The 288,358-nt window shown below is 39.6% G+C and overlaps 2 protein-coding genes across 3 annotated transcripts; both read right to left on the bottom strand.

Moving 5' to 3' along the window:
* Window positions 1-135,714: 135,714 nt before the first annotated feature.
* Window positions 135,715-244,547, bottom strand: COL12A1 (collagen type XII alpha 1 chain). Of its 2 annotated transcripts, none has more exons than XM_058566765.1 (66): window positions 244,180-244,547; window positions 241,129-241,236; window positions 233,809-233,925; window positions 231,799-231,942; window positions 231,312-231,371; window positions 228,860-229,123; window positions 228,510-228,674; window positions 227,679-227,852; window positions 225,344-225,634; window positions 224,537-225,139; window positions 223,141-223,413; window positions 220,093-220,365; window positions 218,195-218,467; window positions 209,577-209,849; window positions 204,236-204,502; window positions 203,586-203,778; window positions 202,368-202,489; window positions 200,453-200,602; window positions 200,252-200,371; window positions 199,990-200,154; window positions 199,265-199,411; window positions 196,850-196,989; window positions 196,213-196,342; window positions 194,772-194,914; window positions 194,326-194,455; window positions 192,285-192,421; window positions 191,026-191,155; window positions 188,469-188,608; window positions 188,083-188,215; window positions 187,953-187,979; window positions 187,466-187,608; window positions 184,843-184,972; window positions 184,274-184,413; window positions 183,731-183,860; window positions 182,138-182,280; window positions 180,913-181,042; window positions 180,100-180,242; window positions 178,020-178,149; window positions 175,697-175,816; window positions 174,450-174,596; window positions 173,607-173,723; window positions 173,325-173,471; window positions 172,720-172,794; window positions 170,928-171,067; window positions 168,827-168,950; window positions 168,511-168,654; window positions 166,840-167,004; window positions 165,759-165,797; window positions 165,523-165,661; window positions 163,307-163,449; window positions 162,907-163,016; window positions 159,002-159,151; window positions 157,504-157,581; window positions 156,087-156,173; window positions 154,596-154,649; window positions 153,186-153,281; window positions 151,934-151,987; window positions 151,577-151,630; window positions 147,815-147,868; window positions 146,322-146,393; window positions 143,091-143,126; window positions 142,917-142,983; window positions 141,667-141,855; window positions 140,644-140,712; window positions 138,971-139,141; window positions 135,715-136,751 (listed from the first exon to the last, which is right to left on the bottom strand). In XM_058566765.1, exons 2-66 carry the CDS (start codon window positions 241,199-241,201, stop codon window positions 136,576-136,578), a joined length of 9,363 nt encoding a protein of 3,120 aa, XP_058422748.1. In that variant the 5' UTR covers window positions 241,202-241,236; window positions 244,180-244,547; the 3' UTR covers window positions 135,715-136,575. The 2 variants fall into 2 exon arrangements, with proteins under 2 accessions (XP_058422748.1, XP_058422747.1); XM_058566764.1 differs by having other exon boundaries at window positions 135,715-137,940; window positions 244,180-244,546.
* A 33,452-nt stretch (window positions 244,548-277,999) lies between these two features.
* LOC131420590 (cytochrome c oxidase subunit 7A2, mitochondrial) lies at window positions 278,000-283,257 on the bottom strand. Its single transcript, XM_058566763.1, has 4 exons — window positions 283,151-283,257; window positions 281,926-282,015; window positions 279,619-279,703; window positions 278,000-278,205 (listed from the first exon to the last, which is right to left on the bottom strand). Exons 1-4 carry the CDS (start codon window positions 283,166-283,168, stop codon window positions 278,147-278,149), a joined length of 252 nt encoding a protein of 83 aa, XP_058422746.1. The 5' UTR covers window positions 283,169-283,257; the 3' UTR covers window positions 278,000-278,146.
* Between the last annotated feature and the right edge of the window lie 5,101 nt (window positions 283,258-288,358).

The raw sequence follows: 288,358 nt of genomic DNA, 5'->3' as shown, positions 1-288,358 counted from the left end.
TACTCTCTTCAGCAATATTACCTTTTAAAATAATTAAAGTATAAAAGCGTATCAGGAATGTAAGTGTGAGCCAAACACACTTTCTACAATAAGAAATTGTAATAACTATGCCTGCAAAAAACAAGCTGAAATTATTTGAGATTACACATAGTAAGCTTGTAATATGTCAGATAGTCACATTTCTGAAAATTGAGTTGTCTTCAGCAATAAAACGGTAGCAATAGTAGAAACCAGTCAAGTCAACAGTTATGTAGAAACATTGTGTATAACTCGGGAAATATGTGTTTAATCTGTAGAATATTCCAAGTTGATATTTTAACTCACAAATTGTAATATAATCATGCTACAAGGAGTGGTCTGATGGAGAAAATGAAGAACACACTCCAGTGAATACCACTGCTCTATACCCTTCCCCCACCACACACATTCCATCACACAGTCACCACACAGCTCCAAGACCCAAACATGAACAGGTCAACCTGGGAGCATCTGAGGGATCCCACTGCTTATAGTATTAACTACAGCATCCTTAGCATGATACAGCATCCCTCACCATCAGACATCAATTTACTTTCCAGCCTCCTCTCTCTTCCTCATATTGTACCACATGGCAGTGTTCCCGCCTCTCTGTGTCATTCTTATGCTATTCCCTGTATCTGCATCATTCCTGCCATATGCTCAGCCAGTTCTTACCCAGTATTCAAGGCCCAGGTAGCTGATGTTATCTTGTTTGCACATCTTGCTAACTCAGCCCTACTTCACCTTTCGCTTGCACTGTGGGTGCCCTATGAAGTCTGCCCGTGACTTCTATTTAGTTCCTGCCTAAACAAGTCTGCCTTTCTCCAGTCCTTGTAAAAAGTCCATTTGCCCCATTATGATAAGCCCCTCTGGCAAGTTCACCAGTCAACTCTTAAGTAGATTCCACTTCCCCCAGAGAGTATTTAGAATTTCTGGGTCTCTTCTATGATACCAGAGTCCAAGGTCAGCTTGAGAACTCCCAGTCAGGCTTGTTTATCCAGACATCTTCTTCTGCTCCTGCTGCTCTAATGTGCACCACTACTGTCCCTCTGCCATGTTGTTTTAAGACCACACTCAGAGGCAGTCTCTTTCTAGAGTTCTAAAAGGGGAGTGAGCTACTATTGCTTTGCTTTAGGTTTTTCTCTTAAACTAAACAACACAATTTGTTCCCTAAGATTTGAGCCGAGAGGGAGAAGTCTTATCATTTATTTGATCTCTATCTTCCCCTTCCCACAACCCCCTGGGAGGAACAGTTGGCTTCCTATTTCCTCTCCCCTTCTGGATGGAGTTTTGTCTGCATCTTACCGTACTTCATCCAGAGAGAAGACCGCTTGTTTCATTCTTAATAGCGAAAAGTTATCCTTTCTTCACAATGGGAAAAATTTGTGATCTGAATCAGCCAACTAAAGATCTTCATAAAGAAATTGTTACATTACTTGGAACCAGGAATTATAAAAGACAAAAATTTATTATCTCATTATCTTAAAAATGTCATCCCTACTTTTTCCAGTTTTACAAGTCAAGAAACAAATCACACTCTTATTTGGCACCTAACGTGTTCATAGAAGAAAGCTTCCTATAGCCAGGACAAAATTATTTGTGAGAAATACAGTGAACATATAAATTATTTACAAGTACCATAAAAGCTTAGGATTCAGAAGTAATACATAGTCCAAATATTATTCAGTTGCTTAATATGACACCACAGAACTAGAAATTTGCCCATCTTTTATTCCAATTAGCCTGCATAAATACCTTCAGTTCTGTTCTAGATAAGCTGTAGTAGCTAATAAAAAAAAATGAAGGAAGTTCAAAATCTGTGTTATTATGTATGCCAATTTTAACATTTGGATAGAGAAATATACGTACAGCAATAAACTATCACATTTTGTAACTATTTACAAAATAAATCGTTAGCAGCTCAGGGAAGAGTAATGAATTGTACTACTACTGAGAAATAATTTAAACTAACAAGATTCTTAACTTCTTTCAACACTGAAAAGATCAACCCAATAAGGGAAATTAATTAACTCTCAAGAACTGATTACACCTTTTGTCCAGCTTGGGAACTATTGATTCCACTTTTACATTTCTAAGTAAAAATTTTTCATGTTTCTCTTTCTGCTTTATTTTATTATATATATTACACTAAAATATATAATGTATATACAAGATGGTTTCCAATAAATATAGACTTTTATTGTCATAGACAGTCTTTCTTTGGGATGCTAAAATGTCAATCTTCACCATTCCATCAAATAATGTCTATTTCACATCCACTCTGTGTAAAGTGCAGTGCTACAGGCTGGAGACATAAAGATGATTAAGACACATTGGGTATTATTATGTAGCTATGGAAATAGGAGATGCAGTTTTAAAATATTTTTAATATAAAAGAGCTAAAGATAAGTGACATACTATGAAATCCCTCACTGATGAATGCTCTAGTAAACACCAGGTCAGTGTCCCAAGGCAGAGCAGAGAGCACTGAATTGTGGAGGAGAGAACCTAGTCCTTGAGGTGCAACAGGTCTGCATTCCTCCCTGTTCTGCGATGTGCTAGATGGAAGAACTTGGGCAGGTCACTTAACGCCTCTGGGTGTATTTGCTTGTCTACAAAATTGAATTAGAATATTCATCAGGATCCATATAAGGGCTAAATGAGATGTCAATGTTAAAGGCTTATCAGAGTGACTGGCAGAAATACATCATTTCTCTCTCCAAAGACCCCATATAGATTATGTTATTTATGTTTTCTTCCCTCTGAGCTGTATTCAGTCCTCTGAATTTTCTTTCTCTTTGAGAGCGCTGTGTGGCTCATTTGCTCAAGAATATATTTCTTGTTGTATAGAAATTGAGAAGAAGGATCAGAAAGAACAGGACAGAATGGGCTATGGAGAATCAGTTGGTTTATGATTGAGAACCTCTGTTCCAGAATCACACACAACACATTATAATGTTTTCCTATGATACACAATAATGCAGTAACCACATACATGATTTTTTACTTTATCTCACTTTGTGGTGCCTCTATGGGTTAAAAACTTTAATCTGTTAAACTATTTCAGATGAACAATTTATTTTGTCCTTTCCTTTGTGTGTTTTATATGGAATCTGTTATTTCTGTTTTTCCCATCTGAAGACTTGGTGAATTCAGCAAGTAAATTTAGTTTCTTGAATCTGCTTGTTCACATTTGGTTTAATCATATAAAAATGTCAGAAAAAAATAGATCACTACACAAAAAACCTAGAATGTTTAACAATAGTCAATCAAATAAGAAATTAAGAAATTACTCCATTGATTGGTATTTATAATTTTTCTCCAGGCCCCAAAATGATCCACTTTGGGGGGACAATTACAGACAAATAACATTTCAATACACTGAACAGCATCCACCCTAATAATAACCAAATCCAATTGAAAGCAAAGATTCAGAATCTGGAGCCCAGAATAACAGCAGCTCCTGCCATTTGAGAATGCCACTCTTTTTTCCTCAAAGTGGTGGTTTTACCACCCACTCTCTGACCTTCTACATACAACTCTAACAAGCTCCCTTAAAATTAAAAAAAAAAAAAAAAAGGAGGGGGGGATAAATACATGTTCCATTGAATTCTATGATTTTTGAGAATTCTGGCACTTTTTTTATTATGATAGAAATCAGTTTCTAAAAAGTGTGTGTATGTGTGTGTGTGTGAGAGCCAGAAACAGAGAGACAGAGATAGAGAGATTAAATACACCTAGAAAAAAGGTCTAGAAAGATGCCCCATTAGCTTCTAACAGTGCTCAACAGTGAGGAGTGAGATTACAAAGGAATATTTCTTTTGTATACTCCTACATTCTTTGCATTTTCTCACAAATATTACACTTATAATTTTTTAAGTAAAAGAAAAGTATTTCATGGTGCATATATCATAACAAAACAGAGCAACTTACATTCAAGAGTTAGGGTAACTCTTCCTTCAAGTTTTCCCGCCTCAGAGAATAGAACCATCATTAGCCCTTTATTTAGATGCAAAACATAGGATTCATATTTGCTTCTCTTTCCTTTACACAGTACTTCCAGTCCATCAGCGAGACCTTTGGCTCTACTCTCAGCACACACTCTGAATCCGACCAGTTCTCACCTTCTCCACCACCAGCAGGCGGGTCCAAGCCACGGCTCCACTCGCCTGGCTGCTATGTGTGCTTGTTAACCCATCTCCTGCTCTGCTCTAGCTCTCCAAAGTCCATTTGTCATGCTGCAGTCAGAGTGCCCTCTTTACCTGTGAACCACTCATGTCAATCCCCTGCTCAAACGCTCATTCACATTTACTAAGAACAAAATCCAGCCTCCGTATCACCGCACGATGTGGCCTGTCTTCCTTCCCGATCCTGCTTCCTACCACTCTCCTGCTCTTCATGCTGTCGTTCATCAAACACACCAGGCTCTTGCCAGCTGACATACTTGTATAAGTTTGCTTGGGCTGCCATAACAAAACACCATAGTCTGCCCGGCTTAAACAAGACAAATTTATTTTCTTGCAGTTCTGGAGGCTAGAAGCCCAGGATCAAGGTGTCAGCAGGTTTGGGTTCTTCTGAGGCCTCTCTCCTTGGCTTCCAGATGCAACCTTTCACTACATCCATCTGTCTGTGTCTGTGTCCAAATACTCTCTTCTTATAAAGATACCAGTAATTGGATTACAGACCACCCATATGACCTCATTTTACCTTAATTACCTCTTTAAAGGCTTTATTCCCAAATACAGTCACATTCTGAGGTACTGGGGGTTAAGACCTCAACATATGAATTGGGAAAGGAAACAATTCAGTCCATAACAGTGCTCTTTCCTCTGCCTAAAGTGTTTTTTCCCAAGAACTTTCAGGATTCATTCTCTCATGTCATTCAGTGCTCTGCTCAAACGTGGTCTCCTCAGACTGCCGTCCTCGCCAGTTGACGTAGTGCACAGGCCCTCTCCATTCCACGCCTCACCCTGCTTGACCTTTCTTCACAACACTTCAATGACTTCCCAACACCCTGTGACTCTTTTTAAATTTTCATGTTTCTTCCTCCTCACTTCCAGCACACACACACTTGCACTCATATGCATGCACATACACACTGACACACACACATTAATATATGTTTTATGAAGGCAGGAATTTTATTTATTTTTTTTGTTTTTGGTGAGGAAGATTAGCCCTGAGCTAACATCTGTTGCCAATCCTCCTCTTTTTGCTGAGGAAGACTGGCCCTGGGCTAACATTCATGCCCATCTTCCTCCACGTTATATGTGGGACGCCTGCCACAGCATGGCTTGATAAGCAGTGTGTAGGTCCATGCCCGGGATCCAAACCTGCAAACCCCGGGCCACAGAAGTGGAGCACGTGAACTTAACTACTACACCACAGGGCCAGCCCCAGGAATTTTTATCTGTCTTATTTATTCCTGCGATTCCAGTATGTATAATTCTACCCAGAACATATTCTCAGCTCAGCAAATATTTACTTAATGAATTAATGCTGTTTCAAAGATTTTGCAAAGAAATTATCTAGGAGGTCTTTCTAACAGCATAAAGACACTGGGTGCAAAAAATAATCCCTTATATAGACCACGCACAAAAATGAACATGGAACATGTTATTGATGGTTATGCTCCCTACAATTAATGTTTGCTGTTGGGCATTTAACAACAAACGTCACAGAACATGTTTTACCATGATTGATGTAGCTTGTTAATTATGTACTGAGTTAGACCAGTTGGTCTCGACCAAGGTCAATTTTATTCTGCTAGAGGACACTTGGCAGCATGTGATATATTTTTAGTTGTCACAACTGGGGCGGGGGTGCTACTGGCATCTAGTAGGTAAAGGCCAGGCATGTTGTTAAACATTATGCAATTCAACAGACAGCTTCCCACAACAAAGAATTATTTGGCCCAAAACGTCAATAGTGCCAAGGTTGAAAAACCCTGCTCTAAATAAATTCGAATTAGAATAAAAAAGAATCTTTGACTAATTCACCCCTAGTTTACCCCTATGGCATTTTTTTGCATAAGTGATGGGTTCTATATAATAAAATATATATGGGTTCAATATATCTTTAAAAAGTGCCCTATTCCTAGCCAGCTCTACAAAACATTGCAAATTAATAGACTTTGTCTTAGGAAGCTGTTTATTTTTTCTCTTCTGCCTCACCCCTCTTTTGCTAACTCTTTATCCCTATCTGCATGGTCCCTTAAAGGCTAGGATGTCCTCTTACCCAAGCTCATTTCCTAGGGGGTCAGAGTTTTCCCTAGAGACATACTGGGGTCTGTCCTCATCACCTGGGCCAGCCCTCGATTGCCCACCAACCTTTTTCACTTGTCTATGTCAGCTCAAAATGCTAGAGCACTGGAAACAAACCATGGAAAACTTTAGCAGGGAAAAATACAGAGCTCTGCATTAAGTTTCATTGACTAAATTTCCCCAAGAAAGGATCAGGGAGATGACTTTAACTAAGGTTCATGGTGAAAAGATCTGGGATATTTTCTGGACCTCCAAGCTCAACATGAGCCAAGGCTGTGCTGGAAGCGTAATGCCCTGACCCAAGAACATGGCACGCCAAGCAGGCTTGAGCTGCTAAGCATTGCCCAGAATAAACAAGAAAGGGTTGGCAATCTGCAATCATGTGAGCATCAATTTCTTGGGGGACATTGACAAATCAGTATATTCAGAGGAACTACTAAAATGGTTGGGAATCTCAAAGCCATTCTTTGTATGGAACAACTAAAGAAACTTGAAATGCTGGCGCAACAGAGAAAAAACACTTGGAATGGATAGAATACCAATCTCTAAATGTTTGTGCAATGACTACCAAAAAAAAGAGCAAACTTTTTTTTCCCTTGCTTTAGAAGGAAGAACTAATATTACTGAGTAGAAGTTATAAGGATGGAGTAGCTGACTTATGCCCAATATGGAAGAATTTTGTGACATCTTGGTAAAAAGTGCTACTTCGTAAATAGTGTGTTTCTTATTACTGGAAATATGCAAGCAGAAACCACAGGACTGCTTCTCAGAGACACTGCAGAAGGGATTCCTATTTTGGGTAGGAAGTTAGACTAGAAATGTCTACATGCCCTTGCAATTCTGAGATTCCATGAGTATAACCATTCTTTTATTAAAAGCAGAATATTTAACTATTCTCTCCCAAAAGAAAATATATTTGAAATAAGGTTTTCTCCTTACTCTCAATAGCTATAAGAAAATCTTGAAAGAAATATATCATCTACCATCTTTCAAACACTAGCAGATTGCATCATTAAATAAGTACCCTAATTTGAAGTTATAATAAAAATTATAATTTTCTGACATATACTTATAGTTTACTTTAGGCATTAGAATAAGAATGCGTATAATTTTTAGTAGCACAATTCTGCCCTATTTATCTCTCTTGATTTTTATTTAAATGCTTTCTTAGATATATTTTTTCAGGTAGGTATAAAAATTTTCTGTAAATTACACTATTTATTTGAGTCTTAGGGAATAATGAAAAAAACTATTGATTAAATATCAAGAGATAAGTTTCTGGTCCAGGTGTGTTCCCAGTGTCCTAGAATTTTGAGCTGACTTACAGCATTCTGGCCACTGATTACTGTGTCCTCTATCCAATTAAAAAGTCTCTGGGTATCATTTTTCTCATCCTTAAAATTAGAGTTTGTACTAGATTATCACTGAGATATCCTTCATTTCTCGTTTTTTATTATTCCATTATTTGATATCATAGATGAAATTACAACCAAAGCTACAGTGTTAGTCTAGAAGACGTCAAAGAGTTATAAAAAGGAATAAGCCAAATGCCAACCTCTTCCGTATCCTAGTGTTTCATGTATTATTACTGACACATAAAGGTTTAAATAGTATTGTGGTGCTATCAATCAACTAATCTTAGAAATCACAGCTTTTTGAGGATTAATCATTCATGTAGTCCTGTTTGGTATGATGGAATCAAAAAGGAAGATGGAATGCACATGAAAATAAGAACAAGAGAGAGAAACTTATATCATATTTGTTCTTTTTCTTTCATTCAGTTCTGCCCAAAGACCCACTACCCTGCAGCAGTTGAGAAAAGTTGAATTTCTTTGGCAAGGGTGAAGAAGCCGGTTCTGAAATGTTTATAGCAGCCTGCCATGTCAAGCCACCGTGCTGATTAACATTGGTTAGAGCACTGATTCGTGCTTCACACTTGGATTTCTTCAGTGGCACCTCAGTGTGACTGTAAAATCACATGGCAGCCAAAGCCAATACTATGAGTTGATTAGTGAAATAGAAGTCACCATAAAAGCTACTGTCTTCCCCTCTTCACCAGACGGGCACAATTTTTCTCTGACCGAAATAAAGTTCCAACTTAGTTCCCCTCAGTAGCATATGTGTCACTTAACTATTGATTCAGCATGGGTTATTAATATTCTTTAAAAATTGTTTAGGGCCTGCCCAGTGGCACAAGCAGTTAAGTGCACATGCTCTGCTGTGGCAGCCCGGGGTTTGCCAGATCTGATCCCAGGCGCGCATTGATGCACTGCTTGGCAAGCCATGCTGTGGCAGCGTCCCATATAAAGTGGAGGAAGATGGGCACCGATGTTAGCCCAGGGCCAGTCTTCCTCAGCGAAAAAAGAGGAGGATTGACAGATGGTAGCTCAGGGCTGACCTTCCTCACACACACACAAAAAAAATTGTTTAATAGTTTCTTAAAATCCTTTAACTGAAATCTCTATATTATTTCAAAACTTTAAGCAAGTTATACTCTTGACAACAACAAATTGTAATTGTACTTTAACAACTTTCTCCCTTTGTTGATGAAACAAAATCGTTGTTCAATTATTTATTTTCCCTACAAGGAAAACCCATGAACATTATGATTTAAATTAATAGTTTATTGGCTATTATCTACAATGTATGTATCAGACTTTTAAGTGACAATCTACCATTTCCCAGTATAAAATATAGAAGAGGTATTACTTGAGATTGAGAACTCACACTCCGAATCTGATAATGTGCTGGATACCACAGTTTGCCCCCCAGATAAGCTCTCCACCCTTCTCCACCCTGCTCTGTGCCCCAGGAGGCTGATCCATATGGACTATATCAGTGAATTTCAGGGCCCTCTGGCTTCCAGTTGAGTTCACCAATGGGGAATTCCAGCAGGAGCTAGAAAGGAGAGAGTAGAGTGAAAGTGGGGTGTATATTCCCCTGCCTCCTTCCCACAGGGTCATTTCAGGCTGGCTTTGACTCTCTGCTGAAAGCCACAGAAGGTGGCTTCTCTGCACAACTCTGTCCTTCCAAGTTCTGGTTATAGCTTCCTCTCCTTGTCCGTTCCGGAGCAAGAGGGGGTAACTACTCTGCTGTCACTACCTGAAGATACTGTGCTACTCTTTTTGTTTTTCCTACCCCATGCCCCTGTCTTAGCGAGCAGTATGTTGTTCAAACCGTCCTGGAATTATCCTAGTTTGAGTGAACCATCTTTTTTTTTTTTTTTTTTTTTTTTTTTTGCTGGAGCCTGATCTTGTCAGATACTTAGATGAAGCTTAATGGAAATATGTAATTTTCTTTCAAAGAACCTGCTTTTGGACTTATTTATCCTTTTAATAATTTTTGTTTTCCATTTCATTAAGTTCAGGTCTTATATCAGTTAATTCCCTCTTCCTAATATCTTTTGGTTTATTTTGTTGTTCATTTTCAAATTCATTAAGGTAGGTACCTAGTTATTTTATTTCATTTTTACCCTTTAATGATGGTGATATAGAATATTATACATTTTTTTTCTGAGATGTGCTGGTTGCTAGGTTTCATTGAATTTGAATGAAGTATTCTTCTTCCCAGTGATTTCTAGAAAATTTTTTCCTTTTAATTTCCTTTTTGGTCCAAATGTTATGTAGTACTATTTCTTAATTTTTAAATATTTTAAGTTTTTGATAGGCTCCCTATTTTATTATTTACTTCTAATTTTAACAGTGTATATGTTCTATGAAGTCTCTTCTTTTTTTAATTTAGTAAGGATTTCTTTGTGGCCAAGTACATGATGAATTGTTTTGTACTCAGGTACTTGAAAAAATTATATTCTCTATTTGAAGAATGTAAGACTATACATCAAACACATCAAGTTTGATAAAAAAGACTTATTTTTCTGTCTAGTAAATTGGTCTATTTCTGAGAGAGATATAGTCAAAAATCATTCACTATCATTGTACTTGTATGAGGTTCTCTTTGCATTTCCGATAATTTTTGCCTTGTATATTTTGTCCCTTTTGTTTGACATATGATATTTTATGACAAATCTTCAACTTAGATTTATATCATTACACAATAGGCCTGTTTATTCTAAGTGCATTTAGCCTTAAATTTCACCTTGTGTGATGTTAATATTGTCATTCTAGTTTTCTTTTGGTTTGCATTTCCTTGGGTTGCCCAAGCCTTTTATAGGAAGGAAAGAGGGAAGGAGGGAAGAAGGGAAGGAGGGAGGCAAGGGAGGGAGGGGAGGAAGGGAGGGAGGGAAGGAGGGAGGGAGGGAAGGAGGGAGGGAGGCGGGGAGGGAGGGAGGGAGGCGGGGAGGTAGAGAAGGAGGCAGGGAGGTAGGGAAGGAGGGAGGAAGGGAGGCAGGGAGGTAGGGAAGGAGGTAGGGAGGGAAGGAGGGAGGGAGGCAGGGAGGGAGGGAAGGAGGGAGGTAGGGAAGGAGGGAAGGAGGGAGGGAGGGAAGGAGGGAGGGAGGGAAGGAGGGAAGGTGGGAGGCAAGGAGGGAGGGAAGGAGGGAGGGAGGGAAGGAGGGAAGGAGGGAGGGAGGGAGGGAAGGAGGGAAGGAGGGAGGGAGGGAAGGAGGGAAGGAGGGAGGGAGGGAAGGAGGCGAGGAGGGAAGAATGGAAGGAGGGAAGGAGGGAGGGAGGTGGGGAGGGAAGGAGGGAGGCAGGGAAGGAGGGAAAGAGGGAGGGAGGGAAGGACGGAAGGAGGGAAGGATGGAAGGAGGGAAGGAGGGAGGGATGCAGGGGAGGGAGGGAAGGAGGGAGGGAGGCAGGGAGGGAGGGAAGGAGGGAGGGAGGCAGGGAGGGAGGGAAGGAGGGAGGGAGGCGGGGAGGGAGGGAAGGAAGAGAGAAAGAGAGAAAGAAAGTTATTTTTGACTCAGTATGCACTTCTTGGTAAACTCACATATCTGAATTTTGTTTCTCAACCCAAAGTAGCAGCTTCAGACTTTTAGTCGGTGAATTCAGTCCATTCACGTTTGGCAGAAGGTCTAAGGTTGTTGATTTTGTTTCTTCACCTTGCTCCATAGTTTACTACTTATTTACACTGTTGTTTCCCTATTTTTCTTCCCCTGGTTTTGTTAGTTTGATTGAATTGCTGCTCATCCTATTTCCCCGTATTAATTTAAGGTTCTGGTGCATTTCTCCATGCCCTTCGTGGTCACCGTCTCTTTCCCTGCTCTCTTCATCAGATATGTATGTCGCTGCAATTGCTTTAAAAACAAGACACTAACTACAGACCTGTTTCCCCACCATGATGTTCTAATCCTACCTGCTTCCCCACCTCTCCAATATAAAAAGAGCTTTAAAATAACTTTATGTTCCCCACATTTTTCCCTCCAACACGATGCCCCATCTTTTGGGGTACTTGTATCTCCCCTTTCTTGTCCCACACACTCATAGTTTGCTGAGAAAGTTTAGTGCTTACTGTATCAAAATTTCCCTTATAGAAGGTCTCTTCTATTTCAAGAGTCCTTATTCAGCTCTTATATTATGTGTTCTTAGACAGTGTTTTCTTAAACTGATATATAGGAAAATAATGAGATAACATTTACTGAGCATGTATTATGTGCCAGATTATCTTCTAAATGTTTTACATTTATTAACTCACTTATTCTTTGTAACCATACTGTGGGAATAGCTCTACCATTATTCCCACTTTTTATTTTACAAATCAAGAAACTGAGGCAATGAGAGGGTAAATAGTTGCCTGATGTCCAATAGCAAATGAGTGACATAATCGAGAATTGAATCCAGGTGAGCTACTCAGAACTCATGTGTGCAACTCCTGGGCCACACTGACTCACCACATTTTGGTCCAGGTTGTGTCTCTTCATTTTGGTCCAGGTTGATGTCCCTGCTTCAGTTAATTTGTTGTTTAGTTATGGTCTTTTCTCATGCATTTTCTTAATATGGGGAACTTGGCATTCAAGCTGGGTGCTTGTCTACCCTGAGAGCATGTCTTTCACCTGACATGTGAATGAAACTTGGCTGTGGATAGGCTTTGGGGACTGGGGGTCTTCTCTCTCTACGGTCTGTCTTCTTGTTTCCAAGGCTGTAAATGAGAAGTCTTTTTTACCTTCACTCAGCTAAGAAACTATGGGAAGACAGAGAGCAAAGAGACTTCTTGCAGGATCCCCAGAAGGGGGCGAATATCCTGCTCATAGCCCATAGGCTTTTGGATCAGATCATTACGGGAGGAGTCTCACCAATATTTCAACAGCTGAGCTGAGCTCCAATGTACTGGCGGGGAAAAATAATTGCCCATCCATGGAGCTGCACAGCCTAAAAGAAAAGGATCAGACTAACAATTTGAACACACACTGTGAGATAGAACTGCTGCATAAGACAGATAGATGGTCACCATCATGAATGCTTAAGGAGATTCAAATACAATACCAACAAAACAAACAAAAAAAAGATTTTCTAGAGATTAAAATCATTATTTTCAAACTAAGACAAATCAGTAGATAATAAGTAAAGGAGAGTTTGACCACTGGATGACCAGATCAGTAGCCAGAAATATCTTAAAGCACAGGAGTGGAAGAAGTAGAAATCCTGTGGGAAGAGGTGAAAGAGTCATAGAAGATCTAGCAAGCAAGTACTGGGAGAAAAAATGTAAGAGATACACGAAACAATAATATCCCTGGGCTGAAAGAAGATCCAAATCTGCATCCTGAGACCCAATCAGCCTTCGTGAACAAGACACACATCTAGGCATATACCCTGATGGTTAAGAAAACTATCGCAAATGCTTCTAGATAGGACGAACAAGTTACTGTCGATGGATATTTCACTCTCAACCTGTGAACAGAAAGTTAAAGTGTTGTCAATGCTGAGAGCAAACTGAGTCCCATCTGAGACTAATCCTTAAAGTCGTTTCTCCTGTGGTTGTTAGACAATATATTCAAGAGAAGGAGACCCACTCTGCAGGACAACCCGCCTATTTCTTTGACAAGTCGGCGTTGTGATAAAAAGGGGCTGTGCTGGATGAAGATGCTTAAAGGAGCATAATTGCCAGATGCAGACTGTGGCTGTGAATCGGGTGCTGTTTTGTACAAACCAGCAGCAAAGGTCATTCTGAAATCAACTAGAGAAATTTAAATAAAGTTTGGGTATCATACAAGATGAAAATTTACTGAAATAGTAAAATGGAGATGGCCAGCTGGAAAAAGCAGGTTATAAAACAACAAGTCACACAAATGTACACACACACATACATGTGTTTATATGTGTATGTATACACACAACACACAAAATAGGTATACATACATGTAAAATATATATATATGAAAAACCATATGTGTATAATATATATGTAATCTGAAAGAACCTGCATTAGCATTTAAAATGGTGATCTATGGTTGGTGGCAATATGATGTTTTTCATTTTATTTTCTAATTTTCAACAATTCAAAATACCGCTACCATAAAATTTATATACATACATTTGTGCGTGTGTATATATATATAAATTTCCTTTTCCTTCTTCTCCTTCTATCTATATAGAAAAAAGAGAGGAAGGAGAGGAGGAAGATGAGAAGCAATAGGAGGGGTGAGGACGGGAGGAGGAGAGGCGGGGAGAAAGAGGAGGAGTGAGAAGGGAAATCCTGAAAGGAAGCCCAGGGCCCTCCAGCCAGAAGGAGGGCGGAGGTTCGAGGACAAAGGACGGCCGCGCCACACCATCGCTGGTGTCCGTGTCTGGTACACAGCACAGGTTCACATGCAGAAATGTGGAGAGTCCTGCCTATTGTGAGTTACCACCAACTGCCACAGGAGGAAAAGGAAACCGTAACCGTTTGTGTTTAGCTTTCCACACATCAAAATATGCATAATAGGTTTCAGAAAGAACTAGATTCAATTTTGAAAAAGAATACCAAAACCTAGATTAATTATGGATGGTTCCACATTATAGTGCCTGTTTATTCACATGCTAGTGAAATAACAAGTTTTATGATATCTAGGTCTCTTACAAAAATGTCTAAAATTGTAAAACCTGGACTTTGTTTTGTGATATCCATATTCTCAATAGTTTTGAATACTATTAATTTAGACTTCACAACTTTGAACTATGTAAAAGTTTAATCTGGCACAAGGCAATATTTACAGAAAATTGTTCATGGAAAAGGGACTTCTGGGCAAAGTCATCTTGTAAATAAAACTGCATGAAGCACGTTTACTTTCCATAAATTACATACTGTTTTACTAAAGAACTTGTAGTATTCTGTACAAATTGAAGATGCTGAATTCAATTAAACTTTAGTTTACTTCATCAGCACCTGACCACCTTCCTGACTGTTACTGACTGGGCCAACTTGACCAAATGGGCTGAGTTCCATAACTAGTCCTCCCTGTGATTAGTGAGGATCAGGGAACCTACACACATCTAGAATGAATGTAAGTTTCGTTGTTCTTTGTTTCGAGCAGCGCTGCACTCAGCGTGTCGACACTGCTGTGCTGCACACATCCAGGGCTGGGTCTCACGCGCTTGTGATCAGCTCCCTTTGTCGGCCTGTTGCTAGGACTGGATACAAGGATCAGCCATACGGTTTGATGGATTTCTTTCCACCAATTGATTGATTCTAAATAAACTTTTTTCCCCTTTTTGGTTCTGTAACACTTCATTTTTTAGGGTTACCAGGAACTAATGCACAGCCACAAAATCAACTTAAGAATACAAATTGTTGGTATTATCAAACAATGAACATGATGTATATGCAATGGTCTTGCTGAGGCCAAACCACTTACTGCTGGTGTTTGGCCCTGTGGCAACCGGAGGAATCAGATTTCATGCTATCTGTGAGTTTTCCTCTTGAGCCTTTAAATTCTGTCTATGCGGCACCATATAAACCAAACATTCAGTCAATCATGTTTGCAGTACAGTTATTTTTAGTTGGTTATATAGGTAAATACTGAGTCAACAAATAATGTTACCGTCAGAGAACTTTGGTTCTTTCAAGTTAATTATTATTTATCAAAATATATCAACATATTAAGATTTAATTCAGAGTCCACTCTTTTGCATACGAAATTCTTCTGAAGGTGTTCAACTAAATAAATATGGTTCTAATGAAATGCTCCAGTATTGTCACAAAGTAGCACAGCCTTCCAGGCAGTCTGAGATTTTGTTTTCCAGGAAGCATGAAAGGTAAACAGTCGGAATGTGTCTTAGGATGAGGATATCAGTGGCATGCTTATACAAACAGAGGACATAACATTTCCAGTTTGCCGATACACCCCATCCACGAGAGCATGTGGACACGGCTGGCATCATCTCATATTACCTTATTCCTGTGTGCTGAATTGAATGTGATGCGCTCTACCCTAAATTGTCAACTCTTTCCCCTTCATGGTTAGCCTGAATACTTTCACCTAGCCACAGAGCCACAGCTGCCAAAAATGCACGCAGGCACACCCTCATGTTCTTAAAATGGATGTACCTACAAATTTCAGGAGCTCCCTTCCTTAATGTCTCAAGATTTTCTGCTGTCAGCCTATTTGTTCAACTTTGAAATAAGCTTGTTCATGTAATTATTCAGGATTTAAAAATGTCCATGTGCCTAAAATCTAGGTCATAGTTTGCAAGCAACCTCAGTAATTCATTTTTGCATTAAACTAGTTGGCATTTGTTCCAGTTAGGGCCTTGTTTCAGTTTGGATGAAGGCAGAAGTCTCCTGAAAGGAAGGAAAAGCTTATGGAGAGAGAGAACATTTACCCCCCAGGTTTCACAACCCGATCTTTTCTTTCTCCACAGTCGCTCTTTACTACCCACTGGCTTTGGCTGGTTAACGCTTTTACATAAGGCAGGTATTGTGGTCTTTTCTACCAAAGGTGATGAAACCAACCTCAGTGATGGGATCTCTTCACTCTTAGAACAGGACCACAATGGTGGCTGATGAGCAGGGTCCAGTGTTAAAGCCAGGCTTCCTGTGACAAACAGAGGCCCCCTCAATCCTCTTCAGCTGAGGAGACTTGTGGTCAGACTGGAAGTGCCACACCCCGGAGGCCCACCAGCACCTCTTTCTGCGTGTCTGCTCAGCTGTCCTCTCACTCTCAACGTCCTCTTCTTGTTCTATAACCTAATTAATGAGCTGCTCCCCCTACTGGGACAGTGCTTCATGCCAAGCCACCTCATAAGCCACTAGCCAAGCTACAACTGGCCCTGTTGGGTCAAAAGCCCAAGTCTGACGCCATGCAGGTCCACCTCGGAACCTGGAGCTGAGAGGATAGTAATTTCAGCAGGATGGAGAACAGCCTGTGACAAGCACCCTGACTGGCAGACATAGTGCAGGCCGCCAGTCTCCAAAGCCTTACAGAAAGTTTTATAATATCGCATGCCCTACCTGACAGTGTTTTTAACTCAAGTTTTGAGCCATATCTCATTGGTTACTCTTGGGTTTTGTCCAGCTGATTTCTGGCAAAACTCCAAATACTGGTTGGGTTGATAAAGTCTCAATTTTGCTTTCCTATTTTGACAACTTGCATTTTCTATAGCCAGTCTACTGACTTCCTCTAAATAACTCTAGGACTTATATAAGCCGGTTCTTCTGGTGCATAAGAAGAATCCTAGATTTTGGGGTGGGGGAAGGAGCTGAAACTACACAAATGCAATACTGCATTTTTTAGCTAGACCCCAAAATATCCAGATGCCCCCCCCCAAAAAAGAATATTATACTAAGATAGAAATTCATAAGATAACACAATAAGAAGGGAGGTCAAGGGTCTTCAGTTAAGATTACCAAAGTTATGCCCTCACTACACCTGGGCACTTGCCTGGAGTAACTGCCCTTCCTCAGTTCTCTCAGATAATTTAGAAGCAAGAATGCAAGGGCAGCCTGATGTTTTACTAAGCTGGCTTTCAGGACTGTTGCCTTCCCTTGAGAGGTGTGTACACGTGGAGAAGTTGGGACCACATTTACTGCTGAAGAGAGCATTACATACATGGGGTAAATACATTCATTACACAAACGTCACAGATTTTGGATAGAATTACAAAAGAGTTAGAGAACTTCAGGCCCCTAAAGAAAGCAGATTGTTTTGTCTTTATCATTCAAAATGTGATCCTCAGACATCAGATATTTTAGGATTAGCCACAAAAGAAACAGATTCAGAGTAAAACAGGAAGACAAAAGCAATGAGATAAAACAAGTGATGCCAGCTGAAGAAAAGTAGGAACAAGCCAATTCTATAGCTTGGATCAGTAGTCAGATGTTGACAAATCAGAAAAGACAATTCTCTTGGATTTCGGAAAGTCACGGTCATTTATGTTCCAGCAGTTCTATTTCCACCTCATATTAGAGCACAGCATATGGCTGCACAGGTTGTTCACTGCACAAATCTAGGGAGTGCTAATCATATGGACAATATTCATAGGAATTATATTATAGCCTGTGAGCCCCTTGGAGAGGTACAGTGCAGCAGCTCTGCCTTCTAGTCTGAGTAGCATAAGAACAAGAGCATTAAAGAACACTTGCCTGTTTACAGGTTTCTCTCTCTTCTAGTGTCTCATTTGATACAGCATTTCTTTATAGCTCATGGGAAATTAAGACTTCCTAGCTTGCACAACAAATAAAAAAAAAATAGAAGTTAAGTCAGTTCCTTACCCAAAGTCACACCTCTTCCAAGGTGGCCTACGTCCAGTGACTAAGTGATATGGGGGTATAAAGGCTTGGTCCTCACCCCTATTTCAAGACAGCTCGGAAAGGCCATTCCATCATGAGCACTTCCCTCAGTGGCAGCTGAGGTATCCATCAAGGCTGCTTCCTAAGTCAATTACTTCCTCCCACCTCCTTTCTTTCCTTCCCTTCCATGACTGGTGATCTCAAGAGCACTCCCCAATAAACCTCCTACACACGGATCTCTATCTCAAAGCCTGTTTCCAGGAGAACCCAAGTTGAAGTATCCTTGAATTCCAAATCTTATGCTCTTTTCAGCAAATCACACTCAAGTCCTCGTGAAGTTTGTCCATGGTAGATTCACAACAACTCAATCATGCACAAAACATACAATTAGGCCCTTTTCCGTTATTTCAATTTTTCTCACCCTCAAACATCCCTTTCTTATCATTGATTTTTGAAATCTCTTTAACAATGCAAAATTTTCCATTCTATAATTAGAGTGTATTTTAGTGAAAATACCCACAAAAAGTAACATGATAAAAAATGACTACAGTTCATGATATGCAGTCCAAGAGGCAGATCCAGCTACTGGAAGGGTATGGGAATATGTTGAATAATAATACAGTCCACCTGATAAATTGATATGTAGCTCGGTCATCACCAGTTCTGCATTGCTTCTACTTATGAGCAGATGTGTTTGTGTGTAAGGGTCAGTGTTTCATAGACTTATTCCCTCTGCCCTCTCTCATGCCTAAGCTCCCTGGACAAAAGTTTTAATGTCTCTTTTATTCATGATGATTCAGTCATGCCTATTGTTTAGCATTTACATATAACATGAAGTCATAAGCTAGACAGATCTACCAAGGCAATCAGATTCAATTTCTTCCTAATTATCAAAGAAAAATAAAATATTGTTCTTCTTGTCCTCCTCACCCAACAAGAAATGGATGGAACCAGCTCCAAATTTGACCGTGCTTTCTTGCGCATTCACCGCTCTAAACAGAAAAGATTAATTATAGAGAAAAATGAGAACACGTGGCATGAGGAGAGGAAAAAGTTTCACCATCCAGTGTCTGTACAGAAGCACATATCCATGCACAAGATCATGCACGCACACACACGCACTCCTGCTGATCCCTTACCAGCCTCTGCGGATTTTTGTTGTTGTTGCTGTTGTTTAGCCAATTGTAACTTTGTAGCAGTCAATTCAGACCAAATTATTCTGTGACAATAAAACACTTTAATGGCTTACAGCACAAAGCTAATGTTCTCTCATACTAGGGGTCCATCACAGGTTCACTCCACAATATCTTCGTCCTGGGGCCCAGGCGGAAGAAGCAGCTCAGCTCAGTTTTCTTCTAGGTATTTGGTCATGTATTGACATCGTGTGAAATAGAAAAGGAAAGCTTTTAATTTTTATAATATGTACCTGGCATAGAAAGCAAATAGATTATTTTTTATTTAGAAAAAAACTAGAAAATTGAGTTATAAAAGGCTTTCCCAGCCATAATTTATCCCACAGCATATGAAAAAATGGATTTCTCTTTTCTAGGTTGAGATTTGTGTTTTTGAATTTCCTTAAGAACATAGTCTAGGAAGACATGCCGTCCACTCTAAAGTAAATAGAAGGCAAATCTGGACTCCTTTGTCCTATCGCTCAAAACCAAGGTAAAGGTGAGTGCTCAAGTCAGTATCAGGTTGTAACTTACAAAGCTTATCATCCACCATCTTTGTTCCTGACTCTTTTGTCCAGTTTGACTCCCAAACCGGTTACAAACCTCCTGTGACCTCATACCAGCTGAGGAAGGTGCCTCAGCCTGAGGGTCTTGGCCCTACTCAGTGACCCCTCTAAAAAACAAACATATAAACAAAAAATTACAAAAAAAAAAAACAAACCTTGAGAATACTAGTTTAATAACAGTTCCTACTATTATCCTGGTGTTCTGGCTTTTACTGAAATTCTTCCCTAAGATTGAGGTTATCTTAATTTTGGATTTGGACTTTTTTCCCCCGAAAAAATCTGTCTCCTATTTCTATTTCTGGGCTATGTATTTTACTTGCTCTTATCTCAAATAGTTTGCTGATTTAGGCTCCTATTTTCAAGCCCTTATTCAGGACACAGAACTGGAGGAGGCTTCTGTCCCATACTTCAGTTTCTCAGTAAGTAGCCTGAGGAGTCACACAGGCATGTGAGCTATTGCAGAGTCACAGGAAAGAGAGACTGACAAGAAAAAGTGAAAGAAAGGAGGGAGGGAGAGAAAAAGGAAGAAAGGAAGGAAGGAAGAGAGGGAGGGAGGAAGGGAGGCCAAATAGAAAAGCAGTCAAGAAAAGAGTGAGAAGACTAAATGGCTTGAATGGGTATTTTGTGAAAAGTCTTCAATGATAAGGAGTTTGTTTTGCAGGAGAAATTGAAACGCAAAGCAAATATTCATTCTCAAGAGGAAGTTTACTGTCTTAGACATGGAAAGACCACACCTGGGACTTTAGCGGTAAAAGTGACATATAAGTAAGCCCTTTACTCCCGTTATTTGGATGGCCTCATGCATAAAGTTAGAGAAACCAGCCACATCTTGATCCAAGTATTGCAAGTTACCAAGAATATTGCCCCTACCCTTGATATACCAACTGCTAAAGTGCCTGAAATTAGTCACTTTGGAATAACATATTTAAGGCCACTGGTCAAGCGTTAATGTGAATATATTGTTTTTTTAAAAAGAAACAAACAATGTTTGGTTTTTTTCTACCATTTATCAAGGCCTTAAGACAAAAGAAAGGAAAACAAGAAAGAAATATTTAGGCTCGGTAGCAGCACAAAGTGGTCCCCTGGGAGGACTTGAACCCCACTGCCCATAATCTCCTTCAGCCTCTCCCAAAGCCACCTCAAATACATGCTCAATCTAAAGAAAATGGTTTGTCTGTTCACAAATAGCTTCATGGTAAATCTCCAGACCTTCTCTTCTAATCAGATTACCATCCTAATTTCCTTTCGCAAACTGCAGTAGCCAGACCACAGGCCCCTCCCCACCATGAGCAGAACCAAATACAGGCCCACATATGGAAAGTCTGGAGAGCAGCAATGTGGCATTTGGTGTCTCAGAAGTTGACTTGGGAAAGTTAAAGAAACATGAAGAGGGAAAGACAATCTGTCAGTTCATGGCAGTGTCAAAACGTTTAAGTGTGGTTCACGGAAGCCATGGTAACAAAAATTCCAAAGTAGCTGGTGGAACACAGCAGCAGTCGATTGTCACAGGCTAGCAACCTTGTTAGTGGCATCTTGGTTATGGGAGGTGGAGGCACTCACGACAGGGCCCCAACCAGGACTAGAGGTTCAAAGAACAGGATCAAACTCCCTGGGAAAAGGATAATAAGCATTAACTAAGGCACCAGGGCCGTAGTTGAGGACGCCTGGCTCAGCTAGTGCCATTCCCAGCACAATCTACTCAATTCTTGCCAAAAAGATGTGAATGCCAGGTCAGTCTCAGCTTAGAAACTGAACTATGTTTACACATAAGTAGGCCCAACAATGGCTCTACCGTGGGAACTCAAGAAGAGGTAGGGAAATGAGCTGGACACTTTTTAAATAATCTATATTTTATGATACATGTTCTAAGAAAGTTTACATGTAATGAAACTTACATAGTTGTAAAAATTAAAAATAGTTGGCTAATGTATTTTGATTTTGCTGTTTTTACAAAGAAAATACAAATGGTAGCGTGTTTTTTGCAAGAACTTTCATCTTAGAACAAATGGCTACTTTATTTCCTGCCCACTTTGAGAACATTATACAGTAATCTGATAATAGATTAACAATCAAATTTGACCCAGTGATTACATTCACAAGAAACAAATATTTTCGCTTGTTTGGTGTTATTCACTTTAGGTTTAAAATTTAACATGTTGTCCCACATTCACATCAGCTACCTATATGCCTCCCTATAAATATTTAAATCAAACCATACTTGAACATCTCAAGAAGCTGTCCCCTAGGATTCTGATTTTGTGTACAGTAGCTCTAAACAAACATTATCCATCCACTCAACTGTGAATAAAACAAAGGACTTTCTTAAGAACAGAAAACAAAGCTGGCAATGGGAGAGGGGAAGGGGAGCTAAGGAAATGTTGATGAGGAGACTGGGTAAAACATATCTCTGTTTTTCCCTTTAAGAGCCACATTTGATGAAGCTAACTATCATGTGCAAAGATGTGAAGTCTTTCAGATGGGATTGTGCCCCTCTTATGGCTTCAAAGTATTAAAGATAGAGGAAATGACTTGTGCTTCAAGTTCCATCTTGGCTTGTGTGGAATTTTATGGGCCCTCAAAAAAACACTGATGAAACATACTATGTATCCATTGGATTTACAGAGATGTTCATAGATTTAAGCCTTCTTCTGTGTTGATCACTCTACTGTGTCAGCAAAATTCCTTGGAGACACTTGGCTTGCAGTCACCAGAGTAAGGGATAGTTAAAGCATGAGGGATTCTAGCATCCAAGGGGCTTCAGTGCCTATGAGCAGACCCCCTAGATGTCACTGTGTGTGTGAGTCCATCTGAGTGAGATTGGCACCCACTGAAGGAAGAGAAACATCTATAGGAGAGAACGCCAGAGGCAGAGATTGGCATATGCTCCTACGACCCAAGGAACACCTAGGATTGCCAACAACACCACAAACTAAGAGAAAGGTGTGGAGCAAACCCTCTCCTAGAACCTTCAGAGAGAGCCTGGCCCTGCTGACACCTTGATTTTGTACTTCTACCCTCCAGAACCACAAAAGAATAAATTACCATTGCTTTAAGCCCCTCAGTTTGTGGTACTTTGTTATGGTAACCCTAGGAAACCAATACAACCCAGCCATTCTAGACCAGGTTACCTGACCAGCAATGCCCCAAGTCTGGTCATTTCTGGCCACACTCTGCCTATTCAGCAATGTCTAAACTTCCTTGCTATTTGGATTACTGATAAATGCTCTTTTCAAGAGCTACTACTAATTTTTCCCAAGAAGTTCCAGTTACTTTTTCCACTTCTGGCTCACTCCAAAGAGTTCCAGAGGTTTATGGAATGTTTGGAAAACCAAAGGTTTCTTTTTTCAAAAGGAAAAAGAACTGTCTCGTCTTAAACCTTTCTCTCAGAATGACCTTAAAAGGCCCTAAATTATAGGTTTTGTGGGTAGCTAAAAAGCGTATATTTGAAGTTTTGTTTGGGGAATTTCTCTTCTGGGGATAGCATCAGAGAAAGGAGACATTCCTGCTGTAGGCTGGCTCTCGACTGTCATCTTCTAGCTCTACCTCAGTAAATACTCCAAACAGTATTAGATAAGCAAGAAACATTTTCTCAAGTTAAAGCCACTGGCCTAGCAGTTGACTCAGAGTGTAAACTAGAGTTCTCTTCCCATATACTTGTGGTCTGAGTCAAGTCCTTTATCCTCTCTGAATAAATTTCATGATTAATCATGGTGTCGAAATGGCTCTTCATAAGCTCCCTTGCACCAGTAAAATCTGATCGACCCACACATCGCTTGGTCAAGTTGTTTACCCTCATGTCTCCTAACCTCATTAGAGCAATAACACATCCTTTCCCCAGTACTGGTTCATACATTTTATTCAACACTTGGTTGGCTCTTCAGGCTTCTGTTATTTCTCTGACTTTTATCAGAAGAGACTTCAGCTTTTACACTTTATGATCTCCCAGCCATTGTCAGCAGGATTGGAAATCATATTTGTCTAGCCCTTCAGTCTACAGAAACTACATAAAGGATGTGGATATGGTTGTAATCCTGGCCACCCCTTCCTTTACCCAAATGACTAACTCAAGGGAGACGTTACTTGAGAGAGGTGCTGAGTGGAATGGAACCAAGAAGAATGAGGAGCTCACGTCAAAGTTGCTCTCCTTCATGCAGAATTTGGGGTGGATGTCTTGGAAAAACCAGAGAATTTGGAAGGGAGATGTCCTTGTAGTAACATCAGCAATCATGGTGGTAAAGTACTTGAGTCAACATACATACCACTTCTCTTCACAAACTGGGCTTAAAATTTGATCTAAATTAGCTGGTTAGTCTAGAAAAATCTGAGAGCCCAAACCCAATTTCTAGGATATGGCAATCTACTGACAAAATTCCAGTCACAAAAAAACCCAGAGATGGTTCCCTGGGAGCTAGAATTCTCTTTCCTTTTTTTTGTGTATATAGAGGAGCACTTGCAAACATTATAGCCACTAGTCACGTGTGACCTTTTAAACTTTAATTTTAACTAATTAACAATAAATGAAATTAAAAATTCATCTTTTTAGTCTTGGTAGCCAACTTGGAGCGCTCAGTAGCCCCCTGCCTGTGTGTGGTGGCTACCATATTGGACAGCACAGATATGGGCTCTATCCAGAAGAGGCAGAAGCTCCAACAAAGGATCCACAAGGGGCCTCAGCCTTGCATCATCATGTGAGCATTCTTTTATTCTTTTAGAAGAATTTTAACCTAAAATACATAATAGTATAGTAATGTATGTATCACATTTTCTTCCTAACTAGAAAAGTATAAAACAATTTTGTTTATCAGATTTGTCAACTTAAACATATTTTTCTCTAATATTTTTCTATGCCCTTAGAAACTAAATATCCAAGATCGTTGTAAAAACAGCTGGTCTTGGCATTTCACCACATAATGAACTTGAGTCTGCTCTCTTCGTGTTGGAATATATACATAATTTGGTTTTTAAATGTAATTCTGAAAATATAATGAAGTGCCATGAAATTAATCAATTTTCAAGAAAATCTTTCCCCCAGATGTTTATCATTTCAAACCTGTTTGAATTTAAAAGAGAAGAGATTTTAAAACAACATAGATGTATGTGACAGTGAAGAGCTATGAAAAATTTTACAGCTATCAAAAGATAAAACAATGCTTACATTTATATACTTGATGTCATACTATGTACCGTCCCAATGTGCATTGCCTATACACTCTGCTTTATACATCACCATGTTTTGAACTTTATAAGAGAGTCATACTAGGGGCCAGCCCGATGGCGCAAGCAGTTAAGTGCGCGCACTCTGCTGTGGCGGCCCGGGGTTCGCAGGTTCGGATCCCGGGCTCGCACCACTTGGCAAGCCATGCTGTGGCAGAGTCCCATATAAAGTGGAGGAAAATGGGCATGGATGTTAGCCCAGGGCCAGTCTTCCTCAGCAAAAAAAGAGGAGGATTGGCAGATGTTAGCACAGGGCTGATCTTCTGCACAAAAAAAAAAGAGTCATACTAACAATATTCTGATGACAAAGACGTTCCCAAGTCAGTTACAGTTCTAAGAAGCAGTAACAATTCTATTTCTAGGTTGTTGGTTGTATTAGCTAAAATCTTATTTTAAATAAACCAATTCTCCATATAGATCTGACTTAGCTAGACAGAGAGATCGTGCTTGTCAAAAGTAAGACATTAATACCAGTGATTTGTGGTTGCACTTATTTAAGCTCTGAGATTCCAAATAAGTAAAACTATACCCAGACACCCCTTCTCCTAGTATATGTTCCATTGGAGAGTGCGGATGACTCAAAGAAACTGATTGTCTTTCCGGTAAAAAACATATGTTCTCTGGACACTGAGTCAGCAGCTTCTTCTTCCTACGTGAAGTAACACATTTCATCTGAGTCACTTAGAAGTTGATGAGCATCAAAATAGACTAAAAATAGACTAAAGATTCATATAAATATGTTGACCCGTTCATGTTTTCTCCTCAAAGAAACAAACTGTGTAAAAACAACATGATCTTCAATGAGTGTTTAGTGAGTGTCCACAGAAAGCTGGATCACTCTTTCACATTTAAGGATGGTGTGAACCACACACATTGTGTGTCTATTTAGGTGTGACTGAAAGGCTGATGTGGGACCAAGAGCGTAAAGCAGAGTCCACGAGTGAAACAATTCTATCTCAATTTCACAAATATCAAATGAGCAACCACCGCATGCGGAACGTGCGCCACATGAAAGGGTGGGCACTGGAAGTGGGGGAAGAGGAGGTAAAGATTGAGAAGACAGAAGACAGTGTGAGTTTTTATCACAGGTACCTAAGTCAGCTTGATGTTTTTAAAAATGTAAACTGCTCTGCCCACTGCACGTGGAAAAATGGCTACTATCTAGTCAATAAATGTCATTGATCTGAATTAGGTTTAGTTTTTCTCTATAACCTTTCATTAAAAAGTTAAAGAGGGGCCCTCCCAGTGGCATAGTGGTTAAGTTTGCACACACTGCTTCAGTGTCCCGGGGTTCACGGGTTCGGATCCCGGGCACAATATATGCACCTCTTATCAAGCCATGCTGTGGCAGTGTCCCACATATAAAGTAGAGGAAGATGGGCACAGATGTTAGCCCAGGGCCAATCTTCCTCAGCAAAAAGAGGAGGATTGACGATAGATGTTAACTCAGGGCTAATCTTCCTCACCAAAAAAAAAAGGTTAAAGAGAGGTAGCTAAGACGTAGTCTGCAAAGAAACCACAGATATATCAAAAAAGACAGTGCTAATGTGGTTTTCCTACCAGTTGCCACCTGTGGAAGGCATGCTTAGCATGTTTGCTGAGCTAATGTTCATAGTGGTTATCTACTTGGGTAATTTTTTATTAAAGTGCACTGTTTAAAGTATTACATATGTGGCAGAAATTTTAAAAAACAGGAGAGGCTATTTACAGATAGAAATATATAATAGAATGTTTTCATTTTCATCTAAAATGATATTGTCAAAATATAAAACACCAAATTACCTTATTTAAAAAGCGAGCATCAAGAATACAGAAGACAAAATTTTTAAATTTCACTGCCAACTAAATTGTATTGAGTAAATTAAATGTGTGTCAGCAAGTTCTTCGCATGCTCTGAAGCTGTGCTTCTGAAACTTTAATATGCATCTGAATCACTCAAGGATGCTGTTACCATGCAGATCCTGATTCAGGAGGTCCAGGGTGGAGCCTGAGATGGTGCGCATCTAACAATTTTCCAGGTAAAGGAAGTGCCACTCTTCTTCCTCACTTTGAATAGCACAAGTTTAAAGAGGATTTTTATGAGCAATGATTACAAGCAAGATCATCACCCTGTAGACTTTATGACAAGATAACTGAAAATTTAGAATTTCACAGTAAATTTCAAAATTAAAATCTCAGATTATCTGTGTGGATGGACAAGAGAGTGGAGATGGACCATTTTTGTGATTTAGGGGCCATTAAAAGTGCATATACAGGGGCCGGCCCGGTGGCGAAAGTGGTTGGGTGCATGCACTCCGCTGCGGCAGTCCAGGGTTCACCGGGTCGGATCCCAGGCGCACACTGATGCACCGCTTGGCAAGCGATGCTGTGGCGGCATCCCATATAAAGTGGAGGAAGATGGGCACGGATGTTAGCCCAGGGCCAGTCTTCTGCAGCAAAAAAAAGAGGAGGATTGGCAGATGTTAGCACAGGGCTGATCTCCTCACAAAAAAGAAAGTGCATATACAAACTCCCCCAAGAAAGAAGAAAAGCTGTCAATTACTGAGATTTTTGGCTTAAAGTAGTTTTTCCAGACTTGCCTGAAAATAGTAACTCTGGAGGTAGTTATTAAAAATATAGATTCCCAGAGCCCATCCCAGACCAATGAACCTGAATCTCCAAAGATGGGATCTGGAGATGTAACAGTCTTCGGGGTTTCTTGCTATGAGGCAGATTTTGGGAAACAAAAGATTACGTCTTCAAGTGTTTTATTTAAAATGCAAGTGCCCCTGGGAAAAGGCTCTTAGTAAACTTGTGTCAGTCAAATTTATCCAACTGCATTTCTTGAGACAACTAAGATTAGAGCTGATGGGAAAGAAATTTGGATAAGGAGATGAATAGGGTCTTTTTGAAGTGCTGTCGAGGGAAAGCTAGACGGAGTAAGGTGGAGTGGGAGAGGATTGCTGAGCCATCAGACCTTAAGAAGTGGAGAAAGAGAAAATGGCAACAATAGCTCTCATTCATCCAGAGCTTACCATGTGCCCAGCACCATTCCCAGCGTACCACTCCCCTGACCCTCACAACCTCGATAGGAGGGAGGGTCTACTTTTAGCCCCATTGCACCGATGAGGAAACTGAGGCAAACCAGCTAGAAAATGGCAGAGTCAGTTTTCAAACCCAGGCAGTCTAGCTCCATAGTCTATGCTTTTATTCATCTGATAACTTTACAAATCTGCTCCAGGCCCGCTATGCTTATCCAGGTCAGTATCTGAGAAAGGAGATATCTTGGAGTCAGTTACAATACTATAAAATTGACTTTTTTAGGTCAATCAAATATTGGCCGCTTCGTATGGCCCAGTCTACATTAGATGTTTCAGTCAACATCTAAGTGTTCCTTGAGCACTCACTTTCTGCCTAGTCCTGGACTAGCTACAGTGACTTTCTAAGGTATATAAAGCCCACGTCTGCCCACAAAGGCTGACACTCTAGGTGTGGATATAGATGGCATGGGGATTAGCGACAGGGTCAAATGGCTCCTTAGAGCTTGTGTGATTGAGACCCATATGGCTTCTGAGCATTTAACCCATTGCTATTCTCTCTCCTGAATAGCTTCACTCTCCTTCCAGGAGTCAAAAGCACAGAGATATATAACCCTTTTCTTCCTAAAGGTTTTGTCTGGTAGAAGAAGGGCAGAAACTTTCAAGTAATAAAGACTTCTCAGCATGGCACACCATATCAGAGTTTGCAATCTGTTGACCCACAGGCCAATTACTACTAAAAATACATTTTATTTGGACACAGTATTTTATTTTTTTTAACAAACTTGAATTAAATGCCAATATTTTAAATGTGAGAGGTATTTTTATACGAACAAGTGGATTTCTGGCTCCTCTTGAAATACTGGAAGACTAGGCATGCCCATCTCCTTATGACAACAGACGCCAGAAGCTAACTAGCAGGGTACCTGTGGGTCCTCTCTCCCAGCTCCTGCTCACCACCAGTCTCAGGTGTCTCACGGACCTGGGCATCTCTGAGCCATTGGAGTCTGAATATCCCTATTATACCTCAGGTTCCCTAATGTCTTCTTTCTCCCAGAAGAGCCTGGAGCAGTTCCATTGTGCTACCCTCCCAACAACACCTCCAGAGGACTTTCACAGGAAGATGAAAGATGTAAGCGCACAGACTTTGGAGCTAGGTTAACCAGCGTTCAAAGATGGGCCTGATGCTTTAGAAAGACTTCAGGAAATGGCTCATGAGATAGTCGTTCCACTCCCAATGAGTCACAGACAAGCTGGTTCACAATTCTCTTCATAGATCTTTTCATAATTCTGTCTTGTTCTCCTCTAATTTCTCCAGTTTATGCAGATCTTTGTTGAACCTGGAAAGTGCCTTATTGTTTCATCTTTCATCTCGTTTTCCTGCCAAGACAGAATGTTTTCCCCACTGTGCCCTTTGCCTGAGGTGGGAGTTACTACCTCCCAGCATGACCAATGGTACCTTTAGCTTAATAAAGCTCATTCAGAATCAGTGTATCTTTTCTCAACCGCCAGCAAGACTTGACATGTATCTGTAAAGTAGAAAAGTTATTCTTTGATTTTTTTTTTTTTTGTCTGTTGATTCCACCAGGGCTTCGCTTTCACTTAACCTACAATTAGACTACAGTCTGGTTAGTATTGTATTTAATGTTTCTACCTATGGAAGGAATTTGTTATTTCCTACATTGTTTTAGAATCATTTTCTATACATAGTTTCTCCGTTCATATTTAAAGATTCCTATGGGCAGAGATGATTCTTCTATGTCTTTCGTGCATCACTGGGCACTTAAAACAGTATCAGGCACATCACAGGGCCTCAAATAAATACTTCTTGGTCACTGACTCAGTTTTGATCATTCTACATCATTTGCTTGGAATTTAATGTGTGTGCTTTGATTTGAGATTATATTTCATTTATTTATTTAAAATATAACCAATAAACAAAACATTATGAAATCGCATCAGGAATTTCACAGGTCTTCTGTGTCTTTTGTGTGGGATTTTAGTCTGGAACAAAACTTTGGCATTCTATTCATATTAAAAATAAAGCTATTAGACGTTGAAGATTCAAAAACTGTAGAAGACAAGCCTTTCTCTGTTAAAGAGACTGACGCCATACCTACCTTGAGAAACATCTATCAAAAAAGCTATTTTGGCGAGAACTGGATCTACATGTTTCCAAATGTGGTCCAAAAGATGAATTCATTGCATATATTTAAAATTTTTTGAAATGTTGCTTCAAAAGGAAACTCAGGATCAGAAAATCAGAAGAGTGGAGTCAGGTAACTATCAAAAGTGGAGAAAAGCAGGGGCCAGCCCAGTGGTACAGTGGTTAAGTTCTCTTGCTCTGCTTTGACAGCCCCGGGTTCACAGGTTTGGATCCCGGGTGTGGATCTAGACACCACTCATCAAGCCACGCTGTGGTGGTGTCCCACATACAAAATGGAGGAGGACTGGCACAGATGTTAGCTCAGGGCCAATCTTCCTCACCTAAAAAAAAAAAAAAGGTGGAGAAAAGCAAACACAGAGAAACAAGCAGAAGTCACATGCTGGGAGGGATAGAGGGATGAGGGAGTGGTGGATGGAGTTGGCAAGATTCAGGATTAACTCTGCAACCCACCATGTTTACCAGGATACTCTGCATTGCGAACCCTGAAGTTCATGGCTGTGTGCAGCCATGGGGCTCTGCATAGACCAACTCCAGGGGGCACCATGCACACAAACTCTGATGGGCATGATGCCTGCGTTGTATAACACAGAGACCTTGAACAGTCATAAAGAGACCAAACCCACCCACACCAGCAAGCCCAGTATCTGCATTACCAAAATAAGGGAGCTACTATAAAGATAGTTTGTAATATACCGACATACTATGTTATGATTGTGTGCCTCATATTTTTTTCCCATTCCAAACAAGCAGCAAGACCTTTAGTATTTCCTTGGGCTTAGATAAAAAGACTCCTCCTAACTTTCATGGACGTCTGTACTAATTAAAAATTGTCCCACATATCCCAAAAGCAGAGTGGGAGAAAAAAAATGATCTTGAGCGTAAGAAGAGAAAAGAGAGATTCCCAGAGGCTAGGAAAGAGGGGGGGTCTATGGGATCCCAAGAATAATGGGTAGCCACTCCCCATAAAGTGCCAGAACTCCAGGGAAGTATTTCAGAGTGTAAGACTGTGCAGGAGAAAGAGGGCCCCAGACACCCGGGATCTAGCCTAGGCCAAGACTTCAGCCTTCCTATTGGGCCCGGAGCAGCAGCACCACAGCCTACAAGAGCCCAGACCAGCCTCGTTAATGAGACAACAGCAGCCGCTGAGGAGGCCGAGAGTGAGGGCTCTCTGGCGGCCCCTTGAAGCCTTCTGGATTCTGATGTGACCTCGGAAAAAGAGAAGTTTCAAAAAAAACTGAAATTGACTATGTTGCACATTTAGAGAGTGGAGACTCCTAGACAGATCTTAGTTGAGACCACTTATGTGAGAGTCTTTTCTTGCTCACCCATTTGTAGTCACAAATTCATATCTTTCTTCACTTAGAAATAGCGTCTCCAGTACTGGCATTAAGGGCTAGACTTAGAGAAACAGTCACGAGTGCGTCCCCACCAATACTGCTCCATCTCAGTGAAGCATATTCTGATGTTTCAACTGCTAAAGGTCCACTCTGTGGCCCCTCAGTAATTATCACATGCTCCTGTTCTAGCAGCTAACAACTATTACTTCACTCCTATCCCTAATCAGATTTATTTATTTCATCTAAGACAACAAAGTTAGCTTTATTGCACCAAGAAAAAAAAGTTCTATTATCTGACTTGCTCATTTTAAAGTTAGTGGAAGGAATCTGATCAACCTTATGTACAAATAAAATGTTGCCTGGATCCACAGCCATTGAAAATAAGTGGAATTCCTTCAAAGAATGGCTCAAAGACCACACCAGGTACCCTTTCTACAAATAAACAAATTGTATTACAGATTTTAATCAGTATCATACGTTCATTATCAACAAGTCAGGTAGATTTTCCTCTCTTCTTTATGTTTTTGATGCAATATAAATTGATATTGCAATATATTGATGCAATATAGTCAAAATAAGAAAATTACCTAATAAATTTCAGAGTAGTTTAGTGCTGGGATAAGTGAAAGCAGACTGTTACCTTTTATATTTTATTTTATTATTTTATTTGTGTGCCTCTGATATTTAACTTCTTAGCCTCACTAGGTGGAGTATTTACATTTGTTCCTTAGTGGGGCTCTGTCATCTTGTTTGAAATCAAGAATGCTATTGGCTTGAACACTGTTTAGCCTATGATTTGCCTGTTTCCCCTCCTCTCCACCTGCCCCCCAGGAAAGGACACTGGTATAAGAGAAGCAAACGACCAGTGGGTGGTAGACGCTGCCTGGCCTGGTGGCACAATACCTTCCGCACACAACTGGAACACTATTACGTGAAGAGCAGGGTCAGTAAGAAAATAATCTCAGCATTCATCACACCAAAAAGGAAAACATAACAAAAATAGGTAATGTGTGCCCTTGTCTTGTGGTCCAAATCATAACAAATGCCATAAAAATATAGATTTGGTTTTTACCAACTGATAAATAAAAGATATAATTTAGCAATATGGCCCTTGGAATTTCTCAGCCAAACACAAGGTAAGAGTCTTCTACTGATTTTAACATAAGAAGCTTTGCCTGGACTTAGAAACATCTTCCCAAAGGGTTTGTAAGAAAGAATGAGAGGGAGAAGAAAGGAGAGAAGGGGAGGGGAGAGGAGAGACAAGTAGATGTGGGAGGGAGGGAGGAAAGAAGGAAGAAAGGAAATGACTATCTTGAGTATTTTTAAGTATACACCATGTATATTTTTCTTTTAAAAATTATTTAACCTGGGTTCATCTCTGAACTTCCTAACGTGATGAAACAAAAGCATTCATCTTTCACATGCTCTCTGGCAGTGACCTCTCACCTAATTTCCCCACATCCAACCTCTTGCTTCTCAAACCTATCCTTAATTTGGGTGCCAGTTATCCTCCCAAAACACATATTGGATCATGTCACTCCCGCTCTCCAACATCTTTTATACGAATCCCGTTACCCCAACAATTAGGCCCAAACTTCACCAGGGAGGTTAGTTTCTTTCTTCTACATTATTGCTCCCCAACACAATCTCCCACTGCATTTATCCACTCTTCATTCCCGCAAGTCCCGTCCACTGGACCACTCAGTCACAGAGAGGGCCTCCTGCATGTCACAACCAGGCTTGTGTTTCTGTTCATGCACTTTCCTTAGAGTCCCTCTCCATCCCCTTCAAAGTTTCTGTCCCACTATACTGCCTACTTCTCTTCACTATACTGTGCGCCTCACGAGACCTGGGACCCGCTTCTGTTTTCTTCTCGCCATCCTATTCCCAGACGCTGGGCACTCTGAAGGGCAGGGACTTTGTCTTATTTATCTTTGTATTCCAGGAGCCTAGCCCCACATGTGGTAAATGCCCCCCAAAGATTGGTTGAATTGAAGAAATTTAAATTACTCATTTTGAAATCCTGCTGTTTTTTATGACTCACCTCAGATGCAGCCTCATTGTGAAACCTTGTCAGATCTCGACAGTCCTATCCACTCCCTCCTTCGTGTTTCTCCTGGCACATCTGAATAAGTCCTGTTGGAGCACTTGGTTCCTCCTGGGTTGAAGCATAATAGTGGTTTATGTATCTTTACCTTATAGTTTGAGCTGAACCTGGGTCAGAAGTAGATAGAGTTTATTGAGCACCGCCCCTCACCACTGTGGTGGCTCTACTCCCTCACGAATATTTTCAGCCGTCAACTCTTCCCTACGTCTTGGCATTTCACACGGCAGTTCTAGACCTCTCACTACCCTGGAGTTGTGACTGTTAAATAAGGAGAGTTATGGATTTCAATCTGTAGTTCCACGTCTCCAGTATCACTCTGTCTGTTAAGGGAACAGTTTGCCGAATGAATTGTCTGTTGAATGAATACATTAATTATGGATTAATACTGGAAAAATCTTGACCAAAAGGGTATTATAAAAAGATTTTTCAGGGGCTGGCCCCGTGGCTTAGCTGTTAAGTGCACGTGCTCCGCTTCTGGCGGCCGAGGTTGGGATCCTGGGCGCACACCGACGCACTGCTTCTCCGGCCATGCTGAGGCCGCGTCCCACATACAGCACCTAAAAGGATGTGCAGCTATGACATACAACTATCTGCTGGGGCTTTGGGGGGAAAAAAAGGAGAAAGACTCGCAATAGATGTTAGCTCAAAGCTGGTCTTCCTCAGCAAAAAGAGGTGGATTAGCATGGATGTTAGCTCAGGGCTGATCTTCCTCACAAAAAAAAAAAAAAACTTTAAAAAAAGAAAAAGATTTTTCAAATGCTTTTCTAAAATAGATACAGATGATAATAATCAAATTCCAGTGGTTCTCAAAGTATGGTTCCTGGTCTGGCAGCAGCAGCAGCACCTGGGAACTAGTTAGAAATGCAGATCACCTGGCCCCACGCCAGACCTACTGACTCAGAAACTCTGGAGGTTGGGCCCAGAGAGCGGATTTTCACAGGCCTGATGCACACTAAAGTTCCGGAACTGCTGTCCTAGTTTATCAAACTGATCCTTCTGATGCTGTTCCTTTGATTTAGTGTTCTCAGCAGGTCTTTCCTCATAATGAAGAGCAGCAGACTTTACTTCCAATTCATTCCACATATGAACAGTGTGGTCTTTAGCAAATTATTTAGACTGTTAGACTCATTCTGTCCTTGACTGTCAAATCGTCTCGTCTGCACCATCACAACAACCTTGCAGCATTGTAAGAAGGATTCAGTGCCGTACATACATAAAGCCACTAGCCAAACTTATGGTACTTAACACTTGTTCTTATCCCTGTTCCTCCTCCTTCCATTTTATTTTCATATCTATTGAATCACTTATTTCTTGATACTTCTTACTGATCCAGCCTGATTTTGACACAGGGGCATTTCCAAATACTTCCCCTTTATAATTCTCAGGTAGCTAAATTTCCATTTGGCCATGAAGTTTATGCATTCTCTATCCAGTGTTTCTATATTTTTATCTGGGAAATCATGTTTAAAGAGTACTTGGACGGGAAGTGGATGGGTATCCTGGCCAGGCTTTCCATCTAGAGCTCCCTTTCAAAGGTCCAAGTCGTTAGCAGCACCTTGCATGAGGCTCGCCATAACTGCAGGCAGCAAGTCTTTCCTGAGGCCCCCAGTGGGCTGAGTAGTAGGCACTGGGTCCTGGGGCCCCACGGGGAGCACGGTACAGTCCACAACTCCAAGGAGCCTCCAGCTGATGAATTTACCTTATTTATCCAGCTGACTTCTCCTTCTACACCAGAATTTATTTTTCTGAAGAAAAAGCTATACTGTTCAGTGACTGAAGAAGGGAAATGTGATGCAAACACAAGTGTAACAATGTGTAAGAAAGAAAAGAACAGCCAGCATGTCTCAGAATATAAAATCCTGATCTTTGAAACCTGCCCTTCATTAGCCTATACTCGCCAGAAGGATTTACAGTTGGACCAAATGCTAGCCCTACCAGGAACTTATGGGAATAAAAACTTTCTTTTAATCACTACTGAAAGTGGAAAAATTCTGCTTAGAAAGAGTTTGATTAATTTCAGTGTTCTAATCATGATTTTAGTCAAATGCATTATTATTACTTGATATTCAAAAGTTTTTGGTGAAAAGTCCAGTGGTGTCTTTGTGAGCTTGACTTGCTCCCAGTGTGCATATCATGCACTTCTTGAGGAAAAGGAGAGAAGGCAGATTTGCTTTGCCCACAAATGGAGCACAGTGTGTGGCCCACAGCAAGACCTCACAAGGGATAGTTTATAAATGTTTATGCTTTATCATGGTTTTTCAGCCGAAAAGCAATCTACAGTGGACCTGCTGTTTCCAAAGATATTCTCATTGAAAATTTTAGTCAATATAGATACCCTACCCCCAAGAAAGGTGACACGAATTTACATTTTTCACTGACAGGGAAAAAGTGTACATTTTCTCAAACTTTAACCAATGCTGAGTGTTGTTAGTCTTTCTCTTCTTTACCAGTCTAATCAATAAAACATTATAATTCAATGTCCTTATTTACATGGCATAGATGTGAGGTTGAACATAAATTTCTGTCTATATTGGTCATAATTTCATGTCTATATTGTTTTTCTTTCTCTGAATTGCCTGTGTACTACATCCCTAATGATATGTTTACCTTTTTGCTTACTGATTTCATTGTAGTTTTTGCAAATATTTTTGTCAATTTAGTGGGTATGTCTTTATTTTGACTTTTTACCCCAGTGTTCACTAACAGAGAATTTGGTTAAATAGAAGATAATACGTGTGTATAATGGAATATTACACAGCCATTAAAAATGATGTAGCTCTCCATCTTCATGAATATGGGCACATGTTCATTACACATTGCTGAGTTTGCATGAAAACAGACTGGCTTAAGTTTTGTTATCTCAGTTGTATAAAGTGTATTCATGTGTGAGTAAGTGTTCAAAAAACAGTATTTTCCAGATTTTTTGGTTTTGTTTTAGAAAAAGGAATTCCAGGGTTTTAAGTTTGGGAAATACTGCATACTAACCCTTTTTACTGGTTGTCACAGCATAATCAGATATCAAAGGTTCTGAGTAGGTCGACAACAGAGAAACATGCTTAACATTGCTTATCCTAGCATTTCTCAGACTTAATTTATCACTAAACTCTTCTCATTAAAAAATAATATATACTCTGAACCAGGGTTCTGTGGAGCACAATTTGAGGACTCTAGTATTTAAAAACCTTTTGGAAGGACATTCACCAAGATGGTAGAAGTGGTTATCTCTGGATACTGGAATTTTACTTTGTTTTAATATTTTTCTCTAATGTCAGGATTTTTCACACATATTATTTTACAGATAGAATAAATAATATAGCCTTTTTCACTTTGAAAATAAGAGGAAAAGCTTAAAAAAAACCAACTTTAGGGATCTTAAAAAAAATCACCATCAGTTTAACTGCCTTGTCGTGACAATGTTAATGACATTTGCTTTGTAAACAAGGATGTTGTCAGCATCATCTGGAGTTGTGTTTCCTGTCGCTGGGGTGGATCTGGGCTGATTCTGTCCTGCTCGCTTCTCAGGAACTAGAGAGTATGCATCTGTGTCCTGATGCAGTCAGCCAGAGGTTTCCCAGCAAGGAGCAGCTGTTCCACCAGCAAAGGGATCGGAGGAGACACAGAATGAGGAAGGTGTGGGTTGAGAGACACCTGGGCAGGTTAGGATTATTATAGGCCAGGGTCCCACTCCCCTGCTCGACGGTCAGCATCTGCCCAATTCCTTGACGACTGTGTTTGTGTGACCTCATCGTAGTAGTGGTGGTGTTTCAAGACAGGAGGAAAGTAGGGGTATTACTCAAGGAAAATGTGTCTTTTTTGACTTTTTTATTAAAATGAAAATGTCTCACTATCTGTGTTTACATGAAACTTTTTCCCTGTATTTGCTGAAAGTAACTTTTAAAGTTTTTTTAAAACAAGCTTCAACTTTGGTCAAAATGCAGCCGAGCTTGAGTAACCTGAGTTCTTAGGGAGCACGTCTCTTCATCAGCGTCCGTGAGCAAAGCCAAGTCAAGTTTTGCAAGAGATTTGCTCATATGGTGGCACTTACGGGCATTGCCTTCTTGGGCAAGCAGCAACTTGGAAGAAGCAACGCTGATTCCAGCAAAAGGTTTTATTAGAAGTGTAGGCAAACCACAAATGGAATTCACATCAGAAGGGGCACTGCCAGAGGCCTTCGGGGCCAGAGAAGCAGCACAAGGTGGCACCACAGTCTCGTGACTCAAGCTTAGTCAAAGTGTTCTGTCAGAGTCTTTCAAGGTTACTTAAAAAAAACAAACATCTGTGGGGAACAATTGGATCTGGACAAAGACAATATTAGAGCTAAAATTGAAAACAAAAATAATCTTCCACTTAAGGAAAGTCCAATAAATCAGGAGCCCATTATTCCAAGGCAGGACTGTTGGCAGTAATCCCAGCAAATCCCTCCACATCCCTGGACAATCAGAGGAGTTTTCAGTGGGTACAGTAACTAACTGTCATCAAGATGGCTGAAAACACCAACTCGGCCACCAGACACGACTGGCACAGAGCTGAGAAGATCATGTTAGCTAACACTTACTGACTTCTAACCCAGGTTAGGAAATGGAATCCAGGAAGAATTCATGTTCATGGTGTGCTATTTAAGACAATTTATATGTTCTTTTTTTTTTTTTATTTTGCTGAGGAAGATTTGCCCTGAGCTAACATCTGTTGCCAATCTTCGTCTTTTTTGTTCAAGGAGGATTTGCCCTGAGCTAACATCTGTGTCAGTCTTCCTCTATTTTGTATACGGGTCGCCGCCACAGCATGACCACGGATGAGTGGTGTAGGTCTGCACCTGGGAACCGAAACTTGGCCACTGAAGCAGAGTGCACCAAACTTAACCACTAGGCAATGGGGCCAGCCTCCAATTTATATATTCTTAAAGCCCAATGCTGCGTCTGTCTGATTTTTTCCATGGGAATGGAAGGTAATTTGTGATTATAAAAGCAACTCAAACCTCCCGTAAGAAGCCTTCTCAGATTCCCCTGTGGGTTATCGACCCCTGTCTTGATTCTAACACTTCCCTGGTATTTCTGTTTGGATTTGAGAGCACAGATATAACTTTTCATATCTCTATCCTTCTCTATACTTTTTTACAGTGAAAATAAAGGGAAACAATGAACATCATAAATGAAAAGACAATGTTACTTAGTCATCCTTCCCAGCTCTAGGCAGGAAGTCACCTAGTCCATTCAGAGCTACGCCTGGTACGTAACGAACGCTCAGGAAATATGCCTTAAGTACAACTAAATAGACTCTCCTCATTTGCAGGCATATTTGCTCTTGTTCTAAGATTGTAGCCAATACTTCTAATACATTTGTATAGCACTGAATTATAAATATACAATTTCTTTAGCTTGAAGAGACTTTAGCAGATATCAATTATAACAAGAACCACTGCTTACATTGTATTAACAGCTTAGTAGTTATTACTCATTTAATCCTCACAAAAATCAGACAAGCAGGATACCTTTATTATCTTCGTTTTACAACAGACACTGAGGCACAAAGAGTTAAGTAATATGCTCATAGTCATGTAATTAGTAAGTGACAGAATCAAGATCAGCACTTAGGCAGTCTGGCCACACAGGCTGTACCCCTAGAGCATCTTCCTGCATTTTGACTCAACTGCTCCTTTTACAAATAGACTCAGTGGGGTTCAGGGACTTCCTAAAGTCAGAGAGCAGGGTCTGCATTCCTGAGCCCAAGGTCAATGCTCTCGTTTTCTAAATTTGGGCACAACCCAACCAGCTACCTGCAAATAGATTCCCAGAAATGGACCATGGTATTTGTCTACAAGCCTCCCGAAGAAGAGTTGAATCGTTCACAGGAATGCAAGATAGCCCTCACCAGCGAACTCTTGTTTTCACCCCGTCTGGTCACTGCTTCTCCACTGCCTTCACTGCGCACCAAGGACAGCCACCCTCTTGAGAGCAGCCCTCATGGAGAGCCTCGTGGGAGCAGAGGAAGCAGACCTGAACCCAGCATCAGTGTATCTGAGTTTCAGTCCTGGATCTTCACTCACCAGCTTTGTGAACTTACAGAAAATATTTAATTTCTTGTGGTATAATTCCTCACCTGAAAAATGAAGGAGCCAGATAGATTGCTTTTAAAAAAAAAAAAAAAACCTTTAGCTTTAAATAATTTGTATGACAGTCCTTAGCACAGAGTATAGGTGTTGGACAAATGCTTGTTACACTAAATAAACTTTTGGCAAGACATTCAGTGGTTTACTATTCTTTTTTTGCACATTCTTGAATGTATCCTCTTTCAACTATGGATTATGTGGGCTTGGTTTTCAAGCTGGGACATGCCTCTGCAGGCAGGAGAGAAGGACATGAAGTGCTAGTGGGAAGCACTCAACCTTCCCAGTGGCATCGGTGACATCGATGAAGTAACCACCCCTTATCTCGGAAATAGAACTGTGGATAATGCTACCAAGAATACTTGCATCCAGATTTCTAACATGGTGATTGTTAATTAATTTTCTAGAAGCTTTGAAGAGTACAATGATATCCCTGAGATTATCTGAACTCTAGCTGTCCCCACCTCTTATGACATACTCTGCAGTCCTGGGGTTAAGTGTCCACTTGGCAGAGTGTGGATCACACGCCTGCACACTGGGTGTACCCCGGCAAAGAGAAGAATCCGGCCCTCTTTGGCTGCTGTAGTAAGTATGAGAGAGAACTGGGAACCACTTCACATTGAGGCCACTTACAATAGTAATTCACCACAAGGAATTCCAGGTTCTACTCAAAAGGAGAGGAATATTGGGGAACCAAAGAACAAACAAATGTGCACCAAGAATGTTAACGCACAGATCCTCTCAGCTTGTCTTGAACAGAGTCACAAAGGGACTAGCCATTTGCTGTGTCTGATGTAGTGAGATCTGGCAGATTGTAGCCACATTCACTAGATTACACTCTTCCTGCTGCACCTGAGGATGAAAGGTTTGGATGGCATGGAAATATTCTTTACACAGAACACAGCACGGCCCGTTAGTTCACTGTTTCCAGACTCTGCTTATAAAATAGTCCTGTTTGGAATTTCACAGTCACGTTAGTGTATTAAAATCTGTGTATAATTCTGTAAAAAAGAAACTTGCTTCACCTTGTTTAATCCAAATTTATTTAACCATGGAACAATTATTTTGTTTTTATTTTGCTATACTTTTTCACAAAACAATTATCATTGTAAAGGAGTATTTAACAGGGTATGCAAGTCAGAATCGTTTGTGGAAATTTTTTAAAAAATATACATGTAGAGCTTCCAAGTCCAGTTGGTGGGGCTAGAAGAAGGAGGTAAAGGGTATTTGTATGTTTAAATCTCCAGAAGTGCCCTCACTTGTAGGTGGAAACCAACAACCTAGAAGAAGACAGGAGTTCTGTAGAACCGAGCGTGACCCAGGCTCCCTCGATGGATACAGGGGAAATGTCAGCCATTTTGCTCTTTATTATTCAAAACACAGATTCTTGCCCTTATAGATTGGAAGGTCTACCTAACTAATAATCTGAATATTCTAGTGGTTTGTATTAGAGAGTATACCAAAATAATAGCTATTTTTAGATAATATAGTCACACAGGAAAGAAATCTGTGGTGAAACATAACACAGTAAAATTTCTGTGTTGTTATTTCTCATTTAAAAGGTCATCACTTAAAAATATAAGGTGGCCTACTCTGCTTCCTTCTTTCCAGATTGAGGAATATTTGAGAGAATTCTCAGGACTGTGGACTCATCAGTATGGCTCCTGGGGAGTGTGCGGTTTAGGAGGCTGGCCATTCCAGAATCACGTTTCTTCCCTTAGCTGTCACTCTTTGAAGCCCAGTTTTATCCCTCTTTGGTTTTGATTGCTGCTGTGGATTTTTTGCCTAGTTTTTCCTTTCCTGTTGTTGTTTATTTCAACATGAATTGGAGCAGAGAGATTCTACAAGGCAGCTTCATTTCGCTATCTTATCCAGAAGATTTCTCTTAAATTTTGTAACTATGCTTATGAAATTATTTATATTTAACTTTATATTAATTGGTTCTTTCTAACTTAATTACTTTGCTGAAATCTAATTGCAGAACTTCTTACACTCATCTGAACTGGAGGCTGTAGATCTCCCATTTGAGAGAGAAAACACATGAAACCAGAAATGTGTTTCCTTTCTAAAAGAGGGTCAGCTTTAACTAAAAGAAAAAAATTATGAATTCCATTCACCTATTTCTGAGGGATTTTTTTTATTCCAGCACTATGCTGTACTAATTTTCTCTCTGCTGGTGAGAGAAGCTAGAGGACACAGAAGACTTATGGCCCGGGAGGTAAACTGAGGACTATCTTCTAACTATGCTCTAATGTAACTGAAATTATTTTCTGTTGTGTTTTCCCACTACTCAATGTAAAGAAAGGATTATATTGCTACTAAATTCTTTTCATGTAAAGGCCTATTTTTAGACATCTGCTCTGTAAACTTTTAAATGTTTTCATGAATGTAAAGAATCATGAAATATGTTTTTTATGTAATTCACAAACTGGTGACAAACAATGTAATTTTTAATTTTCAATTTTCCTCCCCAAAGCTATATCCTCTTTCCACCAGTAGCATAAACAGCACTGTGTTGTTCCAGCATTCGAAACAGCTGCACTCTATCTCTGCTTTGACATGTTTAAAACAAAAATTGCTTCTAAAGTCACAAGTCTTGTAACACAACTCAAAACTTTGTTTATTCTTCAACAAGGTCAACCTGCAGAAAAAATTTGTTATTAGACTATCAATTTTAATTATTTTCTTCTCCCCTCCTCTTTATCTTATCTTCTCGTCTCATTATTTATGCTCTTTCCCTTTCATCTGAGTGTCTTAATACCTATGATTTTCTGCTCCTTTTCCATAATGGCCAGGTCATTGTGCACCCTACCAAGGACGCCAAATAGCATATAAAACCTTTCTCTGACTTCCAGGGTAAATCATTTTGAGCAGTATGATATAAATTATGTTCTTTTCCCCCTCTCCTATTGTATTTCTATTGGCTCTATGTAAGTTTTATTCTGTGTACTTGTCCTCAAATAAGGAGATTCCTGTAAAGATCTGGTGTTTCCAAAAGACTAGAGAAATAGCAAGTCTTTGGCCCTGCTTATTCTTCAGTTGGGTGCCAGTCAAAACTCCATCTGAGACCTACTGCAGAGGAGCAGGTCAACGTGTGCATCTCTAATCCAATTCCCAGTGTCTTCGAGGCCTTCGTGTACACCACAGCTGAACGTAGGTGAGACCATCTTCAAATCCCACTCCCTAGATGTCTCATATTCCTAACAGACTGTGTACATTTACAATCCACAGCATCCACTGAAACCAGGACCCTTCCTATTTCCACCCCACCCACCTCAGTTTTAAATGTCCCAGAATGCAATGACCACCCACCAATGTCTCCCTGTTTCCCAGCCTGTGAGAGCTGAGACCCCTTGTGTCCACAGAGCTTAACTATCAGAATGCAGAAATCAGGTCACCTGAGTGAACATGACTTAACTGTTTATTCCAGAACATTATTAAAGGAAGATAGGAACGTAAATCAATAAATAATTCCACTGACTGCTTCAGTAAACTTCTGCAAATGAATTTATTAAAAAAGGAAAAAGAAAAATCTAAGCAAACAGTTTGCTTATTAAGACTCACTCAAGACCCTCACTCCATTCCGTTCACTAGTCCTAAACTATTTCGTCATGAACTTTGCTCAATCCTAATATGTTCTCCACCTTGAAAGACCAGATTTAAGCCACTTGAGCCTGGACACTAACACCCTCTAAATATCCTTCCCTGACTTCTCTCTTCTGAGACACCTGTGAGACAATCAGTGTGGTGTTCTCCTTATTGCGCTAAATCTGATAAACACTTTTGGTTGATCAGCAGGTTTTCTGATAGTCTTCAGAAGAGCTGACATCTGGAGATACTTGTCATCTTAATTAGCTTGTATTTTTTTTTTTAGTATGGAGAAAAAATGAGAGTAGAAGAACAGTATCATGCTCCTCCAAAAGCATGAGTAGAAGAATCGCTTGCCTGGTTTTCTAGCTGATTCACCACCTGGGGCTAAATACCAGCTAGAAGGGAGAGGAGATGTCTTTCCATTATAGGAAGTATGTGAGTTCTGTTTGGTTACATTAGGAAAAATGCACCTGGGCTAGAGTTTTAGTTGTAATATTATCAATCTGGATATTGACACTCTTATTGTCTTAGGATTTCTCCAAGCTTCTGCAATAGGTTGTCTCTAAGAGTTACGTTTGGGCTATGGTTTGATTTTTACTACATTTTTTCTTACATGATAATTATATTTATTTATTTTTTTGGCCTCAAAGTTTTTATTCATTTATTTATTTTTATTGACGTATAGTTGACATACCATATTGTATTAGTTTTAGGTATACAGCATAGTGACAGGACATTTATTTATGTTTCACAGTGGTCACTCTGATAAGACTAGTAACCACCTGTCATCAAACAAAGTCGTTACAATATTGTTAAATATATTCCCTGTGCTGTTCATTGCATCCCTGTGACTTATTTGCTTTATGACTGGAAGTTTGCACCTCTTACTCTCCCTCACCCCCCCCACCGGCAATTACCAATTTGTCCTCTGCATCTGAGTCTGTTTCCGTTTTGATTTTTACCACATTTTTATTTTTTTAACTATTTTAGAAGAAGTTGGAAGATATTTCATAAAAGGCTTTTAGGCAGGTCTCATTTTAAACCATAGGTTGTGCTCCTTTTCACAGCAAAATATCTGTGTCTATTATTCAAATTGGCCACTCATTTGTTTTTTCTTCTCTCCATTAAACCAATATTTACAGAGTATCTAGCCTGGGCCAAGCACTGTGAAAGGCATTGAAAATTTGCCTTCCCCACTCTCCAGGATAATATATTAGAGCAGCCCTATAGCAGATAACTTTGATATACTTACCATGTATGTGAACATACACTTTCTCCTTGAGAATAAAAAGGGATTGTGTCATGAAAAGTGGGGTTGAATGTTACAGAGGAACAGAGGTATTAAAAAAATCCCAACTATTTAAACTAGGAAAAGGGTTCTCATCTCAAAATTAGTTTGGAAAAGTCCACATTTCCAACAGACTTATTTTATTATGTTTCCTCTAGAATAGTCTTGTAAATGGTCACTTACATAAACACTTGAGAAAAGGTGAATTTGTTCCAGGCTGGAAGTGAATACCGACCTCTCTCTTCCTCCTTCCCAAGCACCTCTGGGTCAGAAGACAGCCTATAAAAAAATTACAGAGAGCTGGTGTTTCTTTATATTTGTTGGATATGATCTTCAAATAAATCCAGTAATCATATCCTGAAGTCCACTTACACAAGGCCTATGTTACGAGTATTACTGAAGCAAAAATGACTTCTAAGAATTTTTAATAACGTGTTAGCTTTCCCATCAATGTAACTGCCGTTTGACCAGTTTCCAGACTTGATGTTAGTAGTCTAAATCCACTGTTAACTAACAGCCAATATAAAAAAAAAAAAAAGGAGAAGGTCACGTTAGGTAGGATTTAGACTCAGAATTAATACAGTAAAAGCAGAATTAATGACGATATGATGAATGACCTCGCCATTGCGTGATGATCTTTTGCCTTGATTTTTCCAGAACAACCTCTATTTCAAATAGTTAGCTCTGTCATCACATAAGAACTATTCAAATGAGTTAATTTCAGGTCAGAAATTGTGGTCCAAGTTCCTATATTGTATAATTTCTATGGAGCAGAGTCCACAGCATAGAACTCTATCTCCCATACTACTGAGTGATTTGTGTGTGTGTGTGTGTGTGTGTGTGTGAGGAAGACCAGCCCTGAGCTAACATCCAATGCCAATCCTCCTCTTTTTTGCTGGGGAAGACTGGCCCAGGGCTAACATCTGTGCCTATCTTCCTCTACTTTATATGGGACACCACCACAGCATGGCTTAACAAGCAGTGTGTCAGTGCACGCCCAGGATCTGAACCGGCAAACCCTGGGCCACCGAAGCAGAGCGCACGCACTTAACTGCTTGCGCTACCAGGCTGGCCCCACTACTGATTGATTGAACTTCCACAAAAAGTTTCACAACTGATTTTACTCAGCGATCCGTTGCGTGAACAGTTCTGGTAGTGCTAACGTAGTGTGAATGCATTTTTCGTCTCTTCCTGAGTGCAAGCTTTTAAAAGGGCAAGGAGGGAGAACATATAAGAGCTCTGGGTACATGTCAAGTATTGGAGTTAGCATCAGAGAATACTAATAAAGATAGGATAGGGCACAGACGTGGGGATTAAAAAAATATGAACGTATTTCGTCTCCTCAGAATTTGCCTAAATTTGGCCCTGTGTGTAGTGGCTTTTCTGCTCATGAACAATAAGAATCAAATCAGTTATTTTCTCAATTTAATTCCACCCACTATGCATACCAATAACTCTTAAAAGGAGGATGTTATCTACAGACATACAGAGGGGGAAAAAAAGATTTTGATGGTAATCTTCAGTATTCAAAGTGATTTTGAGGAAAGAAAGGTATTTTTCCACCCCCAGAAATTACTCAGATTCTATCCCAGCTTTAGGGATATTTACTGAGGCCAAATTCCACAAACTAAATCCCAGTCTTTGCATCCAGGATAAAAACCTCTGTAGGCTGGCCAGTTCTAAGGCCATCTTGGTATTAAGATTCGGAATAGAGTTTGCTCAAAGTAGACCTGACAAGTTCTTAACAACCCAACCTCTGAAATTTGGCCTGGAGCTGCATCTGGAATTCCCAGTCCATTTCAGTGTCACACCATCCTCTGAAATGCAAAGACAAAAGAATTTGACACCTTGTCAGCTCATATTATCTACATGTGTGTTTAAACAGAAGGCAGAATTTCTTAAGAGGTATCATTAAGATACTGGAGAGGTTATAGAATTCCCATTGGCAAAGAATCTATGTGGAATGAAGTAGGTGACAGTCTGCCTTGAGGTCGAGGATGGCCCTCAAAAAGGCCCCTCCAACCCAAGACATTTTATGACCTAGTAGTGAACTTCCATCGGACGCAACTTGTACTGAGATAATCTGCTGCTCACGGTCAGAAACACTTCTGTTGAGAATCTTGTCTTGTGTCTGTGCTTTTATTTGATGGAAATGTAAACACCGTAATGGTCAAAGGAGAACCTCGTTAATAGAATCCCCTCCCACTACCCCGAAGAGTGGTAATGACAGAGGACAAAGAAAGGAAGGAAGCAGGAAACAAAGGAAGTAACTGGTCAGGAAACGAACAATGGCCAAACAGAGGAGCAGAGACTTGTAACAACCTTCAAAATGAATGCCCCAAAGCTGACGTGGTAAGCAAATCCTACAAATTTCTGTACTTCACGGAAATGTAGCTGTCGGCTGACCAAGAGCGGGGAGGAACCAGTCTGAGAGGAAGGCACAGATCTACCGTGGAAGTAGAAAGAGAGGATATTGGCGTCGGCCTCTAGAATCTTCAAAGCCGCAGAATCAAGCTTTCAGTGTGCAGATGCAGGTTGAGCCAGTTTGAGACCTCTCAAAGTAAGAAATTCCTGGAAGCAAAAGGAGGAGGTTGGTAATGAAAGAGGTGAAGGAATTTTATTAGCCAAAGAAAAGGCTTTCTGCAACTTGGAACTCCCTTCAGTTTAAGCATGCACGCCAAGAACCTGTGCATGCCAAGGGCTTTTCAAAGAAGTCCTGTCATGACTGTGGGTGAACCTTCTGGACAATTTGGCAAAAAGAGAACCCTTTGCTCTGTGGTGGAGAGTGCAGCTAGTTACACGCTGTGATTACGAAGTAATCTGTTGTGTAGAAGGCAGGATTTATATGTACCCTCCTTCCAAAGACTGAGAACTGGCCTAGAACCTGAATTATCCTATCCAGTTCTGTAGCCTGGAGCCTTTCTCTATCTTTAACAGCATGACAATGGGGTTTTCTATTCGCATGACCTACTGGGAAGGCTAACCACAACAAACTGTGCAGCCTCGGCTCCTGACCATGCCTCACCACCTCCACCGCCTGTGCCTTCCACAGAGTGGACCTCCCACTCCCAGAGGGTGGTCTCAGCCGTGAAGCCTACGCAGCATCCCGGTGATGTCTGCATAAGTGACTACCAGGCTCTCCCTGGGCAAACTCCAAAACGCAAAATTAACCTCTTTCTACCATTTCCCTACCAGTAACAGCTGCCTCAGTCACTCAGAGCCAGAGCGATATGGCCGAAGAGACCTGGCAGCTTCCATTATTCCAGGCCTTTGCACCTCCTTTCCCTAAAATCACCATAAAATTCACATCGACCGGCTGCAAGTCCATCAGTAAGTTATTCAGTTTGCCTGGCTTTGGATATCCTCGTTTTTAAAAATGCTTATTAGTTTTATACATTCCATATTGTAGGTAGGCTTTCATTTGATGAAAGGGTTCTACAGTTCTATAAGTTAGTGTTCTTAATTGTTAGCAACAGAAACCTACTAAGAAAACAAAATTTTAAGGAATTTATTAAAAAGACCTAGGGGCCGGCCGGGTGGTGTAGCGGTTAAGTGCGAGCTTGGCTTTGGCGGCCGGGGGATCGAGGTTCAGATCCCGGGCGTGCACTGACGCACCGCTTTTCAAGCCATGCTGTGGCAGCGTCCCATATGATGTAGAGGAAGATGGACACAGATGTTAGCCTAGGGCCAGTCTTCCTCGGCAAAAAAGAGGAGGATTGGCGTCGGATGTTAGCTCAGGGCTGATCTTCCTCACAAAAACAAAAAAAAAAAGACATAGGTCACAGGATCTTGAAGATGGCTGCAAAACCAAGAGTGGAAACTACCCAACCAGGAACAGCACCTAATATCACAGCACAGAACTGCTCTTGTGAAGATGCCACAGCCAACACTGGACCCAAGCTCACCCCAGTGACATGACCAAAATTGTCTATCAGTGCACAGTAGACTGGATGGAGGTCTCAGTATGCCCACCAGCCTTTGCCAGAATGGAGTCCACATGACCCTTACTCTTCTTCTCACTAGACTTTTAAGCAGTCATAAACTATATTTTTATTATCCTAATTTTACTTATATAGGATTATTATAAATAAAACTAAATTTCTTTTCAAATAATCTACAATTCAGACTTTCTTATGAGTCAGATGGGCTTTTTTACTCTATAATTTATACCAAATTAATTACTTTTTCTTATAATCAAATACATTGTTACCATCAAAAAAAAAATCAGACAATTTATCATGAATAAAGTCCATGGCATCTATAAAATGTCAGAGAAGGCAGAAAGATAGAAAAAGTTTGAATTTTTAAAAATCAGTGCTTGAACCATTATTATCTCAATTCAAAATTTTGACAGTTTGAGAGAAAACATGAACTAGTTGACCAAAAAAATTGGTTTAAATATATCCATATGCATCCATGTAAAATATTTTGAAAAATATTCAATGATATGACAAAATGCTCATATTTATTATTAAATGAAAAAAGAAGGTGACAGTGTAACTACTGAATCTGAATCTAGAGTATGTGATTGTGCATACATTCACACATAAAGACTGGGGGAACACATTCCAAAATTCTTAATATTTTTATTTTTAAAAACTTACAGTAATTTTAACCCACAATATGTCATCTTTCATCCTAAAGTAGTCTACTATTAGGTGCTAAGAGGACTTCATCCTCTTGAGATTAGTTTGGCAAACAAATGCTTTTGATAATCAAACACTTCTTGAGTTACTAAATCACGTATGGAAAAACCAAAAACTATCCACTACCCATTTTAGCACTCTTTCCTTTTGTACTCAATTTTAAATAAAAATGTACACAGCTATAACCCTAATAAAGTTCTAGACCTGTGGGGCTCAGATGTGGAGCAATATGGCTATTCAAAAAAATTAAAGAATTCCAATCTTGACTTTTGTCTCATAACATTAAAAAGGAATGCGGTTCATAACATCAGCAACATTTCATAGACCCCCTCCCACGGCCGCACACCTGGACTCTGCAGACTTCTATTCCATGGTCCCCATGGCCCCCATTTTTCCTTCACTGCCATTAATTTTACCTCTCTCTTTTTTCTGATATCTCTCTCTTTTTTTACAGCAGGACTTGATGCTATTCAGGAGGTAAAGACTGACAGACAGAAGATTATTGCTTGAGTAATTTGGTAGACTCTGATGACATTTACTGAAATAGAATACAGAAGAAAATGGAGAAAATAGCTAATATTAATTGAGTACTTATGATTCTTGAAACCTTGCCCAAAGTACATTAATGAATTCTCTCACTTGATATTTACCACAACCCAGTGAAAAGAATACTCTTATAATCCTCATTTTATAAATAAATAAACTACAGCTTCCAGAAGCTAGATTACATGTGCAAGGTCACAAAATTAACACGGTGGAATTGTCATTTGAAAGCCAACAGAGCACATGATCTTAAACACTTAGCTACTTTGAGGAAGAATATATAATGACTTCAATTTTAGACCCTAGGAGAGAAAGGTGCTCATGGATCATCCAAATAAACATTTCTGGTTGGAATTTGGATAAACAGATCTGACTCTCAGGGAAGAGCTCAAGAGGTGAGTACTGGGTAACTAGAGTGAAATCTTTGAAGAATATCATAAACCACTTAGGAATTTTAAACCAATACCTGGACTCTATTTCTATCTCTACCATTAATAAGCTGTGAGATTCAAAGGTAAAAGGAGAGTGTGAAACATACATACAGTTTTCAAGCACCTTCTCTTTGACAATTTATACTTGTAACACACACACAAAAAAAATGTTGCATTTCAAAAATGCAAGAGATTTAGTTTTCTATAAAGAAAAATCAGAGAAAAACATATTCAAACTGCAAGAATTCTTAAAATTTCCCAGTGAGTCACCAATCTTGGGATTTACACAAGGGAAGGAAGCGAGAAAATCAACAGGAAGCATAAACCTTCTCTATCCCAAATAGCAAGTTCTGCTCCAGCCTTCAAAAGCTAATTCTTGTGATTTCAAATATCCTGTAGGTTGTACTGGACAGGAGATTAAAACAAATCTATTTAGTCATTTGGAGAGGTAACTACATAGTATCATGTTTCAATGTGTCTACAAGTACCTATGATTCATTCTGTCTCCCAGACAGGTTAAGTAAAATCACCATGTGTAAAAGCTTGTCAATGAAGTAGGAGGGACTACTAGAAATAACTAGAAATAGTAAGAGGGAAAAAACTGGGAGAATCTGAAACAAAATAAGAGTTGGATAGATGATCTCTTTTAGCCGTAAAATAATGATTCTATGATTTTTAATGGTACATAAAGCTTTATTGAGCAAAATTTACATACTATAAAATTCATTCATTTTAAGTGTACAGGTCATGATATTTTTTAGTGGATTTACAGAGTTTTGGAACATTTTCATCACCCTAAAAAGTTCCTTCAGCCTGTTTCAGTAAATCCCTTCTCCCTGCCAGCCCCAGGCACCCACTGCTTTGATGTCTGCCTTTTCTAGAGATTTTATATAAGTGGAACCATACAATACATAGTCTTTGTGTCTGGCTTCTTTCTCTTAACATAATTTTTTGAGGTTCATGCATGCTACAGCATGTATCAAACAGTTTGTTTCTATTTATTGCCGAACAACATTCCATTGTATGGATATATCACATTTTGCTTATTCATTCACTAGCTGATGGACATCTGGATTTTTCGCTAGTTTTTGGCTATTGTGAGTAATGCTGCTATGAACATTCATGTTCCAAGCCTTTGTATAGACATTTATTTTCATTTATCTTCAGTAGATACCTTGGAGTGGAACTGCTATATCATATGATTCTGTGATTCTAACAGCAAAATTTAAATTGACAAGCAATTAAAGCAAAGATATTGTGGAAACATAGAATCAAAGAATAAAAATTGGTCCCATTCCTTTCCCGAACTGTGATCCTCATTTTGGGCAAGCCCATTGTTTGTCTTCACATTTTCAGCTCTATCTCTGATGGTCAGCCCAGCAAAACTACTGCACATCACAGGGCAGATCCTTCTGTTGATCCTTTGGGAACGGCCTTTTCTTGGCCACTTAGAAAACAGGAGAAAGCGAGAAAGCCAGACTCGCTAACCCTAGCTCTTCTTCCCCAGATAGCTCCCCACTAAAAAATCCATGGAATTTAAACTTCTTTTAAGGAACAAGAGACTAGTCAGCTCCTTATGAACTTGGAGGGACTTAATGGAAATGCACTCAAACTTCTCCGGCAGTTTTTTCTCTGACTCCTTTGCTGCTTTCTCTACTTGTCCTCATCCTTTAAATATGCATATTTTCTGCGGAATCTATTGCCTGTCTTCTCTTCTTGCGCTGTATCTCCTCCAAGATGGTCTCATCTGCCATTCTTCACATGCCCAGGACTCCCAAATCTCTATTCCCTGCCCTCTCATCCTCCCTCAAGACTTATATTTACAGCTTCCTTTTCAATCATCTACTCAGTAACCTACTATAACTCACCATTTCAACAACTGAATTCCTCATCTTCATCCACAGACCTGCTTCCTGTGCCCTATTCCTCAGTTTAGAGACTGGGATCACCTTCCACCCAAGCCTGTAGGATAAAAATTATCCCTGACTCCTGCTCCTCCCTTTAGTCTTTCCCCGTATATAATCAAATACCACTCTGTGGGTTCTACCTCCTAAAGCTCATGTCTGAACCTCCCTCCATTCCAGATGCAGATACCGTGGTTGTGGCACTCTCATCTCTCACCTGGACTACCCACTCGCCCTGTCTACAGCCTATTTGCTCCATCCTCTGTATTGCTTCCAGGGTGGCCTTTATAAAATGAAAGCCTGGTCACGTCTCTATTCATTTTTTTTTTCAATTTTTTGGGGGGAGGAAGATTGGCCCTGAGCTAACATCTGTGTCCATCTTCCTCTATTTTGTATATGGGATGCCACCACAGCATGGCTTGATGAGCAGTGTGTACTGCTCGCCCAGGATCTGAACCTGTGAACCCCAGGCCACTGAAGTGGAGCCTGCGAACTTAACCACTATGCCGCCGGGCCAGCCCCTATTCATTTTAAAATCCATCAATGGCATCCCATTACTTTCAGAAAAACAGCCAGTGTTTTAAGCACAGTTTCCAAGTTTTGTATTATCTGGCCACTGCCTGTCTCTCATTTCATATCCTGCCAGTCTGGAGCATTCCCCACAGAGAGAGAAACCAAATGACATGCAATTCCTCAAAAATACAGTGCTTGCTTCTCACATCCTGTGCATATCTTTGCACGTGCAGTTCTGCTTGCCTGATGTGCTTGTCTCTGCCTTTGTGTCATCTTCACATTGCAAACTCAACTCCAAGAGGTTTCCCCTGCCCTGAGAATGGCTCAGGTGCTCTTCCGTTGAGCTTCCAGGATCTTTCCTGTATCTTGCAATGACAATCCCATTCTGTGTTGTAGTTTTTCCCAGTTTTCTGACTCCCCCACTCAAGTATGATTGTTTAAAGGCATGGACAGTATTACAGCAGAGTGATAAGGGCATAGATTGCTTGAGTTTGAATCTTGGCTCTGCCTCTTACTAACTGCATGACATGGGCAAGTTATTTAAACTCTCTATGCCTCAATTTCCTCACTGGCAAAATGGAGGGAATAATAGTATCTACTGCATAGGATTATTGGGGAAATGAAATCAGTTAATTCATCTAAGACACTTTGAAGGTTTATATTCTTCATTATCATCATTGTCTTCATCATCATCACCACCTCTCTTTATTCAGCTCCCAGCTAAGCACACAGCCTGTGGGATGTGCTGTTTGTAGAAGAAATTCGTAAACTAACAATCTTTATGGAATAGCTAAAATAGGAGAAAGTAATAGTGCCCTCCCTCATCCCAAAGACTACAAAGACAGAAGAACATAGAGCCAATGAAATCCTCAAGAGTACCTGTGATTAACAGGAGCGACAGAGTTTCACAGGGGCAAGGGAAAGGACTTTCAAAGTAAAGGGGATTGGTGATTGGTTTCGCGTGTTTTGGAGAGGTCAAGGAGACGGGCACCTGAAGCGAGGCCATCTGGATCTGGGCAGCGATATGTTTGAGAGCATGCCCCTGGGGCGTGGGCACGGGAAGATCACAGTGCTGGATGGGGAGAGGCTGAGCGCACCGCGAGGAAGTCAGGACGCAGGTGCAGAGCAGCTCAAGAGCTCCTAATCACACCGGTTTATTTGTTTTTCCTTTTGAGGGGATAAATGTTGCCCTTACCAGAGGAAAGAATTGCTTCTCACCTGTGGCCGACTGCTCTTTGCTAATCATCAGAGTTTTGCCAAGAATAAAAAAGGTGACAAAGTCTATGGGGAATGTCTCGTTGGTGTTTTTTGCACTGCTCCACTGACTTGAAGAAATCTATTGCTCACTCCTCTTGCCACATTTTAAAGGTAAAGAGATAGATGTGGAGAGAAAGGAGCCAGGACGTCACCTGCTTGCTGAAACTCATACGGACTGTGCAAAACGTTTGAGTCAGAGATCAATCAAGACGTCAGTCAGTTTTACGTAGCTCATGTGAGACATCACAAGGCCTGGGACTTCAAAAAGTCCAAGTAAACTGATCTCAGTACTAAAGTAAATACTGAATATTTTAATTTTAAAATGGTATTTTTCTCTTAATTAAAAAATCAAATCAAGGGGCCGGCTCGGTGGCATAGCGGTTAAGTGTGCGAGCTCCGCTGCTGCGGCCCGGGGTTCACAGGTTCGGTCGGGAGCATGGACTGGCCCACTGCTTGTCAAGCCATGCTGTGGCAGCATCCCACATAAAGTAGAGGAAGATGGGCACGGATGTTAGCTCAAGACCAATCTTCCTCGGCAAAAAAAAAAAAAAAAGGAGGAGGAATGGCTACAGATGTTAGCTCAGGGCTAATCTTCCTCACACACACAAAAAAAAATCAAATATCATGTGGAAAGTATAAAAATTATAAAGCATAAAAAACAAAAACTAGGGGCCGGCCCGGTGGCGCAAGCGGTTAAGTGTGCGCGCTCTGCTGCGGCGGCCCGGGGTTCGCTGGTTCGGATCCCGGGCGCGCACCGACGCACTGCTTGGTAAGCCATGCTGTGGCGGCGTCCCATATAAAGTGGAGGAAGATAGGCACAGATGTTAGCCCAGGGCCGTCTTCCTCAGCAAAAAAAAAAAAAGAGGAGGATTGGCGGATGTTAGCTCAGGGCTGATCTCCTCACCAAAAAAAAAAAAAACAAAAACTAAAATCTCCTATAATCCTACAACCTAGGAAAAAATTAGTACTGACGCTTTAATATCTATCCAACTAGTTTTTCTTCCTATTCACACACCCTATACACACACACGCACACACACACATGCACACACACACATGCAAATTATTACAAAATTTACAGCATACTCTATATAAACTTTCTATCTTGCCATGTCTCACCCAATATCGTACCATAGATACATTTTCAAGTCCTTGAAAATTCTTTGAAAACATAATTTATAATAACTATATAATAATTTCATTTATTTTACTCGATAATCTTATTTTTGTTGGACATTTATGGGGAGCTTTCTTCAGTTAATTTGCCTCTATAAATAATGCTGCAAAAATCTCCTTTTTGCAGCATTTGACTCTAAGTCTGATAATTTCTTAAAAATGGATTCCTAGAATGATTCCAGCATTTAAGTGCTCCTCACCAGAAACACACATCACTATAGTATTTTCTGGGAGTTAATAACAATTGACGCTCCTACTACTGACACGGGATGGGGCCAAGCTCCTTGTGCCTACCTTTGCCAGCATTCCTAGTATCATTTTCCATATGATTTGTGAGATATGAATCCAATTTTTAATTGCATTTTCACTTAGTAATGAATTTGAATCCATTATAGTTCATTTACATTTCTTGTTTTTATACTGTTTAACCATTATTTTATCGAAGCCTTGTTATTTTTCTTAATGATTTTAATAATTTTCCTTGAAAGAAAGATACTAACCCTTCTGCTGCATTTATTTGTTTTTTAATTTTGATGGTATTTTACATTCTTACATAGCTAAAATTTTGTGTGGTTAAACTTTGTACATCAGAATGCTAATGTGATTTAAATATTGGGCATTTTTTACGGTATTTATTCCCAGAAAAACTTCCCCTTATCTAAGTCAGATAAATTTTCCCTATATTTTTCTTTTAAAATGTGGTTTTATATTTTATATTCAACTCTTTAATCCATCTGGAGTTGACTTTAATGTATACAGTGAGGTAAAGTGTTACCTTTGTATTTCCCAAATATTACCAATCATCACAGCACAATTTTATTAACTTATAACCCAACACTGCTTTCTACCACTGATTTGTGGGACCACTTTTATGGATAATGCATGAATCCCTCTATCTACTAAAGCCTACTTCTGTATTTTCTATTCTGTCTATTGGTCTGTCCGTTGACTCCTGCGCTAGTACAGTACGTTTTGATGACCAGCTTTCCAGCGTGCTTCCTGTCTCACGGGCATACCGGCATTTCATTGTTTTACGTCTGGAGCTTCCTGTGCTTTACTTTCCCAGGACAGACTCTGCTCCCATACTGAATTCCCAAAACATATGGAGGAAGTGCAAGTCTTTGATCCCAGATGGTGCCATCTAACTTTTCAAAGTGACCTCTTGTTTCCTAGTAGACGTTCTTTCTCTGACGATGGAGTCATAGAGTCATGGTGATCCCGAGATCTTCCTAACAGGAGCGGTGGATGAGCAAATCACCCTGAACCAGGAAAGTACCACGAGCACACTGCTTCCCAACCTATACACTGAGAAGATGTGAATGACTAATTTTCAAAAGGTGGATCTCTAAGTTTTCAATAAAATTAAAGCAAACAGATTTCTCCTTAGTTTTTCAGCCCTTCAGTCGTAAACCTTAACTGAATAAGAAAACTATTTCTTTCTCCTCATCAAAGTGTCTAACAAAGTAAATTCAGTTTGTTAATTGGTCCCGAGAAAACAAGAAGCTGGACTGTGTTTATGCTATTATTTCTAACTTGACTAATTAAGTTTCCTCTTTTAGTACAAAGAGCACAAAATAGTGATTCCTACTCATTTTTCAAGTTGATACACACAATGAAATCTTCCTTTGCTGGGGAAAATTGTATTTAAGAGACAGTTCCTTCTTGGAAAGAAGTAAGAGCACAATAGCTATTTACCGAAATTATATCGCTCCCTCAGGTTGGTGACAATCAAAGGAGAGGCCTCAAGCAATTTCTCAAAGAGAAAAAAAAAATTTACATTCATAGCCATTTTGTCAAGGATGCATTTCTTTAATCATGAGATAGCACTAGAGAACGCTCTTCTGGTTATCAGAAAGCTGCGTGCTTAGACCTTGTCGGGTCACTTCTTCAATTTCATTGGCTAGTGCACAGCCCTTAAAATTTCTCTTCTCCTAAATGAATGTAGTCTAAACATATCAGTGACTTACAAGGCAAGTGAAATCTAAATGTCAGCATTCTCCACCAACTTGATGAAATACTTTCTTGTAGGGAACACTTAGGAATTCATGCTCCAAAGAGATGGTTTTCATCTAAAAATATTAACACTGATTAAGCCTGAAAATAACCCTGTGTTTGACAAGAGGAAGCAAAGATTTTAGCTTTTTTGAGAGGTTTCTGGCCTTTCTGTTTGAAGACGCTGTGATAAACAATCCTGAGACTTGTAAATTAAAAAATAAAAACATAGGGGCCGGCCCCGCGACATAGCAGTCAAGTGCGCGCGCTCTGCTGCTGGCGACCCGGGTTCAGATCCTGGGTGCGCAACGATGCACAGTGTGTCAGGCGGTGTCCCACATAAGGTGGAGGAAGATGGGCACAGATGGTAGCCCAGGCCCAGTCTTCCTCAGCAAAAAAAAGAGGAGGATTGGCATGAATGTTAGCTCAGGGCTGATCTTCCTCACAAAAAAATAAATAAATAAAAAATAAAACATAGTAGTATTTAACTGAATTCAATAAGCTTCCTTTCATATTATTTGCAAAAGAACTAGAGGAAAATTAGTTCTATTTATTGTAAAAAATTAAGCTTACAGAAAATAAAATTCCTTCTAAGATCCAATTTGCAATTCTTATAACGTGAGAGACTTTGAAGCTATGTTTAACGTTTCTTTGTCTCCGTGTTTAATGCCTTCTGTTAATCAGTCCACAATTTCAAAGCTAATGTCACTGATCCAAAACTTCTGGGAAATTAGTAGTGACTTGGAAATTTGTTTGGATTGACTTTGCTTAATGATAAACTGTCCTAGAGTTTCTTCTTAAATAGCCTTCAGGCTGAAAGTTTGCATAAGAACTTATAAGAGATTTATGGTGACCTGAAAAATGTAAGTATTGTATGGGAGACAACAGCTATAATGTTGAATAATCAAATATTACAATGAGTTGAACTACCAGTAGGATAGAGACGTTAGATAAAGGGATGTCCTGTGCCCAGAGCCCAAAGTAACAAGGAAACAGGCAACAGTGGACTTGGATGTGTATGTATGTTAGAGGGGATGGGGAAGGGAAGAGTATGCTAACCAATAGATATTCACAAACATATAATAAAAGTGAAATTTTATAGGGCATTCAGTGCTTGTTTGGTGCCATAATTAGTCCTTAAAACAAACCTGGAAGTTAGACACTATTATCCTCAAAGCAAGCACCTCTGATGTTCAATTTAATGACCAAGCATTATTTGGCATCTACTCTATAAGAAGCTGTCTGCTCAGTACCACCTCTCTGAGGGACAATGAATGAAACACTTCAATATTCCAGCATTAAGCACCCATGGTTTAAAATGAGCAAAACCACATTTTCTATTGGTCCTTCCTAATCAAACATTGTGTTGACTTTTATACAGCCACAGATATTAAAGTAATATCTTTAAAGATTCATTTCATAGAATGTATCTTAAAATTCAAAATGTACTGTCTTTGAAATAAAGATGTTCTAGTTCCTAAATGCATTGTTATACTTAATGACCCAAATTCAAGAGACCACACTCTTAGATTGCCTTGAGGAGATCTGCCCCCACTCTACTACCTGTCAGAAGATAGAGTAAGTCTTCTCATGATTATAGATAGTATTACCCAAAACTTCTATGATATTTATAGTGTCTGGCATTCAATCAAAAATTACCAGTGCTCTCAAGAAATAGGATCAAGAGAATAAATAGTGTAAAAAAAATTCACAGGTGATCCAGATTTCAGAGTTATCAGACATGGACTTTAAAATAACTATGATTAATATCTTTAAGAAAATAGATATCGATGGAGACTTTAGCCATAAAAAGTTGAAATTTATAAGAAAAAAATAAAATAGAAATTCTAGAACTTAAAAATAACTAAATTAGGAACATAGTAAATGAGTTTAGCCTATAGAATGGCCATAGCTGGAGAAAGAAGCAAGGAACTAGAAGACAGATCAGTAGAAAATTTCCAAACTTAAACATAAAGAGAAAAAAACAGAAAATTCAGAATAGAATGTGAAACATATGGACCATAGTATTTCGACATACATGTCATTGAGCCCCTGAAGGGTAAGAGAGAGAAAATGAGGCAGAAATAATATTTAAAGAATAATGATCTTTACCTAGACTGAGCAAGGGAAAAAAGAAAAAGAGAGAAGATTCAAATTACTGAAATTATGAATAAAAGAAGGACATTACTACAGACATTCATAAAAAAAATCATAAGAAAATATTATAAACAACTGTATGGCAACAAATTAGATAATGTAGATGAAATAGAAGAATTTGTAGAAATACATAATTACCAAAAGTTACTAAAGAAGACATACAAAATCTGAATAGATCTATCACAATGTTAGATAAAGGGATGCCCTGTGCAGAATCCTGGATCCTAATAACTTCCCTGGTAAATTCTACCAAACGCTTAAAGAAGAAATAATACCAGTTCTTCACAAACACTTCCATAAAATAAAAGAGAAAGGAACAATTCCTAACTCATTGTATAATGACAGTGTATTACCCTGATGCCCAAACCAGACAAAGATATAAAAAGAAAAAAAAGTCTATAGACCAATAGCTATTATGAATATATATGGAAAAATACTGGCAAATTGAATCCAGCAAACCATAAAAAGCATTAAACATCATAATCAAGTGGGATTTATTCCAGGTTAGTTTAACATTCAAAATTCAATTAATGTAATAAACCATGTTAGTAGAATAAAACACAAAAACCATATGATCCAATAGGCAAAACAAATAGGAAAAAGTATTTGACAAAATCCAACACCCTTTTGTGACAAAGGGACCCAACAAACTAGGAAGAGAAGGAAACTTCCTAAATCTGATAAAGGGCATCTACAAAAACCTAGACTAACCTAGTACTTAATAGTGAAAAACTGAATGTTTCTCCATAAGTTAAGGAACAAATTAAAGTATTCGCTCTCACCATTCCTATGCAACATTGTGCTGGAGTTCTTTTTTTTTTTTTTTTTTTAAAGATTTATTTATTTACTTTCCCCCCAAAGCCCCAGTAGATAGTTGTATGTCATAGTTGCACAGCCTTCTAGTTGCCGTATGTGGGACGCGGAGGCTGGAGAAGCGGTGTGTCGGTGCGCACCCGGGATCTGAACCGGGGCTGCCAGCATCAGAGAGCGCGCACTTAACCACTAAGCCACGGGGCCGGCCCTGTGCTGGAGTTCTAACCAGAGCAATTAGGCAAGAAAAAGAAATGAAATGTATCCAAATTGGAACAGAACAAATAAAACTATATTCCAAGAATGTAGTGTTATATAAAGAAAACTCCAAGTAATTCACTAAGAGATAATGAGTGAGAATTTCCCAAAACTAATGACAAACGCAAGCCATAGATTCAAAAAGTGCAAGAAATCCAAAAGATAAATACAAAGAAAACTACACCTAGGCACAGTTTTTCAGCATAAAACAAACGAAAACCAAAGACAAAGAAAAAACTTACAATAAACCTTACAAAAGAAGACATTATATTTAAAGGAGCAACATTAAGACTGACATCCCACCTTTGAACAGAAAAGATGGAAACCGTAAGGAAATGCAATCACAACTTTAAAATACTGACAGAAAATTTGTCTAGAATTCTATACCTAGGAAAGATAGCTTTTAAAATGAAGGTGAAATAAAGATGTTTTCAGACAAACAAAAACTGAAAGAACTATATGCTAGAAGGCCTAAGGAAAAAAATTATAAATGGAGTTCTTCAGGCAAAAGAAAACTGATCCTAGATGGAACCATGAAAATGCAGGAAGGAATGAAGGGCAATGGAACATGTAAACATGACTTACTCTTTGGTCACATTTACTGCAGCTGAACATATGCATATCCTATGCACTAGTAATTCCACCCCTAGGTATAATGCCTTTCAGAAATGCATATATTTATGTGCACCAAAAATCATGCATGGAAATGCAAAGAGGAGCACTATAAAAAATAGGCGAATACTGGGAAAAAGTCAAATGTCCATCAACAGGAGAACAGATAAATAAATTGTAAGATATTCATACAATGTATTCATATAATACATTACTATTCAGTAAGGAGAAAAACAAACTGCAACACACAATAATATGAATGAATCTTTAAAACATAAAAACATACATACTGTATGTCTCCATTTGTATAAACTCTAAAACAAGTAAAACTAATCAATAGTGTTACATATCAATGGGCAAAAAGGGGTAGCAATAGTTAACATCTTGACACGGGTAGTGGTTATATGAATAGGCATACTTTAGGAAAATTCTTCCAGCTATACTAGAAAGAATTGTGCACTTTTATTTATGTATGTTATACTTCAATCAAAAGTTTATTTTAAAAATGCCAGCATGGTGGTTATTTGCGATGAAACATTATTCATTTCACAATTTTACAAATAGAAGGTTTCCAATGGTCCTTGCAAATCCTTAAGTGGTGCCTCTGTGTTAGTCCCTTGGTATCAAGCTTGCAAGTGGACCTTGAATGGTCTGAGACTGTCAGATCTTGACCTCTACTTCAAATGCCTGTTTGAGAGAAAAATGCCTGGTAACATCTCTACATCTTCTTCAGGAATCAGATTCAGCTCTGCTCAAGGTATTCATATTTCAAAAATACCTCGTGTGATTTTCCTTAAAGATTTAATGTAAAATCTATTAATCTTGATTATACCCCATTGCAGGGATCAAGAAATAATAATCTTTCTGATTAAAATTGTGAAATAGGGCTACGTATTTATGTATATTGTCTTCAGAAGTAAGTAGGGTGTCAGTGAGTATCACTAACATTCATTGCACATGGCTGTGTCTGATATTCATGCCAAAATAAGTTATTGCTCATTCTCTGCAGGATTTGTGTTCTGTCTGCAATAGACAGGGTGGTTCCCTGCACCCTGGGGCCTTGCATGTAAGTGCAGGCCCCTGCAATCTCTCATCACACAGACCCACTATTTGGGTCGTCCATTTGAAATTACTTTACACACACCCAAATTCATACTGGGAAAAAAAAGGAGAGAGAGATAGAAGGAGAGGTCCATGGCTTGCAGGACTATCTTTGTAGTTAGTCAGGTGTGTTGTACAGGCAGGAACCAGGGGCCATGCCAAAGCCACTGGTTTTGCCCCAGATAATCACCTCCTTTTGCGGTTGAGTATGATATGTATCATCATCTTCAAGCTTGTTTGTTTTGGCTGCAGGAAACAAGTTCACACTCTTGCAGGAGAGTAAGTAAGTGAAAGGAAGAAAAGCTGCCTTCTCCAGTGTCAGGAGACAGCCAAGCTGTCTTACTTGACGCTTTCTGGCTGGAGCTCTTTCTTCTGCCTAAGTCATGTAGGCAGAATCAGAGGCTGAGGAGCTGCCACACCAACGGGCCCCCACACCCTGAGCGTCTTCTGGTCCTCTAGGCCAACCCCAGGCCCGCCTCCATTCCGGAAATCTGGCGAAAATAATAACATCAACCACAAGGGTTTCCTGTAAGACATCACTGACAGATGACTAAACACAAAAATGAAAACCTTCAGCTTGAAAAACTCTGAGAATCAATCATTCAACATTATTTAACCAAACTGCTGTGCTGAAAATTGGAATTGCAAAGTGGTTTAAATTGAATAAGCATTGATCTGCTTATTACAGATATTGCAGCTGAAGCCAGAACTTCCTTTTAAACTTCAGGTCACATCACTCTGCTCAAAACCCTCCCTGGCCTCCTCCTCACTCAGAGTGAAAGTGGGCTCCTTACTTTGGCCACATGCCAATGAGATCTGCCCCAGCCGTCCTCACTCCCTAACCTACAGCCTTTACTCTGGACACTCCCACCTTAGCATATTTGCACCAGCCGTTCTCTGTGCCTGATGACATACTCTCTCCAGATAGCCACAAGGCCATAATGTCCTCTCCACGCCTTTGCTTAATTGTCACCTTCTCTATGAGGCCTTATTCAAAGGGCCAACACCCATCCCACCCCACACTCCTGATTCCCCTTCATTCTCTAGGCTTTTGTCTTTTCTTACAGAAATTGTTACCTCCAAAAACTATCTAATTTACTTATTTATGTCCATTGTTTGTTGTTGTTCCCCCCCTCTCAAAATGTGAGCCTTGTGAGAGCACGGATTGTTTTATTTATCCATTTATCCTAAGCACCAGAACAGGGCCTGGGCCATAGCAGCTGTACAATAAATCTTTTTAAGAGAATAAATTACTAAAATAAGAGCATGTCCTCTGAATTCAGAAACTTGACAGCTGCTGAAATAATGGAACCAGGTTCCAGAAACATCCTCCCCACTTCCCAGTGGAGTGACCCCCATGGACACTGTGGCAAGCAGAGTCAGCTTGGCAGACCCCTGGCCTCAAGCTTCAGTCAAGGCATGGAAATTTCAAGAAAACAATAGGAACTAGTCTTTGTTTAGTACCTTATCATTTACAAAACAGTTTCATAAACATTTTCTCATTAGAAACTCACAGGAACCCTTTGAAAAAGACATTATTATCCCTATTTTTTTTTTTAAAGACAAAGATAGCTTTATTAAGCAGTTAAGCAAGACTTAGGTAAGGGAAAAGGACAGGCCACAGAGAGCCTGGGCTGTCTCAGAAAGCAGAGATAGCAGAATATTATCCCTATTTTTTAAATGAAGAAATATATTCTAATTTAGTTTTCCAAAGTCTCTTTGCGAGTAAGTGACAGAGTCAGCACTTGAAAATGGGTTTTCATCCAGATCTTGGTTTTTCTATCATCCCCAGGCTCTCCTGTAACAACAAAACACATCACGGGAACAGACCAGAGATTCATACATTTAATAAAGATGTGAAAAAATCACACACAGAGTTTGGTAAGAGACAGACAAGCACTTCCAAAAAATTATATTGTGAAGGATGTTAACAAACTGAGCCTGGTGATATAACCATGTGACACAACTCTGGTCACCTTTCTTGCACATCAGTGAAAGACAATGATGATACATTTATCAGACACATAAGGCTCTTATGGCAAATCTGGCTGGTATCTGTAATCGGTTTTTTTAAAAAAAAAAAAGAAGCAGGTTAATTTCTAACAACTATGACAGTTCTAGAAAATGCCCAGTATTTAGTTGCTATAGATGATTTAATATAGGAAAAAATTATTTTATACTCATAATAAATATAATAGCTTTCATTATTCCAGCATTTACAAAAGGAGAAATTCTGGTGCTGATAATCCTATTTACTTGAGATTATTGTTCAAACAAAAAAGTCATTTTCTGAAGTAACAGGCTAAGGCTTCTTGTCTTAAATTCCAAGTGTCTTTTACATTAATTCAATTCAACATGTATTAATTGGGCACTTCATAGATGACAACCACTTATAGAAAAGAGAGAAAACAAAGACAAGTATTACCATAGTCTCGATTCTCAAGGAGCTTGAAATCTACTGGGGAGAATACAACAATTGCATGCATAATTATAGTATAGAGAGGCATACAGCCATGTCGTAGAGATACAAGGCACTGCGAGAGTTCCAAAATCAAAGAGGACTTATCTCGTCGAGATATTTAGAAAAACATAAAAGGGACTGGATTTACTTTGCTGCCTAAAACTAACAAAATATTTGAAACAGTTTTCAAGACAGTGTCCATCCGGCAACAAAGGGCCCAGTGATCTGTGAAAGACTGGAAATACACAAGGTGAGTCAGCTCTGAACTGACTTCCCTGGGAGCGTTTCCAGGCAGCAGTACCTGCAGGGGGAGCCCAAATGGAGCCCAGCAGAGTTCCTGAGTTGAAGAGATGGACCTGAAAGTCCAGTAGACCAAAGTGGCTAGAGTTTGCAAGAGAGTGCTCACAATGGGAGAGCTGCACAGAAGGAGAGCTGCAGAGAGCGACAGAGGGGTGCCCCTGGAGTATTTACAGACTGCTGGTCAGCATATGCATGTGAAGAAACTGCCCAGGGCCAGGGAAAGAACCATCTAAGAGCATCATAGGAAAACATGGCCAGGGCTCACACAGGACTGGGAATAATGCCTGGTCCTACCAGGCTGGTGGAAAAACCACATAATTCACAGGACAGTGGGTAGAGTAACTTGGGGCCTTGGATAGAGGAATCAGAAGGGTCTTGCCTGAGGGGTGGGGAATCATTAGGTCTAGACTGGTCTCATCTAACAAATATTAAAAGCAAGGCATAAAAGAAACAAACTGTTTCTAAGTATTTTAACCCCATCCCAGAACAAAGTTCAAGATTATTTACAGGCATACAAAAATATCCAATACCCAGGAAGTACAATTTCAAAATACTCTGAATTTAAAAAAAAGCCAGACAAAAAAGAGTATATATTGTATGATTCCGTGTATATAAAACTCTAGAAGAAGCAAACCAATCTGCAGTGACGGAAAGCAGGTCAGTGGCTGCTTAGAAAACCAGATGAGAAGGAGCAAGAGGGAGGGACTGTAAGATGGCACAGGAAACTTTTGGGAATGATGGATATGTTCATTATTTTGATTGTAGTGATGGTTTCTCAGTGTAAACATATGTCAAAACTTTCAAATTGTACACTTTAAGTGTCTACAGTTTATTGTATAAAAATTAGAGCTCAATAATGATGTTTAAACAAAGTGTATAGACCTGGTTCACTAAAAATCCTTCCCTGCTGGAGTCCCAGAGTGACATGCATTTGCAAGAGAAGAGCGTGTAATTTTGTTTAACGGAATACAGAGTATATTTGGAAAAATAGCAGAGGACAAGTGGAAAGGAACGCTATGTGGATGTCCTTAAATGGCATCTTAACTGGGTAGAAAATGAGCAGCCTATACAGAGTTTTGCTTTCTGGGTTTTTTCCTGAAAGATTATATGCTCAGAGTTACACTTGAAGAAGCTGACTTTGCCAAATTTGGCAGCAGTGTTTCAAGATGTATAAAGAAGAAAACTCTAAAAATGTGAAGACTATTTCAGAAGCTATTATATTAGCCTGATTAATGAAATAAAAGTTGAACCAGAATGGTGGCTGTGTGATTTGCAAAGAGAAGATAAAAGTAAGTGCCTTTGCAGAAATAGAGGAGGTGAGAGAGGAGGAGGGTCTTGAGCCTCTATGATCAACATGGCGGTGCTTTTGACAGAAAATATCCCAAGGCGTTGATCTGGGAACAGCTGGTATTAATTGGTTTAGATTCATAGAAACACTCTTGTTCATTTATTAGTGATTTGGAGGAACACCAGTATGGTTCATCTTAGAGTAGCTTAGATGGGAATCACTGGTAGATCTATGAAGGAAAGGCTGTTTCTTACTTCTCAGAAAGATGATTTACTCCCTAGCCATTGTCTCACGTGAAATGTTCTGTACATGCATTATTTTAGAGTCAGTCAAGAGTTCTGTTACTCTTAGTCCTTGTTGTTTGCTATCCACTCCACTTTTTAAAATTAAAGCTGCCACATGTGCATAAGCGTCCATTGAGAAGTTTATAGCATCTTTGGGAGATTTAAAGGACTAGAGTACTTTCTGGACAGAGAGATCTCCTATCCTGCCAGAAAGGATCATATTCAAATCAACAACTATCATGGTGAAATGAATTTTTTTAACAATTTTCCAAACTTTGTAACTGATTTGGCAGACAAGGATGAAAATTGAGGGAAAACTATGGTGAGAGAGGCCATTGGATTGAGGTATATCCCCAGAAAATTCTGGGGGAAAAAATACTGTTCTAAATTAGAGTCCATTTAGTTTTACAAATGGAACTACAATCAGTCTTTGAATGAATTAAGTGCATATATGAAGATCACCTCTTTCAAAAAATTCACTCCAGAACATAGTAACACACAGTGAGTAGTTACACAGTATAGCAACGTTCAGATTTCAATTCTGAGTCCTTAATAATGGACCAAAAATGTTAGTGAGAGACAGTTAATCTTAGTCAATGGCACCCTAACCCGTCCGAGAGTGAGAGGCTCCCTGTTTGCCTGGAATTCCAGCAATTAGAGAGTTGATTAGCTCTTGTTTTTATATATGATTTATGTAATTAACCCTATATTTGCATCATGCAAATAAATGCTGTCCTTCAAATAGTCACTTGGTCTTTAAGATTTAAGATCCTTTTGAAGATCTTCCCAAAACAAAAAGAAAAACAAACTTCCATTTTCAATTAAGCAAGGTAATCACCACAATACATAAAGAATAAAAGAAGATGCAGGACTGGCAAATGCCTTAGCAGAGGAAAGGGGATTCTAAACTCAGTAGCTGGAGAGGGAGACACCAATTGGAAATAAGCTGCGGAACTCTAAACAGTTCTACCTTTGGAGACATCAGTTATGGCGCAAGGAAAGGGTGAAATCAGGCCGAGACCATGGGTATAGTTTTAAAGTCCACATAAGGAGCAGGTAGATGCCCATGTTCCCATCTCCACCCTAACCTCTACCTGGCAACCACTGCTTCTCCGTCACTATAGGAGAGGAAAGCGTATTCTCTAGATGAACTGAACCTGAGCTCTGAGATGCTCTGGACTCAGGAACAGAGGCAGAAAGGAGGACAAGTGTACTAAGTGAAAACGTGCACACTGAATGGCGGGACGAAACCTGCCCTCAGGAGCCTTCACCTGCCCAGATCCAGAATGCCGCCTCCCCACCTTATACTGTCTGAACCTCTGCCGGACTGGGGGATCTACCCTTCTCCACAGAATTGTAATGTACGCAGAAAAAAATACCTGATACAGAGGTTGCAACCCCAAATATGGATGGCTGCCCATTTGCTTTATAGTCAGTCCTCCCTGACAACGAAATACACTGTGTACAAAGGGTTTATAACTGATCCTTCAAGTTCTCGCTTTAAATGTGAGTGAACAGCCGGGGATGACCAACAGATACTTGAGCAAAGTCTCTTACATGAAAAAGAGAAATTGTGTAAAGGAATCGAAGAAACAGAGACCGTGCAAGGAGTAGGAGAAAATAAAACAACAGAAAGAAAAGAAAAAAAAAACATATCATCCACCCTCAGGGGTAACAGAGTGTGTTACACACATGAAATAAGAACAGCTGTTATTTGTAAGAGACATTTAGAAACCAAGAAAGAGCTCTTAGAAATTAAAAATATGATAGCAAAAGTAAAAATTATCAACATCAGTGGGAAGAAAAAATAAATGAATTTTCTAAAAGTAAAACACAGACATAGACAAAGAAGAAGAAAATCTATTAGAATTTTCAGAACAGATGGAAAAATAATACAAGAAATTTTTGCAGAACTGAAAAGCATAGGGTTCCCAATTGAAAACATTCAAGACAATAAAGATAGATAGATAAATATAAATACATATATAAAGATAATATATAAATATAAACATATATAAATATAATATATATACACAAATATATATTATATATAAGATAATATATATAAATATATATATATATAACGATAAATATATACATATCCATTCTAAGATACTTCACCATGGATTTTTCGGGGAAAAGAGAAGATCTTAACAGCTTCCAGAAAAAAAACATAGATCACAAGCAAAGAACTGAGAATTACAGTGTCACTGGACTTCTCAACAGCAACGTTAGAAACAAGAAAAAAATGGAGTAACATCTTCAAAATTCTTAGAAAAATTATTTTCTAATTAGAAGTATATGTCTCACCAAGCTACGGATATAGAATGAGGATAGCATGGAGACAATTTCAGACATTCATGGTCTCTAACTATTTATTTCCTCTACACCCCTTCTTAGGAAGCTATTGGAGAATGTGCTTCACCAAAATGAGGGGAAAAAACAAGAAAAGACATAGAACAGGAAATGAGGATCCCATACAGGAACAAAGTACAGAGAATTCCTGGAACTTCTGCACAGGAGAGCCCCAGGATGACAGCTATCATCCAGTATAGCAAGTCTAGGTTGGAGCAGGAGTATAAAAGTTACGGCAAGGGAAGTCTCCAGGAAGAAAAGAATAGAAATTACACATTACCTGACCAATTTGACCATATAGGAAATTGTAAAGAAAGGAATTCTACAGAGTAACTGGAAAATGTGGTGAGACTCAGTCTTAGGTTCAAAGAAACTAAGCAAAGGAAAAGAATTTAGACAATGTTAACTCCAGGAAATGCAAACAGCAATAAAAGAAAGAGAACATAATCATGTACACTAACTGGCTGAGCAGTGAACAATGGTTACTATCATAATAATGAAAATATTTAATCAAAAATTGTGATATCACTATACTGAAAAAAAATATGGAAAAAGTGAGACACAACAGAGCTAAAATATTTCTGTACCACATTAAGAAGTCAACAGACAATGTCTAAAAATGCTTAATCAAGATAAAGCATTATACATGTTCAGTATTTAGAATTTTGGAGGTAATTTCTTGAAGAAACAGCTGAAAGAATTAAAAGTGGCAGTTCCTTGGAAGTATAATAGGATGAAAAAATAATTGAGTAGGGGTCTACCTTTTTTTGTTACAAGCTTTCTAAGCACTATTTAAATGTTTAAATTATCATCCAGTATTTGATGCCTTCATTGTTTCCGTACTCTTCTGCAAATAGAAGCACGGCCAGTAGTTCTCCCTTCGAACTGTATAACCATATTTATTAGTAATTAATTTCTTAATTTCCTTTCCAACTTTTGCCAAATAAACACTTAAGTCTTGGCTTTCTCACCGGTCACAGAAGTCTAGTTTATAAATTCAGATTTTTTTCCTAAATGTTTTTTAAAGTTTCTGTCCAAACATATTTTCTGAACTTTTATCAATTTCTCATTGAAATACTTAAGTTTTGCTAAGTGACAAATATCATATTTGAAGTTATCCAGAAAGCTCCATTGAAGAAGTTATATGATTACATTGATCACTAATGCATCAATAGCAACATTTATTTAAGGTATAGGCAAATTTCAGTAGTTATGGAAATTGTACTACATTTAGGGGCTGGCTTTTTTTTTTTTTTTTAGTTCTAATAAATTCAAATTTCTTGAGTCCGCTCAGCTTGGGGTCATTTTGTCATTATAATCACTAAGTCACAGAACATCAGAAAACTGAAATTTATTATTTCTTACTAAAAATTTTTAAATATAAAGTTGCCTTTTTAAAAAAATCACCTAGGTGTGTCCTGAAATTTTTTTTACAATTCTTTGATTTTTCATATATTGCCTAAACCCATATTAACCCGTCCTGTTCCCTAGTAGTATTTTTACAACTAAAGACATAACACAATTTATATTCAACTCTAACAAAGTGCTAAAATGGAAGTTTCAACTGAGGCACCAAGGTCAATAGTCACCAGATACCAAAATGAGTCATGAAACTACCTTGGAAGAATTCACAGTAGGTGTTTGAAAATCAGTTAGATAAATCAGATATATCTAGGGTTGTTACGAGTTGAATTGTGCCCTGCTAAAAAAGATATGTGGAAATCCTAACTCCCAGTACTCAGAATATGACCTTAGCTGAGAATAAGGCTATTACAGATATAATTCATTAAGTTGAAGTCATACTGGAGTAGGGGGGCCACTAATTCAATGTGACTGGTGTCCTTATAGGAAGATGGCTATGTAAAGACAGACACACAGGGAGAATGTCACGTGAAGACAAAGGATTGGAATGATGCTTCTACAAGCCAAAAATACCAAGAATACCAAAGATTGCTGGCAGACCACAAGAAGCTAGAGAGAGGCATGGAAGGATTCCCGTACAGGTTTCAGAGGGAGCATGGCCCTACCAACACCTTGATTTCAGACTGCTAGCCTCTAGAACTATGAAACAATAAATTTCTATTGTTTTAAGCCACTCAGTTTATTGTACTTTGTTACAGCAACCGTAGGAAACTAACACAGGTGTGAAAAAGGTTAAGAGATGGAGTTTAAGGGAGTTAGTTTTGTTTCATTTTTGAGGCAGAGTTTCTTGTAATGAGAGCTGCTAGTGTATCACTAGTCAGCCAGAGGTCTGAGGTGTGCTTTCCCCCAAAATAGAGGGGCTTCAAAGAGACTAAACAGAAGACTTAGCATGTGTTTCCTGGGGTATGGAGGGATCACAATGGATTGCTATATGTTACATGGCTATGACTATCAGCCCAAGGCAGTAGGGCAGAAAGACCACAATATGTTAAAAACTAGTTGCATTTTCATTGGCATCAGAAGCTAGGATTCCGAATGTCTCTCATGAACAAGATGTGGGATACTAGGGAGAAAGAGCTAATCTGAAGCCACTTTGATTCCTACCAAAGATGGATACCTGGAAAGACAATGGAATCCAATCAGAAAGAAATCAGAGGATGAGAGTAGAGTAATCAACTGAAAGAAAATGCCCTGGCTAAGACACAGAAGGGCAGATAAACTTTTAGACGGAGTCCTCAGAAGAAACGACCTCACGTGAGAGAAAATAAGTTTAAATGCCTGCTAAACCCGGAGAGAATAAAACCGTCTTATTACACTAACAATCAAGTAAGAACTTACATATACACTTTGCCTCCTCTCCCCCCATCTTTTTGATGGTGGTTAGCAAAGTGGGGGAAGAGAAGCAGAAGCTGGGGAGGAGAAGGACCAGGAGGTGCTTCCACAGCCGATGGCAGTGTCAGCTAGGTTGATGGGTGGAAGGGGGGCTGCCGAGGGAAGAGTGAGCTGAAAATCAATTTCAGAGAGGACTTCTGTCTATGATAATCTAGCTTGTAGCAGGCTAACCACTTCACACCAAAACAATGGGAGACGCTTAATACATATGGAATGTATGCATGTTTGGAGGCATTGCAGAGCTACCCAGGCAGCCAGGACTTGAGGGCTCAAGATCCTAGAGAAATTGGCGGTACATTGAGGTGACTCCAAAATTCTAACCTATGTTTTTTCCCCCTATTTTCCGTTAAATAAAATGACCAAAAAAAACTGAGAAGAAAAACAGAACTTTCCATACTGTCAAGATACTGAGGAGACAGAAATTGGAGACCGAGTCTACTAAGGCAGGAGAATTTTAAGTCAAAAATTCCAAAAAGATGGGAATAGCAATGTCTGACATTTTGCACCTCTTTTTCCCCAGCAGCATATGCTAGTTCCTAAGTTGTGTGTAGCAACCCGGTGAACTCTCAGGATTTCTGTTGAGACTTGGGAAGGACGACATCCTAAGAATAAAAGCAAACTGTAAATAGATGAAGCCTTATAAAGACTGAAGCCCAGAACTTGAATTGGCTCCATCTTGTACAAAGACAATCTTCCATTATTCTGTCTTCAGGAGCTGTAATTAATCCTCTTGGGAATAAGATAATAATCTCTAGAGCTTCTATAATTTTTTCACAAAAAAAATCAGGTATTAAAAGTTATCAGGAATACCTAAAAATGGGACCAAGAAAGAAAATAAACAATAGAAATAGAGCTAAAAACGAATTATATATTAGATTATCAGACATACACTTTAAATAACTCTGATTAATTTGTTAGAAAGCAAATGACAAAATAGAGAATTTTGCTATAAAATTAGAACTATAAAAAATAATCTAATAGAAATTCTCAAACTCAATGACAAATACATAACAAAAATTAACTCAATTGATTGGTTTAAAAACACTGAACTGAGGAGAAATGGGCAATAGATCAATTCAGTAGAAACTATGCAAACTGGCACATGAAGAGGAAAAGAAGATAGAAAATACATGTATATAGATATATATATACACACACACATACATATAAATGGTACATGGTGAAAAAGCTTAACATCTGTGTAACTGGGATTTTAGAAGGAGAGGAAAGAATGGGTAGGGCAAGAGCAATGTTTGAAGAGATAACAGCTAATTTCCCAAAATGGATGAAAGTCATTAAGCAATAGCATGAAAACTCAAAGAAGAATACAAAGATAACAATGTCCAAGAATATCATAGTAAAACTGCTAGAAAAGGATAATCTTAAAAGCAGCCATAGACTTTGTAAAATACACACACACAAACAAAACCGTTGCCTTCAATGCAACAGTAGGACAAACCGACTCCTAGACAGAAATGATGGCAGCCAGAAAAGAATGGAATCATTACTTTCAAGTGCTGAAAGAAAATAGTCGCTAACTTTAAATTCTGCACATTTTAGAATATATTCTTCAAAAATTAAGACAAAACAAAACTAAACTAAACAAAAAAAAAACAAATGAGAGTTCTTAAGGCAAAGGGAAAATAATTTCCAGCAGAAATATGGCAATTAAGAAAGAAATAAATCTAAATCAATATGACAGTATAAAACAATAATAATAATGTTATATGGGGTTTAAACTGTGTGTAGAATTAAAATAGACAAAAGCAGACAACAACAGTAACATAAAAGGTGGCGAATGGTAAATGGAGTTCTAAGATCCTAACATTATACGTAAACTGGTCAAAGTACTCAGTTACATTAGACTCTAGTAATGAAAGGAAACAGGTTTTAACTCTAGGTTAACAACTAAAAGAATATATAATTAAAAAGGTAATAAAGAAGAAATATAAAATTTAAAATAAACCTTTATTCAATAAGCAACACACTTCTAAATAAAACATAGGTCAAAGAAGAAATCATAGTAGAAATTACAAAAGACTTAGAACTAAATGATAATGGAAATGCACAATATCAAAACTTGTGAGATAAGCTAAAGTCTTGTTTAGAAGGAAATTTATAGCCTCAAATGCATATATTAAAAAATAGGAAAGACAAAAAAACAATTATCCACGACTCATCTCAAAAAGTTAAAAGAAAGAACAGAAAATAAACCCAAAGAAAGTAGAAGAATATAAAAAGATAAGAGCTAAAATTAATAAGAAGGATAACAAAATATAATAGAGAAAAATCAACAAAAACAAAGATTGATTCTTCTGTTGACTACTAAAATTGATAAACCACAACAAGACTGTCCAAACAAAAACACACAATGAAAAGGGGGACATCACTGCATATCTTACAGAAATTGAAAAGATAAGAGGCATTATGAATGACTTCACACCAATAAATTTGATCATTTAGTTGCAATAGAGAAATAGATGAAAAAACAGTTACCAAAATTTATACAGGAAGAAATAGAAAATGTGAATATTCATGTATTTATCAAAGAAACAATCTGTAATTAAAAACTTTCCCATGAAGAAAACTCTCTTCTTCCACAAAGCACCCAGTGACAGCCTGAGAGGGTGACTCAGGCAGTGACTCTCCAAATAGCCTAGAAAGGGGCAGAAAATAAATCTGATAGCAATAATATGAAATAATATGGAGGTAAAAAGAAAAACATAGCCAAAAAACATCTTTCTGAATATGTCCTATTATCAATATACCTGCGAAACAAAATTTTTTTCCTTTAGATTAAGTACAGAGAAAAATTACTTTTAAAATCTTTTCTACTTCTCATCTAGCACACAAATGACTTTTTTTTCTTTTTTGAGATCTGAGTTACAGCTGGCAAACATATCATGATGGCTGAATTTTTTAAAAATATATTTTCAATTGTGAGGGTTTTTAAAAATACAATAGGACATCAGTGGCAGAAGAGGAAAGGTTGACGGCGGGGAGAGCAGCAGGGAGCCTGGGTAAAAGTTTATATTTCCAAGGAAGCGGGAGAACAAAAATGCTCATGTGAAAGTCAGTAGGTTCTATTTCACAATCTCCAGATGGATCTGCAGTAAGTAGTTCATTTTTACCCACAGGCTTCCAGCTGCCATTTTGTGAAAAGGTCATATAAATACATGGGTTAGTTAAGTCTCAGATTTAGCCAGTTATGGGGCTGAATTGAAGGAGTTCACACACTTTCCCAATTCTTTCATCCTGCCTGGCTCCATTCTCAACAGTGGGCATGAGTTTACATTGGCAATCACACTCACCCCGTCAGAAGTGCTGGAAACCTTACTCACATTCAAGACAGGAACTTTGGATTAAATAGAAGCCACTAACTCTGACATGCTGAGAGTTAGTGTCTGGATAAATCAGATTCCCCTGTCCTTTAATTCTTGAGATTTTGAATATACACAATCTTTTTGGCTAAAATACTGTTCGCTACATTTCTATAACTGCAGTTCTTTAATAAATCCTTCCATTAGGGTTGATATGCTTAAGTCTTTTGTGAATTGCATATCAATAAAACTGCAACTGAGCAATAATTTCTATTACCTTTATTTTAGATAATGTGAAATTAATTTACATTTCATTGACAGCCTCACTTAAAAATTGTTTTGATTTTTTCTAAAAGTTATAGGATTATACACTATCATGAGAAGTCTCTTGGATTCTCTTTAAGGGGGATATGCACCAACCATTCAATACAACTGATGGATAAAAATCTAGATTGACAACAAATCCAAATGGAGACTGGAACCCACATCACAAAAGTAACCAAACTATGGTATGCTATGTGTCTCCATCAGCCATCATAATTAAATAGCCAAAGAAAAGCATTCACTTATCAGATCTGAACTGTGACAAATTTTATAACATGTATTGTGACGACGGAGGCGGGTAACAAAAGATATCCTAAAATTATATATATCCTCTGCCCTGAGAATCAAGAGTATTCCAAATAAAAAAATTACAAAAATAAATGAAAAACATTTACATGGTATTATGTTATCAGCAAAATATTTTAATTACTTATATAAAAAACTGTTTAAACAGTAACACAATCTTCATATCTTAAAATTTATTGTAAAAAAAAAGGCAGTTGTTACATAGAGGTTTACTTAACAGCACTGTGTGGAACTTCCCGTCAAATGATCTGAGTTTAGCATGACACTGAGCATGTAGTCTAGTCAGCATCCAACAAACACTTGAATTATCAAGGACGTAGAAATCTCTCTCTCTCTTCCCGTTCCAGGCCTTGCACTAATTTATAGGCGACACAGTAAATACTATTGAAAACAGAAAACGACAAATCATAAAACACAAAAATAGGACCTAAACTACATTTGCAACTTCATCTTCTGATCAATACTCCCAGCCTCTACCCACCCGTCTACACCTTGCTTTTTCCTCAAGCTCACACTTTGCATGTTCTATGCCCTAGGAAGTGCTGTTTCTTCTTCACAAGATGCCTACCCGTCTCCACTTGCTCTTCTCCACCTCTAAAGCGAACTCCTTTCCATAATGCTTTCTGACCCTTCCTCCACAGCCCCAATAGCACCTGGAGTGCACTATTCCTGCACTCATCGCATTGCCATCTTCACGTGCTTCACGTCTCTCCGCCGACTGCCCGGAGGCTCCGCAGGCAGCAGCCACAGTCTGTCTCTACATCTCCAGCATCTGGCACTGGGAGCATAAACAGAAACACTGCACACATCACAGTCAGACTCAGAGCAATGTGAAAAATTGGTTTGGGCTGCAACTGAGTTAAATATTGTGATGCCCTTGTCTGCAGATGGAAGTTGGAGCTGAGCAGGCCATGTGTACATGGAAGTACAGAGGTCACCTTGCTGGAGGATGAGAGGAGAGGCACACACAGCCTTCTGCTCCAAGGACAAACATATGCTTCTCAAAACCGATGAGGGTTTTGCCTTGGGAGTATATTAAAGAGTCTGGTCACGGCAAATGTAATCTGAAGAGTGAGTTTTCATGGTAAACCCTGTTTTCAAGAATTCAGAGCAACTCACTAATTTGGTTTCTCTATTTGTCCCAGTTCCACTAGTTTGTAGAAGGATTTTTAGTAAAGAGTTCTACTGTCAGTGTTTTAGAATAGTTTTAATTGCTTTACACTTTTGATTTTACAGTAATTTTCTATTAATTCTATGGCATATTTTAGATCTTTTTAATAAAACTTCCGCTACCATACACTCACGTTTCTTGGACAATGTCCAAATAATAGCAAAGAGATATTCTGAGATGGAATTAAGGGGTAGAGAAAGACTTGAGTATTTTTTAGTCTACAAAAGATTACACCTGTTTGGGCCATATCTGATTCTACAAAAACATAAATTCTAATCTCTTTGTGGTTTATAGTGGCATATTTCTAAGTGAAAGAGAAGAGAACTAGATGACCCTTCAAGGACATTTCAAGCCCCATAATTCAATTTTAAATAGTATTAATTTGTCACCAGATCTTCTCAATCCACCTGAGAAGTAAGTCCCCCTAGTAATCAAACTAGGAAGCAAATTAAATATGACTTTAATAAGTATATTCTGTCATTCTGTTCTCTATGAGTATATTGAATGCTATTTACAGTCAGTTTAAAGATAATATGCTTAATCATTTGCTATAATTTACAACTATAAAAATGTTATTTTTAGCTGAACTACTGAATGATTCACTTGCATGAAAGAGTGAAGGTGATCATTTCCAATTCATATGTTATCATTAGGCCTGTAGATGGAATTCATTTTTTCCTGTTAGTAACTTGGGACTCATACCAAGTAAACTTGAAATAGCACCAAAAGGTAAGTAAGAAAAATTCTAATCAACATATATTTGTTATACTCTTAGAATTTCCAGCATAAAATGGTTCCCATTTTCAAAGATCTACATGCTAGTTAAGACGACAAGATTCACGTAAATGACATATGCAGAGTTCAGTTGGACATCATCTGTCCAATAATGAAGTGTGAATTCAATGAAACAGATGCTAAGTGTCTAGGAATTCAGAGACAGTGAGACCCTGGCTGAAACTATAAGGAAGACTACATGGAAAAGGACATGTGGTTTGACCAGGGTCTTAGATAAGATGTGAAATTGAAGAAGGAAAAAGAGAATGAGTGGCATAGTGGAAGGAAAGGAACACATGTGTGAACAACGTGGTGTGTAAAATCGTTATGAGTACACCAGCCTGAACAAAATAATGTTCAAAATTAGCATTTTCTAAAGTATCTTCCAGGAATGCTAGATCCCAGGAAGAGAATAGATAACAAAACAGTTAAGCATGTGATCACCAGAGACTGAACGAGTGGTTCTGAATCCTACCCTCCACCTCTGGATTGTGTAACTTTGAACAAGTTGCTTAATCTCCCTTGTAAAATGGGCTACCAAAGGTACCTTGTTATTAAACAAGCTAACTATTCTATTAGTACCTGACACACAATAAGCAGGTAATGTATGTTAATTCTCAATAGCTATTAGGTTTTTCTAAAGAATATTGTGTGATCAAATAGATTTAGGAAGAAGTGTGCTAAATAAAAATTTACGGTTTTATTTATACGTGATTTACCAGAGACCTTACGATGATAATGTGTTTGTGAATCTCAAAACATGCAGAGTTTCCCAAATTTATTAGGCTATGAGACCCTTTTTGTGTGAACCACAGTAATTTTCTGTACAAGATTTTGGCAAATACTGTCATGTGTAGTATAAGGTAAATGTACTTTAATGTACACATACCCCACACCCTTAGAGTTTGCAGTGACATGGTTGACATGAAATAATTTATTATTAACAGTAAGAACTAATATATACTGAGCACCATACTTTTAATCCTTCTAGTAGCAAGCCTATGAAGTAGACACTGTGATGTTCACCCCTTTTGTTATTCAAGGAAACAGTCTTAGAGAAGTGACGTTTTCAGTTTCGCAGACCCAGTAAGTGGCAGAGCTCTGGTCAATATTCAGAGTTCACTGACTTGACTGATGATTACTCTACACTACCCAGAACAGTCTGTCCTCCTTTGATTTCTTATGGTCTCACCTTCAACTCCAAGCTGGCTTATTAAGAACTTTCTTCTGAAAAATACAGAAAGTAGTTCAGATTACTGCAATTTTATCCATCTCCTTACAGGAATATGGCACTTGACCAATGACATTCCAAAGCATGTAGTGTAGTTTTGGGTGAGTTTACAATTGGCTTTAGTTCAGCCTCCACACACCCCGGGAGCCTGTGGTCATGCAGCCTGTCTTGGTGCTTTGAGCTGTGTGTACAGAGCCAAGAATACTGTTTCTTTCTTTTCTTTTTCATTAATTTTGCTCTATTGATAATGGTCTGCTGCACACCATGGAGAATCTCTTTTCTGGGAAACTGAAAAGACTGATGGGCAGTAATTGCAAGAACAGCCCCCCTCAAAGTGTGGTCCACCACCGTCCAGTGCTGGTCTCTGAGCTCTTTGCTGCTATCTGTGATAGGATTATGTACAGAACTTGAGATGGGCAGTTACAAATTTTTACAGCAACTTGACAGAATAATTTTATGTTTGTTAAATCTAATACTAAATTTAGGGGCTTACAATTTATATGTATTTGTTTTTCTTTTCTGTTGTTAATTTTCATTGAATTTTACAAAGATATTGTCTCCAGAGATGGGGAAAAGCCAATCCTCTACCACAAATAGTTTGAGAAGCACCAACCTAAGAGGTAGGAATGACTTTAGAAAGCAAATTCTTGCCCACCCCAGATAGCCCACCACAATATAATATTCCCCAAAAATGCCAATTTCAGATTTCCTGTTCGAAATTAACTATATAAAAATATTTATTCACTTTAACTCTAGAATTCTGAACTGAAAATGAGATATGAAAAGAAATTAAATTCCTTTCCCTTTTGTCCTTTTTCTCTTTGCAGTTGATGTAGTTTACCTATACAGTTTACATAAAGCCATGGATACTATAGTTATAGTAAGTCATGTTAGAAACCAAGATAATTTAGCAAACTTTGTTTTGGAGGTTAAATTTCTCATCTCTTCATGTTGGTGTCATGAAAGGATCCACGACTTTCCTCAAAATGCCCTTTGATGCTGCTGTCAGAAATAGGATTATGAGTTGACTGAATGACAGAACTGCCAGAATAACAGCATGACACTTGCTAAGACTTTCTCATCTTACACTGATGCAGAAGGAAGGCCTGGAACAAGAGTGTGAATGTCACACATTGAAGGAGGGTGTGGGTTCTGAGAGAAGAGATGACTTGCTGCGTTCCACAGAGTTGATACCCCACAGCATGGGGAAGAGAACCAAAAGCCCGAGTAAGCAGATGAAACCCGTCTGGAGAAAGGAAAGCCAGAAGCAGTCATCACAAAAATTACATTACCTTTCCAAGAAAAAAGTGCAATAAAATGTTCAAGGAAATCCTTTCAGAATTGCCTATTAAAACTATTGTTCGTTATTCTATTTAGTTGTGAATTCAGTGTCTCTCGAGAATGAAAAGATTGAGGGCCAAAATGATTCCTCCTGTATTGTTACAGAAAGAGATGCAGAAAACTGAATTTTCAGAAAGTCATTAGCTGCATTTCAGTATAAAAAATGAAACCTGTTTTTTGTCATTGTTTGGTTTTTAAATTTGCTCAACGTTTATCTGCCTTTGAGTGACTTTACTTCATTGGCATAGAAAGAATTTGTGTGTGTGTGACTGCACATGTAATACATATCTTTACGAACAAATTCTGTGTATTATCTGCACTGCAACTTTCTCCCATTAGCTTATATGATGATCATATAGTATATTTTCTTGTCTCACTCCACGTTCTAAAAATAGTATTTTAGTTTTCCTCACAGTCTAAAACAAAGGCCACAACAGATATGCAATGAAAGACCCATCTAAACAATCCAAATTATGAAGGAATTATAGCAGCGTTCATAGGCCAAAAGCATATCAAAAGTGTGACCTACATTCCAGTGTTGCCTTGCTTAGTAGCTGTGCCTTACATTCCTCATCTCAGAAGACAGCTGTCCTTCAAGCCCCCCGTTCTCCGACAGCTGTGTATATACAGAGGACGGCCTTGCCAAATTATGTGTTGCCTTTTGCTGTTTAAACTTGCTTTCTTCTTACATCTCATGCTCCGAATTAATCTTATTCCTTCCTTTACTTCTACTTATAGCCTCTCTTTCCCTCACATCTCTGCTTTTTTCTTTTTTGCCATTCCGGTGGGATTTCAAGCATTTTAAAGCAAACAAAGAAAAACTATAGTTTAACTCTATGTTACTGTATTTTTTCTTTTAGCAAATCGTGTTTGCTAACTGCAAGGAAACATGGATGGAGACATTTAAAACCGTCTTTATCCCTGTTTATTACAGCAGCATCTTCGCTGCATTCAAACTACCTGCAGCCTCCTGCCAAAATGCCCATCTTTTTAAGCGTTCCTTTCTGTGATGTCACCTTTCTGTGGGGAAATCTATACTAGCCGACTATCCCCTCCTATTTCAGGTCCCAATTCTCTCCCCTGTCACTATCGTCTCTCCTCCTGCCAGTCCAGCGCTGTTTCTCCCCACTGGCCAGCACGTGTTTTCCACTTAACGCACATCGTGCCGCTCAGCAAACTCGGCAGCAGCGTCCCCACCTCTGGGAGGTTGTTTGTGTTGTTCTCCTCCTCTGGAATGTTCTTTGACTTCTTTATAGTTCAAGAGCTGTCTTCCCCTTGAGAATCTCTCTTACTGCCTTAACACTTAACGTTTCTCTTGTTTACATATTCTCTTAATCACAGGTCATATCTAGTATTTGTCATATCTCCTAATTAAATTGTAACCCATCAACTTAGAAAAAGCAAAAAAAGAAAAATTACATCATACTGGAGAGGATCCTGGTAAGTGGGCAATCTGATTTTTGCTGGTAGAAATGTAAATTGCTACAATATCAAAGGAAAGTAACTTGGTGATAACTATTAAATTTTAAAATCACTTATCCTTTGACACAACAATCCTATTTCTGGAAATCAACTCAAAAGAATAAAGTTATAATATGGAAAGACGTATATACAAGAATGTTTATTGTTTTGTTTGCTGTGACAAAAGTTCATAAACATCCTCAATGTCTACCAGTAGGAGACTGACTAAATAAATTGTAGTACATTTATGTATATTGTGTATAATTAGTTAGATCAAAATATTTTACCTTAGAGGATACTCACACTATATTGCTAATTAAGAAAAGCAAGTTGCAGAGCAATATATATATATTTATATATTTATTAATATATACGTTTATATTTATGCATATATACAAAGAAGATGGCTGCACTTTTATAAGAATATAAAGAGTAGAAAGACACTCACTAGATTAACACTGATACTTGGTTTGGAAGGTAAGAAATTGAAAGGAGAGAGGAGAAAGAAAACTAAAGCGAAACGGAAAACTACGTGTGATGGTCACTCATTCTGCTCCCTGATGCTTAGCTCTCCTCAGCTTTTGTGCAAGCGGAACACAAAGTCTCTGGTGTTCCCGTGGCTGGGTGGGGCCACGTGACTAGCTCTGACCAATAAGTTGTGACAAGAAGTAGTGCGGGGCACTTCTGGGCCAGAGCACTTTCTTGCCATTAAAACCTCCAGAGTTTCCTTTCCACTGCTGCAATGATTCTGAAAGTGCAGTTGACACAATGCCCCCATCCCAGGATTCCTAAGTGACTGCAGAAATACAGAAATCAGAGACTTCTTCTGACTCGTGTTAGACATGAGGCCTATACATAACTTTTCTTGCATTAAGCTACTGAAATTTTGGAGTTGTTTGTGACTGCAGCATAGCTTAACCTATTCTGATGGATATAATAAAAAGACATTAAATGTTTTTTTAATTTCTTTATTTCATGCAGGTATATATTATAAAAAATTCTAATAGCCCTAAAAAGCTATAAAAAAGAAAAAAAATTTGGCCTCATCCTTATGGAAACCAGTTCCATTCCCCAGAAGCAACTAATTTCACTCTTTTAGCAAATTTTATGGTAGTCAACTCTATAACACTACAGAGTATGCTTCTAATGCTATTCCTTGATTTATAATTTTAAATACTATTTCCTATTATGGTAGGTCAGGATTCTACTGTCTTATACTGCAACCATCAGTCCCAACACCACCAACAGTAATGAACTTACTTTATCTATCTGTGTTCTCCTAATATGCTTATCAAAATTTTAGTTAAAATATTAATCAATGTTTACATTATTATGATTATATAGATAATTGTTCACAGGAATAACTGCCATCCCTGTACTTCCCTTGGTCACCATTCTGAGAATCCATTATCTCATGTTTTCTGTTCTTACATCTTGCAGTGGTTCTTTAAGAAAGGACACAGGACAGATGATTTTTCAAGATCTTGAACAATCTAGTATTATCATTTCTAGGGAAGATATAATTTTCCCTCATAATTTTGCAAGTATTCTCCACTGTTTTCTAGGTCTCAGTTTCTTTTAGTAATCCATGCCATTCTTAGCCCTAGACTGAATATATGGCATTTTATCAACTTGGATGTTTTCAGAATCTTCTGTTTCCTAATAAATCTTGGTGTGGTCCTTTTGTATTCTGGATGTCTGACAGGTCCTTTAGTCTGGAAATTTATGCCTTTGTGTTGATTATTTGAAATGTCCTCCAATTTTCTGGTTCTCTGTAATTTCTCTTAAGTGAATGTTACCCTTCAAGGATCCCTTAGAACCTGGATTAAGCCTCAATTTTTCATATCTTTTTGTCTTGTCTGCACTATCTTTCTATGTGTCATTCTGCTTTCTTAGACATTCTTCAATATTGCCTTCTATTTAATTTTAATTTGGGGTATTATATTTTTAATACTCATGCATTTTTTCTGCTTCCCAATATTACTCTTTACAGTATCTTATTCTAATACTATACATGCAGGGATTTTTATCTCTCTGAGGATACTACTCTAGAGGTTTTTTAAAGTTTTTTTCATTCCCTTCATTATATTTATTTCCTTTTTTCTGTTTATTTATTATAGTTTCTATCCAATGAAGGAGGCTTTTATTGAGTATTTCTTGGTGATCCTTCTGTATTAGTTCGTGTTTAAGAATGAGGCTGAACAAGGATGATTGGATGTTTTCCATGCAGGGGGAAGTGAAGAGGAGGGACCATGAGGGGTACAGGGAGGAAGGGAGTTGTCAGTTAGAAGACTTCACCAGTGTAACTAGGCAACAAGACAGATTTCTTATTGAGGTTCCTCCAAATATCAGAATGCTGAGGTCCTTTCATTTCCCCAGAGAAAGATTCTCTTGTCTCCTGCCTGGTAAGTGTGTGCCTGAGAACAGCATTCTGGGAGGCAGACAGCTGGGGGCGGTGGGCTCACCATCCAGGATCAAGACTTCACTTGACTCCCTTTTTCAGCCCAGTAGCTCATTCCTGCTCCTCTATCTCCCTAAAGCAAGAATTAATTTGGTATAATGCCTCCAAAAAAATTAATCTCCATGCTTCTGCACTGGTCGAGGCGGAGTACTCACCTGTGCTCCAGAGGTAACAGAGACCCAGCAGTTTGCTTCCCACACAAATTGTCAATTAACCCTCCTGTTTTCAGTCCCATGACTTTTGCAGCACATGGTGCCTCCATCCTCTGAGCCTTGGCTAGGGTCTGCAGGGAACACGCAGCTTGCTCTCCTGTGGTATCCCTCCTGGAGATGCTCAGCTGTATCTTTCTTTGAAATTAGTGCCAAACCTTCTATCTAATTTCTAGCTTCTGAAGACTTTTTGCCTCTCTCACCCACTGTTGTCTCCTCCCTCTGTCTCTTCATCCCTCTGGGTTTCTACCTGTTTTAATCCCTTATCATTATTTTAGTATGGTTCAGAGGGGAGCACATACCAAGACTTGTGTTACTTCTGCTATGTTTATCCAGAAGACAAATATAAAATTTTAAATAAAATAATTAAAAAGAAAATTGCAAGCTCCTTGAGGACAGGCCTCACAGCTCTGTTGGCCCACAGCACCCACTGGAGCAAGGGGAAGATAGGAGTTACTCAAGAAGAACTTCGTTCTTATTGAGAGGAGCTGACAGGTTAAACATTCACTGAAAGTGTACTGATATTTCAAAAACTAAAACAAAGAATTTCTCACTTACTGTGATAGGGCCTTTTTCCAGAGGCATTTACAGTAAATTTGACCAGATCCTTCTCCCACTCGTTCTGCTATTTGTTTTCACTTAGGATAAAAAAAGAACACTTTGTTTAGTCTTATCCTTCTGCAGACATGTGTACGGGTGGGAAATGGAAAAGGGGTTCGGTTACCATCACTCACGTGGGTTTAAATGGCCTAGGAACCCATGTGCATGTCCTGCCAGACCGCAGCCCACGACCCACAGAGCACAAGCTGACTTTTCCACGTATCCAACACCAGATAAGTGTGTGATATGTTAAAGACGCTCAAGCTACACTGTTCTAAAGGGCAGCTGGGGGAGGAAGGGCACATTTGTCAATGATCTCTTGTTTGCCCTTTTCCCCACAACTGTGGCTTCTTCAGAGCCTGACACCAAGGCCTCAACAGATGGAAGAATGTGGTTTTAAACGTGCCCACTGAACTGTACTTCCCTCTACTCACGGCCCTCAGATGTGGATGTCAGAGACACCTGAATCCTCCATCTGAACAAACAGAACTAGTCGTTGCTGGAGGAGCACATCTGAGGGACGTCTGTCCAAGAAGTAGACCCTCCTCCATAGGCCAGTTTCACCACCAAGTTCCCATATATATGATTTTCTTCTCGGACTAATTTTCACTAGGGGTTTAGCTTATTACAAGATGTGGAATCTGTATTATATAATCCCTCCTTTAAGAGTCAGTAAACAAAGATCTTTTCAAGGAAATTTATAACAAAAATTAATCAAAGGAGAATTCTTGGACTTACAATTAAAATTCCAAAAAGAACCACAAATTCAGCTGCTTCTGCCTCGGCCTCAATCCCACCCCATCCTATTACAAAAATGTCACCATTCAGCAGGGGCAAGCAAAGGCAAAGAAAAGGAAAGGAGAGGAAAAAATTGGTAATTTTCTATACTCACGGGTAACTAATTTCTTTTTTCTTTTCCAATAATCTTAAAGGATATGGAGAATGAGTAAGCCATCTACTATTAAATATTTTAACTAGGTTTTATGAAGATCATATTTGTAGGGAAAAAGATTTTTTAAAAAAAATCTTTTAACTCCAATGCATTAGGGGGAGGGGAAGCATCTGGCATTTGTTTACATTGTGCCAAGTACTTTGCTGTTCTTTTATATGGATTATCTTGTTTAATTTTCACAGCAACCCAGTAGAATAGGTATTATTGTGTCCATTTTATAGATGACAAAACCGAGGACTGGTTTCCAGGGTTACCCAGTTAATATGGGATCTAGGCAGGATTTGAACCCAAGTCTTTTTGAGTTTGAGGTATGTGGGAGATGGCATGGTATAGTGGTAAAAAGCACCAATTCTAGATCAAGACTGCCCGTGTTTCAGTCCTGACTGTGCCCTTTCTAAATGACCTTAGGTAAGTTGTTTCAATGTTCTGTGCTTTAGTTTTCTCATCAATAAAATGAAGAAGATCAAATTAATAATCTTACAGGATCATTGTAGAAATTAATGAAGACCTGCGAAGTCCTTAAGAACAGTGCTTTGCAAATAGTAAGCTTTCACTATATATTAACTATTATTATTACTGCATTACCTTAACTTCCATGAAAATATTTTTATTATTTCTAATATACAAAAAATTAAGAAATTTCATAAATAATAGGACTGCTAACAGAACATTTTCATCTCCCAAAATTTCACTTCATACATAACAGGAATTGAATTTGCCTAGGCATTCAAACAAATTGGAAGTTACAAATAAACTTAGTCATCTTGTTCATTTATACATGCCAAAGGACTGCCAAAATCTCTTTCCCAAAATTTCAAGTATTTTCATTGGATCTTGACACACACATTTGATATTTTAATATTTGAGGCATAAGAGCTAGTTAGAAAGTAGACTTGGCTGACATTATGGATAGAAAGCACTTTTAGTTATCCATAATAAGAAGGAAAAAAAGGTCAAAGTCTCAAGTATTGAATCTTAGGCTTAAGGACCATGGTAGAGAAAATAGTATAGTGAAGTTAAGCTTACGTTCTTAAACACTTCGTTGCTTAATGCTTGACAGATTCAAAATGTTTTCACACACATATTTCAAGAGATCTTTACATTCCTGACACACTCTCTGTTCTCTGCTTGACTATTTCTAGTGATAGAAATATTTCAAGCTCATTGCTTTGGGGAGGGAAGGATTGGGGAAATTAATATTTGAAACTTGCCGTATCACGTCAAAGTCTATTGGAGATTTTACAGAAAATAAACTTTATGAATTCTGCCCTCTCTGTGGATACGGGATTTCTTGGAATTGATAAAAATGAATAAGCATGTTTAGTTTTCAGGCTATTTTTCCAACCCATAGAATGAAACCATTCGCAAAGTTCTCAGTGTCCGTAAACATTCAGAATATGCTGTTTTAGTGCAGTCTCCAGGTTCGTTAGTATGCAGTCAAGGGGACAATGTTATAAGTGGCATGAAAACTGGGAGAAATAAAAGAAAGAAAACAAAAGCAGTAGTTTTTAAAAGATTTCCTATCAACAAAAATGTGCTTACATTTACATGTATTTCTCTCATAAGATTAAAGTAAATAAGATGTACTGTTACAAAACATCAGATCAGGTGTGTTCTGTCTGTTAAGTGGTTTATGTCTAAGGAAAACAAGACAAAACAAAATACTTCTCAGTTGCCTTTTTATTTTCATAAATATCTTTTTTGAAGTTTAAAAGAAATATAAGTGATTTACATGGTATATATGCTTACTTAGATATACTGTGTGTATGTGTGTGTGTCCAGAAATTGATGTTCCAGCTGGATGAAGATAAATGTGGCCCCATGGGGGGGAGTTGTTTTGATGAAAGGAGTTGTTGAGGAAGAGGAAGGAGTTTAGACTTACTTGCTTAAATACTTTCGGGCCCAAAGATATACTGTTATTCCTTATATGTGTCCCCTTTTTACCAACAGGCTTTAAGTAGCGCAAGATCAGGGGACACAAGGAAGATGTAACATCTGTCTATCTCCTCATAGTGACATAGTGAAGTGAAATCAGTTATTTAGCACACACAATTCCTCACTCTCTGCATTTTATTTATGTTAACAACAGTCTTCACAACTGGGCAGGGAGGTAGGTTTGTCTTCTTTTGAAGATAAAGCAACTGTGCTTCAATGACTTTTCCTTTCCACCTAGTTAAAGTGGTTAAAGTGTGTCCCTTACCATGTGTCATTATTTTGGAGCGTTTTTTGGGGGCGTTTAGCTACCAATTTTGCTCTACAGGGCGCTGAATTTCAAATGTGGTGTGTTTTCCAAGGAGCTCAACCAAATGACCTTGGATTAAATTCAAGAGTAAAAATGAAGAACAGCAGCATAATTCTAGAACAGGTCCTTATTTTTGTATAGTGAAATATCTCTACATTTTATTTTATTTTGTTTTATATTTTCTCAACTAGTTTTGGTTGAGAAGGTCTCTCCTGCCTCCAGATAAGGCATCTAGTCTCCCAAATTTCCTTGTAAATTTTTATTTTATTTTTCATTTTTCGGTTGCTAACCTATCAGGAATTTATATTTGTGTGTGTAGTAAGATAAGGGTTTGATTTTATTTTGTTCTGTATGACTACAATTATGAAATGGCATCATTAATAACTGAGTACTCATTTCCCACTGAATGGGAATACCAACTTGATGACATATTTTCTTATACATGATGGGAAATATTTCTGCTGTATCTACTTTATTCCTTCTACTTATTTTCCATTCTTATATTAATATTTTGTTGATTTTATCACAGAGATTTTTAGCATGTTCATTATATCTAAGGAAAATACGTAAATATTTAAATTTAAATAAACATTTTTTTTCTATATTTTCTCTCCATGTCAGGTATAAATATTGGTTGATTTGGTTTAATGTATGTATTCTTCAGTGATTAAAACTCAGGTATTCCACAAATGGAAAAGTCAATAACTAAATTGATATTTTACAAACAAATGCCAATCACGAGATTAGTTTCAAATAAAGAGAACACCGAAGCCTGGTGTATCCGGCAATACCTTAGATGCAAAGGGCTTGGTACGTGTTGCTGTGCTTACAACCCTGGTCTCTGTCCTGTGATCCTATTCCAGATTATATTGTGAATTCTATTCTACTCTTTGATTCCTAAAAACTGAGATTCTAACATAGCATAATTACTGATGCTCTGACAAGAATTCTCACTCAGGAAAACAATCTTTGCAATCATCATGGTGTCACAAACTGAGTGCACACAGGAAAGACAGTCAGGAGAAAACCCACTCAGAAGGAAGCCTGAGTCGGAGAGACACCTGAGAAGTATCATTGGGCCAAATCCATAAAGTGAGTCCATATTAAACTGAAACTGAAATACTGTTTGCCCAGACATTATGTCTCCTAAAACAGTAGCCATGAAGAAACCTGGGCTTGAGAAAGATCCCCATGCTCTCCTGTAGCAATATATTCTGGATGTAAATGAGCAGCAAGTTGTAGAATCATGGTTTGCCTGGGGGAGCTGGAAAGACCACAGGTGGGTCTGTTGGGTCAAGTTTCCTCATTTATGTAGGTAGGAAATTGCAATTCGTCATTGAAGCAATTAAATGCTAATTAGTTTAATCTAAAGTACAATGTGTTTCAAACACTTTGTTATAAATACACATAAACAAATTTTATTGATTCAATCTTTCATAAATTAGGCATGCAATGTTTCTAAGGGGGAAATTTTCCAGCCTGATGACCAAATTGAATTCTTCTCCATCACAAAACTCTTCTATCCAATTGGTCAGGACAGTCTGAGGTACATCATGTACAAAAGAGACAGAATTCTAGTGTCCACTCCCTTCTTTCTTGGTCATATATACTTTAAAAAACAGTAATAATGATATTAATGTGTGTGTGCATATACACACATATATGTAGATATATATTTGTGTGTTAGTATTCCACCTTGTTCTGAAACAGAGTAACAGCATTATACAAAGTTATATAAAATAAAACAAGATAGCATAAATTGGAAATAAATGAGAAAGAAAAAATAGACTCAGGAACAAAGCAAATATAAAACGTCATGTCACAAATTCCTATGTACCTGGTACCAATGGACAACGAGGCGGATCTAAGATTTCCAGCAAACAGTACAGTAGCCTCATAGCTGTAGCACTTTTCTGTAGATTATCTCAGGGTTAGCACTGTGCCTGCCATGCAGGTGAGTAATCCACTGCTCAGATGGATATTCTAACATGAGGACATACTGGATATAAAGCATTAAGCCTCACAAAATATAATGCACGCCGTGAACAACTCTCAGACTTCTCTTAAAGAGTGTTATAGAAGCATTATGCTTTAGGAACCAAAAGGCATATACGCAAAAACATAGTGACTTGTTGAATACCTGCTATAGTCTAGGCACTTTTTATCTAAATAATTTATTACTGATGAGGCTCTAAGTTGGTTATCAACTGGCTTAATTGGACTATGGAGAAAATTAAAAGGCCAGAGAAATGAAAGAACTTATACAAGATTGCACAGCAGGAAGAGTTAACACGAGGGCATACATCCCAGCCTTTGGGCCAGCGGCAGTGTTCTTTCCACTGCTGTGTCAGGCCCTAAATGGTCAATTTCGTGACTTGTGTTCGACTTGGGGTCACCATGAAGTACCAACAATCCAAAATCTAAGTTCAAAAAGGGTTATAAATTAAATATAAACTCCCTTGTAGTTGTTTTATTATTTGGATTACAATAGATTGTCTATTCTAAGCTTATTTTATACTTAGATTTAATTTTCTAATCTAATTATTTTAGCAGGTTTAGTAAACATTTAGCTTAAAATGGCATGAGATAAATGTCTATAATAATAATGATAATAACTATAGTTTAGAGTCCCTTCCAACTCTGGTATTCTATAATTATATGTTCTGAATATTATATATCAGTTTACATGAATCTCAGCATGACTCTAAGGTATGTTTTGTATATTTCATACAAATTGCCAATTTTCAGATCAAAAAATAATTAATGTGAGGTTCTTCTCTAATGCATTCAGTCTCCTGATGTTCATTTGCCTGACAACGAAGGAGAATAAGAATTTCCAAAGTAAAGTTTTAGTAATTGACATCAAAATAACTCTAAAATTAAAACAGATACTTTCACTACCTCAGTAACCAAAGCCATCCAACATATAAACAGGCAACCATTTAACAGATATTATTATTGGCAAAATAACTAAAAATAACTTCAGGAAGGTTTAGGTTTTGTTGATGGGTTTTTAAAAATCCATGAGTGAAAAAGTAAATGAAAGTAATCAAATGAGTCAAAAATGTAAATGAATATATTGAGGCAGATTAAAGTAAATATCATGCCAAAAACATAGTACAGAATGTTTTAAGGGAAAAGAAGAATTACTATGCAAGCTAGAAAGGCAAAACTCTTGGGGTAAAAATAAGAAAAGGATACATTATCAAAGAATCTGTATTTCATAATGAAAAGAGGTTGTGGGATCAATTAATTCTGTCCTCCAATAACTGTAAAATAAATAATATTCTGCTGAAAATTAAACTGGAACTTTTTGGTCCTGGGTTTGATCTAGCTTTTCTCACATTCTAAACAGTCCTCAAATCTTACTCCCCATTGAGGAATCATAAAGATTAGTATAAAACATTTCCCATTGACAAATCTATGTAAATACTCATCCTTCACCAAACAAGCAAAACTACATTTGAAAATTAAGTATAACACATAGAACTCTTAGTCATGGAACCTTCCATAAAACTCCACTTCCTAGTGGATGGGGCTACATTAAACAGGGTCTCCCATCAACACCCACTCTCAGTGTGAGGCAGGCCATCAGAGAAATCACCAACCAAAGGCCAGCAGTAAAAGGAATTAGAGGTTATCTTCGTCCAAACCTCTCATGATAGAGTTGAAGAAACTGGAGTCAGAGGGTTTGAGTGACTCATTCCAGGCCACGTACTTACCAAGTGCATAGCCTGAACTTGAACACATATATCTCAACTTAAGACCTGGTCTTCTTTTCACTCTGACCTTCTGAGTTCTGGTTCAGTGGAAAGAGCTCCAGACTACAAACCACAAATGGTTACTTTGATCATCAGGAATGAAGACTGTAATTCTAAAGAAGAGGTAGGCGCAGCAGTACTCATAGTCATGTATACCATATTGGTTTCTATTGCTGCTGTAAAAAATTACCACAAACTTAGTGGCTTACAATACAAATTTATTATCTTACAGTTCTGCAGGTTAGAATTCCAACACAAGTCTCACTGAGCTAAAATCAAAGTGTGCACAGGGCTGGATTCCTTTCTGGATGTTCTAGGGAAGAATCTGTTTCCTTGCCTTTTCCTGCCCTGGAGATTGCCTCCATTTCTTAGCTCGTGATCCCCTTCTCCATTTTCAATGCCCACAACATTGCATCTCTCTGACCATTCTTCCACAGTCACATCTCCCTCTTATTCTGACTACAGCATGGAAAGATTCTCTGCTTTTGGGGATTCTTGTGATTAGATTGGGCCCACCTGGATAATCCAGGATAATCTCCCCTGGAGAGGGAAACGCTTGCTACTACTCCATCTCCAGGGAGAATTTTAATTTTAAATTAGAAGTCTTGAGAGTCTAGTGTCTAGAGGCCAGTGCTTACCATCACTGATGCAATTTCAGGTATAAAATCTGAGCAGGAGGGGCAGCAAGAGAACCCTTCAGTGTCCCTGTAAGTATTCTTAAATCTCAGTCTATCTTCATAAGGCCATTCTAGTCGTAGATGATGGGATAAGGTCTCCACTCCCCTTCCAGCTTCTAAGAATTTACTGTCTATTACCGTCAGAGAACAGAAGATACCCTGAGTGGAAATTTCCAGATCCCAGAGAAGGTGCTCACACGCTGGGTAATTGAAACATATAGGAACTTCCATTTCCTATTCCAGTGTGTCTCTCCTCTGAGCTGGAACTAGTACAGAGGGTAAAGGGAAACTCTTTAGATCTGTCAGATGACCGTGTCTTTAAGACGCCATATTCAAAATTGACTGAAGGTCTTTAGATCTTCATTCCAGAGCCTCTATTCCTGGGCCTTTGATTCCTTGAGGTTTACCTTCCACTCTGTACTCTCTAGAACTTACAGAAACCAAATAATTATAACCAGTTGAAATTCAACAAAATCGGTAGGTTCTAAGAACATTAAAACTTGAGGAGAATTCACAGATGGTACAATTCAATCTTCTTTCCCCTCCTTCATTTTGCAGATACATAAACTGTAACCCAGAAGTTTAAAGTTCTTTCTAGAGGCCACTCTGCTGGTGAGAGTCCCAGACCTTGAACCCAGGTATGAGATCAGGGTTATTTCTATAGCGTAATGCTTTTATCAGTCTGCCCTCTAAATCTTTTGGATTTTATAACAATGTCTTTATCTTTGTTTCAGTTGAGACTCTTGGTTGCCAGAAACAGAAATGGCTCAAACTAAGTCAGGTTAAAAAGATGAGGGGCTTTCACAGACCTGGGGGATAGCAGGCACTTTGAAGCATCATGGGGACTTGGGAGCAAGGACCTGAAAGCCCTCATGTGCCCTTGTGGGGCTAATGGTCCCTCCCTCTGACCCCCTCTAATGCATCGCCACATCTGCTTCCTTCACGTACTCACACTGTGTCAAGCACGTGGTGCAGCAAGCTCACCAGCTCCAACGCTCCTCCTCTGGTCTCCTCAGCCCCAGCAGTCTGCTTCCCTTTATGGCCCTTATTTCTCAGTTTTACAAAATGAAATCTAATCAGATAAGATCAGCTATGTGTGGGCACAGCTCTTTGCTCTAGGAACACAGGAATCAGGTGTTCACTTTTGGTTCAATCAGAGCCCATATCTGAATAAAATCTTTCCCTGCTTGGTGAGTGGTGGGTTGAGCTACAGGTGGTCTAGTGGTTAAGATTCGACACTTTCACTGCCATGGCCTGGGTTCGTTTCCCAGTCAGGGAACTACACCACCTGTCTGTCGGTTGTCAAACTGTGGCAACTGCCTGTGTCTGTGGTGCTGAAAGCTCTGCCATGGGTATTTCAAATGCCATCAAGGTCACCCAGGTGGACAGGTTTCAGTGGAGCTTCCAGACTAAGACAGACTAGGAAGAAGGACCTGGCCACCCACTTCTGAAAAAAATTGGCCATGAGAACCCTATGAATAGTAGCGGAGCATTGTCTGATATAGCTCCGGAAGGTGAGAGGATGGGGCAGAATGACGGGGTAGGGTTCGGCTATGCTATACAAATGGCCACTAGGAGTTGGAATTGACTTGACAGCACTAACAACAAAAATGGATATGACAGGAATATTGACTTATGTGCCTGAAACAATTTTTACTTGACGCATTTTTCCCTTTTAGATATGAAGACCAAGTCTTCTTTAAAGATTAGTTTTTGCGTTTGCCCAAATTTGCATTTGTATGCTGAAAGACTGAGTAGGGTCGATTCACTATAGCCTAGTAAAACCAGCCCCCAGGTCAGAGACTAGGAACCAGTGGGTTATCTGGTCCTCAGGGCCAGACGGAGACATGAGGGTACCCTGAGAAGGCTACACATTTAGCACTCCTTCAAACCACGAACATATAAATCTCTTTTGAACCTTTGTTTAGTAAGATAAAGAGAATTGGATTTTTCTACTAATAAAAATTGTATGTTCTCTGCTCATGTTCAAAACAAGGGATTTGTTATATGCATTTACTTCACGTGCTTCTGAGCACATGGGAGGCATATGAAAGGCTTTAACTTTAGGTAATAAAACAAGCCAATCATCTTGGGAAATAGCCTTATGTCGTATATCATTTGGTTTCACAATAGCAGCTGACTGTGCCTGACAGCTTCAGAAAAGGGAAACTCTCTTGTCTCTTGGTGAAGTTACTTGGAATTGTTCCATGGAGTTTGCACAAATTCCTAACAGAGGTGGATAGGCATTGGTGAAAAGTATCTAAATTTCTACTAGGAGCGCAGTCTTTATCTGCTGAATCAGGACAACTGATATTTCTTTCGTCAATTATGTAAGTCACGGTGGAAACATGAGTTAACTGGTACCATGTTTCCAGCTTATTTTAGGGACTTTTTTTTTTAATTTTTTGTTTATTGCAGTAACATTGGTTTATAACATTGTATAAATTTCAGGTGTACATCATTATACTTCTATTTCTGCATAGATTACATCATGTTCACCACCAAAATACTAATTACAACCCATCACTACACACATGTACCGAATTATCCCTTTCACCCACCTCCCTCCTCCCTTCCCCTCTGGTAACCACCAATCCAATCTCTGTCTCTATGTGTTTGTTTATTGTTGTTATTATCTACTACTTAATGAAGGAAATCATACGGTATTTGACCTTCTCCCTCTGACATATTTCACTTTGCATTATACCCTCAATGTCCATCCATGTTGTCACAAATGCCTGGATTTCATCGTTTCTTATGGCTGAGTAGTATTCCATTGTGTATATATACCACATCTTCTTTATCCATTCGTCCCTTGATGGGCACTTAGGTTGCTTCCAAGTCTTGGCTATTGTGAATAACGCTGCAATGAACACAGGGGTGTGTGTATCTTTACGCATTGGTGTTTTCAAGTTCTTTGGATAAATACCCAACAGTGGAATAGCTGGATCATATGGTAGTTCTATCCTTGATTTTTTGAGGAATCTCCATACTGTTTTCCATGGTGGCTGCACCAGTTTGCACTCCCACCAGCAGTGTATGAGAGTTCCCTTCTCTCCACATCCTCTCCAACACTTGTTGTTTCCTGTCTTGTTAATTATAGCCATTCTGACGGGCATGAGGTGATATCTCATTGTAGTTTTGATTTGCATTTCCCTGATAGTTAGTGATTTTGAACATCTTTTCATGTGTCTGTTGGCCATCTGTATATCTTCTTTGGAGAAATGTCTGTTCAGGTCTTTTGCCCATTTTTTAATTGGGTTGGTAGTTTTTTTGTTGTTGAGATACATGAGTTCTTCATATATTTTGGAGATTAAGCCCTTATCAGATGTATGGTTTGCAAATATCTTCTCCCAATTGTTAGGTTGTCTTTTCGTTTTGTTGATGATTTCCTCTGCTGTGCAGAAACTTTTTAGTTTGATGTAGTCCCATTTGTTTATTTTTTCTATTGTTTCTCTTGCCCGGTCAGACGTGGTGTTTGAAAAGATGTTGCTAAGACCGATGTCGAAGAGCGTACTGCCTATGTTTTCTTCTAGAAGTTTCACAGTTTCAGGTCTTACATTCAAGTCTTTAATCCATTTGGAATTAATTTTTGTGTATAGTGTAAGGTAAGGGTCTACTTTCATTTTTTTGCATATGGCTATCCAGTTTTCCCAACACCATTTGTTGAAGAGACTTTCTTTTCCCCATTGTATGTTCTTGGCTCCTTTGTCAAAGATTAGCTGTCCATAGATGTGTGGGTTTATTTCTGGGCTTTCGATTCTATTCCATTGATCTGTGTGTCTGTTTTTGTGCCAGTACCATGCTGTTTTGGTTACTATAGCTTTGTAGTATATTTTGAAATCAGGGAGTGTGATACCTCCAGCTTTGTTCTTTTTTCTCAGGATTCCTTTAGCTATTCAGGGTCTTTTGTTGTTCCCTATAAATTTTAGGCTTCTTTGTTCTATTTCTGTGAAAAATGTTGTTGGAACTTTGATAGGGATTGCATTGAATCTATAGATGGCTTTAGGAAGTATGGACATCTTAACTATGTTAATTCTTCCAATCCAAGAGCACGGAATATCTTTCCATTTCTTTGTGTCTTCTTCAATTTCTTTCAGAAATGTTTTATAGTTTTTGGTGTACAGATCTTTCACCTCTTTGGGTAAGTTTATTCCTAGGTATTTTATTCTTTTTGTTGCAATTGTAAACGGGATGGTATTCTTAATTTCTCTTTCTGCTACTTCGTTGTTAGTGTACAGAAATGCAACTGATTTTTGTATGTTGATTTTGTATCCTGCAACTTTACCATATTCGTTTATTACTTATAAAAGTTTTCTGGTGGATTCTTTAGGGTTTTCTATATATAAAATCATGTCATCTGCAAATAGTGACAGTTTCACTTCTTCCTTTCCAATTTGGATCCCTTTTATTTCTTTCTCTTGCCTGATTGCTCTGGCTAGGACTTCCAGTACTATGTTAAATAGGAGTGGTGAGAGTGGGCATCCTTGTCTGGATCCTGTTCTTAGAGGGATAGCTTTCAGTTTTTCACCATTGAGGATGATATTAGCTGTGGGTTTCTCATATATGGTCTTTATTATGTTGAGGTACTTCTGAGAAAACCAATTTTTAATGTAGAAGCCATCAAAACCTGGGGATGTGGGGAAGAAAATATATGGGAGAAACACAAAAGAAGAGATTGGTAGACCAATTCTCTAACTTCTGATAAATATCATTAAGATATTATTCTCTCTTCATATTTATCATAGATTATAAAGAACTTCTAGTGATTCTTTATCTCCATAAAACACTAGAATAAATAGCTCTATTAAATTGTAGATTATAAATAATTTCTGGTTATTCTGGTGCTGGAGCTGTCTTTATAAAAATGATATGTAATAGTCATGAGAGTTGATTTTAAATGAACTTTTTGAATACCCAAGTACCTCAGAATTTTAAGTGATAGTTTCCAAAGACCTTTTAAATGATGAGCTTTAATTATAATTTTCAAATGGCTTTTTACTTAAAAAATTTGGTGACATCCATCGACACTAAGTCACATTTAAGCTGACGTGCACAAAGGTAGACAGCAATAGTGGCTCAAACATCATACATAGTATAGTCCAGTACACAGTTAAGCTGACAGTCAAATTGCACCCATCATATACATGATGTTGAGTCTTTCCCTTGCTGTTTCATTGGTGATAGTCTTGTTTCCATTAGAATTCTAATGATTTATCAATTCAAAGTAGATTATTGAAGACAGATTTTATGTTTCCCCAAAAAAGACCAAAAGTAAAACTTTAGACTGAAACTGAGGCTCATTTTGTAGGTGGCAAGATGTACCAATGAGCACCACCTTTGGGATTTTACTATTTTCTCAGATAAGATCATTGCAACATAAGTAAGCGATGTTCGTTTCCCTAAGGAAAGGCATTACTGGCAGATGGAGCCACCTGTAAAAAGGGGTGAGGGCACATGGAGTGAGGGGAGGGGAGACTGGGCAGGCCCGGGGATAGGTTGGAAGAGAGAAATGTGAACCAGATGGCAGAGAAAGGGTCTCGCGATCAAGCTGAGAAACTTGACATTTATCAACATTTATCTTGGGGATGAGGGTGGAAATGATGGAGAGAGGGTGAGGGAGATATTTACTTTGAGTGTGACCTGATCAGAAGTGCCCGTTTATTTAAACCAGGCTTTCCCCTGGCACAGCTGAGTCTCACAGTCACTCTGGAATTCTCACCTTCAGCCATTTGCTGGGAAACAGAGAGGCAGCCATGAGCCAGAGGGGAGAGAAGGAGACTGGGGGCACCAGGTTACTTAGAGTTCCTGTTTTGACTGGGGAACAATGATGACTTTCCTGAGTTCAAAGGGGAAACTAAACTTGCTTATAAAACTTCTATGAGGTGATCTGTCAACATGTTTGTTTGTCTAGAGTTGGTAGACAAGAAGAGCAATAGCTCTTCCCATGGTGCATCTGTTTTTGTGCCCTTTGACACATTTAAGACACGTTTGAATTTCCTAACCAGTTCTGGCTAAATTGAAACTCAAATCCTGCAAATCCCAACAGAGGTATTATATTGTTAATAAGAGATTTTTCTTCACTTGCTCCTCATTCTCATTTTTCTTTAGGATTAAGAAGATGGAGACTGACAAGGACTCTCTTGAGCATGCAGCTATGCTCACTGTTCCAGTGGGCTATCGTTCTTCTGAACTAGCCTTCCCCTCGAGGAAGGAGGAAGGAGAAAAGAGGAGACAAGGAGGTTCAGTGCCTACCCGGGCACAGCGTGCTCTCATTTGAGAATGTATCAAGATTTCCAAACTGGATTATTGTCCCAGTGATGGAGATTTTTAGACTGTACTGAAAAGTCAGTGAAGTTATCTGAAAAGCAAACACAAGAGCTTCTCAGTTGACACTAAGGAAACCCACATTATAGACATGTGGTATCATTAAAACACACAGTAGGCATGCAAATATTTTTTGAATAAATGATTGAGCAAATAGCCTCCTGGGAATTGAATGACTTACCTTACAGACATTTGATGTTCCAGTGTAAAGACCCGATTACTCGGACGTGTCTCTGGGAGCTCACAGCCTCGGCCAGGTTTTGCTTTGTTTTGCCTACTTCACTGTTTGCTTGACAGTGAAGATTTGAAATCTGAGGCTTTCCAAGTGCAATTTGTCAATCTTGAGCCCTCTATTTCAACAGAGCACACTTTAAATACGTACTTCATTGTTAATGAATCCATTCAGAGGCACCGTTATCAGCCTCTTTGGGTAAACTAGTGAAGTCAGATGGCCCTGCCCTTCACGAGTTCTTGGTTTACAGCACGGGGTAATTTCTTAGAAAATATGCAAGTAACGTCATTCGGAGCACAGCTCAAATAGTAGCCAATTAGCTTTCTAACCCCTTTATCTGAATAAATTTCCAGAGTTCTCAAACGTGGCACAGTTTATGAGTTCCTTCCTGTCTGCCTTCAGATTTTCCCCTTGAAAAAAATCATGCCCTCACACTTTATCTCATTCCTTCCTTTCACTGCCAAATTTCTTGAAAAATGAGTCTTTGCCAGTTGCTTCTATCTCCTTACTAACAATTTAAGCCATAATTCCATGGAGCATGACTCGCATCCCCATGACTCTGCTCAAGTGGCCCCTGCAAGGTCACTAATGATCGCTGTATCAAAGGCTTGTTTCTTTTTATACTACTCTTTTTGATGATTGCTGCATAAAACACTTTTGTCCTCCCCCTCTTTCTTAAAACTGTCTTCTCACATTTCCCACGATACTAGCATGTTCTAATTCTGTTACCTGAGTGGCTACTTGCTCTTGCCACCTCCCTTTGTTTCCTAAATATATGGGTACCTGCAGAGTTTTCCTGCCTGCCTTGTTTCCATTCCTCCTTCTTCTGGTTCTAGCACCTCCCTTTTCCTTCAGAGAATCAACTTTCATGTCATCCTCAGCCCATGTAGTCTCAGAGGGGCTGACCCAGCTCCTTAGCTCCAGAGGTCAGCACCTGGCCCGGCCTCTGCAGTCAACATATTCCATCCCATTCCTCTGACCCTCTGCTACTGCAGTGATTGGTTGAGGAATGGTTGTCTCACCTAAATTGAGCCAATCAGTGTCAGCCCTGGAATGTTTGCTAGAACTATTGGGAAGGAAAGCTTTTGACCTCTGACAATGTTGACCTCTTAAAATACAAGCCTAGAGCTGCAGGTGACAATTTTACCTCTACAAAAGGAAATGAGGTAGGCATCCACCTAGGAGGAGAAGGGAGGCAGAATGAGATGTCTGAGCCTGAGCAACGTGAAGAGGGCATCTGTGCAGGAGGATAGGGCAGCAGCAGTGTGGGGCAGGGTGTCGGGGCCAAAGCAAATGAATATGTGCTGGGAGGGAGGTGTTTAAGCCCAAGTGGTGAGGTTGGAGTGCTTGTTACCTTTGTTTAAATGTAATTTATTTAATTGCACACTCATATAATTTAAATCTTAATAATTTTAACAAAATTCCCGAAGATTTAACAATTGACTCCAGCACACCAATACTTCTAGTTTGAATATCCATTGATGTTTCTTGGCTGAATTAATTATTACTATGATGGCTGCCAAATGGTAATTTTTTATAATTCAATTGTTCCTTCTGTACTTATTAGTTGGCTTTCTAACTTTAAAGAATAGTTTTCTTCTTTATTTATTTAACTGTGGACTCATTGATGCCTATTTTTATTTGATAGGTTACAATCCATTAATATCATAATTTATTTTGATGCTCAAATTGTCGACAATTTGGCCGGTGGAAGGCCCTTCAAGCTGGCACCTGTTACTTTTTGACATATCCTCATGATTCTTTTAAGATTTTCTTTTAGGATTTTTAGTTACCTTCTGGTGCCAGAAGGTTACCATCTGTATGTTTACACATTGTCTCAATCCCCTGCATAGGAACTATCCTCTTGTTGCCATTGCCACCTATGATACGGACACCCTCCTCATGTTACCTTGGTCCCTACAGCCCACTCTAGGGCACTACAACTCTGAACAGACACTCTCTCTGTCTGCCTGGGCTGCTGCCCCTGGCCCCATGCATCGATGCCCTTCTCATCCTGCTTTGGCTCTGGCATCCAGTCTTGCCTCTCCCTCTCTGGACTCGGTTACTATGTATTTTATGCTTTTATATATGGTCTGACTCAACTTTGTTACTATTTTGTTGAGGAATTTTGCATCTATGTTGAGTTGGCAATCTCGGCAAAAGGTCATATAGTAAATATTATTGAAGTGCAGACCACACATATTCTGTTGCATCTGCAACTGTTCAACTCTGCCACAGCAAATGAATGGATGTCATTGTGTGCCAATAAAACTTTTTACACAGAGCGGCCCACAGACTCTACCTTGCTGACCCTCTGTCTATCTTCATGAGGTCTGTAGTTTTGGTCCATAGCTTTCTTGTAATGTTTCTGTCTATTTTGGTATCTGGGCAATGCTGGCTTCATAAAATGAGTTGAGAAGTGTGCCCTCTTCTTTTATTTTCTGGAAGAGATTATGCAGAATTGGTATTACTTCTTCCTTAAATGTTTGGTAGAATTCACCAGTGAACCCATCTGGGCATGGGTTCTTCATCAGCCCACTCCATTTCACAGACTGGCTCTAGAGACCAGGAGCTCATCTCATAATAAGCAGGAGGGGTCCTTGGTGAGACCTCAATAGTGAATCCTTCTCTGACAAACTTTCTTTTTTTTTTTTTTTTTTTTTTACCAAGTAACTGACTACCAAAAGAGATTTTTTTTTTGGTACGGTACAAACTTTTCTCTGAAATTCCTAGATGGAAGTTTGATCCATTTAGCATAAAAAATGAACCAAGTTTTATTTTTCCAAATTGAAAAAAAGTAGGAAAGGAGTTAAGAATCTATCTATCCATCTAATCTATCTATCATCTATCTATATCTATCTATCTATCTATCTATCTATCTATCTGAAGATGTTGCAAACTCTAGCAAGCAGACAATGTAAAAGATATTCTGGCACACTTTTCATTATAGAAGTATTAATGTATATGACACTTTTAGGTTAACATCTGAATTTACCATATGTTAAAATCTTATAGTGACCTATCACCTCATAGTCATGAGCCCTGGATGTCACTTGAGATTGCTCTTGAAATATTCCAATGAGAGGAAAGGAAGCTCAGGCCCTTCATATGATGCTGATAGTTTGCCAGTAGCATACACAGAAAAACGAACCTTCCTGAATGCACGGAATGATCACTGGCCCGAGTAGAGACCGTCACGACACTCTCACCTATGTAGCCAGCATCACACCTTTGCCCTGCTGGAAACAAGTAATGCTTAATATACATGCACGTGGCCTGTAACATCGTAAGAACACTTGTCTTCCTCACTTCCTGTGCCTTCCCAGTCAATCTTCTCTCTGTGTCATGTGCTATAATGAACATGGCTAAGGAAACAGGGTTACAGGTTTGTGTTGACCCTGAGAATTGCAGGCTTGTAGTATATTTGGACCCTCAAACAGATTAGGAGAAGGCAAGTCTAAAATTAATGATCTTTTTGTTCTTGGAAAGCATGCATTCCCTAGCAGTGAATGAATCCCCGTCCTCTGACCTCACTGCCAAAGGCGTGTTTGTAATCTGAATGAGATGTTTCTGTTCCATGGACTATGCCAACAGATGTTGTGTGCTCCCTTAGTTTTATACTGTCATCAGCCTAGCCTGCTCTAGGCACTGAGTTGTAATACAGATTCTGTACTGGATATCTTCCTTTTGTCCCGTCAGAGTCATCTCCCTCATTCTCCACCCTGCTCTGTGGCAGGCAGGCTGACCTCTGGGGATGACATCAACAGTCTCTCTTGCTCTCTGGGATGAGTTGGATTTGGCCAATGGGGAGGCATCCCTCCTCGTGGGTTCTCAGTTAGCTGATTGTGTCCCTCAGCTGAAGGTCACAGCTCCTGTAAGATGGTCTTCTCCACACAGCTCTCTCTTGGTACCCACTGCCTCCCCTTCCCTCTTCAGGCGTAGGAGTGGTAACTATAACGACCAGCCCTGAGGCCCTGTTGTTTCCCTACCCCCTGCCCATATCTCTGTAAATAGTCTTTTCTTAAAATTCTCATATTTTCTTTATTTGAGCATGCCATCTATTTCCTGCTGGTATCTAGATTGTTACAGAGGATCATTACAACAAATCTCTTTTTAATCTTTTTTATCTCTCTGATGCCATTATATAATACTTCTTAGCCTGGCTTCCATAGATTGAAATCAATTCATCAGAAAATTCCTGTGGGCAATAAAAAAACTGGAGAGTCAACCTTGTATTTCTAGCAAGCACTTAGTTTTGTGTATCTGCAAAGTTAATTGAATACAAGCTGGTTAAAGCTTATTGCCCCAAGACTCTGTTCTGTAAGTTTTTGGAGTTCTCTTTATCTATGGCTATATATAACTTAGTGCCATGTTTGACTCTGACATTCTAAATAGAATGAACTTCTATCCTTACAGTCTGTCTCCCCAAAAGAATTAAAAGATGAGGAAGAGTCCTCCAAAGTTCTTTGTGTGGAAAAATCTAGGTCAGATCTAGGGAAGCTTCAACAAAGGTGATGCTTGTTTTTAAAAACAATGTAAATATAGCAGTTAGAATGACACATTTCTTTGCATCTTATCCATCAGATAGAAGCTCTTGTCTAATTCAGAAGCCTGCTGCATGTTGGTCTACTTGGAACCACATGGTACTGGCCATCTTTTCCCCATCCTGTTGCTCTGGTACTTGGGGTAATATCTCTCACCACTGCGAATTGTCTCTAAATGTGTCTGCTGCTCGTTTGCTCCTGGAGAGTGGATTCAAAGTGCCCGTGCTGTGCCAATGCTGTGCCGACCCAAGGTCTCTTGGATATATATATATATACACACACACACACACATATACACACACCCTCATATTCTCAGTAATATATCCTATGAGAATATTATTGCTTCTATTCTTATAGCTTTTACCTGCTCATTTATCACAGCCCTCTTGCTATAGGATTTAGGTAATGAAGTCAAAACTCATTGGCCGACAGGTGGCTCATTGTCCTTGAACCAACATGTCCACCCCAAGAATGAGTGGATCCTCTGGAACATCTATGGTTCTGTCTATGAGTGGGCCCCTGGCTGACCTGTTTCACCAGCCCTAAGGACATTCTGAGGGAGACCATGTTCAAGTTGGGACCTCTGCTACTCTATAGGGAAGCAAAGTGGCCTCCCTAATGGCCAAGCAAATTCCTGGCTGTGTACCTTTGTACAGCATCCCTAACCTCAGCTTCTTCATTTGTAAAATAGAGCATATAACAATATCTACCTAATGGAATTGTTGTGATAATGAAATAAAAGATGTATATGAAGCACTTAACACAAAGGAAGCCTTTAAAAAATGTTAGTGATTTTTTTTTTATTATCACAAAAGTCCTTAAAATTTTGAAAATTGTGCCTGTTCTTTAGAAAGTAAAGCCTTAAGAGTATTTGTGTATAAAAATACTCATGTGCTAATGGATATGCTTTCAGAGAATAAGTTGGTAAGTAACTGAGCTGGTTTGAGATCCCTTCCTTATAGGCCCACATTTCTGCAATGAATAGAAAGATCAGGTCACAGATTGTTTTTCACAATTTCAGAGAGCTGAAATATCAGGTCTGGATTACATTTATTGCTAATCAATGTGTACAAGTTTCAGTAATGCAAGAAGAATAAGTTCTAGGGGCCGGCAGCGTGGCTTAGCGGTTAAGTGCGCTCGCTCCGCTGCTGGCAGCCTGGGTTCGGATCCCGGGTGCGCACTGATGCACCGCTTGTCCGGCCATGTTGAAGTGGCGTCCCACATACAGCAACTAGAAGGATGTGCAACTAAGACATACAACTATCTACTGGGGCTTTGGGGAAAAAAGGAGGAGGATTGGCAATAGATGTTAGCTCAGAGCCGGTCTTCCTCAGCAAAAAGAGGAGGATTAGCATGGATGTTAGCTCAGGGTTGATCTTCCTCACACACACACACACACACAAAAATAGCTTAGGCTTTATTAAAAAAAAAAAAAAAAGATGAATAAGTTCTAGAGATCTGAGGTACAACATTGTGCCTATAGATAACAATACCATAGTGTGCACTTAAAAATCTGTTAAGATCTCATGCTAAGTGTTGTTACAAAATAAAATAAAAAAACTTAGGGGCCGGCCCGGTGACGCAAGCCGTTAAGTGCGCGCGCTCCGCTGCGGGGGCCCGGGGTTCGCTGGTTCGGATCTCGGGCGAGCACCGATGCACTGCTTGGTAAGCCATGCTGTGGCGGTGTCCCATATAAAGTGGAGGAAGATGGGCACCGATGTTAGCCCAGGGCCGTCTTCCTCAGCAAAAAAGGAGGAGGATTGGCGGATGTTAGCTCAGGGCTGATCTCCTCACAAAAAATAAATAAATAAATAAATAAATAAATAAAATAAAAAATAAAAATAAAAAAACTTAAAACACACACACACATTAAATCTTTAATACATTTGATATTTATTTATGTAAATGGCATGACTTTGTTTTTCGTAGACAGATGGCAGTTGTGCTGATAACGATTGAATAATCCATCCATTAAAAACTGAAATGCCACTTTTGTCATATATTAAGATTTTTGGGGTTTTCTACTTAATTCCACTTATCTATTCATCTATTTTCATGTCAACAAAATACTGCTTGTGTTTTAGTGATTTTCTTAAGTTTTGGTATCTAGTAGGGCAACCTTCCCTAGTCGTCTCTTCTCAAAACTCCTTTTTTCTTTCCACTACTTCTTAGTAATTTTCACTCATTTATTCATTCAGACACATTTTAACACATGAATTATATAGTTATTTTAATCAACTCCAAATAAAACCCCATTGGGATTCTGACTGGAATTTCCTTAAATTTGTATTTTATTTTGAAGTAAAATTATCATTTTAATCGTAGTAAATCTTCCATTTAGGAATATAGACTTCATGATTATAGTATACCACCTTTTCTCTGTTACTCATTCACCTTTTGTTTTAAAACCTTCAAATAGTCCCTATGACGTTATTGTGGTATTTTGCCGTGACTTGGAAATGTATATAGAAACTTCATAATTTTTTTGTTAATTGTAAATGTAGGGAAGAAGGACTGACAGGATTCTCTCAGGATGCTGTGGCCTGGAGATTGTTGGATGATGGTGTGCCTGCACAGCCATCATCTTCACTAAGCTGTAAGCCTTTTCAAAACAACAGACCAGAAATGGAATTCATTTATCTGGAAAAATGCTTGCCTCTCTGATTTTTAATGGAATGCTAGTTTTGTCTAAGAATTGTAGAATGCCAACTTTTGACGTGTGTTGGAAGAAGAATGAATTTCTTCCATATTAATTTCCTTTCAATAGGATTTTTTCCTGTCTGGTTTAAACAGTTTTTGGGGTACATTTATTAACAGGTAGCATGTTCTATTCATTTTTCAGTTAATACTACTTTGGGTACAAAGAATTTTTCCTGCAACTACTTACAGTGATTTTTTTTTTTTGAACTTTGGATTTAAAAATAAAAACTGATATAAATTACTTCATGTAACTTTTGCAGTTCTTATCACATTCATTTCTCCATCAGATTCACAAGCAGAAACAGTGGTTTCAATGTACAAAGGTGACAGTTCTTACATTCGGGAAATGAAATTCCCCTGTGAGAGTCGTTATCGCTCTTTTATTTTCTTTTCTGCAGTTATAAGATGGGGAGAGATTTTTGAGCACTCCAGTTTGGAGAGCAGCATCCATGACATTTCTCTTCACCTCAGTTTATGAATCTTAACCTAAACCGTGCATATCCCAGGCCTTTACAACGAATTCCTGAGTGAGCATTCTTTGCCATCAGTAGACATATAGACTTTCATGCTTTTTGCATTCACAGTTTTTCAGGGTGTGTGTGGAATAAACAGCATATGTAGAGTTTTATGGATTAATTTAAACAGCATGAGGGAAGTGCCCAGACCTTCTTAGTTATAGGACCTCATTTATTATAATACCAACAGTAACGGTCACTCATTGAAAACTCATTTTCTGCTCTCTACGGTAATGAGTTTGTCAGCATCTTTATTAATGCATTTTAATACCTTTTTAAAAAAATGTCTTAAATAACTGAGGATTGAAGTTGGTGAGGAATCTCTGTATTTAATTAAAATAGTTGTTTTATGAGACTAAGAACTTAAAGTTAGACTGTCGTATGGAGCCTTAAGGGATTCTTTATAGATTTGTGCTGGAGGCATTTGTTTCCATTTTCTTGGGGAAGAGTATTTACTTTATCTTCTTAAAATAAATGATACCCATGAATTGGAGCACCAAGTCTCTTTTTCATAGACAAGCACCTTTATGAAAAGCATTTCTTATATTTGTATTTTTTATCAAATGATGTTTAAGAAAGTATTTGCATCTGATTACACTCAGGAAACTCAGAGATTTCATAGGATCAACTTGTTAGCAATCTGAACAAGATCTAGATTAAGAAGTGTTAAAAAAAAAAAAAAGTGGGGCCGGCCCGGTGGCGCAAGTGGTTAAGTGCGCGCGCTCCGCTTCGGCGGGCCGGGGTTCGCTGGTTCGGATCCCGGACGCGCACCGAAGTACTGCTTGGTAAGCCATGCTGTGGCGGCGTCCCATATAAAGTGGAGGAAGATAGGCACCGATGTTAGCCCAGGGCCATCTTCCTCAGCAAAAAAAGAGGAGGATTGGCGGATGTTAGCTCAGGGCTGATCTCCTCACAAAAAAAAAAAAAAGTCCCTAACTAAATGCTCCAATTAAAAGGCATAGGGTGGCTGATTGGATAAAAAAACAAGACCCATATATATGCTGCATACAAGAGACACACTTCAGACCTAAAGACACTCACAAACTGAAAGTGAAGGGATGGAAAAAGATACTCCACGCAAATGGCAATGAAAAGAAAGCTGGGGTAGCAGTACTCATATGAGATAAAACAGACTTTAAAACAAAAACTGTAAAAAGAGACAAAGAAGGGCATTACATAATGATCAAGGGAACAATCCAACAAGAGGATATAACACTTGTAAATATCTACGCACCCAATATAGGTGCACCTAAATATATAAAGCAATTATTAACAGACATAAAAACAGAAATAGACAGTAACACAATACTAGTAGGGGACTTGAACACTCCACTTACACCAACGGATAGATCATCCAAACAGAAGATCAATAAGGAAACATTGGCCTTAAACGACACACTAGAACAGACGGACCTAGTAGATATATACAGAGCATTCCATCCAAAAACCAGAGAATACACGTTCTTTTGAAATGCACATGGAACATTCTCCAGGATTGATCACATATTAGGCCACAAAACAAGTCTCCATAAATTTAAGAAGATTGAAATAATACCAAGCATCTTTTCTGACAACAACGGTGTGAAACTAGAAATCAACTATAGGAAGAAAATCAGAAAAGCCACAAATACGTGGAGATTAAACAAAATGCTACTGAACAACGACTGGGTTAATGAAGAAATCAAAGAAGAAATCAAAAAATATCTGGAGACAAATGAAAATGAAAATACGACATGCCAGAACTTATGGGATACAGCAAAAGCGGTTCTAAGGGGGAAGTTTATAGCAATACAGGCCTATCTCAACAAACAAGAAAAATCTCAAATAAACAATCTAACAATGCACCTAAAGGAACTGGATAAAGAAGAACAAACAAAACGCAAAATCAGTAGCAGAAGGGAAATAATAAAAATCAGAGCAGAAATAAATGAAATAGAGACCAAAAAAAAATAGAAAAAATTAATAAAACCAAGAGCTGGTTCTTTGAAAAGATCAACAAAATTGACAAACCTTTAGCTAGACTCACCAAGAAAAAAAGAGAGAAGGCACAAATAAGTAAAATCAGAAATGAAAGAGGAGAAATTACAACAGAAACCTCAGAAATACAAAAGATTATAAGAGAATACTATGAAAAGCTATATGCCAACCAATTCGACAATCTGGAAGAAATGGATAAATTCTTAGAATCATACAACCTTCCAAAACTGGATCAAGAAGAAGTAGAGAATTTGAATAGACCAATCACCAGTAAGGAGATCGAAACAGTAATCACAAACCTCCCCAAAAGTAAAAGTCCAGGACCACACGGCTTCCCTGGTGAATTCTACCAAACATTCAAAGAAGACTTAATACCTATCCTTCTCAAAACCTTCCAAAAAATTGAGGAGAGGGGGAAGCTCCCTAACTCATTCTAGGAAGCCAACATTACCCTGACACCAAAACCAGACAAGGACAACACAAGAAAAGAAAAGTACAGGCCAATATCACTGATGAACATCGATGCAAAAATCATCAACAAAATACCAGCAAATCGCATACAACAATAGGTTTAAAAGATTATACACCATGATCAAGTGAGATTTACTCCAGGTATGCAGGGATGGTTTAACATTCGCAAATCAATCAACGTGATACACCACATTAATAAAATGAAGAATAAAAATCACATGATCATCTCAATAGATGCAGAGAAAGCATTTGACAAGATACAGCATCCATTTATGATAAAAACTCTGAATAAACTGGGTATAGAAGGAAAGTACCTCAACATAAAGACCATATATGAGAAACCCACAGCTAATACCATCCTCAATGGTGAAAAACTGAAAGCTATCCCTCTAAGAACAGGAACCAGACAAGGATGCCCACTCTCACCACTCCTATTTAACATAGTACTGGAAGTCCTAGCCAGAGCAATCAGGCAAGAGAAAGAAATAAAAGGGATCCAAATTGGAAAAGAAGAAGTGAAACCGTCACTATTTGCAGATGACATGATTTTATATATAGAAAACCCTAAAGAATCCACCAGAAAACTTTTAGAAGTAATAAACGAATATGGTAAAGTTGCAGGATACAAAATCAACATACAAAAATCAGTTGCATTTCTGTACACTAACAACGAAGTAGCAGAAAGAGAAATTAAGAATACCATCCCGTTTACAATTGCAACAAAAAGAATAAAATACCTAGGAATAAACTTACCCAAAGAGGTGAAAGATCTGTACACCAAAAACTATAAAACATTTCTGAAAGAAATTGAAGAAGACACAAAGAAATGGAAAGATATTCCGTGCTCTTGGATTGGAAGAATTAATATAGTTAAGATGTCCATACTTCCTAAAGCCATCTATAGATTCAATGCAATCCCTATCAAAGTTCCAACAACATTTTTCACAGAAATAGAACAAAGAAGCCTAAAATTTATAGGGAACAACAAAAGACCCTGAATAGCTAAAGGAATCCTGAGAAAAAAGAACAAAGCTGGAGGTATCACACTCCCTGATTTCAAAATATACTACAAAGCTATAGTAACCAAAACAGCATGGTACTGGCACAAAAACAGACACACAGATCAATGGAATAGAATCGAAAGCCCAGAAATAAACCCACACATCTATGGACAGCTAATCTTTGACAAAGGAGCCAAGAACATACAATGGGGAAAAGAAAGTCTCTTCAACAAATGGTGTTGGGAAAACTGGATAGCCACATGCAAAAAAATGAAAGTAGACCCTTACCTTACACCATACACAAAAATTAACTCCAAATGGATTAAAGACTTGAATGTAAGACCTGAAACTGTGAAACTTCTAGAAGAAAACATAGGCAGTACGCTCTTCGACATCGGTCTTAGCAACATCTTTTCAAACACCACGTCTGACCGGGCAAGAGAAACAATAGAAAAAATAAACAAATGGGACTACATCAAACTAAAAAGTTTCTGCACAGCAAAGGAAACCATCAACAAAACGAAAAGACAACCTAACAATTGGGAGAAGATATTTGCAAACCATACATCTGATAAGGGCTTAATCTCCAAAATATATGAAGAACTCATGTATCTCAACAACAAAAAAACTACCAACCCAATTAAAAAATGGGCAAAAGACCTGAACAGACATTTCTCCAAAGAAGATATACAGATGGCCAACAGACACATGAAAAGATGTTCAAAATCACTAACTATCAGGGAAATGCAAATCAAAACTACAATGAGATATCACCTCATGCCCGTCAGAATGGCTATAATTAACAAGACAGGAAACAACAAGTGTTGGAGAGGATGTGGAGAGAAGGGAACTCTCATACACTGCTGGTAGGTGTGCAAACTGGTGCAGCCACCATGGAAAACAGTATGGAGATTCCTCAAAAAATCAAGGATAGAACTACCATATGATCCAGCTATTCCACTGTTGGGTATTTATCCAAAGAACTTGAAAACACCAATGCGTAAAGGTACACGCACTCCTTTGTTCATTACAGCATTATTCACAATAGCCAAGACTTGGAAGCAACCTAAGTGCCCATCAAGGGACGAATGGATAAAGAAGATGTGGTATATATACACAATGGAATACTACTCAGCCATAAGAAACGATGAAATCCAGGCATTTGTGACAACATGGATGGACATTGAGGGTATAATGCAAAGTGAAATAAGTAAGAAGGAGAAGGTCAAATACCGCATGATTTCCTTCATTAAGTAGTAGATAATAACAACAATAAACAAACACATAGGGACAGAGATTGGATTGGTGGTTACCAGAGGGGAAGGGGGGAGGGAGGAGGGTGAAAGGGATAATTCAGTACATGTGTGTAGTGATGGGTTGTAATTAGTATTTTGGTGGTGAACATGATGTGATCTATGCAGAAATAGAAGTACAATGATGTACACCTGAAATTTATACAATGTTATAAACCAATGTTACTGCAATAAACAAAAAATTAAAAAAAAAAAAACAAGACGAGAGAGAGAATTTGAGGATAAAAATAAAATAAAAGATAGGTTATTCATTTAAAAAAAAATTGGTTTTCTCAGGATAATTTCTTAATGTTTTTGGAGAGAGGGAACATAAGTTATGGATAAGGCAACAAGGAAAAAGAAGCTGACCACAGAAGTAAGTGCTGTGAATAATGACAGTATCCATGCCAAAAGATGACATACTAATATGATGAGACTTTTAGATCTTGCTTTGATGCCAAAGTTGAATTGATTCAAGATGCTCTTGAAATAAGGATTCCTTGGAACCTTAATGTGCAGATGATGCTGGCTGGGAAAAAAAATATCCCAAGTAAAATCAAACATAACTCATAAAAGCTGGAAGAACTTCAAAAAGGAATCCATATAGCATTGGTGTAATACAGAGTGTTCCTTAGCCTTGGAACCTAAATGATTCTTACACCTAGAGAAGCTATTCCAAGCACAGATATCAATTAAATGATTGTTCTCACTTTTTTTTTTTTGTGAGAAGATTGGCCCTGAGCTAACATCTGTTGCCAATCTTCCTCTTTTTGCTTGAGGAAGATTAGCCCTGAGCTAACATCTGTGCCCATCTTCCTCTATTTTGTATGAGCGCTGCATAGGTCCATGCCCAGGATCCTAACCTGAGAACCCCAGGCCTCCAAAGCGGAGCACACGAACTTAACCACTACACCACTGGGCCTGCCCCAATTGTTCTCGCTTTTAATGAGAATGCCTATGCCCATCTCAATTGACCTTTCCTTTCTCATGATGAATGGAAAACAATGAACAAAATCAAGTGGTAGATATTATTTCATTTGTTCGTATTTTCACATTTTACCAAATTACGTTAGACAACTATCTTTGAGCCTTCTCATAAATGCATTCATCCAATATTTATATGAGTATTATATTTTTTTGAGTCATCATCTTCAGCATTCCTTTTGGAGAGTTTACTTCCAAATTAAATATTCAGTGAAAAGTCCTCAAAATACCACCAAGAAAGTTTTCCTTTCTTCTACATTTAGTCAATAAGCTAACATATTTTAGCCATCATTTGTCTTCCTGTTGTTGAGCAAAATTTAGCTCTCAGTCTCTCTCTCTCTGTGTATCTTTCCAGATGTATTTCTTCTCTACACCAATTTCTTCGTTTTTCTCTGCTTCCTTCCCCTCCATCCTCTCTCACTCATCGTCACATTTGACATTACCTAGCCTTCGGGAAAAGTTCTAATAGCACATTACAGCCCTCCAGGAAAGCAGAACTCCATAAGTCTAATGAATAAACCAGGTTTTATTGAAAATTTATCTGCTTTTTAATAAAGTATAAAGTAATAGTTGTTTTCAAATCATCCATTTTTATGCTTTCTGAGAACTGAGAATGGAAAAGTTAAAAAAAGAGTTCAATAGGAGGGGCAAGGTGGACGCCGACAAAGTCTAAGAACTGAATGAAGACACTGGACCTAGAACTGCACCTAGAGCATTCTAAAGCTAGAGTCCACGGGGACGCTAGGACCTTCAGTCTGCGACTCAGCACATATTGTTAAGCAGTATGGTAACCCCTTGATATCTCATCAGTGACTCAATGTTCCTTAATTATAGCTTTGGGGATCAAGGAAAAGGCTGCCTTCCCCCACATAAACTCCTTACATTTCAGTTTTCCCCAACTTCCCATGCCCTTCCATCAGTTTTCCTTATATAGACAAAATCCAGCCTTCGATTCTGTGTGGCCTGAAACAGAATTTTCTCCAAGCATTCTTCCTGACAAAGGTAACATTTCACCACAGCACCTGAGATGGTTTCCAATTTGGCCTGTTTGTACTTGTATCTGTTTCCACTACCTAAAAATGACTAGGCTTGTCATTCAATCCAACCTGGCATTTTCTCTTTCAGCCATTTATGCCGTGTTCAGTTTAGAGTTAGAGGATAAATTCCTGCCCTTTTTACATGAAGTGAAATAGAGGCTTGGAAAAACTGAAGCTTTTTTGCCAAAGATCACTGAATCAGTTAGTGGCCATTCCACTTTTAACTTCAATCCAGTGTTTTGTGCTTAAATCTTATCCCCTTGTGTCTCAGTCAGAGTCCCAGAAGAAAAGAAATTTCTCCCAAAGGGTGCATATCATAAGGCTTTAACAAAGAGGTGATTTACAGAGGTGTGAGCAAGTTAAGAAAATAAACTAAAATGGTAAAGCATCCAGAAACTAGCAATGGGAACCTGCTGATGGGCAGGCATCACCACCCCCAGCACGGAAGACACACGGGGAGAAAACATCAATGTCGTCGTCGTCCAAGTTCAGTGAGGGCTGGGGCTGAGAGGAAGACACCCAGCAGGAGGCAGAGTGTGGTAGGACAGAGCTGCTGCCAGAGAGGAGACATCAAAAAGGGCCGTTCCTCCTCCCTCTGATCTCCAGCTGATGCTTCTCCTTGCCTGAGCCCAACCCACAGCCAGCCAGAAAAAGATCTCAAATGAGTTCTTCCTAAGTATTCACTTCCAAAGGTCGAGAGTGCACAATAGAATAGGTTAGGGCTAGAGGGGGGGAAAGGAGAAGGACCAGCAGACTTTATGTAAGCACATTTGTGAACTAATGATTCTATTTTTGAAGTATAATTCATACCACCAGAGATATGAATCATTCCCATTTAAAAGAGCTTAATAGTTAACTTGAAATTTCATCCCTGTGTAATCTTACTTATAAAAAGAGCATATGACCTCAAATATTCCTAAAAACTATAAGACTCTTTTGTTTTCTGGCCAACCAATCATCTAGCATCAGGAAATTTATGTTACTAAAGCCACGTGCTTTCTAAAGTGTATTATGAGCCTCCTTAGGAGAGTCTACGTAGACCACACGAGAATTTTTGGTGCTCTTTCTCATGAGAGGCTCCATAAAAAAGGCTGGAGAGAGGTCTGCGCATGTGATCAACACAAGACATCCAATTGGTGGACTAACGCTTTTCCTCAGCGCTCAGGGTCCCTGAGACAAACGCAGGGCCAGCTCCACTGCTCCAAGGACTGCTAGTGCCCTCGCATCTCATCAAAGAGGAATAACCTTCGTCCCAGATCTCTTTATATCCTACTGGGCTATAGCACTATTTGTCAACACTTTCTGTCCCATGTCTCTAACAGTGCTTTCTCATCTTATCTCCTGTGTATTTCCAGCAGCAGAAAGGACTCTGGAGCTTCATTGTCTGCAAGCTGTCTTACTAACAGAGTAAGTATATTGAACTTGCATCTTCACATCTCCACATACTCCCATATCCTACAAATTCTGACATGATGCTCACTCCTCCCCAGGGAAAATGCTCCCCCCAATAATGAAGAATCACTTAATCTAGAGTCCTTGGGCCACACAGGTGGAGAGCTTTCAGACTGAAGGGGGAGAGCTTTCAGATTTTGAAGATCTGAAATCTTCAAACTTCAGAGAAAATTTGATAGCCCGATTTTCTCCTGCAAGTATTCTCAACATCCCAGATAGAAGGAGTTTCCCTCTGGCTTTCCATGATTTGGCCTAGACTGGGCCTGTCACACACATATATCTGGTATAGCTATTGGCCCCAAGAGTCCTCATAAAAGTGGGAGAAGGACTTTCTTGGCCAGTCTGACCCATATAATGTGAGACCTTGCCTGTGGAAGTCATGTCCACAAAAACGTAGCTCTAGGTTGAGCTGTGATGGTGACAGGGCAGGCTCCGGTTCTTCCAGTGTGCCTTTTCTCAGCCCTTTGCAAGTCCACCCGTCTTCTTCTTTCCATGCTATCTGGGGCCTTCGTTGGTTCTTTCCATTTCCCTAATCAAACCTGTTTCCAAAATCCGTTTGCCCTGGAGTGTGGATCACTAACAACAACTTACAGTGTTACCTACCGCACCCACCCCACACATGCATACAACACAAAATAGGACTTAAATATAAGCAATGACCCAAGTCAGACATGCCAGGAGCAAGCCAAGCACCTGTGGAGACTGAGATTGCGCTCCAGAAGAAAAAGTCTTTGACATCAAATCCCCTGAGCTCCTGACCTCCACTCAGCTCTGACCCAACTCTTGCTTTCCCATCCTAGAATTCTGGGGTCCCTCTGTGCCTCTACCAGGCCCAGAAGCCAGCCCCCCTTTTTTTTTAATAGAGCAGTTTAGTGGAGACACAATTCACCTGTTCAAAGTGTACAGTTCAGTAGTTTTTACTGTATTTAGTATATTTAGTAATACTATATTCATGTACGGTATGCTATATATTTTGGCATATTTCCAAAGAAGTTGCACCATTTTACATTCTCATCTTCCAGTGTATGATGGTTCCAATTTCTCCATATCTTTGCCAACACTTTTTATTATCTCTATTTGATTATAACCATCTTAATGGGTGTAAGTGGTATTCCACTGTGGTTTTGATTTGCATTTCCCTGATGAATAATGATGTTGAACACTATTTCATGTGCTTATTGGCCATTTTTATACCTTCTTCAGGGAAATGTCTATTGAGATCCTATGCCCATTTTTTAATTAGGTTGTATGTCTTTTCATTACTGAGTTGTAAGACTTCTTTTTACATGTATATGCAGGTCCCTTATCACATACACAATTTGCAAATATTTTCTCCAATATTGTGGGTTGTCTCTTTGCTTTCTTGATGGTATTCTTTAAAGCACAAAAGTTTTAAATTTTGATGAACTCCAGTTTATCCATTTTTCATTTTGTTGCTTGTGCTCTCATTTAAGAAGGTTTTGCCTAAAGCAAGGTCATGAAGATTTACTCCCATATTTATTTCTAAAAAGTTTATAATTTTACCTCTTACATTTAGGTCTATAATCTATTCTGAGTTAATTTTTGTGTATGATGTGAGGAAGGAGACTATTTCATTCATTTGCATGTGTATGTATGGGAGTCCCAGTACCAGTTATTGAAAAGACTATTCTTTACCATTGAATTGTCTAGGCACCCTTGTTGAAAATCAATTCAACATAAATGTGAGGGTTTGTTTACAGACTCTCGATTATTCCGTGCTCTCTATGTCTATCCTTATGCCTGTACCACACTGTCTTGAGTACTGCAGCTTTGTAGTAAGTTTTGAAACTAGGTAGTTTGGGTCCTCCAACTTTGGAGTTCTTCTTTAAGATTGTTTTAGCTATTCTAGGTTCCTTGAACTTCCATATTAATTTTAGGAGCAGCTTGTCAATTTCTGCAAAGAAGCCAGCTAGGACTTTGATAAAGATTACGTTTAATCTGTAGATCAATCTGGACAATATTGCCATTAACAATATTAAGTTTTCAAATCCATGAATATGGGATGTCTCTCTACTCAGTTGGGACCTCTTTAATTTCTCTCAACATCTTTTTGTTTTCAGAGTATAAGTTTTGTTAAATTTATTCCTATTTTATTCTTTTTGATGCTATTGTAAATGGAATTTTTTCTCAATTTAATTTTCAGATTGCTCATTGCAAGTGTATAGAAACTCAATTGATTTTTGCATATTAATCCTGTATCTTGCAAACTTTCTCCCCTCATTTATCAATTCTCACAGTTTTTTAGTGGATTCCTTAGGATTTTCTATACATGACATCATATCATCCACAAATAGACATAGTTCTACTCCTTCCTTTCCAATCTGGAAGTCTCTTATTTCTTATTCTTGCCTAATTGCCCTGCCTAGGATCTCCAGGATAATGTGAAGAGAAGAGGCAAGAGTGATCATCTTTGTCTTGATCCTGATCTTCAGGAGAAAGCATTCAGTCTATCACCATTAAGCTTGATTTTGGCTGTGAGGTTTTTCGTAGATTTCTTTATCATGTTGAGGAAGTTCCCTTCTATTCCAAGTTTGTTGAATGTTTTTATCTTGAAGTAGTATTAGGTTTTGTCAAATACTTTTTCTGAGTATATGGAAGTGATTGTGTGGTTTTTGGTTCTTAATTCTATTGATACACTATATTACACTAATTGATTTTCAACTGTTAAACTATCCCTGCATTCCTGGGATAAATCTCACTTGGTCATGGTGTATAATTCTTTTTATAAGCTACTGAATTTGGTTTGCTAGTATTTTGGTGGAGATTTTGCTTCTATAGTCATAAAAGATATTGGTCTATAGTGTTGTATTTTTCTTTTGATGTTTTTGTCTGTTTTTGGTATCACGGTAATACCAGACTCATAAAATGGATTAGAAATATTCTCTTCTCTTCTATTTTTTGGAAGAATTTGTGAAAATTTGTATTGATTTTTCTTTAAATATTTAGTAGAGTTTTCCAGTGAAGCCATCTGTGCCTGGGACTTTCATTGTGGGTAGTTTTTTATTAATTTAATCTCTTCACTTGGAATAGGTCTATTCAGATTGTCTTTTTTTAGTCAGTTTTGATAGTTTGTGTCCTTCTAGAAATTTGTTCATTTTATCTAAATTATCTAACTTGCTGGCATGCAGTTGTTCATATTATTTCCCAGTAGTCCTTTTAATTTCTGAAAGTCAGTAGTAATGTCCCTCTTTCATTGCTGATTTTACTAATTTGAGTCTTTTTTCTTTTTTTCTTGGTCAGTCTAGCTAAAGATTTGTCAATTTCGTTTATCTTCTCAAAGAATCAAGTTTTGGTTTTGTGGGTTTTCTCTCCTACTTTTTTCTATTCACTATTTTATTAATATCCTACCTAATCTTTATTATTTTATTCCTTGTTTGTTTTGGGTTTAGTTTGTTTTTCTTTATTTAGTATCTCTACGGTGGAAGGTCAGAATATTGATGTCAGATCTTTCCTCTTTTTAATGTAAACATTTACAGCTATAAATTTCTTTCTAAGCACAGCTTTAGCCACATCTCAGAGGTTTTGGTATGTTTTGTGTTCATTTTCATTCATCTCAAAGTATTTTCTCATTTCTCTTGTGATTTCTTCTTTCACTTATCGGTTATGTAGGAGTATGCTGTTTGATTTACACATATTTGTGAATTTCAAAAATTTCCTTCTGTTGATTTCTAATCTCATCCCGTGGTTGTCAGAAAACATACTTTGTATTTATTATTTTAATTCTTTTAAGTTTATTGAGGTTTTTTTATGGCCCAGGTTATGGTCTATCCTTGAGAATGTTCTGTGTGCATTTGAGATGAATAGATATTCTGTTGTTTCGAGTGGAGTTTTCTGTAGGTATCTGTTAAGTCTAGTTTGTTTATAGTGTTGTTCAAGTCTTCTGTTTTCTTATTGATCTTCTGCCTAGTTGTTCAATTCATTATTGAAAATGGGATATTAAAGTCTCTTATTGTAGAATTGTCTATTCCTCACTTAATTTCCATAAGTATTTGCTTCATGTATTTTGGGGCTCTATTTTTAGGTTCATGCATAATTGTTATATATTCCTGATGGATTGACTCTTTCATCGCTATATGACCCTCTCTATCTTTGGTAACATTTTTTATTTTCAAGTATTTTGTTTGATATTATTACAGCTACTCCAGTTGGTTTATGGATGATGTTTGCATGATATACATTTTTCTATGCTTTTACTTTCATTCTTTTTCTATCTTTTAATCTAAAGTGTGTCTCCTGTAGGCAGAATATAGTTGAACCTGGTTTTTTTAATCCAGTCTGACAATCTGACTTTTGATTGTATTGTTCAAGTCATTCACATTTAATGTATTTTTGTTTTTTTGCTTTTTTTGTGAGGAAGATCAGCCCTGAGCTAATATCAATGCCAATCCTCCTCTTTTTGCTGAGGAAGACCGGCTCTGAGCTAACATCTATTGCCAATCCTCCTCCTTGTTTTTTCCCTTTTTCTCCCCAAAGCCCCAGTAGATAGTTATATGTCATAGTTGCACATCCTTCTAGTTGCTGTATGTGGGTTGCCGCCCCAGCATGGCCAGAGATGCCATGCATCAGTGTGCACCCAGGGTCCGAAACTGGGCCGCCAGTAGCGGATCATGCGCACTTAACCACTAAGCCATGGGGCTGGCCCCCCAGTGTTATTTTCACATCATTGGATTTATGTCTGCCATTTGACTTTTGACTTCTTGTATGTTTGATGTCCTTTTCGTTCCTCTAGTTATCTATTATTGCTTCCTTTTTCATTAAGTGTATATTTTCTAATGTAATATTTTAATTCCTTTAATGATTATTTTTCACTATATTTTTAGGGTTTTTCGTTAGTGGTTGTTCTAGGGCTTACCATATATATCTTCACTTATCAGAATCTACTTCATATTTATAATAGCTTAATTCCAGTGAGATATAGAAACATTATTCCTATATAGCTATATTCCCTCTTCTCTTGCTTTGTGAAACATATACATATATGTTACACATATCAGTTGCAGACATATAAAACAAAAAGACAACAATTTATTGCTATATTATTATATATATATATATTATTTTATATAATTTTATGTTCTTTAAAGAAACTGAAAAAAGACAGGAATGTAATTATATATTTATAGAGTTTGTTGTATTAACCTTCTAATTTACCATTTTTGGTTCTCTTCATTTGTTCTTACGGATTCAAGTTACTATTTGATGTAATTTTCTTACTGCAATATAGATTTGCTGCCATCTAAAAACTTTGTGCTGTTGTCATCAAATATACTACATTTCTACATGTTATAGGCCCAATTATGTACATATTGTATTAAACAATTGCTTTTTAAATCAGTTAAAAGAAGAAGAAATACGCATTTTTTTCCTTGTAGTATCTTACAATTATTTAATTACAGTTTATAATTAGAAATTAAATTCTGTGTACAGTCTTTATAATTACACGATTATAATTTATAGTTATATAATTACATTTATAATTACATTATTACTAACTGTATTTATAATTACATAATTACCTTTACCTGTGCTTTTTGTTTTTTCATGGAGATTTGAATTATTGCCTAGGAATACTTGCTTTCACCCTAAAGAGCTTCTTTTAGCATTTCTTATAAGGTGGGTGTGCTAGCCATGAATTCTCTCAGTTTTATTTATCTTGAAATGTCTTCATTTCACCTTTATATTTGAAAAATAGTTTTGCTACATGTAAAATTCTTGGTTGACAGTATTTTTTTTCTTTCACTAATTTGAATATGTCATTTACTGCCATCTGGACTTCATTGTTTCTGATGAGAAATTAGCAATTAATCTTATTGGGGTTCCCTTGTATATGACGAGTAATTTTTTTCTTGCTACTTTCAAAATTTTATTTTTGTCTTTGCCTTTCCACATTTTGACTACAATATGTTTTGGTGTGGATCTCTCTGCATTTATACTACTTGAAGTTTGTTGTGTTTCTTGAATGTGTAGATTAACACTTTTTATCAAATTTGGGACGTTTTAGCCATTATTATTTTGAATATTTGTGTTGGCTCTTTTCTCTCTCTCCTCTCCTGGTATTTGCCTGAGGCTCTGTTTATTTTATTTATTTATTTTTCCTCTATTTTTTGGATTGCATAATCTCTATCAATCTATCTTCAAGTTCACTAATCCTTTCTTCTGCCAGTTCAGATCTACTGCTGAGTCCCTCTAGTGATTTTTTCATTTCAGCTATTATACTTTTCAGCTCCAGAATTTCCACTTGGTTCTCTCTTATCATTTTTATTTCTTTATTGATATTCTCCAGTTGAAGAGACATTGTCATCATAACTTCCTTTACTTCTTTATGTATGGTTTCCTTTAGTTCTTTGAACATATTTATAATGGCTATTTTGAAGTCTTTGTTGATTCTGACCTTCACATGCATCTGGGCCTCTCATAGGCTGTCCCTCTTGCCTGCTGTTTCGCATGTATGGGTTACACTTTCCTGTTTCTTTCCATGTCTTGTAAAATTTTGTTGAAAATTGTACTTTTCAGATAATATATGGTAGTAATTCCGGATACTGATCTTCCTTTCTCCCCAGGACTTCTTGTTGTTGTTGTTATTTATTTGTTGAGTGACTTAGCTATATTATTTTAGTTATGCCTATTTCCTTTGCAGTGTGAAGCCTCTGATATTGCTTTTCAAAGAGTGCACACAGCCACTTTAGGATGATAGTTGTTTTATCAGAGCTCTTTTTTACTGTCTCTTTCCCTGATCTCCCCACTAACCTGCCTGCCTCTGTTGGTATCACAACAGCTGTTAGGTTCTAATTGCCAGCTGATTGCTCTATTGTTTTTGAAAATGTCCTGGAGCATAAATTGCTCCACAGTCTGAAACAATTAAATTCTGGCCCCACTGCAGTCTTTGAAGTGTGTTCTGACCCCACAAGGGCTTTTCCTAGCTATATCTTTCCCTGATTCTCTCTGGCAAACTAGCTGGCCTAGTATTTAGCTTGTAACTCTAATGGTGCTACCAGCTTCTCCTAAATTGCATACCAACGAAACTTACATTGTTTCCAAGGACATCCCCAGGCTTGAACATCCCAACAGTCTGCTCTAAATAAAGTACATTCCTTTAGAGAGAACTTAGGAACTCTCTTTTCATGTGGCCTACTTCTGTGCACCACCACCCCCCAACCAGGCAAAATCTCTGAGCCACTACTCTGGGGCTGGGGGAAATGACAGCCCACGTATCTTAGGTTGACATTTCTGCTTAGGTCCTGAGAGGAGTGACAGCCGCTCATTTTTGTGGCTTGCCTCTCCTGGAATACAACTTCCATTCTGTGGAAGAGCTGGGGTAAGAGCAACCGGGGCCCCAGTGTTCTCAGCTTGCTGTGCCTGGGGTAGCATCTCCCCCCATGAATGGGTTCCTGGTGGAGGAAAGGAGCCCCTTACCGCTCAGCCTCATTAGCTTGGAATTTAACTTCTGCAATGTGGACCTGGAGGGGATGAGGGAACTGGAACAACCCTTTCATGAGCTGGAATAATTCTGGGGAAGTCTCTAATGCCTTCTCACAGGATTTGTATCTGGCTTAATTTTTTAATATGGTCAAAAATATTATAAATATTGACATTAATCTTCCCACAATGCTAGAAGTAGGTATGAGGTTCAAGTTTTCAGAACTTTGGAATCAGAGAGGTTAAGAAACTTCTTAAGATCACAGTTAGAAACCACCCACACCATGGTTCAAACCCAGGTCTATCTGAGAAAGAAGTTTCCATCTTAACTGCATGATAACGTATAGACAGGATTATGCCTGCATCACCACAGGTAAACGGTAAGGACAGCATGGTGTAGAAAAAAGGCATAGATTGAGAACTTCATCTCTTTTCTAACTGTATGCCCTGTGGCAATAGTTTAATTTTTCAAAACTTTTTTCTCATCTGTGCAATGGTGATAATAATTGCAAGAATGCCTAAGTGGAGGCATTTAGCACTATACCAGGTACAAAATAGCTTACGTGTCTATTTTATTTCCTATATTTAAAATATCCATGGAAAATATTTTACGACTTCATTAGAAGTTCTCTTAATATCTAACTTGATACATCCTTGCATCAATTACATTTTGCATTCTGTTCTGAAATTAATATTGCTAACTGAGAAACTAAGAAATGAAAGGTTAAGAAAAAACATAATACATATTATAAGAAAATCTAAAGTTAAAAGGTATATGTAGAAGAAAATATGTGTAAATTGTCTGTTAGTTGAACTCCACTCAAATAAATTGACCTTAAACAAGAGATCTAAACAGCAGAAATTTACACTGATGGATATCTCACATCTGCTTCAATTTGGCAACCCTGGGAAATGTTCTGATTAAAGGTATTTCCCATTTGACATGCATGGTTTCTCCCATTTGGGGTAACTTTAGCTGCAATCAAAGCTCTAATGATTGACAACAGTTTTCACCAGTACCTCTCTCAACAAAACATCAATTTTATAATAAGCTCCATTGTCTAACCATCTTGTCATGTGTTGACTCTTGGGAGAGTGGCGTGGGCAAAAGAGTTCTTTTTAATGAAAGAAAATAAAACAACCTTTCTTCTCTGTGGCATTTCCTGAACACCTGAGGCTTTTTTCATTAATAACTCAATGAGACTTTGGAGCAACCTCTATATCTTATTATCCCCTTATGAACTTTGAAATAGAAGAGAACAGGAAATGTTTCCCACAGTCTAGCCAATTATCTAGGCTTCACTGCTCACATTGCCTTGAATTCACAAGTATAGGTTTTGGTTTGAAACCTCAGCAGCTTCCTGGGTGAAATCTGAAATTGGGCCCCATACACGGAGGGCAAGGGGAGACCAAAGAAAGAAGCAGACCACTCCAGATTGGTAGGTGGCAGGCTTAATAAGCAAGGGAACTTACATACAGGCTTGTCTTAGGTAGCCACAAGACAAGTAGATCTCTGCCCCCGCCTGCCAGAACCTTAAAAGTTTATATAGAGGCCTTAACTGAGTTCAGTCACGTATTCAGTCCAGGTGGTCTCAACAACACCTTACTCTCTCAAAGCTGCATCCTTGAAACCACTCCTAGTGTGGGAATGGTGGGCAGAACGTACATTCCAAGGACAGAGGAGGAGGTGAGGAGCCTCCAATTGCCCAGGTCCAGCTCATGGGTCAGCCAACAGTCACGTCTTCTCAATGACCTCCTCCAACATTCTGTCCCTTGTGTTCGGCTCTTACAATCTTTTATGTCCCTCCTTTCTGCAGCGTGCTCTGAGCATCAGCGAGACTGCTTGTTTGGCAGCTCTCCAGCTGCACTGGAGGCAGATACCACAGCAACAATACAGATCTTCCTCAACTTATGCTGGCATTACGTCCCGATAAACCCACTGTAAACTGAAAATATCGTAAGGCAAAGATGCATTTAATACACCTAACCTACGGAACATCACAGCTTAGCCTAGCCTACCTTAACCATGTTCAGAACACATACATTAGCCTACAGTTGGGCAAAATCATCTAACGCAAAGCCTGTTTTATAATAAAGTGTTGAATATGTCATGTAATTTATTGAACACTGTACTGAAAGTGGAAAACAGAATGGTTATATGGGCACAAAATGGTCGCAAGTGTCTCAGTTGTTTCCCCTGATGATTAAGGGGCTGACTGGGAGCTGCAGCTCACTTCCACTGCCCAGCATCATGTGAGAGGATCATACTACATATTGCTAGCCAGGAAAAGAGCAAAATTCAAAGTACAGTTTCTACGGAATGTGTATCACTTTAGCACCATCATAAAGTTGAAAAATTGTAAGTTGAAACATCACAAGTCAGGGACCCTCTGTAGAGGCACATACGAGAGAAAACACAGATTAACATAGATTAAGATAGTGATTCCCAAAATAAGTAACAATTTTTTCCATCATGAGCCCCATGATTTATTAAGTCCCCTAGGCTCGGGGTCAGATCACTCAGGGTGTTCGTGTCCTCATGTGATTTAGTAAAGATAATACATTAGCAGACTCATCAGCTATGAACACACAATGTTCTGCTTGGATAACGGCATAGGTGTTTTCTTGAGAGGCCGTGATAATGTCCAAGTCCATCCTATTTTGGAGGACAGATATCCCCATTAGAGATGTTTCAGTGTTTGGTAACGACAGGCCTGCGGGCTATCGTCTAAGGCTTACCGGCTTTGACGTGTGCTAAAATGTCCTCCAGGCCAATGGAGGGGCAAAGGCGGTGGCCAAATGACCACGAATGGAAAATAGAACGTGTCCATCTTGTAACTGGACACCACAGTCACAGTGAGGGAGTAGTTCCCCCTCACCAGGGGAGCAGCAGAAGTCTAAAGTCAAAAAGACAGAATTTAGTAGGACCTTGTATGGGAAGTCTTCCCTTTCTATGAGAATTACACTTGTGGCCTGATCCTTAGATGGTAATGTGGCTGCAGCTTTAGGAATCTAACCTGGTTGTACATACCATACATGTTGGCCAGGGGAGGCAGCACTGTTGGGAAAGAGGAGATGGACTGGGAGTGGGATACGCCAGACCAGGATTTCCACTTTTTCCCCTCTTTCAATGGTGCATGTTCCATTCCAAGTATAGTACATTTCAATAGGTCTGGCTTGCAGCAGGGCAACAGGATCCCAGGGGAGACAGTAGTTCCCCCTCACCAGAGGTGCAAAGTAACTCACTCATCCCAGTGGGACATCCCATTGCAAATTCCAATAGGTAATGCCTCTCCCAGGCATGATGGGGCTTGGGGTTCTCAGCAGCACAGCACATTGATCCACAGTGAGACTCGTGGCAATGGCTGTTTCCTGAGATTTCCATACCTTGCCGGTGTTGAATGTCTTGGCAGGGGTCCCCAGTCTGGCATATGACACAATAGGCCATACTGTTTGATCATTCAAATATATTAAAGCCTAGGACAGTACTTTAGTCCACCTGGCCAAGGAGGTTTCACCTGTTAGTAATTTAATCTGCTTCTTTAATATTTCATTTTTCCTTTCTACCAACCCTGCCGCTTGCAGGTTATAGGGGAGATGGAACCTCCATTTAATGTCATCTTTTTTTGCCCAGTCTTGCATATCATGACCTTTAAAATGTGACCCCCCAATCACTGTCTATTCAGTGAGGGCATCTGTACATGGTATTCAGCTTCTCTAACCCTCTAAATGTGGCATCCTGGTTTACCCAGCAACAGGAAAATCTTGGGTTAGGCCAGATGTGGTGTTCACAGACACCAACGCATATTTGGAACCCTCACTTGGAGGGAGGGGGCCAAAATAATCAATTTGCCAATCCCTCACTGGTTGAGAGCTCCAGTGGATGGTCACAGCCTCCCTTGGCAGTTGCCCTGGGCATTGTTTAGAACACACAGGAACGCTGTCGCTGCATTAACCAAGTCACTGTATTGCAAGGGCAATCCAGCATCCTTGGCAATATGTCATCCCACTCCAGCGCTAAGTGGTTTCTCTTCCTATGCATCCAATCTGCTGTGTTTACTGAAGGGTCACTTGCTAGGGCTGGTACCCACGCAGGCCATCAGCTTCCTGATTTCGAGGGGATGTCAGTGCCTTATGAGCCAGGACGTGGAGACAGTGAGGACTGCCACAGGCCCTTACAGGCGAACTTTTACTGGACACTTTTGGGATAGCCTTTGGCTATTCGAGCTCCCTCACTGCCTCTGGTCTTTCCTACAGCCCATATCCATTCCTGGGATTTGTCAGTTTCCCCCAGATCAGCACGGGATTGCCCAACATCATAAATGTCTTTTCCCATGACTGGGCTCAGCATGGATATCATCAGTGTCCCAAACCAGGTACAGCGGGCAGACTGGAGTACCTTGACTTTTATTCCTGAAGTGAATGTGGCCCCAATAGGGCCTTCAAAGACTGGAGTGTAGATGGCCTGTCTCATTCCCAACTCCCTAAGGATTTGTTGTACCTCCTCTATAGATTTCCAGGGTTCCATGTGCCCAGGGAGATCTCCCTCATTGGGCCAAGACCCCTGTGGGCTAGAATAATCCAATCTATTGGATTAGAGTGAGTACCTTGAACATTGCCACCTCCCCCCTCCCCCCAAGCCCCCCCCACCCCCCACACCATGCAGACACCCCCAGAGGGCAGGATGTGGGGTGTGTGGTGAAGTTGCTCATTTTCTCTGCCTCCTGCCTTGTCAGAGAAATGCCATGGCCTCTGTATCCCATAGTTGCACTAACCATGCCTGGATACTTTTCCTGGCCTTTTGGCAGCTATGTCAATAAGCTCAGTGGGAGTATATTCTCTCATCATGAATGTTTCTTGAACTGAAGGCTGCCTGGGGTTGTTGCCGTGCTTTTGTTTTCCTTTGTATTAGGGGTTGGAGGGCTCGGGCGTTTTGTCCATTTCACTGTAAATCACCACATCCTCCTCCTCTTTGCTCTCACTTTCCCAGCAATTCTATCTCTTAGCATCTCAATCAGGCTTTGTCACAAGCGTTGGGACCTTAATCCATGACAGCTTGCACCCTCCTAGCTTTGCACAATGGCACGCTAAGATATCCAATATGTTATCCTGCTCTCCCACCTGGTCTGCCAGCCCCAAAGCTAGCAGAGTAGTGGACAACTGCAAGTCCTTCTCTAACCTCAGCTCTTCTTCCCACTTTTTAACTTGAGCTTCAGCCTCTAGTTGGGCATCAGTGGCCAACTGAATCACCCGCAGTAGAGGCCAGCCCACTGCGGCAGCCATTCGTTTCCCTTCTTTGCCACTGTGTGCTAACGTAACCACAGTTCCACAAACAAGAACATCAAACCAGCCAGCACCTTCTGGGTGTCCCCATACTCACAGGCGTTTAAGCATTGACCTCACATAGAGGTCAATGGCTGATGCGGGATTTCCCCTGCACATGCTTCTTTCCCAAGACCCATTTCTTCCGTCTCCTAGCTAGCTCACCAATTTTTGGTTCGAAACCTTGGGAGGTTCCCAGGTAAAATCTGAAACTGACCCCCATACACACAGGGCAAGGAGAGACTGAAGAAAGAGGCAGACCATTCCAGATTGGTAGGTGGTAGGCTTAATAAGCAAGGGAACTTACATACGAGGCTTGTCTTGAGTAGCCGCAAGACAAGCAGATCTCCATATCTGCCCACCTGAATCTTAAAAGTTTATATAGAGGCCTTAGCTGGGTTCAATCACATATTCAGTCCAGATGGTCTCAACAACCCGTTACTCTCTCAAGGCTGCGTCCTTGAAACAGCTCCTAGCATGGGAATGTGGGCCGACTTACATTCCAAGGACAGGGGAGGGGGTAATGAGCCTGGGTCCTGCTCACAGGTCAACTGGCAGTCACATTTTCTTGATGACCTCCTCCAACAACAGGATAGTACCATGAAAAGAAGCACAGATTGTATAATAGCCCAAAGTAAAGAATAATCAAGCCTTCCTGTCACTGGCGGCTCCTCAGAGAGTAAAGAACCAAGTGTCATCCTCTCCTGCTCCGCAACAAAGTGGACATGAAGAAATTCAATTACAAATGAGTTATTCAATCTTCATACAGTATTTTGATGTTTCAAATAGAATCTGTAGTATCAAGGAAAAGAGTTTGTTTCACCTGAAATTATTCATTCAAAAATATTTATTGAACACCACCTAAATACCAGCACTTTGGTGGCTGCTGGAAACACAGGAGTGAACAAAATAAATATGGTCCCTGCCTTTATAGAAACTTGGAATGCAGCAGGGAAGGCCAACATAGAGTAAGGAATTGCTGGTATGCTAGAAGGTATCAAAGGAAAGCAAGCAGTATTAACGCACATTGCTGGGATCTTGAACTTTGGAAGTGACAGACCAGGGGTCTGCAAGGAAGTGATTATTTCAGCACCAAATTAAAGGATGAATAAGATATGACCAAATGAAGATAGCATGTTCTGGGTAGAGGAAATAGCACCTATAAAGACTCAGGATTATGAAGGGGTAGGGCAGGAAGGCCAGTATAGTTGGGGAAAAACAACTGAGATAAGGAGGAATCATGATGTCAAAGAGTAGGAAGAGCCCAAATCTTCGATGGCAGATGAGTCTTGACAGGGTTTCTGAACTAGACGTTACTAAAAGATTTTAAGAAATGCAGTGTTATGACCAGATTTGCATTCTTAACAATTATTTTGGCTGCTAAGCTGTAAGAAAAATAGTGGCTGGAAAGAGATCAGATAGACTTCTGAGGAATCCAGACAAGACAAGGGGGCATAGAGGAAGAGAATGGCAGTGGGGACACAGAGAGGTGAACAGCTGAAAGACGCTTAGGAGATAGAATCAAAAGGATTTAGTGACTGATGGGACATGGAAGGTGAGGGAAAGACAAGTCATGTTAATTCCCAGGTTTCTGGGTTAAGCATTTGAGAGGATGGTTGTACCACTCACAAAGACAAAAACCTTGTCTTGTAGAAAAAAGATGGTGTGGAAAGGAGAGGGAGGGATTTCACTTTGTTCATACTGAATTTGAAATGCCTGTAAAATATCCAGCTGGAGATGTACCAATGCAGTTGGATATACACGCCTAAAGGATCAGAAGAAAGGACTTAGCTAAAAATATAGTTTGGGCATAAAAATAATATCTAAAGCCAAAGGGAGAGGGTGTAAAAGTTTCCTGTCCTGGTTGATCATATGACTCACCTGAAGAATATATTTAAAATATACATATTCTTGGGCCTCCATCTCCAACACGCTGAATCAGAATCTCTAGATAGTAGTTTAGCTCCTTAGCTCTATTTTATAATTACCTAGGGAGCTTTTAAAAGTCTTTATCAGCAGACCTCACCCTAATCCAATTAACCAGAATTTATGAGGCTAAGCTTCAGACATGAGGATTTTTTTAAAGTTCCCAGGTGATTCCAGTTGGTAGGCAAAATTGAGAACTACCGCTCTAGGGGTGTGGCTGGTAAACCGTGTAATTAGGAAAGCATCCAGATTATACAATTATCAGCCAGATTTGAACCTCATGTTTTCAGGCACCTTTCATTCAGATCTCTGCTCAAATAAGCATTTCCTCACCACTCTACCTAATCTAGCACACAAATCGCATACACCCAGCACTCTCCATCCTTCTGCCCTGCTTTATTTTCCTTCATGGCACTTATCACCCTCTGATTGCATATGCTTTGCCTGTTTATTTTCTGTTTCCCACTCTAAAAATGTGAGCCCCATGAGGGCAGGGACTTTGTCTATGTTTTCGTCTGTTCACTGTAGAATCCCAGCACCATTTGTAACAGCATCTAGCACTTAGTAGGTGTTTAATCCAATGTTTGTGGAAGGAAGAAATGAAAAGGGATCCAGAGTTCAAAAAGTAAAGGTGCTACTTTTGTGGAAACAGGAGGAAAGGATGGGTGCAGATGCAGCTGGTTTTGTAACCCTGGTGGTGGAAAGGTGAGGTTCCAGTTGGGCTGCTCCTTCCTATCTGAAAGAGCTGCTTCTATGAGAAGTAGCAAGAAATCTCATGATCAGGATGAGGTACAGGGTTGGAGTTTGAAAAATTTTGGAAATAGTTGAGACTATAGCTAGTCAAATACTGAGCAGTGTTGACAGGCAAGTTGAAGTTGGACATCATGGATTTGTAGACCACTCTGCCCCAATGGGTGATTTTCTCAACTGTGCTAGGTATCCTTGGTACAGTCATGGAGATTATAAGCAGTTGTTGAGATAATCTGGAGTTAGGGTTTTAATACACAGGTGTGACAGAAGGATAAAGGAGTTTGGCTCATTTGAATAACAGGATATTAAATGGGACTTTTCCTTTTGATTCAGAATTGGACAAATAAATGTCCATAAAGATGTAAATAATCATTGAGTAATAGCCACATTCTAAAGAGAGCCATAAAACACATTCCCTCAGGACTTCCAAGAATTGGTAGAACTGGCTCTGCCATCCAAACTATCACTCCATCACCCCCAGTTAGCCTATATTTGCAAAAGACTGAGAATCAAAAAGAATCCACCGAAGCCGGTAAGCATTGGTATAGTGCAAAGCGTTGTAGCTTTTACTTTCCATTATAGAAAGAGTGCTTCAAACCCTTACCAAGTAAGCCACATGAGAAAGGCTCTCAGAAAACCACTCATAGAGACTGAGGGGTATCTTCGAAAAGGGCACGTTATTCACTGGGTGGATATCTATTACACAGTAGGGTTGCCTACATAACTTACATGCCCACCTACTTGAATGCAAAGCAGCAAGAAAAAGAGAAAGGGCATTTGTGGGGGCAGACTTTCTTCTTTCATTTGGCTTGACAAGGATGCTTGAGTCTCCTGTGGTCAAATGGGCACTTAGAAAATAGCCAGACTTGAACCATCTTAGTGGAATCCCTTCTAAGAGGACTTCAAGCCAGGGGGAGAAACCTTAGCAGCCAGTAGCTGTGAAGTATTCCACGGGGACAAAACCTGAGTAGGAGTTTAGAGAGGTCATTGTGGAGATACTGGACAGTGCACAGGGCCCCTGCAGGCCCCTCTGAAAAACATACACAGTCACCCCATGTGAGGAGCAACATTTGGGTACCTACCATGCAGTAAGCATTGACATTCAAGAGAGGATTTTAGTGGTACATGTTAAGTGGAGAAAACCTTAGCCTCTTTTTGTCTAGTCTTCTCCACCCCCCACACACAACCCCCACCCCTGGATTCTGAAGAAGCTGGAGTGAAAGAGCTGACATACTATCTCTGCAGTCCAAGTCTGTAAGTCTAAATTCTGACTTTAAAGCAGGAAGGAAAACGAGCACTAACTGGATTTGAGATTAAAGTTTTCAAGTGGATTAAATTGGACTGAACTGGACTGGAGTATTCATGCTTGAAATGATCTAAAAGCAATGGAATCTGTCTGACATATGTTAAGGGATAGAAAAAGAATATCCAACAGAACATAACTGAAGGCAGTGGCTAAAGAAAAATAAAACTAGCTTTGTACACCTTGGAGTTCAGGCTGTTCAATAAACTGGGTATGTTACCAAGACATGGAATCCAAGCTGGATAACAGCAAGTGAAGGCAAGGAGGAGCTGATGGATAGGAAGAACATAGAAGATTCACTGCGTAGAGTGTCATGATGAAGCTGAAAACAGTTGCAGAGGGGTCACTTGAGTAGATGAGCTGGAAACTCAGAATAGTGGAGTGCCTAAATTAGTGATTTCAAAGTAGTGGCAGTTTGTAATGAATGCAAGTTCAAGTGAAGTCCTTGGAGAGACTGAGTAGCTGAGGTTGAGTAAAAGAAAAGGTCTTTGAAGATAAGAAGGTCAAATAACTGAGAGAATGTTGGATTTGTCATCCAACATGGATGTTTAAGTCACCCCAGGAGATGGCAGATATTGGGTTGCATAAAAGTACTGAGGGCCATATACTAAAGCCTCTACTGAATGGGGTGGAGTAACCACGAGGCAAATAAATGATAGTGATGGGGAGTTGTGTATGAGCCTCCAATGATAAAGGCCTTTGATAGAAGGAAGAATTATTGGTCTGGAAACAGTGCTGAGGAATGAGGAAGACATGTCCCCACCCACCAACTCTGGGGGGCATAGACAGTCTCTGCAGTGTCTTCAGGATTAAGCAGGAGGTGCTGGGGTTGTTCACTAAAGAGGCTGAGCGTTTGGGAGAGTTTGTTAATAATGGAATGGGAATTCCAAATGGTCCATTGGAAAGCTGGTGATAAGGAAGAATAGGAAATTAGCAGACAGAGTCAACATTTGCAGAGAAATCTGTATACCACTCAAAGAATGCTGAGCAGGGGACATGACATGGTCAGGTTTGCATTTTAGATAAACCACTCTAGCATCTGTGTGGAAGACTTGAGGGGGGGCCAAGGCTACAGGGAGGGAGATCATTTAAAAGGCTGCTATTTTAGTCATGACAAGAAACCCCAAGGGGCCAAAATTGAGTAGTAACAACAGGATGATTGAGATATATGTGAGAGCTCAATCAGTTAGACTTGACTGATTAGATGTGAGAAGTGAAAGAAGGAAGAGCTTACAATGACTCTCAAATTTCTAGCCTGAAGAACTTCGTGGTTGGTGGGGACAAAGAAGGAAAATCAGATTTATGGGGAGATATGTTCAGATTTGGACATTGCGTCGAAGACTAAAGCCCTGAGTTAACCCCCAGTATGCATTTCCCTTCTTACATTGTAATAGAGTAGCTAATTTTAGTTTGGCACATGGCCACCCAAAATAAAGGTAACATTTCACACTTATAGCTAGATACAGCCAAATGACTAAGTTCTGGATAATGGTATGCAAAATAAATTTGTTATTATAATATAAGTTGTGTTTGCAACTTCCAGCAAGGGTCCTTAAAGTAGGGGTGGGTTTCTTCACTCCTTCCTCCTTCCTGTAGGGGAAGATGGAGATAATAGCTAGAGTTCTGTTAACCATCTTGGACCATCAGGTTAACTCGGCCACGGAAACCACAAACAGCAGAGCAGCAAGACAGAAAGAGCCTGGGTCTTTGACTTCCTAAAAATGAGAAATAACGAAATCTCTTCTTGTTTAAGCCACTGTTACTTGGTGGCTGTCTGTTACTCACAGCTGAAAATAATCCTAATAAATACCAGATGTGTTAAATTTGAGGCATCTGTGGAACTTCAAGGAGAGAGACACACTTGGATATACTGATAGGGAACCAGGCACGAGAGCACAGTTGGAGACAGGGTCTGTAAGTGACCACATAGAGGCCATTCCCTGCAAGCAAATCCACATGATTTTCCCATAGCCTTCAGTAACCTGGATCAAAGAGTTACAAATTTAATAAATGTTCACTTAGACATTCACATCTAAATTCATTTTCTAACCACAAGTATAAGGTGACTTAGGGATCAATATTAATTTGCATTTAAAAGATTGTCTTTGAAAATAAAAGATTTACAACAGCTATTCTTTGTATAATTGGCTACTCTCTATAAGGCACTCAGACCACATGAGGACAGTATAATCAATACCCCTTTTATTATGGAGAAATTATGACTAAAACCAAATGAAGAATAATTTTATGTGCCAAATACAGTGCAATGGATATAATAAATAATAAATACTTAGGAATAATCACATTGATCCTATTTGTACCAAAAATAAAATGTAAGTTTGAGCAACTGCAAAGGCAGCATAATTCTTTGTAGACTCAAAAACAGATGCTCACAAATCTAAGAAAATATACACGCAGCCACCTATTAAGCTTGCTAAATTGTGAATCCCATTGTACAAAATACTCAGAAATTAGGATCAATGTAAATACTATTTTTATTTTATTTTTGTGAGGAAGATTAGCCCTGAGCTAACATCCGATGCCAATCCTCTTCTGTTACCTGAGGAAGACCGGCCCTGGGCTAACATCTGTGCCCATCTTCCTCTAATTTATATGGGACGCCACCACAGCATGGCCTGACAAGCGGTGCGTCTGTGCGCACCCAGGATCCGACCCTGCAAACCCCGGGCCACTGAAGGGGAGCGCGAGCACTTAACCGCTATGCCACGGGGCCCGCCCCTACACACTACTTTTAAATTTTGAAACCTTTCCCACTGTAGACCTCATTGGAAACTACAACCCCTTCCCCCAGTTATTTCAGCCTAATTTCTTAAAATTAAAAGCCCTAGCTTCAAATATAAGAAAAAGTGTTTCAAGTTGTTCTGTATTCTCCCTAAGAAAGTTTGAATAAATAAATCAGCACCTACATGTTTGATTTTGTGGGGTTTTACCTTTGATTTTGTGGGGTTTTACCATTAGTTTTTAAACCCAGGCTATCTGACCTCTTCTCCCTATAGCTTGTTAGTATGCACTCAATCAGAGGTTACAAAAATAATTTTAACATAAGATTCAGCAAACTTAATTAAGAAAGAAATATACTATGAAAATAAAAATCATAACATGCATCTCAGCTAGTTATTAATTTTGTGCTTATCCCCTGGTTAGGACTGCCTTAGCCCCTCGTCCCCTCTCTCAGCACAAACTAGAAGGCAGTGAATGAGCGCCCTGCCCACATCAAGAATCAAACCCACATCTAGCGTGTGAGAGAAGCTGGAATTCCTTCGTGCCTCAAATCCACGTGGCCCTGGGACCCAGCTCCGTCAGTGACGATCTGAACTGAACCCATCTTCAGGCTCCTGACACAGAGGCTCTTCATTAAGGAGCATCGGAAACCCAAATGGATCAGAAATTAATCAAAATAAATTCATAGAACCTGGAGGTTTGAAAGCTCTGGCCCTGAGAGTAAGTGTTCCCAGGAAGGGAGAGGAGGGAAAGGAGAGCGTCTGGTGATCAACTAGGTTAAGAACCACAAGACATAGAGTCTTAGTCTTGTTCTGATACGACTTAGCTGAGTCTCTTTCTTCCTATGAAAGCAAAGAATTGGACTGGGATGATCTCAGTGGTTTCTTCTAACTTTAAAAAGGTATGTATTGGGAATTACAGTGAATGCTATGAATTTAGCAATCTGCTTAAAGCCCCCTGAACATAATACTTTCATTTATTGTCTATTATTTTTGATCTTGGTCTCCAGGAAATATTTAACTCAGATGTTTTGCTCTGGAGAAAAGTTTCTATCACTGCTTCTCTCTCTACATTGTTTTCTTTGATATTTAGAATGATATTATTGCGTTGGTAAAACTGCAAAAGGAAAGTGTCACTAAATGTAAAAATTTCCATTAAGGGATTTTCCTTTTTGCAATTAAACATGCTATTGGGTAAAGTATGGTATAGGAAAGTGATGAAATGCATATGAAATCATGTGGGTTGTCAGAGGTTATTTGGTTGTTTGGGGTCTCCTAGGATACCTAGCTGTTTTTCCACCAACCCACACATCCTTTACATTCCTATAAAGCCTTTGGAATCTGCTGAGCTTTTTAAGGCTCCCAGTGCTCTGTTTTATGACTTCAAAATATCATTAAAAATCTAGTTATTTAGCATAATTTGATAGTACTAGCAAGATTTGTAACCGTATCCAAGGATATGAATTTGTTTGTTGTAACGACCGCCTGAACAGTCCAAAAGGCCATTCAAAGAAAAAACATGCCATGTCAAATTTTCAGTAGTTTTATTGAAAAATGCCTCTTTTGTTTCAGAAATAAATAATATAAGGCAGTGAAATTCACAATCTGCAGTTAAAATATAAAAGCAGCAATTCTATGTTCATAGTCTTGCAAACATTTTCCAACTGCTTTTGATAACTAAGAAACATTATGTTCTGGAAAAAAAAAAGTTCATACTAAATATACAACACAAACATGCAATTCCATCTCTGCAGAATAACCTGCAATTTGGCATAAATGTTAGTGTGTCTAAAAGAAGGAGGTTTAAGGCATTATGGAACTGTGTATCCAGTTGATACAATAATTTCAGCTAAATGGCTTAAGGTCTGTGGGTGTTAGAGAAGATGTCTAAGAGCATTCTATGCCCTAATGTATAACAGAAGATAAAGAGAAAGATAAATATTTGCAATGGAGTTGACTTTTCCCTCCTTTTGATTTTAGGAGGGGAATTATTTGGTGGTGTAATTGAATTGCAAATAAGTATTGGAAAAGATAAACTGCCCTCTGAAAATATACAGTCCTTCTGGGTTCCAGGACTTACTGCTTAACCTAAGAGTGTCACGGAGGCTGCCCGCTGTGCTAGCTAAAGGCACAAGGCACGTTCTCTCCTTGCAGCTTTTGTGAACAAAGTATTGTCCCAGCGTTTCAAGAGCAAAGGCAAAGATGTCTACAGACTGCATGCAACAAGCTAGGCTTCCTACAGAAACAAGGTTCCCTACAGTCAGAAAGGTACTCTTGGATGAAGCAACGCCGGAAGAAACATGGAGATAAGACATACACTGCTCTATCTGACCTGTAAAAGAGAATCCCAACACCTCCCCCAGCCTGGCAGGCCGCGCGGCCTCAGATTCACTGCCCGGGGCTGCGGGGCAGGGCGCGCCGCCAGCGCGCGTGGGGAGGATGCTCGTCCGCGGGCTCGTCGGCGCCGTAGTCCTCGTACTCGTCCGCCGTCCGCTCGGGCTCCACCGGCACGATGAAGGGCTCGCGCTCAGGCAGGTAGGCCCCGCCCTCGGGCACGTAGGGCTCTGTCCGATTCAACATTACAGTTATGGCATGATTTGGAAGGCACACACACAGCAAAGCTATATCATCACCCAAGGTGATGGCACTCCAGTCGTCATCTCATAACTCTAAATAGGTAAGTTACAATGCTCTGATGACTTCCATTTGCAGAGAGAATTTGGTGATGATCAAATAATGAAATGGCACGTTTTTTTACCCTTCAAAGATCCAGCAGTAGATACAATCATTGCACAAACACCTGGGAAGGGTCAGAGGCTGGGCCAAAGCACTGTAAACGCAGAACCCAGGGAGGATTTTTGCAAATCCCCAAGTAACTGTTCGCAACTTCAAACTCCTCAATTCAAAGAACAATTTGGAAAGATGAGGAGGTGAGAGGAAGTTTAATTGGCTCCTAGAAACTGCACTCTGGAGGTGAGAATCAGCTCTCACCAGGTAATATACAGTACATGACATTTTCTGTGGCTCTCTCCCCCACAGACTGAGTTACAGCTGGTCGGGGAGGAGCACCAGTGTCTACGGCGAGACAGGAAGAAACACGGTGATTGTAAAACTTTGGTTTGGAAATCGCAATTACAAAACCCAAATGAGAGTACACGTACAAAAAATAATACTAACAAGACACATGCCTTGAATCAGACACGTCGCTAACAAGCAAGAGATGATGAGCTTCCATTCGGTGTTATTCCGGCATAGAGCAAGCAGCAGGCTTTGATGCAGAAGCTTGCGGTAGAACTGTTAAGTGATTTTAGTGGACAGGATCACATACAAATCATTTACAAGCCACAATTAGTTTATTATTTACATAAGACATTTCTCTTGAACCAGGTTAATTGTTTTTCTCAAAATGGCATAATCTCGGCTGGTTAGTAGTTTTATTATGTGCCTCTTTCACAACCGAGGCTCCTCATGGCTGTGTTTGCACTTTTTTGTTTTAATAATATTTATCTACATTATTACTGAAATGCATCAAGCTTATAAACTAACACCACTGCTTTTGTCTCATTCAAGTTAGTGTCAAGAGTCTCCACCCTCCTTTGCGATGTCGACCCGGTTCATTAACCATATCTGTGGTGAGATTTCCATACAGACTCATTTCCTAATAAGCACGTGCGCAAACATCTCAGAAACAGGATTTTCATGTATTCAAACTGTAAGCAGCACTGGCGACTTAGAAAATTTGTTAGCCGGAACCTGAAACAGGTCAAAGATGATAGTGTTTAAAAGTTGAATTACTATGCAAAAAATATATATACACATCCATCTAAGTATCTAATGGTTAAAGTATATATATATATATATATATCCATATATTTCCAGTTATTCACACATACCATAAGGCAGAGGTAATTTAAATTTATTTTATGAAGAATTAAATTGTAATTTTGTGAATGGGTTGCATGAGAAATTTACATTAAGATTCATTACTGCTTTTGGTCATATGTAAGTATGCACATAAATATATAGATATATAGATATTTAGGTATTCAACTACTCATGCACTATTTGCTAGTAGCCAACCATATCAAACAGCAGTATCATTTTTAAAACTTGCAAGATGCTTGAGGGTGCGCTGCTAAAAAGGTCACTGCTGACCACAGCATGACTTTCTTATTTCCAGACCAGCATATCTCCTTGGTCCCCACATTCCCCAAAATCAGGCATAAGAGACTTCTGCCCTCTATAATTGTCAAACACTAGAATTTCACTACCAACTCTTTAAAACAAATCAAGTCCTAGATCTTATAAATATTAATTCCATGGACAGTGTGAGACAGTGAATTATTTTTAGTTGTCTGCACCATGTTATCAAATAGTTTGCCTATGCATTAGATTCCCAAAACAATTTTTTTATATATATTCTTGACACTCTACAATTGTATTCAACAAATCCCTATTCCCAGCCTTTAGGTTAAAAAAAAAAAAAATTCAATTGGTAGCATTCTTTGAACTCCCAAGAGAAGTCCAGAGAGGTTTATGATGTCATTTGGTAAATGCAAAAGTACAGGAAGGAAGAGAATACAATTATTCAACTCCTAACAGTGAAATAATGGTTTATGCTTTGAGAGAGAACACTATTACTACATAATCAAAACACGCAAATGAAAGAGTTGATATCTTCAAGAACTTCTCGCATCAACCTTCCTTCCATCCTAGGAAACTTTATTTCCATCACGGTTCTGTACTTCAGGGGAATTGGGTGCCTACAGTGGCAACAACGTACCTGGGTAGCCTTGCCCGTTGTACGGGATGCTGGTGCACTGGGACGAGTCACAGTACCCAGGAGGACCCGGGGGGCCTCGGACACCTGCGTTCCCAGGACGACCAGGGGGGCCAGGGGGACCTCTGGAACCTGTGGACCCTGGTGGACCCGTTCTGGATTCTCCTTGTGGACCTAGTGCAGGGTTAAAACAGATATTTCCTCTCTTGTTAAGTACATCTCCCGAGGCGGTCAACAATACTTTGGCACCTCCACTGCCTCAAGACTAGACAATTCACTAGTGTGTGGTAAGAAAATATTTCCTTAAGAAACCACCAATATGAACCGAAGCGTGGAACCTTCTTACCAGTGATTCATCAAGAGTCAATGTCAGAAATCCAACTACTTTAATGGTTTTATTCAAAGAAAACTGACTTAGCAAGAATTAAGCCAACTGAAGGCATCAGTGAGTTCTCTGGTTTGTCCCACTCTCACGGAGGTAAGACCACCTGAAGGGAGTGGCTACAGCAGCTGCCTTAGACTCCAGGGACAGGGAGTGCTGCTCCACACCTCAGACTCTGGGAAGCCATGTCACGTCTGGAGCAAGCAATACTCACTGGTGGGCAACATAAACGTAAGGATTTAACCACTAGGGCTGATCTTGCTTGCAAGGGTCTCATGGACCTTATAATGAAGGAAAAAAATTCATTTTCAATCTAGCAAACAAAATGCATTAAAAAACTGGACGATCTTTATACAATGGAATACTACTCAGCCATAAAAAACACAAAATCGTCCCACTTGCAACAACATTGAATGGACCTTGAGGGTCTTATGTTGAGTGAGAGAAGCCAGACAGAGAAAGACAAACACGTATGATTCACTCATATGGAAGATTAACTTATGAACAGAGAGAACAGTTTAGCGGTTACCAGAGAGAAGGGGGCTGGAGAGTGGGCATAAGGGGTAAAGGGGCACATTTATATGGTGACTGACAAATAACGTACAACTGAAATGTCACAATGTTATAAACTACTACGACACCAATAAGAAAAAAGCCTCCTGCATGCAAGCATTTCACTCTCATATGAAAGAAAACACTGGAGAGTGTAGTTTTTATTGTTTCTTTTGTTTTATGTTAGATCCTATAAAATCAAGATACTTTAAAAACACTTTATTTGGTTAAACAGGAATATAAAATAATATGTTTAGAAATATATTCAATAAAGGTAAAAATATTTCCTGTTATTCTTAAAAAAAAAACTGGATGATGATTATTTCTTTTAAAACATCAATAAAGAACCTATGAATGAAACCTTGCAACGCTTCAGGCTTTTTAGTGAGACTGTATTTCTCAGTCCACCACAACAGCTTGAAGAAACAGGAAATGACACCATCCTTCAAGGCTATGAGGCCAAACAAAACAAATAGGAATTCCATAAAAAAGGAAATAGCAACCCTCTATGTCACTGAAACACATTCCCTCATATAGTAAATGCTTAATAGAACACATTCAAACATTTTTTAAACAAAGAGAACATAAAAATGAGGAGATTATGCAAGTTGAACTTCCTGCTAAAATATATTCCATGATGTAGGCATGCCTAAAGCTAACAGGATGAGGTTGTGACTCTCCCGGGGGTTGTAGGCTCTCCATATTTATGCCATGTGCTTATCTGATACTCTAGCAAACCTACCTGGGGGGCCAGGCGGCCCTCGTGGTCCTGGAGAGCCAACACCCCTCTCACCTTTCTCTCCCGGCAAACCTAAGGGAGGACAAAAAGAGAAGACACGGGGAAAATGATCTGGAAGCACATCGTTTTCATCTTAACTGATAATAAACTTGATTCAAGTAATTCATCTCCCTTAGTGAAAGCAGAACCTAATTTTTCACAGAAGTTTACTCTTTAAGCCAAATTCTTTCTAGACACTTGTGTAATTCCAGATTCATGGCCAAGAAACATATCTGGCTACAAGTCAGGGGAAAAATTATTTGAAGAAAACAACCATGTCTAATGGATTTTTTTAGAAACAGTAATTAAGAACAGAAATTTTGAATAAATAGTTATAACTCATTGAAAAACATCTTAAAGGTATCTTATCTTTAGTAGCTCTATTAATACAGTATGCAAATCATCAGAATTATAGAAATATCTAAGTTTTCTCCAGAGTAACTACTACTTTGACAAAAGCAAGTACCCAAAGTCCTGAAACATCTGGAATCAGAGAATCCTATTTTTCTTCTTTTCCTTCAATTACACTTATCTACCACGAAACTAAAGCCAAACAAACGCATAAGACCAGTGCCAGGCCCTGAATAAAGGAACCAAAAGAATTTGGATCTAAAACTGTAGGGCCGCTTAAGTATATTCAGTTGCTGCCCAACTCTCGCCAGTCACAACAATTAATAAGCTTTTGGTGCCTGGTATAGTTTGCCAAGATATAGTTTTTCCTGTTAGCAACAACAATCAGAAAACAGCATTATTTTTACTGAGATCTCCTGACAAAATCTTCCTGTTTTCTAAGATATGGATCTCTATGGCCTGCAGCTGCCTCAGGAGGAAGACAGGTTCACGGACACTGCTCTTCTGGGGCCGTCCAAACAAGACGAGTTCAAGTAGTTTGCCAAGTTCAGTCTCCCACGTGCTTTTCAACCTGACCCAGCCCCTACACTTGCAGATTTCTTCCTCTATCCCCATGCAGCTGCCAGAAATGCCTACCTCGTTCACCCTGGGGTCCCTGCATCCCTGGTGTGCCAGGGAAGCCTGGCCGCCCCCCAGGTCCTGGTTCTCCTCTGGCTCCCGAGCTGCCAGGGGGGCCTGGGGGACCCGGGGGGCCTGGCTGGTTGCGATTGGAGTGGTAATCATTTGGAATCTGATTCAGCATCTGATTGAATCTGCTCATCTGACCTACAGATAGAAATAAGACGTGTTAGTTAGTAAGAAACCCAACAAGGGAGGGATGAGAGTGTGAAACTGTTTTCTCTTGGTGCCTAGTAACACCCTTCTCTATGCCCCCCTTCCAGGAAACATTGTAATTAGAATCCTAAGAATAAAATAAAACCCTCCAGCCATCCAGGACAAAAGGATCCCTGATAAACAATTGTCTCCACAAGCATTACTGTAAACATAAAAGAGTCATAGAAGTTTCATATGGCTCCCATATAAAGTTCTGAGGCTGGCCAGAACCTTTTTTAAATTAAGAAATTATACTATTTCTGTGTGTACCTAAGGCAATGATAATCAGACCTTAGTGTAAATTGGAGTTGCCTGTGGGATACGTTGAAAAACAGAGATTTCTGGGCCTCCGCTCCAAAAACAATGACTCATCAGGTTTAGGGTGTGGCCCAGGAACCTGCATTTCTAACCAGCACCACAGGTGACTCTCATGCAGGTGTTCCTCAGGACCATGCTTCAGAAACACTAAGACTTCTGCAAGAGGGAACCCTGAGTTGAAAGCCGCACTCGGTTCGCAGGCACCGAGCTTGATTACTTAATAGGCCTCATGGAAGAAGAAGAAAGAGTCTGTGAAAAATGAGGCAATAAAACGGTCCCCACCAAAATGGACTTTCTATGATCAAATTAATCTTGGTGGGCTCCTTCCACACAGTCATAGAATAACTTAAGGTCATAACTTAAATGATTCAATGTTTGCTGATTCTATATATATTCAGATGAAGACTGCTAAAAATCCTAATGTGGAAACCTTTCTAAAGTATGATTTTGTATCAGACCAAATATAAGGCTAACAGGCTATTATTTTACCTTGGGTTATTATTTTATCTTAATGACAATCATTAAAATACCATTAGCTTTACCTAACCAGATACAAAACTGACAATGTATAAAAATCAGAGATCACCAAAAATCGAATAGAAACATATATCTTAGAAACTTTATGACTCACACGCTGCATTTTCCTGCAATTAATTAAAAAACCATTCATACATTAAAAAGAAAAGAAATTTTACCACTTATCAATTGTTCACAGACTTGTCTTGCAACTGCTCGCATCATGTTCTGGGAAGCAATGTCTCCCTTGTTAATTAAATCAATGAGAATCATTAGCATATTATCTCTGTAGTTTCAGAATTCAATGTTTAACATACAAAATAAATGTAAGTCAAATTTTAAGAAATACATACTCTATCGCCTTTCTCTCCTTTCAATCCAGATGGACCCTGAAATATAAGAATTTCATATATTAGAAACTGACAAAAATGGTCTAAAATGATCCATGAATGGACATGATAACAAAAGACAGCAAGGTCAGCTTCCTAACAAATTAGCAAAATGACACTTCACATTTATACTCATGTTACTCACATTTTGCTTGTCTGTATAAAGCAATCTAATCTCTTTGTCTCTGTCTCCCTCTCAAAAGCACATGTCCTCCAAAGTAGTCCTGAGATGTGAGTTTTATGATCACGAATTTAGAAGTTATGTACTACGCGTGCATTTTATGATGACATTCACAATACAGGCCTGGAACTGAAATACATATGAGAATGGCCCCTTGTACCATCACACTTTCATTTACGTCTCCATGGCTGGGTAGCTGAGCTGGTTATTCTGGATTGTCCATGAGGTTAATCTTGGTTCGGTTCTAGTAAGAAACAGTGGCCTTTTTGTCAATTCCCTAACTATATATATATATCTCTAACTTCTTCCAATGATTTTTTGTGCATTGGGTGTAAAAGGAACCACGTCTCCCTTATTAATAACTCAATCCAAATGGCAGTCTCACATCCAAATGCAACTGCACAATATCTGTCTCTACTCTGTCAGGTCTCTCACCGGCCATGAGAGGATCTTGAAAAAGTTTTCCTTATGGTACAAAAAGTTTTTGTCTTCTAGTAATGTATTTCTAGGCTGCCAACTGCTATCATGGAAGGAACATCCAAACCATTGACAAATCTGATATTCATATAATATCCCAAACCAAACCACTTCTTACAGTCTCCACACTATTTGCCTGAACTACTCCAATATCCTCTTAACTGGTCTCCCTACTTCCTGTTTTGCCCCTGTAGAGTCTATTCTCCTCACAGAAGCCAGAGCGATATTTTTTAAAGGAAAATTAGATCATGTCACTCTTTTTGGCTCCAAGGGCTTCCCATCACACTTAGAACAAAATAAGAATTCCTTACCCTGGGCTAGATGGTCCACATGATCACCTCAACCCAGCTCTCTGATCTCCTCTCTCTTCCTCTCCCTTCCCTCTTTTCACTTCGGGTACTGGGCCTCTCTGATGATCCTTCACGTGCCAGATTCACTCCTCACTCAGGGCTTTTGTTCATGCTGTTCCCACTGCCTGGAACCCTCTTCCCACAGATCTTCAAGCAGCTTGCCCCCTCACTTCATTCCAGTGTCACCTCCTCAGACAGGCTCTCTGGGTATTGTATCTAAAATAGCCACCTTCCCACCACCACAATAACTCCCTAACCCCTTCCTCTGTTTCTTTTTTCTTCACATCACTCATCATCACCAGAAAGTATATTTTCTCTTCACATGTCTTTGGTCTATGTCCCCTGCTAGAATCTCCACGAGGGAAGGAGTTGTCGCAGACCCTAGAACACTGGCCAGCAATCAGGCACTAAACAAATAGGTGTTGAGTAAATGAATAAAAATGTTCCACAAGCAGTTCCTGAAAACAGCCACAATACAACATCAGGTGTTATAAGTTAGCAAGAAGATATCAGCTGGTTACAAGAGCTAATGATAAGCTAAGAGTGACTGAGCCAGGCTCTCTGCTAAGACCTTTATAAACCCATCTGCTGGTTTGGGTTTGAGCAATTAAAGGTAAGCCAGAATCAAGGAGAAAAGGAGGGGCAATTTACCCTCAGAAGGATGAGGAAGATAAAGAGAAAAAAGGGGGTAGATGAGGTCCAAATAAATGTTACCAAATTATAATCATAAGAAAAACTGGAGTTTGGCTCTCCCTTTGCCAAAAGTACTAGACTTATATGGAAATACTATTATTATTTAGTTTGGAGCCTTTTGTAAATTGCAGGAAATTTTTTTTTTACATTTACTATTACTTTGATTGTATGTATTTTTAATTTACTGCCACTCTGAGATTGTTCTAGCACATATGATTTGTAGAGATCATCTTTATTGCCAGTATCTAGAGATCACATTCAAGTAAAGGAAGTAGAAGTTTCTAGCTGCAGCCATCAATTACATCAGTAATATTCTTATGTAAGACTCTATTTCAGTCACAGTAAAATGAAATAGAATTTTGAATGCGTAGAAAAGTTCCATGTACTTTAACAGCTCTTGTGAAGTTTATGCCATGATTCATTGGAGAAAAGAGAGTAATAAAGTCATGTGCTAGGATACACACAGATTATAAAGTATATCAGGAGTCCTTTCATCTTTACGCTGCTTGCTTAATTTTATGTAAACATAGAAGGCAGGCTGTGTCATAAAGATTCTACCCTAAGTTTGTTTGGCATTAAAAATTTTTTTAAACTTGGGTTTATGTAACTTGGACAATACTTAAGAAAAGGGAAGCTCTGTCCAGAGAACAGCCCTGATAGATTTGTGTCATCGCTATAGTTGGACATAATTATCTTTAAGGTTTTTTTATATTTTTATATCAGAATTCTATTCAGACAAAAAAAACTGCTTAAAGTAAATTCACGCTTCATACATACAAATCAGGAAGAGCTTGTAAAGAAGAATACGAAGCCCAACAGTCATATATACAGTCATACACCCACAAATACTTCTGGATATTTTAGGAACTTCAAACTCACTTTTGGAGATACTAATCTGAAAATACCAGATATGCATAATATCATCTCAACTATTATTTTAACCAAAACATCTGACTAAAAGAAAGTTGAACTGAATGTAAATTGGAGCAGGGCAGTAATAAAAAAGTAAAATAGTGGATGAGATAAATCCTTTTCATTCTGGGACTCATGTTCGAGCATCCTCAACGAATGAGAAAAGAACACAGGGCCTGGCTGGAGGAGCCTGACAGACAGTGAGTGACACGGGCACAGCATGATGGAGGCGCCGCGCCGTCATCGTGTGTGCCCTGTCCTAAGCAGCACACCACGCCTAAATACAACAATCATCCTGCTGACCCAGCTCGCAGTGTTTATACGGTGCAGAAATATGTGTCTTGGCTCATAATCCCATTCTCCTTTTAAAGAAACTCTATGACCACAATTTTCATCCCGGAATATTATAACTCGAAGAGTAAAACTTTAGAACTAGTACCAAGTTAAATCCATGGGTTTAGCATAGTTTCAACAAATGCTTCAAACACGTGACAGCAGAGATAACGCAAACACGCCCGAGCCCTGCAGTCTCTTCTCTTCGCGGTCCCAGTGAAGGGCTCGCCGTGCTAGCTGTTCTCTTACCGGTCTGCCGTGGTCTCCGGGTTTGCCTGGCTTCCCACTTGGTCCCGTGACTCCCGGAGAGCCTGGGCTTCCCTGCAACACACAGGCCGAGGATCGGGGGTTATGATGAAAGAAAAATCCCATCCAAAGTAAACTAACAAAGCAGGGCCAGTTTTAAAGGCTTTTAAAAGAAACAGCACATAATCACATATTAAGGAAGAGTCAAATCAAATTTTAAGATAACACGAGGGAAAAAAATCTTGAAAATTCCTCTTCAATCTTTATGGACTACACTATATAGTTCTAAAACATATTTTGAAACCTTTTGAAAAATACATACATATATATAATTAGTTTCACAATTCAGACTGTCATCCTAGGAAATTGGTTACAAAGTGAGTTTGCAGACAGCAATTCCTGCCTTTTAATTTATTTCTATTACAAAACCAGAGAACCCATCAAAAGACAGGAGTGAAAACTCCAGCTGGGAAAGAAATTAAGAAGGTGGCTGGCTTTGTGCTCTGCTGGGCACACTGTGGCGAAGGGCCCCCTGTCTGCTGGGCGCTGTGCTCTCAGCCCACAACTTGCCTCCTTTTGGGTGCACTCTCCACGCTTCCATTCTCTTCTATCACATCAGCACCCTTCCCCCCAGCAAAATCGTGGGAATTTCTCCCTGCTGCTTTCCACACAGCTGCAAGACACTTTAGCCGTGTTTTGAGTAGAATATTTATAATGTCTGCCAGCCAATACATTATGTTCTGAAGCTCAAAATTTCCTTAAAACGGAATCATCAGATTTTGTAAAACAATCCTTTACTTCATCAATTATGCAAATTTTAAGCTCTGTAATAAACATTTAAAATGAAAGTTTACTATACATTGTAAACTCTCCTTTACCTAAGAACTATAAATAAAATATAAATAAAATTATTTTAACATATGCTCTCAAGTCTTCATATCCTGCCATAGACATGAAGAGTATCCATCACCTCAAACAATTTAATTGTGATCTCACCTGGATGCAGGTATACTGATGCCATTTTCAATATCATTGGCTTCAGTATTTTCCCCAAAGATCTTAATTAGAAAACCTACTTGGGTAAAACTTACTTCCTCAGAATGATTGACAGCAGTTCAGTAATAAAGGGCCTTATAATTAAACATCATAGACCACAGATTTTTAAAATTCTAGAACAGGAATTAACCAGTGAGGTCATAAAACCCTCAATGTGGGGATGGAAAGAACTGCGGCACTAACCACCTAGATGCCAAGTTAGTTAAGGATATTTTTTCAACTATAACTTGATTAAAACAGAAAGACTCTGTATTTTAATACATCTGTCTTCTCTAGCCCATTTTGACTTAGGAAAATAAAAGCAAACAGCTCCCTCAACGGTGTACCCCACAGCACAGATGGAATGTGCCTCAAAGGTCACGTCAGCAGGCTTTTCCCTCAATAATGGGGGCAGGGGGTTTACGGTGGGGAGACAACAGTGTAACCCATTCCATTCTTACCGGTGGCCCAGGGGGACCCCTGGGTCCCATTGCACCATCTTTTCCAGTAAAGCCCTATTGTAAAAATGAAATTAATTACGGTTAGTGAAATAACGACCAAGTGAAAAGGGAAGACAATAAACAGGCTGCTAAGAGTGAAGGATGAGGGATTTAACCCAATTACAGGTGACCTTTCAATATAAAAACAAATACACACAAGAAAATGCTTTCAAACTTGTTACAACTTTTACTGATAATTAATTTCTATATTCATTCATTTATATAGTTATAAATAAAGTTATTTTAAGAGTCAAACTACTCGAAAGAGGGCAGATTCCTTTTATGAAGATACTAGCTTTTGCCTTCAGAAGAGTGTAAAGAAGTCCAAAGGGATACTAACCCCTTCTGCTGAGAAGCCAATGTCCACAAACCAGCCCAGGAGAGATCAAGGGATGAGAGGGATGTGGGTGAGAAAAGCACAAGATGTCATCAAGGATGAGGGAGGGGCCCATCACCTGATTAGAAAACTCCCTTTCTCGCTTCCTAAGCAATGACCAGACAGCCAGGGCAGGACTATTGATGTCTCCACTTCTGGTGAATTTCTCTTCTCCCTCCCAAAAAAGAGGTGAAGCTGTCTTAACTGCCCACCATTTGAAAGAAAGGAAATCCTCAATCCTCAGTTAATTGTTTTAGTGGCCTGTCTCTCCTCATCTCACACAAAGGCCAGACCCGCACAGGTGTTAAGTTGACTGGGAAGGAGAGACGGGCCCCAGGAGCACCTCGCATCTCTGCGCAGGCTCGCCCTGGCTCTCCGGCTCTCCAAACAGTGCCAAGTGACCTCCGCCTGGAATGAGTCACTCTGCTACCCAATCAGCACTCATCCCAGAAGCAGACCTCTGAAACTCAGCCGAGGATTTCTGAGTCAGGTCATTTCTTATGATTGCTGCATTCCTCTGTCAACGGAGACTTTTGTCTCATTTTCTGCAGAGAGGAAGAATGATAATCTCATCCATATTCTTGGATTCTAGCAAAAAGAACATTTGGATCACTGCCTGTGTAAGTATCCATACTTTTTTACAAGTATCCATACTCCATTTTACAACAGAGGAAGTTTAAATTATTTGTTTAAAATTGTGTTAAAAATACACCACACCTCCAAAAACATTTTTTGTCAGAAACTTATAGTGATAAAGATTTCAGACTGGTTTCTGGAAGATCTAGGCCTGCTTAACAGAAAACAGACTCCAAGTTCATCTGATGTAACATCAACATTGCTTCTTAGAGCCACTTAGGAAGCCAAACTGCTCTGGTGATATTTCGTGGACAGTTTGAATGGCATTTCTTCCATCTAAATTTCTCCAACTGCTATATAGGACATTTTTTTTAGGTATCATATTTCTGAATAATTCTCCTTCAGTCTAAGAACTTCCTGATCAACCATTTTCTTTTTTTTTTCCAGCTTTATTGAGGCATAACTGGTAAATAAAAAATGTATATGTTTACAGTGTACAACTTGATGTTTTGACATACATATACATTGTAAAATGACCACACTTAAGATAATTAACATATCCATCATCTCATATAGTTATTTTTCGAGTGTGGCGAGAACATTTAAGATCTACTCTATTAGCAAATTTCAAGTCTACAATATAGTATTATTAACTATAGTCACCATGCTGTCCATTAGATCTCCAGAACTTATTTATCCTGCAGAACTGAAACTTTGTCCACCATTCTCCTCTCCGCTTCCATGAGTTCAGCTTCTTTGGATTCCATACATAAGTGAGATCGTGCAGTATTGATCTTTCTGTGCTTGGCTTATTTCACTTAGCGTAATGTCTTTCAGGTTCAAGATTCATCCATGTTGTTGCAAATGACAGTATTTCCTTCTTTTTTAAGACTGAATAACAGTCCATTATGTATATATATGTGATTTTCTTCATCCATTCATCCATTGATGGACACTTAGGTCTGATCAACCGTTTTCTTTTAGGAGAAACATATATCTAAGTTGAGGTGAAGAGGATTTTATTCTGACGTCCTCAGAAGGGCTACCCCCTGAGCCATCTGCAGAACTGTATGCTATAATTTTATTTTATTCTCCATTTTCAAAGCTGCCACAGTTCTTGCTGCTTCCCCCCATGTGAAGGTGGCTGAGGAGACCTATGGTTGTTTTCATAGATACATGTGTATTAGACACCTGTACAGGTGGTTCTTTTGCTACTTTCTAACAGTCCCCAAAGCTATGCCTCATTTTGAAAATCATCTATGTTGAAGACAACCCAGGCATCCTGTTCCTACCAACTCCATCTTGGTCACAAGTCTTCCTTCCTCTCCAAGGTCCTTGGGCTTGCTCTCCTGAGTTTTCTTCTCTTTTCTTCCACCACAGGGTTCAAGTTTCCTTCTCTTTTCTTTAAGCTGAGATGCCTGTCACCAAAGTCTAACTTTCCAAAGTCATTCACGTTCCATCAGCTGTGCACCCTACTTTCAGCATTAGTGGAAGGAAACTGGGTGGTAGGCGGTGGACAGGCTGTGAGGGAAAGAAGGGAATGAGTCCTGAAAAGTTTCCTTCCCTCAACCCAGGAGACCTGGGTCCCTCACCTCAAAGTTGGATTCACAGATTAGAATCGAGAGTGGAAAAGCACAGTCCTTCTCCCTCCCTCATTTTTCAGAGAAGCAGTGATGGTGGCAATGGCTGCCTGACCACCAGTTCAGAAAGAGGATATTGACGGATGTGCACCAGTAGCCCCAGTGTCTGTGCGAGGCCCACAATGGGCGAGTGTGATGGGCCCAACAAGGCTTCAGTAGTAGCAGCAACAAGCGAGTCAGCCCATCATCGCTTCTCGATTACAGTATTTTGAGTTTGTTTTCTAATTGAATAGACTGATTTGTCACCCTTGCAATCTCACTATTGTCCTTTATTGTGAAATGAGAAGTCAAGAAACTAAAGTGCCAGTCTCAAAAGAGTCAGAAGAATGTATATATATAAGATCCTGTTGCTAGTCATATATTTTAACTTGATTGATTAGTCAGAATAGAGACTACTCTCAGACTGTTCTCTGAACCAGAAGATGCTGAAAAGTCATTAGTTCCTTGGTTCTGAGCAACTCTAAAATCGCTTATTAAAGCATTCATGGCCTCCTATGAAACCAAATGTCTATAACTAGAGCATAAAGGCCATGTTCACTATGCTTCTTCTATGTCCTAGAAAAGATTGGGTTTCCTGTACTGATTTCATCATAAGTCAAGAGCAGACCTGAAAGCTGCCACAAATGATCAAAATCCCTACTAAGTACCAGTTGTCTATTCCATCACTGAGGCCTGTGCGTGATATTTGAGATGGCCTAGAAGTTGTGGAAAAGATGCCCTGACTTCAAAGAAAATGCGATGGAAATAAGACTACTCTCAGAATTACATAACAGCTGCCTCATAACAAAGATTTTAATTTTAGGATTTAAAACAATTTGCTAGAATCCTTGAATCTCTTTCTAATCAGCTAAAATTCCTTTTATGGACTTCTTTTTCTGAATATGATAAAAAATAAGAAATGTTCCCCAAATTAAAATTTCAAGGACTTGCCTAAAGTCCCACCATTTTGTTTCATAGACCTGGAGATTGATCTGGTGTTGGCTGGCCCACTGATAGTAGCTTTTCAGCCTTCCCCGAGGTATGAGCTCTGCATTTCCAGCCACGCAAACTGAATTGTGGAGGGTTCTTCATTAATAGGCAACAATGTGATATCATTTCCAATATCATTATAGCCTGCCCAAGAAAACTTACTCTATCTCCTGGGGGTCCCATTGGTCCTGGTGGGCCAGGTAATCCTGGGGTTCCCTACACAAAAGGAAACAAACAAGTGAAACACTGTAATATACTTCCTTGGGGGGAAAGATGCTCATTATTCTCCAAAATGTTTGGGGGAATAAAAGTTCAGGAGGCTCTGTCCAGCCATATAGTAGATGCTCAGTCAACAAGCTGGTACCTGGAGTGAACAGGACATGCTTAAAAGGCTAAGACCAGGTAGGAAATGGATATAATGTGAAGCATGCTGCTTAACCTCAGCTCACCTTCTGAGGCACTACAGAGGCACCTCGCACTTGACAAGTGAAGGAAAAGGCAAGTTCAAGAACAACTCACTGTTCGGCCTGGAAGTCCTGGCTCTCCAGCATCACCTTTCATCCCTTGGCGACCCTAGAGCAAACAACAGGAAAACAGTTCTCCGGAATTTTACAGAGATTAAGTGCAAAGGGAAGACATGATTCATTTCTGAAATCTCCATCACTTCATAAATCCAATGTAAGCATATTGTTGAAGGTAGATGAATAAATCATATTTTGAATTGATGCTCACTTTTTAAACTACAAATGGTATGTTATAGTTTCCATTTAAAATGTTATGTGACAATTTTATATAATTATGGGATAATATACCTACTTTAAAAGAACCTAGTTTAACATAAGAGATTTTCATAGAAATAAAATTTGAAGACAAAAAATTATTTTTTTTATTTAATTTGGTGCTAATTTTAATAGAAAGATATTCAGTGAAATGTTGTAACAATTTTGGCCTTTATAACTACATGCTAGAAGACACTGTTACAAAGACAAAGCTGAATTAATCAGAACCGATAAATTTTATTTAATAGTAAGAAAAGGTAGAAGCCTCTACAACTCCCTTTTGGACCCAAGAAGCTAAAAGTAGACACATTCAACACTTTTGAGCAAGAAAGTCCTGTTCCTTCATATGTCTCATTTCAAGCTATAACTGATAGAGATTTTTTTCCTCTAAATGCCAAAATAATGCATCTATCCTCTATTATGGCATCTTAAAAGGAAGCTTAGACTTAAATTTAAGAATTATGCAGTTACTGTATCTTATTCATACACTATATTTGTTTTATCTTAAGGTATAGAAAAAAGTTAGCAATTAAATAAAATATGATCCTTAAAAGGTAAAACACCTTTTATAACTTCAGATTAGCATTTGGAACAAAAGTTAAACTTTTTATTAAAAATTTTTTAAAGAAGTAATGACCTAGATAAATAATACAAACTTGCTTGAGGTCATAAATGTTAGAAAAGGACCCCAGGGCTGCCCCAGATTAGCAGCAGCTTCAAAGCTTTCAGGATGTTGAAGGATTTATGTATTACTTATAAAAAAATTTTTGAAAGGTCAAATAAGTAGCAATAATTTTTTCTACACAGTTATATATTGTTACATGCACTATTTACATATCTGAAGGTTTAGTCACAGGAAGCCATCTCAATGACTAATGTTGTTGAGTTCCCTGAGAAAACACTTGAGTTTGGCAAAATATAGTAAAAAATGTTCCAGTTAAACTCAGTGTTAATCCACCATCCTCATTTAATACAGAAAGCCTTGTGCTTACTTGTTCTCCCGGAATAGAGAGTCCGTTGGGTCCCTGGGGGCCTGGTGGACCCTGGGGGCCTGGAGGACCTGTATCTCCACGAGGGCCAGGGGGCCCCTAAAATACACAAGACAGAAACAACCACAAAGTCATGAAATGCCCTTCCAGTGCTAGCATCCGATCAGAAACTTGTCTTCATAACTCTAAGACTCCAATCATGTAATCTTTGCAAACATTTTGGAAATCTATACATCTGTAAAAGTATTTATTGGGGCTAGCCCCGTCACCTAGTAGTTAAGTTTGGTGCACTCCACTTTGGGGGCCTGGGTTCAGTTCCTGGGCACAGACCTACACCACTCCTCAGCAGCCATGCTGTGGGAGTATCACACATACAAAATAGAGCAAGATTGGCACAGATGTTAGCTCAGGGCAAATATTCCTCAAGCAAAAAGAGAAAGATTGGCAATGGATATTAGCTCAGGGCAAATCTTCCTCAGAAAAAAAAAAAGTATTTATTAATGCCACTCTTTTCATCCCTTTACTACTCATTAAAAGAACAACTGGAAAGTGCAATAAATTCACAAGACACTTAAATTAACAAAAGTCTTATTAGAAGTGGATTTTTAAAGGAAGTAAAATACACTGAATATAATATATTCATATATTTAAATTCATAGATTCATATGAGATCAAAGGTCAAATTTCTTGGATTTGATTTATTTTAAGCTAATCCTGATTTCTCTTGGACTTGGGTTTATTTCTGGGACTAACATATATATAAATCAGGCACGGAAAGTCCACTGAGTAGATACTCTATGGTGGAGCTTCCTTGCAATGTGTCAAGGTAGAAAAGACAGACCTGGGTTAGCATTCTAGCCTCACCTTTCCTAACTGGATTAGCTCATTATTAGTGATATTATGACAAAAACTACACATTATCTTCATAATATATTCTCCTAAGAAGTTTGAGCTGTTTATGGAAAATTGGTATGGAACTGGTAGAAGGGGCCAATGACCCCGAATGAACACACATGTAGCCACTCAGCTCTTTCTCTGAGGTGAGTGTAAAAGAGCAGCAGAACCGCTCCCACCCTCTCAAGCTCTCTCGTAGGACTCTGCTCCCGGTGGGGTCTTCCACTAGCGGCCGGGTCACCCCCGCTGCTTCCCCATGTTGCAGCAGAGCCCTTAGGTTCTTCTGCAGATTTCCCATGTGCGATTCCTACAGCAGTGAGAACCCTTGAACATTTCTTTCTCTGGCTAGTCTAATCCACCATTTTGACATCCAGAGACAAGACAGAGATAATCATATTGCCTAAGGCACACTAAACTTGAATTAACTTGCTCAAGGTCACATACCCCCTTAGTGTAAATTTGAAAAACCAGACTTCAACATACAGGTGAAAATTTAAATGCACTCTCAAATATACTTACAATTGCCCCACTGATACCTCTTTCACCTCTGGGACCCTTAGCACCTGGTCCTCCCTAAAATATATAGTAAGAGCACATTTTAGGGGGAACATAAGGAAAGTAGGAAGAAGTTGATATATAAAAATTGCTTCAAGAAGCAGTGCATTCTCCAGACAATTAACACTTCCACAGTTACTTACAAAATATTGAGGCAAATATTTCATGTCACACAAATATGTGGGGAAAGAGAATTTCAAAACTTTGTATGTTCTAAGTGTCTCATTTTTACATTCTGAACTTTTCTTAATTGTTAGCAAATTTTGAGGTTCATTTGAAAATTTGAGGTTTACGGGAAAAAGCTAGCATGACACAGTAAGAGGAAAAATCTGTTTTGGAATATGAATGCATTCTTCAGGGAAAATGATATGCAAAAAGAAGAGTATCTTGAATCTCTCAGAATCTTAGACCATGTAGTTTAGTAACAGGAATTCAGAGACCACCGAACATAGAAGAATAAATATGCTAATGACATCTACTAACATTATCTGACAATTAGAGAAAAAAATCCCTACTTCTCAAAAACATCTGAGTCCCATCCAAGATATACTTTTATAATTACAAATATAAATCAGTTGTCACTGTTAATAAAAATAAATGATGGTAATTCCAGTGACATTTTGATTCTGTATATGAGAAGGTCGTTTGTAATTAACCTAAAATCAATTTACATTATTTGCTATGAGTCAAGTATAGTAAAATTTGGTGTTCTGAGAATCTCTAAGCCATTCCTGTGTTAATTAACCACTTTCTTAAAATCGGCCAATAGGGCTTAGAGGCATCACTTCCATTCCACAAAACCAGCCCAGGCCAGATGTTGGACTAACCAAATCAAGGGGTTCCACATTGATTGACGAGATCGATCTCTGCACCCTTCAATGTTTTGCCTTGCACTTTCTTGGTCTCCCCTCCCCCCATGAATAGACCTGGTCATAGTCTTCTCACTCAAGTTATTCCGAACCCCAACACTTTCACCCAGAGTTTGTGATAGCATCACATGTAAATTATCCTCTGTATATGTTATTCTCAGGATATGTCTGCTGCATAAGGTACATGTATCTTCGGTTCTGAACAAACTGTTCTTGGGTCAGCCTCTCAACCCTGGCTCCATAACATACATACAAGGAGATTTCAGGAGATGGAAGGAATTTTCAAAATCACGTGATTACAGATGGAAACCCCGATTCACATCTTAAAGAGAAAAGCTCTTGAATACTGGCCGATATCATTTGTGCCTGCAGGGCTGGAGAAATGTTTAAATGTGTTCAAATTTTCTTCTTGATTTACTCCATTCCAGATCTCAAAACATACTACAAAAATCGTCTGCAACGTAGCTTGCTCTGTCCTAGAAAACATGGATGGCTGAAAACATTTTATGCACTACATCCTGGCAAAAGGATGATCACTCCAAAGATTTAACAGGAAAAACTGGAAGGACCGTTTCCGTTTCCTCACCGCAGGGCCCGGGGGTCCCGGAGGTCCGACACTATCCTGCGTACACGTGCAAGCATTTGGAAGAGCAGGGCATTTCACTTCATCTCTCTGGAATTTTAAAAAGAATGTTTACCTATGAATTGAGGATAAAAATAACTTCCCATCCACCACTCCACTTATGTATCTTATGTATACAAGGAAATCTGTGTCCCAGCTTGAAGAAATAATTTTTAGCTATCATTACAAATAATCTTATTTTGAATCTTGCTTTGCTCCTTTATGTCTTTATGTTTTACTTTAGGAAACTTCACATAACAAAGAATTATTTACAAAACCACCACCAAGACCACTGGTAATTTAATCCAATTTTCTCTAATCTGGTGTTAGAGAAATGCTGAGTATCTCATATGTCATTGATGCCCATTTCATTCAGAACAAAATCTGAAATCCTTTCCATGGCCTACAAGTCCTTACCTGTTCTGCAAACCAGCACCCACCCCATGCCCATCTCACTGTCTGCCACTCCCCCTCCCACTCCCTCTGCTCCAGCCCCACTGAGCTTCATGGCTCTCAGGCGTTGAGGGCACACTGTGGCTTTAGGGCCTTTGCATTTACAGCTCCCTCTGGCTGGAATGCTCTTTCTCCATTATCCGCACTGTTTGCTCCCTCACTTCATTCAGGTCTCTGCTGAAATCTCACCTCATCACTGGGGGCTGATGGTACTCATTTGGCTAACATTCTCTCTACGCTGATTTGTTTTTCATCCTAGGACTTTTCACTCTATAACATAGTATATATCTATGTGTTAATTCTTCTCTCCCCCTGCCTTTCACTGGAATATTCACTTTTCACTGCTGTAACCCTAGCACATAGAACAGTTCATGGCTTATAATAGGTGCTCAATAAATACTTGCTGACTAAATAATGCACACTCATCTTGTGGATGTATGCAGTTTATTGCTTGCCAAAAGCTTCAAACTCATCATCAGCATTCAACTTCGTAACTATTACCACTCACATAGATACTTGGGGGGAAGCCATCATCTCAAAATCAAATATGGTTATTTCTACAATAAACCTGAGATATCCACAGAGGTGATGGCTTATTCTGTAAAATGCTGATATTTTACAAGCAATAGGAATGCTTTGCAACAAGTGGGTTTATCAAACACGCTGACTGAGCAGGACTTTTCTTAGTAATCACCATGGCTGTCAGGGAGAATTTCCAGATGTGGTTTTGTGCTTTCCTGGCTCACCAGGGAGGGGTCATCGATCTGAGCTGTGTTAGCTGACGAGCATGCACACAATGCGTGTCCCTTGGCTCCATCCTGGAGATGCAGTTGCTGAGTGCCACTTCCTCTCCCCAACCATCCACATCCACATCCCTTATTCCCGGGGACTCGTAAAACCACAACAGGATTCCATCCCTTTTACTTACCCTAGAGGGAATATCACAGCATCTGTCTCTACTGGTCCACACCGGGCTGCAGACGATATCAAAATTCTGGATTTGGAACTGTAAACAACCAACAGCAAGATCAGCTAAAGATGCAAGAAAAACATTTTATATTAACATTTCCACATTTTAACCCTTGCCAACTTCTCCCATAGACTCTCTCCAAGGTGCAAGTCCTAGAGAGCAACGTGATCCTTCCTTCATTAGGAAACAATATAAAAACCTATGCCTAAGAGATAGAGATAGTAAAGCAAAATGCACATGTGAAATTTCCACTTCTAACTTACTTACTTGGCTAAAAGGAAATGTTTGATTCTGTTTTGTTTTTTAAGAGAACATTAATTTATTTAAGAATTAAGAATACATTTAAGGATTTGAAAACTACACATTTAAATCAACTTTTAAGAGTCTACCCTTGTAGAAAAATAACATTAAAAAAAAGTCCTCATTTATTCTAAAATTGATGCTCTTCTTCTCACAAATTCTTACCTAGGGCGACTAATAACTTTTATGATTACCCTCAGCTTAATTATTTCAATATAGTATATATTTTCTATCTTTCTACATTTTAAAAATAAAGCTCCTTTGATAAAAAGGAAAAGATTGTTTAGATATAGCCATTCTTTTACAAACCTGATATAGATGTTCTATTTAAATATCAAATCCAATATTCAATTAAAAAGTCTGGATTTTGATCACAATTATGCTAAACCTGCACTAATTTTTTCTACGCTGTGTAATAAAAATTTGACTTTTGAATCTAGGAGAAGAAAATCCTGTCCACTTAGAAAGCTAAATGAAATAAATGCAACTTTTTAAAAAAATAATAGAAGCCAAAGATGTTAGCCTTGCTTTTAGAACAATATTATTATTGATCGACATTTAATATGAACTTAATAAGCCTAGTACAGTGAAAACCTTAGATTTAAATTTTATCACTAGACAGCACTGTATATAGGGTTGGTGCACTCCTGCCTCAAACTGGGGCCAGGGAAACTTGTGAGTAACGTGGCCCGCTGGCCATCCCACTACACGGATCTTCCTTCTGAGACAGAGGACGACTCTCCCGTGAGAGAGCACGGCTCTAGCAACGGTCACAGCCAGTGTCCACAACACTAACGTCCTGACTGCACGAATCTGTACTAACAATTACTAACTTCAAAGGACAAAAATGAATTATTTTAGATTTCATTGATTATCCTGGCAACTCTTTGTGTTACACTCTCCAATCGGACCCTGTTTCAAGACGACTGCAAGATGTTCTCTGGTGCCCTGACATCTTATTTTGTTTCTAGCAGTAAAGCACAATATTATATTCTGTCAGTAGCATATTTTCTCAGTGTAATTTTTCCAATGTTTTGATCTGACCAAGAAATTTGACAATTTAAAACTCACTGAGAAAAAAACACTCAATGATTACTTTTAAAAATGCCATTTCAATCTCAACACAAGGTAAGAAAAATAAAAATGTGTTACTTACTGTGGCTGATTTCCTCTCCCCTTTAAGCAGTTTTCCAAGAATTTCATAACCATCAGTTGTGATATTTCCAGCTTCCTTGATGTCTTTTTCTATAATTTCATAGCAGTCAATGTAAATCTTAACACTTTTTGAGGTCACTACGATATGAACCTAAAAAGATCATTTGTTTCCATTATAAAATTGCTACCCCAAAAAAATTGTCTAACTTCTGCATATTTCAGATCAGGTTAAAGGATGTATTCTTTAAGCTATTCCTCTCCCAAATCAAGAGTCTTGGACTAAAAATCCAAGAACTAGGTTGCAATGTCAATGTCATTTATTAACAACATAAATTAAGTGAGCCATGTAACCTCTCTGGGTCTCAGTTTCTTTCTTCCACATTTACATGCATAATTTCTTATTTTCCCACATGTACCGTTACTGAGGTGACCAGAGATAATGTAGTAGATGAGATGCCTCTGTAAACAATAAAGAACTATTCAAATACATTAATAAATCATTAATATATTATTATACTTAGTACAAAGGAGTCTCAAATGTCTTCCACTTATTTTGCTAAATTCAGTTTTTAATTTTTTATTCTCCAATCTTGGTCAAAAAGAACTTGCACACACTTGTTGGGTTCACACACTCTGCTTCGGCAGCCCAGGGTCAGACATGCACATCGCTTATCAAGCCATGCTGTGGCAGGCGTCCCACATATAAAGTAGAGGAGGATGGGCACAGATGTTAGCCCAGGGCCAATCTTCCTCAGCAAAAAGTGGAGGATTGGCAACAGATGTTAGCTCAGGGCTAATCTTCCTCACCAAAAAAGAAAAAAGAACTTGTATACCAAAAAGAACACTATATAGATACCTAACGTAGTAAAGAACTAGCACATGTCTTCTATAGAGATTCAGCTCTGGAAATCAGTAGACTCAAGATTCAGTTTCCTTATAAGGAAAGAATCTATGGTGATTTATTTTTTGTCTGATATTGAGGACACTCGGAATTCTTAGAAATCTATTAGTACAGATAGTTAATAAAACATTTGTACCTCAACAATGTAAAGAATGGCTGTGGGTGATCTTTGAGTTTCAAGTTATGCTCATAGTTCCTCTTAGCACAAATATTCAAGTAAGCATTTAATGATTGCTTTGAAAAGTTTGGCTTCAAGTTAAAAGGAAGAGAAATTCCCTTAAATGCTTTGAGTCAATAAGCATAAGGACTATCTCTAGAGATTTTTTTAAACAGTAAATATTTTTCCCACATAGGATCACCACCAAAACACTGATTTAGTGTATCTATAAGTGGTAAGTATGAATTACATATTGCTTTTATATATAAGTGATACATAGCTTACTAAAAATACAGAAACTTTAAATGCCCCCAGGGCAATCCTCTAATATTGAATTCAACAAAAATATCACACGAGCATTCCCAAGATATTTATTATCTAATAAGAACTAAAACTTATTTGTTGGCTCTTGTATGAACAATTTCAGAGGCAAACCTTCAAAAAGTATTTGAAAAATACTACCCAGAAAAGTTATTTCAAAATAAAAACTTTTAATTTGCAAAAATTATTCCAAATACTCTTGTCATTCAACGTTCACCATAAAGAAATACATGCTAAAAACATATTTTGCTACAATCTCTTCAATGTGTTTTACTGCATTTTAAACACATGCATAATTACGTTTCTGAGTGGGCTCTTCATCTGTAGACCATTGTCCAAGTGGTTAGGGACTATTTCCCAACTGTGAAACATTGTTGGTCACAGACCAGTAGTAGAAAGAAATAGGAACACTTGTCAACTCATCTCCCTTCCCAAGCTCTGCCATTCCCTAAAATTTTATCTTTCATCTGTTCCACTTTTTCCTCTTATTACAAATTTCTCACTTGGATCTATGTCATCTATTACAATCAAATGGAGACACAAAAAGCTTTCGAAGAGAATCCTCAAGAAGCAATAGTTGTCTGTCACACCCTGCTTAATCCCTTTTAGCGTAGTCCCTCTCTCCCAAGAGCCCCATGCCCGTCATTTTCACTAATTGCCTGCTATCTGAGTACTACTCATTCTCATCCCCAGGATTGAAGAACTTCAGTTCCCGAATCAGGGGGAAAAGGAAAGAACAGTGTTGGAATCCCTGGATCAGTAGAGAATGTAAAAGCCAATAGTGACTGAACTTGGTACTTGAATTGATGGGATAAATGAAAGTAGGTTAAAAGAATGAGGTGGGGGAATGGAGGAGGGAAAAGAGCGTAGTGAAAAAGTAGAAGAGCATAAAAAAAAGAAAGATACTATGGGAAAAAAAGGAAGAGAATGTGAGGAGAGAAGGGAGCTTGTGAGAAGGAGAAAGAGGCATTATGTAAAACCTAAGAATACAAATACCTCTCTATAAAAGCAAACAAAGAAAGGAATGTCAAAAAAAATAATTAACTTGACTTTCAATAATTAATGACTGTCACTACAGACCTCTGCAAAATACTGCATTTTTTTTGCTCAAGTAAAATGAAGCTTTTGATGAAAGATGGAAACTAAAAAATAATAGTTCCTAAATGTTTATCCATTGGTCAATAGAAGATTAATTTCTAATATCTTCAATGGGTATGGCAAGAAAAATAAAATAGTCCTTTTCAGCAAGTTACTCAAGTGTAAGTTTAATAAGTGTATCAATGATCCAGAAAAGTTCATAAGAACTTTGCCAGATTCAACATCTATTATCAGATAAGGAGCAGTTGAAGCTAATAATATTCGTCAAACTAGAATTTGCTTTCACAATGAGGCATTTATTTTACTGCAATTCACATGAAGGTCTGTACACTGTTTAAGGAGAGATCTTTGCTTTTCCTTCATTGCTTTTTACTTCTCACTAATGTGCATGTCGAAGCCTCTTTGAGCTCCATGATGGGAGTCCCTTGTCATCCTCACCAAGAATCTGATTAATGAATAGGAAAAGCATTCTGGAAAGAAACCAAGATTCTCAGGAGGTAGAAGCAGCAAGAAATCCAGCTAAATATACTTAAGTACAGGAAAGTTCTTCAATTTTCACTTGAGAATCAAATTGAACTGGAAATATTTGTCTTCTACGTGTGGGAACTAACTTTGAGTGCCATACTGGAGGAATTTTAGACCACTTGTACAAGAAGTGGTATTCCTCCTGTTAACTTAATCCAATAGATAAAGAAATACCATTAAAAATTCATTCCTAACCTAGATTGTTCCTTTCATTTCTAATGATCCCAACTTCAGTACTCTTATTCATCAATTAAATCATCCTTTAGAAACCTGATAGAAAGTCTCTATTATCTTTGAATGTTGACATACAGAAATTAATTAAGATCAACAAGAATAGACAATCCCCTAAGAATGCATGTTAGAATTTTTAATAAGATTTTTTAGAAAATTTGTGTGTTCATGTAAAAGTTAATCTCATAACATTTATCTTAATTATTTTGGTAAATAATGATAACTTTTAGCCTGGCATGTTTGTAACTTTTCAATAAATGAGCAAGCAGAAGCAGCTTACCATGCTCTATAAAAGAACAATTTTATCAATTAAATATAACACACAAAAATTAAGCTTTTGAAACAAAATGATATAAAGGTTCACAATAAAAAGATAGGTAGAAAAAAATAGGCATATAATATTGTATATACTACATGACTCAAATTTTGAAAAGATATTACCATTGAAAATATTTCAAAATGTTAATAGTAATTATCTCTTGATTAGTAGAATTATTGCTTTATTTTAAATTTTCTTCTTTGAAATAATCAAATTCTCTAAAATAAGATTTTGTTTTTAAAAGGCATAGCTATGTTTCTGCCAATTTAACGTCTTATTAATAAATAACAAAATAAATTAAATTTTTGTCATATTCTTTTTTCTATAGATAACCAGATAATCTTATGTTTTTACCTTATGAAAACTTCCATAAAATAATGTCTTCACTTCATCTGTATCAAATGTAACAGTTTGCACCTCACCTCTTGTATCCTTGTTAAAGAATGATAATGTCTTGCTAGAAGCTGTAATCAACACATAATTGTTATTAAATCACATGCATCATATACTGTATATTGAAAGTATTCACAAGTAATTCTTGTTGGAGAGATTTCTAAAAAATCCAATGATTTCAGTTGAGATAAAATGTAATAAGAATATTTACTGATGTTATATTTTAAAAACTTTAAACATCAAAGCATATATCAAGTAAATATATATATTCAGAAGGTTCCTAAAGAGAAAAGAGAAGGAAAGGGAAAACATAATCAAAAATATGTATGCATGTGCCTTAAAATAAAATAAGAATCCTTACGGTCTGCAATTACTCCAACTTGTGGTTTGTAGTCTCTGTCTGTGATTTGCCAAATTGCAAAAGGGTCACTGGGGGTTTCTGGGAGAAGTCTGAACAATAATATAATTGTGTACGAAGGAGGAAGTCCATTTGGGTGTACATCTCTGTTGGATAAAACAACACTAATTAATTAATTAAGAAGGACTTCTCATCAGAAATAGGGAATATTTTAAATCTTTGGACCAGAATCTCATTATGGGTAGTATTAGAAGCCACTTATAATAATCTGGCTGCATATTAGAAGGGGAAAAACTTAGGGAAGACATCAAAAGAACAAACACTAAAGATCCATTACATAAGTGCTAATAGATTATTTATAATCTGATAAAGTCAAAAAGTCCAAGAAATTGCCAAATGGTCTTTATCCTACTGTTAATAACTCATTTTTGCTAGACACATACATAATTATAAAATTATATAATAATTTTAGAGTGATAAACCTTATATCTATGGATGTAATTTAAAGAGAATGAATCTTAATTTCCAGTGTCAGGGGTATAAGATCATAAGTAAGACGTCTTAAAGTTTTAATTTCTCCCTCCTTATCTCTAATAGTTTTTACACTTCCAAATTCCTCCCTTGAACTCAAATAAATCAAATAACATGCACACACACACATATTCCCAAAAATAAAACCAGTAACACATGTTAAGGCCATATACCCGTATGATGATAAAGAGTGGTGATTAAATTAAAAGGAAATGTTTCTTGGCTCTGAGGCTGTTAGACGAAAAATGTGGTCCCATGTGTCCCTCCAGAGTTGAGTCTATCGTTATTCTGGGGGAATCTTTGAAGCAGAATTGATGGTTTTCTGTCTGAGACCATTTAATAACACTTCCTCCCTGAAGGTGGGAAAAAGGCTTTGATAATCAACTCTTGGACAGAAACGAAGCTACTCCTCCACAAATTTTGACAGAGGACACAGAATGTCTCTTGAGGTTTCATGTCCTAGTGCCAGACCACTAGTATTTCTGGAACATAACGCAGCCCTCCTTCTTAAAGCGTATGCTCTGGACCAGCTGCCACAACGCCTTTTGTAAGTTCAAGAATCTACTATCTTCATAATATTCCATATTAAAAATGATATCTTCCCCATATTAATTCAGCTCTCACCTAGATCATTTTTATTCTTTATCCTTAGTTAACTAGTGTTTATGAAAAAATAATTTAATTGAATTTGTGCTTCTTTCAGCCACAGGTTCTGACTCAAGAGGACAGCGGGCTGTCGTAGGTTAAAATGCAGGAATCGTATCTTGAGGTGACTGAGCGTTAAACACTGGGTATCAAGGCTCACTGAAAAACCTAAGACTGCACCAACGTGGTTAAACACCAAAGATGAGAACTTACAGTGTGGTCAAACCACAACAACACAATCTGTGCTGCCTTAAAGAAATTAGCTTCGCTTTGAGTCTGAATTTTCCATCAGCCTTCCCAGACGTTTCAAATTTCAGACATCATTTTCTGACCCTGTTCTAAATTTCTGAAAGCTTTATTTCTCCTTGTTCTTTTCTCTCCATAAGTTGCCAAACACATAATTTTCAACATTAAAATGTTTTCATTTTAATGAATAAGAAATACATATTTTGGTTATCACGCCCAGGTGCGAACTTTCATGAAGTAAAAGAACAACATCTAGAGCTACCCAGCAGACGCCAGGGCAGCGGCCGGTGAGAGCTCGCAGCTCCGTCTGGCCACGGACACGCAGCACGGCGCCGTCTGCCGTCTTCCGGAGGACTGCAACACTAGGAAGAAGGCCGCCCTCCCGCACTCATTCCATCCAGTCCCTCGGCACCACAGGGCGAAATGTTCTCACGAATACGGTGCCTTCCTGCTTATGCAGCCCCCTCACAGGAAGCATAACTACAATCCTAGCCTTAAATTCAAAAGGACCAGTAATCCATAACACTGCAGAACAAGGACTGGATTCTTGGGTCTGAAAATAGGAAGCCTCGAGTCCTCGACTGCTGTGTGAACTGATGGAAGACACTTAACCCAACTGAACTTAAGGAAATTAAACTAGGTCATCCATGAGGAGTTCTCTGACAATTCTTAAGTCCCTAGATTCTTGACTAAAAGGTTAGAAAAGAAGCCCTGACTAAAAAATCAGCAAAGATTCCAAGAACCTCAAAAAAGTGTCCAGCCCATCATAAGAAAAAGAACCCGCTGCTGTCACTCACGCTGTAGGCTGATTCACAAAGGCGTTCTTCTGAAGCCTGTAGGCTGAGTAGCTGGGGAAAGACCCCGACTCCAGAGAGACACCTTGTACAGAAGCAAAGCTCTTCTCCGTCAGGTTGTATGCCTCAAGCATCTTAAAACCTTTACATCAGAAAAGAAAAAATATTGAAATGAGGTCATTTTAATTATTTTATGCTTGAATCCTAAAATAAATTAGCCCAAACGTACGAATGCTTACCTGGTGAGGTGTAGCCGTCCAAGTAAACGAGAGGACAACCTGCAAGGCACAGTGTGCTTTAAGTACGGTTCACCAACACGATGTATGCACAGAGAGCAGCTATGTATGTATATCGAGGAAGGAAATTGTTCACTCGTTTATAAAAAATAACATCGATCTAACCCTTTATAAGTTATTCTGTGTAGACTTCCCACGCATAGGAGAAATTGTACAATTGACCAGTGTAACCAATGTTTCCCAGTGTAACCACCAGAGGGTGGCTTTCAGGACCACCTGGAGTGGAAGGGAAACAACGGTGGCTTCCTACCCACTTTCACCAGTGTGGCTCCACGCTGAGCTTCAGCGTAAGTTTTCATAGTCAACCACTGACATTTGTTTAATATTCCCACCTCTAACCAGAATCTGAGTTGTTAATACAATGTTTAACAGGGGGAAATATAAGACTTGTAAAGCATAGCCTTGCCTAGGATCAGGGGTCTAGACTAGCCACATAACCGTCTCCATAATCTAATAACCCAAGAATGGGTGCTTATGGATGGGGAAGAGGATAAATTGACTTAATTAATCAATCTTTGGTTCTTTACTGTATTTTAAAAGCTGAACTTGAGGTCTTGGTATAACAAGAAAAATCTAGACCCCACAAAAACAAATGGGGACCAAGCGAATTTCTATGGAGCACACATGCACAAGTCAGTTTTTTCAGTGCTCCCTTGAAGCACAGATGTTGACAGAACAAATACCAATTGATTACTAATAGGGAAAACCTTCATCTTATAAACGCATTTCAAAGCTGAAGCTTAATTTACTCAAAGGTCACAGGGATTGGGATGGTGGGAATAGGATATATTAAAACACTTTACTTCCATACAAGGACTATTACATCTTCAAGGCTAAAAATGGACCTGTGACAAGCACATATTGAGCATGATCTCAATAGGAACGATGATTCATCAAGTTCTCAAGGGATTTCCCAGGATCTATTTATGCGCAGACTGGATCCCATATAGGATAGGGAATTGTCTACTAAGTAGTTATTTTTCAAAACAAGCGAGACTATGGATCCATTTGGACCCTGACTTACTTGAAGTGGCAGTTTCACAGACAAAGGTAATGAGATTGTCCTCAATCTTCTCAAAAGACTCAAAGTCATCCACAATGAACACATGCCTTTCACTTGGTTTGCTGGCAATGTTGGCAAGCTCGTTGTAGTCAACGTCAGCCACGCCAACTACAAAGACACTGAAGCCTGCAGAGCCATGTTAACAGAGTAAGTTACACATTCCTTTCTCCATCCTTCATTATTTAAACAATTCAAAATAAAATCTTATCAGAAATCTTACAACAGAAATCTGCTGTATTTTCTCAGTGTATGCAGCAAGTCCTTTTAATTGACATAAACTCTCTTTAATGAATATGTACTTTTTCCAGGTCTTCCTACTTTCTGGCTTGTAAAATTCAATTAATTGGATTTCCTAAAATAAAATTCTAACAATTAAAAGATGAACATTTTAATAGCAGAAAGACCTAATGAGGTGCACATTTCCTTCCACAGATCCGCAGTCCTACTATACCCAAGAATTCTGCAGCTATCTTAGGCACCATTAACCTTTTAAGCTTATGTGACTCAGAAACCAAGAATGGGCTCATTTTGAAATCTGAGTTCTTGAAACTTATTTTTTCTACAAACTCAGGCTCAAAGACAGTTTTTTGGCTACTTTCAAAATGGAATCTATAACTCCCACTGGCAGTAAACTGTCATTTATATAGGCTAACAGAAATAAACAACGTCTTCACTCCAAAAGCTTAATTTAAAAGTAGAAAAAATAGACTATATAAGAAATTAGAAATAAATAAGGTAGCTTGAGCAAGCATTCATAATCCAAACTTAAATCAGGTAGGGGCCCAAAATATGCAAAAATCTGCTCAAAGTGCATAACATAATGGCAATAATTTATTAAAAGATCAGTGTAAAGAACAGTCTCTACTGCAAGAAGACAGTGTAATTCAGTATCGATCGTGACTAATACTTTTAGCCAAAGAATCATGTATGTGCAGATGACAAATTCCATGTAATGAAGTACTTTGCAATTTACTACAATAGATCATGCATAGCATAGAATTCTCTCTAAAATATGTCCACCCAGGACCCTGCCTAAGGAGGCTAGGAATGGTGTTAATGCAAGCATGGAAAAGACCTAGTTTCATCTCTAACAATCCTACTTAACTAATCCAAAGGGCAGCATTACCAGGAGGCTCTCAGGATGTCTGGTTGCCAGCATCTACCTCAGAGACGTCTCCCTGAGGCCTCACGACTCCTGCTTTGCAGTGTACCTCTCAGCAGTCTGCACTGAGTCTGCACCTGAAGGATGTGCTAGAGTTAAAGGCTTCCCTTGTCTCTCCTCGGAGAGCGACGAGCATCAAGATTCGCTTCTGCTATGGCAGGAAGTCTGCTCCAAGATCATCCCTGTATTGCATTCTGTAGCTTTCCCGCCACAATGGGGAAATTAGGTTTGCTCTTTGACAGACCCTGAGTCATATCTTATACAAAGAATACACCATGACACTTTTGAGCAATTACCAAACCATCCCATAATTAAATATAAACTAACATTACAAGAGCATGGAGCACAGAGTAAAACAGGAACAATAAAGTAAAATCAGCAATTTTGGTTTTTTGTGATGGTTCTTGAACATTTAAAACTGTTAAAATAACGAGTGCAGTCACCAGGCATCAGTTCACGCCTGTGCTTACCTGACTGCTGGATGACCAGAGCCGCCTTCTTGACCTCGTCCTGTGACCGACCGTCTGTGACCACGACCAGCACCTTGGGGACATTCTTCCTCATGCCGCTCTCCCAGGTCAAGACCTTCTCCTTGATAAACGTGAGAGCCTTGCCTATAGAGTGTGGCATGGAACATTTCAGTGTCACTTCAGGGAAAACTATCCAAATGCCATTAGTCAACCCCAACTGATAAGAATCTGACTAGCAGAGTGAGATGGTCCACTCAGCTCTACCACTCCAAATGCTTCAGAGAGTGGAGGTCTATGTGTGCTCTGTTAACTGTACCTGTTCGTGTGTTTCCTCCTCTGTACCTAATATTCTGGAGGGCCCCGAGGGCTAGGGCCTTGTCGTTGTACGTGTTCAGCTTGAACTCAGACTTGACTTCATCACTGTACTGCACAAATGAGACCTGAAAGGGAATGTGGTTTGGTGGTGAGGGTAAGGCATCTCTTTTTATATTTCAGTTTTCCAGTGATCCCTCTAGCTGCAGGATGGGAAAAAGAAGTGTCTCAGACCTGACAGAATATTATAAGCTCTTTACAGCGAATATTATAACACTGACTACTCTTTCTCATTAAATTCTCTAGTTTCTAATCTTCAATGAAATTGCCAATAATTGATGTTAATAACATAAGTGCACTGTATTCAGATGGTGCCTTTCTCTAGGATGTAGAAAGGGATGGGTAAAGCTGGAGAGCAGTGAGGTCCCAGGATAAGATATAAGAACATACCATCTTGAACACAAATGTTGGCTAAGCAATTGGTTCTCAGCCAACTCTCCTCACTGAGTACATCCATTCTTCATGGTAACATAAAAATATCGCATTGTGATAATAATCAACACTCATCACAAACTTAGTGGCAATCTGAATTAGTGGAAAAGGTACAGGCTTTGTACCTTTCACTGGGCTCAAATCCTAGCTCTGCCAATTAATAGCTATGTGATTCTGGGCAAGTTCCCCACATCTCTGGGCTTTGGTTTCCTTATCAGTAAAATAGAGACAATTATACTTACTTTCTAGGGTTAAGGATTAATAGTCATGTATACAAAGCAATTGGCCCACAGAAGTTCATAAAATATGGTAGCCGTTTTTTATTTTTTTTAGAAATTTTAATTTCTAAAAGGATAAAAACAATGGCTTAATTATCGACACGTTAAATTAAGAATACAATTAGCCTGAATTTTTACTCTTCTTGGGTTAGAACATGTCCACAGGATTGTTTGGGGATTTGAAATTTAGTATATTCCATAAAGTACTATTCCGTCAAAGAAGATATGATTTGTTTATGAAATTATTTGTGGTTTATGTCGAAACTTCTTATTTTCATAATGTCTCTAAGATGCCACAATGAAGAAGTACAAACTGCAAAAATAAAGAGGAAAAACTCACCAAGAGGAATGGGAAAGGAAAGAAGAGAATTCGAAAAAATAATAACGCAATACAGTCTCTTGCATTAAGGAGTCAACGACTTAGATAGAAGAGAGTCATACAAATCCTGACAATATAAAGTGATACTTGCTATAACAGCAACAGGAACAAAATCCCTGAGGAGTAGGGAATGCCTAAAGCTGTCAAGGCAGCCTCCCCAGAAAGTGTGGAATTTGAAGGGGGTCTTCAAGGTTGCAGAACACAAGAAGTAGTTAATAATAGCTTTAAACAGATTCTCAGAGGGGTCTTCGAAGACTCAAAAATAGTTCAGAGCTAGTGGCCCTGAGTGTTCAGTTCACGGGTGAGTTGGGAGGGATGGAGGAGATTCCCAGCTTTACAGGTAGGTTAGAGCTAAACAATTAATTATTCTCTGAGGTCTCTCATGGAAGGACAAACTTCTATAAGTTCCTACCCTAGTGAAACGAAAAATTTGGCATGATCCCACAGCAATATAAGTGGAGTTATCATTTTATGAAAACAAATGAAATATCCTTTGAGTCAATAACGGCCATTCTTCTGACGAAGGAAATATCCACAATGTCATGACAGAGGGGGCAGCAGGGCCCCACACACCCACTCCAGTCACTATTCATCACTGATGCCTCTGACTAAATGGGGAATGATAACCACAACACATTGAATTTCCAGAACATTGGATGACCTTTTATGGAAATGCATCATTGTTGGAAGTTTTAAGCAGGAAGTTAGAGTCAGAATCTCCTAAACTCTTCAACAGAAATATCATCTAGCCAAGAGAATACCTAGAGGAATATTTATTTTTCTATTTATTTATCATTTACACCCTACTCCTTTCCAAAAATACATGTGTAGGGAAAATAGCAAATAACAAAAGTCAAAACATAGTTTATACTGCAGGGTCTTTCTATTTAAAAAGAGAAGTCAAAGGAAATAGCAAGACATTACGAATGAACAGCCACCTATGAAACGACACCCACCTGGATTCCAGCAGGACTGATTTCATCAAATGCTCCCACAGTATTGAAGATGAATTTTACAACTTTGTTGAAATTATCATCCCCGATACTCCAGGAGGCATCAGTCAAGAATACAATGTCTGCCTTGGCTCCTTTGCATACTAGGGAGAAAAAAAAAACAGGAAGCCCCAAATCTCATAAATTCTTTCATTCAAATGAAATTGCATAACTGAGAAATGTAGTCTAACACCTCACTACTCCAAATGTGGTTCAGCAGCAACAGCATCGCTGGGAGCTTCTGAGAAATGCAGAATCGGGGCCCTACTCCAGACTCCCTGCATCAGAGCAGCAGTAACAAGACGCCCAGGTGACTCGAGTGCACAGTCGAGCCGGAGCAGCGCTACGCTAATTGGCCCTCAATTTCTGCTCTGGAATTCCTCTGTTTCGATACATTATGCAAATATCTGCTCTTTCCTCACAGGACACTTCAAGTAGCTTCAACAATAAGTGAGGAGGAAATCAGATGGAAAGCAATGATGTCCAGAACTTAAGAACAGCCATCAGTGAGTTTAGAGATTTTGTATATAATTATCAAATATTTGGTGCAAATAAGGTGTCTTTTATTTTAAATTAGGCCACTAGAATCATACAGAGGGAGGAAAGAGAGGGAAGAAAATAAAGTAATGTCTTTAATTTGAATTTTCAGACTTGGAGGCTAAAAAAAAATTAACAAAATTTTAGTGTATAAAAACTTAACATGCAGAATATACAGCACCAAGAGTGAACCCTAATGTAAACAATGGACTGTGGGTGATAATGATGTGTCAGTCAGCTCATGATTGTAACAAATGTACCACTGTGGTGCTGGACGTCGACAGTCGGGGAGGCTGTGCATGTGAGGGGCCAGGGAAAACATGGGAACTCTGTACTTTCAGCTCAATTTTGCTGTGAACCTAAAATTGCTCTAAAAAATAAATTCTATTAAGAAAAAAATCTTAACGTGTCTTAAGCCAAGATTATTTACTGAGTTTTTTTCAACAGTCTAATTTAAAGAAACCCATTATTACTTTACCCTATAATAATATTACTATTATTTTACCCTATAACAATATACTTTTAATTTTTAATTTTACTTATTTAATAGGTTTAATAAAGTTGTAGCACTCTAGAGCCTTCTGAGATAAAAGAAAAATCCTTTTAAAATCTGAAATGCTTTCAGTTACATGCTGGAAACAGAATGTGGAAAAAGAATAAACCAGTAGTTAATTAGCTTAAACTTTATTTGATGAAGAACGGAGAATTGCCCCAAATTACTGAGAGACCAGTCTTCATAGCTCACTATGACTTTTTACCAATTCACTGCAAGTGACAATTACGTCTCAAACTTTGGTGAATGGAAATTTTTTAGCTTTGTGTGATCCAGGGCACTTCTCAGGTCAGAAGCCAGGAATTCCAAAGCCAAAGGCCCCAGGGACCAGGCTGCAGATGCAGCCAAAGGTTCCCACTGTCTGCTGACGCCAGCAGAAAGGCCCACCATGTGACTATGGACTAGGTAAGGTATTAATGTGCAAAACTGAGGAAACAGACTTCCAACTGAAGACCTGGAGTAGTTTATGACTGATGTTATTCACACCAAAATCTGCCTGGAAGAGGAGAAGAACCAATTACTGGTAACCTTTTCCTTTAATCTAAAAACTCTTCAGCAAGAATAATAAATCAGAAATGTTCTATCTCAATTATAAAGGATGTCTAGGCACAATAAGAAGGCTACAGATCCTCACCAGCTCAGGTATTACCCATCAGCTGTACTCACCCTCACGGGCTGGTGGAATTGTGGGAGGAGGAGGGGGTGTTGGTGGTTCTGTAGGTGCTTCTGTTGGTTTTATGGCTAGAATTAAAAAGGAATAATTAGAAAAACACAATATGTGCACATTTCATATCATAGAAAGTAAATTTTAAGAGCAATTTAAGTCCTCGATAACGAATCAAGTGTCATTGGCACTGACAAACTGCGAATTCAGTCCTGTCCAAACTTGGTATCACTGGTAGTCATTCAACATTGACTACAGCTGCAGAAAGCAAAGCCAAGAGTCGAAGGAAAAATGGAAGGCCTTCAGGTAGGGCCAGATGAGTAAAAGTCACTAACATGGACCCGCAGTCACCTTCTCACTGTCAGCGAGAGCCACATACCCCTCCTTGAGCCCTTTCCTTAAAAGACACCAACTCTGGAACAGGGGCACCACAAATTTGCTGCAGATAAAGGTGCTGAAGCAGCAACAGACTCCACCTGCAAGACCCTGCCGTCATTACACCGTTGCTGCTGCCTGGAGGGAGAAGTGCCTACACAGGAGTCTCCCACACCTACAGCATTCTGCTCTAAGGCCTTACAGAGACTTTCCAGATTACTCAAAAACTTACTGGTATGTTCTCTGACAGAGACACCTGGTCCCTCGAGATTTGGTGTCTGCACAAAAACAGTGACACCATAATCAGTGTCTGGTGAGAGGCCAGTGAAGCAGTGACTGGTTTCTGATCCACGCACTGTAATTTCTTGTCCTCTGGTTCCTGATTATGACAACAAAGGAAAATGCCAGTGTCATCATCAACTATATTTAAAGACATTTTTATATATCCTTTTATAAGCAAAATGGCCTCTTCGTTACTGAAGTTTCAAGTGTTGCTACTGTGGACTCCACGTACCATCTGCAGGGCTTAGCTTTAGCCTGTAGGAGGTGGCTGCCCGGTGAGGCGACCATCTAACACAGAATGTATCCCACCCGACCTGGTCAGTTTTCAGATCTGTCACATTTAAATACACTACAAAAGAAAGAAAGAAAGAGATTTACTTTGTATAAAGGCAAAAAGCATGCTTTTAATCATAACACTATGTTAAAACTTCCGCTGTGGCTGAAAAAAAAATAAATGTCTAAAATCTTACTATGTCCCCTTACAAGAAACATACATGAAAATGTGGTGCAGCCAAAACAGACCTTCCTCTCTACCACTGATCCTCAAGGGAAGGAAATTCCACAGTCCCTCTCAACACCACAACATCATAGACGTCTCACAGAAAAGAACATGAAATTTTCCTGAAAGGCTATCTGCTAAGTCCTTGAGTAGTTATTATAACAGTTGGTGACAACAAAATCTATCTGAAGGCCGAATCTATAGTCGTGGCATTTTTGTGAAGACTTTTAATGAAATCAATACATTTAGCTAAATATGTTTTAACCTCAAATGTCAAAAAAACTACATAGCATCCGAACTCTGATTTTAGATCATTCATGGACGAAATCATGATTTCTATAATTTTTATCTTTCAAAATTCAAAATACTTTTATGAGAAATAAAAATATCTCAACATATGCTTTTTTTGTATACGTGATTACATTTCTTATATGCTTGTTTAGCTGGACACAAAAGGGCCACCTACTTAATGCTGAGGAAACGTGCATATGTTAAAAAGAAATAAAATTAAAACAGGCTGACCTGATAATTTGTACTAGACTTTTTCTTACAACCGTGAAAAGATCCATGACTCACATGTAGTGCCTTGATCCGTCAGGGGGACGCTGAGTCCAGAATCATACTGAGCATAAACATTCACATCGTAGGTGGTGCTGGGGTCGAGATTATGTAACGTGTATGACGTCACTTCTCCAACAAAAACTTCCATGGGCTCATTGGTACCTTTAATAACAATCACAGAAATACACAGAAACATGCCATAACCAGTCTCAAATTTTTCTTAAAATCAAATAACATACATTCAAGTGATAGTATGAACACCATTAATTCCATAGCCCCTTAAGCGTTGCTCACAGCTGTGTGTGGTGTTATATGGTGAATACGAAGCTACAGGTAGAGACTGAATCTTCATGCTCTTATTCTGAAAGCACAGCACAGAGCCTGGACTGTACCAGGTGTGTAATCAATGTGCTTTACTGACAGAATCAATCACACGGTCAACTACCCTGGACCCCGAGCGCCTCCTCTAAGCCCCACTGTGCAGCAGAGCGCTTTGCACGTAGGAGGTGCCCAACTTTTTCAGTTTGTTGTAGAGATGATTTAAGAACATCTGTCTCAAACCTCATTGCACAAGTGTGGTTACTGAAGGTCCTGTTACCAACACCTCTTCCTCCTTTGAGTTCTCTCTCCGTTTCTTACACAGGGTCACCTTTCCTTTCTCTTGCCCTCTCTCCTTTATTTTTTTCTAGTTCACACCCTTCCTGGGTTCATGGAAGATGCCCTAGCAAATTTGGTACAAAGAATACTTTTCTTCCATTTTCCTAAGCATATAGACAGAACATAGAAACAAAGACAGCAAATAATTTAACCAAAGTGATATTCATTTAGGTGAAAGTGTTAATGGGAAGTTGAAAACAAGCCTGTCATGAATAAACTAAAATACTTATGCCCAAAATGGAACAAAACCTCAACATAATGGGAAAAATATATAAGTTTATATTGATTAAACATGCATCATTTCACAATCATAGTAACATATTGGATGTCTGCACACAGCAGATTCCATTTGTGAATTTTATGGACCAGGTCAAACTTTGAATCATGCAAATTAATGAGAGTCTCATCTACGCCCATAGTGACAATGATATTTTAGACCATTGGCTTAAAATGTTATTTCCAGAAATACTACTTTTACTGAGAGAGGACTTGATGTGATAGCTGAACTATCAAGAGAATCTAATTGCAGGGGATGCAATATAGAGCACCCTCAGACACAAATAACTCTCCAGCACATTTCTATGATGATAAAGGTGCTTCCTTACCCACTGGCTTATACACAATTTTATATCCAAGAACCGGGGAGGGTGAAGGATCCCAGGACACCCTGAATCTCGTATACCATTCATCAGAGATGTGCATGTTCTGAGGCGGAAGTAGTCCCACTGCAAACAAATATTGCCACACATTACTGACCTTTCATTGACACACAGGAGAGCATAGAACTTCATGAGAATTGATTATAAGTATTGATAGTGCAGTCCCATGAGAGCAAGTCAATAATATCCCGCCACGTCCTTATCCAGAAAACAATTAAAAGGCATTGAAATGTTCAGCAAAAAACTTAGTAGCTTTCCAAATTCAAACGGCAGCTCAAATGGACTCAGGAACTGGTGATTTCCAGAGCTGGTATGTTATATGATGCAGAATTATAGAAAATAATAGACATTTCATACCATTTTTAGAATTTTATAGATTACAGGTTGTTAGAGCCAAAAAGCAATTTAAAGACTATCTAACCCAATCACCTTACCACCTAAATAAGATATGATTTGCCCAAGACCACACAGCTAGCTAGCAACTACAATGATGTTCTCTCCCAACTCTATTCTACCCTCCACCAACATAACCTAGAGAAAATCCTCAAGCCTCCAGAGATACTGCCTCCAACTGCACACCCTGCAAAATCAATGCTGTTAGGTAGCATCCTAAGTAGTTACTGAGTTATTATTTATAGCATTTCACAAACAAAGAATTCAACTTGAAAAACTTTGTTCACAAGGGAAACTAGAAATGGCTTTGGCCCTTCCTGGATAATTCAAGATCTAGTAAAAATTTTTATATATTTTGATAAGCACAAAATTCTAAAACATGCCCTTGCCCCAGAAAGATATCAAAATATATTCTCGGGGCCAGTGGCGTAGTGGTTAAGTTCGTGTGCTGCACTTCGGCGGCCCAGGGTCGCAGGTTCAGAACCCGGTCAAGGACCTATCTACCGCTCATCAAGCCACGTTGTGGAGGTGTGCCACATACAAAATAGAGTAGGATGGGCACAGACATTAGCTCAGGCCAATCTTCCTCACCAAAAAAATAAAAAATATTCTAAAATCTAAGGGAATGTGAAAAATGGGAAGTTGCTAAGTTTAAATCATCGTGAGTCATTAAGCTGAGTTTCCGTTGACTCGGTCCTGTAGATAACAGGTATCAATAAACATATAAATTCTTGGCCTTGAGAGACTGAGCTGAAACAACTCTAGCCCTGCTTTTCTCTTAGGAGCTTTCAAATGTTATTGCTCCCAAATTTTGTAATATTGTCAAGATCATGTAAGCACCAAAAGAGTTTAGGCAACTGAGGGTAGCAAAGAACCCGAAATCATGTTACTTAAGTGGATTTTTGCTGAATGAAGTGGAAAATAGGAACGCCAATATTTATCAGCCACAACTCAGACCTATAGCTCAGCCCACCTTTATGCTAAACCAGTTAGTCTCTTGGCTGCACGTTAAAACCTAAGCAGATCCAGGCCACACCTCAGCCCAATTACCTCAGTATCCCTGGGGGTGGCACCCAGGCATGAACATTGTTTAAAGCACCCCAGGTGATTCCAACCAGCAGCCAAGTTGAAGAATCTTTGATCTAAACCATAAGAAATTGCCACCAGTGTAAGCTAGAAAAGGGGCCTGAACAATGGTAATTCTTTATAAATTACTTGGCACAATAGAAAAAATATCTTTTAAAAAAGCTAAACTTGTAAAGATAGAAGATGATTATTAATCATCTTGCGTCTTTATTTATGATTCAAGATTCTATCACAATGGAGTGGTTTTTGCTGATACTAAATTGACTGAGTTAACAGCTCAGCCTTAACTGATACCACACAAAGTAAAACAGTATTCAGAGAATGTGCAACGGTTTTCCAAAGGAGAAATAAAACCTTCTCGAGCAAAGCAAAATATATAGATTTTTGTCCTCTTTTTCTTCTTCTAGTGGACTTTTAAAAAGTTAAAATACAGGGCCGGCCCTGTGGCTTAGCAGTTAAGTGCTCGCGCTCCGCTGCTGGCGGTCCGGGTTCGGATCCCGGGCGTGCACCGACGCACCGCTTCTCCGGCCATGCTGAGGCCGCGTCCCACGTGCAGCAACTGGAAGGATGTTAAACTATGATGTACAACTACCTACTGGGGTTTTGGGGGGAAATAAATAAATAAATAAAAATTATAATTAAAAAAAAAAGTTAAAATACAAATTCTGTTCTCCTACCATTTTGACAAAATTCATTGTGTAATATAAATGTTAATATAGTATTAATGTAGTATTTGAGATGCATTGGTAAAGGCAAAATCTAAAGACTATAAAAAGCATAAGACATTTACCAGTTCTTCCATTTCCTATTAGATGGCCACCGTCTCCATCTTCGTAAACAGCAATAACAGTAATTTTATACGGAGTATCAGATTGTAGGGGCTGTAGAATTACGTTATTTCTTCTGCCTGGGACTGTGGTCTGTAAGAGAAGTAAATTTAAATTCATTATCAGCTAGAGGATTTCTAAGTCAAAAGACAATATTGTTTTATGTATTTCCATAAACAGTAATGGTTTCTTCATGTTTTCTTTTTGTTGTACAAAGCTCATGGCCAGGCAAATGGTCTACACTGCCTCTGTGCAGCAGGAGAGAATGGTTTTAGAGTCAGATCTGGGCTCAAATTCCAGATCGGCCACTTACCGGCCTTGTGATGTAGCATCTCTGAAGGAAATTGCGAAGCTGAAAGGTATTAACACCTACAGCACCTGAGGACGGGTTACTGAGTCCTGCAGCCCTCAGCAGGCGGTTGTCTTCCTCCGCCCTCAGTGGTTAAGCACTACATTTGCATGTACTCCTTCCACAACCAGGTACAGTGTACCCACGGTGGGCAGAGCATGGTTATAGCTGGGAATACACTGGTGAGCAAAAGTAGACTGTTTCTGCCCTCAAGAACATCCATTTGGCTGATACTAATTAGGTGAAAAAGATGGAAAAGAAGAAATGGAAAATACATTCAACTACTTCCGTGAAGAGGAAATGAACCAGATACATCTCCCACTCTCTCTCCCAGCCCCATGCTTTGCTTCTACAAACAACGGGCATCACTTAGGCCAGTAATTCCCAGCATAGAGTCCTCGATTACAAATGGTGAATTGGGGGAAGAAATTATATTTTTAATGTTTTCAGAAAGTGAAAGGAAATTGTGTATTTGTCCATGGCAAGTCTGGATAAACACTAAAGCATGAGCTTCTCTGCTTTGGCAAACTAAGTGTTAATACTGCTTCTCTCATTTGGAGCAGAAACTCTAAACAACAGTTACATGTGTTTCTGGTTAATAAAAATGGGGGCTTGAATTAAAGCTTAATATATCAAGTTCAAGAAGATGAAATACTTTATAACATGGGGATAATGGAGGAAGAATGATCAAAGACGATGTATGTGGCAAAACTGTTGAAAACCACAGACCTAACTGCTTTACAATCAACATTTTGTGTCATCTTCTACTAACGCATCATGGCAATTAATCACTGAGCTTTAAGGAAAGTGGTGAGCTCCTCCATCCATAGCAAATGGACATGCACAGTGAGGGCCTGAAGAAGCTACAGGAAACCTGACTCTGGTTCCAGAGAGAGAAAATTTGACACTCAAAAAGTCTGAAATTAATATGAGAGCATGTATATTCCAAAACCCTAATGTACTAAAAAATTGTTAAATTTAGAGAAAAGAGAGCTGAATTAGCACTGAAATATTTAAGGGAGATCTTGTAGAGGAATTGGATTTAAAGAAAGGATAGGATTTGGATAGTCACATCATTTGAACATTAATTTAGGTAGCTCAGAATAATATCATGTTTCACTAGATTTAGTTCCTTTGGCATAGTTAAGTGGTTAGATACGCATTTCATGAGATAAGCCAATTTTTCAATCTGTCTTTAGAACAGAAATGAGCCCTGGGGCACCCCCCATGGCCTGGTGGTTAAGTTCTGTGCTCTCTGCTTCCGCATCCCGGGTTCAGTTCCCAGGCGTGGACCTACACCACTCATCAGTCACGCTGTGACAGCGACCCACAGACAAAATAGAGGAAGATGGGCACAGATGTTAGCTCAGAGGCAAATCTTCCTCAGCAAAAAGAGGAAGATTGGCAATAGATGTTAGCTCAGGATGAATCTTGCTCAGCAAAATAAAAAAAAGAAATGAGCCCAAAGACATTGATTCTCTGTGATGTGGGAGGCTACAGCAGGCATATTTGGGTGGTCCCAGTATCATGTCAGAGAAAGTCATACAAAATGTGACTGTCTGGGCAGTGACTGTCACACAAAAATCAAGGACTCAACTCTAATCACAGCACATTTTTAAAGAAGAAAGCTGAATTTCATCTTCCAACCAGGTAAGAGATTACAAAATGCTCAAATAAATGAGAACTGGACTCACATATTCATCAATTGGATCGCCAACAGTGGGAGAATAAATGATTCTGTATTGCTGAACTGGCCCATCAGCATGATCCCAGGCCACAGATAGGCTATTGGTTGTCTCCCCAAAGACTCTCAGATTTCTTGGTCCACTTCGTGGTACTAAATAAAAAAAACACAGTAGAGTTAGCTGCCTGCCTGGGAGCATGGCAGACACAGGAGTGGAGGGAGGGATATAAGAGAACTGTACCCAGGTCACATCGAAGTAGGCGTTTCACCATTCATTAGTATGCTTACTCCCTTATGATAAAATATATATCTCCTATGGTTTTAATGTGAAACCATAAACAGTGGAAAGTACTACATTTCAGTGCTATTGTTACATGCTAATCTTTCATTGGCACAGAGCTAGGTTTGAACCTAATGTACAGACTGAGAAAAAAAGGGACTATTTTTAACCACTATAACACCTCCTGTTCAGTGAAACATAGAGGCTGAGCCCTTGCATTTCCAGAGTGCTCACATGGTGAGAAGAGCTACCGCAGAGCAGAAGGGAAGAAACCCCTCCTTAACCTAAGTCTTGGATAAGAAAATGGCCAAACGAAGTCCACTCAGCACAGAGGGCAGTCATGGGCTCAAAGCTTTAGCCGAGAATGTAAATGTGGCTGAGCCCAGGCAGAACCACATGCCCAGTCCTACCCTCACCTGCACAAAGGTAGAGAAAGCTCTCACCACCTCTCACTAGCCACTCACTCCCACTCCTCACTCACTCAGAGAGACCCTGCCAATCAAGTTACAAGGGAATGGGGTAGAGAAAGGATTTCTGTCTCACGCGTTCGGCCCTGGCCGGGGCTGGGATTGCCCTCTCCATCCGAGTAGAGAGCCACGATGTTCACAGAATAGGGTGTGTCCGGAATCAGCCGCTCCAGGTGCACCATGCGGGTATTTCCAGGCACCACAATCTGGAGGGAGGGAATGACAAATTCTGCCTGACAACAACCCAAATGCTTATCCAGTCTTTTATTAGTCAGAATAATAATGTTTATTAAAACAGCTGAGCCCAGACACATCAGGGGCCAACGTCTACGCTTCCTTATGAGATCTGCCCAAGCCACACCATTAGATGCATTATCCCCAGAAATTCCCCCTCCAAAGAAAGTTAGTTCCTACTTGACCCTTAGAGCTTCAATTATCTCCCATTTACGTTTATTGTAAGGATTCTCAAATACAATGTCCAGGGCTGATGATAATCACCCAAAGAGCATCCCGACTGTTAGATACACATAGGGGAAGGGACCCCACACTGGTGGGGGAGAGATTTTGTATTAAAATAGAGAGCTAATCCATGCGGTGGATAAAGGCAACATTGTCTGAATATGTCCCACCACACACAGGGACGTGCAAATCAACATTCTTACTAAACACATGTATCGTTTGGCACGTGTTCGTCTTTGTTCAGCATCATTGTGTATTTTTGTAAAGACTTGTAAATTAAATTAGTCTATAAACTTACCTTCTTTTAGGTGTTCTGATACTATCCTTATTCAAATCAGTAATTTCCGATTTCTACATTATTAATCTACTTACAAAACTGAATAGTACTATGAATTGAAGATAGATTGGGCCATTTGTAAGAGCCAGTGCAAGAGAAATTAGATATTTTCATAACAAAGACATTTGTCTGTTACAACAAAAGCCCATATTGACAAGGTCCAGCAATGATTTGCATTTACTACTGGGGTTTTTAACTCATGTAACTAATTTGCATTTTCCCAAAATTCATTTTTGCTAACTAACCCCATAGTTAAAACACCTGCCTTAAATCACTAAAAGCAGTAATTTAGGCATCATACCCTGGCACATATGTGGTCTGCATTCTCACAGGCTACCAAACACGACACAAACACGAGCCTGCATTCATCAGGAGGTGAAGTTTCCATGAGACTCGGGGCCACACCAACAACCGACTTATTTTTCTGGGCCAGCAGCCATGGCAGGAGGCGCAGTACAATCTACAAAATTCTTCTGTTGAGCTCTAAGATGACAAAATCACTTACAGATTCCGAGGGTCTCGTGCCAGCCACAGGAGAATACACAACGCGATACTGCTGCACGGGCCCCAGCGCAGGGTCCCAGCGCACGTCCAGGCTGTTGGGGGTAGGATTGTACACGTGGACATTTCTGGCCAGTCCTCTCACCACTGAGGAAAGAAAAGCCAACGCACATTTCTTAAATCTGTTTATATATGTCGAGCTTTTGTTATCACCTCTCCAGGACTTACACTCTGTGATAGGATAAAATACTGTCCCCCTTAAACTTCTAATCATCTACACACAAAAGCAGATTAAAACTCTCCAAATCCAAATTTAGTCAAAGTTAGCCAATTATGGCCTTTGTCTATATGGAAGCAAAGTTGTTGCCAATAAAAACAAGCTAGAGGGGCTGGCCCCGTGGTTTAGCGGTTAAGTGTGCGCGCTCCGCTGCTGGCGGCCCAGGGTTCGGATCCCGGGCGCGCACTGAGGCATTGCTTCTCTGGCCATGCTGAGGCCGCATCCCACGTACAGCAACTAGAAGGATGTGCAGCTATGACATACAACTATCTACTGGGGCTTTGGGGGAAAATAATAAATAAATACAATCATTAAAAAAAAAAAAAAAACAAGCTAGGGAAAGTATTAGCACTGGGTCGGCCATAAAAGGACAGGGGACAAAGGACAAGAAACTGGAAAGAAGCTTCAGTTTTCCAGTATAAGTAATGGAGAGATAGAGAAGAGGAATTTTATAACATCTGCCTTCTAAGTAAAAACTGACAACAGCTATGAAGCCCATCTAATTCAGTCAGTGAGTTTCAGTCATCCATTCTTTCATTCACTCCTTCTTCACTCAACAAGTAGCTACCAAATGTCTTCTGTGAGTAAAAGAAAAGGCAAAAGGAGGGAGAAATAAAAAATACACTCAGTTCCCAAGTTACTGCTCCAGTAGGAACTTAGAAAAACATACAGATTAAATCCACATATTAACTCCAAACTCTAGTTTAGCTAATAACATCATCTTTCCAGACCACTAATCTTTTACCAAAAGAAGCCATCCATACCTGCTTCCTTTTAGCCATCAGCAAGTATATGTTTAAAGCTAAAGAAATATTCATGAGTACGCACAAAAGTGTTTAAGCAATACTACAAAGAATAGTAAAACCACTATAAACTGGTTTCTCAAGATGTTAATGCAAATGAAAGTACACAGATTTTTAATGCCAAAAAGCACTTCATCAGCAAACCAGAGAAACGTGCAACCAAGTAACGTGATGAACAGATTTCAACAACAGATGCAAGTTTATGAAGTACAAAGCAAAGCTCAAAGACCTCTTGTCAGTGAGAGAGAATAACTGCAGAAGCATGCTAATAATTGCACACACATTTCCAAATCTTGAAATTATCCTTTCAGAAGAAGAATGCCATTATAAATTTTTTATTTCATATGCTAAAATATAAACAGTTGATGGTTTTTGAGACGTGAACTATGTGTAATTTTCATGTTTTTATTCTATCATTTTGAATTTTTCAAATTTTCTTTAATGGGTCTATATGGCCTGCACAATAAAAAGCAAAATTTATAACGAAAACCGTAAATATTTGTGCCTTCTCACTTACATGTCCTTCCAGTGTCTGCCGTGCGTCCTCCATCACCTTCAGCATACACAGGAACTACTGTAACAGTGTAGGCGGTGTCTGGCTGCAGATTCCTGAGAATGGCATAATTGGTATTCCCAGGGATTGGTACCTAAATATTTTAATAAAACGTAAAACACCTGATTTGAAAAGCTTGTAAAAGAAATAACACCTCAAACAATATAATACTCGAAATACTAACTCAAGACCAGTCAAGCAGCAAGCTCTGCAACGCTGGGCGCAAGGAGGTGCCCATGCCACCACAAGAGGCTACAAAGACTCCTCCCGATCTCCACACTCACTCGAGGCTCCACCCTTAGAACCGCCTGCAATGATGACTGCCCCCAGGCCCAGACCCCACACTTCCCCTACCATCCAGGTACTAAGGCCCCTCTGTCAAGTTTTATTAAATGAACATGAACTTCTTCAGTGCTGAAACAAGTTGGTTAACTTCTTTACCTCTCTTTTAAATCACTCAGCTACAGTTTAAACAAGCATGCATTTTTCACTACAGGAAATAATTACCAGCTCCTCTGGGCCACCTGCTGTTGGTACATAGAAGAGCTTGTACTGACGAGGATTTCCCTCTGCATGGTCCCAGCGAACATTCAAAGTGCTGGTAGAAGGGTCATACACTCTCAGGTTCCTCACAGTACTCAGAGGTTCTGAAATGCACAGAAATCACATCACTGTGTGATCCTGACAAGCAAGCACACAGGAAACACAGGTTCATTGATATCTCCCAGGAACTCTAGAACACAGCAGGCACCCCATAGTGGGCACCTCACAAATATTTGTTGATACAGTAGCAAATAAATGAAAGAATGTCCGTGATAATCCGGTACACATCTCATCTCTTCAGAAGATATTTTGGCCCCAGAGCATTTCTTTTATCCTCAAAAGTAATAAATGTCTTTCTCCACGAACAGAGACAGATAACTCCAAGCAAGGATATTAAAACAATATCATTTTTAAATGCATTTTAAAAGATCAACAAACCTCTATGTCACCCCAGTGTTTCCAGATAAGGATGTGACTCCACTCCAATGGTAGTTACTGTCGTAAAGAAGCTACAGGAGTCTGGGTTCACTTACTCGTCTTGCCTCTTCCCGTCATCCGACCTCCTTCACCATCAGGATACAGGGAGGACACAGTGATGGTGTAAGGTGTGTCAGGCTTCAGTTTCTGCAGGACCACACTGTTCTGCCGGCCTCCTATTGTGGTCTTGAGTAAAACAGGGATAAGCGTTAGCTTTGTTCTCTCCATCTCACTAACCTGTTAGAAAAAGCTCTTTCTACCAGGCAGCTGTTTGAGATCTTTGCCAAGATCTGGAAGCACGTACCACAGTGAAGGTTTAAAATATGTCTTATGGTATAACTTTAAATGTAAAATATGCACCTTAAGTCACAAAAAGGATTCTAAGCTTTAAACTGGTGACCTCAAAAAGATATTTCTACTTGCTCACTGCAAGCACTGCAAAATTTCATCCAAAACACATTTCACAGATCTCTTCCCAAAAAAGGCATTAATTATAAGTGAGCTACCAAGGAATTTTAAGATAGTGAAGAATTGCATAGTATTAGAGGCTCCACACCATTCAATATTATTCTTACATTTTTACAGATGGTTTTTATTTGCTTTAGAAACACATTAAAATGATTCAGCAAAAGATCTAAAGCTTTTGGTGTTTCCCCCAAAAAACAGCCACTCTAACAGCATTAGCTGTGTAAACTACGTGACCGGACCCTTTGCCAGGCCACACTCAGGGGTTCCCAGTCATCTCCATAATACCAGCTTTGTGGTATAAAGCTTTTCAATTTCCTCCAATTATGAAGTTTGAAGTTTTCATTCACTGCTTCAGGCCATCTAGCTATCTTGTTGAAAGAAAATTTGTATGATTTGTTAACAGTCTACCAAATTCAGATGTTTATGCCATACTAATTAAAATCACATGAACATGGCCTACTGCCTACAGTGAGCGCACATGTGGGTGACTGGATGCGCTAGGACAGTCCAGATGTCCAGCTTAGCATCCAGCCACTCAAGAAGTCTGAGTTCCAGAGAAAACCTCACTGATCACTGAAGTCATCCTCAATATGAGCAAACTGAACTACAGCGGCTAATTTTAATAAATTTAATATTTGAGGTGATGAGAAAAAAGTATCAATATCAACACAAGCCATTTGATATTTAACAAATCTGACAGTATGCACTCAGCAGAACTAGCCTTACAAGTAAGCAGAGGGATATCCACCACCTACTTCTCTTACCAACTCTCCAAAATAATTCTAGCATCAGTGATTCATTACATTGATTATTTCATGGACTAGCATTAAAATGCAAATATCCCCAAGAATAACAGACCTTAAGAGAGTATCAGCTAATACTTTCCAGAGGGTAAATTTATGAGACTTTTTCTAATTATAACAAACAGCCGAGAGACAGTAAAAGAGACTCACGACAGCAGTTGGAGGATCAGTATCCTCAAGAAGAGAAATGCTAAAGACAAGCTTCACCAGCTTTCAGTCTACCTGAATCTGGCCTGGTACAGACAAAAACAAGTTCTGTTTCTGGCATTAAAATATTAGTCTATCAAATGTGTCTTATCTTAGTTTATATAAAAGCCAATTGATTACAGTTGGCATTTAGTTTATTATTGACAACCCATTTAACTAAAATAGACAAATTCTCAATCCAAATGTATCAGACCACCTAAGACTAGTTCTATGGAAACCTCAAAAGACCAACTCAAAAGTCACATCAAAGTTCTGACTCAGCTAAACCCACTTACTGTGAAGTATCAGAGACCTTTAACCACTGCCAGCATCCACTTCTGCTAACATCTCTAAACTGGTAAGAGGTGTGACCCATTTGCTGGAGCTCAGCAGGTCAGATGATTAAAGATTAATAACTCATAACTCTCTAAGGCTATGTGAGGAAATATTATAGCCCCCCCTAAAAGTCAACAAAATACTAGACCTTACCAAAAGAGGTATCTGAAATAATTGAGGAAGCATCACCCTATCAGTATAAAATCACAGTGCTTCCTGACCTGACCTAGGATAATGTGTGCAGTTCTAGTCACACAGTTCATGAAAGCAAAGCCGGAAAACGCTCAAAGACAGACAACCAAAATAAGAAAGGTGAATGGACAAGGACTCTGTTAAATAAGGGAAGACTGGGAAGATACAGAAGACAGAAGCTGAGTTTACAGTCCTACCATCTTCCTCAGTAAACTCCATTTGCATAACTATAAAAATGATAAACAGTAAAAACTAGGTGAACAGGGACCCAGATCTGGAAACATCAGATCTAGGAGACACCTTATGACATGTAAAAAATGGAAAAATTAGAATAAGGAAGTTTAGCAAACTTTCAGCACTTGATTAAGTTAGAGAGATATGGATTAAAAATCTAAATAGACTAAAAACTCTAGATATCTTCATGGAAAATCCAGCCCTAAGGGTTCTTACGGGAAGTGTGGATGCCCCGAGGTGCATGCCTGAAGCTGTCAGGCTTCCATGAAGAGCAACTCTCATCTCCCACAAATGTCTACAGAGTCTCCATCAGGGACGGAGTCAAATAATTCCACCCAATACAGTAAATCTTGCATCTCTCAAAGTAGTAAGTATGACTAACTAAACATTGGGGGTAAAAGGCATTTCAGGAAGAAAGGTAGAAATTGTCCAAGTTATACTTTTTTCCAAAACAAATTACCATCTGCTCACTGCCTTCCCCTGTGGAAGGCTGGTACGAGATCCTGTATTTCTGCACACGACCACTAGCAGAATCCCACTTGACAGTCAAGCTGTAGGATGTCGCATTGTACACCTGCAGGTTTCGTGGGCCACTTTTTGGAGCTGAAAGAAGAGTGTTGAGAAACAGAGTAAGCACACAGAACAACGCCTCCCCTAGGCATGCGTCCTTCCCAAGGAAATAACAGAACTGTAGACTCTAGGTGTAGAACTAAATCTGACTCTGTGATAAATGATGGTCAATGAATCTTAAATGACTCCTTAACAAATAGTAGCAAAGCAAAGTTTTTCAAGAAAGATCTGTTTAAAAGAGGTCCCAATCAACCCAATCAACCTTACAATTTAAAAGCAGAAGGACTGTTTGCAATGGATTTTGTGGTATTTTTCATTCATTCATTCATTCATTCATTATTTGGTCATTCATACAACAATGCAAATTAAATTCTTACCTTGTGTTGTTAAGGGTATCAAACGCACTAAAAAAAACAGAATTGGGGGAATATTACTAATACAGCTATAGCTCCATTTTTTAAATTAATTTTAAATTAACAATGTCCTATTTGAAAGCTGAACACCTACGTGTGCGCTCACTGCCAATCAGATCATCACTTTCTGACTCATCCGGATAAATGGCAGTAACAGAAACTTCATAGAGAGTGTTCGGGTTCAGGTTTTCAAACACCAAAGTATTTTCATCTCCATTTAAGATGGTCTTAGGGAAAAAGGGAGAAAAAAACAAACCCACACAAAATTAAGCCACCACGTATAGCATACACCAATGGCAGTGTGTCGACATCATTTAGCCAGATGGTCTTCCTGCTTTGATGCAGGCCATGAGCTCAAATGTCACTAGCAGGAAAGGATACTTTTCTGGCACCAGGGGTAATACATATTTCAAACAAGATTCTCTATAATAAAATAGGATCTAAAAAGATAAAAGAAGAAAAAGACAGAGTTAACACTACCTCCATCTTATCAGAGCTTCCAGAAGGTGCCCAGGTTATTCTGTAGAGGGACACATCTGACGCTCCATGATCCCAAGTGCCTCTGAAACTCTCCGGTGAGACTTCGGTGATCTTCAGGTTTGTTGGTGCTGGCACAATGCCTATTGTGAGAAAAAGCAGCCCTGAGTTTGAGAATGTGATCTACAAACTTAATTTGATATAACAACACTGCCTTGTTTTATTTTAATCGACATGTAAAAACTGGCTGAAAACATTGCTCAGAACCAAATATCTTACCAATTCAGTTCATTTGAAAGATCAATATAAGAGAAAGCTCCAAAAACTGCAAGCATTGTATGGATATAATAGGTTACAATTTATACCCTATTAAAATGGTGATTTTTTTAAAGGTACTGTTTAGTAATACTCTTCTAACTCAGTGGTTCTTAATCATTTTGCATCTGAAACATTTTGAGAATCTAAGGAAAACCACGGACTCTTTCACACAGCAATACACATAAGCACAAACTCTGGCATATGACATCAGAGAATGCATGGACCTTCATGGTCCATGAAATGTTATGATCTAAGTAATCCACGCATTAGCTTTTCCTAGAGATCACTAATCTTAAACACAATGTGAAGCAGACTGCACTGACTCTATCCAGAGATAGGAATAACTCTGGAGTGCTGGTGACTGCTAGAATCCCAATTAAAAGTCCCTCCATGGATCAGGCTCTCTAGTTAGTTTGCAGCACAAGCAATTTGGAAGGTCTGCCACCAGTCTTGAGCTTTCATTGTCAATTATTTCTCTATCTCCTGGTAACCCAAGCCAACCACACAAAACCCAAAGTCATTAAAAATTTGTTTCCAACAATTACAATGAAAAGGCCCATTGAGATAAAGACAATGGTACCACTTCCATAAGCACACCCGCAAGAGAAACCAGTTGCTCAGGATGCACTTTGGATGTATGTAAAAGTTATTAGGAAATCTTAAGCACTAAAAACATACATTGAAAGTATTAATTTAGTACACTAAATCACCTGCTGTCACCAGTCTTGTTTCCTAACTTCTGTTTCTCTTTACTATACCTGCTATGTTTATACGAAGCTGTCAGTCTACTCATATGCATCAATTTTCATCTCTAGCCACTAGCCCTTACCACTAGGAACTGATGCCAAGAAGGCAACTGAAATTGCTAAGAGATATCACATAGAAAGAAAAGAGCAGAAGTGGATACTGCCTGATGTTAAGGAGCAGGCTGTGACATTTGACAAGATGCCCTAATCATCTGTAGACAGCTGGGCACTAAAGGAGAAGCTTTTGAGCCTCTGGTGAGGCAGTTGCTGAATAGGAAGTAAAAGTTCCAGACTACACCACTGATCCTACCACTAGTTTACTGGGCAGGGCGGGGTAAGTCATTAAATTCTCTAGACCTATGCTGTCCACTATGGGACCACTAGCCCCGTGGAGCTATTGACTACTGGAAATATGGCTAGTCCAAATTGAGATATCCTTTAAGTGCAAAATTAATACACACTGGATTTCAAAGAATTATTATAAAAACATAACGTGAAATATCTCATTAATAATTATTATACCGATACATATTAAAATGATAATATGTTGGATATATTGGGTTGAATAAAACATATTATTAAAATTAATTTCATCCATCTCTTTTTACCTTTTTTGATGTGACTACTAGAAAATTCTGAATTACATATGTGGCTCCCATTATATTTCTTCGGAACACTGCTGGCTCTACGCCTCAGTTTCTTAATCACTATACAATTAGGGAATTATGTGCTGAGCACTGTGCCAAGCACTACAGATACAAAGTTGAACAAAATAAATGTCTCTGTCTCCATTAGGAGGGAGCAAGGGGAAAGTAGAACAGATAGTAAAAAAAGACCCACAGGCAATAGTAATTGGGTTAAATACTACGGCAGTACCATTAGAGGGAGAGAAACAGACATTCTTCGAAATGGCAGCAGAATGGGGCAGGGAAGGAGGGGCCTAGACCTTTCCACCGAGAAAGTCTCCCTTCCTAGGTAATCCCACAGGACACAATCTGAGTGCCACTTACCCACCTTCCTTACACAATCCCATGCATTGTTCATTCATTTTTTTTATCTCCACATTGAAATCATCAACTATTGAGGGCAAAGATGCTTATATTTTGTTACCCCTGATAGCACATTACATATAATAAGATCTCAAAAAATTTTTGATAACTAATGCAACTTTTGCAGAGAAAATGTTCAACATACATCAAGAATATACTTTCTCCCCACCCCCCCCACCCCACCCCCCACACACACACCAGTTAAGTATCTGGAAGGTGAATTAGTGACAGTGGCTGATAGAATAATAGTAGGGTATAAATTATCAGGAAAGGAATGGACATAAAGGTAGAATACAGGAAGAAAATAAGTGAAAAACAATCTATGAATCCAAAGATTATTAAATACTGGCAAAAATAGCATTAAGAAACAAAATGCCACAATAACTTCCGTTACACATGCACGTGGTGCTGTTTCCCAATTATCAATAAAGGGTGGTCATGACTCACGGGTAGTTTCTTGAGCAGCCACTGGGGGAGACTCCCCCTCGTCATACACCGCAGAAACGCTGACAGTGTACAAGGTCTGTGAGACGAGGTCTCTGAGAGGGGCACTGGTCCGGGACCTGTCCACCTCTACCTGTAATAGAGCAGTGGAATGACTTTTACAAAGCACTTACTTTGATATCTCTCTGTTGTTTACTATATCTCTCAGCACAAGACCATAAGAATTATGGTACAAAAAAAGATGTTTCCCAATTTGTACACGAGTCCAGGAACTGGAGACAGTTTAAATGTTTCCAAAGTGGAAAAAATGAGTGTACTAGAGCTTATCTGCCACTGTTGTTCAGTAAATAATGACTCCCTACAGATTCAAACAACCTGGTCATTTTCACCTGCCTCCCTTCGTATCACTGCCTATTTCTTCAGGAGTGTTCTCCGGGGCATTATCTTATTTGCTTTGCACAAGAACCCTGTGAGACCCACTGGTCACTGTATCTCTTTGAAATCGAAACCCAGAATGAAATGAACGTGTGCACACGTATAAATTAGCTTTTGTATAATCCAAATGACCAGCACAGTCAGTAATTGAGTGCTTAGAGAAAGTATTTCTATCTATGCTATGTCTATATCTATTGCTATTGCCTCTGAGATTCTGACATTAATGCCCCTCCACCAAGCATACACAAGTTTGAAACCCATTTGCTGGAGAAGCCCCCTAGTTTGCTCCCACTTTGAATCAGGTTGTCATGGAAATAGCTTTCTGCCCCAATATCATCTCAAAAAATGCCCACTGCTAAAGGGATACTCCTCTAACAACAAATTGATCTTTTCTCTCTGTCCTGCTGAACTGTTCTATCTTCCTATTATATGACAAACACCCCCTTTCTTTCCTGCATCCCCTTGCTAGCTTTTATTATTAGAAACATTATTATGACATTTTTTAGTAATTCATAAAATGCAGAATGCCATATAAGTATAGCATCTGAACGAGACGGAAATACCATCTAGATTCTATAACTTTATCTACTAAGAGATGATGTTTCTGAGATTAATATCACATAGCAAAACATTTCTAAACTAAATCAAGACAGTCCAATAGATTATTGATACTCAAAAATTGCTTTATTAATATAACAAGTTTTCAACACTATATTAATAAAGAGATAAGTATTCAAAACATGCTGTCATCTATACTTGTTTAGGTTCTTTTGATAAACCTACTAGGAAAACAAATATTTCCAAATCCATTCTAACCTCCAACCTACCTCTTTGACGTCCTCTTCTGGTGTTTTGTATCGAACAATGTATTTACGCACTTTTCCAGGCACAGGTTCCCAAAAGACATTCATGGTGCTGTGAGTCACATCTCTGAGTTTCAGATCTTGAGGTCTGGGTAAAGGCACTGGAGATGCATGAGAAATTAGGTTCAGATGAGGTTCTCAACCACAAAGCTCTAAAGCATCCAAACAAGCTCTCAAGAAGTGGTTCGGAGCAAACTTAAAGGTGCGCAGCAAAATAACCAAAAAAATGGTGATGATGATAAAAGTACTATGATTGTATCACGTAGAGCTGAATTCTTAAGAAGGCTTTTCAAAAATAGGATAAATTTAAATTTTTATTACAAATCTAACTTCTCATTTATATGTTAACCTTTTTCCACTCTATTTAAATAAGTTCTTACTTGCTGCTCAGCTATAATAAATATAATTCACCATAAATGTACAGATCATGTTTCTTTATTAGATATTTAAATCAATTAAGATAGAAGACAAAATCAAAAGAGTTATGCTCCCTTAAGAATGTGAGAGAAAAACAAATGGTTACAACAGTGAAGAATGAAGATGAGCAAAAATTAGGCATCCAATAAGCTTATAGGCAAATCCACAGAAGCCTAAATGGTTAGAAGAAAACCCAAACGATAAATTTTTACCAAGTCAAACAAAGCTTCACCTTAAAAAGAATGGGAAAAAGGATAACTAACGAAGAGATTTTCTTTTGTGATCTGAGACATATCTCACTCTTTGTAGCTGCTCATTTGATCAATTTCCTTTGTCTTGCATTTCAACTCTGTACATCTTTCTTCCTAAATTTCTCTCTCCACCTCCATGTTTCTGCACCTCCATCCCTACAGTGTTTTCGTCTCTGTATCTCTCTGCGCCATCCCACCCTCCAGTGTCGTGGTACAGCCCCATATCCAAATCCATGACCCCATTTGTCTTTTATCCCACTGTGACTTTTGGATCTTCTCTCCCAGCACTCTCAGAACACATGTCTCCATCTCTGGCTGGTTCCCCACCCTTTCCATCTGCCACTACCCCATTTCCACAAAACCACCAGCTCCACACAAGGTCTAATGTATAAAAGATGGTTATTTGTTGTCAATGAATTTACCCTGCCCTGCCCTGCAGGGGCTCTTTCTCTTTTCTGCCCCATCATGCTTCTGTCTCAGTCCCCTTTCCTTCTTGAAGGTTCCTTCCAACTTCTTAATTTCCATAGAAAAGTGGACTGAAACTCACCGAATTTAAGCCAAGTCATCTATCCCAGCATATCTACCTCAACAAGTATGAAACAAAACTACCACCTAGGTAAGGCAAGGGTCCTAAGAGCAATCATTGTCATTTTCAAAGAAATAGCATCTAAATGTTAGTGAGACAAACCAGAAACACAAAAGAAGCTGATCAACATACACAAGTGAGGTGCAAACCACAAAGAAGTCCATGTGCTCTGTGCTGCTTTGTTTACTGATGCATTCCCAACACTTAGCACAGTGACTGGAGTAAGAAATGATCAATCTGTTTTTGGATTGAGTTAATTGATTAATTCAATTAATTGAGACAGACTTATTTATACATGCCATAGAGTTTCTACTTCAACAAGAACTTAGAACATCTTGATCTTAAACCTAATATCTTCCCCCCAAACTACACTCACCCAACATTCCCTTCCCACCAATGCTATATACCATATTTCATGGATCTACAACATCAATTCCAAGACGTACCATTATTTTATGTTCTGACTGCTCCCCGGCCAAGAGCAACTGTAAGACACTACTGACTGAAGGTACACCTCAATATCAGGCATGTTAAATGTGAAAAAAAAAATGTAAATCCTAGAATCAATTTAAGATGCTGACATAAGTCTAGAATTAATCTTAATTTTCAAATTTGACTGCCATAAGTAATAACCCTGTAATTTATGCACAAATTATCAAATTATTGTTAGCATCATTGAGTGACAGAAAAACCCTAATGAACATGATGTTTACAAGAATAAGGAAAGAAGGAAAACTAGCAATGTTCTTACAGGTGACTTTCCGAGCAGTAACAGGCTCACTAGTGAGGTCATGCAGGGCAGCCTGCACCGTGACCGCATATTCGGTGTTGGGGAAGAGGTCAGGCAGCTGCACGTCGCTCACTGTCGGCCCCACGCGCATCTGCATGTGGACATTCAGAGGGGAAATAAGACATTCAAATCAAGCATTTCCACTCACTGGGGATGACCAGTTACAGCCTCTTTGTAATCACCAGATTATAACACAACTTTTATTCTTCATTTCTCTGAATTGTATTTCCTTTTTCATGCCAATGTTTTCTAAAATGTATCACAGGCCACAATTCTAATTTTCTATTTTTCTGTTTTGTGTGTAAAGCTATAAATGAGTTCATAAGTAACTGCAGCTTAATGGGGATTCTAAATCTGTAAAGTCGCAGGAGGACCCAGCTTATGATAAAGAAACAAACACCTCCCACCTCTTTGGGTTGTGTTGGTTCTGTGGCGTTGACGGGTTCGTATGACAAGGAGTAGCCAGTAGCCCCTCCCACTGGCTGCCATTGCACACGCATGGTGGTTGGGCCAACGTCATAAATATTAAGGCTGACCACAGGGACTGGCACTGTTGGAAAGTAAAAGGAGATATCAGTCTAATTCCTATCATTCTACTCATTTTTTAATTGTGGTTTCCTACTTAATTATTGGTATTTGTATATGCTAAATAGAGAACGGATGGCTGTGAGAAATTGATAAGTTAATATAATCCCTTCCTTTCCCTCCAAAATACAATCTCATTGCTCATTGCCACCCCATACTCAGGACTGCATGTTACAACTATTTCATAGAGGAAAAATGTTTAAATTTCAAATGGACTCCAGTGAGTCCACATGGAAGCCAAAATCGATACCAACTTCCTGAGATTTCAATCTCTTTTTCTGGAATATGTCTAAGTTGACTAGTTTCATTCTTCAATCACAGAATTTCATACACAAATAACCAACACAGTATTTTATTTTCTTTCTTTTAAAAAAATTTTAATGAGAGTGCCATACATTGATAACTTAGGGCATTTATGGGCTTTTTGAAGACAAGGCAATGAGGCAGAGTAAAAGGTTTACTGTCCCTTCTTCACTTAACACCCATATAGCTTTTTATTTTTTGTCCAAAGATTAAGTTTACAGTTTTAAGGAATTATCAGATTAATCCTACTCATTATGAAATACAGTATTTCCCACCTCCTATGGTCTAATATGAAGAGAAATATGAGAAGAGATAAAGACCTAAGGAACTGAGCAGTAAGTAGAGTTAGTTCTTGCCTTGGAGAGAGTGATGCCCACTCCCTCCTCTTATAAGGGGCCTCCCTTGCCCTTGGAGACCAGCCACGAATATGGGAGAAGGATAGACTATTTTCATACAGCCTCAGAAACCCTACCAGGAGTAAGAACAAGGAACATCTCTCCCAAAAGCTTTACTCAAAGTCAAAGCCATTAGAGCTTCTCTAGTAAAGGCCAAAGGCTAAAAAAAAAAAAAAAAAAAAAAAGGAGAGATCTCATTGCCAGCAGGAAGATCTGACCATCTGCAGAAGTGAAATAGGTTATCTCTGCACAGCTCCTCTTCCTAGCTTAGTTCCGCTCCCCACATAGTCTCTTTCCTTAAGAAGTGAATGATTCTGTGAAAGGTACTTTTCCCTCTAAGTTATCTATGGCCATGACCTCCCATTCCACCAGTGGGGCCCATGATGGCAGGAGCAGCCAGGAAGAGCAGACAACCACTGAGTAGCAGAATGCACTTGGAAAATATTTGTTAAATGGATATTGAGTACAGGAAGGATTTGGAAGGCTGACAAAAGTCCCACATGAGCTGTCATCTCTTTATCTTAAAAACAGAACAATGCGAAGGTGTTTTTTTCATCTGACTTACAGGTTTTTTCTGCGCCCTTCAGAGGCTCGCTGTACTCATCCTCCACCACAGAGTACACATTCACAACATACTCGGTGTCAGGCTGCAGATCTCTCAGGACTGTGCTCCTTTCTAGTCGGCTCACGTAAAACTAGGAGAAAAATTAAAAAATAATAACATATTATAGTCACTTCCCTCTTTTCTACTATAATTACAAAGTAGTTAACTGCAATGAGCTTAGAAACTGTATTTCAATGAGGCCATTGTCTTTTGTTTTTGGAAACTACAACGAGGTCTTGGACAATTCATATAACTTACTCTCCCAGTTGTTTCCTTATTTGTGAAATGAGTGGGTAAAACTAGATCATCTTCAATGTTCCTTTCCAAATCTTGTATAAACTCATGAATAAATCAAGCATTCTCCAATTAAATTTTAATTAAAAATCATATTGATATGAATTTAAGCAAAGCTCTTTCCCTTTCATTAAGCCCAAATGGAAGTGCTTGCCTAGCAAGGAAAAGAAAGTACCACTGTTGACTCAGTTCCGCCCATCTCCACATCATTCTTGCTCCACATGCAACATATTTCTCAGAGCCCTAATGAGGAGGACCCAAACTCGGTATCAGGAAGGAGAGGGTGTAGGTGTTGTCTACTCACTTCTTGACGTTTCCCACCAGAAACTGGGTAGTATTCCACCTTATATCTGTCCACACTGTCAGAAGGAGGTGTCCAGCTCACTCTAAGAGAGCGATGAGTTCGCTCAGAAATAACTAGGTTAGAAGGTGCTTCCAAGTCACCTACATGTGGAAATAAAGTACAGACAACTTTTCCATTATCATAGCAAGGTGATGAAATTTGAAATTATGTTGAAACAGTATTACTCTCCATGTTTCAAGCTTATACCCACATCCTTTCACATACTAAGTAGCTACAATAAATCAGTATGGTGGCCACTGCCCATAAGACCTCCCTGAATGGGTACGCAAAGTGTTCTTTAGTCTCAAAGATTCAAGCCTGAGCTCATTGTCTTTCATTAAAACTTGATCCCACTCTTCTTATGGCACCACCAGTTTATCAGTCACCTAGACTCAAAAACCTCTGAACCACCTTTGGATACATTCTCCTCTCTCTAACCTTGTACGTATAATCAATAAACAAGGATCTGGGTCCTGACAATTCCACTGTCTCTATCACTATCGGCACCACCCAAGTTCACTGCCCTCATTATCATTTTGATTATTTATATTTATGCCTTATCTCCTTAACTATAGGTTGTGCTCTGTGGGGACAGAATTGGTTTCTTATTCATGTTTAGTTCCCCTACAGGACCTAGTTCAGTGTAAGAGAAGCTAACCACTGTCTTACTAAAGAGAGAGGAAAAACAACTACATCTTTTAAAATTTGGGAATATCTTATTGCCTGTGACTGTGCTCTCTGTTGGTAGGTGTAGGTGAAATGATTCATACAGAACAATATTTGGAATAAACATCAATGAAAATAGAAATATTAAAGCTCCATATGACCATCAGAAAAATGTCCCAAATAATAATTTAAAGAGAATTAATCCAATGACTCCATGAGCAAGGTAAATCACTCTCATATACATGCTTTCCACTTTCTTTGTAAGCCAAAGCTGGGAAAAGCATTTCCATTCTTAGTACCCTAACCTTTATTGTACTTGGGCCATAATCAAACCTACAAAATTATCAAGCAATTTTACTGTCTGGAAACTAGAATGAATGAAACTATTACATAATTGATAAAAAAAAATAAAGGAAAACAGATAAAAGACGTTTTCATCCCCACTCAAAGTTCTCTCCAACTAAATAAAAGGACAACTCTCTCAGCTATTTCAGAGCCAGAAGCCTACAAATTTTGGCTTCCTGGCTGGTCTATTCTCCAGGGAAAAGGTCAGTCTGTTGTTCAAAATCCAAAAAGAAAATCTACAAAAGTTTGGAGAGAAAAACTCAAGAAGGAACAGTCAAATAAACGTACCCCCAGGACCCAAAGCATGTGAACCATTTCTACCACATTATTTGTTAAACTCTTTCCAACTTTTCCAAAACCAAAATAAATTCATAAAAGAACTTTACCATCATCTATGTGCACTTAAAAGAAATTTTTATCATATAATAAGGACCATAACTTTTGTCATTAATTTTCCAAAAACTTTCAATTTTGGTGCTTACCATGTTTTGTCCTGTGATTTATACAGATAGTAACCATTTTGCACCACCCATTGTCACTGCAAACTCAGGTCTATAATTTTATTTCTAAATCTTAATTCCTTATCCATAGCTACTTTTTCTCAAAGACCTCCAAAAATATCTTTAACCATTTGACCCTGAGTAAGTAATTTAACTTCTCTAAATCTCAGTTTTTTTCACTGATAGAGATTACAGCATTTCTAAAGGTCCAAACTCTAAAATTGTAATTTCTCTTTATATTTAGGCATTATAAATGTGAAGTATAAAGTTTGATCATCTATAGTTGAGGCAAAGCAAATCAGATATACGACCCCTCTTCCATTCCTAATAAAAAAAAAAAAAAGGTAACATACTTTAGAAAACAAAAGTCTGGGAACAACCATTTAATAGCAACTTAGTAATTATATAGATATTTACAAGAGAATAGATATATACCAGAAAAGAAAGCATCTCTTTTTCTCTCCTCTCTACTCCCATTTATATATACGTACGTGTGTGTGTGTGTGTGTGTGTGTGTGTGTGTGTGTGGTGTGCAGGCACATATAAACTACATGTATCCTCAAAAAAGCTAAAAGTCATTTCTAGTTCAGTGCCATCAAAAACAAATCAGAAAAAAAATCAGAGACTAAAACCAATCATTCTCAGTTGAGGGCAGTATTCTTCCCGGCGGACATTTGTCAACACGTGAAGAAATTTTTAGTTGTCACAATTCAGGGAATGCTACGGGCATCCAGAGCGCAGAGCCCAGGGATGCTGCTAAACATCTCGCAATGCACAAAAGAGACCCTTCCCCCCATCCAAAACAGATTTATCTGCCCTAAAATATCCACAGTGCTGAGGGTGAGGAACCCTGGGCTCACCTTACCTGGCCCTTTGACACTGTTACACAAGTTAATGGTGAGGTCATCCACAATCCTGGAGAGGGACTCGAAATCTGCCACGTTGTATGCGTGGGTATCATCGGGATCCGTTGCAATCATCTTTAACTCAACTTCATCAGCATTTTTAATACCTTGACAAAAATGGATATATACAAACGAAAAGCATTTCTCAGGAAAAAAATTAATGGAATGAAGCAAATATTTTCTGGGCTATCCTTATATATTCACTGTTAACTAGAACATACATGCGATTTTCCTCAAAAATAAAATGATTACCTGTAGTTATAAAACAGAAACAAATAAAAAATAATATAAACTGAAGGTATTCTAAATTAGCTTCTATTACATGTTTCTAGGACCAATTTCCCACTAAAAAGTGTCTCTTCAGTGTTTTTTCTGGAAAGTAAAATAATAGATATCAAAAATAAACATGGTGCTGTGGAAAACCAAACAGGAATTTTCCAGAATCCTATTAATAGTACATTTGTCCTCTTGATCCATTACTTTATTCCAAGAAGCCATGCAGTTTTGTCTCTTTACAAGGAGAAAAGAAGAAAATTAACTAACTTCCTGACACATCATTTGACAAACTATATGATAGGGAACATGTGTTTGTTTGTTTTTTCATGCTTCAGAAAATATTTTTAACTATAAAAATATCCTCAGTTTTTGTAACCCCAAGGGCATTGCTAGCCTTGTCAGCGCTTACCAACAGCAAACAGCTCCACGCCTTCATCCTTGAGTTTCTTTGAAGGTGCTTCAACATCATCTTGTGATTTTCCATCAGTGATGAGAACACCAATTTTTCGAGCCCGAGGCCTCATGCCAGCTTGAGTCTTAAAGCTCTGTTGGCGAATGAAATTCAAAGCCATGCCTAGTGGGATATTGAAAAAAGAACCAGTGACATCATTATTCAGCCACAGCTTTGACCAAAAGCAAGATTAAGAGCGCACCAGACCATCCTTACTCACCTGTGAGAGTGTTGCCTCCTTTGTATGGTAAGTTGGCCACCGCTTGCAACAAGCTCTGCTTGTCTTTGTGAGCATTTAACTGCCACTCTGTCCTGGGGTCCCCACTATACTGAGCAAGGGCTAAAATAACACCATTTGCATTAGCATATATAAAAGAGCATAATGAAAATGTCTAAATGTCTTCAATATTGTCAAACCTACCAATTTGTACTCTTTTAGGGCCAATCTCAAAGACTTCCACAATACGAGAAATGAAACTCCTCACGGTTCTAAAATTTGCCCGGCCGATGCTCCATGATCCATCCACCAGCAACACAATGTCTGCTTCGGCTCTGGTGAGACACTCCATCCCTGACATGGCAATCGTAAGACAGGTCAGAGCAAGTAGCAAATTCTTAGCACGGTTACTTCCTCGCCACGCCTCTGCCACCCCCGGATGCTCAGCGTGGCCTAACTGTTTCAGTTCTGTAGCTTAGTTTGGTGTTTGGAGTTCAAGACTCTGAAAATACATCCAGAGGATTTATCAACCTCAAATAACAGTCATAAGAATCATCAAGTCCTCCAATGATTATTTCAATGGCAAATCTCTCCTTCACCTTTGACTCTATTTCCCGGCCACAGTCACAGACCCTGGAGACTTAAATTAAACCATCACTGTAAATTTGGATGGGCTCACAAACCCAAAAGCTGAAATAACTAAGTGAGAACATACAGCCATTTAACTATAAGGCATTAATAGTTTTGATAAAATTTTAATGTGATCTAAAGATTAGATGTTGCATTTTTCTGTAATATTTAATGGTCATTAGCAGACAAGTATGAGATGAACTGATAATAAGGTAGAAAATGTTTTAGTGAGCCAAAAATATCTTTTAAAATAATTAAGCTCCCAGGTGACTATTACATATATTATGAAAGATAAGAAACATGACTCTTCAAATTAGATCTTTCTGAAGTAAAGATATACTGCCTTAAAATCTGATAGCTATTATATTATTTAGTTATTAACTACTTAACTTTATCATCTATTATGCATAACAATCAGGTAAATACAAATGGTGAAGTCTGCACATTTAAAAAATCAAGAGAGAAGGAAGACAATTTAGAAAAAGTATGCCAAGAAATATACAAATTGAGAGCTGTAGAGACAAGAAGCACAAACACTGATACGCAGCTAGGGAGCTTTGAAAGAGAGAAGAACCCAACCTCCTCAGTGCACAAGCTACAAAATAAAAACATAAGTCGGTTAATATCATCACAGGAAAAACAATGGAACATTAATGCAAAACAGTAAGATGTGACATTTTCACACATTTTATCCACATCCATAGTTTCCAACGCTCTCTCTTCCAGGAGCTTATGTTACCAGCTATGAATTTTCTAACTTCTTGCCATGTTAGTATCTGATCTTTACATTACAAAAAAAAAAAATTTCATTGAGAAAAAGTAAGCGATGCTCACACACTTCCAAGGTGTCACTCACGTACTGTCCCTGACATCAGGACTGAGGAGACCCAAATGCTACTCCAAGCACCTAAGCCTTTGCAAGCTGCTCCTGCTCTGTCCAGATCTACTCTTTTTTAGCTAATGATGGAAAATATTTAGAAGTAAATTCTATCCACCACTTCCACTTCTAAGAATGTCCAAGACTAGCTTCATGTACCTCAAAGCTGTCATCATGGCAGGAGCAAAGAAATCCGAAGGGGGTATGTTACCATCATGCTTCCCAAGCCATGGCTGCCCATCTATTATTGTAACTCAACTCTGCTTGCTCAGCCCAAATAATCCATTTCTGCAACAACTTTCACAAAGTAAAACTGCACTGTACTCATTAAAAAGAGAGAAAATGTACATTACCCATCGTAAAAATTCGTCTTTGAAGAATACAATACTATGTAACTGATGCAATGCTGACAAGAAAAGCCTTAGAAGAATGTTCTCAAAAGCATGCTCAGGGGGATGTATGAAGAAATTTTTAAATATGTAAATTATTTAAATAAATTTTAGTGTAAAATTTTTATAGTTGCTTTTCACTGTATGATTAACGGAACAATTCACATTTAAAATCATTTCATAATATTGAGCTTTCCTAGGGGAACGTAACTCAGTTTCTTACCAGAGGATAAAATCGGCATCACAGTTGTGTCAGAAAGGGTTGTCATTTCTTGTCCAACAAGTGGTGAACTTTCTCCTCCATCAAACATGCCAAAAACATTTACCTTATAGGTGGTACCTGCCCTGAAATGTTAAAATATATAGTCTGTATGTATAATTAGCTCAAGGGGTAGCATTTTTTGCTTTGTTAAAGATATTCATCTCAATTTACAAACTTTCACTCAGAGGAGGTTACAATGCATAACATTGCAAGAGAAGAAAAGGACTTTCCATTACATTCTACTTTGAGCTGACGGTGTGAGGTGTCAGGGGAAACCAGTCGGCAAGGCTTCTAGAGAACACTGGGGCTCACAGCACCGGTCTCCGTCCTGTCTTTCTACCAGACGTGACTCCCCCCGCAACGCCACTGAGCAGGTCAGGGACAGATCAGACTTGACTCTTAATGCTTCTAAGCAACAGGCTTTAAGAAAATAATTTAAATGTTGTAACTTGCAAGGTAACATGAAGCACCTAGCACAATGCCTGGCACACAGTAGGCTCACTAAATTTCATTCTCCCTATTCTGGTAAAAGAAAATAGTGAGCATTTATATAGATTTCAATAATGCCGAATAAATGGTTTAAACAAACAAACTTTCCAAAAGGCAATGCACAGTAGTCCATTCTTTTTACTGTAATGAATGTCGGGTGCTGTTCAAATTCAAACTTTCTTGTTTTCCGCCACACAGCCTGAAGCGAGACCTTTAATCCGCCCAACCTTCCCGACCCTGCTGGCTGGCACCAAGCACAAGGTCCTGCCTTCTCTCTCCCACGGCACTCTCCGGAAGAGGACTCACCACGGCATCTCAGTGTGAGATGGGCCCAGCCATGGGGTCCAGAAAGTACAGGAACTCCCACATTCCCACAGGGCTGGCTGGGGACAAGCCGTTTTTGGTGAAATTGTGTAATATAGATGTTATTTTTTTAAAAACAGGGTGTTATTGAAAAAACATCATTCCTGATCACTTAATAACAAAAATCATTAAAACATTACAAAAAATTCTGCTCAGGCCAAAATTCGAGCCTCTAAATAACCTCAACCTCAGCAGCACCAAGAATAAGAAAGCAACATCAGCTGATTTTAAATACTCTGCTGGCAAACAGACACATACGTGGAAGGCCCTCCAATTTGCATCAGTTATTCAATCATTTAATACAAATTGAATATAGTTCATTCCTACCTAAGCTCCTCCAAAACAACTGTGTTGTCGTATGGTCCCACCACTAACTCTCCCAGTCTTCTGTCATCCCCCGAAGGGTGGAATGTGACCTTATAGCCCTTGACTTCCCCAGGGGCAGGCTCCCAAGTCACTCGGAAGCTTGACATGGTAGGGTCAGATGTTTTGAGGTTTCTGGGTGACTTAAATCGAGAAGCTGTAAAGATAATAAGATTTTGAAATATTATCCATAAGACTAGGCTTTGAGGTTTCTAATTAGCCTCTACAATAATAAATCAAATTAGAAATGTCTATGTGACATACATGGGAATCATCACAAATGTAACACTTCAAAATGCATATTTATGAAAAGGGTTAAGTCAGCACAAGATATAATACCCAATAAAAATCGTAATAACAGAGTGCTACCCAACTGGAAGTGTAAATAATTCTCACAATTCAGAAGATTAGATTAGCATTAGCATTAATATGTAGAATCATTTTACCAGGAACTAAATTGGTAAAATTAATATGCTAATTAGGCATCCTATCTAATTATTACAATTTAATGTACTACAGAATCAGTTTTAGACATTTACAAATGAAGTAGATGTATTAAAATCTTCCTTTAAAATATTACACGCTTTCCAAAAAAAATTATTATTACTTTATACCTGTTGTTCCTGATCCTTGCCTAAGCTTTCCTTCTCCTGTCTTATAAACTGGGAGAACTGTGATGTCATATGTGGTCTGGGGTTGAAGTCTCTTTAACACTGTTGAGGTGACTGAGGGTGGCACTTTAGCGACCATTTGTCTCCCTCCCCCACGGGGGCGATATACAACACGGTAGTTGATGACTTTCCCAGGGGCTGGTTTCCAGGTAACTCTCATTGTGTTTTCTGTTTCTTCATCCACTTTCAAGGTTTTTGAATCTTGGGATACTGTAAGATAAAAGGAAGATTATAATATATACCATGTTCAAAGAAAATGTATACGTCCACCTCCCCATTTACGTGAAAAGAAGCCATCTGTGGTTCTTAAGCATCGCTCTCTTGCCTGGCACTGTGAGCTCTCATCAGTTCATGATGGCATGTGAGCCTCATCTTGGCGAGATCACAGTGAGATGTTTTCTCTTTATCTGGCCAATAACTAAAAAATGGAAGTTCATATTGCAAGGATTTCCTATTTGCATTCCAGAGACTTTAGTAAAGAAAACATCCATTTCCGGAGATGAGCTTTTAGAATTTTTATTATATTTCCATCTGTAAAGAATTCCTGTAGCAATCACGCTGTGGGGAATACTAAAAGTCATGAATGCAGGGTCAGAAATATTACTTAGGTCTTTTCAGAAAAAAGTACAATCCATAAATGACTAGCCAGAGTGACTGTAGTTAACACTATTCTTTGTGATTGCCACAAATATGTAAGACTATGAACACAAAGGAAGAACAGGAAGCTCTAACGCATAAAAATGTCTCAAGGGCTCTAAAGATAAATTGGTAAACACTGAGTCTTTTAGGAAGCACTATATGTAAAAAGTGTTTGATTATATAGTCAATACTATTTATTAAATTATATTTTACTAATATTTCACAATTATTAATAACTATATCAGAAACAGGTCACCAAACATCCACAAATAGCCATCACATCCTTTTTCTCATAGATAATTAGAGTTTATAAGCACGATCATTTCATTCAGTTCAATAATCTTAGCATTCAAAGGTCATAAGCATTTTCTATAGGAAGAGACTAAGCTAAAGGGAACACTGAAAAGAATCTTTCTTGATTCTAAGAGAAACTTTCATGTTCAAATGGGCAAGGACCACTTGAAACAACTAAAAAGCCTGAAAAAACTAAAAATTTATATAGGGAGAGAGATCAACATTTTTCAGACATTGGACATCAGGCAGACAGGACAGTGATCCCTGAGAGGAAGTTAACAAGCGAGAAAACGAGAAGCAAATGAAAGTGAGCTTCATGATCACCCTGGCACATCACTTGGAGAGAGCTCCCATGCCCATACAGGGAGTGGGAGCCCAGATGGAGCCCGGTGGTCTCTTTTAACTGAGGAGATGGTTTTGCAAGTCTGGGGAGTCCAAGGAACCTAGAACTTGTAGAGCAGATTACTGTAGAGGTGATAGTGTTACAGAGAAAAAGCTCCAAAAATCTGCAAAAGGTCCTCCTTGAGTCTTCAACCCAGTATTAATCAGTGCATATGTATGAGGAAACTACCGAAAACCAGGGAAAGAACCGCCCAACAGGAGCAGAGGGAGCAATTCTCGGAGTTCATGCAGGGCCAGAAATGTTCCCCCTAACCAGAGCAGAAAACCTCAAAATTCTCAGAACATCATGTATAGTCTTCAGGAAGTTATTTCCTCAATAATGGGGAAAATTAGCCCTAGATTAGAGGTTTTTCTGGTATAGCTCTAATAGAGCTTAAAAGCAAGCTTCAAAAAGATCAAACTATTTCCAAGTAATCTAACTGCATCCCAGAGCAAAGCTTAAGGATATATACAGGAATATAAAAATATCTGGCACTCAACAAAGTAAAATTTATAACGTCTAGCATCTAGTAAAAATTACCAGGCATGCAAAGAGGAAAAAAATATGATCCATGTTACCAACTAAATGATTATGTCTCCCCAGAATTCATATCTTAAAGCCTTAACCTCCAATGTGATGGTATTTGGAGATAGAACCTTTGGGAGATAATTAGATAATTAGAGATGAAAATACAATGTCTAAGATGAAAAATGCACAGGAGGATATTAACAGCAGACTAGAAATTTCAGGAAAAAGATTAGTGAACTTGATGACACAGTAATAGAAACTATCCAAAATGAAACACAAGAAAAAAAAAAAAGATTGAAAAATTGAACAGCACAACAGTGAGCTGTCTAATAACTTCAAGCAGACCAAAACATGTATAATTGGAGTACCTGAAGAGAGTGGGGGGGTTGATAAATAAAATATTTGACGAAATAATGGCCTAAATTTTTTTAATTATAAACCCACAGATCCAAGAAGCTCAATGAACCCTAAGCACAAGAAACACGAAGAAAACTAGACCAAGGCACATCACAAGCAAATTCTTAAAATTAGCAATAAAAAGAAAACATTGAAAGCAGCCATATAAACAAAAGATACATTACATATAGAGAACAAAGATAAGGAATGATAAAATAGGTGAAGAAATTCAATATATGATTATGAATTACGTTTCTGAGATCTGCAAAAGTATAATTTCAACTAACAGTAAATTAGTTGTAATTTTTTATTGTAGGGTAAAGAAACTAAGAGAATTCTCAGCCAAGTCCATTACTTTCAGGAAATATTAAAATTTATTCAGATTAATCCCCAATTTTCTATTCCTATTCTCCAGGTAAGTGAACTATTAAAAGGAAAAATATTTATATTTTTAAACAAAAAATACAAAGACCTAACATAGAGTTTTGAAAATAGTATGAGAAAGAATAGTATATAAAACAATCTATTTGGATTATTATTACCAATTGTCACAAATATTGAATAAATTGATGTGTGTCTAACACTTTTCTAGAAAGGGTTGTGCTACAATATGTTTTTTGACTTCTTGTTTCTCTCTCTTAAATTTTTATTCAGTGGAACAAGACATCTCTCTCTGATATAAAATTCTCAGACCAATTTCACACAACTCAGAATTGAGAAAAATGGACATTTAAATCTTATGAGTATTGGTCTAAAAAGAAACCTATGTTTGCAAAAGAATGTGATCCCAAACTTTAAAATATTCCCAAATTTAAATACGTTAATAACAGTCAAATGTTGTAACTCATATCTTGAAAGGCTTCAAGAATCTCAATTATATTTCTGCCTTTTAATTAACTCTTTAAAATAAAAGAATTGAAGTTAAACAAGGTACAACATATCTCACCCTAGTTTTAATGGAAAACTTTCCATTTTAGGGAGAAAAAAAAAAAATCCTTGTTGGCTTCCCATAAGTAAAAAGCAAGATTTTTCACTTCATTGACAGGTATGCCACATGCTATAAAATGCTGTAACACTCGCATTGGAAGTTCTTTTCATGTTTTAGTAACTTTCACTAGATGCTCTCTAACACCCACTGTACCTCTGCTAAACCAGCTGCCATAAATTGGAGAGCCAATTGAAAGTTTCCCATCTGCTGGCTTTCCAGCCACAATTCATGGTTTTCATGGTATCAATAGTCTGCATACCATGTCTCTGAGTCTCAGGTGAAAGCAATCGTGAAAATATTTCCAAAATGTCCCTGTGGAAGTTTATAAGAAATTCTAAGAACATAACCTAGTGACTCCGCCCAGTTATCCACACTTGAGGATTCATCCACCACTAAATACCACGTCTGACTCAGAGTTCTCAAAGTACTTTCTACACGGCGTTACCTTCCACAAAGAGAGCAAAGGAAAGCACAACAAACCAGCAGCAGAGCAAGAAAAGATTAACTAAAATTGCTCATGGAACGTCCCTTTCTCCTCCTTGGCCAGAAAATCATCCAATTCCTCCACTTCTTTCTAGTAAAAAGAAATGCAAGAATACCCCCATTTTTTCCTCTTTTCCTAAAATCCTCCCAAAACAAAAGGAATAAACTTTTCTCCTATAAATTCTTAGAAATGCCCATGCTTAACAAAAGCCTTTTTAGAAAAGAGAATTAAGAAATGTTGACACAACAAATGTTGGAGAGGATGTGGAGAAACAGGAACCCTCATACACAGCTGGTGGGAATGCAAACTGGTGCAGCCTCTATGGAAAACGGTACGGAGATTCCTCAAAGAATTAAAAATAGAGGTGCCCTATGATCCAGCCATCCCACTACTGGGAATCTATCCAATGAACCTGAAATCAACAATCCAAAGAGGCTTATGCACCCCTATGTTCATTGCAGCATTATTCACTATAGCCAAGAAGTGGAAGCAACCTAAGTGTCCCTCAACTGATGATTGGATTAAGAAAATACTTATCAGCCATAAAATACTACTCAGCCATAAAAAAAGACAAAACCATCCCATTTGCAACAACATGGATGGGCCTGGAGGGTATTATGTTAAGTGAAATAAGCCAGAAAGAGAAAGACAAACACTGTATGATCTCACTCATATGTGGAATATAAACCAACACATGGACAGAAAAAACTGTATTGTAGTTACCAGGGGCAATGGGGGTGGGGGGTGGGCACAAGGGGTGAAGGGAGACATATATATGGTGATGGACAAACAAAAATGTACAACCCAAAATTTCACAATGTTAAAAACTATTAAAATATCAATACAAAAAAAAAAAAAAAAAGAAATGTTGACACATCTTTCACCAGCCAGCTGATAATAAAGGATGATAGGTCATTTAAAATTATTCACCAAAAAAAAAAGAATATTAATGAGATTAAGGTAAATCTGAGCCACCAGAAAACTGAGTGGACTTTTGATTTAACCTTACCAAATACAGTAGGAATAAAGGAAAGAATCTAGGATGAGTTCTGGGTGTATAATAACCACAGTCTCAATAGACACCCCCCTTCCTCAGCCAGCTCTAAGCGGCTGGGCACCATGCTTTGTGCTTTGCACATTGTTATTCCATTTAATCTTCATGACAACTCTGACAGACTGCATTCTACTGAGTAGAAAACTGATGCTCAAAGAAGGTGAAGTGGCTTGCCCAGGGTCACACAGCTATAAATATGCCTGAATTCTCTTTGTATCCAGGGCTCCTGATCTTTTTACTAGTTGAGTTTCTTATCTAGTTGATCATTCCATCAGAAAAAAAAAAGAGAGAGAGACAAATACCGGTAGTTGGAAGGCAGTCAATATTTCAAAATTTGACATAATTTTTAGACATTAAATGAGCCTAAATTTAAACCACATTCTTTAAAGGTCCTAATTTTTCAGTCCTCATTTATCACATAGAGAAAAAAAATACAAGCGGTTGAATTTCATGTCACTTGAGCTGATAGCTATTAGGTAGCACCAACACACACCCAAACACACTCGTGATGTTACCTACATTCAGTCATGGCTTCTCCAGTCAGAGGTTCTCCTTCTCCGCTGCTGTAAGTTGCAAATATCGAAATTTTGTATTTAGTCTCCGGCTGCAGATTTTGTATTACAGTGTGAATTGCATCTTCAGGAAGATTTTTCTCTCCAGCCTCAACATCATCATAAAGCGATTTCCAGGAGACCCTGTAACCACGAACCATTCCTGGGGCAGATGTCCAATACGCCCCAATTGACGTGTCAGTGATATCTTTAGTAATTAAATCCTGAGGAGAACCACGTTCTAGAATAGAAATTAAACAGGAATCATTGTTTAATGTCTACTAGATATGTAAATATTCCTTCATCCTGGTAAGCAACCTAATTTGCTGAACTCACTCAATTTGTCTAAAGTTGTCCATTTCTTCTTTCTGAGCTGTCTGTCCTGTTCTGTCAGCAGAACAGATTGATAGAACAGAACTTTAGAATGATATCTGATTCCTGCCTATCACCCTGCCCCCATATGTCCAGTCAGACTGTAAGGTCTTTCAGGACAAGGATGACATCCAAATATGAAGGAGTATGTGGCTAAAAAATTTTTTTCTAAAAGAAAAAATGCATCTAAATCCCAAAATTTTACCACACTTCAGTCTGCCTCATGACATAGCACATTGTTCACAAAGATCTTTATTTCTTTACCATCTTCTTTTCCTCTCTGATCTAATTTAAACAAGCTCAATTTCAATCTACGATTTACAATAACTTCAACAATCTCATATCACTTGCAAATCTTAATTCCAACAATCATTTTCTGGTGGAAACTCTATTCATCCATGCAGTTAAAAAAGTAGAAGTGCAAACTTTCAATATAGCTTAACCCTAATGAAAGTGAAGACCACCAATTCTTCTTGAGAACTTAAAAGCAATTAGTCATCAAAATAAAACACATCACTTATTCTAGCTAATCGAAAATGTCTGCTACCAAATTTTGGCTCTTTCATTCAAAAAAATGCAACCCAAATGGAAAATATGGAAACCCCAACTTAATAGGAGGCACAGATGTCTTCCAATAAAACCCTCACTTTCCATAATTTAAATGTAAGATAAATATGCAGGTCCCTTTATATTGGCTACCTCTGCTAGGGTTTACACCACAGTATGACATAAATATAAAACTATCTGCTTCTAGAGAACACAATCTACCAGCAATTTTGTATATTCAAGCAAATGCTGTAACAAAAATTATGAAGGCTAATATTTTACTCGAATCGAAGAGTTAAAATGAATATCTTAAAAATACTCATAATTAAACAAATTTTAGCACAAAATGTAAAGATAATAAATGAAAAAGAAATCTGGGTGGACAAAAACTTATCATATATGGTAGAATTTAGAGGGAAAAATAAATAAAATAGGAGCTGGGCATCCTACCAGACCCCAAGTCCAAACGGAAAATTCTAGCTCCATTATAAATAACTTTGCCAACAAGATGTCTCATCTCTGGAGAGAAATCAGTTACATACTTCGCTGCAACCAAGAATACTTATTTGTGAGAACATAATGATTTTTTTCCCTCAGTACTTGAGGCTAATTCTCATTTGAAGGTCTTCTTGAACTGTATTTGCTACTTAAATGGCCACATATCTTTATATTTTTTTCTACTTATAGGAATATAAACAAACTATTTCTTTGGTTTGGTTTGGTTTGGTTGTTGTTTTTCGGTTTTTTATTTTGTTTTGATAACTGATATCCCAGTAACTGGTCTCTAAGTCTTAAATGCAGCACACGTATCCTTTGCTTGATACACACCCTTTTTCCATGTCCTCTTCTCCTACATTTCCTAAATTGCAGTTAGGAAAAGCTATTGGGAAATAATTGTACTTGATAGTGACTTTGAATTTAAATGAGCTAAGAACTGCATTAATGACATTCCAAAAAAGTATAAGACAAAGTTAGCTAGAATGTGGGAATTATCTTCCAAATTTACAATTTACAAACAATAATTTCAGCTTCTAGTTTTAAAAAAGGTTGCTCTTTGCAGCCTGTTTTCCTCCTGACTTTCTACAGCACTGAATGTGACATTGTTTATTTCCATAACAACAGACATCAATCTCACAAACACAGGCTAATGATTTCACTATGAGAAAATAATAGGAAGAGAATTGTGGTTGAAGCACAAATACATTCACAAAGACACTTCGGGGCTACAAACGAAAAGAGCCTAAATCACTCGACATGTATTCCCATGGATTTTAATCAACTATTTTAACACTCTCAAGATCTGTAAAACTAGAATAAAATACTAGTAAAATTGCAATAAAGACCTTTGCAATGTTTATCAACGTTCTGAAAAGAATCCCTAAAAGTACTTTTTAAGTTACAAATGAAATATTAACTAAAAAATACTCCTGAGTTCTAATTAATGGCATGACAACACTAATTCAAGTGAACACTAAGTTCTCAAATATAAAAAAAAAATCCTCAAAAAATTAGTTTCTGCCTGTGGCACATAAAGGCATTATTTGCCTTTATGCCTATGTTGCTGGCTTTGCAACATTCCACGTTAGTGACAAAGAAACATGGGATCCAAAGAAAGAAGAAAAGCACCTCAATCCAGAAGCCAAGATTGAAAAAATAAACTGCTTCAGTGGGCTTCTTATACGTCAGTCAGTCAGTCTGATAAGAATATTCCTAAATATGAAATTTATACAGTTGTCAAACGCATCGATAAACTTTTTTTAACTTTCAAAAAAGTAGGAGGGTTGGGTATTCTAGCTGTCGCATTAAACCCAAGAATTTCGAGAATATGATGTACTCGTGACAAGTAAATTTTATCAGACCCATAACCCTTGAAGTTTTCAAAAATGGAATCTTGGCTTGGCCAAATATTAGGTTACCAAAAATTGAAGCAATTGGATTACACCCTGTGACATAATTGGCAGGCTGCCAAGTGGCCAAGCTGATCTTGGAATCACTGTGCAACCAGCCGAGCGGGCCACTCGCAGGCAATGTCACCCCTGGGACCTGGGGCCCTCAGCAGCAAAATAACTGTACTGGGCCAGATCGGATACACAGAACCACCTGAAGAGCCAAAGAGTAGGCCTTGCCCAAATCAGCTAAATTGGAATATCTGGAGACAGGCCTAAGTGCTGAGGCTTTCCAAAGTCTTCTATCTCTCCTCTGTGATTCTAATTCGTCTCTAATTCTTTATTCTTTTCTCATTTCTTTCTTTTCCTTTCATTCTGCTGCTCCCCCCTAAAGCTTAGAGAGGCATTTATTTGGAAGGTGTGCTTGGTCAGTGTAGGAAGAAACTCGCACACTTGCTTTCACTCTGAAAAGGGGTTCCTTCAAAATAAAGACAGGTGTGGTGACAGCAAAACTGGTCAAAATTGTTAGACACTGTGATGCTGTGAGAGACTGCTGAAAGGCGTCTTTACCGTGTGGGTCTATGGCCACTCACGACAGTCACCCTGTAGGCAGTGAATGAGCTCAAAGCTGATCCTCAGAGAACTGAGAAGTTGACTGAAGCTCTCATTGCATCCTTCCCATCCCAGGACACATGCAGGATGTTCCCTGCCCTCTCCTCCCCTCCATCCTGTCTCGAAAAGAAAAGGCTCTCAACACATGCTTCTTATTCAATAGTCTTCACATTTTCCTGTCAATGAGTTCAATCCAAGTGTTACCTAGCCAGGCATTTGTTTTGGCTTAATATACTGAACTGTAGATTTTTGTCCTCAATCTACGGAACTTCAGACATCAATAACAACAAGAAGAGATTATTTGGCTTGATTTGGTTAGATTGGGTTTGGGAAAGAGTCTCTTTTTAGAGTTCCTGGGAGGGAAGAGAAAAGAGAGGAAAAAGAAAGGAAAGGTGTCAGAAGACCAGGAAAGAGTACTGCTCCCCAAGAGGGGAGGCCTGGAAATGGCGGCAGTGAGCAGAAACCAATTCCAGGAGACTTTCTGCCCCCTTGTGGCTAACCTTCCCCAAACCTGGATCCCTTCTGCTCTCGCAAAGGCTCTCTCCCTCCGGGAGTTCCTCCTCTCCCTCTGCCCCAAGACTTACAAATGGATATTTTATGTTTTGGTTTGTTCAGGTTTTTTACCCAAGTGACATTGTTTTCAATAATATTTAATGGTTTTCTACTGTTCTGGACAATATGCCTGTGCCTCGTACATCACTTTTATCTCTGGTAGTAGAATTTCTGGCGATCATTTCAAATGAGTCATCTTCCATAAGGATGGCCTGCCTTCATCTTTATTCCTTTGATTCCTTCTCGATAGCTTTCCCATCCACCCTATTCTCCCAATATAGTACCAGTATAGGCATAAGGAATAACAATGCTTTACTGTCACAAATTTAAACATACATTTCCAAAAATTCATCAGTTTTTGAAATTCTGATACCCAGCATTTCTGCTCTGATTATAAAACATATTCACATACATTCACAAGGCATTTTTCTTGTGCCTGCTTCAGTGCATCTCTGTGCTGCTGCTGTGGGAAGTAACGCAGACAGGTGCATTTCTCACGATATGAACATCCACAAGGGGTTGATTTGTACTTTTTTCCACATATGAGGCCAAAAAATGAATGGCTCGTTTAAGTGACTTTCCTACATTTCCTTAGTCCTTTTCCATTTGCTTTCTTAAAAGCAAATCAGCATCCAATTCAAATATAATTATAACACAAATTAGCCAATGATGATAACTGAAGAATTAATCATAATAAAATGAAACTGCATTTCATCTTATAGATTGTTCCAGCCAGCTTTCACTGAGTTTCACATACCACTTTCAAAAATAGAAGTTAAATTGAAAATGTAATGTAGACTCTCTCCTAAATCAATTTGTCTTTTCTGTTAGAGCTCAACTCCCAAGTCATCCAACTTTCCACAGCAGAGCACAGAAGACCTTTTGGACAACGTCCATGTGGAAACACCCTTGATTTATAACCAATGAATTAGAGCCACCATTCCAAAGGACAAAGGTCACTATTGATAAGTTAACTTAATTACTTTAAACAATATATACTTCTTAAAAACCTCTTAACAATTAGAATCACCCTTCAACCTCAAAGCCTCTGTGCGATTTCTTCCATTACTGTTACCTCTCCAATTTGATTTAGATTTTCTCTGATGAGCGATTAATTTGAAGAAAAGGAAAAAGGAAATACTGTTTGGTGATTGTGGTAAAGTTCCCTGAAAACATCAGAGTTGTTATACCCAGAATGTACAATTTTTCAAATTATGAGACAGCAGTAAATCTAGGAAAACACAGAGGCCTTGTTTCGTCCATCCTGGAGAGGCCCCCTGTTACTCAACACCATGCAGAAGAATTCCTGTGATGTGCTAAAAACCTCATTGTAACCAAATGTCAGCTGAGTTAGCTCGATTTGATGGACAGGAAGCCATTTGTGTCTAGGACACTGGCAGGTTGCTATAGCAACTGAAACAAAGGAAATTCTGAAAAGTCATCTTTCCATAGCCAAAAAACAAAACTCAAAAACAAAGAGAATTGTATTATTTCCAAACTGAAATTTGCATTCATTTGTGGTAAATCTCTGAATAAAAATGGGCATTATTCATTTTGAGGTTTATAAGAGCAGGTTTTCCTCTCTCTGAACACTAACAGTGACAACTACAAGTTCCATCAAGGCTTACAGTGCATTTACACGTAAAGCAGTGCTTTAGGAATTCATCAGATCTACTTTCACAACAGCAGGAGAGAACAACAATGTAAATCAAACGTAATGGTTTGTGCTCAGATTCGTCTCAAGTTTGGATCTGAAATAGTAATAAACTCTGCCCCTGTGATTCTATTTCATACAGTCCTAGAGCCAACCATGAACTTCCCCGGTGCCAAGGCTAATAAATCTCTTTTCCAGGGACAAGGGAATTTTCTGATTATTGGCTGCATTTCAAGAAAGCACTAGGAAACAGATTTAAGTTAGGGATGCTTGTAGACCACACTAAATATTTTTTTTTAATTCTTTTTGTATTGAATAGAATGCACTTCCAGCAATCTATAAAATTTGCAACCTACAGAACACTCTTGCTGGCTGAGCCATGTGCCTCTGGATGGAAGAAACATTCCTTCAAGGTCTGCTCTTACCACCTCCTCTCCCAAGAGAAAAACCGATTAGAAAAACAGCAGCCCTCAAAAGCACTTGCCTGGCTCCATTTCTGGGCTTTCCATTCCCTGCATTTACCATCATATCCTATTCCTGTATATGGTATGTGAATTTGGCTAGGTTAATATAATAAAATGAAATGGAATAACCAGGGTCAAAAATCTTCTATTATTTTAATTTAGTCACAACTATCCTTTCACATTTTTGTCAAGTTTACCACACATAATGCAATGGAATAAATATGTTAATAAAATCAGGCTGGCAGTATTTTATGTAATCCTTCACTGTAGTAAAGAGCTTTGGTGTAAATGAAAAAAACTTTTATTATTACAATTTAGTTATGAATTAACTATATTTTAAAAGTAAACTTGCAAATCATCTAGCTTTCCTCCTTCTCAGGAAATGGGAAACAGTAATTTTTAAAATTTATTTCACTACCAGTGTATCTCACTTAGAGATAATTTCTGATCAAATAAGTGTCCACACACACTCCCACCTGCACCAAGTTGGTAGATTTTCTATACCACTTGTGCAAAGGTATAAAATTATAAACAATTTAGCTATACACCTGGCCTAGAAAAATCACAGCCCAATAGAATGTGTTTGCTGTTAAATTAAAATGTGAATTTTGTTTTCTAAAGATTATTAATACATTATTATTAGCAAAAATGCCTTAACATTTAGAATCAAAAAGATTTTGACTGAGTATGAATATATTTTTCAAAGTAAGAAAATGCAGAATATCAGAAGGTTAAAAGATATAAGCAGAAGTAAAACTATTAAATTATTTCCAAGATATTCCTTACATGGGAGAAATTTTCACAAATAGAAAAAATCTACAGCTATTCTGTAAAAAATAAAAGCTCAAAAGTTAGTCCTTAAAAAAATCCTATGAACAATCTATATTGAAAGCCTGTAGAGAGCACAGGAGAAAGAGAACTCCAAAAGGTCCAAAGAAAAGGACAGACTTCTCAGAAGGTCAGGCTGTTGCTCCAGATATGAAGATCATGTGCTTACAGTTTTTGATTCCGTCTCTGTAAGTAAGGCAACTTCTGTTTCTACTTTTTATTATTTTCAAAACTTTAGTGTAGCCAATCAATATCTCTGAAATACTTACAAAAGCTATATTTTTAGACATCAGTTCTAAAGTTAATGTTATTTCCTCCTGATGAATTTTATATACATATAGTATTCTACAGTTCCCAAAGAGTTTCACTTATGTTCTCCCATTCGATCTCCGAAGTAAGTCTGGGTGGAAGGGGGAACAATGATCATTCCCTCTTTATAGGTGGGTAAACTGAGGCTCAGAGGGGTTAGGGATTATTTCAAGGTCACATGGCTAAGTAGCCAAACCAGGACTCTTCAAGTAATCAGTACTTTACACACTGGTATTAATCTTTCGTTTAAATCCTCTTCTAAAAATAAAATTTATGAACTATTGGAATTAAACTCTTGATCACCATTAGAGACAGAATTTTGATTAGAATATTTTTTATGGGTTTTTAATTCTTGACTAAGTCTTGAAATTTTAATCAAAACTGCCTATTGTAGAATTTGTCCCTCCTAATTACAACATCTACGATCCTCCAAACTTCTGGATCCACCAAATTTGATGGATACTTTGCGTAATATCACCGTGATTTCACATCACAAAAGATACTTCAGCTTCGTTTTCTTCCTGTAATCATTGTAAATCAGTCATATAAAGCTAGTGATAACAGAGGGAAGCTATGCCTGATTTCTCAGTTAGGCCCCCAACTATGGTACTGACTCATCATTGTAACCATCCACTACAATCCCTTCTCATTGTGGTTAAGTTAAATTTGTATTTTCTCTCTCTTACAGGACTTACTTTACAGTTGTGGTGAGTTAAATCCAAGCTGCCATTATATTTCAAAAGATCCTGAGAAATATGAAGCCCTCTGACAATTAACTCTAGACAACCAAGGAAACAGGTCTGGTCTGAATGGTTCTTACTAAATCCTGCGTTGACTTGGAACTTCTAACACAGAACTGAATTTTAGAGTTCATTTAGAAAACAAACAGAAACTTAAGAGTCTCTTACTTCTCAAGCTACTATGAATGCTTTTACGCATGGCGAGTGAAAAGAGACGGAGAGTCAGAAAAGGGTTCCTGTCTGCTCCTAGGTGAGGGGAGCAGCTGCATTACGCTGGGCAACCCAAACCCCCTCCATCCATAGATGCTTCCCAAGGTCGCCTCCCACTCGAACGTCACACACTTATTCTCTGTTTAACGAACCCCCGGCCTCACAGACACATTTCTATGCCCTTATGATGCACTCAGCTCCCCAACACACTTCTTAATCAAGTCTAATTTTCTCAGTTGCTTACATTCTACATCTCTAAATAAGAAGCAGTTTTATGGTTATTTTTCAATACAAAATCCTTTTAAGAAAAAGTATCGCACATTTCTAGATTTCATTCTCTGAAAACATGTTAAGCTTCCTAAATGCAATCACAAACAGGGTCAGGAATTTCTACAAAATATGACAGTAATTACCTTCAAGCGTTGTTCCTTCTCCGAAAAGGGCATCTCCAGCACCAGATGCGTACAAGGCCATCACAGATAAGGCATACTGTGTCCCTTCTTTTAATCCGCTCAGCACGGTACTGGTTGTATCTCCCTTCACAGTCACCTCCTGAGTTTCCCCTCCTGCCCCTGGGGTGTATGTGACGAGGTACTGTTTCACTTTTCCTGGTGCCCCACTCCAAGATAACTTCATGGTTGATGTCGTAGGGTCAGAAACTCTTAAGTCTCTTGGGTTCCCTCTAACTTCATTCAAAACAACGACAACATTAAAACTCATTATTTAAGAAAATGACTTGAGAGACACTTTGTTGCTTTATATATATATATATGCGTGTTACATCAAATTTATATCCTGAGTGAGATTATGGCCTTTGTAACTGCTGACTAGCCAACAGAGTTTAAGCATTTCTACACCAGGCCTCACATGTTAGTAGAAACACAGCAAGAGACACCCACTTCCTCTTCTGTGTTTACACAGGTTAAAACCTTTTATGTTAGAATCTTTCATGTCAGAAACTACAATGTTTCCTCTAAAAGTGGAACAAAGCACTATAAACTGTATATGCTTTGATTAGTATGATGACGTAGATTTTAACTCCTCTAAGAAATCTTCATTAGAAAGGGTTTATTGGCATAATGCTATGAACATCTCAATGTAATGGCCAGGAAATACACTGATGTGATAAAAATGATAAATGATAAAAATCATGCTGTCCCTAGAAAAAGACGAAGAGAGGAAACAGCCCAAGAGAGGCCAAGCCTTGGGTACAACTCCGGGGCTGCCCATCCCTTTGCAGCTCTGATTTCACGACTTTTTTGGGAGGGTTGCCACGTGGTCTCTGCATGGTCTAGAGGCACCCAATCTACCACATTCTCCCTGGGCACACAACAGCCAGCCACTTTACTCCAGAAAACAGACAGATCAGGAGTCAGTGGGTCTTTTTACAGTGCCCAGCAAGAGCCCTAGATCTTCAACTAGAAAAAGAAAAGAGAAGTACTGACTTCCCAAAAAAAGAGGGGAAAAAAGCAGGTGGAAAGAGGAGTCTTGAAGGAAGGCTGGTTAGCCAGGCTGCACCGGGAAGGAAGCAGTGACACTGGCTGAGCTGGAATGGAAATTCCTCGCGAGTGTCTGCACGCGGGCAATAGAGCCCACAAACCCAGATTCACCACTCATTAACAACAAGACTCCCAGCTATTATTTAGTTTCCTTAGCCTTGATTTCCTTGTAAAACTAATAACAACTTCGTAGACTCTACCCAGGGATTAAATGAGATGATATATAAAAAGCTCTTTGCACAGAACCTGACACAATAGGCACTCAATAACTGTTCATTATTGTTAATATGTTGCTATTATTATTATTATTATTATTAAAAACTTCAAAGATAGAGAGTAAAATGAAAATTATGAATGCCTTAACGTTTCTCAATGAAATAACATTAAATATTAATAATTTGCAACAAATATCAGAATTTATCCTGGAAGCCTAAACATCCTATTTAAATAAAAACAGGTTACTATTTAAAAATCTTCCTGAAGAAGTAATATATAATCTGTTTCAATGGCACATAGCAATCTGATTTTTAATCCCTAGTCATCTTTCAATTTATATTAGCATATTTAATAATATTACTTTTAAAAGAATAATTAGACCACATCATAGCATTCAAGTTCCACTGACACAAATAAATGCTGTCATGAGTTAAGTCAAAAATTTGACTAACTCAAGTCTAAAGGACTACACTTCACGATACTCAGATAATTGAGACAAAGTGTCTCATGGCTTATAGGATCTGGACAGTTGTCCAAAGCTTCCCCTGCGGTCCAAGATCTTGGTTGTTACCACATGGTCAGCATATTTCCTCTACCTTCTTCAGTGGCTGCATTTCCAGTCAACGGAGAGCCAGGTCCCGAGAAATATTCAGGAATTACAGATACTTCATATTTTGTGTCTGGAGTCAGATTCTCCAGCGTTCTCCTCCTCTGATTGGCTGGGGTGGTAACTTCTTTGCTTTCTCCACCAGCAACTGGTTTGTATATAATTCGATATCTTAAAACTCTCCCTGGAGCTTGAGTCCAGGTAATTTTAAAGCTATCTGTAGTCTCATCTGTCACCTTTAGGTTTCGAGGTGCTCCTTTTACTGAAAAAAAAAGTTGACTAATTTTATATGAGAAATACAAAACTAGCTTTTTAAGACATTATAGCATTTCTCCAAACAAATCCATGAGCAGTTTTTGGACCAACATCCTGGTTACTGCATTCATTTAGCCAGATATTAACTAGATTCCAAAACAACAAATACTTGACCATAGCCAGAAAAAGAATAAGTACTGTTAACTTTTTAGTCAAATAAAAAGGTATATAATAGTAAACTTTTAAAATTATAAATACTCTATTAAATGGTAAATTCATATTGACATAAAACTCAAGAAAAAAAAACAATTCATTTTTTCAAATATAAGTAACTAAGGCTTTCACTCTTACTAGATTTTCCCAGAGAAGTAGGAAAGTAATGCCTAACACCCAGGTCTACCATTTTCCCACCTGAACCAACTGTCTTATCCAGTCAGGCCCAGAACTGACTTTTTTATCTGTACAATCATTTGACTTAGAGAATATTTTTTTGGACCATACATGTGCTGGACCAAACACACTATAGGCACTTACTGAATGCTAGTTGACCTCAAATCTTGAGGTCAAATTGCAAAGCGGGTAACATCCATAGATTCACAGTCTTAAATGAAATTTTCGTTAAGCCCAAATGAGAACATCATTTGGCTTTGAAGTTGGTAAACATGTTTAAATGACCTATTTGCTTAAGGGGAAAACTGTCCATATGCACAACCCATTCAGGAAGGATGAACTAAAGGTTATTATCTTCTCAATCCACAGGGGTGAAACCACAGTGCAATACGCCTGTATGCACCTCATGTACAATTAGAAGTTTACCTAAATATCCAACACATGAATAGATCACTCCAGTGAGAAAGGAATGGTGTCTCTCAAGAAAAGAAAGAAATGGTAGTTGGCAGATTTGTATCCATGATTCATTTTATATGGCAAGGAAAAAGACTAAATTAGTCAGAACAAATGAGGCAGATAAACCGATGGCCTTGAATACTGGCTCTGAAGCTTAATAGATGCGTAATTTTGAACCTCAGATTACCCAACAGTAAAAATGCAACTACTTATATGATTATGGAAGTGGTTAAATCTGATAATCCATGGGAAACAATTATCATAGTACCTGACACACTGCAGAAGCTCCATAATTATTAGTTTAAGGAAGCTATTGAATCAGAAACTTCCTTATTGACTAAAGAAAGCTTAAGTCTCAGATTTCACTACAGACAATAGAATTGGAAAGGCATTCCCAAATTCTATTGTGGTATCCCAATGACCAAAAACTAGAGGTATATGAATGCAGTTGTCTCTACCCAAACACCCTTTAGATTAAATCTCTTCTTGAGACATACCCCATCCCCATCCCAAAGTGCTGAAGAAAAAAGGCCAGGCTTATCAAGCAGCAACATGGGCATTACAGAGAAATCACCAGAAAATCAGAAACATCTAAGTATGGATTTCTACGCTATACAATCACAAAAATCCTAAGACAAGAAGACACCTTCAGCCATTTAGCTTATTTGCTGTCCTTCAGGTAGAAATATACCTAAACCACGCACAACAGAAGAAAATCAACCTTATTTGAAAGGTCTTTCAGGAAAAAAAAGGCTCTCCAGCTTTCATCAGCAAGGTGTGCCAACCTGTGCCTTCTCTGCCAGCAAATACTTCCTTGTCACTATCTTACATTCCTCATGCCACTGTTTCAGCCTCTTCTCCTATCCCCAGTAAAGACAGAGAAGGACAATTGACATCTCTTGCAATATTCACTATATTTATCTTAAAGAGTAATTGTCTGGTCTTAGTCTTCTCCTAACCAGGTTCATCAGTACCCTTTAAATGTCAAATGTAGTGAAATACATCAGAAAGTATTCAATTCTATCCAGTAAAGAGGACACATCTAAACAAATACTGCCTAAAATATTTCATAAAATTTGTACATCCATGTTCTTAGCAGGATTATTTACAATAGCTAAAAGGTGGAAGCAATTCAAGTGTCCCTCCATGGGTGAATGGATAAACAAATGTGGTATACATGCACAATGGAATATCATTTAGCCATAAAAAGAAAGGAAATTCTGACACATGCTACAACACGGAAGAACCTTGAGAACATTATGCTAAGTGAAATAAGCCAGTCACAAAAGGACAAATACTGTATGATTCCACTCATATGAGGTACATGGGGTAGTCAAATTCATAGAAACAACAGAATGGTGGTTGTCAGGGGCTGGGGAAAGCAGGGAATGGAGAGTTAGTGTTTAATGGGTACAGAGTTTCAGTTTTGCAAGATGAAAAAAGTTCTGGAGATGGATGTGGTGATGGTAGCATAACAATATGAATGTATGAAATGCTACTGAAATGTACACTTTAAAATGGTTAAAATGGTAAATTTTATGTTACATATATTTTACCACAATTTTAAAAAAGAAAAAAAATTGGTAGTATATATTTGCCATCATATCCATAGATAAAGTAAGGCAGTTTCAGAATTGTTTGAACATGACCCTGTTGAAACGTGAGACAGAAAATGCTAGATAAGCAATATTTCAAGAGTTAATTCCTGTTCTCTATGTCTGCTAACCTCAAAGTTATCAAAACAAATCTAAAATTTTTTACTTAAAAGTTTTTTCTCTTTTTAAAAAGATTTATGAATAATTATCATTTAAAGATGCTAAATCTTACAAAGGCATTCACAATTCTAAACTATAAAGCAGATGGTTATGTCAAAGGGTAACTGTGTTCTATGATAAACGGCTAGTTTCTGGACACAGCGGCAGAAGCCCCATCACACCTTCTTCAGTGGTCTCCTCTCCAGCTATGTGGATGCTGAAGCCATCCTCGTACTCCGCAGTCACGTTGACCAAGTACAGGGTCTCTGGCTTCAGGTTGCTGAGAACGACACTGCTGCTTGACGCTGGCTCCACCACCGTGACCTCAGCATCCCCAGTAGCTTCCTTGTAGGTGATGTGATATGAAAAAACATTTTCTCCAGCAGGAGACCAGCTGGTTTTGAAACTGTAAGAAGTCACCTCAGAAAAAGTGAGATCCTTTGGCGGCACATAAGCTATTAAAAAAAAAAAAAAGAAGGACATAGTTTAAAATTTTTAAATCTATAAAGCAAAAATGGAACTAATGACTACACATTCTGAAATGGCTTATGTTCGTTTGGGAGAGTGATCACTGAAACCAATGTACTGAGTAAATATTCCACACGTGATTATGGAGAGAAGGCCTCTCACTTACTGCCCTACAAGGAAGTCCTGATCATTTGTCTTGACCATTTAATACTAAGTTATGTTGTATAAATCACTAATTAAAATTGGTTTGACTTTTGAGCTTTTTAAGACAAAGCAGTAGTGGAATGGTCCTGCCCACAATCAGGATTTTAAACAGTAACAGACCTAAAATGAACCATCAAAATGTTTCCACTCATCCCTGGCAATCAGATATTAACCTTTGGTGGTAGACAGATATTTCAAAGTAATAACTAAGGAATTTTTCCTCAAAAAATAATATTTATCACACTAAAATATAGGAAGAGACAATGTTTAAGGCACACTGCCTGTCCTTAGGGGACATACAATCAAATTGGAGAGATACGAGAGTGTGAAGTTATTAACAAAATGAAGCAGTACATATGAAAGCCAAATGACTGAAAGTAATGTCTTATAGCACTTGAACAATTAAAGAAGGCTTGATGAAAGAGATGAGACATGTAACTCGATGCTGAAAAACAGAATTAGAACAAATGAAACAAAGAGGGATAGGGAATTCCAAATATAAGGAATAATGCCAAAAATGGTACAGGTAAGGGAATGCATAGTAGAATTCAAAGGTCCAAGACTATGTCCTAGTCATTTTTATTCAAAGGACCTGGCTCAGCATCCAGCACATAGTAGACACTCAATTAATGGTTGTTGAATTGGATATGACAAATAGGTGTGATAAAGCTGGTTCCTAGCCCTGCTTGAGAATCTAGGATCAGAAACATCTTATACTATAAAGCAAAAACATTTGGGAGAAAGTCATATCTCAGAGTTAAATAAACTAAGTTTAATAGTTTTCAGTAACATAAGTAAGTTCCTTTTTCCTGCATATAAATAGAACTAAAGAAGCATACTATCCACAATTTTAGAACTAAAACTGCTTTGTTCGTAGAGATAACTTACTCTACAAAGTCTACAAACCTTTTTTCTTTATAGCTGCCAATTCTTGCTCAATTCTAAGGCAGATAGACTGTGTGAGTTCAAAAGATATCCTCTGAAAAGCATCAAAATCTTCCACTGTGAACACATGAGTCTCAGCAGGAGGAGAAGCAATAGCTTCTAACTCTGAGCGAACGGCATCTTTCACACCCACCGCAAAGATGTCCACATCCGAATTCCTTAGTTTTATAGCAGGATCTCTGAAAGCATCTGAAGATTTCCCGTCAGTGATAAGAATCATGACCTTTGGTACATTGCTCCTTGAACCCTTGCTAGGCACAAATATTTTCTCTCTGACATAAGTCATTGCTTTCCCAGTGTTTGTAGATCCTCCTCTGTAGGGGAAGGTGTTTATTGCTTCAATTATATCATCAACTTTGGTGAATTTTTTCAAAGTGAACTCAGTATGAGGATCCCGGCTGTACTGGACAAGACTTATCTGTACCCTATTTGGTGAAATCTCAAAACTTTTTACAAGAACTTCCAAAAAGGCTCTAACTTTAACAAAGTTTGCAATCCCAATGCTATAGGAACCATCAACCAAAAACACAATGTCAGCTTTTATATCCACACCACGTGAGCATTCTGTAAAAAGAAAGAAAATCCATTAAAGTTCAACAAATATGAATTAATCATTAAAATACAGCTATGTGGTTTTCTTAGTAAGCATGCTCCTTTAAAAGAAAACTATTGCACATATTTTGTTTAAAACTAAATCTGAACCAGTAAGGCATACTGTCAAATGGACCTTCACATATTCCAAACCCAATGATACATCTATTAACTTACCCACTTGAACTTTCATTGGCTGAGTCTTCTCCATTATTGACACAGGTTCACTGGACGTCAGGCCCTTCAAGGCGAAAACACTGATCTGGTATTCTGTATCTGCTGAGAGATCACGAACACTGAGTGTGGTCGTCTGAGGCCCCACACTCAGAGCATGCTGTCGGCTTCCAGTGGTCATTGGTGTAAGGAGGATTTTATAGCCAGTCACTGAGCTAGGAGACGGATTCCAGCTTAATTTAATGTATTTTGATGAGACTTCCATGGCAATCAAATTTGAAGGAGGTTCAATAACTAAAAAGTAACAAGAAGAACAGTGAGCAAGTACAGTGAGATACAACCCTATTAATTAGGTCTTCAGATTTGAAGCTTCAATTCTCCTTACTCAAATTAATCATGAATGCATCGGGAAGAGTTGTCCAACCCCAACCTCCCACTTCCACCTGGACCCATCAAACCAAAAGAGACTCGGTGCCTGATTTTTAGTCAGGGAGCTGAGGAGTTTAGGGGAAAAGAATGTCTTTGGAAGAAATTAATGTAGGACATCTGATGCCTAATTCTTCCCTGGGACCAAAATCTCCATTCTGGTTTTGGTATTTTACTCATTGCCTTTATTCTCAGGTACCAAAGTAGGCACTTGATAAATATTTGTTAAATCAATGACTTACTCAATTTTTGAGAAAGCTTTTCTCTTTTAATAATACCGTAAGAATAAAAATGTAGTCTTTAAAAGACACTCAATAATATGCCAAGAATTATAAAGAATTCAGCAGTTCCAAAATGACAGATTCTTATAATTTTAACAATTTTATTCCCGCTTATTTCAAGGTAAGAAAAAAAGTTCAACTATGTTTATAATGCCACCAAAGAGATGTGAAGCAATGGTTTACAATGTGCATATTGACAAGCAAATATTGAAATCTAAAAAATTTCTATCCTTACTCAATGTAGAACATAGTCATGTACTCAATAGATAATAAATTATTTCAAGATACTTCAGGCCAAATCTTCAAAATTTTACATTTTTCAATGGAATCAATTTCCCAGAAAATATAGTTCTAATTTTTTATGTCAGCCTGCAAGAAGTGGATGAGAAAACAAGTCCAAGTTTACTCATCGTTGCTCAAAAAGGCAATCAGACGCAGTGCATAAAAATGATGCCTACAGAAGTAAGAAGCAGTGAAAGGGAAGCAAGAGAGGTGCCAGCTGGAAGTCTGGCCAAACCTTTGAGTGATTCGGAGACAGTACAGGGCACAGAAGTCGCAGCGAATGCCAGCCAGAGAGAGCAGGCGTGAAGGACCGTGTGAGCACGTGCAGTGCAGCCCCGCGCCACACACAGGGGGAGTCCACACGGAGGCAGAACGAGAGCCCGGCCTGTCCTCAAATATCACCCCAGTGAAGATGAGGGAGAATCAGAATGTTTTAGAAGATTGAGTAAAGAGAGGTTAACCAGAGAAAAGTGGGGCAGGGGATGGATTTTGTAATAATACAAAGCAAAAAAGTCAGACATCAGGCAGTAAAACAAAGAAAAAGATTCAGAGCCCATGAAGTAATGAGAAGGAGTTCTGAGACAGAGTCGGGGCCAGTGAACGTTGCCAAGCGCTTGGGGTTTGGAGATGGAAGAGTGCATGTGGTGGAAGATGTAGCTTGCATAACTTCTCCTGACCACTCGTCAGTTCTCAGACCAAGAGGAGAATGGTCACGGAAGTTGTGACTTGTTAATGCCCCAAAAGATGCTTATGAAATGTCTCCTGAAACGTCTTTTCTTTCTCTCACGTATTTAGAAGCAATAACTGATTAAAAAATGGGAAAATTTTCCAGAAGTGGGAGGATCAAATTGACTGATTTTGAAATATTCTTAAAAGCTTTGAAAACATTATTCGGAGTATGATGATGGAAAACCCTTTCCTTTGCCATTTAATAGTGTTGTTAGTTTAAGTTGTAGAATTCTAAAATAAACATTCCCCAGACTGCCAACATTTAAATCAGAGTATAAGATAATTAAAGCAAGTACCTGAATAGCATAATTATGGACCCTCAACCTGCATAAAATGGTCTTAGAGAAAAACAGCAAGTAAAACTTGTCCAAAAAAGTTTTTTAAGAACTTTACAATGATGTAAATATTTTATTTAATGTTCCAGTGGGGAAGAAAAAACAATACAAATGAAATCAACAAGCTGAGTTACTGAAAAATAATACAAATGGAGCATAAAATTGGAGAATCAGCGGAGGGTATGTTTGAGTCAATGTGCCTACTCCTAAGATACCTGTAAAGCTGTAAATGCTATCAAATAATGGAAAAAGCTAACACATGGGAACACTCAACAATTCATTTACCTTCTTCTCCACTAACCAATTCACCAAGTTGTTCATCAACACCTGAGCACACCTGGGAGATGATCTCATTCTGAATATCCACAATTGCATCAAAGTTGGCCACGTTGAAAACATGATTTAGTGAAGGTGTGGAGGCAATTTGTTTGAGTTCTTTTGCATCTGCAGCTTTAATGCCTTAAAAAAAAAGGACAAGGATATATTGAAAAGGGAAAGATGCTAAATTGGGGAAGTTCTTTGCTTTCTTAGTCTTTCACAAGTGAAGACATTTTTAAATCCTTATTCAGTCATAAATCGGAATTGCTTTGCTTCATAACGAATGTGCAACTGTTCAAATGACAAAGGCATTTTATAATTTCACATAAAGTGGCCAGCCAAAGAGGAAAACGAATGGTTAGTAAAACAGAGTGGGCTCTCATCCCAACCATGCCATCATTTGTCTCTGCCATCTGTAAAGATAATACTTTTTTCTTCCAGAGTCCTGAATGAGCCAGAGCCCTCTGAATTCTTCAAGTATTAGATAATATAGGAAACACATAAAAAACACTTAATGATAATACAAGGAGGATCTTTATTAGAATCATTGGCCCAGCATTCTTTGAAAAGTAGAGGGCTGGCAAAGAATGTGAATACCACCTCACTTAATGCACACTCGAAGGGAGTTACATGAGAGAAATAGATAAGCGAAATTTTTACTCGAAGATTTGGCTCAACAATGCACTATAAATGCAGAAAACACTTCTATAGCATCCTTCCCTGAGGAATCACCCCTTCATCTTCCTAAGCATTAAGTATTGACGTGTTCTAAAATGAAAATAACCAAACTTCACCTACCCAAAGAGAAAACTTCAACCCCAATACTGCGAAGCTCTCTTGCTGGAATTTCCACTTCGTCCTGAGATTTGCCATCCGTAATAACAATCGCTACTTTAGGAAAGCCAACTCTCGCTCCAGCAGACTCCGTGAACGTGTTTTGAATTAAGTAATCAATGGCGTCCCCTGCAGCAAAAGAGAAGCACGTTCACTTGCCCTGCACCACGCAATTTTGCCAAAGTCCAAAAACATGTGATTAATTTCAAAATTACTTAACATATGATAATTGTGCAATGCTTAATTTCTTTCCCAAAGAAGGTATTTCATAAGGTATTTCACTTATTTTAAACAACAAAATTTGTAAAACATACCTGTCATTGTGTTGCCACCTTTGTACGGGATCTTTTTAATTGCAGCAAGAAGCTCGTCCCTTTGGTAGTACTGACTCAAGTTAAATTCAGTCCTGGTATCAGAGCTGTACTGAACAACTCCAACCCTTGTCTTCTCTTCTCCAATATCAAAAGCAGACACAAGAGCAGCAATAAAGTCTAGAATGTACTTGAAATTATTTCTTCCCACACTCCAAGAGCCATCCACGAGAAACACTAAATCAGTCCAGGCACTGACAGAGCATTCTGAAATACATTTGATACATTTTAAGAACACATCATTAAATCTATCCATCATTAAGGAAGACAAACTAACATTGCAAAAATGTTGGCTTCTTAAATCATTTTGTTCATTGTTTTTCACCCACAACTGACATGCACAAAAGAATATAAAATTTTATCAGCACACGTAGAAGCATTTTCAGTGCCTTCGTGAAGATGCATTTATGGAACTACATGTCTTCAAATTGCTATATAAGACCTTGTGCAAGAAGAGATAAACAGACACGTGACCTACTCTCCAAAAGCCATGTGGCCCAGGTGTTCATGCTATCAACCTATCTGTTTTTATAAACTATATCCTCACTCTTTTATCCAAGTAAAAGTTATATAAAACATCTGAGAGACATACAAAAGAAATATAACCAAAGTGTTTTCATTTCTTGGTATTTAGTAGTAAATAAATACAAAACAATAGCTGTACCATTCAAGCAAATGCAGTTGAGTGGAAGAAAAGAGCAAATCTTCTAACATTCTCCTGCATTTTACAATATCATTGTCTAAAGTTTGCAGTGGGTTAGAATAGAAGGTTAATGGAGTCTAAAACAGTGAAGACAAGCATAAATATGATGCAAGATAGCCAGAATATCTTGTTGTCCCAGCTATCAATGTATTTAAATTTGACAAAACCTACTTTTACTAAACAAAGAAGGAGAAAAAACATTTTGATTCAAAGCTAAAAATACATGTGATATCCTTAAATTACTAAAATACAAAGATTGGCTTTTATAACTAAATCTAACATCTTTCCTCCCTTCTGTGGTCATGGGGAACAGGTTGGTTTTCATGAAAATCTGTACTCGTAAGGCAGCACTGAGTGAATTTTCTGAAGATGTTTTTGTCTTTGAAGTCAGTTGGTAGATAATAAAAGAAGTATTTGGCTAGGAAGAGGAGGAAAGGTCCTGGAAAATTTTGCAAGCCAAATACAAGTTGCTTGCCTAAGTAATTTTTGCACACTACTTAATGGGTCAATTTCAGTTTATTGAAAAGTCAATATTTGGCATAATGCTTTGATTTAGAATAAATGTTGAGGGTTTGGGAAACTATTAGGATTATAACTGCATACTATAAACTTCATTTCAGATTATTAGACATAAGAAAGAACGATAAACAGTGATCTGGAGGAAAAAATTCCAGATAAAGGGGGCTTTGTGTTCATAATCTTTTTATTGTCATCCTGGGTCATAAATCCAACTTTTACAAAGTGGCAAAATTAGAAGTCCAAAAAATTCCTTAAAGGTCCATCCCAGTAAGTCAGACAAAGCAGGATAAGGAGCTAGAAACTGCAAAACCTAGACCAACCAACTAAAATGACTTCCATTTGATTACAAAGGCACCACGAATCACTGTGTACCTTACTTTGTTTGGGGTCTGGCTCCTAAGTGTATGCCATAAAGAACATTGTAAAACAGTGTTTTTCATGCTTTTTTTTAATTATTATTTGCCCCCATCATTTTTTGTGGGGCTGAGGTAATATGGTGGAGGTGCAGGAACCTGTCAGAATGACCTGGGGAGATGTTTCCAACTTCAGAAGCCTTGACTCCAATCTCTCACCCCACTGATTCCCAGATGCCATCGCCCCAACATCCCTGGAAAATATGTCATGTTCTTCAGGTACATTAAGACCTAAACATTACCAGAGATGTCTCACAGAGACTCTGGAAACGGTTACGGCTGCCTTCAACTGAGGCCATGTAAACACCCCCGAGATGAGCACAAAACACACTCAGATTTGGGAGTATATTTTCATGGCAACCGAATTTCCTCCAGCACTGTGAGGGCCTCTCAAGCAGGCTCCATGTTATATTTCTCAGATGTCCCTAAGCCAACACCTCCTCTCTTGGTCTGTCTCTGAGAAAAGAGTCGAGTCCTGCGATGGGCTTTCTCACTCCCCCACCACAGTGATGTTTGGACTCACACAAATTCAAGACACTTCCAGTAAAAAGAATATTTAGTAAATAGAATGAAAAATTGGCTAGAAAGTCAGAATGTAGGTATTATAACTGCTTAGTCACACATTATATTGTCTGTACTTCTTCTAGATAAAGCTTATAGAAATTAACACAGGAATAAGATCGAACTATGCAAATAGTTGGAACATATGACATTTATGACTTCTACAAATCCAAACAAAAATACTAAGGGAAATACTTACTTTGTATTTCTGTTTTTCCAGGTTTCTTCTCCCCTGGCTTCGTCGGACCACCTGTTTGAACTGAGTAAAAATGTGATTATTACAAAAGGAAATGAACTCATAGAAGTACTTCCTAAAAAGAAAATAGATATATTGTCCGTCACCATTGCCTTTCAAATGTATGCTCCATGCCCATCTGGTCAGAGAGTACTGCCCTTGCAAATAAATTATTTTTAGTGAGATTTTAGATATATTTCAAAAAAGACATTAACATTGTTGCCTGGCAAAGTTTAATGTTTTTAATAGTTTTCATTCATAACATTCCTGCTGCTTCCAGAGACCAGGGTTATAAAGTAGGAATGAGTTAACATCCACTAATAACTAAGATCATAGAAAGAATAATTAATACTGATATAAATTAAATCAGCATAACAACAGATTAAATCTAAAAGTTGGAGAAATCTTCCACAAAATAAAAAGTACAAAAGTACTTTATATGTATACTTACTTGTTAGTTGGCCTATAACTGGTACACTTTCTTCTACTTCGTCATATGAAGTGATTGTCACCACATACTCTATTTCAGGTATAAGATCTGATAATAAAGTTTCAGTGGTACCAGCTGCAAGGGTAAATTCTTTAGTGGGCCCATCTGGAAATAAAGGAAGGAAAACATGAATGCAACAAACATTATTCACATATAACATAACACAATATAATATAATTCCCAGATACACTCAAAACCTGAAAAATTCAATATATACACTTTTTTTCAGAACATCTAAACTTTATTTTCTACTGTCTTCCAAAACCAAAACTTTGAATTCTATAAATGCAATAAATGGACTGGCATTGCCTTTACTTCTTACAATCATATTCAATACTTGTTTAAGGACTCAAAGATTCCTCTAGATTAAAGATATACCAGAATATCAAACCAAAAATCCCTCAGTGTTTTTGAAGACTAATGGTAGATAACAAAATTTTTTTTATAAGTGAGATATAAAGCAGAAAGTAATTTAATTTTAAATTATGCATTGGAGGAAAGCAGAGAAAGAGAAATAGGGGATGAAAATCAACTCAAGGAAAATAAACATCATAAGCTAAAATTAACCTCGAGTGGGAAACAGTCTGTATGGCAGCAGTGCATTCTCCCTACTCAAACGGATACATATATTAATGGCAACCATGGTCCTCTGAATTGACTTAACTAGGTATCAAATGTTTCAAGGTACAATGTACTGAGCATTTACTTATATTTTGACAATTATGTACTTCCTTCTAGATTATGTTAATTCTCAACTCAATCAGGAAACACAGCAGTTCTTCGGGTCTAAGTGCCTGTTAAGATTTTTAATTATATTAAATTTTCATCAAAACATAAATAATCAAGAGAGGTAGCAGGTGTAATAGAACCCTGAGAAATGCTCCTGGTTTACATGTGGAGCCCACAGAGCCAGCCAGGGCCCCACGGGCCACGAGACACCACGGCCCTGCTGGGCTGCGTGGGCCCAGTGCTAATTCGGAGAATATAGGAGTCAGTAATTGCCAACATATGAAAACTGGGGGGACTCTTTTTCAACTGTTTTTCTGCTTTTAGAATAAATGAATTAGTTAACTGCAATTATATTTCAGGAGAAAAGATTCAAAGAGAAAAAAGTAAATTCTTGACCCTTTATTAACTTCTCCGATCATACTTAAAAAAAAAAAAATAACAGCTTCCCAATTCCCTGATAAATCAGCATTTAAAATCACTGGTATTTTTAAAGGCCATAAATATTTAAACACAGCTCTAGTGATAAGTTATGTTGACATTATCCATCTCTACTGTCAGCCAATCAATATTACTTCCTATTACCCAGCCAGTGTTAGTGGAAATAGTTATTTTCCCACTCCATGTTAGAACTAAAAGTTAATCAACAGGGATTGGTTCTCCACACTTGGGCAACATCATGAACACTAAAGATAACTCTTGAGAACGACCAAACGAGTTTTTGTTTTTTCAGATAATCTAAGCCTAGGATCTACAGAATCCACCTCCCCAAAGTAAATTCATGTCTTCCACCAGAGCAGCTCACCATTACCCCAAAATGTTTCCTGAGTACTGAAGTGTGTAGGACACTGGGTAAGGCATAACAGAGCACTTCATCACTTGACACTTTAAATGTTGGAAAGATTGAGTAATTCAAGAAGAACGTCAAGAAGTGAGAATTCTGTTTTATAAAATCAAAGATTACCAGCAAATTCTGATCAGGTAAAAAAAAAAAAAAGTCCATTTTTAATAACAATAGTTTAGCACAGCAAATCATGTTAATAAAGCTCAACACTAAAAATATAATCTTGGCTACTAGGCTGGAAATCTGGAGACCAGAGTCCACCAAACATCTGGTGACACTAGCTAAATCCCTCAGGTTTTCTAAATCTTGGCGTCCTCATAATAAAATGAAAGGAAGGGACAAAACTGGATTATATCATCTTTGATGTCTCTGTCCTAAAGCCCCAACATCTCAAAACTTACCTGTTGTAGGGTCCACTGTTATTCTGTAACCCGTAATTGGATCAGCTGGTCTTGCCCATGACATATGAACAGTATTTTCATCTACAATTTTAAAATTCAAGTCTGAAGGTGGGTCAACTGTAAAAGAGAGAGTTGACATCAGCCACAGTGTCCAGTGTCACAAAATGTCAAGTCATAAAGAATTGTGTGGAGCAAAGCTTACTAAAATTGTCTTTGCATAAATTTGTTTCCAACAAATATAAAAGATATCTTGTTGGATAAGAATAAAATTAAAAGCTGACAAGATATGACAAAACATCAGAGAGTATACATATTACAGAAGACAGCACAAAACACTTTTGATTCTTGAGTTGCTAGGTCATCCAAGAATGGCCAGCAAAATCAAGCATAATAGAAACATATTCGGATACAAGTACATACAATTACAATGAAATCACATATAATAACCACATATGCAAACAATTCACATAACAATTAAAGGAATCTCAATACATGCTGAGTGCATTTTGAATAAGCATGCCAAATCACAACCTGCTTATACCCACAGAAGTTAATAGAACATTGATATAATACTTTTTTTCCATAATGCGGAAAAGAATCAATGATGTTTTTGGTTCATTCTCTGCATTGTTGCCTTGTTATTAATTTTTGTTTGATAAATCTCAATCTGTGGCAGAGACGAAAAACGTATTTTAATGAAAAGAAGGAATCATGGGAAATTTAGCTCTGTTATGTCTCACAAGGAAATATACATTTAAATGTATATTCATATAGACAAATATTGAAAAATAGTAATAAGGGATGTTAATAACTTATAAGTATATGAACAGTGATATACAGATGTTTCTAAATTGAATATTCTGCCTGTTTACACCAATTTGCTGTATGTTTGCAAGGTGTAAACCAACACTGTTATTTTCCTTGGCAGCAGGTACACCCCATACTAGAAGTGGCATTTTAAATTAAAATGCCAGTATGGTCCTTTACAAAACAATGGTTAATTATGGAAAGACAACATCAACGTATATTTATGGACATTTATTTACAGATCTTAAAGAAAACAGTGAAGGGTCAGCGATCTGAAGACATGACTGTGCATAAAAACTTGGAGAAGTCAATGACAGGAATAATTGAAAAGTACAGAAAGAAATAGTTTACATACAAAACTGTACAGCATCATGCATGTGTCAATAAAATGTTGACTTGCTTTTAGTTTCCCACAATGAACGAAAGCCTCCATGTACAATAGTCGTTACACAAAGACGTTTCAGAAATACTTTATAATGATATTCTCTCTGCAACATTCACGCCTCATCATGCAGCATTGTACTGACTCACTGTCAGTGCATGGTCGATGCAGTAAAAATTACTACTTTTTGAAGCAGGTCGACAAAATATGATGACTTTCAGCCATATTCTTCTTAAAGTATTTAAGTCTGAAAGTATTCCTTGTGAGTCAGAATTTTTGCAACTGTTTTGAGAGATTACAATCTCTTTTTAGGTTTTCACAAAGGTCAATTGAAATACAGTAGTAGCTTTGAGACATGAGTCATAGAATTTAACTGGGGTTAGGGATTTATGTAATATTAATAGTACATTTTAATGGAAATAAAACAAATTAAGCAAACATTTGCTTTAATGCTTCCAACTGTAGGACATGGCTTTTTACCTTTATTGGATACACTAGTAATGGAATAAATGTTATTTTCTTACTATCCATACACAGGCAGTGAGATTAGACTATTAATCTACATGCACAGTTTAATGATTCAACATTCTGCTATCTGTAACCATATTGCGAGGTTTAGCTGTCATCATCACTTAGTATAACAAGCATGCAACAAATGTTAATAGGACAATAGGTGTTAAGAATATCATTATAAAATATTGTTCCAGTAGCAATGGCTCAGGACAAATTTAATGCAAAGGCAGACGCAACTGGCCTGAGCATGCTTTTAAAAAAATCAGTACATGGAAAAACAGTACCACCAACCTTGCAAGGAAATTGACCTGAAGCAGCGGACATTAGGTTAAAACTGCTGAAGGGCAGCAGCCCACCTTGTTGATTTCCAAATGACCAGGATTCCAGAAAAACTGAAAAATTGACTGTTGGGAAAAGTCTTTAACATTTCAGAGGATTTTGATGTGTTCGTAGAAACTCAGATGCGGTACTTGGGAATGAAAAGAAGGAAAGAATGGCCAACAGGCACGTGTGCAGCAGAGAGCCCCTCCGCTTTTCTTCTGTCCACTTTCATCACGTGGAAAACCCTTTAGGCTTGCCACTCCATTTATACATTTTTTATTTCATGAAAAAAGATAATAAAGCAGGTGTGAATGTAAACCCAAGTCAACTTGAATCAATGCAAAATGTATTCTCATTAATTTTGAGAATCTTTTCTTTTACATAAAGATAATTCACAGCTTGGTATGGTCACAAGCAGTGTCTCTGTTCCCTAAAACAATGCAGATGCCAGAATATTTCGAATATGATCTATCTACATATGGATTATGATTGCAAAGAGCCAAAGTTACATGGAATGAGAATCTGAACTAAGAGAAATAGAATTTAAATTATAAATAAATAAGATAGCAATCAGATATATATTCAAAAAATCTGAATACTGATAGTGAAGAGACTAAAATTTTAAGTGTTCATAACTCTAGTAGTTTAATTTCACATTTATGAATCATGTTTTTTGTTATCAAAAAGCTATGCTATGAAAGCTGCATTCTGATGATACTTTTGTTACACAAATTGGCAGGATTTAGAAATTATAATAATAGCTAGCATTTGCCGGGTGTCTACTATGTGATAGGTGGAGTGCTAGTCACGTTATATATTGTCTCTTTTTCTTCTCATAACAACCCAGCATAGTGGGCCTTATTTTCCCCTTTGCACAGATGAGTCAGTGAAATTCAGAGGGGTTAACACAGCTAATAACCAGCAAAACTTTGACCCCATAGACTGACTCCAGAGCATACAATTTTCTACCGTACTGGGTTAAATGTAAAGAATAAAAAATATTTGAGTGAAAGATTAACTTTAGAAACCAATGTTTATACATAGTTGCCTATTAATATACCCCTATATATTTCTCTATGCTATAAAAAACTATAATTTGATGCCTAGTCAATAAAAAATATGTAGTATTCAGGTACCTCCAATTCAGATATAGATAGAATTTGCTATATTAACCTCACACACCTCTTCAAGCAATTTTAAAACTAAGGTGTCTATCTTTATATATAGTTTAGAGAACATTTTTTTTTGTTATGGCACCAAAAAGGAAGCTATGCTCAAGAGTTTACCAACTGTGTGGAGCTGAATGGATGGATGGATGGATGGAAAAAAGGACATGTGGAGGAGAAGAGTCTAATCAGTTTTGGTAAGAGCATAAATTGTGTTACAGATGAAGCAAAACGGAGTACACACTACTGAAATATTGTCGTGATGAACTAATAAGAGCTTTAGTCTGATCTTTGTGATAACAACACTAAAGAGGACACTACCCTAAAGGCAGAAACCTCTAAAAGTGTGCCAAGAGTGGTTTTCCTATATTCAATAGCATTAATTTGTATTATTTTACCATCCAATGCTAGTATAAATTCAGTGATCTTTGCCATTATGTAGATATTCATTTCATGCGTGTTTATAAGATACCAAAAAAAAATAAAATAAAAACAACAGTTGAAAAGTTAATATTTCAGACAAGTAATGGGTTATTCTGTACTCATTACAAACTGCGTTCTCTCATTAAACTGACTGGATTGATCAGTTTTCAAGCAAGAAAGAAGCACAATGTGGGCAAACTAGCAGGAAACCAGGACTAGAAGACCTGAGTCTTGCTGTGCCTTGTCCCTAAGCAACCGCGTGGGCTGACTGACTTATTCAGCCTCTCTGGTCCCCATTTTCTCATTTGGAAAATGAGAGAATTAGAATAGATGATCTGTAAGTTCTCCTCTAGTTTGAAATTCCTGTTTAAGTTAGACATAAGAGGGGCCAGCCCTGTGGCTTAGCGGTTAAGTGCTCGCGCTCCGCTACTGGCGGCCCAGGTTCGGATCCTGGGCACGCACCGATGCACTGCTTCTCCGGCCATGCTGAGGCCGCGTCCCACATACAGCAACTAGAAGGATGTGCAACTATGACATACAACTATCTACTGGGGCTTTGGGGGGATAAAAAAAAAAGGAGGAGGACTGGCAATAGATGTTAGCTCAGAGCCGGTCTTCCTCAGCAAAAAGAGGAGGATTAGCATGGATGTTAGCTCAGGGCTGATCTTCCTCACCAAAAAAAAAAAAAAAAGTTAGACATAAGATTATAGAAATATATAAATTAGCCTCTTAACCTAGACACAAGATGATTAAAACTTATGGCCTCAACTCACTAATAAATTTATAATATCCAATTGTTCATTATATATTATAAACTACAAATGAGACTTTCTAAAATCAAAACTCTGTTTTTCACAAAACTTGTGTTCATCTCAAATTCTAGATTAATTAGAAAGGTGTCTAATTATCAGGGACTACTGGCCATTAACCTTTAAATGCAAAGCGTTAAATTTTCTAAATGGCAATTAACATAATATGATAAATGAACCAAAAATAATTTACACATTCTAGGTCATACAGAGCACTGGTCAAGTTATAAGGTTAATAAAGTTCATGCTGTGGCTAAAAATTACAAATATCAAAGGCAAAAAAAGCCCCATTTTCACCCTTATTTCTATAGGACAAAATACTATATTATGAAAAATAAAGTTCTTTGTATAAGTGAGCAAAAGGAAAACAACAGGATGAAGGTGGTATCGCTATGAAAAAGGAGACGCAAAAAGTGAATGCCAAAACCTTTCAATTAATATCCAAAAAGGTGTTGTTTCTAACATATAAAAAATTAAGTAAATAGAAATTGGTTGGAAAACAAGCATGAGCTGCAACAGGGAAAGAAAAGCAACTATGGCGACTCAAGAGCTAAGGTCAAAAGACGCAGCAGGAAGCAGGGGCACCAGCTGAAATTCTGAAATGCCCCTCACAGGAATATTGCAAAGAAACTCTGTTTCCAGCTCACTGTCCCAGAAAGGCCTAGGCCACAGATTTCGCTAGCCCTCCACAGGCTCCTGGGCCCGCTGGGTCAGCAGTGCACTCTCGGCCATGCCGTCCATGGTGGGCGCCCAGCCGCACGTGGCTGTCCAGCACTTGCAGTGCGGCCAGTCCCCCAGGAGACGTGCTGTAGGCATGCTGTAGGCGTGCAACACACCCAGCTCCAGAGACTTCGCACAGAAATGTAAACTAGCGTGCTAGTAAATTTTATATTGATTACATGTTGAAAGGAAAATATTGTGGATATATTAGGTTAAGTGAAATGTTATAAGAGTAATTTCTCCTGTTTCTTTTTCCTTTTTTAATGTGACAACCAGAAAATTTTAAGTTACATATGTGGCCGGCATCTGTGGCTCACCATGTATTTCTGTTTGACAGTATCACAATAGAGAATAAGGCCAAAAAAGTGAATCCTGTCAAAATATAATTATTAAATGCTAACCTAAGGGGATAGAAGACAAGAAAGACATGGATTAAGAAAGCAAAAGAAAGAACTGTACCACATGGAAATAAATACAAATTCAAAAGATTAAATGTGAGAAACACAGAGATATTCAGTAACATAGATAGTAAAATGTTCTTTTTAACTGCACTTTGCTAACCAGTCATTATCTAATTCAGAATTGGTTTTTTCCACTTACATCATTTCCAACCTAATTCTTTTGCTAAGAATTCTCAAATCTTTCTGATTTTCAAATAACTATTTTCTTAATGAGCAATAAATAGGCCACTTCAGTGAATTATCTAAAATATCTTTAGTAGAGCTTCCAGAAGTTCCTCAAATAAAATTCCTTCTGAACAACGACATAGAAAGGAACATTAAAAGCAACAAGAAAGGAACATTAAAACCTTCACAGAGGCCACTCTGAAAAGCTTCTACATTTACAAACTATTAATCACATAAGAAGAGCAGCAAGGTTCTGTCATTTTTCTAAACTGGCTATCCATTTTAGGGACTCTCTGCTTTTCCTAATCTTAATTTTTTTGCACCTGCAATCTTAAAGTAGCATATCAAACAACAGAAAGGTTTTGAAAATCTCTGTGCTGCCATGAGACAGCTCTGCTTTCCCAGAACCTCTGAGGGAGCACAGCCCGGGACCTTCCACAGCTGTCCCAGGCAGCGGCAGCTCATTTCTCCCCTAACTCCATTAGGGGCCTTTCTTTATTGAAAAAAAGTTTTAAGATGTCTTATGTGGTATTACCCCATTTACCTCGCAGAACAATAACTCGTTTGTCAGGTCTCCAGTGGTGATTGAGGGAACACAGAAACTCCCATTTGGTTAATATTCAGAAATGGCTTGTTTAGTAAGTACCGAGAAATTAAGGCATCCAGCGCACACACAAAAAAGAACAAAGTGACGTCGAAAATCTAGCAACAGTCCCTCATTTTCTAGAGGGCAGGCCACACGGAGCCGTGGCGCAGACCTTGGGGCCCTGACACCCGTCTCCGGGGCCCTGATCGACCCGCGCTCAGGTCTGACGCTGGAGGGAGGCCCGGAGGGAGAAGCGCCCGGCTGGTCTGGCGCCCCCTTGCTTCCTGGGCTGGGGACCTTGGCCCAGACGCAACCTGTCTGCGCGGGGCCGGCCCGGGCCGCGCGCCCCGAGCCCCGCGAACCGAACAGGGACAGTAGCGACCCTGGGCCACGCGGGCGCACCCGGGTCCCGGATCTCCGCTTGCCACCTATCCCCTGGGCGATTTGCCTGCACCGTCCGCCCAGCCGACTGAGCTCCCCACAAAACACACAGACTCGCAGAGGCGGCGCTGTTGAAGTCTTTTATTTCACTCTGTCACCGAGGTCGCAGCCTCGAGCCAGGTGGTTACCAGCCAGGCGAGCGAGCGCCCGCGCTCCGAGCTCCTGGGGACCCCCGAGGTGTCCTGTGCGTAGAGCTGGGTGCAGCTGTCGCCCCCTCCCGGGCGGCTGGTCCTCTCGGAAGGCGGCAGTGTAGGTGGCGGTGTGGACAGCACACCGCAGAGAAAAGTGCAAGGAAACCACACAGCACTGTACAGGAATGGATTAAGCAGAATACGAAAAAGCTGGACCCGAGAGCTGGGAAATGGACAAACCTCAGGAGAAGGGGGATTTCTCTGGAGGAGAGAAAGCCCTGAAAAACACGAAGCGCAGGAAAAACAGAGCAAGCAATAGAAGCAAGACTGACTTGTCTTTTCCTTTCTAGAAGTCTGCATTGTCACTGGGGGAGGGGGAAGGAAGAGCATTTTACCTTCTGCCTCAATGGAAGACAGGAGCAGGGCCGCGCCCAGGGCGGCGAGCGCTGGGGGAAGCCGGGTCCGCATGCTCGGCCTCCGAGCTCACAGCCGCATGAAGGGATCTGCGGGAGGAAGCAGTGACCGCATCAGAACCGGGTCCCTCAGGCTTGGAACCAGGTTAGAACTGACGTCTGGACCCGGGCCAAGACCCAACCAGATCTGCCTTAATAACCACAGGGCCCAGCCCAGCAGATAATGGGCCTATTGTGGAGCAGTGGAAGTCAAGTTCATCCACAGCGGTTTCATCACGGCACTAGGAGGGAGTTCAAGTTAAAGAGGGTCCTGTGTTCCCGGAGGCTGGTCCTGCTTAGCATCCCGGGTGAAGCCTCCCCAGGCCCCACATGACTTCATCCTGCCTGGGTGATGGTAATTTCAGAGGTCATTTTATCCCTGACTCAACTAAATGTCTCTTCCAGCTGGGGATTTTATTTGGCTGGCTGCTTTTTCCTAGCTGCTGAACTCTTTAGGTAACTGTACTTTAGTGGTCTCGGGGTAATTTGGAAAAGTATAATAAACCTCTTTTACTCTCTTCTTTCTTCATTTTGTTCTGCCTACAAATATGCAGCTCTTTAAGGCCTGAAATGGATTACACAGAAATATGTAAGGCCCAACTGAAACTCGACCCTCCTGCTAGCTGTGTTGTCTTCACATCTGAGAAACCCTTTACCCAAGATGAGGGGAAAACAACTCTAAAATACATAATAAAAAGAGACAAGCAATAGAAGAGACAAAACACCCTTGTCTGTTTTTCCGAGATATTTTTTATAAAAATTCTCAGTAATATTCATCTTTTCATTTAACTGTTAATTTATCTCAGAAGATTACAGGTATATATGCTCCAGAGGAGAATGTGTCCTATTCTGATTTTTCCTGTTTCTGTAACTAGATTACTAATTCCTTAAAGACGAAGAGCCTTATTCATCTTTCGTGGTTCCCAGCACACAGTAGGTGCTTAGTCCACGTCGGCAGAAGGGAATCTTCTAAAATATTCTAAGGTCCAATCCAGAGACAAAAGCTACTAGCAATGAACTGACTGGCAAGCAGCCAGAGGCAAAACATAAAAAGAGAGTTGACTCTGAGGGACATAAATTATTGTAGGCCTCAGGAAAACAAAGTTGTGCTTGGGAGTCCAAAAATGAGCCACAGGTCGAGCCCTCCTTGAGAAAAGAAACTGGCAAGCTCCCACCATGTCTTTCCAAATTACTGGCACAGGATGCGTATTAGGACAGCTTTCCTCGGCCTGAGTGTAAATTGCACTTTAAATGTCTGATGAGCAGGCGTGCCAAATTGCCCGGAGCTCCTTTTTATGAAGCCAAGATTAAAATTTTGGCGCTGCTCTGGGCATCCAAGGGGCTCTCGCCATTTCTTGCTTCCTAATCAGCAACTGTTTGACGTTCTAACCTCTCCTACATCAGTGAAAAGCAAGAGGTGAGACTGGCCCATTGTTCCCGTCATCTGGCCTTAACTTTGCTATAATAATTTCCAACTCAGTTGGCAGTCGTGCTCGAGAAAAGTTAAAGGCTGACAATCGACCCACGGAAAAGCTGTGCGGAGATTTTTTTTTAAGCCGCTGAACTCGTCACAAAAACCCGAGCAGTACAAGCGCTTTGTCTGTGTCCAGAGCGCCACCTATCGGCGGCTCGGCTCAGCGGCAGGAACGGACGGCGCAGAGTCGGGGTATCCGAACATACAGTCAGTTCAGCCAGCCAGCCAGGCGTTCTGTCCATATGTTTAAAAAAACAAGTTTTCTCTCCTTTTAGCCAAAACATTTCTGAATGCTTAGGAACACGTCACTGAGTATTCTCAGACATGAATGTCTGAAAGCTGCCGCCCCTACGTGGCAGCGAGGATTCCCTCCCTTCACCCTCATGAATGAAAAGGAGTCGGTCGCGGAGGGGTTGGGGGAGGGTCTTACGGGATTGTCCGCTTCTGCCAACTCGCTCCCTCCTCCACCCTACTGGATGGGGCCAATTTCTTAGCTCCCGCGTCGAGTTAAAAAGGGAAATTACCCCTCCCCCCACACCACGGGGTCCCTCCAGACGCTGTGCGCGGCGCATACCTCCTCTCCTACCCACCCCGACCTTGGCATTGGTTAGCCAAGGGCGAGGTCAGCGCTCATTTCCTTTCTTGCTCCATCCCTCCCCACGCTCCAGCATACTTTAGAAGGCCACATAGTCTGGGTTGAGGTTTCGGGGAGGGGGTCCCGGAAAGCCCGAGGGTCCCTGAAGATGCTCGCTTTGGGGTACCTCTTCTGCTCCCTGGCTACGGGTCCCCGCTCGGTAAATGAACCCGGGGCCTCACGCTCTCTGATCCCTACACTCTCTAGGATTTGGGATGGAAACTGTCTCAGAAGTTCCACGGACCCCGAGTAGGGCCTCGACCAATGCGCTCGGGAAGAGATCGGAAGAGTGAGCTTTCTCCAAAAGCTGGGATAGTCGGCCAAGGCTGAGTACCCTAGAGCTGGACAAACCCACCATCTCGGATGCTTTCAAAAGCAGAGGAAGGAGCCAGAACACTCGACCAGGAATCTGTCTCGAGATGCCACACACACCCGCGCAGCCTCGACGAGCTACAGAGCACTCAGCCGGCGCCCCAAAGAATGTCGCACCGTGCGTCACTCACATACCTCCCCAGCGCCGGGCGCAGGACTGCATCCCCGCGCAAAGCTACACCGCGCTGTCCTGAGGCCGAGTGGCCATGGAACAGGGCGCACCCTCCACTGAAATCGACAGCATCTACAGATGAAATTCCTCTACGAACAGAAACACTGAACACAGCTGCCCTGCATCCGCTCTCAGGAAAAGCTAAATTCTTTCTCCCTCAACGATACAAATCAATCAAAAAACCCCAGGGTACCCGGCAAATCTCAGGCACATCTGCACGCTTATAAGTCCAAACGGTCCGTGCCCTGATCCTCAATGGGTTAGGGCGGAGCAAGGCACAGGCTAGAAGCAAGTTTCCCCAGTTATCTTCGGGGAGGGAAAGGGGCTGGCAGCCGGACTGACCTGAGCGGCTGTGACCGAGGGGCGGCGGCGGCAGCGGCTTCCCGGCGTCGGAGAGGCCGACGCCCGGTGTGACCCCGCACGCCCGGGCTCTTGGCGCTGCGCTCCGGCAGCACCTGGCGGCCGCCGGGAGGTGGGCAGCGGCGGGGCCCCCGGGGTGGAGGAGGAGGAGGAGGATCCCGCGAGCAGCGGCGGGCGCGGCAGGACGGGCGGGGACGGCGGGGCCCGCGGCAGCCGGCGCGCGGACGCGTCTGGGGCGGCTCGCCCTGCTGCAGTGGGAAGAGGCTCCGCGCCGCGGGCTACTTAATAGAGGGCTGTTCCCAGCTCTCAGTTTACTCGGTTACGAAACGCCTGAGAAGGTGGACGGCTGCCACGGAGTGATGTATGCTCCTCCGGCGGTGAAGGAGGTCTACTTTTGGGAACGTGTGCATACTTCGAGCATTCCTTCGGCGTGAGGTGGCGATCGCCGTAGTAGCAGCGCCCCGCCGGGGAGGGGGAAGGGGATGCGGGGGCGGGGGGAGCGGGGAGGAGGGCGGCCACAGCCGGGTAACTGCCAAGGGAAGCCGCGCACTCCCCGCGTGGGACGGGCTGGGGAGCTCGGGTTTCCCTATCCGTGCGATTTTCTATAATGAATTGATTTTTCTAAATTAAGAACAATGGGAGGGAGGGAAGCGACTCTCATTTTCAGAACTGCAAGGATGTGTGACCGACCCCACCCCATCCTAACCCGATCCTCCATCATCACCACTTACACCTTCCTCCCCCTCTGTCCTGGGTGCACTTAAAATCGATTCGTAGGGTTTCCATTAACTAACTGTCTGTGCACGCGGCGCGCCTTCTGTCTTTTTCAATCTCTGAGCGGCGACTGGAAACCCAAGCAGCCGCCCTCGCGGGGCTCAGCGCTGAGATAGCTTTCCCAGTCCTGTCTCTCTCCCCTGAGGCTTCGGAACGGAACTGGGAAGCTTAACTCGAGCCGAGAGAGAGGGCGAGGAACGCTATGAAACCTAGGGGTGCTCAGACCAGGAAGCTGCTCAGGGACAAGTGTCATCCACTGGAGAAATTTCTCACCTGGGTCAAAGCAAAATCTGGCCCCGATGGAGGCTGGGGACCGAAAGGTCTGCCCTTAAAACCCCGCGGGGTCAAGGCGACAAAAGGGAGTGAGTTTCCCCCCACTGCTGGGGAGATGGAGGCCAAATGTGGGGTTGAGCTTCTGCCAGCATCATCTCCTCTTTTTGCCGCCCCTCCCCCTTCTGCTCCACCCCTTGGCCCTGAGCCGGGAGCCTGGCACTCATGGTTGCCAAATTGTAACAGGCGCACGGGAGGAAGCGCGGGGCTCTTACACTGTGGCATCAGAAAAGGCTCCAGGAGAAGTTCAGATTACACGCGTCTGTGAGCTCAGCACAAGCCTAGGGCTTTTGGCCTTTTGAAGCCCAGGGGTTACCCCTGCAAGGTTGAGCGCCGCGGGATGGAGGAGGAGGCGCGGAGAAGAAAGCAGAAGCGGCGTCCCTGGAATTGACCTCCCGCAACAGTAGAAGCAGAGATCTTGCTGCCAATGTAAATCTCTCTTCCCTATTTGATGTGACGTCTGCTAATTTGGCCTTTCCTCCACCAGGCGCGATAGCCTCCGAACTTCCCTTTAGAATGACAAGAACTTGGAGGGCGGCCCCCTGCACTCTGCCCCACGCACAGGCTGCCTCCAGCAAGAGCCAGAGAAAGCAAGAAAGAAGACTGGAAGGAGAAAAATGGGAATCTCCACCTCTGCACATTCCCCAAGTACACACGGCCCGCTCCAGCTGGGCAGCTCGCACAAAGAGCCCACACAGGCGCAGTGCAGAGGCTTTTTCCCCTTCAAATGTTCACAGCCCCTTTGTCTGGCACAAACCTCCGGCGCGCGAGCGCGTCCTGAACGTGAATCACCCCACGTGCACAATCAGCTCGCTTTCATCACCCGGGTACCAGTGAGCCCCTGTCCCCAGCCTGTGGAGAGCCGGCATCTGCAGCCAGGCCAGCCCTTCACCCGCACCCCGACTCTACTCCCCTCGCACAGACGCACGCGGGCGGGTGGCAGCCTCAAGGACAGAGCTGAGGGCAGAGAAGTCCCGGCAGCGGCCCTCCGGGCGCCCAGTCGTGCTGCGCCACACCCGCGGACGCCCTGGCAGGCTTCGCGGCCTAGAACGGCCAGGGACGCCCCTGGGAACCCGACCCCCGTCGTCTAGAAAGGAAAATTGCTGCCTTGCATGTCAGCCCAGGCTGACTAGGGTTTGCATTTCGCCCAGGTGGCGTGTGTGTGCGTGTGTGTGTGTGTGTGTGTGTGTGTGTGTGTGTGTGTGATAGCGATATTGTTGACTAGGGAGCAGTGTAACTCTGGGTGCTGATATTCTTGGTTTAAAAAGAGTTCTCTCCTGTTGATTTGGCTCGGAGCTGCAAATGCATCTATCAGCCCGGGATTCGAGCGGTCAGTGGCCCTCCGGGAGCCGAGGGCGGCGGCAGGCCTCCTCTTCTGAGGCTGGAGGCCGCAGACTGGGTGGAAGCGGCCTCTGCCCCCTCGAGGGCTCACTTTGCGCCGCTCTCCACGCAGAGCGGCGTGTCCGGGACCCGCGTGGCCATCCTCTCTTATTCCAGGCATTCTCGCTCGCATACTTAGATTTAATGCATTTGAAAATAGTTGCCGCAAAGGAGTGTAGGTAACATAAACCACCGGCCGCAAACGCCCTGTCTCCCTCAGAAAATGGATCCCTACGCAAAACTTCCAGAGTAGGATGAGAGCAGGAAGGAAGGGACAGCCGGGGTGAGGAGTACACAGACGCACGTCCACAAGCTAGTCCAAGCACACCCGTTCCCAGAGGGCACGAGTGCAACTCGGATGCATCCAAAGCGGCGCCTCGGTGCCTCCCCGCATGACGTTTGCGCTGTTCGGCCTCCAGACCCCGGCGCTGGACTCCCAGTAGGGTAAGCGGACAAACGGATGAAAAGTGTGTACACCTCCTCCGACCTGTGCCCTTCAGTAGTGCGTCCAGTTCGTAATACCCCTTGGAATCGGTTAATGTTTGCAACAAATTGAAGGTATTTATCGACTGAAGCAGAGCCGGTTGTGTTTACGTACTCAGTTTGGTTGCTTTCTGTGGCTTTTATTCCTCAGGTGATAACCCAGTACCCCCCTCTCCTCACTTCCCTTACCGTCTTCTGCTCCCACCTCTTCTCCCTCCGACTCCGGGGTTCCCGGCGGCTCCGGAGCTTCGGATTTCTTGTCCGACAGCGCGATCTAGCGGTCAGCGCGAGCCCTGGCGTCGCGCTCAAAGGCACAGAACCTAGAGCCTGGAAGCTGACAGTTTTAGGCGAGCTTTTGAAAAATGTGTCATTCGTCTGTCTGATCCCCAGGACTGACTGAGAGGCGACAGGATGGAACGAGTGGGAGGTGGCAGAAACTTTCTTTGTGCCCGTTAACTAGCTGCCTATAGAAATTCTTGCCCTAAGGCTGCTGCAGGGTTCTGGTTAGGGGTAGACAAGGCGCTAATTTCAGGAAGAAGTTCACATGACAGCGCCGCCCTTAACTTCCCCTCGTTGATTTGCTTGGGGTTAACTTAGCCAGGGTTCCTGGCGACAGGTGAGAGTTTCCATTGCAAGTTCTTGCTGGGGCACCTTGTGGGGAGGGAGAGAGAAACCTGGGCTGAACGTGCACCGATCACCCAGCTCCTGGGCTGCGCGGGGCCGTACCCAGAGTGAACTTGGAGAGTCTTGGGTGAAGAAAGCCCTCACAGCCCTTTGAGAGGAGGGTGTGAAGACAGGAGGCAGTGCTCCACCTGCATGATTCTCCCCGGCAGAGAGGCAGTGACCAGCAAGGGTCAGAAACAGCGAGTCTGAATCCCCTCCTTCAGATCCCTGCGCCCTACGCAAGTCGAAAGGCGTTTAATGAGACCTTCTATGGGCCAGTACAGCGCCAAGCCCAGAGCAGCGGATATAAAGATAATTAAGATGACGTCTTGCCCTCAAACTCTGTCAAGGAACACCTGGGGCACCGAAAGCAACTTCGCGTGGCCCACTTACGTCTCCCAAGAGATGATGTCTTCAAAATGTTTTAAGTTGCAAGTGGTAGACGACTCCCTCTCTGGACCCCCAGAGCCAAGGATGCGAGACCAAAGCCACCCCTAATGGGCGCAAGAGGGTGTCCTGCATTCCTGCCTTCTTGAGGGTCCTGCTTCTTCACAAAGGACTATTTCAGTGACGCCCACGGGGTTTTCGCGCTTCACCCAGACCTTCTCACGCGTCAGAGACAACCTCCCCACCAGAGCGGCGCAGTGTTGGAGCAGAAAACAGTAGGTGCCCCGTGCTCCTCCTGCCACACCAGGCGGCCAGCTCCAGCCTCGTGTGACCTCAAGAAGTCCTGGCTGCATGGAAAGCTATGAAGATTCAAAATACACCGCATCCGAGTAAAATACCTTCTTAGGAGAAACCATTCCGATTCAATCAAAGTCAAGTGCTGCTGGGAGTTGATTATTCAGTTAGCTCTGACCTCCTTAAGCAAAGTGTAAAAGATAAAAGGAAATAAATGTACTTAAGAGTTAAGATAGCACCCTCTGGCACTTCCTCCTTTGTTTCTGTAAGATTCGGCACTGTTCACGTCATCGTTACCACCGCGGGAGACTTGGAAGCTGTTGATTTTGTAGCTAGCAGAGTAGCACACGGTCCACAATTTCTAGTCGGGCCACTGCTCTGAGTGTCAGCAGTAGGTATGTGTACACTGACATACACTTTCAGGTTAGTGGAAAATGTGAAAAATCTTGGGAATTCATTTCTCAAGATTTGCTTTTGACCTTCAAACTGACCACGTAGCAGACTGAAATGCAATGATGATGCAATCGTAGTCAAGAGAGGTTTCGTTGGTCTCGGCTGGAGCCCCTGTATAGGATGAAGTGTGACCAGACCAAGGCTCCACTTGAGAATGCACTTTTATACACTTACTAATTCATTCAGCTGCATTTATGGAGCACTGACACCCTGGTGTTCAAAGCCGACAAGATCCTCTACTTTGGAATCTCCTAATCCAGTGTGGAATGCGCCCTCTGGTGGAGAAGAGGAAAAAGATGGCCGTTATCTAATCAGACTCATCGTTCAATCCATTTTACCTGGAGCATCCATTCAGCAAATGCTGTTCCTCTAGTCATAATGCTCACTAGGAAAGGTGGGAGTTTGTTTTTTTTAAAGGCAAATCAAAGGAAGCCCTGTCTATAAGAAACTTAAATGTAGTAACAGAGACCAGAAATAAACATAAGTGAAAGTCAAATGTTTCAAGAGAGGTGTGGAGACAGTGTGTAACTGAAAGTCGAAAGACCAATGTGAAAAATAATTTGGGAGGAAATACACGGTATATAGAAACAGGATAAATGACATCACAGGAAGCAATCAGCTTAATCCACCATTCAGAACATTCCACAGGAAAAATAATTTCTCCACAAAACAATTTCTCTGTAAACCAATCTCTCCACAAACCAATGACAAGAAAAAAGGGCAGAAAGAGTAGATGTTATGAAAAAATATTTAGGACCCATAACAGCCAAATAATAATAATAGCAATAATAATAGTTGTCAAGAACTGTGAAGGGTCTGAAATTTTATCCTGCTTTGCAAGGTAACAAGTTAATCGGCTACCGTCTCATGGCTGCTGGCAGAACACACAAGGAATCAGAGACAAAGGACTGCATTACTCACAGCGACAGCAGTAGCCAGAGTATCATCGCTTTCTCTGGTTCCCCAATCCCCAGTTCCCACAGGGTGTTGCAAAGGTGCCTGGTGACCCTTGCACACACAGTGGGTTACATTACAGGGACGGAATCTGAGCTTGGGGAACCTTTTATAAGGGCAGTAAGCCTGCCTGACTTTTGCCCTGAAAGGAGACATTATCTTTGTTATACTGGACAGTAAACAAACTTGCCCTTTGCTCTGGAGGGAGAAATTATCTGTCTTCCAAGGCTGCTAGTATACAAACACCCTAGAAGAGATGATCTGGAACAAAAGCATGCTCAAAAGACATGCAGGACCGTGAGAGACCGTGGAAAGAGCAGTGGAGAAGGGTCTCCCAACAACAAGAATTGTCAGGAGTTCACGGGAGGAGCCCGCTCTGTGTGTTGAAGTGGTCCCTGAAGAATTCCTAGCCGAGGAAGGCTTTAAAGGACTAGGAGTGAGCGTTCCAAGCACAAGATTCAAAATGAGAAGTTGAAAAATAGCAGAGGACAGGAAATGTCTTGGGCAATAAATAAAGCAGAAGCTTGTGAACACAACTGGAATTGTGGTGGAACTTGGAAGCAGCTGAGGTTCTGGAATTTAACCTTCTAAATATAATAATATACAGAGTGTAGTCCAGACACTGCACAAGCCATTTTACATACATCAGTCCATGGTACTGAACTTCTATCGCTTTGCTATAGATAAAGAACTGAGGCTCAGAGCAGTCAGCTGATTTCCTAGTAAGTTTTGGAACCAGGATCTGAACTCAGAGCTCTCTGACATGTAAGTCCATGGTCTTTCCATTATGTTAAAATAAATGCTTGCTAAACCAAAAAATGATAAAAATCTTGTTGTAAAAAAAGCCTAATCTGGTGATGGAGCTCACAGTAACTGAGAAGACAGCCTGCAGGCAAGGAGCCTGGGAGAGACCTGTGCCATCCAGGAGGAGATGCAGAGGGTCTGGATGCAAAGCGAAGGATGGCTGCCTTAGGGAAGTCTGGACCCGGAGATGACCTCTGACGACCCTGCAGTCACACGACTGCAAGACTGACAGTGCCACGGGGAAAATCAGGGAAGTGCAGCCGACAAGCTAGTACTAGGGGAACATGACACATGGCTTTAGATGTGCCTTATATATGATCAAAATCCTTGGGGGTTTTTTCCTAATAAAAAAAGTTTATTGGCAACTTTCTACTATATTAATAAAATTAAAATAGTATCTCAGATTCAAATACAGATTTTTTTTTATAGAGAGAGAGATGTATTCTTTTTTTCTCAGGATTTTGCACACTGAAAAACTTGCCAAGAGGCACATTTGTGCTGTCGCCATAGGCAGTATTAACGGCGAGAAGGCCGGCACTGTTCCTTGGCTCTCGCACCAGCTCGTTCGTGGGCGGTGAGGACGTAACACTGCACAGACACAACAAGCCTCTGGGAAACGCCCAGGCACTGCATCCTCCGCCGTCTATGTGCTGCCTGGCGCTGGACTCCCGAGCCTGGGACCTCAAGTCCTCACTGTGTTGACAGGGAGACAATCATTTCAAAGTCACACACACGGTCTAGTTTTTCAGAAGAAAAAAAAGTGTAGTTTTGTTTATTGAAAGGCTTCTTTTCTTTTCTTTTTGTTTTTTTCCTGGTGGCAATAACTTTTGAACAAAACCACTAACTGCCCCCAAAATAAAAGATTCTGATCTCTGTTGTTAAGAACGCCTAAGGCCGTGTGTACAACAGAAGTAGTTAGAAAGGCAAGTAGTGAGGATCTATTTACATTTTCACTAACACTTTTGAAATGAAGCCTATGGGCTGGCCCGTGGCTTAGCCGTTAAGTTGTGCGCTCCGCTGCTGGGCGCCGGGATCCCGGGCGCGCACCGACGCACCGCTTCTCCGGCCATGCTGAGGCGGCGTCCCACATACGGCAACTAGAAGGACGTGCAACTGTGACATACAACTATCTACTGGGGCTTTGGGGGGGGAGGGGAAAAAAGGAGGAGGAAAGTTGGCAATAGATGTTAGCTCAGGGCCGGTCTTCCTCAGCAAAAAGAGGAGGATTGGCATGGATATTAGCTCAGGGCTCATCTTCCTCACAAAAAGAAATGAAGCCTGTGGCTTTACCATTTTCATTACACCTATGAAAATGAGTTTGAAGTGTCTGGTCTTGCATTTTCTAGCAGTGCCTGGAGCACAGGCAGATTTGGACGCTGGAGCCCAGGGCCTCCAGGAGGCGGTGTCGCGGGGCTCTGCCTCTGCTGCGCGCTGCTGCCAGGGTCTGACGGTGAGAGAGAGGCCCGCGGGGAGACAAGAACCCGACCACGCCTGACCCCAGGGGGAGCGCGGCGGCTGTGTGTTGGAAGCTGCCTGGATGCTTCCCACCGCCTGCGAGGGCCGGCGCGCTGGGCTAGGCCGAGGCCCCCTGCCGGGCCTGCTGGGAGCCCAGTTGCCGCGGGAAGACTGCGCGGGGTCGTCCGGAACTGGCAGGTGAGAAGGACTAACCGCCTGGAGGCCTGGGCCCCAAATCAGTGGTTTAAATTTGGGTTCAGTCTTGCCGGCAGTAGTTAGGAAAATGATTGTGAGGAAACCAGCGACCTGAGGGAAGGGCGATGGCCAGGGTCATGGGGTCGGCAAGTGGAGCGGCGGAACAGAGCCCAGGCTCGCCTGCTTCCCAGCCCTCCACAACTCCCACTCCAGGCTACACCCGGGGCAGTCCAGCTCCTCCTTGTCGCTGGCTTTCAAGTCTAAACCGGACCAAAGCGTGGTACAGTTTCACTCGCCAAAGGACACTCAAGATGCTATTTATTTCTCATTCTTATTAATGTTGATGCTAAAATATATATCCAAAGATGAGAAAAATTTGCTTGTTTTCTTCTGATGAAAATACCGATAATATTTTGTACTATATTTATACTTAACAGATTGGTTGAACACTTGCAGAGGAAGAAAGGAAACTGTATGGCAGGCCTCATCTAATGATGACAGGAACTATCACAGACTGATAGGACCAAAAAGGATCTTAGAAACCATGGAACCCGGTCTCTCATGTCACACTTAGCAAACCTGGGAAGCAGAGCTGGTGAGAGCTGGCTCAACGCCATGTTTCTACCAGCGGCGCCAGGACTGGAGTCCAACTGCAGCTGCCTGCTGGGTCTGCTTTCCACTATGCTGATCCCCTCTTCCTGGGTGTGTTGGGACTCCGTGCCTCACTGTCTCAAGCAGTGGAAGGCTGCCACCTATCACAATGTATCTGCATCTGCAATCTTTTAAAGGTAAAGCAAAACAAAACTTGCCACAGATGGCCAGGGGTGTATGTAACAAGATGTGCCTGGCCCTCCCAGCACTTATCAGTGCTAATAAGGAGAGCAGATGCCTCGGGGCCATTCGTGCCTGCTCCAGAGTGAGCCAGAGGGGGAGGGAGCTCGAGCATCCACCTACTGCAGACACTACATCAGCACCAGAGCAGTGTCCATGTGTTGTGAGTGCAGGTGACAGGACAGACCCAGCACAACAGACGCCTGTGCTCTGACAGGCAATGTCTGCCCTCTTCCCAAGACACCCCAGGAATCCATGAGAACATTGCTGCACCCACTTGTAATGGCTCCTCTCCTAAAAGTACCCACAACTGGCAGTGTGTTGCATCAGAGAAGTTCTGCTGCTAGCAGCAGAGAACAGAAATAACAGGGACTAAAACTCTCATGAAAGTCAAGGGGTGGGTAATCCACAGCTGATGCAGTGGCTTTGTTCCATGGGGGCCTCAGACACCCGGGCTCCTTCCATCCATTACTCCACAAATGAGGCCTCTTTTTCAAGGTACCACATGGTCCAAGATGGCTGCTCCGGCTTAAGATCTGACATACAAATTTTATCCAGAAGGAAAAAGCAAAGAACAAAAAAAGAAGGTGGAGGGAGGGGTCACATGATAATCTTTTTTGTTTTCTGAGGAAGGTTTCCACAAGCTACTCTTTGGTGATTGTGATTATATCTCATTGGCCAGAAGTTAGTCACATGGCCACATCTAGCTGCAAAGGAGGCTTGACAATGTAATTTATCCTGGCCACCCCTGTGTCCACCTAAAACTCAAGGTTCTATTATTATGGAAGAAGGAGAGAAGGGATAAAGGAAAGAAGGAGATATTGCTACCACTGATGGATAGCAATCCAGTGGTAAATACCCACCTTTTGTGGATGTTGGTGCTGGGCACTTGGTAACTAAAAAGCAAGCTAAGCCAAGCCATATCCAAAGTGTCAAATAGTCCTGGTCACTGACATCAGATTGAACAAGACTTTAATTGAAATTTTGACTCTTTCCTCTCAGTCTGGAGAACTAGCTGCCAGAAGAATCTCCTTTGCACTATTGTCTTCAGAAACTCCTTAACTCCTGTTAACTCCTGGCCCTCACACTTAGCATAATTTTGAGACTGGCTTTACTTGAAAGAAAAACCATCCTGTGAGCTAGACAGCCTATGGAAACAGCAGGTCCCCAGAGAACAATGGGGCCATGGAATCATTCTGGATGACATCATTGCAGAGACATGTGTTTTCCCTAGCGAGTCATTTACTCCATTAAAACTTCATTTCATCTTTCCTATCATAGAGGGCACTGAAAGGATTACAGTCTTTTTTATAAACAAACATTATGCTGGAATACAAAGAAGGCAAAAAAATGCAGTTATAAATAGAAAGGGAGGAAAGGAAAATGTCCAGGAAAACGTAGGCGTGTTATAAATGACTATGATGGAACTTCTCTTGTGAAAAGATGCTTGTGCTTGTCTTAGAGACAACAGAAAAGTCACAGAAGGATGCCTATATGCCCTCAGAAATTAAGGCTCCTGCCAGCATCTCAGAACAACTTGAATCCCACGCCAAGTTCATTGAAATGTCACTTGAGTGTTCTTGGACATATCACAGAAGCTGAACCTGAAGGGCACATCTTGGTCACATCTGAAACCTCACACTTTTGTTCTCTAGGTCTGAGATGGACTGTAGTGGGAAGAAATTTATGAAAGTGCCAGAGATTACCTACTCCAAAGTTGGTAGGACATTTTAAAGGGGCAGGAAAAGAGATTAAATGAATCTGAGAGGGGACATGTTCGTATGGTAGGTATAGAATAAAAGCCAAAAGAAGGTTTTAACAGAAGAGAATTAAAGAGAGGAAAAGCAGTTTAACAAATTGACCACATTAGGGGCCAGCCCTGTGGCATAGTGGTTGGGTTTGGCGCGTTCCACTTTGGCAGCTCGGGGTCGCATCCCGGGCGTGGACCTACACCACTCATTGGCCATGCTGTGGCGGCATCCCACATATAAAGTAGAGGAAGACTGGCACAGATGTTAGCTCAAGACTAGTCTTCCTCAGCAAAAAAAAAAAAAAAAAAAAAATTTGACCAAATAAAAGACGACATTTATGAAGCATATGTTGCACTTAACAGTACATCTCAACACAATACCCACAAGTTACTCATTTGATGCAGACACAGCTAATATTATTTCCTTGGCATTCCAGATGAAAAAAAAAATCTGATGTTTAAATAGGAGGTTATATGACTTGCTTAAAGCCACATGACTAGAAAGTGGCACAGCTAGTTCTCAAACCCAGATTCCCCTCCACCACTGACAGAGGAGTGAAACGGGCTTCTTGCTCCCGTCTCCTTCCAGCGCGGTTGTCGGTCCTTTGCTATGTCTTTCCCCATCACAGCACTCTGCTCTTCCTGTCCTTGGCTGAGCCCAGGACTCAGACTCTCCACTTTCTGTTCTCCATTCCCCATTCTCAGAATGGCTCTCCACACATAACACCTTGGGAAAGTGGTCTTGATATACCTTGATGGAATGATCCTACCAGACCAGCTTCCTGGGGACTTCGAATTCCTACAAAGTATTGTAGGGGGGAGGGTGGCACTGCAAAGAAGGAATTTCAAGTATTGTTATAACTAAAACAGTGGAGGAATTATTTGGGAGAGGAATGGGTCTTATTCAATATCATTCTACTCTGGTAACCAAAAAAAGCTAGACCCTAGCACACTTATCCCTTTATTTTTACACATTGGGTTTTTTTTAGTAACTTAGTAATATCTGGCAACTATAAAACCAAAAACCTAGTATGAATATACTTATGATATTCATTTTAAAAGCACTAATGGGGGCTGGTCTGGTGGCATAGTGGTTACACTAATGGGGGCCGGCCTGGTGGCGTAGTGGTTAAGTTCACAAGCTCCACTTCAGTGGCCTGGAGTTTGCAGATTTGAATCCCGGGCACGGACTTACACACGGCTTATCAAGCCATGCTGAGGTAGCGTCCCATATGCAAAATGGAGAAAGATGGGCACGGATGTTAGCTCAGGGCCAATCTTCTTCACCAAAAAAAAAAAAAAGGCACTTATGAACTGAAAACTATGTATAACGCTGGTAGAAGTGTAAACTGGTACAATTGCTTTGGAAAAGGTTAGCATTTTACTATGACATTAAACACATACCGTATGATCCAGAAGCCCCAATCCTATATATTTACCCAAGAGAAATGAAAATATATGTCCATGTAAAGACCTATATGTGAATGTTTATAGCAGCATACCCATAATAGTCAAAAACCAGACACAACCATAACATCCATCAAATGGATAAGCTCATTTAGACCATGCATACGATGGATGCTACTTAGACGTGAAAAGGAATAAACTACGGATAAGTGCATCATGGATGGATTTCAGACTCATTATGCCCAGTGAAAAAAGTCAAACACAAAAGAAGTCGTGCTCCGTGTGATTCCATTTCTGTGACGATACAGCACTGGCAAAACTTTAGAGACAGAAATCCGAGCAGTGGTTTCTGGAGGCTGGGGACAGGGCAGGGGATTGACTGCAAAGGAGCAAATGGAACTTTTGGGGATGATGGAAATGTTCTATATCATAATTGTGGTGTGGTTATAGGACTATATACATTTGGCAAAATTCATTGAACTGTACAATCTTAGAAAGTTAATTTTATTGTATGTGAATTACTCCTCAATAAATTTAACTTTAAAAGTGTATTACAGAAAAATGTTTTTGAGATTTTTTTGAATCTCAGATCTGAGAAAAATTTTTTTTAAAAATGAAGAATTTAGGGGCCAGCCGAGTGGCGTAGTGTTTAAGTTTGTGTGCTCTGCTTTCGCAGCCCAGGGTTCACAGGTTCAGCTCCTGGGAGCAGACCTACATCACTCATCAAGCCATGCTGTGGCAGCATACCACATACAGAATAGAGAGAAGATTGCCATGGATGTTAGCTCAGGGCCAGTCTTCCTCAAGCAAAAAGAGGAAGATTGGCAACAGATGTTAGCTCAGGACCAATCTTCCTCACCAAAAAAAAGAAGAAGAAAAATTTATTGCATATTTGCTGTAAGACAGGCACTTTGCTGGGTTCTAGGAATGCAGAGAGGAAAGACACAGCCCATGACTTTCAGGAGCTTACAGTCCAGTGGAGAAAATAGAGGAGCAAATCAAGGCCCAGCACTGAGTAGTAAGTGCATTGGTGGAGGTGTGCACAGCAGGCTGGAACACACAGTGCGATATCTACATCAGATTGCTGGAAATGATGGACTCCCAGAAAGAGAGGTGCTTGAGCTGAGCCAAGATGCTGTAGGAGTTAGTCAGTCAATAAGAGAGACGGACATCTTTATCTAAGGAGGGAAAAAGTACAAAAACACAGAAAGAGAGATCAAGTTTTCACGGATCAGCTCTAATTTTGAAAATTGCCAAAATGAATAATGTAATGAATCAATAGGAGAAAAAGTAGACGTGTCAGAAAATAAATTCCATGGCAGTAGACAGATTAAAATGTGAGCTGTTCTTTCCAAGGAAGTGGTGGATGATCTTGAAAATCCAGAAAGCCAAGTTCATAAATAAACAGGACTGTTACGTGTTATTTATTTATTTATTTATTTTTTGTGAGGAGATCAGCCCTGTGCTAACATCTGCCAATCCTCCTCTTTTTTTGCCAAGGAAGACTGGCCCTGGGCTAACATCTGTGCCCATCTTCCTCCACTTTATATGGGACGCCACCACAGCATGACTTGCCAAGCAGTGCGGCGGTGCGCACCCAGATCCGAACCCTCGAAGCCCGGGCCGCAGCAGCAGAACGCGCGCACCCAACCACTTGCACGACCCAGCCGGCCCCAGGGCTGTTACATATTAAAAACAAGCATTTTTTGCCTTAGCATAGTGACCTATTAATTCTTCAATGACTCAAGGGTCCACAGTCTTTATTGATCTGTTCCATTTCTAATATATACTACTTTACTACTTCATGTCCTATGTGTTTACCTCAATTCATTAATTTAGCAGCTTGACTTCAAGTTCCATCTTCGTATTGTTTTCACCTTCAAAAAAACAAGTAAGCACACAAAAATCAGGCTGGCTGTCGTACTGTATCATTGTGGGACACATAGAAATCATTTAGCATGATGTGTTACTTCATGGTACAAAAGTCCCTTCCCAAAGAGGCAACTAAAACAATACAATCTGATGATCTAACTGAAGCATACAGTCTCCTAAAGCAGGTTCCTGCACGTTATCCCACAATACGTCTATGTCCATTCTATTGGCCAGAACTTAGTCACATGGCCATACCTAGCTGGAAGGGAGGATGGGAAATGTCATCTTTATCCCAAGCAGTCATGTGCCAGCTACTAGAAATGGAAAGAATGGTTATTGTAGGATAACCAGGAGTTCCTGAATCAGAGATGAGATTCTTCTTATGCTTCAGAATACTGGGGCCATAGAGATAATGCATTTTCTAGTTAAACCATGAACACTAGAATTTAATTATCAAAATTTTCCTTTGATTTGGAGCTATTTGTTTTTTTATTCAGTATAACCCTGAAACCTCACAGATTACTAAGCACTAAGGACAGTGCCTGGCACAGAGAAAGTGCTGGGTCAGTATTGGCTATTTTTTTTTTTTTAAGATTTTATTTATTTATTTTTCCCCCAAAGCCCCGGTAGACAGTTGTATGTCGTAGTTGCACATCCATTCTGGTTGCTGTATGTGGGACGCGGCCTCAGCATGGCCGGAGAGGTGGTGTGTCGGTGCTCGCCCGGGATCCGAACCCGGGCCGCCAGCAGTGGAGCTCGCGCACTTAACCGCTAAGCCACGGGGCCGGCCCAGTATTGGCTATTATGGTCATGGTCTCTTAGTCATGAAACTATAGAATCTTATAGCTACAGAAGAGAGAAGTTAGTCTAATCTTCGCCTCTTCCTTCCTGCAAATGTTCACTTATGGTCTTGGTAACCTAGTTAAAAGTAAGGAGGTGAACTTGGTAGAATAGCGCTATATGAAAGTACGTAACTCTTAACAATGTATTTATAAAATGAGAAAAAAGTCTTTTATGGAGTTGTTTTCTTTTAAAACTATTTTCCTTCCATTAGACTCCATCTCTTCAGTTTGCCTTAAAGCTTCCACAGCAGGCTGCTTGTCAGAGACGCCTTGCGGGTTCTGCTCTATTAACTGCAACTTTTGTGTAAATCCTTTCCTCCTTTGCAAAGGTTAAAATTTGTGTTCCTGTAGATGACAGTGCCAAAACTTTCCACAGAAAAGTTTCTACTTGTATATGTTTGTTTTCTAATTATGGATCATTAATTTATTATAATCAGGCACATTTTCTAGCAAATTGGCTACATTCTTGGTAACAAAACAAAATTACAGTTGCCTTTTCTTTTTTTTTTTTTTTTCCCTGAGGAAGATCAGCCCTGAGCTAACATCTGCCAATCCTCCTCTTTTTGCTGAGGAAGACGGGCCCTGGGCTAACATTCAAGCCCATCTTCCTCTACTTTATATGGGACGCCGCCACAGCATGGCTTCACAAGCGGTGCATCGGTGCGCGCCCAGGATCTGAACCGGTGAACCCTGGGCCGCCGCAGCGGAGAGCATGCACTTAACTGCTTGTGCCACCGGGCCAGCACCTACAGTTGCCTTTTCTGGTTTTTATCCACTAGCCGTTGACTGCCTTTCCCAAATTTGCATATCAGTATATCAAAGAGAATTGGCTTTGTTTTTATAAATTCAGAATTGTCTTTGTTATAAATAAATTTTATAAATTGATTTCCAAGAACGTCACTGAAAACTGGGCAAGAAAATACTAAAAATTTCAACTTTCCATGTATCTTTTGCTGTGAACTACAGTTCGAGAAATACCATTTTGTTGTACATACTAGTGTTCTATTTTGATAGATAAGATATTTCCTGATGGCTAATTTTGCAAGACAGACCTGAGAAAACCTAGATAAGATTGTTGACGTATTATTTTTATTTTATTGTAAAGCATCCTGGGTAACTTCCATAGCATCAAAATGACCTGGGGGAAAAAAGAGGAATAACTACATATTTCCGTTAATCATAATAACATATTTTATGAACATAATAACAGAAATACTAGGGGGGACATTTCCATTAGATTTTCTTTTTTAGGAAATTAATAGAAAACACCATTGCAATTTACTTAGGGACAAACTGTTTTGAGAATTGATTTTTTTTTTTCTTGAGGAAGATCAGCCCTGAGCTAACATCCATGCCAATTCTCCTCTTTTTGCTAGGGAAGACTGGCCGTGGGCTAACATCGGTGCCCATCTTCCTCCACTTTATATGGGACGCCGCCACAGCATGGCCCGACAAGCGGTGTGTCTGTGCAGGCCCGGGATCCGAATCCAGGCCGCCAGCAACGGAGAGCAGTGCACTTAACCACCACGCCACGGGGCCGGCCCCTGAGAACTGAATTTATAATAAAGCCAAAAGACTAATCACATGAATTATTATACAAAAGAAATGAATTTGCCTCCAAAAAACCTTGAAAAGCAGTCAATCCAACAGATCTTGGATCATATTCTTTAGGAAACTCATTAATCTACTGGAAACTCTGAGCAAAAATAAAATCTTGCCAGTGTTTCTGTATCCACTAATAAGTGTGAGGGATTAGCCACGTTTCTAACATCTTTGTCTCCAGCGATGCACAGACCAAAGTCAATGACTCAGATTTTATCCAGCTCTTCTCCTTCACAAAGACTTCACGAGCATGAGAACTGGCTCCCAGACCTCCTTCCACAACAAATCCCTCTCTCACCACCAGCTCCGCTTATCCATGTCCCTTATTCCTCCCGAGATTGGATTGAGACCTGTGGGCAAACTTGGCAGCCTCGTAATTTAATGCCACCTTCAAACCATAATCTTTTATTCAACATACAGTGCGAGTGGGATGCAACTGATTACCTACTAATAAAAAATGTATGCCCTTCAAAAGAATTGGCACTGGATGTAACGTAGTATTTTAACTTATTTGGAAATGTCTCTTAAGTTGCAATTTTTTCATTCCTTTATTGTAGTGATGAAATGAAGGGATGAAAAAACTGTAAGCTACATCACCATAAGCCAAATGTTGTAGATCTGTTGTACTAGTTCCTAGGGCTTCCATAACAAATTACCACAGACTAGGTGACTGAAATAACAGAAATTTATTTTCTCACAGTTCTAGAAGGCCAAGCTCAAAGTGTCGATGGGTTGTTTTCTCCTGAGGACTCTCTCCTTGGCTTGCAGGTGGCTCCTCTTGCTGTGTTCCCACGTCTGTCTCCCTGTGCGTGCACATGTGTGGTGTCTCTCTCTGTATCCTAACCTCCTCTTCTTGTGAGAACACCAGTCATATTGAAGTAGGGCCCACCCTAACAAGCCCACTTTAACTTTACCTCTTTAAGGCCCTATTTCCAAAATACAGTCACAATCTGAGGTACCAGGGGTTAAGGCTTCAACGTATGAATTTGGGGGAGACCCAATTCAGCCCATAACAGCTGGCTATCCTAGAATGTTAAAATCAGACAGGGAAGGACTTTATTTCAACCCCTGACAGCTTTTGATTACAAAAGCCTAAAAGTGACTATCTTACATGGCGTTTCATATTTCACTTTGGGATTCCAAATTATTTTCTACGCAAGAAAATTTGCAGAAACAGAAGGAACAAAAACAGATCCATTTACTAAATTGCTTCTACCTGCTAAAGCAGGGCCAGTGTTCTGAGAGAGAAAAGACAGCAAAACAGTCCCTGCTTGCATTAAGGGCTCATCTCTTTCAGCTTTCTTTCATGACTTTTGAAACTGGGCAACCTCTTGGGGAACACACTAAAGGGTTTAAAACTTTTTTAAAAATCACTGATTCCTTGGAAGCCACATTATGTCAAGTGTATCAGGTATGGTTTTGGCTAAAAATGATAGGAAATCTTACTAACAAAGATTTAAACATTAAGGACACATTATCTAGCGAGCAGCCCAATGGCCCGCAGTTCCAGGTTGATGAATTCAGCAGCAAAATGAAGATGGAACTCGTGGTTTCCCATCTCTCCCCTCTGCCACGTCAGGAGTCGGTCACTGTTGTCTCCTGGTTGCAAGGTGGTCACCAGGCATCACCTTCTCACGTGGTGCACGAGAGGCTGGAAGGGAAGCCCTTCTCCTCCTGAATCTCTTTTCGTCAAGGAGGAAAGCTTTGCCCAGAAGGCTGCCCCTTACAGCTTATGGCCCTGAAGGGTAGCAGAATACGCCGCCACCAACACAACTGTGGGAGTGCAGGACACGCCACCCCAAACACGACTGTGGGAGTGCAGGACACGCCACCCCAAAACACGACTGTGGGAGTGCAGGACACGCCACCCCAAAACATGACTGTGAGAGTGCAGGACACGCCGCGCCAAATACAACCGTGGGAGTGCAGGACACGCCACCCCAAACACGACTGTGGGAGTGCAGGACACGCCGCCCCGAACACGACTGTGGGAATTCAGGACGTGTCACCCCAAACATGACTGTGGGGGTTCAGGACACGCCACCCCAAACACAACTGTGGGAGTGCAGGACACGCCACCCCAAAACACGACTGTGGGGATTCAGGACACGCCACTCCAAACACAACTGTGGGAGTGCAGGACACGCTGCCCCAAACACGGCTGTGGGAATTCAGGACGTGTCACCCCAAACACGACTGTGGGGGTTCAGAACACGCCACCCCAAACACGACTGTGGGAGTGCAGGACACGCCACCCCAAAACACGACTGTGGGGGTTCAGGACACGCCGCCCCAAACACGACTATGGGAATTCAGGACGTGTCACCCCAAACACGACTGTGGGGGTTCAGGACACGCCACCCCAAACACGATTGTGGGGGTTCAGGACACGTCGCCCCAAACACGACTGTGGGAGTTCAGGGCACGCCACCCCAAACATGACTGTGGGGGTTCAGGACACGCCGCCCCAAACACGACTGTGGGAGTGCAGGACACACCACCCCAAAATATGCTGTTTGATATATTGATTGTTTTGAACTGAAGGCACTTGCAAAACAGCAAATGCAGAGAGGGGCTTTCTCTGAACTCCCGGTATCTGCCTAAAGACAGGTCCTCCAGAAGGACCATAGTTGTCATAAATTTCCCCCCCGGGAGTTTCATCAACCAGGAAGAATGATAAAAGTGGACACCACACCCAGACTCATTTTGTCACAAACTAACATATCTCCCATCTATTCCTCTAAATGCCCGTTCGTCTTTTCTAAAAATCATTTACTCTCACGTGAGGCCTTCATCCCCCTCCCCTTTCCCTATTAAGAGGGTATTTAAGCCTGAATTCTAAGCCACCTTAGGGAGTTACTCGTTTTTCCCTGGCCATCTCCCATGTACACATGAGGTAGACATGTTAATAAACTTCTATTTGCTTTTCTCTTGTTCATCTGTCTTTTCTTACAGGAGTCTCAGCCAAGAACTCAGAAGCGGGGCAGGAAAGTTATTTTTCCACCCTGGTAAAGGGAAATGGAATCCCTTCCATCACCTTTCACACAAAGACACAGCAGAGATGGACATGTGCTGGAAAGAAGTGCTGTTTAACCAAGTTCCTCACAAGTAGAATCTGTTACATTTCACCAGAATTTTCATGAGAAAACTTGAGTTTATCAGCATCATTCTTCCAATGTATTCTGTGATGTCTCAGTGCCTTGTTCCAACTGCCTATTGCTGCATAGAAAGTTACCCCAAAACATGGCTTAAGACCACTACACTCATGTCTTTCGCTCACTGACCTTGGGCTGGATGGATGCAGCTAAGCAGTCCTCACTAGGGTCTCTGTGCAGCTGCAGCCAGGCTGGGCTGGGCTGGGGCATCCTGCAGGCTTCTTCACTCGTGTCTGGCAGCTGGGCTGGAACCCCTCAGCGGCAAGCTGGAACAGCCGGGCCCCTTGGCCGTATCTCTCCTCCTCTCTAGGAGCCCTCCCCCATGGTGACCTCACGTGGACTTTTCACACAGCAGCTGAGGCTCCATAAGCAAGTATCCGAAGAGAAACTGTCAGAAGTGGTATGGCCTTTTCTAACCTAGCCTTGGAAGTCACACAGTGTCACTTCAGCTACATTTATTCATCCAGGCAGCCACAGGACCACCCAGGTTCAAGGGGACGGAACACAGACTCCACCTATTGATATGAGGAGTGTCAAAGAATTGGTGGACTTGTTTTAAATACTGCCACACACCTCTTAAAGGTTGGCTCTCCTGTCATCTATTCAGCTGGACCACCTTTAATTTACCTCTGACTCCGAAGAACCTGCTTTTTACGGTCATGTGAACCTCCAGACCCTCATCTCTCATCATTCATTTTCACTTCACATACTTCCTTTCCCAGGATGGAATATTAAAGAGAGAGGTAATGGTCTTTGTGAGAAGGGACCAGGAATTCTGGTTAACCCCTGGTTATTTTGATAAAGCCAAAATCAACCCAGCTAAGACAAAGACTCTCATAACCAGTGTTTCAGACGAGTAAATTTATAGGCCTTACTTCCTCTCACACTTTTTGGTCTCCAAAGGAGAAGGAAAATACGAAGATACCCAACTAGCGATGGGAAAGGTTCTCCCACACTAACCAGGCCCGAGAATACCTGGCTGTCTGGTTGGTCCGTCCCTCCCGTGGATGTGAGCAGAGAAGCAGGAAGCTGGCCAGGCCAGCGCGGAAGGAAGGCCTGTCGTGCTAGCACTGGCCGTGCTAGCACTGGTTTTATGTTGTTTTGCCCACCTAGCAGAAAGGATGAGTGAAATCTTTTCTCTTTCTCCCCTGAATGCCTCTTCACTCGGTACCAATCAAGCTGACCACACTTTCCCTGAACAAAAGATTGCAGTAAGAGCCTGGAGTAACAAGTATTCCTCAAAACAATTTCACAGAGAAAAATTAAATAAAATTCCCAGGGACAACTTAACCATTTAGGAAGAAAGACAGTCTTATACATTTTACACGTATTGGTAGGAAGAAAGGAAAGGAATTCAGTGATGCTCAATCTAGGACACCGAGTGCACTATGTGGAAATAAATTATTCAAGCTCCAAATATCTTTGATTCAGTCTTAATTTATATTAAAGTTATTTTGTTTGCTCATTTGTTTGTTTTGTTTTAAGCAGGAAATGTTGGGGGCACTTTTAGGAAGTTATTTTTGCAAATACATTTGAGAATGCAAAGCACAAGATTCACGACTAGCTTCATTTGGATAAAATACAACTGAGCACATATACATACCAGTTACCGTGAAATATGAGTAAAATCTATACTTATTCTGTATTTTGTCATCACAAATTCAGTTTCTGTCTAACTCTGTGACTAAGATAAGGAAAGAATTTTCCTGTAATCTTCAAAAATTTGTCTTACTAGTTTTTAGGACTTCTGCTTGTAAACTTGATGTCATAAATAGTTCTTTTTAGAAACTGCATTGTTAAACTGTTGTGAAACTGTTCGCAGAGAGTTGTAAACTCTGTTTGCCGAGGAGGGTTGATTTTATCCATCGACCTTGGACAACTGATCCACTGATTCTTGACCTTGCAGATCTAGTTAACTCAATCAGTAACAAAACAAAACAAAAACACTACGTATGGTTTCTTAAAATTAGGAACATTCTAAAAGCCTTCCTGCTTATAAAAGCTATATTATACAAAATAACTTTAACAGACCAACTTTAAAACACAATGTCGAGTCTTAATTTGCCATCACCATGGCATGGACCATGTTGCCAGGTGAACCCTGGTGGAACCCCCGCCTCTTTATTTTCTGACATGCCGCCTGGCAAATGTTACGCTCTGGGTAAGAAGCACATGTGGAGGATAGTTGGAGGTCAATGACAAAAAAAATATTCATGAAAATCTCAGAAACATGATAGAAAATGAAAAGAGATAATATAGGGACTTAAATTGTAAAATATGTCACAATCCTATTGTTTTTTGTGACAGTGTAAAATTTATGTCAATCTTATGAAAACAAAGGAAATCCACGTCTCTGCAAGATTCTTAACACTGCCCTGTCAGAGGCTGCTCCCCACTTCTGACCCTGTTATAGTTACAGTGAACTCTAAGTACGCGGGTGTGAGGGACGTTCTACCAGACGACTGATCCAGTGTCTTCACAAATTGACAGAAAGGGGAGGAGGAGCGCTGTTCTAGCTCACAAGAGCCTTGGGACACAACGAATAGACCTGGTGGATGGTCTTTGGTAAGGGCCTGACTTGAAAAAGCAGATATACAGTAACAGACATTAGGGAGTCAGCTGAGGCAATTGAGTATGGCCAGTTTATTAGGAAATAATTATTCACTCATTAAGAGTGACCATGCTTCTGTATTATATAGGATAATGCACTGAAGCATTTTGGAGTGAAATTTCATATAGTCTACAATTTAAAATGGTTTAGTGAAAAAATACATACATGAAGGACACGTGGCAAGATGATAATTTACAAGTGTTGATTACACTCTTTTTTCTAATTTTCTTCATGTCTGAAAATTTTCAAAATCAATTATTTTTTAAAGTACGTGCATGTTATTCCTGTCCCCTAATTTTAAAAATTCTTAAAATAAGAAGAAAAGGCAGGTTAAAGTTGGCTTAAGAAGATGAGACCTGTAACTTCAACAATGAGCTAGCAGATGGAGTTGTAGAGCACTCTTCCTCAGATGTCAAGGCCCTCGTCATCAAAACAGAACTTGAAGCTCGGGGTCACCTTGGATTTCTGTGCTGGACAGTGCTATGCCACAGTGCCTCCCTCACGCATGTCGGGCTTCAAGGCAGGGTGGTCACCCTCGGAGCCAGCCAAGGCCACCAGAGGTAAAAAGTGTTGGACTCTACTGGTTTCAGTGTTTCTGTCTCCCAGACTTAGTAGGACAATTGGTCAGAATAAGCCTCTGTGGCACGATGTAACAACAATAACAAAGGGTGACATTATCGACAGTAATCATAATGCCTAGCATTTTTAAAACTCAGAGAAGGCATGATATAGGGACATTAAAGGTGATGCTTAATATTGACGAAGATGAGGCATGTTGCACACACTGAGCTATGTGGTCATTATGGTTGGTCTTTCCTCAAGCCAGGCATCCAACAGAAATGTACTAAGTCTTCTCCCTTAGTGTCTACTTTGGCAAGCTCTCACAGTTGAGCGCTATTCAGTGACTGTACGGGGGTCACGTGGGCAGCTGGGACACCTTTCCCTCCTATGTCCCCCTCATCCCTCTCCCCTGCCTGACTTGTCTTTATCTTTCTGCTTCCAGGAGAGCTTCCTCCACCCCAAGCTGGCCGAGGCTGCCTACATACCCCCATCCTTCAATGGTAGCCCGCGGTACGACATATAACCCAGTGAACCGCTCCACACAGTTCAGGACCAACAAGGTCAGATCTCTATTAATTTGTTTTCATATCTCTACTAATTTTTCAACTTATTCCTCCTGCTCCTGCCTGCCTAGGCAGCCAGGAACTCCCTCTATGCCAGCATGGTCAGGAACAGAAGGAATTAACAGTCTGAAGAAAAGAGTGGGTATCAGTCTGGCCTCCCAATCCAAGCACCAGATTGAGGTCAGTCTCTCAGGGCTGTGGCTTCCTGGGGCCACCTGGAGTCAATATTCAACTCACCTCCTGGGTTATTACGAGGACTGAACAACACAACATAGGTAGGGCCCTTGACAAAGAAAGGACTGTGAGTGTGTTAGTTGTTATATAGGCAAATGTTGGGTCAGCTTTGTCTTTCTTATTTAATACTTTCTACTCTACAATATAACTTCAAAATTGTATTTTTATAAAAATGTTCTCAACCGTTAAGAACTCAGCATGTATTCAGAGGGTACTCGCACAATATTCGTTTATTCAACAAATGTCATGTCATAGACAGTCGTCTTCAAGGAATTTACAACTGACTGGAGGAAATAACACGTGCAAAGCATATTTGCTCTGACATGTGCGTGTGAGCAGTGCTGTAGGAGTCCAGAGAAGATGAGCCAGATATTTTAAATTTAGGTTTCCTGAAATATTATTGTGTGGTAACAGGATGAATGTGAAGTTTCCTTTTTCTCCCTATCTAGGACCGCCCCCTCGTGGACCCGTGGACCCTTTGCAGTGCCTCTCCACTCTGGGCTGGTAGAGAAAGGGAAATGGAAACACTGCATCAACAAACTGCCACCCAATTCAAATTGATTTGTGGACGTTCAAATTGAGGCACTTTAAGCGAAGCCTTTATTTCCCTTGTTTTTTTCTTCCAGGAAAACTGTGTCCTACCATGGAAGTATCATGTCCTACCAGTCCTAGCCTCTTATCACAGAGTGCCCGGGCAAATGCAATGACTTCTGACAATCAAGATATAGAAGGGAGAAGGAGGCCTTCCACTGCCTTCTGGAAGGGCTGACTCTTGTTCAGGCTGCTATTGAGAGCAGCCTCCTGGTAGAGACTCCTAAGGGAAGAGGAAGCTCACAATTCTCGAGTTTAAACGATTGAAGCATGGTCCTAAGGACTTCGAAATTGTGATGCGTGCATCAAAAGCCACACTTCCTGTCACGTCAAAAGTGGAGCTGTTTTCTGTTTTTCAAAAGGTGACAACTTAGGTACTACTTAGTACTTTGGTATTACTTGGGTATTTAGTAGTACTTGGGTACTACTTGGGCCAGGCTCTTAGCTTGTTCTGGGAAGACTCCACGATAGGCCAACTGAGTATTCAAGGGCAAGGCTGAGGCTCTAGAATCATGTGAAGGGTTGTCAGTGCAGCAGGCAGAGTTACAGCTTTGAATTCCTTTTGTTCCGTTAACAACAACAAAAAATGTGGATTGTTTTCTAAGTATGAATTGGGGCACTGTATACCTAAAAATATTTGCTTCTTTTTGTGGCACATGAGGGTTTTATTGGAGAGGTGTTAACAGGAGCCCAAAGCTGGAACAGTCATCTTCACCAGAAGCTTTGCAAGACTCTGGCCTCCAGAATTGCTGCCTCAAGGCCTCGCTGAGGAAGCATGGCTCAGAATATAACTCACTGAGAGCAGGTATTTTGTCTGTCTTGTTCAAGGATGTACACTGCAGGGCCTAGAATCTTGCCATGTTCATAGTAGGCATTTCAGTGTTTGTTGAAGGAATACAGGAAGGAAAAGTGCTCCCCATTTCCTCATACAAACCATCCTGCCCTGGGACACAGGGAAGGGTAGGTTTGGGAGCATCTGAAGACAGAATCTTGGGAAGAGCAGTGCCTGGACAAGTTGATTTCTCATGGTGTTGGTGAAGCAGTCTGACAAGAAAGGAAGAAGGGAGGTACGGAAAATCATGTTCCTGGGCATATGTGATGTGCCAATGACTCACAAAAACGGACTAGGACACTTTGAAGGGTAGCAGTGTTCCTGTGTGGCCAGGTGGGAGCTCAGAGTCATAGTTATTTGGACATTAATGTAAATGGGACCTCGACTGGTTCCCAAGCTGGTGTGACCTTCGGCATTAACCACCTCGTGTCTCCTGAGCAGCTCTTTTCTGGTCTACCAGTCCCTTGTTCCTAAAGTTGAGTGCCTTGGAGGCTGGGTCTCCTTCTTGAAGGAAAATGCTGCAATTGTAAATTATAACTTCTAGTTCTAGATCGTCTCTACTGTCAACTTTCCTTTTTCCTTTGATTATTGAACACAGAAATCTCAGAATAATGTAGCTGACCCTCTTTACGAATTTACTCATTCTTCTCTTAATTCTGCTCTCTCGTGGCAGTTATTCTGCTTATCACACAAAACATAACTTATAAGACATTAGGTTATTGTTAATATCCTTACTAGCACCTCTTGCCACCCTTTCCTTACTCTCACCCAGAGGACAATTCACTTCCCTCAATATTTTTAAATCTTGCTTAGTCCATTATAATGTCTTCCTCATTAGCCATTTTATCTCTACTCTGGTCCATCTTCAATGCAACTGCCTAAATCTTCTGAATTTCCCCATCACATCTCCTCTTGCCCTCAGGAGTGCCCCATCAAAAATCCAAGAAATGCTGCAATGGATCTTCAGATGCCAAAATGTCATAAATTTCAGATCCCACACATTTCAGGATTTCTCTTTCCCTTGTCACTAAAACCTGAGCAGAATATTCTGCATTTCTAGATTTAACTTGTTTTTCTCATCTACCAAGATATTTTCCATCCTTCTGTGACTCTTGAAAAAAATAACCATATTCTTTAAGTATACTTACTCCTACTCACCCTTGAATACACCAAGTGCATACAGTATTAAATCTATAATCCTATATGTTTATACTACTATATGTTTAATCTGTGAGAAACTCTTCAGAGCATTAGCTCTTTATATAGAATAAGCTATGGATTGGCAAGGAGTGAGTCCCAAAACAAATCAGGCCAATTATGGTACCTTTCAGTTGATGGATCCTGGGCCAGTCAGAGCCCCTTCTTGAAATTTTTGAACATGGGACCAGAAATAACCCTCATTTTCTGTCAGGTGTGTCCCCTCAAAACTCATATGTTGAAGCCCTAACCTTCAGTGTGACTGCATTTGGAGACAGGATCTTTGTGGAGATACTTAAGGTTAAATGAGGTCATAAGAGTTGGGCCCTAATCCAATAGGGTCAGTGTCCTTAGACGAGGAAGAGACATCAGAGCTCTCTCTCTCGGTGCCACAGAGGAAAGGTGGTGTGAGGACACAGCAAGAAGGCAGCCATCTGTAAGCCAGGAAGCAGGTTCACACCAGGAACTGAGTTGGCCGGCACCTTGATCTGGGACTCCCAGCCTCCAGAACTGTGAGAAAATAAACTTCTGTTGTTTAAGCCGCCCAGTGTGTGGTATTTTGCTATGGCGGCCTGAGCAGACTAACACAGGTGGTGAGCTGGGAAGACCGGGTTACCAGAGGACAGGTTTCTGCCATTCTGAAGAAGGGATTCTGAAAGAATGAGCAGAGACAAGAAACACAGAGAGCCCCAAAAGCACGCCTGCTCCAGTCATGTATGCACACAAGGACCAGAACACGCTCAGAGGCAGTCCTCTTTATTCCTTTTTGTGCTTACCATGCATGAATTCGCATTATACTAAGAAAATGCTTCTGAAATAGTAATATAAGATATGCATTGTACTTATTGTGTTCTATAAATGTCCATTTTTTTCTCAGCATGCTAAATAATAATCTATAATAAAAATCCATTTCTACCAGTTAAAAAGCTTGATTTAAAAACCAATTATCACAGATTTATTATTTCAATTAGGCTGCTGTCGCTTTGGTAAATGAGCATCAAGTATCTTTCAAGACTTTAAATAAACTGATATTCAAAATTGCTTCTTGAGAAATATATCTTTTTATTTTGTTTGCTTTTCCATCTTTCAGTCCTGTGAAGGGATTCTGTTAGCTGCCTTTGTCCAAACTTTTACTGATAAATATGGACGGAAATAAACAACAAAGAGACTCAGTTCCTTGTCCAGGACAGGAATTTCTGGTCTATTCCTGCTTACTTGTTCCAACTCAAGTGCAAGGAAACCTTTTAAAAAATTGTGATGATCATTAGGATAGACTCCAGGTGGAAAATGACCAAACTGTAAAGATGTGTTTTTGTGACCGAAATAGTCAAAATGGTTCATCCCATACTGATTTCCCAAAGCATATACACAGTGTTTTAAGAAAAAACACTGTGGGAAGAGCATCCGAATATTAATAGCACAAATATTTTCATTCAGTGCATTAATTGAGGTAAAATGGAAGGAGATATAACAAGGCCAAACAAGGACATCAGCCTTTAATCGTCAGAATAACGCCAGAGAATATTTTTAGCAACTCTCCAGAGAGAAGATGAGGGCCTCCTACAAGAGGTCACTAAAGATCTGATGTGATCTCAGAATTAAAGGAAACAGCTCATCTTTCATTACATTAATGGCACATTTATAATTGAAAAGCAATGATCAAATCCAAAGTGATATATATGCCATGCACACACACACACACACACACACGTTATATTCTACCACTAAGGCTGCAAAATCTGTTATGAGTTCCTCCTCCTCTAGCAGACTTCACGTGTGCTTTGAAATTACCATTTCAATAGACAGCTCTCTAGTTTCCAAGCAATCTAATTGTAAACATTTAATCGTTTTTCCCCCTCTGATGTATTATACTAGGATAAAAATTTAGAAAATGCCTTGTGTTTTGGTTTTCCTCATTAATGAGATGAGTCCTTCAAAATATCCTTGACTTGCTTTTAAAGTAACTGATAAAGTAAATGATAAGGGGCTGACCAGGTGGCACAAGTAGTTAAGTGCGCACACTCCGCTGCAGCGGCCCAGGGTTCGCCGGTTCAGATCCCAGGCGCACACCGACGCACTGCTTGGCAAACCATGCTGTGGCAGCGTCCCATATAAAGTGGAGGAAGATGGGCACGGATGTTAGCCCAGGGCCAGTCTTCCTCAGCAAAAAAAAAAAAAAAGAGGAGGATTGGCAGATGTTAGCACAGGGCTGATCTCTTCACAAAAAAAAAAAAAAGTAAATGATAAGCCACAGCTGTAAAACCATAATTTCCATAGAGATAGGCAATCCGAGCAGATACATGGCCAGTTTCATGGGAATCAGAGAGAGAATAAAAAATTGCCAGTCATTAAGGTGCAGGTTTACAAAACATAATCACTGATACAACACCATTCAAACAGAATAAATTCTGTGGAGGAACCAACCAGTAAATTTGTCCTAAGTATTTTTCTTTCTTCTTTTCTCATCTAGGAAGTAACATGGTATGTAGTAAGTAAAAAAAAAAAAAAAATGAGTTTCGGAATAAGACAGATCTTGACCTGAAATCTAGTTTAAATGTAATTGCTGTGTGTTTGATCTCTTGCTAATTATATTTCCTCAGCTTCTAGTTCTTGCTAATAACAGTAACAACAATTGGCTGGGATAGAATGTCCACATGTTAATGTTTAGACTTCTTGCTAAATCAATACTATGGGTATCAGACTGTGTTGTATAATATTATGAAACTAGAAAAGATGAATCTAGATGCTGTGGGAGGGACGTGGCTATTTTTTGTGTTAGTCACTGGAGAAGAGGTAACAGTGGCTGCGTTCTTTCTCCAGCCCCCTATGTTCCAACAACACTGGTCTTCCTTCTGCAATTCAACCAGTCAAAGCAACTTCTCTTTCCCTGGAATGCTTTTCTCCTGACTTTTAGCACAGCTGGCTCTTTTTATTCTAGTCCCAGTTCAAACATCACTTCCTCTGAGGCCTCCTCTAGCTTCCACTCCACCATTTTTCCTAAGAGATCACACTGTTGATTCCTTTATAGCAGTTCCCACTGTAGACCATTACGCTCGTGAATTTATTTACTATCTCCACTGATTAGAATGTAAGCTCCATGAAGGAGCTTCCTGGGCTAGTTCACAGTTGTATTCTCAAAGCCTAGAAGAGTGCCTTACACAAAGCAGGCTTTCAGTAATTGCTGGGTGGATGGACGGATGGATGGATGAGGTAGACGAAGGTCTAGGTGATGGATAGAGTCAAGATCCTCCTCTGTTCATAATCTGACCACTTTTCATTGCCTCCATGACTGACACCTGTTCTTAGTCTCCACCATTTCTCACCTGGATTGCTGCAGTAAGCTTCTTTACGGGTCTGCCTGCTTCTACCCTGGGTTCCCTATGGTCTATTTCAGCACGACAGCCAAGCTAATCCTCTTTAAAACATATAAGCCTCTCTTCTATGAGAAACTCTGCAACCCACAGGGTTCAGAGTAAAAGCCAAAGTCCTTACAACAGTCTACAAGGACCTCCTTGCCTGACTTCTCCCTCACTCAGTCAGCAGTAACTGCTCTTGCTTTCTGTTCCTCGAACATGCCAGGCACCCTAGGGCATTTGCTCTAAGCTGTTCCCTCTTCCTAGAATGCCTTTTCCCCATATATCTGACTAGCTCCCTCACCTTCTAGTCTTTATTTAAATATGACCTTCCGATTGAAGCCTATCCTCACACCTTATTTACTACTGCAACCAATCACCCCACCCCTCCCTATACCAGGTCTCTCCTTTGGTCTTTCTTCCCATTGAACTCACTACCTTCTCACATACTGTACAATTTTTATATTTTACTAACTGAACCTCCCTGCCACCCCTCACTGTAAACTCTGTAAGGGCAGGAATCTGCATATTTTATTCAGCAGTGCTTCCCAGGCACCTACAACAGTGTCTAGCACACAATAGGCACTCAATATCTATTAATTGCAATTATTAATTTTGATGTATCATAGAAGAAAAGTCCTGGGCAGTGGATCACAAGATGCTGCTCTCCACACGCATGCATACCAGGACCCAGGAAGAGGGGGGCCCAAGCCAGATGCCTGTGAAATTGCCAGCTTTGGGCAACTTACGCATAACTATCTCAAACAGCAGGAAGAGTTCTGTAAACCCTGAACCAAACTGGCTACAGCAGCATCGTAATTCTTGTTTTGATCATTCTTGTATTCTCTACATCTATTTGCGTTTGTGTTCCCCAAGTAAATCTTTGTGAAACATCCCTGTCTGCTAAGAGAAACCAGTAACAGCTACCATTTATTAAGCACCAACTATTTTTTAGGGTAAACGGTAGAACTGCAGTTCCATTTAGATGGTATGATGGTGGGAAACTCAGGAAATCCTGCTTTGGTTGGTTCCTGGCTGAGAAACCTACCTGAATTAATTTAAGCAAAAAGGGAAAATTATTGGGCAACAGAATGCAACCAAGCCTGAGAACAGGCACGGACGTGGGCATCAGAAACAAGCAGAGCTAGGAACTGAAATGCTCCCAGGTCCTGTCTTCTCCAGTGCTGCCCTTCTTCTTTTAAAAAAGAAACTGGCTGAGGGAAAGACTGTTAGCTGCCAACTCAAGACCCAGTCCCCCTTTCTTATAACTCCACTTTTGCTTGGCCATATGCCCAGCTAGGACATCTCTTGGCCTCCCTGAATCCAGGCATGATCTTGTGCAAAGGTCTGGCCGAAGAATTACAGCCCAGGCTTCATGGGGGGCTTGCAGAGCTCTTTCGAGAGGGCTCACTCACTTACACGTGTTCTTTCACCAATCCTCCCTATTATACCTGCAGGAGGACTTGTCAGACACAACAACTGGAGCTGCGGCAGCCCTCTCAGGAGAACGAAAGCCACACTCTAAGGACAGCAGAGCCGAAAGGCGGAAGGCACCCAGCACACGGATGAAATCATGAACCTGTCCTACCAGCCCTGACCAGCACGGTCCCCACTCTGTGTCAAGTTGATAGGGATATGACATGAAAAGATAGTTCCTTCTCTGAAAGAGCTAACAATGAAGTACCTAACCTTTATTGCACACCTGGTATGTGTCAGAAACCATTCTTTGTGCTTCACATGCATTAGAATAACTATGTGCACAAGACATCACTCCATTTATACAGAGGAGGATATAAGCTTAGCAAAGCTAGCTACCCATGGTTGTCCAAGGCTTGAAGCTGGATCTTCTGACTCCATCATCTGTGTGATGAATTACAATGCAATACTGGTTCCCAGTCGTATCAACAACTATAATTAAATTCAAAGGGGTGAAACTCTTGATGAAGATGAGTACAGGGAACGTCCGGAGCAAAGGGGAGAATGTCAAGGGTTCCAAATGTTCCAGAATCTGGGAAGCTTTCCCAGGGGTGTGAAGAATGAGTATGCATGCACCCAAGAAGCAGAGCAATACGGCCAGCGATGAGAGTTTGGGTCTCAAATATAAAGTGGAAGAGACACATGTTAGATAGGTAGATTGCAAATTATATATAGATCAATGTGAAACTGAATAATGGAACTGCATACTGCAGTGATTACTCTTTCAAGCATGAACGTACAGGGGATGGAAGTCTGTAGGGTATTCATATTTGCATCCATTGCAATCAACAGGATACTGAAGCTATCCCAGTCAATATTTAATTATAACACTTGGTAAGATGAAGTATACTGGAGAGACCATGAACTTTAATCAGATAAAACTGGATTTGAAACCTTGTGCTGCCACTTATTTGTAGCCTTGGGTAAATCGCATGCCCTCTCCAAACTTCAGTTTTTTCACCTGTAAATATGGTTTAACTTCATCTACAACAGCTACAGACAGCAAGTGTAATTTTGAGCATACTAATTATAACAAAGTATCACTTAAATATAGCTCCCATAGTGTTTATATTAATGCAATAACATCAACATGGAATTTCTTCTGTTTAGTAACAGATACTATTTTCAAAAAGATAACGTGTGGTAAAGATAAAAAGGAGATTCGAATGGTGGTTTTGATTCCTGAAGGCCACATTTTCAATACTTCCTATGGACTCTGTCCTATGGACTTTTGGTTAGTCTTTGAAATCTATTGACAATAGCAGTATCTCTCTTACTAAACGCTAAGTGTAGCAGACATTTTCACAGGATTCTGTCTAGCAACCCCTCTTCTGGGATCTTGCCCCTTGCCCCCTCCCCATCTCCACCTCTGCTTACAATGCAGAATTTTAGGATGAAAGGCAAATATTTACTTTGTGCATTTAAAAAGTTTTTAAAGTATCTTAAGCATTTAACCTTTTACTTTACCCAACCTTGCTGTGTTAACATAGCCCAGAGTATTTTGGCACGAAAAAAATATTTTATAAATTTTCTCACTAGGTTATACCAGAAAAAGTAAAGTACCTCTCACAGTATCCAGAGGAAGGTTGTAGGTTTATCAAGCTGTTTTTCCTTTCTACTACTACACAACAGTATCTATTACATCACATCGTAAAAGCATTTCAAAACACATTAGTGCAACTCGCCTTTGTAAAATGCTCATAAATATAGCTTGTTTCCATCAGCGGTTGCTTTTTGGTGCTGAATACTGAATTGGACCAAATTCCAGACCAACTTAAGAACGTTCTCTATGTAGAAACGTCTACTGATACTTATTCCACTCCTTTCAGGGCAGTGTTCTCTGCTGAGGTGCATGTGAAGATTCTGTCAAAGATGGGAGTTTCCTGCATTTAGTGGCAGGCTAGATAATATGGTTACCAAGATCCTTTCCAACTTCCAAGATTCAAGGCTGAAATATCTTTTATTAGGTATCTTTTGAGATGAATTTGTACCTTAAGCCTCAATGTTTTAATAGAAAATGACTTAGTTGGCTATTTCAGATTTGACTCAATTTTTTTAAAATACACTACTTTTCTCAATTTTACCCAGAAATTGAAGTTTATAGAACACTTACTCATAGATTTTCCCTAGATCTGACGCAGCTAGACTCTAATCTTTATAGTGTTACAAATGTACATCTTGCAGAAGAGATGAAAAAGTCTGACTACTAGATTTCCCCAGAAGATAACTTTTAGAAATGAACTGTTTTAAAGGGAGTAACACTGTATGTTATGGATTAAAGTAACAGAATAGAAGCCCATTCTGAGTGTGAAAAGAACAACAAATACTGGATTATTTCACAGCTACTCTACTAAAGCCTAGTTCTAAACTGTGGAAAATATCTAATATTTTAACATACACTCACATAGCTGAGAGAGAGAAAGAAAACGTGAAGCCCATGAACCAAAAACCTGCTTCCACTAACTCCAGGTTCTAGCACATCCCAGCATACAGTACAGCAGGGCAGGGAGTGGGGGTGAGGACTCAAAATAAATATGCTTTCAAGTATCAGGCTCAATTAAAGCTGAAGACCGTCCACCGTGTAATTGTGAGCTGCTAAAAATAAAATTTCACTAAAATAATATCACAATGATACTTTGTACAAACTTAATGACAAAAGAATCATTTTTTGCTCCCTACCTAAGATCTACAAGGCTGATCAAAAGCTGAAATTATTGGTAAAATGTATCCTAAAGTGATACAATAAAACAAAGCATGGTAAAGACTGCTTTATTGGTGGCAGTTGGTACAAGTCAATAAATACTGATCCCCAAACAAGAACTCAGCTATTTATCAGATTACTGGTCCACAGAGAGCTGAATGAAACTGAACCAACTGACTGCTGGGATGATGCCCCGAAGTCAATCCTGCTTCTTGGGAAATGAAGCCACAGCCAGCTGATATATGGCATATGCTGAGCCTGAAAAGTAAAAAGAAACAAGAGAAGAACGTATAAAAAATTCTGAGATTTAAATGTATAAACCTAATATTCCAGCTAAAAAGTTATAAGATAAAGGCAAGGCTGGCATTAAGACTACTTTTATGGAAACATATAAAAGCATTTTAATAGGTGCTAGCAAAATTTAAAATAAATACATATAAAATACATTTAACCTAGTTCTAACATTAGTTAACTTCTATAGAAAGTGTTAGATGCAGCACAACAATGTATTTGTCACCTTAACAGTAACATGTAAAAAAGTTTTAAATAAGATTAAGAACATATATAAAGGTTATTTCTACACTAACTTACAATTGCCCAAGAAATGCTAAAAGTGACTCAAAAGCCAAAATACGCAAGCTTTCCCTAAAGTGTATTATCAATGTAAAACCAAGGAACAGTGATATATAATTTTAAAACAATCAAATTTAACATAAGAATAGCTAATAACTGGAAGTTTATTTTTAAAACTAATTTATATTTGAAACTAAAACAAATTATGTCTAGACATTTCAGAATGTCTAAAAAATAGTCACATTGGCCAAAAAGAATTTAGGGCTTTATCTTAGGAAAGCCCAAATGTCACTATCTGGTTGTTGTCTTCATCCATAAATGCCCCTGCAGTATATTCAATTCAAGCCAAAGAAGGCTTGGCATGGGCAGGAGGACTTTGTAATTAGGGTTCAAATCCTAGCTATCCCACACTATCTTGGGTAAGTAACATAATTTCTTCATCTTTAAAATGAGGACACATTACAGACTTAATACAAGGGTTACAGAAATCTATGTATGTGGCATCCATATCAACAGGATGAGCATACAGCCACCACTCTAATATTGTTTCCCTTCCTCCCTGAGCAAGCAATCATTCAAATTCCTAACTCTGCACCTAGAACACCAATTTGTGACATTCCACTAATACTGAATAATGGACCCGCCCAATCCACAGAAAAAATATCAACGCACTATGCATATAAGTACTGTTCTGTACAGGTTTTGTTTCTGTCATAAATATGTATGTAAAGGGTTTAGATGTAAAATGTGTTTTTTTTAAGCACCACAGTCAACTGTTTAAAAGCCCGTCATAAAAAGCAGGGTAGAGTGGATGTCTCTGGCTCCCACACAGGCCTGCAGGGCCACTAGTGGCACACTCCAAAAACCACCTCTATCACAAGATAATCATCAAACTTTATTGGTTTATTTTTTTAAAAAACATTAAAATGCTCTTACACAATACCTATCAATCACCCTCTTGAATCCTTATATGCAAAGCAGTAAGACCTCCAATTCGAGAGACAGACTATGTTAAAATACCAGCATGGTAAAAGCAATAAAGTTATTTGTTATCCTTACTATTACTTTTCTATAAACCAAGCATTCCAAATGTCTTACCACCAACTGTAAGAATCATGGTGGCTCTATACAGGAGGGCATCAGCTATCCCACCCTTTAGATGCACTGGAATTCCATTATCCTCCTAGATTAAAAAAATAATAATAATTAATACATGTGTCATTTGTTTCCAACTAAGTTCAAAAGACTAATCCATTCATGTAAAATTAAATGGCTCCTTAAACTCTTGGAATTAAAATATTTTAAATATCAAAATTAAAAAGGACTACAATTTTCCTGATTCTTTCTCTTCTACTACTCCTTTTAAAATAAAACCTCCTAAAAGTCAACACTCTTTCTTTTACAGTTAATTTGAAATGCAATAAAGATGTTCTTTCCAAGGAACATAAAAACCTTAAAGCTGTGAAAATACACTCATTGAGTTCATCAACTTAATTATTAAAAAAATCAGTAATTATCACACTTTCGACTTAGTCATAGGGAAGATTTTTTTTCCCTTAAAAAAGGGGAGAGAGTTTTGGTTTATAACCTTAAATTATATCCTTAGCCCCTAATCTGGCACCTGACACACAGTATTTAATACATCCGTTAAATATAAGTATTTTGTTTTTATGCAGTATATATGATACAACATTTTTATCACTTAAAATTTTATTTGATAAAAACCAGACATCACAATAAAACAAAAACAATCACTGATAACCTAACTACTTATAAAGGTAAACTGCTCTGTCCCACTAAGTTTTTCCTCATGAGAAAACCACTATTAACAGCATGGTATACATGCTTAAATATTTTTTAATGCTTATATTGTCCTTTCTTCTAATTTATACACATACTTGTTTAATATACAAAATGAGACTGTGCTATATAATGGTCTACCATATACTATTTTTGCTCAATGCTATCTTAAAAACCATTCAGTTAGTCCATTTAAACCTACCTCACTCCTTTTAAGGGCTACATAGCATTCCACTGTGCAAAAATACAAGTGAATTAGCCAGTCTTCTATCAATGGGTATTGAGGTTGCTGGGGGTTTTTTTGGTATTAAGATCTCATAATGATTTTATACTCCTATTTTTCCTCTTTCCTATTTTTATATACTTATGCTACTATTTCTGTAGGAAAGATTCTTAAAAGTGGGAGTCCTAGATGATAGGGTATGTGATTTGTTTTTAATGATACTTTCAAATTCTCTCTAAAACTTTTGTACCAATTATACTACTACCTAGCATGGATGAAAGTGCTGAGTATGAACGTATCCATCCCACACCTGGCTAATATAACCTATTTAAATCTTTCTAACATTTTGACAATCAAATAGGAAAAAAAATTAGTAACTTGTTATTTTAATTTGCGTTTCTTATTGATTTGTAGGAGCTCTTTGTATACTAACGATATTAACTTTTTAAAAAGTTGCTCTCAATTTGTCACTTGTCTCTTGTAATCATAAATACATTTTAAATTTTTATGTCACCAAACCTTGCAACTTTTCTCCTTCACAGCTTCTAGGCTCTGTAAAGACTTCCTTAGGAAGAATGCCCCACCCCTAAGATTATAAAAAATATTCTCCCACAGTGATTATAGTTAATAATACTGTATTGTATACTTGAAATTTGCTAAGAAAGTAGATGTTAGGTGCACTTACCACACACACACAAAAAAGGTAACTATGTGAGGTGATGGATGTATTAATTAACTTGATTGTGGTAATCATTTGTAGGTACAGTAAACATCACACTGTACACTTTAAAAAATATGTATCAAGTACAACCCAAAAATATAATTTTTATTCGTGAATCATACCTCAATAAAACCAGGGGGAAAAAAGAAATATTCTACATTTTCCTCTAAGATTTTTTTGAGATAGAAGCATTTATATCTGCAATTTACCTTTTAACATACAATACTGAAGGGATCTAACTTTACTTTCTTCAAAATAGCCAATTTTTCCAATACCAATTTATTGTATCCTTTCCTCACTGATATGAAATAGCACCTTTAACATATATTGTTTCTACATATATATTTGTTCTGTTTCTAGGCTCTTTCTATGGTCTATTTGTCCATTCCTGTGCAACGACCCCAGAGAGTGCCAACCCAATATAATTCCTCCAAAGAAAGCATCTTTGACCTACACCCTCCCCCCCCCATTTCTTCTGCTTCCCCGAGGGCCCCTTAGATACACCAAATGCCCAATTAGCTATCAGCGGACAGTGTCTCATTATTCCTTTGCTGATACAACAGGATCACTACCAATCAGAATCTCCAGATTTACTTCCTATCTCCACCTTTTGGAAGTTTAATTATTACAAATAACAACTGCCTACAAAATATTTCAGTACCTGAAATAGCTTTTGTTTCTCAGGAACTTTATTTTCAAACGGCCTGCGTGAAGCAGTACTTATGGTCCTCTGGGCAACCTGACGAAGACCCTGAAATGGAAAATCCATATATATTACACAGATTTAGGGCTGAAAGAAACCTTCAAAATCAATCTTTTATAGAATAATAATGCTATAGAATAGGGAAATCGAGAGTTAGAAGATATCCGATTTGTCAGTAACAAAGTCATAAAGCAGCATCCAGGTTTTCCAATTTGTTTCCCATTCACTGCTCTTTATATCACATTCTGCAGTCTCCAAAGACCACATTCAACAAGCAATTCATGCAGATTCTGAGCAGAAAAAATCATGATCTTTACCTGAATTGAACCAGTAGCATCATATAATCCTTGATGAAAATATATTGATATATAAATATTACAAAAATAAACAATAACGAAATACACTAAACTCAAATGTTTTCCTTTAATACTCTATTATTAAAAATCTATTACTTGATATCAAAATAACTGGCATGATTCCTACTTAATTAAAATGCTTCTCTCATTACATTTTTCCTAAAACATCTTTTAGAAGGTATAAATCGTTTAAAAGGAACTTGCATTATATATCTAGTTGAATTAAATAATGCAACACATAAGCACTCCAGTTTCTAAAACAGATGATATACTGAGCAGCTCAGTAAAACCTTACTGAATAATTACAGAAGAAAACAATCACGGTTACTTTCCTTCTCTGGGAAATTCTGGGGAACTTTTCCGCACGCCCTAGTGGGGGAGGGTGAGGGCACTGCAGAACCCCCGAGGAGCACGCCGCACTGCAGCCACGCTGCCGCTCCAGGCCGCCCGAAGCCAGCGGCTCGCCTGTCCGGCCGCCTCCCGACGCCGCCCGGCCCAGGCACACACCCTCCGGGCTCGCAGGGGCGGCTCCCACCCGGACCGCGGGCTGCTCGCGCCAGGGCCCCCTCGCCAGCGACCGCGGGGTGCGCGGCTCGTCCTATCCCGCCCTCCGGTCCCCTTCCCGCCTCTCAGCCCCCACAGCCACGCAGCACAGCCTGGCGAGAGCAGCGGACGGAGGGGGCGACGCCCGGCTGAAGGACGGGGCCAAGGTGACTTCAGACGCCGCCTCGCCCTCTGCTGTCCCGGAGCGGCTCTTCCTTCCCGGCCCCCAGCCTCCGCTCGCAGCGCCGCCACACAGCACGAACCCACGCCGAGAAGCCCCTCACCAGCAGCTTCCGCAGCATCTCGGCGCAGTGACGGGCCACCAACCGCAACAACTGACCCCGGGAACCAACACCGCCTCGCCGGCGCCGGAACTCCTTCTGGCCCTGCGCAGGCGCCGAGCCCCGCTGAGTTCCGGCGGAGGCGGGGCGCGCGCCTCACCATAGAGACGAAGCGAGCGAGAGCGGCCGTGCGCTGGGCGCGCTGGCCGGCGGGCCGTCTCCGTCGGCCGGCTCCTCCCTGACCTGTCCGGCGCCTGCGGGCGGCTGACCCCCGGGGCTCCGAGGGCACAGACGCGGCAAGGGCGACGTTCTCTTTTAACTAGCCTCGGTAACCCTGACGTGAGACCAGGCTGCCATACGACATTAGTGCATTTTGAACGCGAAGGCGTCAAGTGAGCCACCTTGGAGCCACTGAAAGAACAGCGATCGGCCGCACTGGAAGCTGTGAAGCGGGACGAAACACGAACGCAGAGTGCCTCCTCTTACACGGATACAGTCCGTTTTTTCCACCGAAGAAACTGTTGTGAGGGCGTTACTGCTCTTTGTGCTGAGAGTCGGCTGAAAAGAGCTGCGTCGGAAACCGACTTTTATCTTCTTGTACCTTTGGAGGCTGCAGAACTCACCGTGCAAGCAGCTCTTCCACAGTGTCTGTGTCGGGAAAACGCTGAAAAGAGGGGGAAATTTTTAATTGGGGGACAAGAAATGGGATGGCAAATTTGGACTCTCTTAAGTCTTGCTCTCTCTGGTCCAGTAGGCACTTTCAATGATTGGAGTTGCTAGGCTCAGCAATTATTGTACGGACAGCCTGTCAGTCTACCTTGCCTCAATCTTGCTTAAATAATGCTACATTACAAGTGTCTCTATTCTCTCTGCCCACCCCGAAGAGTGTATAAAAGTAAACATAAAAATATCTACCCTATACTACAAAAAATGTCCTTCTACCTTTTACAATTCTTATTATTCCACTGTCTCATCAAATAGAAAGCTGATGATATACGGGTTCAGCACAGGTGAAATGTGTAGATAAAAATTAGTAATATTATAATTACTATTCCTCCTAATCTTTAGAGTTAGACCCACCAAGTTACCTGGCCCCAGTTCAAGTTCTCTTCCTCATCAAGGTTTATAGATAACCCAATTCATCTCTTTCCTGGATTGGGAGTGAAAGGACCTGGTTTATTCCCCACTCTGTATTATGCACTGTAATCAAATCCTTGAGGACGATTACCAGGTGCCAATAGCTGGGGAGCATACAGATTTTTAAAAAGTGGATTGCCTATAATTTGAATTTGTTTAAGTTGTTTCTGCTCTCTTACTATGTTTTCCCTATTTAGCCAACTAGATTGTAAACTTCTCAAGAGAGATTATTTGAATTTCTTACCAATCCCCTAGGATTACTTAAAGCTGATAAACTGCTAACCAACAGATGAATTAATGATATATACTGGGTGACAGATCTAGGACATTTACGGCTCTGTCCAAAAAGATCCAAGCTTCACATAAAATAGATCCTAAAGTAGATGCAGATTCTTATCTGCAGGTCACTTAGTACAGTACAATTTTCCCCTCTTTACTGGATCATTCTATCAACATATAAACACATTCCCAAATTAAACTTCCTTTGATTTGTTACCACCCCATTTCTCATCTCCTTCAAAATAAAAGACAGATTTCTTTACACTTGTCTTCCCTTCCTCTCCTCCTACTCTTTTTTTTTTTTTTTAATCCCCTTTTTGGACAGGCTTTTTACTGCTCTTGTTAGGATAGCCATGGCTTCTTTGTTGCTAAATGGCTATCAATCTCACCTTTCATCTTTTCCATCTATCAGCAATATTTAACACACTTGATCACCCCCTCGATATATACTTCCAATTTTTTATTTGGAAATAAACCATGAACGCAATACAGTATAACATGTATGTATAGTTTGAAACATGATCTTAATGAGCTACCCACTCCTTCGGTGATTCTCCTATTTCAGCAGCTGCTACTTTCAGTTTCCTTTCCTGGTTCCCTATCCTCTCAATCTGCACATTTCAGAGTACCACCTTTTTCCTACATTCATCCCTTTTGTGATTCCATCCAATGCCATGAAATACCACTTGTGTGCTGACAGCTCTCCAGCCTGACCTTTCCCTTTAACTGCAGACAGCTCCACTTAGGCGTCTAATGGGCATCTCAACTGAATTACAACCCAAACTGAATTCTACTTTCCACTCCTTATTTCCAAGCCTTCTCCTCTGCAATTTTCTTCATTTCAAGCCCCAAACTTCGACTGTTTTCTATCATACTGTATAACTAATCCATTAGAAAATTCTGTTGGCTGCACCTTCAAAATATCATCAATCTGCCCACTTCTCATTATATCCACCACTACTAGCACTCCAGGCCAAGCCATCGCCATCTCTTGCTCACATGACTGCAAGAGCCTTTCTAGCTGGTGTCCTCGCTGCTTCTCCTCCACTCAGTCTATCCTCCACACAGCAGTGACCCTCGTCAGGACTGAAGTTAGACAGTGACTCTCCTTAGAATGGTAACTGGCACTCAGAAAATGCTCAGAAAATACCAGTTACATGAATAGTATGCTGCCAACAAGAATGAACTTATTTTACTGAGTACAAAATTCAAAAAGTCTTTCTTAATATTCGTACTCCTTTCAAACATTTATATGCCCCGGAGTTCCTCACTCATTGTCTCCCTGCTCTTGCTCTGTAAACTGATTCTCCTGACAGAAAAATATGGCTGACACTTGCCTAGGTGCCTATCAAACTTTATTGGATCTTCCCAGGCACACTTGAAATTTGTTACCAGATTTGTAAATTCATCCTCTGAAGCAGAATAGTTATTTTCAAAATAGGTTCCTCCCTAAACATCAGTTTGAGGTTCTTTTGTAATATTAGAAAATTATTAGAAAGGGCTCTTCTTTTGAAAAATATTTCCTTCAGAGGATTGTTGAACATTATAACAGAACTGGCAGTAAGCTATTTAGATATGCAGAAAATCTGAGGTAGGTAATGGTTAAGTCTTGTCAGTAAGATAAGTTTACAGAACATTAGATGTGAAAGTACTAAGTGAAAATATTTCACAATTACTGATACAAAGTTAACAAATCAAAAAGTTACTCATCGGGGCTGGCCCCGTGGCTTAGCGGTTAAGTGCGCACGCTCCGCTACTGGCGGCCCGGGTTCGGATCCCGGGCACGCACTGACACACCGCTTGTCAGGCCATGCTGAGGCCGCGTCCCACATACAGCAACTAGAAGGATGTGCAGCTATGACACACAACTACCTACTGGGGCTTTGGGGGGAAAAAAAAAAAGGAGAAGGATTGGCAATAGATGTTAGTTCAGGGCCGGTCTTCCTCAGCAAAAAGAGGAGGACTGGCATGGATGTTAGCTCAGGGCTGATCTTCCTCACAAAAAAAAAAAAGTTACTCATCTTTCTTTTCCTTTAAAATAAACAAGATGACAACCCTTACTTTGATCTTGCCTATAGCATGTATAAATAAAAAGCAAAGGAAAACCAGAATAGAGTTTTGTGTAATTGGGATATGTGTATTTTAATTTTGGAACTATGCTTCCAGTTTTACAAAAACAATAGAGTAGAACAGCTTCATTGAAGTTTAATGTATAAAAATTGCTAGTTAGATAAAAGCATTTCAACATAATTCCATATTTTCTTTGATTATTACATAGTTAAGAATTGAGAAACACTTGGTTGTCTCTTAATTGCTCTATTTTATTAAATAATTTATTTAATTGCAAGAGTGTCTTTTTCATCAGTAAAGAGATGGGACTAATTTACCTCTGGCTCTAAAATCCTTATGTATGAAAAATACTTTCATAAAACATAAGAATATGAGTTCACTCCTTGTTGAACAATAACTTACTGGCTACCTACTATGAATGTAACACACTGCAGAATGCTCAGGGGAAAACTTTTTAAATCCCTGACCTTCTAGAGCATATAATCTAATTAGGAAGATAATATACATACAAGAGTAAATTATGATGCAGACATAAATAATTCTGATAATTGGTATAGCAAAAGTTGCTATGGGAACTTCAAGGAAGGTAGTGGTCATTAGGAATATTTCGAAAAGACTGATTTTAGCAGGGTCCCATAGAATCAGCATAAATGTAAGAGATTAAAAAGCATTTCAGATTTAGGGCAAGAGCATGATTAATAATCTTGATTTAGAATCAAGCATGATCTACTGCAGGAACTGTAAAACAGAGGCCTAGATGGAGTGAAAAGAGAAAAAATGTTGTAGTTAAGAACCTGGAAGTCAGATCCTGAATATACCACTTAATAATGATATGACTGGGCCGGCCCCGTGGCTTAGCAGTTAAGTGTGTGCGCTCCGCTGCTGGCAGCCGGGGTTCGGATCCCGGGTGTGCACCGATGCACCGCTTCTCCGGCCATGCTGAGGCTGCGTCCCACATACAGCAACTAGAAGGATGTGCAGCTATGACATACAACTATCTACTGGGGCTTTGGGGGAAAAAATAAATAAATAAAATTATTAAAAAAAATAATAATGATATGACTGAAGTTGTATAATCTATTTATACCTCAGTTTCTTCATCTGTAAAATGGAAATAGTAGTATCCATCATCATTGGCTGGCTGTGAAGATTAAATGACACAATTCAATAAACGTTAGCTATTATTATGGGAGGAAAAGTTGGGTAAGAAGAAATAGACCAACAGAAGAAGTATCCAGGCACACAGTGTAGCAAATGCAGAGGGAAAGAAGAGGGAGTGAACAGATGTGTTGGGGAGTTGCAATTAGTTTGGTTTGGGCAGACGGACAAATGGAGGGGTGAGGCAACAGTGGACAGGCAGTGAGATTTTAATGATGAGTTTAAATTTTATCCTGAAGGTGACATTTAAAGGTTTAAATGGCAAATTGTGAAGATCAGAACTCTATTTCAAGATCATTCTGGTAGTAGTGAAAGGCTGGACTGGACATGAGTTACTAGGAACAGAGTCCATTTGAAGTCTCTTACAATAATCCAGGGGAGAAAGAAAACCTGAAATAAATCAGCAGCAAAAGAGATGTAGACAAAGGGATGTAGATAAGGGGATGGATTACAGAGCCAACTATGAGGAAGTACCTTCAAAAATCAACAAAATGTATCGATTTATCGGCTTGGGAAATCAGAGAGGAGAGCGAGGTTTCTGGCTTAACTCATATGGTGGTTGGTCAT

The sequence above is a fragment of the Diceros bicornis genome, chromosome 23 (genome assembly GCF_020826845.1).
Source record: "Diceros bicornis minor isolate mBicDic1 chromosome 23, mDicBic1.mat.cur, whole genome shotgun sequence".
Taxonomy (NCBI): domain Eukaryota; kingdom Metazoa; phylum Chordata; class Mammalia; order Perissodactyla; family Rhinocerotidae; genus Diceros; species Diceros bicornis.
Note: the sequence above shows the minus strand (reverse complement) of the source record. Positions and strands in the feature narration are given on the sequence as shown.

What these genes read in the sequence shown, in the direction of transcription:
- LOC131420590 (XM_058566763.1), bottom strand. An exon ending in AGAAACAAAAGCTATTTCAG is followed by an intron (nt 279,704 to 281,925) that starts GTACTGAAATAT and finishes TTTTTAATCTAG; the next exon opens with GAGGATAATGGAATTCCAGT. An exon ending in CATGATTCTTACAGTTGGTG is followed by an intron (nt 278,206 to 279,618) that starts GTAAGACATTTG and finishes TTTACTTTTCAG; the next exon opens with GCTCAGCATATGCCATATAT.
- COL12A1 (XM_058566765.1), bottom strand. Translation starts at nt 241,201, where the DNA reads ATGCGGACCCGGCTTCCCCCAGCGCTCGCCGCCCTGGGCGCGGCCCTG. An exon ending in AAGGAGAGAAAGGCGATAGA is followed by an intron (nt 142,984 to 143,090) that starts GTATGTATTTCT and finishes TTAATTAACAAG; the next exon opens with GGAGACATTGCTTCCCAGAA. An exon ending in GGGACCCCAGGGTGAACGAG is followed by an intron (nt 140,713 to 141,666) that starts GTAGGCATTTCT and finishes GTCCTCCCTTAG; the next exon opens with GTTTGCCGGGAGAGAAAGGT.